Source organism: Macaca nemestrina, chromosome 1, assembly GCF_043159975.1.
Source record: "Macaca nemestrina isolate mMacNem1 chromosome 1, mMacNem.hap1, whole genome shotgun sequence".
NCBI classification, from domain to species: Eukaryota; Metazoa; Chordata; class Mammalia; order Primates; family Cercopithecidae; genus Macaca; species Macaca nemestrina.
In genome coordinates, this window is record NC_092125.1 from 232251806 (window position 1) to 232504606 (window position 252801).

General features: G+C 56.1%; 9 protein-coding genes, 2 long non-coding RNA genes and 2 pseudogenes across 39 annotated transcripts; 8 read left to right on the forward strand and 5 right to left on the reverse strand.

Moving 5' to 3' along the window:
* Positions 1-4252: 4252 nt before the first annotated feature.
* On the forward strand, positions 4253-35911 carry LOC105496720 (NAD kinase). 4 transcript variants are annotated; one of them, XM_011767293.3, is made up of 12 exons: positions 4253-4405; positions 21076-21294; positions 24659-24742; positions 29562-29691; positions 30270-30378; positions 30538-30623; positions 31406-31508; positions 32460-32614; positions 32775-32874; positions 32950-33107; positions 33506-33588; positions 34112-35911. In XM_011767293.3, the coding sequence occupies exons 2-12, from the start codon at positions 21116-21118 to the stop codon at positions 34275-34277; spliced, it is 1353 nt and encodes a 450-aa protein (XP_011765595.1). In that variant the 5' UTR covers positions 4253-4405; positions 21076-21115; the 3' UTR covers positions 34278-35911. The 4 variants fall into 4 exon arrangements, with proteins under 4 accessions (XP_011765595.1, XP_011765597.1, XP_011765596.1 ...); XM_011767295.2 differs by lacking the exon at positions 4253-4405 and adding an exon at positions 5486-5548; XM_011767294.2 differs by lacking the exon at positions 4253-4405 and adding an exon at positions 5833-6015.
* Positions 35912-41968: 6057 nt separating this feature from the next.
* On the forward strand, positions 41969-82799 carry LOC105498337 (solute carrier family 35 member E2B). 2 transcript variants are annotated; one of them, XM_071067911.1, is made up of 9 exons: positions 41969-42254; positions 60989-61457; positions 61723-61858; positions 62325-62452; positions 66268-66388; positions 68066-68119; positions 68483-68555; positions 72689-72834; positions 75951-76682. In XM_071067911.1, the coding sequence occupies exons 2-9, from the start codon at positions 61136-61138 to the stop codon at positions 76168-76170; spliced, it is 1200 nt and encodes a 399-aa protein (XP_070924012.1). In that variant the 5' UTR covers positions 41969-42254; positions 60989-61135; the 3' UTR covers positions 76171-76682. The 2 variants fall into 2 exon arrangements, with proteins under 2 accessions (XP_070924012.1, XP_011768696.1); XM_011770394.3 differs by lacking the exon at positions 75951-76682 and adding an exon at positions 77658-82799 and having other exon boundaries at positions 41975-42254.
* LOC105498336 (uncharacterized) lies at positions 79862-82799 on the forward strand (annotated as a pseudogene).
* A 2258-nt stretch (positions 82800-85057) lies between these two features.
* Positions 85058-110438, forward strand: LOC105498335 (cyclin dependent kinase 11B). 8 transcript variants are annotated; one of them, XM_071067961.1, is made up of 21 exons: positions 85058-85190; positions 85966-86086; positions 86610-86733; positions 89320-89435; positions 90652-90779; positions 92975-93113; positions 99233-99369; positions 103234-103356; positions 103732-103827; positions 103912-104070; positions 104618-104683; positions 105277-105452; positions 107427-107517; positions 108132-108253; positions 108502-108607; positions 108813-108934; positions 109020-109127; positions 109226-109342; positions 109544-109692; positions 109899-110088; positions 110169-110438. In XM_071067961.1, exons 3-21 carry the CDS (start codon positions 86623-86625, stop codon positions 110259-110261), a joined length of 2349 nt encoding a protein of 782 aa, XP_070924062.1. In that variant the 5' UTR covers positions 85058-85190; positions 85966-86086; positions 86610-86622; the 3' UTR covers positions 110262-110438. The 8 variants fall into 8 exon arrangements, with proteins under 8 accessions (XP_070924062.1, XP_070924079.1, XP_070924085.1 ...); XM_071067974.1 differs by having other exon boundaries at positions 85063-85190; positions 85970-86086; XM_071067983.1 differs by lacking the exon at positions 85966-86086 and adding an exon at positions 86806-86852 and having other exon boundaries at positions 85063-85190.
* A 920-nt stretch (positions 110439-111358) lies between these two features.
* On the reverse strand, positions 111359-113973 carry LOC105498334 (matrix metallopeptidase 23B). The gene is made up of 8 exons (XM_011770390.3): positions 113674-113973; positions 113136-113266; positions 112929-113068; positions 112694-112861; positions 112136-112300; positions 111949-112059; positions 111678-111804; positions 111359-111561 (listed from the first exon to the last, which is right to left on the reverse strand). The coding sequence occupies exons 1-8, from the start codon at positions 113827-113829 to the stop codon at positions 111387-111389; spliced, it is 1173 nt and encodes a 390-aa protein (XP_011768692.1). The 5' UTR covers positions 113830-113973; the 3' UTR covers positions 111359-111386.
* A 1449-nt stretch (positions 113974-115422) lies between these two features.
* Positions 115423-130316, reverse strand: LOC105498332 (MIB E3 ubiquitin protein ligase 2). 18 transcript variants are annotated; one of them, XM_071067918.1, is made up of 21 exons: positions 130149-130165; positions 129177-129283; positions 128092-129026; positions 122520-122613; positions 122058-122229; positions 121186-121292; positions 120888-121082; positions 120649-120791; positions 120424-120531; positions 119282-119386; positions 119037-119199; positions 118829-118962; positions 118592-118740; positions 118336-118492; positions 117933-118093; positions 117712-117838; positions 117389-117622; positions 116880-117058; positions 116625-116806; positions 116329-116394; positions 115423-115737 (listed from the first exon to the last, which is right to left on the reverse strand). In XM_071067918.1, exons 3-21 carry the CDS (start codon positions 128260-128262, stop codon positions 115499-115501), a joined length of 2886 nt encoding a protein of 961 aa, XP_070924019.1. In that variant the 5' UTR covers positions 128263-129026; positions 129177-129283; positions 130149-130165; the 3' UTR covers positions 115423-115498. The 18 variants fall into 18 exon arrangements, with proteins under 18 accessions (XP_070924019.1, XP_011768684.1, XP_011768677.1 ...); XM_011770382.3 differs by lacking the exon at positions 130149-130165 and adding an exon at positions 129708-129879 and having other exon boundaries at positions 122303-122571; positions 128092-128226; XM_011770375.3 differs by lacking the exon at positions 128092-129026 and having other exon boundaries at positions 122303-122571; positions 130149-130316.
* Positions 130317-139475: 9159 nt separating this feature from the next.
* On the reverse strand, positions 139476-148976 carry LOC105498331 (uncharacterized). The gene is made up of 2 exons (XR_011606865.1): positions 148548-148976; positions 139476-140997 (listed from the first exon to the last, which is right to left on the reverse strand). It is a non-coding gene; the product is annotated as an uncharacterized lncRNA (long non-coding RNA).
* Positions 148977-149129: 153 nt separating this feature from the next.
* On the forward strand, positions 149130-151283 carry LOC105498329 (fibronectin type III domain containing 10). Its single transcript, XM_011770372.3, has one exon. It carries the CDS (start codon positions 149274-149276, stop codon positions 149952-149954), a length of 681 nt encoding a protein of 226 aa, XP_011768674.2. The 5' UTR covers positions 149130-149273; the 3' UTR covers positions 149955-151283.
* Positions 151284-172819: 21536 nt separating this feature from the next.
* LOC105498328 (SSU72 homolog, RNA polymerase II CTD phosphatase) lies at positions 172820-207513 on the forward strand. Its single transcript, XM_011770371.2, has 5 exons — positions 172820-173198; positions 181928-182071; positions 203895-204034; positions 204897-205015; positions 207025-207513. The coding sequence occupies exons 1-5, from the start codon at positions 173119-173121 to the stop codon at positions 207124-207126; spliced, it is 585 nt and encodes a 194-aa protein (XP_011768673.1). The 5' UTR covers positions 172820-173118; the 3' UTR covers positions 207127-207513.
* Positions 182078-184669, forward strand: LOC139355810 (uncharacterized). The gene is made up of 2 exons (XR_011606899.1): positions 182078-182240; positions 183916-184669. It is a non-coding gene; the product is annotated as an uncharacterized lncRNA (long non-coding RNA).
* A 1041-nt stretch (positions 207514-208554) lies between the features above and the next one.
* On the forward strand, positions 208555-214360 carry LOC105498327 (transmembrane protein 240). Its single transcript, XM_011770370.3, has 4 exons — positions 208555-208886; positions 209353-209459; positions 213333-213541; positions 213623-214360. Exons 1-4 carry the CDS (start codon positions 208830-208832, stop codon positions 213769-213771), a joined length of 522 nt encoding a protein of 173 aa, XP_011768672.1. The 5' UTR covers positions 208555-208829; the 3' UTR covers positions 213772-214360.
* Positions 214361-214452: 92 nt separating this feature from the next.
* On the reverse strand, positions 214453-237160 carry LOC105498324 (ATPase family AAA domain containing 3A). Its single transcript, XM_011770369.2, has 16 exons — positions 236860-237160; positions 233264-233340; positions 231922-232023; positions 231563-231622; positions 230392-230461; positions 228986-229151; positions 228683-228752; positions 226420-226575; positions 225696-225752; positions 225303-225428; positions 224844-224968; positions 223963-224014; positions 222182-222252; positions 220868-221035; positions 219266-219374; positions 214453-215212 (listed from the first exon to the last, which is right to left on the reverse strand). Exons 1-16 carry the CDS (start codon positions 237062-237064, stop codon positions 215066-215068), a joined length of 1761 nt encoding a protein of 586 aa, XP_011768671.1. The 5' UTR covers positions 237065-237160; the 3' UTR covers positions 214453-215065.
* A 4719-nt stretch (positions 237161-241879) lies between these two features.
* LOC105498344 (ATPase family AAA domain-containing protein 3C-like) overlaps positions 241880-252801 on the reverse strand; it is a 14172-nt pseudogene continuing 3250 nt past the window's right edge.

Here is a 252801-nt window from a genome sequence, read left to right on the forward strand (position 1 = left end):
AAAAACTAGCTGGGCGCGGTGGCAGGCGCCTGTAGTCCCAACTGCTCGGGAGGCTGAGGCAGGAGAATGGCGTAAACCCGGGAGGCGGAGCTTGCAGTGAGCTGAGATCCGGCCACTGCACTCCAGCCTGGGCGGTAGAGCGAGACTCCGTCTCAAAAAAAAAAAAAAAGGTAACTTTGGGCCGGGCACGGTGGCTCACGCCTGTAATCCCAGCACTTTGGGAGGCAGAGGCGGCAGGATCATGAGGTCAGGAGATCGAGACCATCCTGGCTAACACGGTGAAACCCCGTCTCTACTAAAAATACAAAAATTTAGCCAAGCGTGGTGGCGGGCACCTGTAGTCCCAGTTACTCCAGAGGCTGAGGCAGGAGAATGGCATGAACCCGGGAAGGCGAAGTTGGCAGTGAGCCGAGATCACGCCATTGCACTCCAGCCTGGGCGGGTAACAGAGCAAGACTCCATCTCAAAAAAAAAAAAAAAAGTAACTTGGTAATTCCCGTGGCTCCAGCAACTGGAACTTTTTTTTTTTTTTTTTTTTGAGGTAGAGTCTCACTGTGTGGTCCAGGCTGGAGTGCAGTGACGCAATCTCAGCTCATTGCAAGCTCCGCCTCCAGGGTTCACGTCATTCTCCTGCCTTAGCCTCCCAAGTAGCTGGGACTACCGGCTGAGCCATCACACCCAGCCGAACTCTTTCCTAGTAAGTGAAGAAGGCTCTCAACGGAAAGTACCTGCAGGCCCCCTCCTCTGCTGGGCACCAGAGAGCCCAGCAGCCCGTCCTCTAGGCTGGCAGTCCCTGGGTGGAGAGGCTCCCAGAGGGCACTTGGGATTCACGGAGCAGGGCCCAGCCGCCTTTGTTGCTCCAGGCAGGGTGCTGATGTTTCTGATGCAACCAAGGGTGCCCATCTGCCACCACTGCAAGTGACAGTATGGCACTGTCTCCCTGGTGGGGTGACCTGGTGCTGTTTTAGGCTGCTGGAGTGGGTGTGATTGGCAGGCTGAACGGGGTGGGGGGGGGTTGCCTGGCTTCATCCTCATCCCCCACTTCTCCCTGAAATACATGAGTTCTTCATAGACATGCAAGTTCTTCACAAGCCCTAAACCTGCCAGCTGTCTTACAGAAGCCCCATTTAAAACGCTAGAGAGTTGAACTTGTCTTGGAGGCGTGAAAAGAAAAAAAGAATTAAAAATTAAATGCCAGAGAGTACCTGAGGCTCTTCCCCAGCGGGCAGTTCCTGGCAGGGAGGGGCTCCAGCAGCTGGGAGGCAGGGCGCCGGCCTGCAGTGGCCTATCTTTGTCCCTGCACAGAATAAATAAAGGCCGAGCATCTCAGCAGGGCTGCCACACCCCCGACTGCACTGCTTCCCTTTGGGAATTCCTGTTGGCTTCTGTGTCCTAGCCTGGCGTCCAGCTGACTGACAGAGCTGGCATGTGGGACCTGGGACCCTCTGGTGCCCCTTCCCCTTGGCTTTGGCCTGGAAGAGCCACAGCTGAGGGGAGACTCCTCCCTGGGGCATCCTGCCTGTCCCTTGGCAGGCATGGAGGCCACTGCCCCACTTTCTTAGCAAAACAGGAAATGAAAACGGGCGCCAACAACGTGCACTTGGACGGTGGCACTGGCTAAGGCACTGTGGAAAGAGGAGGATAATTCCACACTGGCTGAGCGAACTGCATTTTCAAACTTCCCGTGTCCGGGTCACCTGGCTCCGCCCCGCGTGCGCGGGCACACCTGTCGCAGGTGGACACAGGCAGTGGAGTGACTGCAGCTCGCTCTGGTTGTGGACTGTTCCTGCAGGGCCTCGGCCCTCCTTTGACCACACGGCGCGGGACCGCCCCTGTGCTCCATGTCCCAGGGATGGCGGTCCCCCACCTCAATTTTACTCTAGCACGTGGCATGCACCCCACACTTGAGCAGGACAAGGTTTCCGTTCTGTCCCCTGCGTGTCAGGCACCTAGCAGAGGCTGGTCCTCCAGCAGGATGCGGGGGAGGCGTGCTCTGCCCACGCAAAACGGAGACACTAAAGCGTCCTGGCGCGGCGCCCGCCCCCAGCCGGTCCTGGGAGCCTGAGTGACTGGGGCCAATAGAAGGGCGGCCCCGGACCGAGGGCACCCGGGAAAGACCGCCCCTGCCCCTCCCATTACTCTCTGGCCTCGCCCTGTCCCCTCCCCCACCTTTCCTCGCTGGGTGACCTTGAGCAAGTTACTTGGCCTCTCTGTGCCTCTGGCTCCCGCATGAAAAATGTGGACAATAGACGTACCAGGCTGTGGCTGGGTGCGGTGGCTCACGCCTGTAATCCCAGCACTTTGGGAGGCCGAGGTGGGCGGATTACCTGAGATCAGGAGTTCAAGACCAGCCTGGCCAACATGGTGAAACCCTGTCTACTAAAAATACAAAAAATGAGCTGGGTTCAGTGGCGTGCGCCTGTTAACTCCAGCTACTCTGGACCCTGTGGCAGGAGAATCACTGGAACCTGGGAGGCGGAACTTGCAGTGAGCTGAGATCACACCACTGCACTTCAGCCTGAGCTACAGAGTGAGACTTCTCTCAAAAAAAAAAAAAGTACCACGCTGCTTGGTAAGGATCTTGTGAGGTCAGAGTCCTAGTCATGCCAGATGGTTACTGTTGATGATCCCCGCCCACCCTGGGCTCTCACCACCTCAGGGCCCTGGGTCTTGCGGCTGCCTCTGCCTGAGAAACACTTGTCCCTACTGTACCCCAACCCCTGCCTCCCCCCACCAATTCTGCTTCTAGTCCGTCTGCCCCCCTAGAAGGTGAACGAACACCTGATGGACTTCTGTTTCCACTGTTGAGTCCTCAGTGTGCCTGGTGTCCTGGGAGAGAGGTCGCCCCTCGCCCCAAACCAGGTCAAACAGGAGACTATCATGTGAGCAGATCCAGACACTGGCCCCTACAGATGCCCCTATCCTGGCTCTCAGCCTGGGCAGGGTCTGTGCCAGGTGCTGGCTGGAGGCTGGATGAGATGACCAGATAGCCTGCCACACTGATGTCCTTCACTGGGAGCCTCAGTTCCTCTCAGCCACCCTTTCCCCAGGCTCCCAGCCACTTCCCCTTGTGGATTCCGGGCAGACTTCGTTCGCCCGGTTCACTGGAGCCAGGCCACCTGAAGTCAACTTCCCTCCCTCCTCAGCCTCCCCAGGAGTGACCTGTACCCCAGTCCATCCTGCTCCACCCCTCATGGCCTCCATTCCCCCTTCTCCCTCTACCCATTCCATCCCTGCTGGCCCCCACAAGAGGATGGGTCCAGGTTTTGGGGGTTCTGAAGTAAACAACATGGGACCTATCCTTAAAGAATACAAAAAGCAATGCAAAATTATGTGAAGAGTCCACCGCCCCCTTGAGCAATGGCAGCTCTGGGGCTGAGGAAAGTCAGGGCAGGGGATGCCACGCACTGCTGCCCCATCCCCGGGGCCTAGTCAGGCAGGAGGGGGCTTTTCCTGACCCTGAATTGCTTGGAGGCAGACCCTCCTCCTGAGCACCATCTGGTAGGGACCCTCTACTCCTGCCCCAGCCCCCATGACAGCCTTGGACCCTTCGGTTCCTGCTGCTGGGACATCCCTTCCCTTTGATCTCAGCCCAAGCAAAACTGCCTCTAGCACCATTCCGGGTGCCCTAAGCAGCCCTTCCCAGCTTTGGCCTTAGTTATTGCCGGTCAGGCCTGGGGTGAGGTGTGGGTGTGAGGTCTTGGCCCCTGAATCTTCAGGGTCATATCTGGGGCCTGCCCTGAGAAATTGCACAACCTGTCAGCTGAAGGAAACCACAGCCCTGGTTTTGTTTTCTCATCTCTGAAATGGGGAAGCTCTCCTGCAGGCAGTGCCCAGGCCCAGGGTAGACAAAGGGTTTCCATGCCACAGACGGGGCAGCTGCTGGAGCTCCTACACAGTGGGACACGCGAAGGGCGCCTGCTGTGTGACCTGGGGCCCACGACAGTCACTGGATGCCTCTGCAGAAGCGGGTGACTGCCTCTATTCTAGAAGATTCTACCGAGGCCTGGCTCAGTGCCTGGCTTGTGTGTGTGCCATCTAGATCAAGCATTATTATGCTAATGATCATATCCAAAAACTCAGCTCAAGCATTGTTATGTTAATGATCTTATCCACCCCCCTCTTCCCCCTAAAGAAAAAGAACTGGGCAGCTCAAGGCCGCTTCTGTGGGTGTGGCTGGTGGTCACTTCAAAACAGTTGGGTTTGCAAAATAACCCGGGGAGAAGTTACAGAGCTTAAGAAATCCCCCAAGTTCCCATGATCCTTGCTTCCCTTTCCAGTCGCCCTTGGTGCCCTGTACTTCACTGTGGTACTGGACAGAAGAGCTGTGTTTTCCAGGAAGACTCGGCCAGGCCGTGTTTCGGGTCTCTGGATTCAGGTCCCAGGAGTCCTGACCAGAGAGCAGGTATGCGGGTGTGGGGAAGGGCTGCAGGGGACTCAGGTCCACACCGACCCTGGGTCAGGTGATCCACATAGGAATATAAACAGGGACTGAACCTCAGAAAACAATGGCTGGGCCAGGTGCAGTGGCTTACGCCTATAATCCTAGTACTTTGGGAGGCCGAGGCAGGTGAAGTTTGAGACCCAGCCTGGGCAAAATGGCAAAACCTCACATCCACAAAAAAAAAAAATGGCCGAGTGTGGCGGGACCTACCTGTAGTCCCAACTACTAGGGAAGCTGAGGTGGGAGGATCGCTTGCACCTGGGAGGTCAAGGCTGCAGTGAGCCGTGAGTCCCACTGGACTCCGGCCTGGGGGACGGAATGAGACCCTATCTCAGAAAAACAAAAGGGGGGCCGGCAGGTTAGAGCAGCTGGTCGTGTATTGCCAGTTTACTGACAGTGACTCCAGAGCTGAGTGAGAACTGGGCGCACGGCACATTGTTGGGATATCTGAGGCCTGAAGGCGCTGATGCGCAGCCACCAGATCAGCAAGTGCGGGCTGGGTGGGGCCCGCGGTTCCAACAAACACTACGAAGTCCGCTCCTGTGGCTTCGGCCACCTCCCCCAACTCCCGGGGTCCTCCAGCCTGTGGGGTGCGAAAAACACCACTTCCCGGACCCCTCGAGGAACCCCGGGCCACCAGGGCCTCCCTGCACTGCCAACCTTGGGATCCCAGGCGCAGACCCGAGGCCGGTGGTGGGCGTGCAAGGCGCACCCGGCCGCTAGAGGTGGGCGTGAGGCCAAGCGCGATTCCCCCAGGCGCAGGGCCGCCCTCCCCGCCTCGACGGACAGCCCCGAGGGAGCGCAGCGCTGCCGCAGCTGCTCCAAGATTCGGTCCCCAAATCCGGCTCGGTCCCCAAATCCGGCTCGGTCCACACCGTGTCACAGCCCGGTAATTAGGGAATCAGCGGCGGGCGGGGCCGGCTCTCGCGGGGCACCTGCGCTCCCCTGAGCCGGCCCACGTGGTCCGGGAAGTCCTGCCCGCGGTGGCGGTGAGTGGGGGCGGGACGCCGGCCAAGGGCTGGGGTCAGAAGCCTAGGCTGGGGTCGGGGGAGCCTAGGCGTAGACGTGGCGGGCGAACCGGGAGGCGCCCTCCGGACGCGGCAGGTGAGTGGGGACGGGAGCCGCGGGCCGCCCTCCTCGGGGCGCAGACCCCTGCCTGCCCGAGTCGCGGACGCCCGCCTCGGTCCCCGCTGCCCGCCTCCGCTCCCGGGCCACCGCTCTCCACCGCGGTTCGCCCCTCCTCCCCGCCGCCCGCCCCTTCCCCGCCACGTCCGCCGCCTCCCGCCCGCGCGGGGTATCCCGGCGCGAGTGGGACCGGGCGGACCCGCGAGACGACCCACGTGAGCGGCGGCGCGGCAGGGCGCGTGCGTGGAGGGTGCGCCTGCGCACTGGGCGGGCGCGGCCCGCGTTGCTGGTCGGCGGCGCCGGCGCCGGGGTCCGGGCGGCCATGGGGCAACGGGCGGCCGGGGCGCCCGGGGCCAGGTAGCGACGGCAGGCGGCGGCGGGGCGGCGGGGCCTGCGGGTTCGGTCCGGCATGTAGACGCCCCCGCAGGCGCCCGCGGCGGCGAACGGTGAGTGAGCAGCCCCGGCCCGCCGTCCGCCTGGGGTCGCCCGCCGCCTGGGGTCATCGCTGCCCGGGAGCGCGCGGCCGGGCGGGGAGACACCGGGCCGGCCCTGCCCATCTGGCCTGCGGAGGACGCCGTGGAAGCGCTGCCGGGCCGCCGCTCGGTCCTGAACGGGGCGCCAGCACGGCCCAGGGCGAGGCTCGGCCTTGGGGACGGGTCTGAGGGAGGCCGCTGTCCGGCCTGGCTCTCCCGGGCGGAGAAGGTGGGGCCGTCCAGCCCGGACCGCGCTCGTCGGTCGCCGCTGCGTGGGCGGCCAGGCCCTCGGTGTCCGCCTTCCGTGAGTGGTTTCAGCAAGCAGGAGGGGTCTTTGACTCGTGAAAGCTTAGAGGGGCCCACACCTAGTGGGAAAGTAGGAATAAAGGGTTCTATACAGCAGTATTGGCGTGGGATTCTCTAAATAAACACATCTTTGATTTAGTGCCCAGTACTTGCCAGAAAATTCCAGTAGTCTATGGTGATGTTCCTACAGGCGGCTGCCGTCCAGTAGCCCAGATGGCAGCACCGGCCTTGAGCTCTAGGTCATCGTTTTCTTTCTTAATTGTGGGAACAGGGCGTGCCCAGCTCCCAAGGCCTGGTGGAGTTTTCCTTCCCAGGCCAAGGACCACCCCAGCCCTCCCATTCCTCCTCCCGAAGCAATGGAATTCCTTTTGGCTTCAATTCTGAGTAACAAGTTATTTTTCCTTTCTTGTTTGGAACACACTAAGTTTTACATTCAAAAGTTCATTATTCTTGGCTCTTGACGGGAATACATTTCAAAACTCTTCCTGTGTTCCACGTCTCTCTGACCGCCTTAGTTGGCCTGAAACTGGCATGTTTGCCTTAATAAGTTTTATTTTTCCCCTTCTTATGTCATCTGGTCTAAGAAGTAAGTTACTTTAACATCTTGTTAGATAATTCCCTTCAAGTACTGAAATTCCCTTGAACATTGTCCTCCCAAGCCTCTGGAAATTTCTTGCCCGCTTGGAACTTCCGTGTATGGCCTGTTTGTTCTCAGCAATGGCTTCACGGGGACTTTTGCAGCCACTTCATGGCGTTAGCACGCTGGTTCGAAGCTACTTGAAGAATCACAGGTGCCACCGCAGTACCCAACAAAATAGCTTCATCATTTGGAGGTGTCCCCTCGAGGTGTTTCTGTGTGTATATGTGTGTGTGTGTGTTAGAAACAGGGCCTCACTGTGTCCCCCAGGCGTGTTTATAGTGGCATGATTATAGCTCACTGTAACCTCAAATTCCTGGGCTCAATTGATCCTCCCACCTCAGCCTCCTGAGTAGCTGGGATTACAGGCCTGCACCACCACACCTAGCTGATTTATACAATTTTTGTAGAGATAGAGTCTCACTGTGTTGTCCAGGCTGGTCTCAAACTCCTGGCCTCAAGATATCCTTCTGCCTCCACTTCCCAAAGTGCTGATCTTACAGAGGTGAGCCACTTTGACCAGTAGTTTTGTGTTTTGTTTTTTTTTCCAGACGGAGTCTAGCTCTGTCACCCAGGCTGGAGTGCAGTGGCACAATCTCGGCTCACTGCAGCCTCCACCTCCCGGGTTCAAGCGATTCTGCTGCCTCAGCCTCCCAAGTAGCTGGGATTATAGGCGCCCACCACCATGCCCAGCTGATTTTTGTATTTTTAGTAGAGACGGGGTTTCACTGTGTTGGCCAGGCTGGTCTGGAATTCCTGACCTCATGATCCGCCCACCTCGGCCCCCCAAAGTGCCAGGATTACAGGTGTGAGCCACTATGCCCGGCCTCACTTTGACCAGTCTTTTTGTTTGTTTTCTTTGAATTCAGAGATGGGTTTATGTTGCTTGAGTCAGTTGGCAGCCTGCTGCTTGGTTCCAAACCAGCATTTTCTTCCTGAAACAACTGCTGTAAGCAGTTAGATTTCCAGGCGAGCACAAAATCCTGTTTGATTCGTAAATGCTCATAGTGAGGGTGTCCCAGAAAGTTAGCCAAGTCAAGAGCAGTTCTTGTGAAGTGGAGGCGGTGAGCAAATAGAGGGAAAGTGGCGCTTGTGATGAAAACAGAAAACAATAGTTCATTGTATTGAGCTTCCCACTTGAGGAAATGTAGGTCTCACTTGGAGAATTAAGAGGCAGGTGGATGTTTGTGGGAGTTGACGGCCCTGCATCTGGATTACCTCCAGTCTGCAGGTGTGTTAGGATAACAGCAAGAGGGATCGTTGAGCACACAAGCCCAGCACCTGCGGGGAGGCCGTGTCCTGGCAGGAAGGTGCAGGGCCTTCTCCAGCAGCTCCACTTTCTAGTCCATATATACCTGTTGACAGTCACCGCCCGGCTTCAACCGTTCTGGACAAGCGGATGTCAGTAATGCTTTAGCTCGTAACCCCAGGTTTCATTTCTACTCTCTGTGCTGGTGGCTTATCATTTGCAGTCTTTCCTGGCCCACAGTTGGAAAGGTTCAGGCATGGGAATGGGGAAGTGAATAAAATGTGTGTTCTTCAGGCAGATGGTGAAAAGTGTTCAGAGAAAAGGCGAAATAGAGCCAGGTGGGATGTGAGGATGCCACGCAAACGTTGTGCAACTGGAGACGTGGGGTGGTGCCTGGCCTCACCATTCAGAACTGCACAGACCCCTGTTTTCTTTATCTCCTGAGTGGGTGGAGCCACATCTAAAGAAAGCCCCCTTCAGACCTGTAATCTGCTTAGGTTTAATGAGGTCACAGGGTCAAGCCCTGTGGTCACATGGCTGTAGCGCTTTCCAGAAAGTCTTTCTCAATTTATATACTGCCAGTGTGCATGCCAGCACTGGGCATTATTTACTGGGGGGAGATGAGATGGGTAATTTAGTGGGCAGTAAGTTTTTTCCAACTCAGGGTTAACTGAGGTTGAGTGTTTCTGCATTTCTGTTACTAAATAAATTTTCCTTTTTCATTTAGTGTTTCAACAAATATTGATTGAGTTCTTACATGGGAACGAACTCATGCATATTATGTTTGTATTTGTGTGTGTGTGTGTGACTTTTGTTCATGTTCTTTGCACATTTATTTGTTGGCATCTTAATGTTTTCCTTGCCACTTTGTGTAAGTTCGTTATGAATATTTTCTTATTGTGCTCTAGTACTGTTTTCTAATAAAACTTCCTAATACAGAGGTTTTTTGTTTTTTTTTTTTTTTTTTTTTTTCCTGAGGTGGGGTCTCACTCTGTCACCCAGGCTGGAGGGCAGTGGCATGATCTCGGCTCACTGCAACCTCTGCCGCCTGAGTTCAAGCGATTCTCCTGCCTCAGCCTCCTGAGTAGCTGGGATTATAGGTGCCTGCCACCGCGCCCAGCTAATTTTTTTGTATTTTTAGTAGAGACGGGGTTTCACCATCTTGGCCAGGCTGTTATTGAACTCCTGGCCTCATGATCTGCCCTCCTCGGCCTCCCAAAGTGCTGGGATCACAGTCGTGAGCCACCGTGCCCGCCCTACAAAGGTTTTTTAAAATTAGATTCATGCTATGAGGAATTTGAATGCATTTTGGTGCAGCTAGCATCATGTGTCCTTTTAAAACCATTAACATCTCAAACAAACGAATTAAATGTCAGTCCTGATTCGCTGTTGTCAAAAAATACACTGGTGGTTGGGCCCAGTGGCTCACGCCTGTAATCCCAGCACTTTGGGAGGCCAAGGCAGGTGGATCATCTGAGGTCGGGAGTTTGAGACCAGCCTGACCAACATGGAGAAACCCCTCCATGTTGAAGAATTAAGAGGCAGGTCTCCACTAAAAAATACGAAATTAGCTGGGAGTGGTGGCGCGCGCCTGTAGTCCCAGCTACTCGGGAGGCTGAGGCAGGAGAACCTGGGAGGCAGAGTTTGCAGTGAGCGGAGATCACACCGCTGCTCTCCAGCCTGGACAACATCAGTGAAGCTCTATCTCCAAAAAAAAAAAAAAAAACAAAACAAAACTGGTTATGGTATTGGAGATGCCTATTAAATATGTGTGTGTGTGTGTATATATATGTGCGTATATATATACACACACACATACATAAGTGAAGATAATTGTTTAAAGTTGGTTTTAATATTATTTTATAAATTATCTTACTGCTTAGTCATCAAATTGATCTTCGCAAATAAATATGAACAGAGCTTCTCGGCTGGGTGCAGTGGCTTATGCCTGTAATCCCAGTGCTTTGGGAGGTCAATGCAGGAGGATCACCAGAGCCCAGGAGTTCAAGATCAGCCCGTTCGATGTAACAAGACCTTGTCTCTACAAAAATTTTAAAAATTAGCCAGACGTAGTGGCACATGCCTGTAGTCTTAGCTACGTGGGAGGATCCCTTGAGCCTGGGAGATTGAGGCTGCAGTAAGCTGTAATTGCACCACTACACTCCAAGACCCTGCCTCTCAGTCTCAGTCTCTCAGTCTGTCTCTCTCTCTCTCTGTCTCTGTCTCTGTCTCTCTCTCACACACACACACACACATACAAACACACACAAAGTAGAGCTTCTAGGTAATGTAGCAGTAATAAGAATACATTTTTTAACATTTTGTAATTTTGAATGATTTTTTTTATTAATATTTTTGTATATTAAAACATCTTGCTGTGTTGCCCAGGCTGGTCTCCAACTCCTGACTTCAAGTGATACCCCTGCTTCGGCCTCTGAAAGTGCTGGGATTACAGATGTGAGCCACTGTGCCTGACCTTTATTAACTGTTTATTTTGAAATAATCTGCTGGGTGCAGTGGCTCACGCCTGTAATCCCAGCACTTTGGAAGGCCAAGGTGGGCGAATCACCTGAGGTCGGGAGTTCGAGACCAGTCCGGCCAATGTGGTGAAACCCCATCTCTACTTAAAATACCAAAATTAGCCAGGTGTGGTGGCAGGCACCTATAATCCCAGCTACACGGGAGGCTGAGGCAGGAGAAGTGCTTGAACCCTGGAGGCGGAGGTTCCCAGTGAGCTGAGATTGTGCCACTGCACTCCAACCTGGGTGACAAGAGCGAGATTTCGTCTGGGGGAAAAAAAGAAAAAGAAATAATCATAGACTAGTTCACGGGAAGTTGTAAAAATAGGACAGAGAGACACCTGTGCCCTTCACCAGCTCCCTCTCTGTTAACATCTTTTTTTTTTTTTTTTTTTTAAGACGGAGTTTGGCTCTTGTTGCCCAGGCTGGAGTGCAATGGCATGATCTGATCTCGGCTCGCTGCAACCTCCACCTCCCAAGTTCAAGTGATTCTCCTGCCTCAGCCTCCCGAGTAGCTGGGATTACAGGGGCCCGCCACCAAGCCAGGCTAATTTTTTGTATTTTTAGTAGAGATGGGATTTCTGCATGTTGGTCAGGCTGGTCTCAAACTCACAACCTCAGGTGATCATCCTGCGTCAGCCTCCCAAAGTGCTGGGATTACAGGCCTGAGCCACCATGCTGGCCCTTGTGTTAACATCTTACACCTCCATACACCTCCATAGTACAATATTAAAACCAGGGAATTGAAATACTGCTAACTGAACTGTAGACCTTATTCAAGTTTCACCAGTTTTACATGTGTGTATATGTGTGTGGCTCTATGCAGTGTTACCTCATAAATTAATTATATAACCACCACCACTAGCAAGACCCAGAACTGGTCTTGAACTCCAGAACTCAAGCGATCCTCCTGCCTCGGCCTCCCAAAGTGCTGGGATTACAGGCATGAGCCACCACACCCAGCTGTATTTTAATTTTCTGAACAGTGTTTTGGCTAGGCACAGTGGCTCTCGCCTGTAATCCAAGCTCTCGCCTGTAATCCAAGCACTTTAGGATGCTGAGGTGGAGAGATTGCTTGAACCCAGGAGTTCGAGGTCAGCCTGGGCAGCATGGCAAAACTTCATCTCTACAAAAAAATACAAAAATTAGTCAGGCATGGTGGCACATGCTTGTAGTCCCAGGTACTCAGGAGGCTGAGGTGGGGGATTGAGCCCAGTAGGTAGAGGCTCCAGTGAGCCATGATTGCACCCCTGTTCTCCAGCCTGGAGACAGAGTAAGACCCTGCCTAAAACAGAAAAAAAAAGATCAGTGTTCCATTAAGTATAAAAGATTTTAAACACCACTAAGACTTTTTCCAGCTGGGTGCGGTCGCTCACGCCTGTAATCCCAACACTTTGGAAGGCCAAGGTGGGAGGATCACTTGAGCCCAGGAGTTCAAAACCAGCCTGTACAACATAAGGAGACCCCATCTCCACCCCAAAAAAACAAAAAACAAAAAAAATTAGCTAGGTGTGGTGGTGCATGCCTGTAATCCCAGCTACTTGGGAGGCTGAAGTGAGAGGATTGCTTGAGCCTGGGAGGTTGAGGCTGCAGTGAGCTGAGATCACACCACTGTACTCCAGCCTGGGCAACAGTGGGAGATCCTGTCTCACAAAAAAAAAGAAAGAAAAAAGCCAGGCATGGTGGCTCACGCCTATAATCCTAGAACTTTGGAAGGCCGAGGTGGGCAGATCACAGGGTCAGGAGTTAACCCCGTCTCTACTGAAAATTACAAAGCATAAGCCAGGCATGGTGGCGGACGCCTGTAATCCCAGCTGCTCGGGAGGCTGAGGCTGGAGAATCACCTGAACCCAGGAGGCGGAGGTTGCATTGAGCTGAGATTATGCCTTTGCACTCCAGCCCGGGCAATAGTGTGAGACTGTCTCCAAAAAAAAAGAAAAAGAAAAAAAATTCCAATGCTTTCTTCTAAAAAGTTTTGTAGTTTTAGTCCTCACATTTAGGTCTATAATCCATTTTGAGTTAATATTTGTATTTAGTATGAGGAAGTGGTTGGGCTTCATTCTTTTAGACATGGCTGTCCAGTTGCTGAGAACTATTGGGTGAAAAGATTATCCTCCCCCATGTTGAATCACCTCAGCACCTGTCAAAAATCCATTGACTGCATGTGTATGGGGGTCTGTGGCGTCTGCCTCTGGGCTGGCTGTCCTGTTTCCTTGATGTGTATGTCCGTTTTGACACTACCACGCTGTCAGGTTCCCATAGTTTTTCAACAAGTCGTGAACTTAGCCGTCCATGTTTGTTCTTGTTCAGTTTTTTTAGCTGGTCTAGATACTTTACATTTTTATGTGAATTTGATCAGCTTGTCCTTTCCTTTAGAAATCCTGCTTGGATTTTGATGGTTCTGTTTGGATAACATTTGTAGATCAATTTGATGAGATCTAAGATCTTTTTTTTTTTTTTTTTTTTTTTGAGACGGAGTCTCGCTCTGTCGCCCAGGCTGGAGTGCAGTGGCCGGATCTCAGCTCACTGCAAGCTCCGCCTCCCGAGTTCACGCCATTCTCCTTTCTCAGCCTCCCGAGTAGCTGGAACTACAGGCGCCCGCCACCTTGCCCGGCTAGTTTTTTGTATTTTTTATAGAGGCGGGGTTTCACCGTGTTAGCCAGGATGGTCTCGATCTCCTGACCTCGTGATCCGCCCGTCTCAGCCTCCCAAAGTGCTGGGATTACAGGCTTGAGCCACCACGCCCGGCCGAGATCTAAGATCTTAATATTGAGTCCTCCAATCCATGAACATGGTATGTCTCTCCATTTATTTAGATTTCCTTTGATCTCTGTCAGCAGTATATTGTAGTTTTCAGTATGCAGTTCTTACATGTCTTTTGTCAAATATATCCCTACATATTTTATATTTTTAATGATATTATAAATCATTTATTTTTTTAAAGACAAAATTTCACTCTTGTTACCAGGGCTGCAGTGCAATCGCAGCTCACTGCAACCTCCACCTCTCAGGTTCAAGTGATTCTCCTGCCCCAGCCTCCCAGATAGCTGGGATTACAGGTGTGTGCCACCATGCCTACCTAATTTTTTTTTTTTTTTTGAGACGGAGTCTCGCTCTCACCCAGGCTGGAGTGCAGTGGCGCGATCTCAGCTCACTGCAAGCTCTGCCTCCTGGGTTCACACCATTCTCCTGCCTCAACCTTCCGAGTAGCTGGGACCACAGGTACCGCCACCACGCCCGGCTAATTTTTTGTGGTTTTGGTAGAGACAGGGTTTCACCATGTTAGCCAGGATGGTCTCGATCTCCTGACCTCGTGATCCGCCTGCCTCGGCCTCCCAAAGTGCTGGGATTACAGGCGTGAGCCACTGTGCCTGGCCTAATTTTTTTTTTTTTTTTTTTTTTTTTTTGAGACGGAGTCTCGCTCTGTCGCCCAGGCTGGAGTGCAGTGGCTGGATCTCAGCTCACTGCAAGCTCCGCTTCCCGGGTTTACGCCTTTCTCCTGCCTCAGCCTCCCGAGTAGCTGGGACTACAGGCGCCCGCCACCTCGCCCGGCTAGTTTTTTGTATTTTTAGTAGAGACGGGGTTTCACCATGTTAGCCAGGATGGTCTCGATCTCCTGACCTTGTGATCCGCCCATCTCGGCCTCCCAAAGTGCTGGGATTACAGGCTTGAGCCACCGCGCCCGGCCAGGCCTAATTTTTTATATTTAGTAGAGATGAGGTTTCATCATGTTGGTCAGGCTAATCACAAACTCCTGACCTCAGATGATCCACCCACTTCGGCCTCCCAAAGTGTTGGAATTACAGGCGTGAGTCACCACACCCGGCCATAAATTATAGTGTTATTTATTTATTTTTTTTTGAAAGAGAGTCTTGCTCTGTCATCCAGGCTGAGGTGCAGTTGTGGGTTCTCTGCTCACTGCAACCTCCACCTCCCGGGTTCACGCCATTCTCCTGCCTCAGTCTCCCAAGTAACTGGGACTACAGGCACCCGCCACCAAGCCTGGCTAAATTTTTGTATTTTTAGTAGACACAGAGTTTCACCGTGTTAGCCAGGATGGTCTCAATTTCCTGTTGTCTGTTGCTAGTATATAGAAATACAATTGATTTTTGTGTATTGAAATTGCCTCCTGAAACCTTGCTAATAAACTCACTTATTTATGTTTTTCTACATAGAAATGTCATGTCATCTGCAAGTACAACTTCACTTGTTCCTTTTCTTACTTTGTTTAACAGACCTACTTTCTATGCCAAACCTTTTCTGTCACTGTACCTTTTACTTTTTTCTTATGTTATTGCACTGGCTGTGGCCTCTAGTATAGTCCTGAATAGGAGTAATTATACCAGATGTGTTTTTGTAGGTTCTGGTTTTCATTGAATTTGTCATAGTTTTTTTTTTTTTTTTTAATTGAGGCAGAGTCTCACTCTGTCACCCAGGCTGGAGTGAGTGGTGCAATCTCAGCTCACTGCACCCTCTGCCTCGCGGGTTCAAGCAGTTCTCCTGTTCTCTTACCTCAGCCTCCTGCATAGCTGGAATTAAGGTTCCTACCACCACTCTGGGCTAATTTTTTTGTTTCTGTTTTTGTTTTTGTTTTTTTGAGTGCTGGGATTACAGGCAAGAGCCACCGTTCCCGGCCATTTTTTTGTATTTCTGGTCTTAATCTCCTGACCTCAAATGATCCACCCACCTCGGCCTCCCAAAGTGCTGGGATTACAGGTGTGAACCACCATGTCTGGCCGAATTTTTCAAGTATTTGGATGAAACACTGGTATGTCTTTTTTTTTTTTTTTTTAGGCAGAGTCTCGCGCTGTCGCCCAGGCTGGAGTGCAGTGGCACAATCTCAGCTAACTGCAAGCTCCACCTCCTGGGTTCACGCCATTCTCCTGCCTCAGCCTCCCAAGTAGCTGGGACTACAGGCGCCTGCAACCACTCGTGGCTAATTTTTTGTATTTTTAGTAGAGACGGAGTTTCACCGTGTTAGCTAGGATGGTCTCGATCTCCTGACCTCGTGATCCGCCCGCCTTGGCCTCCCAAAGTGCTGGGATTACAGGCGTGAGCCACGGCGTCCGACCTAAACACTGGTATGTCTTTTTTTTTTTTTTCTTTTTCTTTTTTATTTTCCCATTTGAGATGGAGTCTTGCTCTGTCACCCAGGCTAGAGTGCAGTGGCACGATCTCAGCTCACTGCAACCTCCGTCTCCCAACTTCAAGGAATTCTCATGCCTCACCCTCTCCAGCAGCTGGAATTACAGGCACACGCCGCTACACCCGGCTAATTTTTTTTTTTTTTCTTTTTTTGAGACAGAGTCTTGCTCTGTCTCCAGGCTGGTGCAATCATGGCTAACTGCAACTTCTGCCTCCTGGGTTCAAGCAATTCTCCTGCCTTAGCCTCCCGAGTAGCTGGGATTTACAGGCGCCTGCCACTGCGCCCAGCTACCTTTGTATTTTTAGTAGAGACAGGGTTTCGCCTTGTTGGCCAGGCTGATCACAAACACCTGACCTCAGGTGATCCACCCACCTCGGCCTCCCAAAGTGCTGGGATTACCAGCTTGAACCATCGCACCCAGCCTGCATTTTTTTTTTTTTTTTTTGAGATGGAGTTTGCTCTGTCGCCCAGGCTGGAGTGCAGTGGCATGATCTTGGCTCACTGCAAGCTCTGCCTCCCGGATTCATGCCATTCTCCTGCCTCAGCCTCTCGAGTAGCTGGGACTATAGGCGCCCGCCACCTCGCCCAGCAAATTTTTTTTAGTAGAGACGGGGTTTCACCGTGTAGCCAGGATGGTCTTGATCTCCTGACCTCGTGATCTGCCCACCTCGGCCTCCCAAAGTGCTGGGATTACAGGCGTGAGCCATCGTGCCCAGCCCAGCCTGTATTTTTAATAGAGACAGGGTTTTTCATCATGTTGGCCAGGCTGGTCTTGAACTCCTGGCCTGAAGTGATCCGCCCACCTTGGCCTCCCTAAGCGCTGGGATTACAGGCGTGAGCCACCACACCCAGCCTGGTATGTCTTAAGCTGGGAAGATACTGACCCACTGGAGCAGTGCTGTCAATTCTCGCTATACATTGGAATCCTCCAGGGAGCTCTTTAAAGTGCCAGTGCCTGGGCTGTGCCTTGAGGTTCTCATCCTTCAGCCTAGAGGGCACATAGGAATTGGTTTTGTTGGAAACTCTAAGGTGATTGTAAAATGCAGCCAGAGTGCTAACCAGCTTTTTGGGTATTCAGAGAACCCCTTGACTTTGACCTTAGCATAGGGCCCACAGTCTTGTCCGTCTGAACTTTCCTTCTGCCCACCTTGCCATCATCTCACATATTTTAGTTGTTTTATTTAGGCTACTGTAGCAAAGCGCCACAGGCATGGGGCAGGGGGCGCAGAAACAACAGAAACGTTTGTTCTCACAGCTTTGGAGGCCGAGTGTCCAAGGTCGGGGTCCCAGATAATTTGGTTCATCGTGAGAACTCTTCTTTCTCACTGTAATGGCCGTCTTCTCTGGCGTTACTTTTGTGTCCAGTGAGGGTGGGAACAGAGGTGCGGAGAGAACGCTTCCGATGTTTTGTTTTTTTTTTGTTTTGTTTTGTTTTGTATTTGAGACAGGGTCTCTATTGCCTAGGCTGGAGTGCAGCAGCACAATCACAGTTCACTACAACCTCAAACTCCTGGTCTCAAGTGATCCTCTTGCCTTGGCCTCCAGGTACCTGGGACTACAGGCATGCACCACTCTGTCCAACTCTTTTTGTTGTTGTTGTTGTTGGTTTTTTTTTTTTTTTTTTTTTGTAGAAGCAGAATCTTGCTATGTTGCCCAGGCTGTTCCTGAACTCCTGGCCTCAAGTGATCCTCTTACCTCAGCCTCCCAAAGCCCTGGGATTACAGGAGTGAGCCACCATGCCTACCCTGGTGTCTCTTTTTTTTTTTTTTTTTTTTTTTTGAGACGGAGTCTCGCTCTGTCGCCCAGGCTGGAGCGCAGTGGCGCGATCTCGGCTCACTGCAAGCTTCGCCTTCTGGGTTCCCGCCATTCTCCGTCCTCAGTCTCCTGAGTAGCTGGGACTACAGGCGCCCGCCACCTCGCCCAGCTAATTTTTTGTATTTTTAGTAGAGACGGGGTTTCACCGTGTTAGCCAGGATGGTCTCGATCTCCTGACCTCGTGATCCGCCCGCTTCGGCCTCCCAAAGTGCTGGGATTACAGGCGTGAGCCACCGCGCCCGGCCTAGTGTCTCTTCTTACAATGATGCTGATTCTATCTGATCAGACCCCACACTTATGACCTCATTTTTTCTTTTTTTTTTTTTTTTTTGAGATGGAGTTTCGCTCTTGTGGCACAGGTTGGAGTGCAATGGCACAATCTCAGCTCACTGCAAGCTCTGCCTCCTGGGTTCAAGCATTTTTCCTGCCTCAGCCTCCCAAGTAGCTGGGATTACAGCGTCTGCTACCACTCCCAGCTAATTTTTGTATTTTTTAGAGACGGAGTTTCACCATGTTGGTCAGGCTGGTCTCGAACTACTGACCTCATATGATCTGCCCGCCTCAGTCTCCCACGGTGTTAGGATTACAGGTGTGAGCCACCGTGCCCAGCTGACCTCATTTAACTCCTTTCTTAGAGGCCCACCTCCATATTCAGCCACACTGGAAGTTAGGGCTTCAATGTAGGAATTTGGGGGGATTGCTGGGTGCAGTGGTTCACACCTGTAATCCAAGCACTTTGGGAGGCCAAGGCAGGAGGATCACCTGAGCCCAGGAGTTTGAGACCAGTCTAGGCAACACAGAGAGATCCTGTCTCTACAAAATAAAAATAACAAATAAACTAGGGGAGGATACATTCAGTCCATAATGCCACATTTATCCTTTTTAATGCCAGAATCTACCTTGTCCTGAGTTTATTAAGATTTATCTTCTTTAGGCCGGGCGCGGTGGCTCAAGCCTGTAATCCCAGCACTTTGGGAGGCCGAGACGGGCGGATCACAAGGTCAGGAGATCGAGACCATCCTGGCTAACACGGTGAAACCCCGTCTCTACTAAAAATACAAAAAACTAGCCGGGCGAGGTGGCGGGCGCCTGTAGTCCCAGCTACTTGGGAGGCTGAGGCAGGAGAATGGCGTAAACCCGGGAGGCGGAGCTTGCAGTGAGCTGAGATCCGGCCACTGCACTCCAGCCTGGGCGACAGAGCGAGACTCTGTCTCAAAAAAAAAAAAAAAAAAAAAAAAGATTTATCTTCTTTAATGAGAAGGTATATTTGGCTTTATTTTATGTGTTTAGCCTCTATTGAGTGATTTTTTATTGTTTCCATGCATGGCCCCTCTTCTGTTCTTCTGAAGCTTGTTTTATTCTATTTCTAGCTTTATTGAATTGAGTGCTCAGTTCATGACTTCCCAGGGGTTGTGACCTAGCTTTGATGGGATTGAACCGACCCTGGCTGCTGTTTATGTTGCTCTGACCTTCTGGATGTTCCAGGTGTTGGGTCCGATCTTCACTTTGATCCCTGAGTTGCTTAAGAGAAAGTTCAGAAACTTCCAAGTGGTTGAGGGCTTTTTTTTGTTTCTACTTTTATCTCTTCCTGGTTTTATTATATTGTGGTCAGAAGATGAGGTTCCAGGCTAGGCGTGATTGCTTACGCCTGTACGGGAGTCTGAGGCGGACAGAGCATTTGAGGTCGAGAGTTCTAGACCAGCCTGGCCAACATGGCGAAACCCTGTCTCTACTAAAAATAGAAAAAAATTGGCTGGATGTGGTGGCACATGCCTATAGTCCCAGCTGCTAGGGAGGCTGAAATAGGAAAATCACTTGAACCCGGGAAGCAGAGGTTGTAGTGAGCTGCGATCACGCCATTGCACTCCAGCGTGGGTGACAGAGTGAGACTATGTCTCAAAAAAAAAAAAGATGAGGTTCTAGGCCAGGCATGGTGGCTCATGCCTATAATCCTAGCACTGTGTTGGGAGGCTGAGGTGGGAGGATCACTTGAGTCCAGGAGTTGAAGACCAGCCTGGGCAACATTGGCAAGACCCTACCAAAGGAAGAAAAATTAGTGGACGTGGTGCTGTACTCTTGTAGTCTCAGCTACTTGGGAGGCTGAGGTGGGATCCTGTCTCAAAAAAACAAAGAAAGAAAGAAGGAAAAAGATGAGGTTTTCTGTCCTCAGTAGTTTTCTTTGAGGCTTAATATTGGTCAGTTTGGTAAATATTTCATTGGTGCTGAATGTACAATGCAGGGCGTGGAGTTCACAGTATATCTGCTGGTTCCATTTTGTCAGCTTTTCTGGACTAGGGTATTTGAAATTGTACACTTCCTCTCTCTTATTAATGTGCTGTATTGTTTCCAAGAAAGCTTTTTTTTTTTTTTTTTTTTTTTTTGAGGCGGAGTTTCTTTCACTCTTGTTGCCCAGGCTGGAGTGTAATGGCACAATCTCAGCTCACCACAACCTCTACCTCCCGGGTTCAAGCAATTCTCCTGCCTCAACCTCCCAAGTAGCTGGGATTACAGGCATGTGCAACGACGCCCAGCTAATTTTGTAATTTTAGTAGAGACAGAATTTCTCCATGTTGGTCAGGCTGGTCTCGAACTCCCGACCTCAGGTGATCCGCCTGCCTCAGCCTCCCAAAATGCTGAGATTACAGGCGTGAGCCACCGCACCCGGCCAGCATCTTTCTTTTCTAGAGACAGGGTCTCTCTCATGGGTCACCATGCCTGGCTCATGTTTTTTTGGTAGAGAAGAGTTCTGTGTTGCCCAGAGTGGTCTTCAACCCCTGGCCTCAACTGACCCTCTCTCCCCAGCCTCCCAAAGTGCTGGGCTTACAGGCATGAGCCACCACACCTGGCCACACAGTGTGACTTTCTATTTTGTTCTTTTTAAAAACAATTATTTTTGTTAATGTTATTTTACAAAACAATTTTTGAGACGAAGTTTCGCTGTAGTCACCCAGGCTGGATTGATCTCGCCGCCACCTCCCGAGTTCAAGCGATTCTCCTGCCTCAGCCTACCGAGTAGCTAGGACTATAGGCGCTCAGCTAATTTTTGTATTTTTAGTGGAGATGGGTTTTCACTATATTGGTCAGGCTATGCTGGTTTCGAACTCATGGTCTCAAGTGATCTGCCTGCCTCCATCTCCCAAAGTGCTGGGATTACAGGCATGAGCCACGGCGCCCAGCCAAAAACCTGGAGTAGTTCTTAAATATCTTTGGGATAGAAACAGTCTATTTTCAAAGTACTTTGGTAAATTGGACTTCAGCCATTTTTTCCCCTTGATGAAATGGAACATATGTATGTGTAAGTTATTATTGTTTCATACATATTTATTTACTTTATTTACATTATTTATTTTATTAAATTAAGGCATCAGTGTTTTTCTGACCGAAGTTCTCATTTCCTGACGATGGAAATGGAACAAGAAAAAATGACCATGAATAAGGAATTGAGCTCAGACGCGGCTGCGTACTGCTGCTCGGCCTGCCACGGCGACGAGACCTGGAGTTACAACCACCCCATCCGGGGCCGGGCCAAGTCTCGCAGCCTGTCTGCCTCGCCTGCCCTGGGGAGCACCAAGGAGTTCAGGTACAACCAGGAAGGATGGTTCCTGTTTTTTCCTCGTCTGATTTCATAATATTCTTTCTTAAAACGATTACAAAGAATTCTCCTGAGTAGTCTGTGTCGATGGCTCCGGAAGGTGGAGCTGGGTCCTTGCCCAGGTGAAGCTGTGCCCTTGACGGGGGAGCCTGGCCCGTGGACACCTGCCTGGCACACGTTCCCAGATGCCAGCACAGGCACAGGGCACCACCGTGTTTCTTTGTCTGTCTGTATCAGCACAGAACCATCCAACAGGCACCCATGCTGACCCTTGATGTTAGACTGAAGCGAACTTGGAGAGGAAACTTTTCTTTTTGAGATGGAGTCTCGCTCTGTCCCCCAAGCTGCAGTGCAGTGGTGCGATCTTGGCTCACTGCAACCTCCACCTCCCGGGTTCAAGTGATTCTCCTGCCTCATCCTCCTGGGTAGCTGGGATTACAGGTACCTGCCACCACGCCTGGCTAATTTTTGTATTTTTGTAGAGACAGGGTTTCACCATGTTGGCCGGGCTGGTCTTGAACTCCTGACCTCAGGTGATCTGCCCGCCTCAGCCTCCCAAAGTGTTGGGATTACAGATGTGAGCCACTGCGCCTGGCCTGGAAACATTTGCTCCACATAAGTCACTGGGGTGTGAGGGGACATCCCTCTTGGCTTTGCTCGTTTTGAGAGGCGAAGGCTGGGGGACTCTGCCTGGTGACGCAGGGCTGGTGGAGGCAGAGTCGTGAGTGTGGCCTTGGGCGGGCCCAGCCCTCTCACATGTTGGGCAAGTGTCTCCCTCCTGTGCCCAGAGTGCCCACAGTGCTCACCCTTGCATAGTGCTGCTTGAGCAACAGCACCCCGGGCTTCACATGACGGTGGCCGCACAAGTGCAGCTGTGATGGTGCCTGGGGACGTTGTTCTGGGTTCTGGTGACAGTAAATGTGGTGAGTTTTAGGTGGAAGCTTGCCAGAGCCACGCTGCCTAACAGAAGGATCACACCTATCAAATGCGAGGGGGCTTTTTGGTGAAAGAGAGTCTTAGAAAGCACGCTGTCTCACTCGGTGAGATGGGAGAGCCCGCAGCGTCTCTCACTTGGTGGCAGCAACGGGGAAACAGGCTGCTCCCACGTTTTCTGTCTACAGAGTCACTGCCTGAGCCGGGAGGCTGCGAGGGCTGGTGGCTGCCTTCGCCCCACAGGCACTGCGTCACCAGGATACCTCTTGTCAGTGGGTCATTGTCCTGTACCTCCAGGCCACCCAGCGCAGTGACTGCGTGAACAGCATTGCTTTGGTCTTTTTCTTTTTCCCTGTGGGTTCTTTGGCGTAACGCACCATTTCTGTTTCATTCTGAACCTGATGACAGCAGCCCTGGGTCAGAGGTGGCCTCCGTAGTGGGTGACAGGCACCTTTAGGGTGAGGTGGGGGAGGAGATGGCAAATACGCCCAAGCACAGCCTGTCTTTGGGAAGCAAACATTAAATCCCAACACCCACCTCGGGAAACATTGTTTTCCACAATAATCTCTTAATTTCCTAAGTAAGTAAAGTTCTTATTTTGTAATGTACTTTTTTTTTTTTTTTTTTTTTGAGGTGGAGTCTTGCTCTGTCGCCCAGGCTGGAGTGCAGTGGTGTAATCTTGGCTCACTGCAAGCTCCGCCTCTTGGGTTCAAGTGATCCTCCTGCCTCAGCCTCCCAAAGGCTCACTGCAAGCTTCACATCCCGGGTTCACGCCATCCTCCTGCCTCAGCCTCCCAAAGTGCTGGGATTACAGGCATGAACCACCTCGCACGGCTAAGTTTTTGTATTTTTAGTAGAGACGGGGTTTCACCGTGTTAGCCAAGATGGTCTCAATCTCCTGACCTCGTGATCCGCCCACCTCGGCCTCCCAAAGTGCTGGGATTACAGGCGTGAGCCACCACTCCCGGCCTGTACTTTACAATTTTTTTTCTTTTCTTTTTTTTTTTTTTTGAGACGGAGTCTTGCTCATCGTCCAGGCTGGAGTACAGTGGCGCGATCTCGGCTCACTGCAAGCTCTGCCTCCTGGGTTCACGCCATTCTTCTGTCTCAGCCTCCGAAGTAGCTGGGACTACAGGCGCCGCCACCACACCTGGCTAATTTTTTTTTGTATTTTTAGCAGAGACGGGGTTTCACTGTGTTACCCAGGATGGTCTCGATCTCCTGCCCTCGTGATCCGCCCGCCTCAGCCTCCCAAAGTGCCGGGATTACAGGCGTGAGCCACTGCGCCCGGCCTGTACTTTACAATTTTTAAAAGGCCGAGGTAAACAAGTCCGTGACCACTGATGGCCACGCCTGTGTCTGCTGTGGAACAGCCCTCGTGGCACAACGGCTCTTCAGGGGTTGTCTGATCCTGCGAGGCAGCGGAAAGCTGTGCTTCTGCGGTGGGACTTGAGGATTTTGTTGGGCCGTTGCTTGGCCGGCTGTGTGCGAGTTTTCTGGGTGTGTGATGGGACTGGGAGGCTCCTGGGCACCCAGGACAAGGGCAGCCTCAGCACTGGACCCTGATGAGAGCAGGGTCCTGACAGCATTCTCCCCAGGACATACGCAGCTGCCACAGCCTCTGGCTGGGTGATTTGACTGTGACCTGGTCATGTTTAAATCACTAGAAAAGTTGTTGATCCATTCATCCAGGGTCATTCATTCATTTATGTATTTCGACACAGAGTTTCACTCTTTTCACCCAGGCTGGAGTGCAGTAGCTCGATCTTGGCTCTCTGCAACCACCACCTCCTGGGTTCAAGCAGTTCTCCTGCCTCAGCCTCCTGAGTAGCTCGGACTGCAGGCATGCACCACCACGCCCAGCTAATTTTTCTTTTTTTAGTAGGGATGGGGGTTTCACCATGTTGGCCAGTCTGGTCTCAAACTCCTGACCTCACGTGATCCGCCTGCCTTGGTCTCCCAGAGTGCTAAGATTACAGGTGTGAGCCACCGTGCCTGGCTGGCTGTTGACATGAATCCAGAGTGAACATTTTTGCTAGAATTTTAATCTAGACGATTTAGAGATGTTGTCTAAGGTTTTGAGTCCCAAATGCAGATCTAGAGAGGGGTCCTGGGGAGACACTGAGGAATTCTGATCTCAGGCTGGCCCTGGCCCTGGCATTTTCCTTGTTTGGGCTGCAACTCTCCCTGACTTGGGTCGTGATCTGAGGGGTGCGTGGCCATGCGTGCTCCTCACAGGTGCCGCTCCAGTGCAGCCATGGACCTGGGCAGAACCTTCCAAGGGCTGTTGTGTGGCTGCTGGGCAGATGGGGTTGGCATCTTTCAAATTGCATGTGTGCCTTAGCGTGTAACTTCCTCTGTATCTGTGTGTGTCACTGCATGTCTGGTTTCAGGCTCTGACACCGCCCTCTCCCCACAGGAGGACACGCTCTCTCCATGGGCCATGCCCGGTGACCACTTTTGGACCAAAGGCCTGCGTGCTGCAGAACCCCCAGACCATCATGTGAGTGCTGGGGGCCATAGGTCGGGGGGAGTCCTTGGGATGTGTGTGGAGTTGTGGGATCACTGTGTGGAGGAAGATTCTAGCACTTCACCTGAGAAGTACATGTTTTAGTTTAGGTCATTTAAACAAAAAGAAAAAAGCAACATGGGCGTCTTCCCTGAACGCCCTGAGTGCAGGCGTCCGAGCGGGGGTTCCCTAGCCGTGGCTTCTCCAGGGGCTTTGAGAAAGTGGATGGCAGGCAAGCCGGGGTCATGGGCGGCAGACACCAGGCAGCCTGGAGACCGGGTCACAGCCCGTGGGCGCGGCGTCCACATGAGATACTCAGGGCAGCCTGGAGACCGGGTCACAGCCCGTGGGCGCGGCGTCCACATGAGATACTCAGGGCAGCCTGGAGACCGGGTCACAGCCCGTGGGCGCGGCGTCCACATGAGATACTCAGGGCAGCCTGGAGACCGGGTCACAGCCCGTGGGCGCGGCGTCCACATGAGATACTCAGGGCAGCCTGGAGACCGGGTCACAGCCCGTGGGCGCGGCGTCCACATGAGATACTCAGGGCAGCCTGGAGACCGGGTCACAGCCCGTGGGCGCGGTGTCCACATGAGATACTCAGGGCTGCTTTTTTGTTTCTAAGAGAGAGTTCTGGGGTGGGTTGCATTTGCTGTTTGATGGTTCAGTCTGTCAACACATTCTGCCTGGAGGCCCATCATAGTGTCTTATGGGAAAAAGGCAACAGTGATAGATCTGATATCTGGGCTTTATGTGTAAAGAATTATAATCCAGGCTGGGCGCGGTGGCTCACACCTGCAGTCCCAGTACTGTGGGATCCCAAAGCAGGCAGATCTTGGGCCCAGGAGTTTGAGACTAGCCCGGGCAACATGGTGAAAGCCCATCCCTACAAAAAATACAAAAATTGGCCAGGCGCGGTGGCTCACACCTGTAATTCCAGCACTTTGGGAGGCCAAGGTGGGCGGATCACGAGGTCAGGAGTTCAAGACCAGCCTGACCAATATGGTGAAAACCCATCTCTACTAAAAATACAAAAATTAGCCAAGCGTGGTGGCGGGCGCCTGTACTTCCAGCTGCTTGGGAGGCTGAGACAGATAACTGCTTGAACCCGGGAGGCAGAGGTTGCAGTGAGCCGAAGATCGCACCATTGCACTCCAGCCTGGGTGACGGAGCAAGACTCAGACTCAAAAAAAGAAAAATACAAAAAGTAGCAGGCATGGTTGCACACACCTGTAGTCCAGTTGCTGAGGAGGCTGGGGTGGGAGGATCACCTGAGCCTGGGAGGTTGAGGTTACAGGGAGCTGTGATTATGCAAAGTGTGTTCCAGCCTGGGCAACAGAGCAAGACCGTCTCCAAAGAAAACAAGTGAGCACCCAGCCAGCCCTGAGAGCTGTATTCTGCACCTGGTAGATGTCGTCATCGCCTCTTCCCCAGAGAAGCCTGTGCTTCTAGGACTGGTGCCTCAGCTCTCCGGCCTCTGTACCGAACGGGCTCTCTTCAGGGCCTCCTCCTTCGCGGAGTCGTGCACACTTCACTTTCTGCAAGGGAGAACCATGCGGGAGGGCCTAGTGCTCCGGTGCGAGGGCTGCTGGGGGACTGATGACCAGAAAGCGCAACGCGGCCGTGTCATTGCGCTTTCTGGGCTACTGGGGGCGGCCGCTGCATGGCCCTTCGCTGACAGGCACCAGTGCCGTGGAGGCTGGGGGCGTACAGTAGGGACAGAGGCCCCAGCCAGCCCTGGGCCGTCACCGAAGGTCAGGTCCAGGCGAGCCATGGGGGGCCATCCAAGGAGCTGCTCTGCAAACTGGGGGCACCGTGGCAGCACGCGCCCCAGGCAGGATGGGGTCGGCCTTGCCGCCTCCAGACGCCGAGGGCAGCCCCTTAGGATGGAAGTAACTCGCACTCGTGCTTTTGAGGCCCAGCCCTCTCAGTGCCACCGGTTCCTGGAGTGTCTGTGACCTGTCACCGCTGCCAAATGCCTGAGGCGGGGGACCTGACCCCTGTTTGCATTCCCCCATCCAGTCCATCTTCTGATTCTGTCACTTTGACCCCAAAATATACAAACAGCTCCCCTGCACTATTGCCCGGCTGCCCTCCGCTGTGAGGACTCCTGACCGCTTGTCGCGGCCTCACCATCCCTTCCCTGCACAGCAGCCATGTGTGCGATCCAGGGTGCTCCACTGCCCTCCTGGCCCCGCCGTGGCCCCATCCTGCCGTCCTGTGCTTGCTGTCCCTGGCACCCCGCCGGGCCCCCGCCCCTGCTGCCTGGTGCCCTCCCTGCACTTCCTGGTCCTGGGAGAGCCGCTCCTTCATCACTCGCATCGCGGCCACTGCCTTCACCAGCCATCAGTCCCTCGGGCCGGGCCGGGTCACTGGAAGGGTGCCTCAGCCCTCAGACCAGGGTGTACTTGGTGGTCCCCGAGCTGCCCAAGGTCAGACAGCCCAGCAGGAGGGGGAGGCGGTGGGGCTGTGGGGCAGCGTTGAGGGGCACGCAGCTTTCTCGGTCCCCCCATGGGAGCACGCCTCTGTGTCTCCGGGATCCTAATCTCCCGCTTCCCATCCCCGCCGTGGAGGGTGGGGCTTCCCAGGCATCTGACCTCACGTCTTCCCTGATAGCCCAGAGCAAGACCCTGTGGGGGGCTGGCGAGGAGGGCACCCGCTTCCCGTTCTGTTGTCCAGGGAGCTGGTTGGCCTGTGTTGTGGAGGTGCATGAGTGTCCGTGTGTCACAGTGTGTGTGGCCACCCATGTGTGAGACACTCAGTCGGAACTGGCCAGGCTGTGGTGTGCTGGCTTCACGCCACCCCTGCCCTCTCTACAACACCCACAGCCCTGTGTGCCTGCAAGGGCTGGTGTCCTGCTTTGCAGGTGATCCAGGAAGAGGGCGAGGCGCTAGTTTGTGGTCACACAGAGCGGTGGGTGCCTAGGCCCGTGCATGACGCTGCTGCCAGTGGCTCTGACTGGGCTCAGCTGAACCTCAGGGCTGGAATGGGTGTAGGCCGGGCCACTGGGTCAGTGGTGACCATGGGAAGGAGAGCAGGGGAGTCATATGCAGGGCGTGGGCTTTGCTGGCTGACCAGGCCAGAGGACTGTGAGCCACCTGCACGCCCTGGGGCCGGAGCCAAGCAGAGTGACGCAGCGGGCTGGGGGCTGGGAGGGGGCTGGGAGGGAACGCCCTTCCACCTGACTGTGACCTGAGGGCACCTTCCCTGTGGCCCAGCCGGTTCTGCAAGCCTGAGTGGCTGGCGCAGCGCTGGGCAAGGCTGGAGGCTGGGTACTTGGCCAGGTCTGAGGCCGCGGGAACAGAGGGTTGGTCCCGCCCGGCTCGGTTAGGAGCAGGGAGCTGAAGCGTGGCCTCTGCTGCTGAACTGAGGACTTTTTTTCAGTAGGGATTAAGCAGGAAGACCATGTGACCAATGAGGAAACTGGGTTTGGTTTTGTTTGATTTTCATAAGTGTAGGAAGCTCTTGACTTAGGTGCTTTTACAACAACTTTAAAGTCGCATCATAATTGCGTTTTGCTTTGAGTTTTGAGTATGCAGAGCTTAGGCTTCTAGTGTGGGCGCACAGTCAGGACCATGCCGATGGGGCAGCCGTGTGTTCGCCAAGCGTGGCCTGGATGCTGTGGACATGCTGGCTGGCTCCCAGCAGGCAGGGGCCGCCTCGCAAGCCACATGTGTGACCCGGGACAGGTGCTGAGCTCACAGGGGATGGTATGAGTGACCCCACGCCTCCCAGTAATACCTGTGCAGGGTGAGTGCTGATGAGCGATGGGCTGAGGTCCATGGCCCTGTGGCTGCCATTGGCATCTGTGTTGTGGTTCTGGGGGTTGTTAGTGGGACGGTCACACTCCCGGGGAAGTCACTGCTGGGAAGAGGCATGGCAGGCAGCAGCTTTCTCAGTTGGGCAACTTGGAACTAGCTGGCCGGCGCGGTGGTTTAAGAACTCGCCCGTGGGGCTGAGGACAGGTGGTAAGCGCTGACCACGGTGTCCAGCCCCGCTGCGCCCTCCCTTGGCTTCTGGGAACAGGAGCAGGCTCCGTGGCGGGTGTTCTGGTTCTGGGCTGGGATGCTTTCTGTGACTGACGTGGTAATAGGAGTCCCACCGGGGCGGCCCTGCCTGTGGAGAAACACCGGGCGCAGTGGTCAGGGTCGGAGCCAGCAAAGCGCAGGCGGCTGTTTCAGGGCTGCCGTGGACTTTTAAACCTGTGATTTTTACTGTGAGAGTGAGTGAGGTTAAAGTCCGTTCATGCGGGGATGCAGTGAGCTGTGTGCAGGGCAGGAAGTGGGTCCTTGAGGGGTCCTGGGCTCACGTGGGGCCAGAAACCATGTGCAGGGGATCCTAGGGACGGAATCCCCACATCAGCTGGTTTGGGTTTTTGTGGGGGCCTGAGGAGGGCACCAAGGAAAGAGTGGCCCGGCCATGGGCTTCCGTGGTCATTTCTGCCCCGCCAGCGTCACCGAGGAGCCAGGCAGGCAAGTGGCTGGGGGCTCTGAAGGGCAGCGGTGCATGCGCTTGGGTCAGTGCGCTGCCCGGGTGGGGAGTGTGGGCCTGAGCCTGCGTGTGATGGGCCAAGCAGCTGAGTGGTGGTCATTCAGGACCCTACTGACCCCTGACCCTGTCTCTGTGGCCAGGCCCCTGGCACCAGGTGGCTGGGGGTACCGGTGCGACCCTCGGCCCTGCCCGTGGCCACTGAGCACATTTCCCTGGGAGGTGAAAACACCTTTTTAAAGTTGTTTTTTCTTTTCTAAGTCGTACACCTTTTCCACGAGGTGGAGATCACTGCTGGTGTGAACTCTTTTCTGCTCCCCTAAAGGCACATCCAGGACCCTGCAAGCCAGCGGCTGACATGGAACAAGTCTCCGAAGAGCGTCCTTGTCATCAAGAAGATGAGAGACGCCAGCCTACTGCAGCCGTTCAAGGAGCTCTGCACGCACCTCATGGAGGCACGCGGGGCGGAGGGGAACGGGGCCTGGGGTGCACACGGAGTTGTGGGGGGGCCTCCGTCCGTATCGCTGCCCCGTGAGACCACGGGAACCACCTCAAGTGCTGGGAAACGACTACTTGTCTGGAACTGGGGACTGAGCAGGGATCTGCCCACGTGTCTGGGTTTGTGTGTGCTGTCATGACAAGCACCAGACTGGGTGATCAACAATGGGCCGGATGGGCTCATGGCCCTGGAGGCCGGGAAGTCCAAGATCAAGGGGCTGCATCTGGCATGGGCCTTCCTGCCGTGTCCTCCTGCAGAAGCGCAGGCGTGGGGGGCGCGGCACGAAAGAGCTGGGAAACCGAAATAACAGCCTTAGTCAGTTCCTGAGAAGGGAGCCCCTCCGCCCAGTCATCTCTTAAAGGTGCTGCTGCTTAATCCTGGTGCATTGGTGGTGAAGCTTCAGCGTCAGCTTGGGAGGGGCGGGCACGCAGGCCGCGGCGCCAGGTCTCTGAGTCCAACGCCGGGAGTCGGGAACCTCCCTGCAGGAGGGTGGGGTCTGCAGGTGGAATGAGCAGGTTGGCACTTTGCTTCCAGGAGAACAACATGATCGTGTATGTGGAAAAGAAAGTGCTGGAAGACCCTGCCATCGCCAGCGATGAAAGCTTTGGGGCAGTGAAGAAGAAATTCTGTACCTTTCGAGAAGGTGGGCTGTCGGCAGCTCTGTCCTTGGTTTCTCCAGCACAGTTCCCTGCCCCAGTGGAAGCTTCTGGCACTGTTGCCCTCATCATTGGTGTCTGCGCACTGTACCACGGAGGGGCCGCCCTGTGACAGCCTCTTCTTGGTTTTGCTTTGTGTTTCCTAGATTATGATGACATTTCCAATCAGATAGACTTCATCATCTGCCTGGGCGGAGACGGGACGCTGCTGTACGCTTCCTCGCTTTTCCAGGTGAAGCACTGACGTTTCCAGACGCGCACCAGGTTCTAGTCTAGGTGCTGCGTAACGAGGGGCTCGCAACCACGGCTTCCATTACTTTTCACCCCGTAGCTTTATGCAAGGGCAGTCATCTAGAGCGGCCAGCACCGACTCCCATGGTGGCATCCCGGTGGGGCGCAATGGTGGGGCTAGGGGCAGTGTGGACACAGTGCTACAGCTGGGGGTGGCCGGAGCGCCTGGGACAGGAGGGAGTGGTGCAGGGCAGCAGGTCCTGGGAGACGACCTTGCGTACTGGCCCATCCCCTCCAGGCCTCCCTCGAGCTCTTCTTCCTGGTTTCTCGGCAGCACGGCTCTCCCCCTGGGCTGTAGGGCCACACTGTGCGGGGACCCTGGCTCTGCCCTTGGCCCGCTGCGTTGGTGACACCCGGAAATGCCCGCAGCCCACCCCGCTCTCCTCCTCATCTCCCCATTAGCACCTGTGGGGCGCGAGGCTCTGACCCCAAGGCTGCCTCCCACCCGCCCCCGCTGGCTCCCCTGCCCTCCACGTCCAGGGGGCTGCTCAGCTCTGCGACCTTTGTTTCTCACCAGCTCCCCACACCGACCTTGGCCCTGGTGGCCCAGCCCACCCTGGCCTGGGACGTCCCCCTCTGCTCGTCCACATGGCCAGTCCCTCTTGCAGAGGGTCAGAGGTGCTGTCCCCACAGAGCTGGGTCCCTCCTGAGGTGCCGGTGCAAAGTTGGGTGGTGTGGGAGTGCACGGCCTGGGCGCTGAATGACCTCTCCGTCGGCTCACAGGGCAGCGTCCCTCCGGTCATGGCCTTCCACCTGGGCTCCCTGGGCTTCCTGACCCCGTTCAGCTTTGAGAACTTTCAGTCCCAAGTTACTCAGGTGATAGAGGGTGAGTTGGAATGTTCTGGAGCCCACAAGCAGCTCTGATCCTGGGGCTGTCGTCTCGCTTGGTTGTGGAGGGTTTGTTTTATTTATTGATGCATGGAGCAAACATCGAAAGGTTTCTAGATTCAGGGATTTCTAAATCTTGAGTGGTTCAAACCTTTTTTACTAACACTGAGAAGTTTCAGCAGATCACAGGTTGAAGCTGCCCTGCCTGTTGGGCAGAAGTGAGCTGATTCTCACTCAGAAAGCACAGAAGTGTCCGCTGGGCATGGTGGTCACACCTGTAATCCCAGCACTGTGGGTGGCCGAGGCGGGCAGATCACGAGGTCAAGAGATGAGACCATCCTGGCCAACACGGTGAAACCCCGTCTCTACTAAAAATACAAAAATTAGCCGGGCGTGGTGATGCGCGCCTGTAGTTCCAGCTACTTGGGAGGCTGAGGTGGGAGAATCACTTGAACCCAGGAGGCAGAGGTTGCAGTGAGCGGAAATCGCACCACTGCACTCCAGCCTGGGTGATGGAGTGAGACTCCGTCTCAAACAAACAAACAAAAGGCACAGAAGTGTCAACTTGGGAGCAGAAAGGGACCCTGACCCCGCTGGCCTCCCTGGGCTGGGCCCCGACCCTGCCAGCCTTGCTGACGCGCGCCCTCCGATGCCCTGATTCCCGCTGACGCCCTCTGACTCCCTCCAACGCCCTCTGACTCCCTCCAACGCCCTCTGACTCCCGCTGACGCCCTCTGACTCCCTCCAACACCCTCCGACTCCCTCCAACGCCCTCCGACTCCCGCTGACGCCCTCCGACTCCCACTGACGCCCTCCGACTCCCTCCGACATCCTCTGATGCCCTCCGACTCCCACTGACGCCCTCCGACTCCCGCTGACGCCCTCTGACTCCCGCTGACGCCCTCTGACCCGTGCCCTCTGATGCCCTGTGACTCCCACCGGACCTCAGGAAACGCAGCTGTTGTTCTCCGGAGCCGGCTGAAGGTCAGGGTGGTGAAGGAGCTCCGGGGGAAGAAGACAGCGGTGCACAACGGGCTGGGTGAAAATGGCTCACGGGCTGCGGGCCTGGACATGGATGTCGGGAAGCAGGCCATGCAGTACCAGGTGAGTGGAGGTGCCTCAGCCTCGGTGAGGGGCCCGGGGTGGGGGGACTTGGGTCCCAGGGGCGAGGGCCTTCCGCAGAGCCTGGCTAGGTGGGACGGCCGTGTCTGTGAGCTGTGCGGCCCCACCCGCCCTGAGTGTGCAATGCTGTCATCCCCTCCAGGTCCTGAATGAGGTGGTGATTGACAGAGGCCCCTCCTCCTACCTGTCCAACGTGGACGTCTACCTGGACGGACACCTCATCACCACGGTGCAGGGCGACGGTAAGGCCCGCAGCGCTGTCCTGGGGCCCTGAGCGTCCCTCGGGCGGGAGTGACGCCTGCGCCTGTCCCTGTCAGGAGTGATCGTGTCCACCCCGACGGGCAGCACGGCGTATGCGGCCGCGGCCGGGGCCTCCATGATCCACCCCAACGTGCCGGCCATCATGATCACGCCCATCTGCCCCCACTCGCTGTCCTTCCGGCCCATCGTGGTCCCCGCAGGGGTCGAGCTGAAGGTCAGAGCCAACGACGCTCCTTTTCCGGTTTGTGAGTCATTGGACCCCGTGCAGCACAAAGCCCGGACCTAGCGCTCGGCTCTGCCATGCTGGCTCCAGCCTCAGACATGGCCTCACCATCCTCGGGCCGTCCGTGCCCTCAGAGGCAAGCCCTGCCTTGCTGGTGCCCGAGATCTGTCCACCCAGGTGCCCGGGGCCCGGGTCTGAGGGGCTTCCCGCCATTGTTGGTCTCTGGCGGTGCTGAGCTGGGCCAGTGCCTGTAGGATGCGCACTCCACCGTCCACAACGCAGGGTCAGAGCTGCCCAACCTTCGGCCTCTGGCGAGCACTCGGGGGTGGGTGCCTAGAAGTGTCCTCCCCACAGCTGGGGGCCCACCCCTCTCCCTGCTTGACCCTCAGATCATGCTGTCACCTGAAGCGAGGAACACAGCCTGGGTGTCCTTCGATGGACGGAAGAGACAAGAGATCCGCCACGGAGACAGGTGTGGGCTGCAGGCCGGGCTGGGCACTGCCTGCCAACCTCCTCCCTGAGCCAGGCAGCGCCTGCCCTCTTGGGGTTGGCCTGTAGACACAGCTTGTCCCCTAGAGCACCACAGGGCCTGAGTCCCTGGATCTTAGAGTGTCACAGTCAGGGCACCCGTGCCGGCGGCAGCAGGTCACATACGGTGGCACATGCAAGCGTGACCCCAGCAGAGGCCTGAGGGTGTCCCCCCCCCCCCGGCACAGCTGCCCGCCCTTGCATGAGGGCTGCCCTCCCCCACCTCCTGGGACCTCACCTCTGAGGGCCCTGGGGCAGAGTTTGTCCGTTCCCTGCACCGTCCCCTCCAGGACCTGGGGCGGCTCTGTCCCAGCACCCATGGGGCACCCCTCAAGCCTGCCTCAGGGAGGGGCTGCCTGGCCCCTCAGGAAAAGAGTCCCAGCCATTCCCCGGGAGGGAGGGACGGTTCTTGGCTGGGGCGGGCCTTTCTGGAAGCCCTGGCTCAGGCGGCTGCTCTCCCGCCCCAGCATCAGCATCACTACCTCATGCTACCCGCTCCCCTCCATCTGCGTGCGGGACCCCGTGAGCGACTGGTTTGAGAGCCTCGCGCAGTGCCTGCACTGGAACGTCCGGAAGAAGCAAGCCCACTTCGAGGAGGAGGAGGAGGAGGAGGAGGAGGAGGGGGAGGGCTAGGTCGAGCCCTGTCCAGGCCGGAATCCTTCCGCTGTCTTCTTTTCTGCCCTCCAAGCTCCCTCTGGGGACAGACCAATCTGTGTGTGTCTGTGACCACCTCTGTCTCAATGGCGCGGCCACTTCCTTCCTGTAGCTGGGTCAGAGCCTGGGTCTGCCCTTTTGTCCAGATCAGCTGTTTTTTTTAACATTTTAAGTCTGACTTTTTTTGCTTTTCTAAAGAAGCAGTGAGAAATGGGCTGGGAGTGCTCCTGTCCCACTGACCCCGTGGGGGGGTCCCTGGAGCACAGCCTCCAGCCGCCATAATTCCATGCCAGGATGTTTTTCCACAAATCAGTCGATTGAAATTCAGAGGGGTCGGAATGACTCGACCTATCCTTCAATGTTGAAAATAAATGTCTCAGCCAAAAACCTTCCTTGAGCTGCGATGCTTTTCCCCTTGGCCTGCACCTCTTTCCTTAAAACTTCTGCAGGGAAAGCCCTGGCGCAGGCGCTGTTGAAAAGTTTGGCCTTGCCGGTGGTTTTGCTCTGCGCAGTTTCTGGGGAGGGTTGGATGCGTCCCCTGCTGTCCAGCCCTCCCCGCTCGAGGCCCCACGAGTCTGGGACCCTCAGTGGGAAGGGGGCTGGCATCGCTGGCGACCCACACATTCCTCACGTAGCTTCCGCTCCCAGGAAGGGGCTTTAAATCCTGTATATACTTTTTAGAGATTCTTTTAAAGTTTCTGAAATGCTTATGTGCATCTTTTCTTGTACACACTTTTGTGAAGATTTCAGGGGGAGGGAGTCGTCTGCCATTAAATGTTTACATTTGTGTTCTGCAAGACGCTGTCTTCGGGGACCATTCGGGGACCATTCTGTTCAGTGCGATCCTGGTGGTCCGGGAGATGGGGATTTCCGGGGCTAGTGATCGTGATCCCTTTTATCTTGCAACTGTAATGAGAATCTTTGACATGAACACGGCGAGGGACTCAACACGCTGATTCTCCTCCTGCCTCTACCATGAGTCTCCAGCCTGCAAAGCACTGGCAGCTGTGGTGCATGTGGGTGCTGCTACCCCGGCACGCGCCTCTTCCACGGGCACAGGTGTGTGGAGGCCGTGGTCAGAGCCTGGTGTCCTGGTTACTGCTGCCCGGGCGTCTGTATTTTGAGTAACTGCTCTGAGTTTTGCACATGAAGTTGTCCTCATCTGCTGGAGACTGATAAGAAAAAGGCGGCACAAAACATTCGCCGCCTCCGGTGAGCTTCCCGCAGCCATCCGGCTCCACCTGGGCACGTTCTCTGAGGCACGTGTCTCCCCCGCTCACCCTCGTCTGGGCACCGCAGCATCGGCAGACTTAGCGTCCAAAAACCCCGAGTGTGATTCTGGGCAGCGGGCCTGGCTTTAAGTCTGCCGTGACCCTGGGCACAGGGGAGGCCCAGCTGTGGGCTTAGGAGGAGAGAGGGACCAGCACCCAGCGTCAGGGCCGGAAGACAGCAGTGTTCAGAATTCCAGCCACTCATCTGAAGAAAAAAGGTGTGAACTGAGCTCTAAAGCAGCACGAGACGGAAATGATCTAGAAAACTTTGGATTTTTGACGTAAATTTTAATGTTTCATATTAATTTCTTGAAAATTTATTAAATGTCATTGAAAGCCTTATTACGATTTTCAGATCCTTTCAATAAACAAGACTTGTAAAAAAGAAGCTGGGTTAATAACACCTTTCTTCTGACGCCTTGTAACCAACATAGAGGGGTTGGGCAGGGTCACCCCCATTAAGTCCTGGCCCCGAAATGCCCATCCACCGAGTGTGGGGCCGGCAGGCCGTCCTCCCCAAGGGGCTGTGTGGTGCCCCAGGGGCTGGGAGTGCCGCTGGCTCTTCTGGGTAAGGGGGCACTGCCCTGGCAGGGGGAGGGGTAGACAGAGAGACTCAAAATCGTGGGGTGGTGTTGCCTCGGGCAGGCTGTGTTTCTCCTGGAAGAGCCACTGAGACCAGGGGGAGTTGAGTCCCTGCATCCCCGGGGCCAGCAGGGCTGGAAGGGCCCCTCCATCCGGGCTGCCTAACTCAGGGGCAGCCACAAGCCAGGTGAGGACCTGCTGTCCCCTGGGCCCAGCCTGGGCACCGACATCGGCCTCCCTCCCTCCAGTGATGTGGTCCTCCCCGCAACCCCCCAACACCGCAACCCCACACCATCCCTGTTGTCCTAACAAGGCCCAGATGAATGTGGCTCAAGGCTTTGCCCGGAGCCAATCTGTGCTACATGCGTGCAAGGCCAGGAGAGACCAGAATGACCACCCCATGGGCACCTGCACCACCAGCACCCTGCACCGTTTTGGGGATGTGAAAGCCTGGGCTGTGGGCCCCTCCCTACTGACCTGGAGCACCTCTGTCTCCCCGGCCTGGAAGAGGCTGTGGATCAAGCCTTAAGCTTCCCAGCTTTCGGGAGCACAGAGGCCCCAAGACATCCTCGGGGGCTGCCGGGCTCAGGCCTGGGGCTTGGAAACCTTTTCGATCCTGAAGCGGCGGCATCCAGGGTCTCTGCCGGGCCAGCTCCAGCCTGTACCCTGGGCACCTCTGTGCTGGGCCTGGCACCTTCACCCTGCCTCCCACAGCCATGGTGTCTCCTCAGGTCAGGTCAGAAGGGGCTGCAGCCAGGCCCAAAGACCCAGCCCAATTCCTGTGGCCCCTGCGGGGTCTGGTGAGGCCTGTTCTGCTGGGAGCCCAGGAGGCTGCGACCCTGGAGCCGGAAGTCCGGTTGGGGGAGAGCAGGGTGGGGAGGGTATGGCAGAGGAGCTGGCCGGAGGAGCCCAGGGAAGGTTGGCAGTGCTGGGGATGTCGGGGACGGCAGGAGCTGGTACGTCACCGCGTGGTTCAGCCGTTTCCAGCACATCCCGCCCCAGAAGGATCTTGACCAGGGCATAGGCTGCCTTCAGGGTCTGGTAACACCAAGGAGCCAAGGCAGGCAGTAAACTGAGGCCACAACCTCCTTAGGCGCCTCCACCACCAGGACACGCACCGGAAAGAGGAAAGAGGCCCCTGCAGAGAGCAGGGTGGGCAGGAGTGGGTGGCCAGGACAGGCAGTACCCAGTGAGGGGTGGTGAGGACCCAGGAGCCACAGAGGAGCTGGCTCAGCCACCCTGTGCAGGAGGCACTTGGGGCCTGTGCTCCGGCCTCACCAGGGCTGCCCCATGCCCATATCCTGCTGATAAGCCCCAGGACCAGGATCCCCACCCAGCTGCTCTGCAGAGGGGACAGGAGGCCAGACAAAAAGATGGACAAACACACACACAGACACACCACACAGAAAAATAGGCGTGGGCACCACTGAGACACACACACGGGCACCACACTCAGACACAGACACACACAGAAAAAGACACATGGACGCCACTGAGACGCACACACTCAGAGACACGCAGTGCGCTCTGGGAAACAGGACGGTTCCTCCAAACCAGCAAAGGGCCCAGGAAAGCATGGGTGGCCCTGAGTATGGAGGGTCTGAAGGCTGCGGGAACTTGCCCATGAGTGACCTTGGCCTGGAGAACTCCCTGGCCTCTTTCCCCACCTGCTGATGAGGACAAATTGCAGGGGCATGAGCGGCTGCTGCTCCCCCACCGCTGGACAGGTGACCGAGTGGCCTGCAGGCTGGGTCTCCAGGTGGGGACCCTCCCCGCTTCCTCCCCATCCATGGGGCCTTGGCACAGACCCCATTCTCTGGGCCCTCTGTTCACACCCCACACCTCCCTGCTGTCCTCAACGCCCCTTGGGAAACTTCAGCTCCTCTGGGCTGGCAGGTCTCACCCTCCCTGCTGAGTGGGAGCCCAGACCCAGACTGAGGCTGGCTGGGGGACATGGAGGAGCCTGTGGGCTGGGGGGACCCAGAAGGGGGCAGAACAGAGCTAGCCATGACCTCTTTCCTTCCTGCCTTCTAGAAGATCATCCAGGCCCTGAAGGCAGAGGAAAGGAATCCCACAGCCCACGGGCCCCTCAGCCTGGGGAGACCCTGCCCTGAGGTCAGCAGGGAGGCCAGGGAGGACCGTGTGGAGGACTCTACCCAGCCATGTCGCAGGCAGCGCAACCTGGGAGGTCCCGGGAACCAGGGATGCACTTTGGAGGTTTGAATAGCGCCTGGACCCATCAGCCTCCCACACAGCGAGGTTTCCTGACTCCTAACTGACTCCACATCGTGTGGATAGAAATTCACTGAAATACATGACAACGGCATGCAGGCAGGAAAACATGTGCAATAATACAACAGCTCGATGTTCTCAATACAAAGCTCATAGAATTGACACAAAACACTAATAGAAAAATTGTCAAAGGGCAGAAACCGATGACTCAAGAAACAATATAAATAGGTAAGAAGTGCCAGGCACGGTGGCTCATGCCTATAATCCCAGCACTTTGGGAAGCCAAGGTGTGTGGATCACGAGGTCAGGAGATTGAGACCATCCTGGCTAACATGGTGAAACTCCATCTCTACTAAAAATACAAAAAAAAAAAAAAAAAAAAAAAATTAGCTGGGCGAGGTGGCGGCGCCTGTAGTCCCAGCTACTCGGGAGGCTGAGGCAGGAGAATGGTGTGAACCCGGCAGGCGGAGCTTGCAGTGAGCCGTGATCGCGCCACTGCACTCCAGCCTGGGTGACAGAGCGAGACTCTGTCTCAAAAAAAAAAAAAGAAATTTAAAATTAAAATTATTAATACACGCCTCCCAGGCAATATAGCAAAGAGAAGTGGGGCATGGTGGCTCACGCCTGTAATCCCAACACTTTGGGAGGCCAAGGTAGGTGGATCATGAGGTCAGGAGATCGAGACCATCCTGGCTAACAAGGTGAAACTCCATCTCTACTAAAAATACAAAACAATTAGCAGGGCGTGGTGGTGGGCATGTGTAATCCCAGCTACTCAGGAGGCTAAGGCAGAGAATTGCTTGAACTCAGGAGGCGGAGCTTGCGGTGAGCTGAGATCACACCACTGCACTCCAGCCTGGGCGAGAGTGAGATACTGTCTCAAAAAAAAAAAAAAAAGGCCGGGCACGGTGGCTCGGGCCTGTAATCCCAGTACTTTGGGAGGCCAAGGTGGGTGGATCACAAGGTCGGGAGATGGAGAACATCTTGGCCAACAGGGCGAAACCCCGTCTCTACTAAAAATACAAAAATGAGCTGGGCGTGATGGCGCACGTCTGTATTCCCAGCTACTCAGGAGGCTAAGGCAGGAGAATCACTTGAACCTGGGAGGCAGATGTTGCAGCGAGCCAAGATCACGCCACTGCACTCCAGCCCGGGCGATGAGAGCGAAACTCCCTCCCAAAAAAAAAAAAAAGAAAAAAGAGTACTTTTTATAAATCTGCTTTTGAAATCATTTGGATACTACAGCGACCCTGCTGACCACAACAGCCGAGACTAGTGGGCAAATCACCAGACATTTCTGGGTTTCCTGAAAAGTAGGAAAATCTACTTTGTAAACTGCTCTCAAATTTATGAACTCCGTGTGGATCGTGAACTCAGGCACCAGGCAGATTGCACCCCACTGCGTTAATTTCACTTCTGAGTCTTTTATACTTTTCTTTATTCCGTTTTTTTTTTTTTTTTTTTGAGACGGAGTCTCACTCTATGGCCAGGCTGGAGTGCAGTGGCGCCATCTTGGCTCACTGCAACCGCCACCTCCTGAGTTCAAGCGATTTTCCTGCCTCAGCCTCCCAAGTAGCTGGGATCACAGGCAGCCGCCACCATGCCCAGCTTTTTTTTTTTTTTTCGTATTTTTTGTAAAGACGGGGTTTCACCGTGTTAGCCAGGACGGTCCAGATCTTCTGACCTTGTGATCCGCCGGCCTCGGCCTCCTAAAGTGCTGGGATTACAGGTGTGAGACACCGCGCCCGGTCTTTTCTTTTTTTTTTTTTTAAGACAAGGTTCTCACTCTGTCGCCCAGGCTGGAGTGTGATCCTAGCTCACTGCAGCCTCGACCTCCCAGGTTCCAGCCATCCTCCCACCTCAGCCTCCAGAGTAGCTGGGACCACAGGCACCATCACCGCGCCCTGACCGGCTCCCGGGGGCGCTCCGCGCCCCTCCTCCTGCCCCACTCCTCTGGGACATCCCCACCAAAGACCCCGCGGGAGGAAACAGTCCCAGTCTCTGGCCCAACCGTGTTGCGGGCCCCACGGGAAAGCCTGGGGAAGGAGGCTGCCATCAGCGGACGCCCTGGCCAGGATCTGAAGCTTTACGAAGGTTCGTACAACGTAAAGAAGAAGAAGTGAAAGTTTAACGAAACGTAAAAGTAGTCTTTATTTATTTAGGAGACGGAGTCTCGCTCTGTCCCCCAGGCTAGAGTGCAATGGCGCGATCGATCTCGGCTCACTGCAACCTCCGCCTCCGGGTTCAAGCGATTTCCTGCCTCAGCCTCCGGAGTAGCTGGGGCTACAGGCGCGCGCCACGACGCCCGGGTAATTTTTGTCTGTATTTTTAGTACAGATGGGGGCAGTTTTACCATGTTGGCCAGGCTGGTCTCGAACTCCTGACCTCAGGCGATCCGCCTGCCTCAGCCTCTCAAAATGCCGGGATTACCGGCGTGAGCCACCTCCCCCGGCCAAAAGTAAACTTTTCTTTTTTCTTTTGAGAGGGAGTCTCGCTCTGTCGCCCAGGCTGGAGTGCAGGGGCGCGATCTCGGCTCACTGCAGCCTCCACCTCCGGGTTCAGGCGATCCTCCTTCCTCAGCCTCCAGGGCCGGGACTACAGGCGCCCCCACCACGCCCGGCGAATTTTTGTATTTTTAGTAGAGACGAGGTTTCACCTTGTGATGCGCCCGCCTCGGCCTCCCAAAGGGTTGGGATTACAGGCCTGAGCCACCGTGCCCGGCCCAAAAGTAATCTGTAAAGAGCCCTTTAGCTGCAACTTCATTCCCGAACATTATTTGAGAAAGTAACGCTAGGAAATCGCTCCACGAAGTTCAAGAGCCAGAGTCCTCGGGGCCGCGCGCAGGTGTGTCTGCTCCGGACGCCCGCAGCAGCGCGGGCGCCAGCCTGATGCGGAGGCCCCGCCCCCGAGCGCGCCACAAGCCAATCAGCGCCCTGAGGCGAGTCCTCACCCCGCGCGGCGGCCCCGCCCCCCAGCAGCTTTCCGTCAGGCTGGGCGGAGCTCCTTCCGCCAAGAGGCGCTTTTGTGTCTTCTAAGTTAAGCGTATTCAGTGGATTTCTTATTCCTTGAACCCAAACCTGGGGCCTCTGGGGCTTAGAGAGCGGCTTCCACAGACTGGCCGATCCCGCCCTGAAGTGCCGGCGGTGGAACAGCCCGGGCGGAACCAACGGGCTGCCGCGGGGGTGGGGGCCGCTGTTTCCCCCTCCCATGTGCCTGCAGTGGAACAGCCCGGGAGGAACCAACGGGCCGCGGGGGTGTACTGAGCTCACCGTCTTCCTCCTCCCTCTGCCTGCAGTGGAACGGCCCGGGCAGAACCAACCGCGCGGCCGCAGGGAGCACTCAGCGCGCCGTGTGTCTCCCCCCAACCCTCCCCGTGCGCCTACAGTGGAACCAACAGACGGCCGCGGGGAGTAAGCGCACCGTGTCCCCACCGTGTGCCTGCAGTGGAACGGCCCCGGCGGAACCAACGGGCGGCCGCGGAAGGGCACTAAAAACTCCTGTTTCCATCCCCCCATCTGCCTGCAGTGGAACGGCCCGGGCGGAACCAACGGGTAGCGGCGGGGGCGTTGTGGGCCGCGGCGCGGTTCCCCGCTCCCCGGCTCCGGGCACTGAGGGGCGGCGCCCGCGGGGCAGCGAGGAGCCCGATGCCGGGTTCTGCGCGTCATTTTCGGCCCCGCGGGCGCCCCGTGAAGCCCACCGGGGTCCGCCCGCCCTGTGACACTCCCCATAGCCGAGCTCCGAGCCCCCTCCGCGGCCTCGCATCCGGCCCCTCCAGCGCGCGCCTCTCAGGCCCCGCCCGCCGGCGTCCCTTTGTTGTGAAGGCGGCGGGGCCCAGCGCTATGCCTGCGGCGGAGACTGCATCAGGCTGTTGGTGGGTTCTGCGTGCTGGGTGCTGTGCTCGGTGCTCGGTGCTGAGTGCTGGGTGCTGGGTGCTGCGAGGTCGGTGCTGGGTGCTGGGTGACGGGTGCCGGTACTGATGCTGAGTGCGCGGGCGCCCGGGGTTCCCCTGCCCGGATTGGCTCCTGGGGGGTCCTTTCCTACGGCGGGCGCTGTGCGCGGAAAACGCTGGTGGCGTTTTGCGAGCTGGCTTTAAGTGTTTTCACGTTCGGGAGTCCACGGCGACCCCCACGCCCTGAAACCCGGGAACGCGGTGTGCGTGGCCGCAAAAAAAAAAAGCAAAAATCTCCCGACAGCCGAGCTCCCGTTCGGTGGCTTTTTAGTTCTTTGTTTGTTTTTTAATGGAGCGCAACCTACTTTGCTCAGGAAGCCTGCACGTCACATTTTCAGGCCACACGAGCCCATGTTTTAGGAAGGGTCGCTGAGGCAGGAGTAGGAAGGTTTTCCACGCCACTCACGCATTTTCAGTGTAGGCAAATCAGAAAACGGAGGGCAGAACGAAAATGAGCGGATCTGGGAGTCCAGGCTGCGCTTCGTCCACATCTGTAACAGATGTTTCCTGGTGAAGATGTGTAGGGCGCAGTGGGTTACCTGGGCGGGGGGGGGCACAGGGCACCCTCCTCGGGGTGCCTTTGGCGTTGGGCACTTGTGTGGTCTCCAGCTTCCGGGTGTTGGAAGGGAGTGTCCCCCTGCAGCCTGAGCCTCTGCCAGATGGTTTCCTTGGGAGGAACTCCCAGGGGGAGGTCTGAGTTCCGGGGCATGGTTTGAAGCTTTGGGACACGTTTTGCCTGAAATGCCCTTCTGGCTGTTTGAACCCACCTGGACTTCCTGACCAGGGGCACGGATTGTTAACCTCTGGTGCAGGGGCCTGGCTAGGAGAGGTCTGCACAGTTGGACAGGGTGCAAAGTGACGCTTTGTCATAATCCGGCGCTCAGATTCCTGTGGTGGGACGAGCAGCTCCTGTGGCTTTATCCCATTTTAAATCCAGGTTTTCTTTTCCTTCTAGTCCTCGGGCTCCTCCCGGGGACCCTTGTCCAGACAGCGGAAGGGAAGGATGTCACTTCTGAGATGAGGTTCAGAAAGGCCAGGGCTCCTGTCCTGGCTGCTGTCTCCCCCTCCCTGATGAGCTTGCTGGATGAAAGCTCCTGTCAGGCTGTGGGGTGTCCTGTGGAGAAACTGGCAAGAAACTGGTCTGGGGCCTTTCCACCTATAGCCAGCAAGGAACTGAACCCAGCCAGCATCCACGTCATTGAGCTCAGAGGTGGACCCCAGCCCCAGCTGAGCCTTCGGATGAGGCCACAGCCCTGGTCCACGGTGTGATTGCAGTTTCAGGAGGGGCCTTAAGCTAGAGGCGCCTGGCTAAGCTTCCCACAGATTCCTGCACCACAGGAGCCGACATCAAAAGCATTTGTTGTTTTGAGCTGGTAAGCGTGGAGTGACTGTTACAGGGCAGTAGAGAAGGAACATGTACCCTTTGTTCTTTTTATTGGCCTTTTAGAAGTTGTCCTCTGTGAATCGCTTGAACTTGGGAGATGGAGGTTGCAGTGAGCTGAGATGGTGCCACTGCACTCCAGCCTGGGCAACAAGAGCAAAACTCATTCTCCAAAAAGAAATAAATTATCTGTGAAAAATGTTTTTTTTTTTTTTTTTTTTTTTTTTTTTTTTTTTTTTTGAGACGGAGTCTTGCTCTGTTGCCCAGGCTGGAGCAATGGCACAGTCTCAGCTCACTGCAGCCTCCGCCCCCCAGGTTCAAGCGATTCTCCTGCCTCAGCCTCCTGTGTAGCTGGGATTACAGGCGCCCACCACCACACCTGGCGAACTTTTGTATTTTTAGTAGAGACAGGGTTTCATCATGTTGGCCAGGCTGGTCTTGAACTTCTGACCTCAGGTGATCTGCCCGCCTCAGCCTCCCAAAGTGCCAGGATGACAGGCATGAGCCACCATGCCCGGCCGACTTTTTTTTTTTTTTTTTTTTTTTTTGCCTGTTTTTCTAATTGGTTTGTAGGAATTCTTTATACAGTCTGCATATTAATCCTTTGTCATGTTGCAAGTATCTTTTCCCAGGTTGTGGTGGTTCGGTTCACTTTGAGGTATGTATATATATATTTTTTTGTTTTTTTGTTTTGTATTGTTTTGTTTTTTTGAGACAGAGTTTTGCTCTTGTTGCCCAGGCTGGAGTGCAATTGTGCGATCTTGGCTCACCACAACCTCTGCCTCCCCAGTTCAAGTAATTCACCTGCCTCAGCCTCCTGAGCAGCTGGGGTTATAGGCATGCGCCACCACACCTGGCTAATTTTGTATTTTTAGTAGAGACGGGGTTTCACCGTGTTAGCCTTGATCTCCTGACCTCGTGATCCACCCGTCTCGGCCTCCCAAAGTGCTGGGATTACAGGCCTGAGCCACCGCGCCCGGCCATTTTTTTTTTTTTTTTTTGAGACAGGGTCTGTCCGTGTCACCCAGGCTGGAGTGCAGCGGCGCGATCTTGGCTCACTGCAACCTCCGCCTCCTGGGTTCAAGCAATTCTCCTGCTTCAGCCTCCTGAGTAGCTGGGATTACAGGTGCACACCACCACACCTGGTTAATTTTTGTATTTTTGTAGAAACAGGGTTTCACCATGTTGGTCAGGCTGGTCTCGAGCTCCTGACCTCAAGTGATCCACCCACCTTGGCCTCCCAAAGTGCTGGGATTACAGGTGTGAGCCACTGCTCCCGGCCCACTTTGTGGTATACTTTGGTGAAACAGAATTCTTCGTTTAGCCAATTTAGTCCACCTGACCCTTTTTTTAATGGGTCATGCTTTTGGGGTTTGATGAGAGAAATTATTGTCCTACCCCAAAAAGGGTCAGGAGGACATTCCCTTATATTTTCCTGACCATAAAGTTTGGTGTTTTTTTTTTTTTTTTTTTTTTGAGACGGAGTCTTGCTTTGTTGCCCAGGCTGGAGTGCAGTGGCGTAATCTCGGCTCACTGCAAGCTCCGCCTCCCGGGTTCATGCCATTCTCCTGCCTCAGCCTCCTGAGTAGCTGGGACTACAGGCACCCGCCACCACGCCCAGCTAATTTTTTTTATTTTTAGTAGAGATGGGGTTTCACCTTGTTAGCCAGGATAGTCTCAATCTCCTGACCTCATGATCCGCCCGCCTCGGCCTCCCAAAGTGCTGGGATTACAGGTGTGAGCCACCGTGCCCGGCCAGCGTAAAGTTTTACACATTTAAGTTTCTCATAAGAACAGGCCACCTGGGTTCAAATCCTGACGCGGCTACTGTGAAGCCCTGTCTTACCTTTGTGTGTCTCACGTGGTGATAACAGCACCTTCCCCAGAGGGCTATTGTGTGGATTCACCGCTGTGCAGAGGGCCTCGGACCCTCCAGCAGCAGAGTCAGGGCTGCGTCCGTGTTACTCGTTGTCGCCGTGTGTCTACTGATACGGGATCAGAATCCGGTTTTTCTTTTCCCCTGGCGTGGACAGCTGCCTGGTATCATAGACTGAATAAGGCTTGCTGCTTCAACAATTGGTGGTGCCTCCATTCTGCACACGCCAGACCTGTTTGTTTGTTTGTTTGTTTGTTTGTTTGTTTGTTTTTGAGAGAGTTTCACTCTGTCACCCAGACTGGGGTGCAGTGGTGCAATCTCAGCTCACTAAAGCCTCCGTCTCCCAGGTTCAAGCGATCCTTGTGCCTCAGCTCAGCCTCTCGAGTAGCTGGGACTACTGGCACCCGCCACCACGTCCAGCTAATTTTTCTATTTAGCAGGGTTTCGCCATGTTGGCCAGGCTGGTCTCAAACTCCTGACCTCAGGTCATCCGCCTGCCTCTGCCTCCCAAAGTGCTGGGATTACAGGCGTGAGCCACTGCGTCCGGCCAGCATATGCTAGGCCTGTTTCGAGGTCCTTATTCTTTTGCATTTGTTTACTCGCCCAGCCCTGCACCGAGGTCTCAGACTGAACTAGAAGTCCTCCTGTCTTGGGAGGACAGCTGCCGCCCCCTCCCCGCCCTGCCGTCTCCTCGCAGGACGTGTTTGTTCTACCCATCGTGTGTGCATAGTCTCCCTCTGTGATTGACACGTGCCTCATAGGGCTGGATCTATCTTGAGACTACATAGTCTCTTGTTTCTAAGCTTTTTTTTTTGAGACGGAGCCTCGCTCTGTCGCCCAGGCTGGAGTGCAATGGCGTGATCTCCGCTCACTGCAGCCTCCGCCTCCTGGGTTCAAGTGATTCTCCTGGCTCAGCTTCCTGAGTAGCTGGGACTACAGGTGCGCGCCATCACACCTGGCTAATTTTTTTGTAGTAGAGATGGGGTTTCACTGTGTTGGCCAGAATGGTCTCGATGTCCTGACCTTGTGATCCACCACCTCAGCCTCCCAAAGTGCTGGGATTACAGGAGTGAGCCACCGCGCCCGGCCGTTTCTAAGCTTTTACTCAGTAGTTTTAGTGTCTCTTGGTGACACTGTTGTGATTGGGATTATTTTGATGGTTGCCACATGGTGGCTTCTCATTCCCTCACTCTGATGATCATGGATTGACTTTGTGCTGAAAGAAAGACTTCCCCTCCTTTGCCATTCATTCATCAGCATGGCCTTGTGGGCTGTTGTTTTACTGGGGGTTCTGATCCTTTACTGTGTTATTTACTCTGCCTTTCAAGCCCCCTGAGCCCTCCCTCAGCCAGCTCTGAGTTCATTCCTGGAACGCAAACTTTCGGTGCAGCTAACCTGACAGCTCCTCTGGCATCTTCCCCACCACAGCCCAAGAATCAGTCATTTTTCAAAGAAGCCTGGTTGGCTTTAGTGGAGAATGATATAGATTATTTTTGGTTTTGTTCTGTTGTGTTTTTTAGACGGAGTCTTGCTCTTTGCCCAGGCTGGAGTGCGGTGGTGCAGTCTTGGCTCACTGCAACCTCTGCCTCCTGGGTTCAAGCGATTCTCATGCCTCACCCTCCCAAGTGGCTGGGATTACAGTCACCCGCCACGACTAATTTTTTTTTTCTTTTGAGATGGAGTCTCCGTCTGTCACCCAGGCTGGAGTACAGTGGCCCGATCTAGGCTCACTGCAACCTCCGCCTCCCGAGTTCAAGATATTCTCCTGCCTCAGCCTCCCAAGTAGCTGAGACTACAGGCGCCCGCCACCATGCCTGGTTAATTTTTTTTTTGTATTTTTAGTAGAGACTGGGTTTCACTATGTTGGCCAGGCTGGTCTTGAACTCCTGACCTGGTGATCTGCGCGTCTTGGCCTCCCAAAGTGCTGGGATTACAGGAGTGAGCCACCGTGCCTGGCCTAATTTTTTGTATTTTTAGTAGAGACTAATTTTTTGTATTTTAGTAGAGACTAATTTTTTGTAGTTTTAGTAGAGACAGGGTTTCGCCATGTTGCCCAGGCTAGTCTAGCACTCCTGAGCTCAGGTAATCTGCCTGCCTCAGCCTCCCAAAGTGCTAGGATTACAGGCGTGAGCCACCGCGTCCAGCCCCGTTAGTGGAGAATGATATTTAGAAACCAAGGTTAGGGTGCTGGCGGCGCTGTCCATGTGTCGCTGTCTCTGGGCAGATGTGCTGTGTTCAGGTGTGTGCGTGCGTGCATGTCGCCTGTTCACCCATCTGTTACATCCCGTGCACTCTGGCCCAGTAGCACCATCACAGGCAAACACCATAGGGGTCATTCCGTCCATCTTCCTTTCTTCTTTTTCTTTTTATTTATTTTTTTATTTATTTTTATTTTATTTTATTTTATTTTATTTTATTTTATTTTATTTTATTTTATTTTATTTTATTTTTTATTTATTTATTTATTTTTTTGAGACGCAGTCTCGCTCTGTCGCCCAGCCCAGGCTGGAGTGCAGTGGCCGGATCTCGGCTCACTGCAAGCTCCGCCTCCCGGGTTCACGCCATTCTCCTGCCTCAGCCTCCCGAGTAGCTGGGACTACAGGCGCCCACAACCGCACCCGGCTAATTTTTTGTAATTTTTAGTAGAGACGGGGTTTCACCGTGTTAGCCAGGATGGTCTCGATCTTCTGACCTCATGATCCACCCACCTCGGCCTCCCAAAGTGCTGGGATTACAGGCTTGAGCCACCGCGCCCGGCATATTTTATTTTATTTTTGAGACAGCCTGGCTCAGTCTCCCAGGCTGGAGTGCAGTGGCGCGATCTTGGCTCACTGCAAGCTCCGCCTCCCGGGTTCACGCCATTCTCCTGCCTCAGCCTCCTAAGTAGCTGGGACTACAGGCGCCCACGACCACGCCCGGCTGATTTTTTGCATTTTTTGGTAGAGACGGGGTTTCACCATGTTAGCCAGGACGGTCTCGATCTTCTGACCTCATGATCCACCCACCTCGGCCTCCCAAAGTGCTGGGATTACAGGCGTGAGTGCCTGGTCTTTTTATTTTTTTGAGACACAGTCTCTTGTTGCCCAGGCTGGAGTGTGGTGGCATTATCTCGGCTCACTGCAACCTCCATCTCCTGGGTTCAAGTGATTCTTTTGCCTCAGCCTCCCAAGTAGCTGGGATTACAGGTGCATGCCACTGCACCCAGCTAACTTCTATATTTTTAGTAGTGATGAGGTTTTGCCATGAACTCCTGACCTCAGGTGATCCACCTGCCTTGGCCTCCCAAAGTGCTGGGATTACAGGCATGAGTCACTGTGCCCAGCCTCTTCTTTTCATTTTTATTTTAATTTTTTCACTACAAGAAGGACTTCCTTTCCTATTTGCATCTCTCTTCACTTACAGTATGAAGTCTGTCTCCCGTCATCTACAAAATATTTATGTGTTTGCCCAATCCAGAATTCTAACCCATGACTCAGCAAGAAAAAGAAAAGAAAAGGGAGGCTGGGCGCGGTGTCTCACGCCTGTAAATCCCAGCACTTTGGGAGGCTGAGGCGGGCAGATCACGAGGTCAGGAGTTCGAGACCAGCCTGACCAATATGATGAAACCCCCATCTCTACTAAAAATACAAAAATTAGCTGGGCATGGTGGCTCACACCTATAATCCCAGCACTTGGGGAGACCAAGGCGGGCGGATCACCTGAGGTTGGGAGTTTGAGACCAGCCTAGCCAACATTGAGAAAACCTGTCTCTACTAAAAATACAAAATCAGTGGGGCATTCCTGTAATCCCAGCTACCCGGGAGGCTGAGGCAAGAGAATCGCTTGAACCTGGCAGGCGGAGGTTGTGGTGAGCCAAGATCTTGCCATTGCATTCCAGCCTGGGCAACAGGAGTGAAACTCCATCTAAAAGGTAAAATAAGTACAAAAATTAGCTGGGTGTGTTGGTGGGTGCCTGTAATCCCAGCTACTCAGGAGGCTGAGGCAGGAGAATCGCTTGAACCTGGGAGGCGGAGCTTGCAGTGAGCTGAGATGGTGCCACTGCACTCCAGCCTGGGCGACGCAGCAAGACTCCATCTCAGAAAAAAGAAAAGGGAAAATCGTGCTTAAAGCTTAGTATTTGTTTGGAGCTCCTTGTGTGTCTGGATCTCAGTGTGTGTCTGGAGCTCCTTGTGTGTCTGGAGCCCTTGTGTCCGTCACCTGTGCACCCGCATCCAGCGTACGTGCACCCGAGTTCCCGTGGCTTGTTCTGCTTCTCCCCTCGGTGATTGTGTCGTTCATTTGATCTGTGGTGTGGTTCATGCATTTGAGTTCGTATTCCATTTCAGAGACCCTTTTCCCCTACTCTTGTTGATCTAATTATTTTTGCTTTTTTTTTTTTTTTTTTTTTTGAGACGGAGTCTTGCTCTGTGCCCCAGGCTGGAGTGCAGTGGCACGATCTCGGCTCACTGCAAGCTCCGCCCCCCGGGTTCACGCCATTCTCCTGCCTCAGCTTCCCGAGTAGCTGGGACTACAGGCGCCTGCCACCACGCCCGGCTAATTTTTTGTATTTTTTTTAGTAGAGACGGGGTTTCACGGTGTTAGCCAGGATGGTCTCGATCTCCTGACCTCGTGATCCGCCCGCCTCGGCCTCCCAAAGTGCTGGGATTACAGGCTTGAGCCACCGCACCCGGCCTATTTTTGCTTTTTATGCAAGTGACATATTTTCATGGTTCCAGAAGTCAGACCTGGAGCCGCCTGCCTCACTCCATCCACTCCCGCCTGCCTCACTCCACTCCGCTCCCGCCCGCCTCACTCCACTCCGCTCCCGCCTGCCTCACTCCACTCCGCTCCCGCCCGCCTCACTCCACTCCGCTCCCGCCCGCCCCGTCACTGAAGAGTCTCCTTATTCTTGGGTGTATCTTTCCTGTATTTTTTCTTTTTTTTTTTAAGACAGGATCTCACTGTGTTGCCCAAGCTGGAGTGCAGTGGTGAGATCACAGTCACTGCAGGCTCATCCTCCCAGACTCAAGTGGTCCCCCCACCTCAGCTGGGACCACAGGCCTCAGCTGGGACCACAGGTGCATACCACCAGGCCCAGGCCTAATTTTTTTACTTTTTTGGTAGAGATGAGGTTTCATCATATTACCCAGGCTGGTATTGAACTCCTGGGCTCAAGCGATCCTCCTCCCTCAGTCTCCCAAAGTGCTAGGATTACGAGCATGAAACAACACCCCTGGGCAAAAAATGTTCCAACTTGTTTTTTTTTTTTGAGATGGAGTTTTTGTTCTTGTCGCCCAGGCTAGAGTGCAATGGCGTGATCTCGGCTCACTGCAACCTCCACCTCCCAGGTTCAAGCGATTCTCCTGCCTCAGCCTCCCGAATAACTGGGACTACAGGCATGCGCCTCCATGCCTGGCTAATTTTGTATTTTTAGTAGGAGATGGGCTTCACCATGTTGGTCAGGCTGGTCTTGAACTCATGACCTCAGGTGATCTGCCCTCCTCGGCCTCCCAAAGTGCTAGGATTACAGGCGTGAGCCACAGCGCCCGGCCAAAATTTTCCAACTTTTTATTTTGAGAAACTTTTTAGACTTACAGCAGAGCTGCAGAAGTTCACCCATGTGCCCTTCTGTCCGCTTGCCCTGACAGTAAGACCCTCGGGAACCTCAGTTCCACTCGCTGGCGTCACATGGCCCTGGCGACTCATCCGCGGGCTGTGTGTTCAGCTTCACCCATCGCCTCTCTGTGGCATGAGCCGCCCAGGATCCCACGTGGCATCCTGCTCTCCTGGGCCTTGGGCTCCACAAGTCCTTGTCTTTCATGGCCTGCAGATTTTTGGGTTTGCGTGACGTTTCTCACGGTTAGATGTGCGGTTACATATTTGGGGCAAGAAAACCTTGGTGGTGACGGAGCCTTCTCCCGGCGTCAGGTCAGGGAGAGCAGGAAGTTGCTGTGTCTCCTGTCTGGTGACTTGGTGACTCTGGCCCTTGGTGAAGGCAGCGTCCACCAGTTTCTCCAGAGTGAAGTTATGCCTCCTCCTTTGTAATCAGCAGACGTCTTGTGGGGAACTCACTGGAGAGGACACGTGTCCCTCCCTGAGTTTCATGGCAGGTCCTATTTCCTCTTTCGACATCCTTTGGTTTCATCCGTACCCCAGGGCTGATCCTGTTTGGTCTCATCCATGCCTGTGGGGCTCTTTCTGCCCGTTTTGGGACTTGTCTACCTGACGTGTTCCTTCTGTCTGAGAGCCTCTGGCCTGGGGCTGGCGGCCTCCTGGGAGCTTCGAGGCCACTGCGCCTCCGCCACTGCCACCACTCAGCCTGGCAACCTTTGACCTTCGACCTTCATCATTGATCATCTGTAAACATTCTCAGGCCTGACTTGTACAAGTTTTTGTCCAGAGAGGACTTGTTTCTCTGCCCACAGCTGGGTCCCCTACAGGCCCCCAGATCAGCCTGGCCACCCCACGCTCCCCTCTCTTCCTGTTGGGGGGGTGGTCCTGGGAGCTCCCCTCCGTCTCAAGAGCACCAAGACCCCTTTGCAGCCGCTGCCGTCCAGGGTCCAGTTGTTGAGTTGGGGCTTCTGTGGAGCCGCTCGCCTGCCCCCACCGTGAGGCAGGAGGCCCTGGTGAGGTTTTGCTTCCACTGTCCTGTTCTTTTTTTTTTTTTTTTTTGAGGCGGAGTCTTCACTCTGTCGCCCAGGCTGGAGTGCAGTGGCACCATCTCGGCTCACTGCAAGCTCCGCCTCCCGGGTTCGCGCCATTCTCCTGCCTCAGCCTCCGGAGTAGCTGGGACTACAGGCGCCCGCCACCGCGCCCGGCTAATTTTTTGTATTTTAGTAGAGACGGGGTTTCACTGTGTTAGCCAGGATGGTCTCGATCTACTGACCTCGTGATCCGCCCGCCTCAGCCTCCCAAAGTGCAGGGATTACAGGCGTGAGCCACCGCGCCCGGCCTTTTTTTTTTTTTTTTTTGAGATGGAGTTTTGCTCTTGTCACCCAGGCTGGAGTGCAGTGGTGTGATCTCTGTTCACTGCAACCTCCGCCTCCCAGGTTTAAGCAATTCTGCCTCCGTCTCCCGAGTAGCTGGGATTACAGGCTAATTTTGTATTTTTTTAAGAGAAACAGGGTTTCTTCGTGTTGGTCAGGCTGGTCTCGAACTCCCGACCTCAGGTGATCCCCCTGCATTGGGCTCCCAAAGTGCTGGGATTACAGGCGGGAGCCACTACACCCGGCTGGCCATCCTGTTCTTAATTTACAAGGCCCACTTGGGTTGCAGCCAGTCCCCACTTGCCATGGTCTGAGTTGTGATTTTCTGACTTTGTGACTGTGGAAAAGCCAAATGCCTTCAGAAGAAACGCTGCCCTGAGCTCACAACCATCCTGTCTCTCACTTCCGGTGGGGTTGTCTGAATTTCATCAGCTGCTCAGCACACTTGTAGCCAGACTCCGTGTTAGGCGGCTTAGCCCAGGTGTCACTGATGTGGGTGTCAGTACACAGAGGTGGGTAAGACACGTTCAGTGCCAAAGGACGGGCTGGGGCTGTCTGTGGAGACGTTGGTGGCCTTGAAAAGATGGTGCGCCGGGGCTGGTGTGTCACGGCGGCCGAGTGTGTGCCCTGCGGCCCACGCGTCTCCTGGGCTGTGCTCCAGACGTGCGTGGACAGCGAATGATCCTCCCTCCTCAGCCTCCCAGAGTCTGGGGTTCCAGGCGTGGGCCACCGCCCCTGGCCAGATGTGAAGGTTTGACTGAAACAGGCACCTGTACCTGGGGGACTCCGAGACCCGGTTTCCAACCACGATGTTTTGCACTTGTGCTCGGATACGAGATGTGTTTGGTCTTTGTTCCTGGTTCCTGGCACAGAAGCTCCTTGAAGCCTTGGAATTTCCTGAGTGACAGGAGTGTTTCAGATCACACCTGAGCTTATGCTGATGAGGCGGGGGTTGGCCCCGGGAGAACGGGGTTTGGGGGGACTGGTCGCCAGAAGACCAGGTGACCCCAGGATTGGAGGCTGGGAGCTTTCAGCCCCACCTGCCAACCTCAGGGACACAGCGAACGAGGGTGGAGAGCAAACGCTGTAAAAACCCGTGAATGAGAGATGAAAGAGTGGGATGGTATTTGGATTGCAGTATGCGAGGCGGCGCTGGGGGAAGGGGGTGGTGCCCAGAGAGGGCCTGAAACCCAGCGCCTGCCCAGGCCTTGCCTTCGTGTCTCTACATCCAGCTGCTCCTCTGTTTTGTTGGCAGTAACATAAGTGCTTTCTGGAGTTCTGGGCAGTCCTGTCAAACTGATTGATCCCGAGGAGGGTGTCCTGGGAACCCTGATTTATTTATTTATTTATTTATTTATTTATTTTGAGACGGAGTCTCGCTTTGTCGCCCAGGCTGGAGTGCAGTGGCACGATCTCAGCTCACTGCAAGCTCCGCCTCCCGGGTTCACGCCATTCTCCTGCCTCAGCCTCCAAGTAGCTGGGACTACAGGCGCCGCCACCACGCCTGGCTAATTTTTTGTATTTTTAGTAGAGACGGGGTTTCACCGTGTTAGCCAGGATGGTGTCGATCTCCTGCCCTCGTGATCCGCCCGCCTCAGCCTCCCAAAGTGCTGGGATTACAGGCATGAGCCACCGCGCCCGTCCAGGGAACCCTGATTTATAGCCGTGGGTCAGAAGCACGGCCCACAGCCTGACTGGCATCTGAGGAGGGGGCAGTCTTGTGGGATCCCGCCCTTGCCGTGGGGGACCTGGCGCTCCCTCCAGGTGGAGGGCTTTTGAACCAGAGGACACACAGCTGGTGTCTGTGGAGAATTGTTCAATGTGGGAAAAACCCACATCTCCTGTGGGAAGTGTTGTGTGGGAGTGCAGAGAAACCGTGTGCCTCACAGGACTTTGTTTATTTATTTGTTTGTTTTTGGACACAGAGTCTCACTCTATCCCCCAGGCTGGAGTGCAGTGTCTCGATATGTGCTCACTGCAATCTCCGCCTCCCGAGTTCAAGTGATTCTCCTGCCTCAACCTCTGAGTAGCTGGGATTACGGGCGCCCACAAACACACCCGGCTAATTTTTGTATTTTTAGTAGAGACGGGATTTCACCATGTTGGCCAGGCTGGTCTCGAACTCCTGACCTCAAGTGATCACCTGCCTCCAAAGTGCTGGGATGACAGGCGTGAGCCACTGCGGTCGGCCATTCACAGCAGTTTAAACGGAATTATTTTCCTCCGTGTAAATCTTTTTTTTTTTTGAGACAGAGTCTAGCTCTGTCACCCAGGCTGGAGTGCAGTGGCACAATCTCAGCTCACTGCAACCTCCGCCTTCCGGGTTCACACGATTCTCCTGCCTCAGCCTCCCGAGTAACTAAGATTACAGGTGTCCGCCACTACGCCCAGCTAATTGTTATAATTTTAGTAGAGATGGGCTTTCACTGTTGGCCAGACTGGTCTCGAACTCCTGGTGTCATGATCTGCCTGCCTTGGCCTCCCAAAGTGCTGGGATTACAGGTGTGAGCCACCGGCCCGGCCTTCCCCGTTAAACCTTGAACTCTCAGAACTGCTTAGGAAGGACCCTGGGCTGTGAACTCTCACAACTACTTAGGAAGGACCCCGGACCCGCGGCTGCTCAGCTGGGTTCCAGTACCCGAAGATACTGTTGCCTTCCCCTGGGCGCCCTCCCCAAGATGAGAGAACCAAGTGTCTTTCACTCTCAGGCACTTTCGTGTTTTTACTTCGACACGTGGTGCTTCCTGCACAGCCGGCAGCGTGTGGTGGAGCCCAGTTGTGCGTTTCTGTCTGTGATTGTCCCTCAGGCTCCCCCCCTGCTCTAGTGGGTTTGGGTTTGGGGTCCGCCCCTGGGACTGAGCCCCTCATTTCCTTTTTTTTTGTTTTGTTTTGTTTTTTGAGACGGAGTCTCGCTCTGTCGCCCAGGCTGGAGTGCAGTGGTGTAATCTCAGCTCACTGCAGCTTCACCTCCCAGGTTCACGCCATTCTCCTGCCTCAGCCTCCCGAGTAGCTGGGACTACAGGCGCCTGCCACCACGCCCGGCTAATTTTTTTGTATTTTTAGTAGAGACGGGGTTTCACCATGGTCTCGATCTCCTGACCTTGTGATCCGCCCGCCTCAGCCTCCCAAAGTGCTGGGATTACAGGCGTGAGCCACCGCACCCGGCCTTTTTTTTTTTTTTTTTTTTTTTTTTGAGACGGAGTCTCGCTCTATCGCCCAGGCTGGAGTGCAGTGGCCGGATCTCAGTTCACTGTAAGCTCCGCCTCCCGGGTTCCCGCCATTCTCCTGCCTCGGCCTCCCGAATAGCTGGGACTACAGGCGCCCGTCACCACGCCCGGCTAGTTTTTTGTGTTTTTTTAGTAGAGACGGGGTTTCACCACGTTAGCCAGGATGGTCTCAATCTCCTGACCTCGTGATCTGCCCATCTCGGCCTCCCAAAGTGCTGGGATTACAGGCTTGAGCCACCGCGCCCGGCCGAGCCCCTCATTTCCATCGTAGCTTCAGCTCCGTCAATGTGGTGTTTGTTTCCACTGTTGACAGGCACTTAGGTTGGAATTCTTTTGGTGTTTGCTTTGTCTTGTTTTGCTGCTAACAAAAAATGCTGCATTAAACACCCACCTCCAAGACGTCTATAAGAAGGTGTGAAGGGCCCACCATTTTCCCGGGACCACTTGGCCCTCTGTGACCCAAGTCAGCCTCGGTGAAGTGGTTTATTAATTTTCTCGTTTTTCGTTGCTCCCTGTCACCTGCAAGACCTTTGAAAGGTTGCACCCAGCCAGGCATGGTGGCTCATGTCTGTAATCCCAGTTCTATGGGAGGCTGAGGCGGGCGGATCACATGAGGTCAGGAGTTTGAGACCAACCTGGGCAACATGGTGAAACCCTGTCTCTTCTAAAAGTACAACAATTAGCCAGGCTTGGTGGCGCGTGCCTGTAATTCCAGCTGCTCGAGAGGCTGAGGCATGAGAATCCCTTGAATCCAAGAGGTAACTGCAGGGAGCTGAGACTGTGCCACTGCACTCCAGCCTGGGTGACAGAGTAAGACTCTCAAAAAAAAAAAAGAAAAGAAAGAAATGTCTTACTAGACAGTTTCAGGCTGGAATCTGTTTGCATTTGTGCCATCCGGCATTTCCAGCCTGGGAAGAGTCAGTGACAGGAACGAACCGTGGGTGCCTCTGTGGGGGTGGCTCCCAGCGGCTCCCGCCTGGTTGCCCTTGAGTTGGCTGAGGAGCTGAGAACTTGGACTTCAGGATTCTCTGACTTCACTGGTCTGACGTGGAGCTCCCAGTGTTTGAATAAGAAGTGGCTGGGTGTGGTGGCTCACGCCTGTAATCCCAGCACTTTGGGAGGCCGAGGCAGGTGGATCACTTGAGGTCACGAGTTCAAGACCAGCCTGGCAACATGGCGAAACCCCGTGTCTACTAAAAGTACAAAAATTAGCCAGGCGTGGTGGCAGGCGTCTGTAATCCCAGCTACTCGGGAGGCTGAGGCAGGAGAATCGCTTGAACCTGGGAGGTGGAGGTGCAGTGAGCCAAGATTGTGCCACTGCACTCCAGCCTGGGCAACAGATCAAGATTCCATCTCAAAAAACAAAAGAAAAAAATGGCAGCTAGCCTCAGCCGTTTACGCAGGGACAGGTGTTTATGTGGGAGGAAGATTAGATATTAGATCTCGCCTCCTCCTGCGGCCTTGGAGCTATGGGGACAGGGATGCTGGGGGTGAGGACGGTTCACGGTAGTAAAGTCCTACGAGAGTGGGAGGGGAGTGGAGGCCCCAGGACCATGTGGGTGCAACAGCAGGGACGGGACAGTCACCCAGACCGAGCCGGGGCAGGGCTGTGGGAGCACAGGTCAGTGTGACGTTGGCTGGGGCTCAGCATGCGTGACCCAGGGCTGGGCAGTTCCACTCCTGCACGTAGACACAGACGAGGATGCTCCTAGTAGCCCTACCCAAGTGCTTCTTGCCAGAATGGGTCCATTTGTCCAGTGGGCTGCTGTGCAGCGATTGGACGCAGAACGTCGTCCTGGCTGCACGGACAGGCCTTTGTTTGCAGTCGGCTTCTTGGTTAAGCTCTTTTAATTTTTTTAAACTTCTTTTTTAATTAGAGGCAGGGTCTTGCTGTGTTGCCCAGCCTGGAGTTCAGTGGCACAATCACTGCAGCCTTGACCTCTCCTGCTCAAACAGTCCTCCCACCCCAGCCTCCTAAGTAGTTAAGACTGCAAGCACCACCGTGCCCGGCTACATTAAAAAAAATTCTTTTTATTTTTTTGAGATGGAATTTTGCTCTTGTTGCCCAGACTGGAGTGCAATGGCGTGATCTCGGCTCACCGCAAACCTCTGCCTCCCGAGTTCAAGTGATTCTCCTGCCACAGCCTCCCGAGTAGCTGGGATTACAGGCGCCTGCCACCATGCCCGGCTAATTTTGTATTTTTAGTAGAAACGGGGTTTCTCCACGTTGGTCAAGGTGGTCTTGAACTCCTGACCTCGTGATCCACCCGCTGCAGCCTCCCAAAGTGCTGGGATTACACTCGTGAGCCGCTGTACCCAGCATTTTTTTTTTTTTTGGGAGATGGAGTCTCGCTCTTTCACCCAGGCTGGAGTACAATGGTGCAATCTCGGCTCACTGCAAGCTCTGCCTCCCAGGTTCAAGCGATTCTCCTGTCCCACCCTCCCGAGTAGCTGGGATTACAGGTGCCAGCCACCAGGCCCGGCTAATTTTTTTTGTATTTTTAGTAGAGACGGGGTTTTGCTGTGTTGGCCAGGCTGGTCACGAACTCCTGAGCTCAGGCGATCCGCCCGCCTTGGCTGCCCAAAGTGCTGGGATTCCAGGTGTGAGCCACTGCTGCTGGCCCAGAACCTTAAGTTCTTGATGTACAGAGAACAGCAGCATCATTGAAGTGTGATTTCTGTTTTTTTGTCTCCACTAATTGTGAGCAAACATTAGGGTGGGGACTGGGCTGCTTGTGCGGGTCCCACGGGCTTCTTGGGAGCCCAGTGTCAGCAGAGAAGGGGAACGGGGGCCCTCACTGTGGGGAGCAGTTTTGCCTGGAGTGCTGTGAGTTTCTCAGATGGAAACTAAGTGGACAGACTGTTCTGGCAAGAGAGGGATGCGCGGCCGCGTGTGGGCTGGGAAATGCTTGCCTTTGGAATTCCAGGTTTGCCTTGATGTCAGGTGGGCCATGACGGGCATCGTCTGCCCACGCCCGGAGCCCGGCGTCCTGCTCGTTGTTCCTGGGGGTGGGTTCTTGAGTGTTGCCTCCTTGCCGTGTAAATGAATTTGGTTTTAGAAACTCGCTGGTGGTGGCAGAGTCTGCGTAGCAGGTGCTGTGACAGCGTCCCCAGTCGAGGTGGGAGGGAGAGGGCAAGGGCCGTGAGGCCCAGTGAGGTGGGGAGTGAGATCCCGGCCTGCTGTGCGGAGCCCTGTCCCCGTGCTCTGTCCTTTTGTTCTGCCGCACCCTTTGTTCTTGGATTTTCACCTCAGGAAAGCCAGGTAGCTGCTCCACCCCCAGCCCGGGCCCATCAGTCCGGGAAAAGGGCACAAAGTCTCCTAGCTCCCTGGCTCAGGGCCCAGCCAGTCTTAGCTCCAGGGAGGCTGCAGCCCACAGAGATTTAGCTCCCGGCTCATTGTCACCCCAAGCTAAGCCGCGGACCATGCTGCTGAGCAGGAAGAAGGGAATGGTGCCTCCGTGGAGATCCGGCACTGTCAGTGGCCTGAGGAGTGGACACAGTCGCCTTTTGCTATTCTGAGGCTGTGGGAAGTGGTGGAGGGGCTGGCCTCGTCCCCACTGAGGCCTGGGGTGCCCTTGGAGGCAGCTGTCCTGGTGCACCGAGGGGTCAGGGCACACATGGGTGGCCTGGGAGCGTCCGGGTGGCACTGAGCTAGCGGTGTGATGGGCAGATGGGGAGCTCTGGGTGCACAGACACACAGAGCAGGGGTAGGAGAGGAGAGAGGGGACGGCAGCAGAGGCCACAACACACAGAGCAGGGGGAGGGGAGGAGAGAGGGGACGGCGGCAGAGGCCCTGGTGTTGCCCCCACTGGGGAGAGGGCAGGACCACCTGTTCCCGGGTGTGGAGAGGCCGAGTTTCAGGCACCTCTGAGCACTGCTGGGCAGGTGAGCTGGGGGAAAGGCCGGCCTGAGCACCTGCGGGAAGTCTCGGTAGGGGAGGGGGCGGAGTGCGTCCTTCAGTGTGAACATAGAATATATATACAGACAGCACGCACGCAAGTGCATAAGCATAAACCTAGAAGGAGGTCGTGGGTGAGGTGGGAACCCCAGTTTCCCGGGGGAGAAGTGAGAGGAGGAGGGGTCCTGGGTCGGGCAGCGCGGCCGGCACCACACGCTCCCAGAACGCCGCGTTGGTGAGACAGGATGGGTGCCCCTTCAGATGCACAGCCACCCACCGAAGTAGGAAGAGAAACCCAAGTGTGAGAAACAGGAAATCAGGGCTGCCTGAGTGCTGGGGTTGAGACCTGGGGGAGGTGGGGTCTCGGTGCTGCGGAGTCACGGTGGCACCTGCGCAAAGCCCGAGCTGGGGGGATGATTCCCACTGGCCCTTGGAAGGAAACAGGCTGTTCTGACCTTCGCGGAGGTTGTGGGAAGGGAGGGGGTGTCTCGCCTGAAAAGCCACAGTCACCTGAGCGTGAGGCGGGGGTAAGTGTGGCTTTGTACCACGGGGTCTGTCTAGAGAGTAGCATGGAATTAGTCCTGGGGCACAAAGCCCATCAAGAAGGTGCAGCTGCCAGCCAGGGCGTGAAGGACCCACAGCCCCAGGTCTGCCAGGAAGGTCAAGTGTGCCTGGAGACTGTCTCCCAAGAGCAAGGATCTGCCAACACGTGCAGAGAAAAATGGGATTCAATTGCTAAAACTCTCTGGACAGTGAATGATTGCATTTTCTTTTTTTTTTCTTAAGACAGTCTCACCCTGTTGCTGAGGCTGGCGTGCAGTGGCACCGTGTCGACTCACTGCAACCTCTGTCTCCTGGGTTCAAGCAGTTCTCCTGCCTCAGCCTCCCAAGTAGCTGGGACTACAGGCACCTGCCACCATGCCCAGCTAATTTCTTTTTGTATTTTTAGTAGAGACGGGGTTTCACTGTGTTAGCCAGGATGGCTATGATCTCCTGACCTTGTGATCCGCCCGCCTCGGCCTCCCAAAGTGCTGGGATTACAGGGGTGAGCCACCGCACCCGGCCCCGCCTGGCTAGTTTTTATATTTTTAGTAGAGACGGGGTTTCACTGTGTTGGCCAGGCTGGTCTTGAACTCCTGACCTCAGGTGATCCACCTGCCTCGGCCTCCCAAAGTGCTGGGATTACAGGTGTGAGCCACCGTGCCTGGTGCAATTGCATTTTCAGAGTAATTTTAAATTGGTGGTTGAAACCTTTGAGGACATTGAATGTTCAAAACGGGTAATATGTTTCCCTTTCTTACCGTTTTAGCGTCTGCTTCTGCGCTCTGCCTGGGAGAGGCCCTGGTGGCCTCGTTCCTGGCGCCCGGAGTCCCTGCTGCGGCCCCCCCCCCAGGCGGTCCCGGTGACCCATGCTGCCCAGCCTGGAGGTAAAGTCGTTCCTGGCGGTGGCTTCGGCATGTCGTCCTCGGTGAAAACCCCGGTGCTGGAAGAGCTCGCTCCTGGCTCTGAGGAGAAGCCTAAAGGCAAGTCGCCTCTCAGCTGGGGCTCTCTGTTTGGTCACCGAAGCGAGAAGATTGTTTTTGCCAAGAGCGACAGTGGCGTGGATGAGAACGTCCTGACCGTCACCATCACGGAGACCACGGTCATCGAGTCAGACTTGGGTGTGTGGAGCTCACGGGCGCTGCTCTACCTCACGCTGTGGTTCTTCTTCAGTTTCTGCACACTCTTCCTCAACAAGTACATCCTGTCCCTGCTGGGAGGCGAGCCCAGCATGCTAGGTAGGCGGCGGCTTGCGCGGGGTGGAGACCAGCTGCCCGGGAGGGTGTGGGGAGCCCGGGTCAGGATGGGAACCCGGGGTGGAGCCCGCTGCAGGTGCGGGGTCAGGATGGGAACCCGGGTCGGGATGGGAACCCGGGGTGGAGCCCGCTGCAGGTGTGGGGTCAGGATGGGAACCCGGGTCGGGATGGGAACCCGGGGTGGAGCCCGCTGCAGGTGCGGGAGGGGTGATTCTCCCGCTTGGCTTTGGCCCCCTCCCTCCCGCAGGTGCGGTGCAGATGCTGTCCACCACGGTTATCGGGTGTGTGAAAACCCTCGTTCCTTGCTGTTTATATCAGCACAAGGCCCGGCTTTCCTACCCACCCAACTTCCTTATGACGATGCTGTTTGTGGGTCTGATGAGGTAAAGAATCTCACGCTTTGGTTGAGTCTCTTTTTCTTTAAATGTAAAGTCCCTGTCTTGTTACTAGAGCGGGGACTCTGCTGGCTGGTGAGTTTTCAGTGCAGAGTTTATAAAAGCGTCAGGGCCGTCCAGATTTTAGGACACCAGTGAATGTGAATTCGCGGCTCTCACTGCCTCTCGCGCAGTCAGCTTCTTTCCAGGCTGCTCACAGGACAAGGCGCCTCCTTGTCTCTGGGGCATTTTCAAAGGGTGGCGGATGTCACTTCACGTTGGGCGCAGTGCCATTTCCTGGGGGCTCGACCTAAAGCGTCGCAGAAGCAGGTCCAGGCACCACGTTGGTGATGAGGAGGTGGGAAGAGGGGCTGACGTGCCCATTGACCGAGCAGGTCCCTTGGAGAGAGCCTGCCCAGCGGCTGCAGGTAGACAGACTTGTTCTAAGGTAATGGTGCTTTTTGCTAATTTTTAGGTTTGCAACTGTGGTTTTGGGTTTGGTCAGCCTGAAAAATGTGGCGGTTTCGTTTGCTGAGACGGTGAAGAGCTCCGCCCCCATCTTCACAGTGATCATGTCTCGGATGATTCTAGGGGAGTACACAGGTGAGGCCCCTGGGCCCCACCATCCCAGGCCTTCATCCGCGGTGCCTGTCTTTGCCACCTCCCATGGGGCTCTGCCGAGAGGACCACTCAGAGCGGGACCCACACTGGCAGTGCCTTCACTTCTCTCCTGAAACATTTTCCCCACGGTCACATGTGCGGGGGTGTCTTGGAGCCTGGTGTCTGCCAGGTCTTCTCACACTGGCATGCGGAGGTCAGGGCAGGGTTGTACCTCATGGCCCTAACTGGGTGGGGAGACAGTTGGGGACTGGGCAGATTCCTGGCAAGCAAGATTACCGCAGGTGCCAATCACTGACTCGAAGAGGATGGGCGGGGGCCGCCTTCGGCCAGCATCACACAGGTGGCTGTGGCTCCTGGTGTATGGGCCAGCCTGTGCCAGCACCCTACAGCCTCCCCAGCGCCCGCCACCACAGGCCTCTCCTGGGCCCCAGCCCCTGACCTCAGCTGCAACCCAGGCTCTTGCCTCTCCCACCTCTTAATGACTCACAGGCGATTTCCAGCGACATGTAGGCTCCATGTCGCATACCCGGTGTGGCTGCATGAAAACAAGCGAGGGACAGAGGCACCCACAGAGCGTGGCGTCTTGCACGGAGTGGGGGGTGGGGTATGTACACACGTGTTCGCCTGTTTAAGAAACGACAAGATCTTAAGGCCAAGGCAAATGTCTGTCTGCCTTTGGGGACGGGAGGAGGCCGAGGGTCCAAGGCGGGGTTGGGCTTGCCCCACGTGCACGTGAGACCCGCACACACGTTTAGGTGATTATAACAAAATCAAAGCTTAAAAGTCAACTGCTTCTTTGTTTTTGTTTTTTTGTTGTTGTTGTTTTTTTGAGGCAGGGTCTTGCTTTGTCGCCAAGCTGGAGTGCAGTGATGAGATCACGACTCACTGCAACCTCTGCCTCCCGCTTAGGCGATCCTCCCACCTCAGCCTGTTGGGTAGCTAGGACCTCAGACATGTGCCACCATGCCCGGCTAAGTTCTGTATTTTGTGTGTGTGTGTGTTTTAAACTGTGAATGTACGTTAGTCATTTTTCTTACAATTGAAACTTGAAACTCTGGGGATTCAGAATTAACAGCCTTGCCTGTGAGCTTCTTCTCAACACCAGAAAAAGTTCCGACCTTGCGTTTCACATTGTTCTGCTGGGCTTTGTCCGAATGAACCCTTGTGAGCTGCTGCTGTCATTTTCATGAGGATTCTCTTGTCCACAATTTCACCTGGGAAGACCGAGTCCTCAAGGATTGTGACGTACGCGACTATCAGACCGTGGATCCTGGGACACCTTTGCTTATTTTTTGTACACCTTTTTTGAGTTGGTTTAGACAGAATTCTCCTCTAAGCAATAGACAGCATACTTCCCAGTGAACTTTTTCTTCAATTCATGTACTAGCCAGACTTGGATTTTCTGGAATGATTTCAGTGGCAGAACAGGAACAAAAACTATAACTTCCTTTTTTTCTTTTTTTTTTGAGACGGAGTCTCGCTCTGTCGCCCAGGCTGGAGTGTAGTGGCACGATCTCGGCTCACTGCAAGCTCTGCCTCCCAGGTTCTCGCCATTCTCCTGCCTCAGCTTCCTGAGTAGCTGGGACTACAGGTGCCCGCCACCAGGCCTGGCTAATTTTTTGTATTTTTAGTAGAGATGGGGTTTCACTGTGTTAGCCAGGATGGTCTCCATCTCCTGACCTCATGATCCACTCACCTCGGCCTCCCAAAGTGCTGGGATTACAGGTGTTAGCCACTGTGCCCGGCCCTTTTTTTTTTTCTTTTTTTGAGATGGAGGCTTCCTCTGTCGTCCAGGCTGGAGTGCAGTGGCGCGATCTTGGCTCACTGCACCCTCCGCCTCCTGGGTTCAAGCGATTCTCCTGCTTCAGCCTCCCGTGTAGCTGGGATTCAGGAGACTGCCACCACACCCAGCTAATTTTTGCATATTTAATAGAGATGGGGTTTCACCGTGTTGGCCACGCTGGTCTCGAACTCCTGCCCTCGTGATCTGATCTCCCACAGTACTGGGGTTCCAGGCATCAGCCGCTGCGCCTGGCCTGTGATAACTTTCTGACCACCAGCGACCTCCGTTTCCCTCGCTGCCGTAGTGATCAGCTCCCTGAGCTGAGCCCTGACGTCCGAGTTCATTTCCAGCTCCCGAAGAACTGAGAAGCCAAGAACAGCAGGGCCAACCCTCAGCGCATGTCTGAGCACCCCCGGCCTTATATGTGTGTGTTTTATAGAGACGGGGTCTCGCTATGTTGCCCAAGCTGGTCTTGAACTCCTTGCCTCACGTGATCCTCCTGCCTCCGCCTCCTAAAGTGCTGGGATTATAGGCGTCAGCCGCTGCGTCCGACTTTAAAAAGCAATCCTGAAAATCATGAACAAAATGACACAGAGCAACCTTGTTGCCCATCAAACCGTGCAGAAAGGAGCTGTTTATTTCCAGCAAGTTTAAAACGTCGATTTGACCTCCAGCCATGGTAGATGAGATATTAGAAAACCAACTCTCTTGCTGACAACAGTGAGAAAATCTTGATGCCATTTAGCAAAAAGAAGTCTGTAGGGGAGGCGTTGGAGAGTGACAGAGGTGCCAGGGCCTGAGGCACTCAGCTTCCGGAGCCTCGGGCAGCCCAGAGAAGTGACCCTGTCTTAAGGCACCACCCTCCCCAGTGCATTTGCTAATGGTTTCTGAGCAGAGCAGTCTCCTGGGGCTGAAGGGGCACAAGCTGGAACGGGCGCGCCACCTTGGGGACCCCCAGACTCCAGACCTTCAGCTGGGATGGGAATCTGGTGCTGGATAAAGGTGTCTGACGCCCCAGCGGCATGTCACCAGCAGCAGCACGTCCTCCCGGAAGGGTGAAACGGCGTTCAGTCTCCAGTGTTCTCTACACATTTCATAAATGTTGTCTGGGATTCAACCGGTTTCCAGCAGAGGACGAGACCAGGTGATGGCAAATGAGAGGATGCCCCAGTGGCTGGAGCCTGCCAACACGGACTCGGGTCCCTCTGCTACGCCAGGGTCTCGGCCAGGCCGCATCTGCGGGTTTCCCACATTAACTTGACTCAGGTTTCTTTTTCTTCTTTTGAGACAAGGTCTCACTCTGTCGCCCAGGCTGGAGTGCGGTGGCGTGATCACAGCTCACTGCAGCCTCGGCCTCCCCAGCGCAGGTGATCCTCCCACCACAGCCTCCCCAGTAGCTGGGACCACAGGCGTGTGCCACCACACCCAGCTAATTTTTGTATTGTTTGTAGAGGTGGGGTGTCCTTGTTGCTCAGCCCTGGGCTCAAGTGATCCTCCTGCCTCGGCTTCCCAAAGTGCTAGGATTACAGGTGTGAGCCATGTTCTGTGGATTTTTTAAAAATTCCTTCACGTAAAAGTGTTTTGTTATGTTTCAAAAGGAACAGAAAAGCATCAACTCAATGTGGGAGTGCCCCTCCTGGCCCCCAGAGTCTCTTTCTCTGCAGTTCCCGGGGGACCATGTTCACACTCACCGTTTCACATTCACAGAACATTCTGAGCATCCACAGAACTAGGAAGGTTTCTGGGGCTCGCCCGCCCGTGACTGGGGCTCAGCTTCTGGGAGACGCATCTCATGCAGAGTGAAAGGCGCCACCTTTGCCGTGGGGACGGGACTTGTTCGCAGACGTGGACTTTGATTTGCTTTATCTTACAATGTGAAGGAACTGACAAGTATTGTTTTTGAATTGAAGGAAGCGTCCGTTCCTTTTATAAGAGGGAACGGAAACAGCCTGGGCCTCGGGAGGGAGCTTCCACCCGGCGGGTCAGCCACTCACAGGGGCTGTCCTCTTGCCAGGGCTGCTGGTCAACCTCTCCCTCATCCCAGTCATGGGCGGGCTGGCGCTGTGCACGGCCACTGAGATCAGCTTCAACGTCCTGGGGTTCTCGGCCGCGCTGTCCACCAACATCATGGACTGGTGAGTCACAGAGAAGGTGGGTGTGAGGGGGACAAGACCCGGTGCTCCCTTGCCTGCATCTGGGTGTGCGGATTCTCAGATGAGCTGAGAATTCCTCCCGTGAGCCAAAGCAGGTGCGTCCTATGCTGCGCTTTCCTAAAGAGCAAAACAGGCCGGGCGCGGTGGCTCACGCCTGTAATCCCAGCACTTTGGGAGGCTGAGGTGGGCGGATCATGAGGTCAGGAGATCAAGACCATCCTAGCGAACACAGCGAAACCCCGTCTCTACTAAAAAATGCAAAAAATTAGCCGGATGTGGTGGCGGGTGCCTGTAGTCCCAGCTACTCGGGAGGCTGAGGCAGGAGAATGGTGTGAACCCAGGAGGCGGAGCTTGCAGTGAGCCGAGATCGCGCCACCGCACTCCAGCCTGGGCGACAGAGCGAGACTCCGTCTCAAAAAAGGGAAAAAAAAGAGCAAAACAGCAGTTATCCTCGTAAGGTAACTTTCTCAAAAACAAGCCAAAATTTCAGGATGGACAGTCTTGATACTTAAAATACTAACCATGGAGACACGGTTAGTTGATAAATGCTGAAATGCACGGCATACGTTCAGCGGTGCGTCTCGCTCAGGGCGTCTTCACGCGGCTGCCAGAGCAGGGACAGTCCCCCAGCGGCAGGTTCTACCTGTTCGGGAGCTGCGCCACCTCCAGGCCGGGCGGATCCTCTGCTTCCTTGGTGGCCGTCGGTGTCCTGGTGTCACGATGGCAGAAAGGATGAGAGGCCAATTCCCACAGTGAGGACGGCACGTGGCGGGGTCCAAGAGGAAAGGGCCCTGTTATTCATATCTTTGTCACTCAGTAGAGAAGAGCGGTGGACGCTGCACTTTGGGGCCTGTTCAGATTCACCCAGAATTGGGCGTCCACATCCCTGCTGTGCTGTTAATGGCCACACTCCAGCCCTGGCAAAACTTGCCCTTTGAGAATGACTGGCTTCTAGGCTTTTCCTGCTTTTGAGGAAGGAAAGGAAAAGACACCACCACCGGTGTCTAAGAGTTTATCATTATTACTAATAAGCAAAACAGGTTCATGGTGAGATTTTGAATAATACAGAAGTAAAAATAAAAATCTGTTGGGCGCGGTGGCTCACGCCTGTAATCCCAGCAGTTTGGGAGGCTGAGGCGGGCAGATCACAAGGTCAGGAGATCAAGACCACCCTGGCTAACACGGTGAAACCCCGTCTCTACTAAAAATACAAAATATTAGCCGGATGTGGTGGCGGGCGCCTGTAGTCCCAGCTACTCGGGAGGCTGAGGCAGGAGAATGGCGTGAACCTGGGAGGCGGAGCTTGCAGTGAGCTGAGATCTCGCCACCCCACTCCACCCTGGGTAACAGAGCAAGACTCTGTCTCAAAAAACAAACAAAATCTGTTGGGCGTGGTGGCTCACACCTGTAATCCCAGCACTTTGAGAGGCTAGGGTCGGTGGATCACTTGAGGTCCACCAAGCTGGAGTTGGAGACCAGCCTGGCCAACGTACTGAAACCCCATCTCTACTAAAAATACAAAAATTAACCGGGCGTGATGGTGGCACCACTGAGGTCTGGTCATTGTCGCCGTCGCTGCGTGTGAGCGCAGACACCTAGTCCCCTGATGTTCCGTGCTGAGGGCTAGTATTGATGCATCACCTCTTTTCTTTATTCTAGTTTGCAAAATGTTTTTTCGAAAAAGCTTCTCAGCGGGGACAAATACAGGTTCTCGTAAGTATTACTCGTCAGTGAAATCTCCAGGTCATAAGACGAAGAGGACTTCCTGCCCACTTTAGGAGTCAGAGCACCCCACAGACCTGACTCCCTTCCTGTCTGGCTTGGGTGGTCTTTACAAGTACCTTGTCTAAGGTCGGGAGGGACCCACCTGCTTCTCAGCCGCTCCCTTGAGCCCCTCAGCCAGCCTGGCGTGCGTTTGCGTTTTCATTTCTGGGAAGCTGCGGCCGCCCTCGTCCTGCCTAGAGAGAATCAACGTCTCGTGGGCTGGGGTGCCTGGATGTTCTTGCTGTGAGGAGCTGCTTGTGGACCCGGCCTCTCCCGACACGGCGGGGGCCCAGCGTGTTCTGTTGCCCACAGGGCCCCGGAGCTGCAGTTCTACACCAGTGCCGCCGCGGTGGCCATGCTCGTCCCGGCCCGGGTCTTCTTCACGGTGGGTTTCAGACACAGGTGTCCCGTCCTTACTCGCCCGGCTGCCTTATCTGGTGGTTCAGGGGCAGAATGACTTCCCTTTCCAGGCCGTGTGCTGGCTGGTCGTGCCCAGCTCCGCTGCAGCCCTGCTTAGCTGAGGTGCTCTGGGAGCACTTGGGGTTTGCAGCTCCGATTTTTGTGTGAAGACTTTTATTTTGTTTATTGTTTGTTTTGTTTTGATTCTTCATCATTCAACTTGAGGGGGCTTTTAGGCTAGCTTAATTTCTTTTTTTTATCAAAAAAACTTTTTTTTTTTTTTGAGGAGTCTCGCTCTATATCCCAGGCTGGAGTACAATGGCGTGATCTCTGCTCACGCAAAGTCCGCCTCCTGGGTTCACGCCATTCTCCTGCCTCAGCCTCCCAAGTAGCTGGGACTACAGTTGCCCGCTGCCACCACGCCCAGGCAATTGTTTTTTTTTTTTTTTTTTTGAGATGAAGTCTCTCGTTGCCCAGGCTGGAGTGCAGTGGCACAATCTGGGTTCACTGCAACCTCCGCCTCCAGGTTCAAGCGATTCTCCTGCCTCAGCCTCCCGAGTAGCTGGGATTACAGGCGCGCACCACAACGCCTGGCTAATTTTTGTATATTTAGTAAAGAGGGAGTTTCACCATGTTGACCAGGCTGGTCTCCAATACTTGATCTTAAATAATCCACCCGCCTCAGCCTCCCAAAGTGCTGGACAGGCGTGAGCCACTGCATCTGGCCTAAATATCTTTTTTTTTTTTTTTTAGACAGAGTCTGGCTCTGTCGCCCAGGCTGGAGTGCAGTGGCGCCATCTCGGCTCACTGTGAGCTCCGCCTCCCAGGTTCACACCATTCTCCTGCCTCAGCCTCCTGAGTAGCTGGGACTACAGGTGCCTGCCACAACACCCAGCTAATTTTTTTGTATTTTTAGTACAGATGGGGTTTCATGGTGTTAGCCAGGATGGTCTCGATGATCTGACCTCGTGATCCACCCGCCTCAGCCTCCCAAAGTTCTGTGATTACAGGCGTGAGCCACCGTGCCCGTCCCATGTTAACTATTTTTAAGTGTAAAGCTGAGTGGCCATCACCATCACCCATCTCCAGAACTCTCTTCATTTTGCAAAACTGAACCTTTGCCCTCATTCAGTGCTCCCCATTCTCATCCCCCACCCCTGGCACCCCCATTCCACTTTCTGTCTCTGAATTTGGTGACCCTAAAGACCTCATACAAGTGGAATCATATCACATCTGTCCTTCTGTGTCTGGCTTATCTCACGTAGCATGGTGTTTTGGTGTTTTGAGGTTTACATGTGTTGTTGCATGAATCAGTTTCTTCCCTTCGTATTTTTTGAGACTGGGTCTTGCTGTGTCACCCAGGCTGCAAAGCACTGCAGCCTCATAGCTCACTGCAGCCACGGCCTCCCAGGCTCAAGCAATTCTCCTGCCTCAGCCTCCCAAACAGCTGGGATGGCAGGCATGTGCCACACCTGGCTAATTTATTTATTTATTTATTTATTTTTATTTTTTGAAATGGAGTCTTGCCCTGTCACCCAGGCTGGAGTGCAGTGGGGCGATCTTGGCTCACTACAGCCTCCACCTCCCGGATTCAAGTGATTCTCCTGCCTCAGCCTCCCGAGTAGTTGGGATTACAGGTGTGCGCCACCACTCTGGCTAATTTTTGTATTTTTAGTAGAGACGGGGTTTCACCATGTTGCCCATGTTGCAGCGGCACAATCTGTGCTTACTGCAGGCTGGTCTTGAACTCCTGACCTCGAGTTATCTGCCCACCTCGGCCTCACAAAGCGCTGGGATCACAGGTGTGAGTCACCGTGTGCAGCCAGTTTTTTATTTTTTGTATTAACAGGGTCCTACTGTATTGCCCAGGCTGGTCTCAGACTCCTGGGCTCAAACCTCGGCTTCTCAAAGGTGGCTCCCACCTGGGATGACAGGCGTGAGCCACTGCGCTCAGCCTTTTTTCCTTTTTTTTTTTTTTTTTTTTTTTAATGAGACAGTGTCTCGCTGTGTCGCCCCACCCAGGCTGGAGGGCAGTGGCACAATCTTGGCTCACTGCAAGCTCCTCCTCCCGAGTTCACACCATTCTCCTGCCTCAGCCTCCTGAGTAGCTGGGACTACAGGCACCCGCCACCACACCTGGCTAACTTTTTGTGTTTTTAGTAGAGATGAGGTTTCACCGTGTTAGCCAGGATGGTCTCGATCTCCTGACCTTGTGGTCTGCCCACATCGGCCTCTCAAAGAACTGGGATTACAGGCGTGAGCCACCGCGTCCGGCCCCTTTTTTTTTTTTTTAAGGTTGAATAGTACTCCATTGTGTGGGTAAGACCACATTCTGTTTATTCATCCATCCGTTGTGGGTTCTTTCTGCCTTTGGCTGTTAAAAATAATTCTGTAGTGAATGTGGGGATGCAAATATCCCTTAGAGACCCTGCTTTCAATTCTGTGTTTTAGTATCATTTTTAATAATAGGTACCTCTTTATTAACTCATTAAATAACCAGATCTAGCAGTAAGCCTAGTATCTATGGTAGTTTGATGTAGTGATGAGGGTAAACAGTATTTCAGGGTATCAGCAACAACTGCTAACAGGATATGAAAGTATCTGTAGTTTTGTTTTTTGTTTTTGTTTTTTTTTTGAGACAGAGTTTCACTCTTTATTACCCAGGCTGGAGTGCAGTGGTGCAATCTCAGCTCACTGCAAACCTCCGCCTCCCGGGTTCAAGCAATTCTCCTGTCTCAGACTCCTGAGTAGCTGGGATTATAGGCACGCACCACCACACCCGGCTAATTTTTGTATTTTTAGTAGAGATGGTGTTTCACCATGTTGGTCAGGCTGGTCTCAAACTCCTGACCTCAGGTGATTCACCTGACTCGGCCTCCCAAAGTGCTGGCATCACAGGCGTGAGCCACTGCGCCTGGCCTATCTGTAGTATTATAGTTTATTCCCAACATTCATAATTGAATGAAATGCTGAGTTTCAAGTAAAGGTTAGTAAAGATAAAGATGCAGTTTTTTCCCAGTTGAGTTCATGGACCTTCTAAATGCAATTTGTAGACTTCCCTAGAGTGCCCCACACGGAGGGTTCTCTGTGCGAGGTGCAGTTTCAAGTTCTTATCTTATTGTCGTTTTCTGGATTTTAATCCGTTAGCTGTCAAGGCTGGCTGACTTGGCCGTTCTCCCTGCGAGGAAGTTGTGGTTGCCGGCCGGGGCCATCAGTTCTTGTGGGTGTGTTCCCAGCAGTGGAACTGCTGGATTATATAATAATTCTGTGTTTAATTTTTTTTTTTTTTTTTTTTGAGATGGAATCTCACTCTGTTGCCCAGGCTGGGGTGCAGTGGTGCAATCTCATCTCACTGCAGCCTCTGCCTCCCGGGTTTAAGTGATTGTCCTGCCTCCCTCCTGAGTAGCTGGGATTACAGGCGCACACCACCACGCCTGGCTAATCTTTAGATTTTTAGTAGAGACGGGGTTTCACTGTGTTGGCCAGACTGGCCATGCCCGGCCCTTCCTTGGGGTTTCTGTTGCATTTTCCTGCTGATGGTGATGTTCGGCTGCTTTCATGTGCTTGTCCGTTTGCATCTGCATGGTGAAAACTAATTAGTGCAAAAAATAATGGAAAAAAAACCAGAAAATGGATGAGTGCACAGTTCAGCTCTCCGCCCTAGAGGCATTTTCTTTTTTTTTTTTTTTTTTTTTTGAGACAGAGTCTCGCTCTGTCGCCCAGGCTGGAGTGCAATGGCGCAATCTCGGCTCACTGCAAGCTCTGCCTCCCGGGTTTACGCCATTCTCTTGCCTCAGCCTCCCGAGTAGTTGGGACTACAGGCGACTGCCACCTCGCCCGGCTAGTTTTTTTAAATATTTTTTAGTAGAGACAGGGTTTCACCGTGTTAGCCAGGATGGTCTCGATCTCCTGACCTCGTGATCCACCCGTCTCGGCCTCCCAAAGTGCTGGGATTACAGGCTTGAGCCACCGCGCCCGGCCGTGGCATTTTCATAGCTGTCCTCAGTGTCAGCAGCTTTACCCAGTGTCTGGGCAGGAGTGGCGCTGGGCGTTTTTGGTGGATGATTAGTAAATGGAAAATGCAAACCAATAGAATATCGTTTTGTTTTTGCCACATAGGACGTCCCAGTGATCGGGAGGAGCGGGAAGAGCTTCAGCTACAACCAGGACGTGGTGTTGCTGCTTCTGACAGATGGAGTCCTGTTCCACCTTCAGAGCGTCACGGCCTACGCCCTCATGGGGAAGATCTCCCCTGTGACATTCAGGTGAGCAGAGGAACTTCCAGGAGCTGAGGGTGTCCAGGTCGTTTCGAGAGGAGACTAAAAATCTAGGTATTTTTATAAGAGACACATGTGGCCAGGCGTGGTGGCGGGCGTCTGTAGTCCCAGCTACTCAGGAGGCTGAGGCAGGAGAATGGCGTGAACCTGGAAGGTGGAGCACTCCAGGTTCACTCCAACAGAGCGAGACTCCTTCTCAAAAAAAAAAAAAAGAAAGAGACACATGTGATTCTCTTCCACGGGGATGACTGTGGCTGTGCACTGTAATTACTAGGCCATTTTATACCCATGCCATTTGAAATGCAAATGATAGGCCGGGCCCAGTGGCTCACGCCTGTAATCCCAGCACTTGGGAGGACAAGGCAAGTGGATCATTTGAGGTCAGGAGTTCAAGACCAGCCTGGTCAACATGGTGAAACCCTGTCTCTACTAAAAATACAAAAAAATTTGCCAGGTGTGGTGGTGGTGCGCCTGTAATCCCAGCTACTGGGGAGGCTGAGGCAGGAGAATCACTTGAACCTGGGAGCCGGAGGTTACAGTGAGCTAAGATCACGCCACTGCACTCCAGCCTGTGTGATGAGAGCGAGACTCCATCTCAAAAAAAAAAAACAAATGATAAACCGTAAAATAAACTGTAAACTGTGTGAAATAGGTTTTTAGGGAAATCTCCACTAGAAGTCTTTGCATTTGACGGTTTTTGAAATTGAGTGCTTTTCCGTCTAGAATAGCAGGGTGCCTCGACTAGTCTTTTTTTTTTTTTTGAGACGGAGTCTCGCTCTGTCACCCAGGCTGGAGTGCAGTGGCCGGATCTCAGCTCACTGCAAGCTCCGCCTCCCGGGTTCACGCCATTCTCCTGCCTCAGCCTCCCGAGTAGCTGGGACTACAGGCGCCTGCCACCTCGCCCGGTTAAGTTTTTGTATTTTTAGTAGATGGGGTTTCACTGTGTTAGCCAGGATGGTCTCGATCTCCTGACCTCGTGATCCGCCCGTCTCGGCCTCCCAAAGTGCTGGGATTACAGGCTTGAGCCACCGCGCCGGGCCCTCGACTAGTCTTGTCTGCAGGAATGGAATGGTCTCTTCTGGGCTGTCCAGCAAGCTTCTGAGCACTTGAAATGTGGAGAATGTAACAAGGACCAGATTCTGAATTCAAGCTGATTGTCGTCAGTTTGAACTTGAACAGACACCTGTGGTCACTGGTTCCTGTGCCGCGCAGCGCAGCTCTAGAAACGGGGGTGAGGCTCCTTCGGCTTCTTTCCACTTCTGTAACTGAACAGACTGAAGTTGCAATTTATTTATTTATTTATTTTATTTGCCCCAAAACGGAGTCTTGCTCTGTTGCCCAGAGCTTGAGTGCCGTGGTGTGATCTCGGCTCACTGCAACCTCCGCCTCCGGGTTCAAGCGATTCTTCTGCCTCAGCCTCCTGAGTGGCTGGGATTACAGGCCAATGCCACCATGCCCGGCTAGTTTTTGTATTTTTAGTAGAGACAGGGTTTCGCCATGTTGGCCAGGCTGTTCTCAAACTCCTGACCTTAGGCAATCCGCCCGCCTCGGCCTCCCATAGTACTGGGATTATAGGCGCGAGCCACCACGCCCAGCCAAAGGTGCAATTTGAAGACGAAACTAGCCGGGAGGACTGGAGGTCGAGGCGGGCGGATCGCCTGAGCTCAGGAGTTCAAGACCACCCTGGGCAACGTGGTGAAACCCCGTCTTTACTGAGACACAAAAAATTAGCCAGGCCTGGTGAAATGTACCTGTAGTCCCAGCTACTTGGGAGGCTGAGGCATCAGAATCACTTCAGCCCAGGAGGCGGATGTCGGAGTGAACCGAGATCACGCCACTGCACTCCAGCTTGGGCTACAGAGTCAGACTCCGTCTCCGAAAAAAAAAAAAAAGACTGGAGACTTTTTGGTGGCAAATACAAAGGAACGAGGTTATGTCACCAGCAGGGGTAGAAGTCCCGGCGACTGGCAGCAGCAGCCGCCTCACATCCTATTGTGGAAGTCAGCGGCCCTTTTTTCTGAAACTTCTGATCTATCACGAGGCGGCGGAATGGTCCCCAAACATGAAGTGAAAATGAAAAGCAGATGTTGGGACCGGCGGGGGTGGGGGACAGTCAGGTGTAGCTCTCCCTCTTCTCTGCTTTCCGTCTGGTCCAAGTCAGTGCGGTAAATTCTCAAATACCCGTCGGAGCTGGTAGCCGCGCCCCGCGCACGGAGCGTTCCACAGCTGAGAAACTGGAGCTCGCGCCTCCTCTCACCAGCAGGCCCCGCAGGCCCCACACGGAGCCGTCTCATCCATGGCGCTGCCCCGCCCCACGCTTCCTGCATCCTGAGCAGGAGGTGTCTCCGAGACAGGAAAACTGGCTGTGCTTTCTGAGTTTTTCTAAGTTCACAGTGGTCTCCTGGGCTTGGTCACTGTCTCTCCCCAGCATGTTTCTTTCTGGGGCCAGGAATTATTTCCAAATGCTCCTGAAGCCTAGTGTTTTAGTGAACATTAGTGATTGTTAGCAGTGGTTTAAAAAAAATGATAAAACCTTTTTTATTTTTTGAGACAAGAGTCTTGCTCTGTAACCCAGGCCGGAGTGTGGTGGTGCCGTCTCAGCTCAGTACAACCTCCGCCTCCCTGACTCAAGTGATCTTCCCGCCTCAGCCTGCTGAGTAGCTGGGACTGCAGGTGTCCACCACCACGCTGGGCTAATTTGTGGGGGTTTTTTTGTTTTTTTTTTTAACCAGAGTCTCACTCTGTCGCCCAGGCTGGAGTGCAGTGACGCGATCTTGGCTCACTGCAACCCCGCCTCCCAGGTTCAGGAAATTCTCCTGCCTCAGCCTCCCGAGTAGCTGGGATTACAGGCGCCCGCCACCACGCCCAGCTAATTTTTCTATTTTTAGTGGAGACAGGGTTTCATCATCTTGGCCAGGCTGGTCTTGAACTTCTGACCTCAGGTGATCCGCCTGCCTTGGCCTCGCAAAGTGCTGGGATTACAGGCGTGAGCCACCACGTGTTACCCAATTATCTATCCTTCCTTCCTTCCTTCCTTCCTTCCTTCCGTCCGTCCGTCCGTCCTTCCTTCCTTCCTTCCTTCCTTCCTTCCTTCATTTTTTCAGATGGAGTCTCACCCTGTCCCCCAGGCTGGAGTCCTGTGGCGCCATCTTGGTTCACTGCAAGCTCCGCCTCCTAGGTTCAAACAATTCTCCTGCCTCAGCCTCCCGAGTAGCTGGGACCACAGGCGCCCGCCACCACACCTGGCTAATTTTTTGTGTGTTTTTAGTAGAGACGGAGTTTCACCGTGTTAGCCAGAATTATCTTGATCTCCTGACCTCGTGATCCACCTGCCTTGGCCTCCCAAAGTGCTGGGATTACATTCATGAGCCACCGTGCCCAGCCTGCCCAATTATTTTTCAATAGTAATTTTTTGTTTTATTTTCATGTTGTAAGAGCAGTGAATTAAGTACTCATTATGGAAAGTTTGCACAGGGTATTTCCCGTCACCCTTTTTTTGCACAGTCCTAACATTGTGTATTTGGTATCCTTTTTCACCCAACAAATGATCTCAAGGGATTGTTTTCCCTGGGGCTGCAAAGGCACTGCGACTGTGTGGGCGATGTTCTTATTCTTTTTTTTTTTGAGACAGTCTTGCTCTGTTGCCCAGGCTGGAGTGCAGTAGGTGGCGCGATCTCAGCTCACTGCAGCCTCCTCCTCCCGGGTTCAAGCTATTCTCCTGCCTCAGCTTTCCGAGTGGCTGGGATTACAGGCTACTACCCAGCCCGCCACCACACCCAGCTAATTTTTTGTATTTTTAGTAGAGACGGGGTTTCACCGTGTTAGCCAGGATGGTCTCGATCTCCTGACCTTGTGATCCGCCCGCCTCGGCCTCCCAAAGTGCTGGGATTACAGGCGTGAGCCCCCGCGCCTGGCCTGATGTTTTTGTTCTTTAGAGAACAGGCTGAAGTACTCAAGGGGTGAAATGTCACGATACCTGTAATTTTTGTTGTTGTTTTTTTGAGACAGAGTCTCTGTTGCCCAGGCTGGAGTGCAGTGGCGCGATCTCGGCTCACTGCAAGCTCCGCCTCCCGGGTTCACGCCATTCTCCTGCCTCAGCTTCCTGAGTAGCTGGGACTACAGGCGCCCACCACCACGCCCAGCTAATTTCTTGTATTTTTAGTAGAGACGGGGTTTCACCGTGTTAGCCAGGATAGTCTCAATGTCCTGACCTCGTGATCCGCCCACCTCGGCATCCCAAAGTGCTGGGATTACAGGCGTGAGCCACCGCGCCCGGCCTCAATATCTGTAATTTACTTAAAAATATTCCATCCGGGTGTGGTGGCTCACGCCTATGATCCCAGCGGTGTGGGAGGCCCAGGTGGGAAGATCACTTGAGCCCAGGATTTGAAGACCAGCCTGGGCTACACAGTGAGATCCACCTCAATTGGATGAAGCTGATGAGGCGATATCATGAATTCCTGCGTCTAGATCACAGGACGTGGCTGTTCCTTAGGTTTCTCCTCCTCTGCCTTTTTTAATAATGAAAAGCACCCCTTAAAAAAGAAGGGGTGAGGGAGCAGGCAAGCCCCGCTCAAAGCTCCCAAACCCCTGGGCCGAGCTCACCACCACCCAGGTCCCGTCGAGCACCCCCCGCCCCACCCTGGCCTCCAGACCCGGGGTCAGCCGAGCTGCTGGCTGCAGGCTTGATGTCACCGTGACCCTGAGTGCCCCCACCCCAGCCTCCAGACCGAGGCTCAGCCAAGCTGCCGGCCACGGGCCGAGGTGACCATGACCCCGAGCGCCCCTGCTCCCTCCCCTTGTCTCTGCAGCGTCGCCAGCACCGTGAAGCATGCCTTGTCCATCTGGCTCAGCGTCATCGTTTTTGGCAACAAGATCACCAGCTTGTCAGCAGTTGGCACAGCCCTGGTGACAATTGGGGTCCTGCTCTACAACAAGGCCAGGCAGCACCAGCAGGAGGCGCTGCAGAGCCTGGCTGTGGCCACCGGCCGGGCCCCAGAGGACACGGTGGAGCCGCTGCTTCCACAGGACCCCAGGCAGCATCCCTGAGAGCAGGAAGCTGCCAGCTGCTGCTGTGCTCGTGACACTGCATCCCCCGGAAACGGACAGGGACGCCCTCCTCCATGGCCCTGCTGGGGTGCCGGACACAGGGAGCTAAGTCGGCCATTCCCTGAGGTTTTCTTGGTTTGCCAGTGAAGACCAGCAGAAACTCAAACTGGGGATTCCAGGTATCAGCTTCCTGGAGTGGAGACCAGAGCCTCCTGTCAGCTGAGCCCATGCCCGTGTAATGTGAAAACAGCCTCTGCGGCTCCCATGCTGGGGGTGCCCACTTCCTCTCTGGGCAGCACCCCAGGGTCCACCGGGAGCCAGGGCTGGGTCCAGTGCCAACGAGAGCTGCTCCCTGCTACAGCCAAGAGAGCACTCAGCTTCCCACACCAGCCATCGAAGGCCCTGAGCCCTGGACTGGCTGCAGATTGGCCCTGGGCATGAGGTCACAGAGCAGGGCTGACGGGCAGGGACAGAGGGCCCTGGAAGGAGGGGTCTCCTGCTGCCACAGTGGGCAATCAGAACTCCTCACCTGACCCACCAGGGCTGTGGGCATCCTCAGACTATCCCAGAGTCATCACGAGCCTCAAGCTACAGCATTGCATGGAAATCAAGGGCTATGACCACGGAGGCCATTCCGTCGCTTCTGTGAAGAGGAAGGCCCCCGTACCCCTTCCACACCCTGGGCTGCATGAGCCCCCCACTCCAGCGTGCCCTGCCCATCGCCTTCCACATCCTGGGCTGTGTGGGCCCCTGCCCCACTATCCCTTCCCCACCCTGGGCTGCGTGAGTGCCCGCTCTGGGGTGTCCTGCCTGTCACTTCCACACCCTGGGCTGCATGAGCCCCCCCACCCCAGGGCACCCTGCCCTCCTACCTGTGGTGGTTTCTTAGCCCTGAGGTTGAGGACAAACCTCTCATGTTTAATTTGGGAGGAGATGTGTACATTCCTTTTCTTTTTTGGACTCTGAGTATCAGGCAGGCTATTCTGAGGTCCCTGTGGGGTGAGCCTGTCTGTTCTGCCTTGGAGCCCACTGTTCCTAATCTCATCATCCAGTACCTGTCCCGATTCCCCACGTGAGCCTTGGGCAGGACATTGTAGTGTTGATGGCTTGGGTTACGTGGTGTTTACCTGGCGCCGTCCTTGCTGAAAAAGGAAGCACCCACACTGAATGTTCTGGGGCACATGGTGTGTATCAGGCGCCCACCCCATCCCACTCTCCCCGAGGGACAGCAGTAGTGCATGGTGGGGCCAAGGGCCAGCTCAACCCATCCTCAGCATCACGCATCCCCGAGGGTACAGGAGGAAGCCTATTTGTTTATGGGGTGTGCAGACCCATCTAGGCATTTTCAGTGTCTTGCTTTGGGTGGGTTTACTGAGGAGTGGCTGCTGGAGCTGTGTGTTAGGCAGAGGCTTCTGACCATGCCTGAGCCCTTCACCCCCCGTCTCGCAGCCGGCGAATTCCTATGCCTGGTGCAGTCTGTTGCCAGCGAGCCTTTGAGACCCAGAGCTCCAGGGCTTGTCAGAGGCAGCATGGGGCTCCAGTGGTCCCGAGTCTCATTTCTCTGCCTGCTCCATCCTGAGTCTCATTTCCCTGCCTATTCCATGCCAAGTCTCATGTCCCTGCCTGTTCCATCCCGAGTCTCATGTTCCCTGCCTGTTAAGCCCCGAGTCTCATTTCCCTGCTTGCTCCATCCCGAGTCTCATTTTCCCTACATGCTCTTTAGGCCATTGGCGCCTGAGGTCACTTCACTGGTTTTCCATTTGGCTTCTCACCTGGGAAATACAAAAATAGCCCCTCCTGAAGATAAAATGGTTCGGAAACAGCAATAATTATGACTCATTAACTTCTACCTACTCAAAAAAGTCTGCCTTGATGGTAGACTGAAATGAGGCTTTTTAACCCACAAGCAACCTTTTTATTTTTTTGAGACTGTCTTGCTCTTTCACCCAGGCTGGAGTACAGTGGCATGATCTTGACTCACTGCAGCCTCGACTTCCTGGGCTCAAGTGATCCTCCCATCTCAGCCTCCTGTGTCGCTCTAACCACAGGCACGTGCTACCATGCCTGGCTATTTTTTTGTTGAGCTGGGCTCTCACTTTGTTGCCCAGGCTGGTCTTGAACTCCTCAGCTCAAGCAGTCCTTCCCACTCAGCCTCCCGTAGTGTTGGGAATACAGGCGTGCACCACTGCACCTGCTCCAGCCACTTGTATAAAACCACTGACCTGTGTGTGGAGAACAGGCCAGGTGTGTGTTCACTGCACTGCGAAGTTGGGTCATCACGTGACTTTCCCCAGTTTTCCATTTCTCTTTTTCTGCTTTCCTCAAAAACCAGTATAAGACCGGGCACGGTGGCTCACACCCGTAATCCCAGCACTTTGGGACGCTGCAGCTGGCGGATCACAAGGTCAGGAGTTTTGAGACCAGCCTGGCCAACATGATGAAACCTCGTCTCCACTAAAAATACAAAAGTTAGCTGGGTGTGATGGTGGGTGCCTGTAATCCCAGCTACTCAGGAGGCTGAGGCAGGAGAATTGTTTGAACCCTGGAGGTGGAGGTTGCGGTGAGCCGAGATCGTGCCATTGCACTCCAGCCTGGGCAACAGCAAGACTCTGTCTCAAAAACACTTAGAAAATGCCCTGGAGGTGGCAGAGGATTGTAGATATGTGAGGCCAACCCCCAGGGTGGCCCTGTCCGCCTCCCCATTGAGAATGGCTGCCAGGCTTCCCACTAGCCTCTAAAGATGATGGTCTGGTGTAAGGAGAGGTGCAGGTGCCTGGTTCTGAGCACCCTGGAATTTCTGGCCACACATCCTCTGGTGCCCTCCCTTCCACCCTGACAAGGAGCTTCCAGCCTGTTTTGATTTTCTGTTTGTGGACCAGAAACACATTTTTCCAAATGATGAGCAAATAGGGTGATTTCCTTTGTAATGCTGCTCTGGGGCCTCTTCCTCATCCTGGCAGCAGCAGCCTGGATACCATGCGGCAGCCGACACTGTGCCCTTGCTCAGGCATGCTGTCCCCTCCCTCTCCCTCAGTCTCCTCTCCATGCCCAAGTCGGTTTCCAGCTGCTGGTCTTCACGGCATTCCCAGTACAGCCAGGCACCAAGAGGCAATACCCAAGGCCTGGCTTGGCCATGTTAACGATTGTACAGACATATATTTTTAAATAACTTTTATGTAATACTTTTCTAGCATAGTAAGTTCTTGTTAACTGTCACAGATGTCCTAGAAACACCAGGTGTTACTTCCACTGAGTGTGTCCGTGGTCGTGGTCTGTGCCTTTGTAAACAGAACACTTGAACCACCTCCCGAATTGCGTCATCTGCTTCTTGAAATTGACACTTAAGAGATGTGCATCTCTCTTAACTTTCAAGGAAACTTGCCCACTAAATGGCATGAAAAGGTTTAAATAAAATCCGAGAGTCCCAATTCCCTCTATAACAGTGTTAAAATAATCTGTCTACCTGGAAAGATGAAAACACTCTTGCACAACCCAAAATGTGTCTTTAATTTGTGAAAAATTAACATGGTGAGTCAAACAGTCATTTTAAAGAGCTGAGCAAAGAATATCATCAGCCAAATAGAGCTCTGCTTTGTAGGGTGCCTTTAAACTCCTTGCCACAAAACCAGTGAGCTCTGCTTGCTGCTGCCACGCTCCTGGATGATCACTTAGATGGGTCAGTGGGAATAACAGGCGAACAAGACAGTTCTTTACATCTGTCCAAATGATGTCCTTTCTCAGGCCTGGAAGTATTTCATTGCTGGAAGAAGGAAACAAGAATGTCATTGCAGGCCGGGCGCGGTGGCTCAAGCCTGTAATCCCAGCACTTTGGGAGGCCGAGACGGGCGGGTCACGAGGTCAGGAGATTGAGACCATCCTGGCTAACACGGTGAAACCCCGTCTCTACTAAAAAATACAAAAAACTAGCTGGGCAAGGTGGTGGGCGCCTGTAGTCCCAGTTACTCGGGAGGCTGAGGCAGGAGAATGGTGTGAACCTAGGAGAGGGAGCTTGCAGTGAGCTGAGATCCAGCCACTGCACTCCAGCCTGGGCGACAGAGCGAGACCCTATCTCGAAAAAAAAAAAAGAATGTCATTGCGGATAGAAACAGACTGCTCTCGTTTGCCCTTGACCAACATGGTACTGAGGGGTTTATTGTTTCCCAACGCACATGCGTGCCCTACTTGGGGGCCTTACTTTATAGAACGAGAGCGTCCGAGCTCCCCTAATGATTCTGACTAGTTCTCTCCTGGCTGAGGATACAGGAGTGGGACATCCACCCTCAGATCCCTCAGAGCACAGAAACCTTCAGCTTGGCTGTCTCAAGTATTTCTTCCAGTTTCCCTGTGGGCCTCTGATGTTTGAGTTTGATGGCTGCTAGATCCTTAACGAAAACTCAGTTGGAAACTTCCAACTCACAGTCCTAGTTTGTTTGTTGTTTTCCATTTCATTTCACTTACAGCTGAAAGTGGCATTCAGCTGACTTGCTCGTTTAAACTGTTCACAGAGTCTGAACTGCCAACGTGGCGTTGGAGGCTCCATCTTTTAAGAGGGCCACAGACTTTCCCACATGGGAAAACTTGAAAATTACATCAACAATCAACGTCAGAGCCAAATTATATTTGCTTTATACCAAACTATGGAGAACTAAAAGTACATTGTACAAAATGTTTCTAGTGTTTTGTATGTGACCTATTTCAATATTTATATTACCAGATCAGTGCTTTCCAGCAAACGATTCTGTTAAATAATGTAGCCAGTCGCTGTTAATTCTGCAGCAGTGATAAGCTGATACTGTGCAACTAATCCTGTGGAGGCCTCCTGCTTATTTTTGTCTAAACTAAGTTAATCATGGTAGCAGCCTATGATTCTTGCTCAGCAAAGTAAAATAAATGTTAAATATGGACTGCTTTGTTTTCTTCCTTGTGTAGCTCTGGTGTTCATGCTGCTGAAATGATCAAGGTTGGCATCTTAGTGCCTACACCAGTTTCTAGCAATCTAAAATGAGCAAGAGAAACCAATTCTCCAAAACAAGAGGCTGTTTGCAAACAGCCAAGGATTGCAATCCAGGGTCTGTCCACAGGCTCATCTGAGAGGCTGGGGCAAGGGCGAGCTTCTGCAGGTGGAAAGAAGTCCACGTAAGCTGTTCTGACACAAAGGTCAGTGGCTACAGGAGCTTGTTGCGGTGGTGGCCTTTGTTCACCGATGGGGCTGGCTGTTGCTAGCAGAGGGTCTTCACAGAAGTGGCTTAACCCCAAGTTCTAGTTGGGAAAGGCCTTTGTGGCAGCTCCTACTACAAACACAAGTGCGAGGCCGCTTCCTCCTCGTTGCCTCCGGGGTCGATTTTATTAGGGTTTGACTAAGTGGCAGCATTTGGGTACTCACTGATTTCATGAAGGGTAAATGGAGATTTTTGGCCAGGTGTGGTGGCTCATGCCTATGATTCCAGCACTTTGGAAGGCTGGTGGGTAGATCACTTTAGGTCAGGAGTTCAAGACCAGCCTGGCCAACATGGCAAAACCCTGTCACTACTAAAAATACAAAAGTCAGCCAGGTGTGGTGGTGCACACCTGTAATCCCAGCTAGTCGGGAGGCTGAGGCAGGAGAATCACTTGAACCCGGGAGGCAGAGGCTGCAGTTTCCCAAAATTGTGCCACTGCACTCCAGCCTGGGTGACAGAGCAAGACTTCTTCTCACAAAAAAAAAAAAAAAAAAAAAAAAAAAAAAGCCAGGTGCAGTAGCTCACGCCTGTAATCCCAGCATTTTGGGAGGCCAAGGCAGGCGGTTGACGAGGTCACGAGACTGAGACCATCCTGGCTAACACGGTGAAACCCCGTCTCAACTAAAACTACCAAAAATTAGCCGAGCGTGGTGGAAGGCGCCTGAAGTCCCAGCTACTCGGGAGTCTAAGGCGGGAGAATGGCATGAACCCAGGAGGCGGAGCTTGCAGTGAGCCGAGATCGCGCACCGGCTCTCCAGCCTGGGCGACAGAGCGAGACTCCGTCTCAAAAAAAAAAAAAAAAAAAGCTTGGGTACCCAAAGCAAGCAGCATTTCATTCTGGAATGAAAAAAATTCCAATACCCATCGCCCTTTTTGTGCCCTTGTCAATTTCTTGTCACATTTTACAGTTTCCCATTTCAGGCCCAGTAAATGCGGATGTTTACTGTCTCTTTCCTGAGATTCAGATGTCTAAAGCAGTTTTCTGTGACTTTTCAAGTCAAGAGGATAACCTAACATACGGAAAGGGAATTAATTACTCGTTTTATCCTCTTCTGGAATGTTCGGAATCCATGGGTTTGGGGTGGGGCCTTGGGAGTTTGGGAAGCACCATACCCAGTGAGTTTGCACAAGCACTTTGAGGACCCACTGCCAGTGTCAGCTTTAAAATCACACTATAAAAGCCGGGGTGCGGTGGCTCACGCCTGTAATCCCAGCACTTTAGGAGGCCGAGGCAAGCAGATCACTTGAGGTCAGGAGTTCGAGACCAGCTTGGCCAATGTGGCGAAATCCCGACTCTACCAAAAATAGAAAAACCAGCCGGGCGTGGTGGCGGGCGCCTGTGGATCCAGCTACTCGGGAGAATCCCTTGAAGCCGGGAGGAGGCTGCAGTGAGCCGAGTCTACGCCACTGCACCCCAGCCTGCGTGGCACAGCGAGACTTCGACTCACAAGTAAATACATAAATAAATAAAATCACATCGTAAGAGCTCTCCCTGCCCTGTTTTTGGGTAAGGTTCAGAGTTAAACTCCGAGATAGGCCTTTACAAGACGCACAGACCTGAGGCGCCTCAGGAGGTAACTCGCGGGTAAATGGAGCGCGCTCCACCCACCCGCCACTAGGGGTCCCAGCGGTCAAGGGAATGGAATACGGGCGTCCAACGCGAAGGCACTCCGATCGCAAGGCGCGGGCTTCGCTACCGGGAAAGTCCCGGTCGGATTCCGGAAGCCGGCCACGCGTTCCGCGCAGGCGCAAACTGCTCCCAAAGTAGGAGTCGCTCCGCTCGGCGCCCCGATGCTTGCGTCATCAGCCCGCGCCGAAGTCGGAAGTGCAACTCACGGCGCTGTTTCTTCCGGAGTCCTGGATCTGTGCGAGCGCTGTCTTATGCGTCATCATCCCGCGCAGGCACAGGAAGTGCCACACAGAGGGAACCCCTGTCGTTGTCTCGAATTCTGGGCCGGAGGCCGGCTATTGTGTCATGATTACGCGCCAATACAGGAAGTGACGATACTCCTGGCGCGCGCCGGTAGCTGTTTCTTCTCTGGCTCCGGGACCGGCGGCAGCGGCGGCGGCGTAGGGGTGAGTTCCGATTGGGCAGACCAGGTGTGGGAGCGCGGCGAGAACTGCGCACCGAGGTCTTTCTTCCGAGCAGGCCTCGGAGCGGGGCGGACCTGGGCCCGGGTGCGAGCGATACCCTGGCTTCCGCGGACAGTCTCATCCCGCACCGAACTTCGGGTGGTGGAGGCGGCGGGCCCAAACGCTCTCTGGAGCCAACGTCTGCCAGGCTGAACCTCAAGTGTGCGTGACTGCACCCAAGGAGATAGCCCACTGCCCGGGTCAGGTGGCTTTGTTCGCGAGCACATCTCGGAGCGTCTCCCCGGTCTCAAGGTGCAGCTGTCCAGTGTGCTAGTGGCTTCACGTAGTCCATGTGGTCCTTCTAGCAGATTCTGACAGTAAAAGCAGTGTTTGATGAGTGGCAGGTCATGAGTTAAGAGCCTTTAAACGGACGATCTTTAATCCGCGATCGATACTGTCACGTAGGTCGTGTTATTCTGGTTGTACAGAAGACTAAACTGAGGTGAATTACGTTACCTAAGACCATGCAAGAATGACAGAAACGAGATTTGATTTCAAGCGGTCATTTTTCAGAACGCTTTTTTGTCGCCCATGCTACAGTGCAGTGACTGTTCACAAGCGCACTTAAGCCTGGAACTCCTGGGCTCAATCGGTCCTCCTATCTCAAGCTTGCAGAGTACCTAGAACTACAGGCCCTCGGGCGCTTGCCACCTTGCCCCTGGCTTACAACTTATCCTTCTTTTTTCTTCCTTTTTTTTTTTTTTTTTTTTTTTTTTAGATAGGGTCTTGTGCAGTGACGGGGCCTTGGCTCACTGGAACCTCCGCCTTTCGGATTCAAGCGATTCTTCTGCCTCAGCCTCCTGAGTAGCTGGGATTACAGGCACCTGCCACCACGCCCAGCTAAGTTTTGCATTTTTAGTAGAGACAGGGGTTTCACCGTGTTGGCCAGGCTGGTCTTGAACTCCTGACTTTGTGATCCACCTGCCTCAGCCTACAACTTTTTTTTTTTTTTTTTAACCAAGTCTTACTTTGTCATCCAGGCTGGAGTGCAGTGGCGCAGTCTTGGCTCACCGCAGCCTCGACCTCTCTGATTCGAGTGATCCTCCTGCTTCTGCTCCCTAAGTAACAGAATACAGGCACGCGCCACCACACTCGACTAATTTTTGTGTTTTCTGTAGAGACGAGGTTTTGCCATGTTGCGCAGGCTGGTCTTGAACTCCTGAGCTCAAGTGATCCCTCCGCCTTGGCCTCCCAAAGTGCTAGGGTTACTGTCTTGAGCCACTGCGCCAGGCCACAACTTCTTATTCTTAATGAGGATTTATTCTGAATGCCCAAAAGTGACTAGGTTCAAGTGTTCAGAAACAACAGAGCACCATAGCTTGCTGTGTCCTGATGTAGGCTGAATTATTTTTCTTTTTGCAGTGTTTTAACTCAAATGGGTGATGAAAAGGACTCTTGGAAAGTGAAAACTTTAGATGAAATTCTTCAGGAAAAGAAACGAAGGAAGGAACAAGAGGAGAAAGCAGAGATAAAACGCTTAAAAAATGTAAGCCATATTTTTTAAGTAAGTGGTTTTCTTAAAGGAGATTTAATTTCTTTGCCCTCATTTTTCCATTAGAACAACGCTTCTTCGGTGAAGTTCTTTTGTACTTCCAAATGTCACAGGTGAGCCCAAAATCTATTACAAAAATTAACAAAAACATTTAAATATTCAGTTGACATTAAAGGCGGATTTAACACACTAAAGCTGTATCTAGATTGAGCATACATGGAGAATAAAATATTTTGAATGTTAAGTCATTAGCAAAACTGGACTAATTTTTCTCATTTCATCATTAGTACATTCATAATACTATCTCTAAGTATTTTTAATATAGTGGGAACTTGCCTTGAAATTAATATAAATATTTTACATTTTTCTTGGTTTGCATAGTAATGTACTCGGTAAACCTTTTCAGGAATTTGGTAAGAGGCATTGGCAAAGCACCTCTTTTGCTAAGATTTGTAGCATCATTTGAGATGTTTGTGAGTACAGGCATACCTTGTTGTATTAGACTTCACTTTATCGTGCTTCACAGATTTTGTAATTTTTCCAAGTTAAAGGTGTGTAGCAAACTCTGCATTGCGCGTTTTTGCAATAGCATGTGCTCACTATGTTAGAGTTTTTAAATTTTTTTTTTTTTTTTTTTTTTTTTGAGACGGAGTCTTGCTCTGTCGCCCAGGGTGGAGTGCGGTGGCGCAATCTCGGCTCACTGCAAGCTCTGCCTCCCAGGTTCACACCGTTCTCCTGCCTCAGCCTCCAGAGTAGCTGGGACTACAGACACCCGCCAAATTTTTTGTATTTTTAGTAGATACGGGGTTTCTCTGTGGTCTCAATCTCCTGACCTTGTGATCCGCCTGCCTCGGCCTCCCAAAGTGCTGGGATTACAGGCATAAGCCACCATGCCCGGCCGAGTTTTCTTATTTATTTATTTATTTTGAGATGGAGTCTCGCTGTGTTGCCCAGGCTGGAGTGCAGTGGCGCGATCTCGGCTCACTGCAAGCTCCACCTCCCGGGTTCATGCCATTCTCCTGCCTCAGCCTCCTGAGTAGCTGGGACTACAGGTGCCCACCAATATATCCAGCTGATTTTTGTATTTTTTACTAGAGATGGGGTCTCACCGTGTTAGCCAGGATGGTCTCAATCTCCTGACCTTGTGATCCGCCTGCCTCGGCCTCCCAAAGTGCTGGGATTATAGGCATAAGCCATCACACCCAGCGTTTTTTGTTTTTTTTTTTCCTGAGACAAGTCTTGCTCCATTGCCCAGGCTGGAGTGCAGTGGTGTGATCTTGGCTCATTGCCACCTCTGCCTCCTGGGTTCAAACGATTCTCCTGTCTCAGCCTCCCAAGTAGTTGGGACTACAGGTGCCTGCCACCATGCTCGACTAATTTTTGTGTTTTTAGTAGAGTTGGGCTTTCACTTTGTTGATCAGGCTGGTCTCGAACTCCTGACCTCAGGTTATCCACCTGCCTCAGAGTCCCAAAGTGCTGGGATTACAGGCGTGAGCCACCATGCCCGGCCTAAACCAAACTTTTATATGCATTGGGAAACCAAAAATTTGTGTGACTCACTTTATTGTGGTGGTCTGGAGCCAAACCCAGAATATCTCCAAGGTATGCCTCTACTATATGAGGTATCACAAAGTATTTGGTTTGTAGGATACGTCTTAAGACTCATTTTTGGTTCATATAAGCAACTAACATACTTGGCATAGAGTCTAATGTCTCTTGTCATATATGCTATTTTTTAATTTCTCAGGTTTCAGAGTACAGAGAGTTGTAATTTTTTTGTTTGTTTGTTTTGTTTTGTTTTTTGAGACGGAGTCTCGCTCTGTCACCCAGGCTGGAGTGCAGTGGCCGGATCTCTGCTCACTGCAAGCTCCGCCTCCGGGGTTTATGCCATTCTCCTGCCTCAGCCTCCCAAGTAGCTGGGACTACAGACGCCCGCCACCTCGCCCGGCTAGTTTTTTGTATTTTTTAGTAGAGACGGGGTTTCACCGTGTTAGCCAGGATGGTCTCAATCTCCTGACCTCGTGATCCGCCTGCCTCGGCCTCCCAAAGTGCTGGGATTACAGGCGTGAGCCACCGTGCCCGGCCGAGAGTTGTAATTTTAATGTGATGCGATTTGAGTGAAAGTTTTTTTTTTTTTTTTTGTCCCGAGACAGAGTCTAGCTCTGTCGCCCAGGCTGGAGTGCAGTGGTGTGATCTCGGCTCACTGCAATGTTCACTTCCCGGGTTGAAGCCGTTCTCCTGCCTCAGCCTCCGAGTAGCTGGACTTACTGGCACTGCCACCACGCCCAGCTAATTTTTGTATTTTTAGTAGAGACAGGGTTTCACTATGTTGTCCAGGCTGGTCTCGAGCTCCTGACCTCGTGATCAGCCTGCCTCGGCCTCCCAAAGTGCTCGGATTACAAGTGTGAGCCACCGTGCCCGGCCACAAGTTGTTTATATTTTATAACACTGGCTCATTCAGAGTATATATGAAAGTTTGTTTTTGGATGTTGTCCAGGTTTGGTTATTATTAAAAATACTTCTATCTATGAAGGAAAAAAAGGTATAAAGAAAATGATTAGCTTTATCTTTGCTTCTTAGTCTGATGACCGGGATTCCAAGCGGGATTCCCTTGAGGAGGGGGAGCTGAGAGATCACCGCATGGAGATCACAATAAGGAACTCCCCATATAGAAGAGAAGACTCCATGGAAGACAGGTGAGCGGATGCAGAGGTGCAAGAGCAAGCTGCGCACAGCGTGGCCTTGCAGGTCCTTCCTAGGGTTACTGTGACAACTGCCTGCTGTTGTAACTACTGAGGGGGACTCTGGTTTTTTTGAGACAGAGTCTCAGAGTCTCGCTCTGTTGCCCGCCTGGGCTGGAGTGCAGTGGTGCGATCTCCCCTCACTGCAAGCTCCGCCTTCTGGGTTCACACCATTCTCCTGCCTCACCCTTCCGAGTAGCTGGGACCGTCACCTCGCCCGGCTAATTTTCTGTATTTTTAGTAGAAATGGGGTTTCACCATGTCAGGCAGGATGGTCTCAATCTCCTGACCTTGTGATCACCAGACTCAGCCTCCCAAAATGCTGGGATTCCAGGCTTGAGCCACCTTGCCTGGCCGAGGTGTACTCTTTTCTAGAGTTACTGTGACAGGGTGTGCTGTTGTAACTGTTGAGGTTTGCTCTTTCCTAGGGTTACTGTGACACAGCATAACTATTGAGGTTTTTATGTCACAGTTGTGACTGACTCTCATGTGTTGTCTGTGGCCCTCCACACCCTTGCCCCTTCTTCCTGTAAAGAACTTTGCCATGTGTTACAATGATTAATAAAATTTACTATATAGGATTTTGCACAGGCCAGGTGCGGTGGCTCACGCCTGTAATCTGAGCACTTTTGGAGGCCAAGGTGGGCTGATCACCTGAGGTCAGGAGTTGGAGACCAGTCTGACCAACATGGTGAAACCCCGTCTTAAAAGGAAAAAAAGGCCGGACACGGTGGCTCATGCCTATAGTCCCATCACTTTGGGAGGCCGAGGAAGGCAGATCACGAGGTCAGGAGATCGAGACCATCCTGGCTAACACAGTGAAACCCTGTCTTTACTAAAAATAGAAAAAATTAGCCGGGTGTGGTGGCGGCGCCTATAGTCCTGTAGCTACTCGGGAGGCTGAGGCAGGAGAATGGCGTGATCCCAGGAGGCGGAGCTTGCAGTGAGCCGAGATGACGCTACTGCACTCCAGCCTGGGCGACAGAGTGAGACTCCGTCTCAAAAAACAAAGACGCCTAAAGTTGGAGAGTTACTGTAATTTTTTAAATGATGTTTCAGCTTCGTTCCTATCTGAATCCTGCGTTTTTCTGGGTTGAAGAAATCTCATAATAGCCTCATGTTTCTTTGCACTTTCTCAAGCGTGACACAGTGCTGTTGTGTTTTATTTCAGAGGAGAGGAAGATGATTCTTTGGCCATCAAACCACCCCAGCAAATGTCTCGGAAAGAAAAAGCTCATCACAGAAAAGATGAAAAGAGAAAAGAGAAACGTAGGCATCGTAGCCATTCAGCAGAAGGGGGTACAAAAGCATTTACTTTCTTTGACATCATGTTCAAGTGCTGTTTCTTTCCTGTTCTTACTCTTCTGCCTTCCCCAGAGCACCACTGAAAAACTAGAGAGAGCAAACTCTGGCCGACAGCATGAGTGTGTCACAGACCATTCAGGAGGGCTAGTCCTTTTTTCCTCTGGGGTTTTCTCTCCCCCGTTATATTGTTTGGGAGCAGTTTGTTTACATTTAAAATGCCCTTAATTCAACAAGTGTAGGAGGAAAACACCCCCAATGTGGGTATTTGGTCAAGTCCAGAGAATGGGTTTGGCTTGAGCAGTTGTTTGATCTCATACCAACATGAGGAGGTTCTTACAGGTGTTAGGAAAATTGGACCTGGAGCCTGATTTAAATCTCATTATTATAAATACATTTGATGCTGGGCGTGGTGGCTCAAGCCTGTAATCCCAGCACTTTGGGAGGCCGAGACGGGCGGATCACGAGGTCAGGAGATCGAGACCATCCTGGCTAACACGGTGAAACCCCGTCTCTACTAAAAATACAAAAAAACTAGCCGGGCGAGGTGGCGGGCGCCTGTAGTCCCAGCTACTCGGGAGGCTGAGGCAGGAGAATGGCATAAACCTGGGAGACGGAGCTTGCAGTGAGCTGAGATCCGGCCACTGTACTCCAGCCTGGGTGACAGAGCGAGACTCCGTCTCAAAAAAAAAAAAATAAATAAATAAATACATTTGATAAATTAATGTGGCTTCATTGCACGGTGTAGAAGCCTGCTGATAGCAAAGCTTTTTTCTGTAGTCTTTACGAATAGTGATTTTTTTTTATTATAAAACTAATAATCATAGTTTATTCAGCATAGAAAATTTTTAAAAGATGAATAATACGACCATGCATGGTGGCTCATGCCTGTAATCCCAGCACTTTGGAAGGCTGAGGCGGGCAGACCATGAGGTCAGGAGATTGAGACCATCCTGGCTAACACGGTGAAACCTCGTCTCTACTAAAAAATACAAAAAATTAGCCGGGCGTGGTGGCGGCGCTTGTAGTCCCAGCTACTTGGGAGGCTGAGGCAGGAGAATGGCGTGAACCTGGGAGGCGGAGCTTGCAGTGAGCAGATAACGCACCACTGCACTCCAGCCTGGGCGACAGATTGAGACTCCCTCTCAAAAAAAAAAAAAAAAAAGATGAATATTACAATTCTGCTCTTCTGTGATAGCAGAATTGTTTTTCGTTTTTCTTCTTTCTTTGTAATTACATGCTTGTTGCAGACAGTTTTCTATTTTCAAAGTTTTTTATTTAACATAAAATCATGATTATTCGGCTGGGTGCTGTGGCCCAGGCCTGTAATCCCAGCACTTTGGGAGGACAAGGACGGAGGATCGTTTGATCCCAGGAGTTCAAGACCAGCCTGGCCGGGCGCGGTGGCTCACGCCTGTAATCCCAGCACTTTGGGAGGCCGAGGCGGGCGGATCACAAGGTCAGGAGATCGAGACCACGGTGAAACCCCGTCTCTACTAAAAATACAAAAAATTAGCCGGGCGCGGTGGCGGGCACCTGTAGTCCCAGCTACTCAGGAGGCTGAGGCAGGAGAATGGCGTAAACCCAGGAGGCAGAGCTTGCAGTGAGCCGAGATCGTGCCACTGCACTCCAGCCTGGGTGACAGAGCGAGACTCCGTCTCAAAAAACAAAACAAAACAAAACAAAAAAAAAAGACCAGCCTGGCTGATACAGGGAGACCCTGTCTCTTTAAAAAAAAAAAAAAAAAAAAAAAAAGATGATTGTTATTTAACGTTAGCATCATTATTTAAATATTTAATGTTCTTGATTCAATTTCATTTTCGTGTGGGGTTTTTTTTTTTTTTTTTTTTTTTTGAGACGGAGTCTCACTCTTTCATCCAGGCTGGAGCGCAGTGGTGTGATTTTGGCTCGCCGCAACCTCCGCCTCCCAGATTCAAGCGATTCTCCTGCCTCAGCCTCCTTTAGTAGCTGGGATTACAGGCGCCCACCACCATGCCCGGCTAATTTTTGTATTTTTAATACAGACAGGGTTTCACCATGTTGGCCAGGCTGGTCTTGAACTCCTGACCTCAGGTGATCTGCCCGCCCCAGCCTCCCAAAGTGCTGGGATTACACGCATGAGCCACCATGCCTGGCCTCATGTGAAATTTTTGAAGTGAGATTTCTTTGCATGACTCATTATTTCTCATTAGGGAAGCACGCTAGAGTGAAAGAAAAAGAAAGAGAGCACGAACGTCGGAAACGACATCGAGAAGAACAGGATAAAGCTCGCCGGGAATGGGAAAGACAGAAGAGAAGGGAAATGGCAAGGGAGCATTCCAGGAGAGAAAGGTGAGCGGGCTGGGTCGGTTGAGGACTGTAATGAAAGGGTTGTGGTCGTGTGTCCCGTCACAGCAATGAAGAAGAATTTGGCAATAGAAGTCACATTTGGTGCAGAAGTGGTAGATAGAAACAGCACAGTGAACACTGGACGAGGCTGACCAAGAGAACTGTCCTGAGGGAGTGAGTTTTTACTGCATCTGGAAGTCAAGAACGGGGGTAATTTGATTGAGGGAAGACAATGAAGGGATCAGAAATCTGCACGTCCGGCTGGGTGCGGTGGCTCACTTTATCCCAGCACTTTAGGAGGCTGAGGTGGGAGGATCCCTCGAGCCTGGATGGTCAAGGCTGCAGTAAGCCGTGATTGCGCTACTGCACTCCAGCCTGGTTGACAGAGTGAGACTCTGTCTCAAAAAAAAAGAAGAAGGGGGATCCCAAAAACCTTGAAACAGTCTGGAAATCGGGACACTGGACTCCTAGGACTCCTGGGCATTAGTCTGTATGTTCGTTCCCCTTTATAAGCTCAGATTCATAAGAAAGAACATCGGTGTAGCCCCGCATCTGTTTTATGAACCAGGAAAAGGCTACAGGCCAGGTGCAAGCAGGCCCATCTCTGCCTTGAGAGTGAGTCCAGAGAAAGCTTGCAAGCTGCTTCAGGAAGGGTGAGGGCGTGGGTGGCCCTTCCACTTCAGACTGGCTTTCAGCAGCCAGGGCTGGGTGCACAGCATGTAAAGATGATGAAAGGGCACTGGTTCTTGTTGATGCCAAAGAGTGTGGGAGACACTGAGGCCCAGAGGTCAAGGTCCGAGACCACTTGGGGGTGGGCAAGGTTTCAGTTGGCCAAGTTCCTGTTAGTGTATGAAACATTCATGTATGCCAAGCCCTGTGCCAGACACCAAGTGTGCCTTGTCCCACGAGAGTGGAGCTTGGGATAGAAGTGTGGAGGTTGGTAGATGAAATTTGGGCTGTCATTGATTTCCCAGAAGGGATAGACAGGAGAGTGAAGGAGCGAAAAGTGTTGGGGGCAGACTTGTGGGTAGGGCCAGTTGAGATCAGCCAATCCAGAACTGGGTGTGGTAGCATATGCTACTTGGGAGGCCAAGGCCAGAGGACTGCATGAGGCCAGCCTGGGCAACGTAGGGAAACCTTGTCTCTGACAAAAAACAAACTGATAAGGATAATCTGAGAAGCACCGATGCTTGAAGAACTGCTGACTGTGGGTGAAAGTAGTAAGAATCTGACCTTCTGGCCTGAGAGCTGCTCCCTCTACTGCCTCCACTCTGCACTTGGGAAGCACGGAGGTTCCACTGGGACAGGGCAGCCGCAGGACCTGCAGTTTCCTTGCTGCCTTGGAAGGGGTTACTCCATTTAGAGCAGTGGGCAGTGGCCTTGCCCACCAGCATCCTCAGTGGAGGGAAGGAAAAAAGGCCAAGAGGTCGGCTAGAATGAAGCGCAGGTTGGGAGCAGCTGTGATCTAGCCAGAGACATGCAGCAGAGACCGGAGAGCACTCCAGCTGCCGCCCAGTGCTGACCAGCCCAGTGCTGACCAGCCCTGAGGATGCAGCTGTGTGAAATGGCCTTGCAGAAAATAGAAGCCGCCGCAGATGCGAATCAAGCCTGAACTTTCAGTGTGCTCCCTGTCCACACACATCCATGGGCCAAGGAAGCCTTACTGTGGCTTGAGGTATTTCAGCCCAGCCTCTTTCCAGTGCTGGCTAATTGCTAAGCTGTGCAGACACGGTGGTGACTCCTAGGAAGCCAAGGTTGAAAATTAAAATAGGCTTATGGGAAAGAATAGGGGTGGCCATAAGCTGTGAGGGAGATAGATTTCACAGACAACCAGACAGGCCTCGATGGTAACAACTAAAGGGAAAACTTAGAATCCAGAACTGCTACAAATGGATCATCTAAAATACAAAGAAGTATGACAGTGTGACCCGTATTGAAGAAGATCATCAGTAGAAACTGTCTGAGTGTCCAGATGTTGAATTTAGTAAAGGCTTGGAAACAGCCTGTCTATGGAGCAGCAGAAATTATCCATTCTGAAGAACAGAGAGAAAAAACAAGAAAAATGAACAGAGCCTCAGAAACCTGTGGTACAACATCTGCTGTGCCGAAACACGTCCAATGGGGGTTCCAGGAGAGAGGAAATACATTTTTTACAATAATGGTTAAAAACTTCCCAAATTTGAATTTAAAAAAAAATCTGCACATTGAAGAGCGCAGGAAGTTTGAACTAGAATAAATACAAAGTCACATCATAGTCAAACTGGCGAAAGCCAAAGACAAAATGTTGAAAAGCCTCAGAGAAGAATGACCAATCCCATGAAAGTGGAGCTTCAATACCGCCAGCCGCTGACTTCTTAGAAACAATGGAGGCCAGAAGGCAGTGGAGTGGCGCACTCAAACTGCTCAAAGAGAAGAACCGTCAGCCAGGAATCAAAACGGTTCTACCCAAGTGAAAGGGATTGAAAGACAGCATTCCCTGAGAAGCAAAGACTGGTGAAATTCATTGTTGGTGAGACCTGCCTTAAAGGAAATACTAAAGGAAGACCTTCAAGTTGAATGGAAATGACACCAGACGGTAACTTGAATCCTCAGGAAGGAAGGACAGGCGCTGCAGATAGCAAGTGTAGGTTGACATCAATATCCAAAAATATCTCTCCTCATATGTTAGGTTTTACTGGAACTACGGTTGTATAAAATAATTACACGGTGTTGTCATGGCATATAACAAATGAACTGCACAAAGAAGAGAGAATGAAGCTGTATTACAACAGTTTTATATTTTACTGGAATTCAGCTAGTATTGTGAGGCATACTGTGATCTCTAGAGCAGCCACTAAGAAAACAACTTTTTAGAAATTACAAATAACAGATTAAAATGGTATGGTATGCTAAACATATGTAATTTAAAATCAAAAAGGGAAGAATAAAAAAGACACGGAGCAAAGCAAAAACAGTAAATCCAAGCGTGTGTGTAATTAATGACATGTGAAAGGTCTGTGCCCCACACAGACAGGGCCGATTATCAGATAGAAAACCAAGATCTAACTGTATGCTGTCTCCTAGAGAACGGGAAAAGGGGCAGTGTAGAAACATTAGCTCTCATAGGAGAGCTTGAATGGCTGTACTCATACCAGATAAAACATATGTTAAGAAATATTAGAAACCACCCTGGCCAACATGGTGAAACCCCGTCTCTACTAAAAATACAAAAATCAACTGGGTGTGGTGGCGCATGCCTGTAATCCCAGCTCCTCGGGAGGCGCAGTTATGAGAATCACTTGAACTAGTGAGATGGAGCTTGCAGTGAGCTGAGATTGTGCCACTGCACTCCAGTCTGGGCGACAGAGCAAGACCCTGTCTCAAAAAAAAAAAAAAGCTAGAAACAACAAGGAGCAAGGACTTCACAGCCACAAAAAGGCCAATGCAGCAGGAAGAAGCAGCAGTGACACGTGCGAAGGCATCTAACCACAGAGCCCAAAATCCGTGAAGCAAACACTGATCGAATGGAAAGAAATCCATCATTTATTAATTAGAGTTGGAAATGTCAGCCAGGCACAGTGGCTCGTGCCTGCAAACCCAGCACTTTGGGAGGCCAAGGTGGGCAGATCATCTGAGATCAGGAGCTCGAGACCAGCCTGGCCAACATGGTAAAACCCCATCTCTACTAAAAGTGCAAAAATTAGCCAAGGATGCTGCCGGGCACCTGTAACACCAGCTACTCGGGAGGCTGAGGCAGGCGAATTGCTTGAACCTGGGAGGGGGAGGTTGCAGTGAGCCGAGATTGTGCCATTGCACTACAAAAGAATTAAATTAGAAATTAACAACAGAAAGAAACCTGGGGAAATCTTCAAACGTTAGGAAATCTAACAACACGATTCTGAATAACCCATGGCTCATAGAAATAATTATAAGGAAAACAGAAAATATTTTGGAGTAAATAAAATTGAAAACAATGTGGCCAGGCGCAGTGGCTCACGCCTGTAATCCCAACACTTAGGGAGGCCGAGGTAGGCAGATCATGAGGTCAGATCAAGACCATCCTGGCTAGCACAGTGAAACCCTGTCTCTACTAAAAATACAAAAAATTAGCCGGGCGTAGTGGCAGGCAGCTGTAGTCCCAGCCACTCAGGAGGCTGAGGCAGGAGAATGGCGTGAACCCGGGAGGCGGAGCTTGCAGTGAGTAGAGATCAGGCCACTGCACTGCAGCCTGGGTGACAAAGCAAGACTCTGTCAAGAAAAAAAAAGAAAAGAAAGTGTCAAAATTTAGAGATGCAGCTACAGCAATGCTTAGAGAAGGCACTTACATCAAAAAAGGAGGTTATTACATTAACCAAGGCTTTCTTCACCCGAAGAGATGAGAAGGAAGGAAAGCAGCAGACCCTGCCGTGCAGAAGCTGTACAGACGGCGGAACAGTCGCCCGGAGTGCTGGGTCCTGGACTACAGGTGCCCATGAGGAACGGGGTTGGTGATGGAAATGCCGAAAACTGGCTCGTGGTGACTGATGGTTGCAGAACTTCATCAATTTGCTGGAAATCATTGGATTCAGTGGTCGAATTTCATTTGTCAGCTTTTACTTTGAAGTAGTTGAGGATTCACGAGAATTTGAAAGTAGCACCTGGAATCCTGGAAGCCTCCATCCAGCCTCCTCCAGCGGTGACATCCGCTGTAGACCAGCGTTGGCACAGTACTGTGCACTGCTAGACTGGAGGCCTTTTTCCATTGTTCCCATTTCTTAGGCGTGTTCATTTCTCTGTGTGTATAGTGATACTTTTTTCTAAAAGCGTATTTTTCATATTGTATCTGGGCTTAACTCTAGAAGAACACGAAAAATTGATTCTCACGGATCAATGTTAGTTATTTGGCTGCTTTATGATGCAGCCAACTGCAGATACTCGGTCACTCATAGCTCCTACATTCCCAATGACGCCTTTTTAGGGAGCTTCCCCTGCCCCTCCCTTATCACGTTCGTGCCCACATAGGTGGGAAGTGGTCTGGGGTCCATGTGCCCAGACAATCCATTGAGTCACGGTCAGCACCGGGGCCTCGGCCTGAGTCTGTGGCCTCATCCCCACTATTCCTAACAGGCTTTTCTGCCGGGGGTTTTGTTTTGTTTTGTTTTGTTTTTAGCCTGTGCAGATTTATCTCATAGTTAGTTTGGGTTTAAATTTGGTTGTCATACATACTGAAGGAAATGCTCGTGTTTTAGAGCTGCTAAACAGAAATATGCCAGAACCAGTGGGGTGTCTTTTTGTTTTTCGAGACAAGGTCTCACTCCTGGTCAAGCAGTCCTCTCACCTCGGCCTCCTGAGTAGTTGGGATCAGCGGTGCACACCACCGTGCCCAGCTAGTTTTCTGATTTTTGTAGAGACGGGGTTTCGCTACATCTCCCAGACTACTCGTGTGACTCACTGGGGACAGAGCTCTCAGAATGTGTATATTGGCGGGCAAAGTGGCTCATGCCTGTAATCGCAGCACTGTGGGAGGCAGAGGCAGGAGGATCACTTGAGGCCAGGAGTTCAAGACCCTATCTCTACTAAAAATGCAAAAATTAGCCTTGTGTGGTAACACACGCCTGTAATTCCAGCAACTCGGGTGGATGAGACACGAGAATCGCTTGAACCCAGGAGGCGGAGGCTGCAGTGAGCCGAGATCGTGCCACCGCACTCCAGCCTGGGCAACTGAGTAAGACACTGTCTCAAAAAAAAAAAAAGAAAAGAAAAGCGGCCGGGCGCGGTGGCTCACACCTGTAATCCCAGCACTTTGAAAGGCTGAGGCGGGTGGATCATGTGTCAGGAGATCGCGACCATTCTGGTCAACACGGCAAAACCCCGTCTCTACTAAAAATGCGAAAATTAGCTGGGAGTGGTGGGCACCTGTAGTCCCAGCTACTCCGGAGGCTGAGGCAGGAGAATCGCTGGGACCCGGAAGGCGGAGGTTGCCGAGATTGCGCCACCGCACTCCAGCCTGGGGGACAGAGCGAGACTCCGTCCCAAAAAAGAAGGAAAGTAAAAGAAAAACTCTCCGTGTATCGAACTGCACAGAAAGCCAGTTTACAAATTTGGGCAAAAACGCGATAGCAAGCTCTCTGTTTAGAGGGAATGATGGCGCGTGCCTCTTCCAGGGACCGCCTGGAGCAGTTAGAAAGGAAGCGGGAGCGGGAGCGCAAGATGCGGGAGCAGCAGAAGGAGCAGCGGGAGCAGAAGGAGCGCGAGCGGCGGGCGGAGGAGCGGCGCAAGGAGCGGGAGGCCCGCAGGGAAGGTAGGCGGCGCGGCGGCGGCTGCGCTCGGCGGACGCGTGTCTGCTGCCCCCTGGTGTCGGGCACTTGCTCTCACAGGCGGGTGCTTGGTCCCTGTGCTCGGTTTTGCCCCCGCCTTTTTTTGGGAGAGTTTTGCTCTTGTCACCCAAATTGAAGTGCAATGGCGCGATCTCGGCTCCCTGCAACCTCTGCCTCCTGGGTTCACGTGATTCTGCCTCAGCCTCCCGAGTAGCAGGGATGACAGGCACCCGCCACCATGTTCAGCTCATTTTTTGTATTTTTAGTAGAGACAGGGTTTCACCATGTTGACCAGGCTTGTCTCGAACTCTAGACCTCAAGTGATCCACTGCCTCGGCCTCCCAAAGTGTTGGGATCACAGGCCTGCCCCTGCCTTTTTATTTTTTTTTAAGACGGAGTCTCGCTCTGTCACCCAAGCTGGAGCCCCGTGGTACTATCTCGGCTCACTGCAACCTCCACCTCCAGGGTTCAAGCAATCCTCCTGCCTCAGCCTGTGGAGTAGCTGGGTTTACAGGCGCCCGCCAGCACGCCCAGCTAATTTTTTATTTTTCGTGGAGACAGGGTTTCGCCATATTGGCCAGGCTGGTCGCAAACTCCTGACATCAAGTGATCCGCCTGCCTCTACCTCTCCAAGTGCTAGGATTACAGGCATGAGCCACCGCAGCTGGCCACCCCTTCCTTTTTTATTTCCCCAGTTTTTAGAAACTGTGATAAAACATGTATATTGTAAAATGTACCATCTTCACTATTTCAAGTGTAGAATTCAGTGGTATTAATGCATTCACAGTGTTGTGCAACCATCTATCCACAGAACTCTCTTCTTGTAGAATTAACACCATCCCCATCAAACAGCAATTTCCTGTCCCCAGTCCCGGCACCCACCATCCCACTTTCTTTCAGTTTGGCTGCTCGGGATGCCGCTTGTGAATGGAATCGCAGTCATTGTCCTTTTGTGACCGGCTCACTCAGCAAAGTCCTCGGGGCGTCGTGCTGTGGTGGGGGTCGGCGGGCCCTTCCTTCTGCACCCTTGGAGGAGGAGGAGGAGGTGGCGGTGGCAGCCAGCCGCCTCACCGGGCTTTGTTACCTCTTGGCCTTACTGCCTCCCCCTCATTTTCCACATAATTGTCTTGTGTTCAGTTGAGTTTTTGGTAGAGAAATGTTTAAATTCCTCTCTCATTTATGTTTTATATCTCTCGACTTTCTGATTACAGTAACGATTACACTGAACATCCTGCAGTTATAATGCACTAGTTCGAATTGAATGCCAAGTTAACTGCAGTAAAATACAAAAACTTGACTCGGGGAGTGTATATTCAGGGCAACTTAAATCTATGCTCCCAGGCTGCAGCCCTTTGAAATAAAAACACAATGAAGAAAACAAAAAACAAACTGCTTCTTTAGCAGTTCCACTCCCACTTCCTGTCGACATCACTAGATCACATTTATACATTGTCCATAAATGATGACATCTTTATGCATTGTCCACAAACGTAATAATCCCTTTTTAAATGCATTAGCCTGTTAAACTATGTAGAAAACAAAAAGTGGAGTTAAAAATCATTGTCACAACAATGCTTTTTGATTAATAATTGCTGCTTTTTAAATGTGTTAATCTTTTAAGTTATATAGAAGATAAAAAGTAGAGTTCTAAAACACTGTTACAATAACACGAGCTTTTATAGTTACCCACGTCCTCACCTTAATGGAGATCTTTATTTCTTCACCCAGCTTCTGGTTTCTGTCTCGCGTCCTTTCATTACACCCCACACAACTCCCTGGAGCTTATTCTTCAGGGCAGGTCTAGGTCTAGCAGTAATGAACTCCCTCTGCTTTTGTTTATCTGGGAATATCTTCATTTCTGTCTCACCTTCGAAGGAAAGTTGCTGGATACGTGGTTCTTGGTTGATAATTTTTTTGTTGTTTTGAGACAGAGTCTTGTTCGGTTGTCCAGGATGGAGTGCAGTGGAGCAATCATAGCTCACTGCAACCTCGAACTCCTGGGCACAAGTAATCTTCCCACCTCAGCCTCCCACGTGGCTGGGACGACAGGCGTGTGGCACCACACTCGGCTCATTTTTCAGTAGAAACAAGGTCTCCCTGTATTGCCCAGGCTGCTCTTGAATTCCTGGGCTCAAGGAACCCTCATGCCTAGCTGACAGTTTTTCCTTTTCACTTACAATATTTCAGCCCATTGTCTTCTGGCCTCCAAAGTTTCTGGTGAGAAATCTGATGATCTTATTGAGGATCCCTTGGATGCTTTTAAGATTCTCTTTGGCTTTGGCTTTCAACTGTTTAATAATGGGTTTTCGTGTGGGTCTCTTGATTTCATCTACTTGGAGTTCATTGAGCCTCTCTAATGTTTATATTCATGTTTTTCATCAAATGTGGGGGGTTTTAAGTAATTCTTCAGATACCCTCTCTGTTCCTCTCCTGCTTCCTGGACTCCCACGTATCTGTTGGGGTCCCCGAGGCCCCTGAGCACTGCTCACTTTTCTTCAGTCTCTTCTGCTTTTTCCTCAGACAACGTGATTTTGTTGTATCTTCAGGCTCACCAATTATTTCCTCTGCCTGCTCCATCTGCTTGTGAGTTTCTATTGTGAATATTTACTTTTTAGTGTTTATTGTGAATATGTACTTATTAGCTCTGGAATTTCTCTCTGGTTTCTCGTTGAATCTTCTGTCTCTGTTGATATTTCCGGTGTGTTCACGCGTCATTTTCTTGACTTTCTCCACATCTTCCTTTTGTTCTCTGAGGAACTGAAGGTTAAGACAGTTCGTTAAGTCTTCGTCTGGGACATCTACCATCAGGTGATTTTCAGGAATGGTGTCTTGTTGGCTTATTTTTTTTCCCTCTGAATGGGACATACTCTCCTATTTCTTTGTTTCTCTTGTGTTTTTCTTAGTCAAAAAAATGGACATTTGAATCTCATGATGCGATTCTTCCTGGTCACCACTCAAGGCTGTGCACGTGCTGGTTTGGTCGTGCTGGGCTGTGTCTGGGGTCGGCCTGTTGTGGAAACTCGGGCTCTTCAGGGGTCTTTTCCGAGCCTGTGCCTTTCCCTGGTCATGTGCAGACACTCTTTAACGTTCCCGTCAATACAGCTGTTTTTAATGTTCTTGTCCTGAGGTGTCTGCCTCCTAAAGGGGGAAAAGAGAGAAATGAAGGGGGCAAAGGGGGATGTGGCGTTCATGCCCTGGAAGTACCTTCAGCCTGGGGGACAGCCGTGGCTGCTGCCTCTTCATGCCTCTGGGGTGGGACGCACAGTCATCACACCGACCTCGGGTGTGCGTGTCCGTCTGCCCACCTCGATCCGTCTACCCACGTGTGTCCGTCTGCCCTCCTGGGTCTGGCGAGCTGCATGCAGGCTGCTGCCTGCCACGGGGGGAGTGGGGTGGGAGCCACTAAATGTGTGAAGAGGTGACGTTGATTCATGAATCACAATTTACTCGCCAAGATTTCCCCTGAAGTTGCAAACCTTCAATAGACTACAGAGCACTTCGGTAGTTGCACAGGACTGATCCTGTGAAGCAACTGCTATCTAGGTGGGGAGACTGATTCCCAGCGCTTCCTACTCCATCTTTCCAGAATCTTCTCCCGCCCCTTCCTTTTTGACCAGTGAAGATCAGTCTAGAAGGTCCACCTGGGTCCTTGGGCTCACGGCCTCCAGGTTGGAGCTTTTTCTCCCTGGGCTTCTTAGCCTCTGACCCCGATGCCGTCAGCACCGTGTGTGCGCTGTGGGTGTGTCTGCCAGGTGTGGGTGTGGGAGACGAGGCAGCTGTGCCCAGGTGGGGCCTTTTGAGGAAGGCAGTGTTGCTAGTGCCATCTCCCTCTCTGCCCTGCACGCCAGTGTCCGCACATCACCGAACGATGAGAGAGGACTACGGCGACAAAGTGAAAGCCAGCCACTGGAGTCGAAGCCCGCCGCGGCCGCCGCGGGAGCGGTTCGAGTTGGGAGACAGCCGGAAGCCAGGTGAGGCCAGGCCGGCGCCTGCGCAGAAGGCAGCACAGTGTGAGTCTGTTTGGCATAAATTTGTAAGATTCATGGAATGAAAGCCCAGCTAAGTAATGTCTTCAGAAGAAAATGATAGATGTGCTGGCTGAAGTCCTCTCGTGTTGTGAGAGAGACCGTGAGTGTCTGTGTGCGACCAGGACACAGGACGTGTGTGTATCCGCTGGGACCTTTGCCACTGGCCCCATTAGAGAAGTGACTTCCAGCATCTGTGGATAAGCTGGTTTCTTACCAAGCGAAGTTAATCATGCGAAAGGCACTAGTTTTGGGGTGGTGTTACCTTGTTTGTTTAAAAAGCATTTCCCCAAATTCACTTTTAATGGTTTATTTCATAAGTAAAAGAAGAGAAAATGGAAGAAAGAGACCTGCTGTCCGACTTACAGGACATCAGCGACAGCGAGAGGAAGACCAGCTCAGCCGAGTCCTCATCAGGTACCTGGAACCGCCTGGCCAAGGCCTTGACCGCTGCTGCCAGGAAGGCCCAAGTTCACCCTCCGCTCTGCTGTCTTTCTACAGCGGAATCAGGCTCAGGTTCTGAGGAGGAAGAGGAGGAGGAGGAAGAGGAGGAGGAGGAAGGAAGCACCAGTGAAGAATCAGAGGAGGAGGAGGAGGAGGAGGAAGAGGAGGAGGAGGAGACCGGCAGCAACTCTGAGGAGGCGTCAGAGCAGTCTGCCGGTGAGTCACCACGATGACTGTGTGAGGTGTTGTGACTTCACTGTAGTGTTAGAAACTGCAGAGAAATAGCTGGTGGGCGGAGGAGTTGAAACTCCCTTCTATCTAGGACTTTCTCAGGACACCTCCACGTCGATTCTTTTGTTTGTTTTTTGAGACGGAATCTTGCTCTGTTGCCCAGGCTGGAGTGCAATGGCACGATCTCGGCTCACTGCAACCTCAGTCTCTCGGGTTCAAGTGATCCCTCCTGCCTCATCCTCCCAAGTAGCTGGGACTACAGGCGTGGGCCACCATACCCGGCTAATTTTTGTATTTTTAGTCGAGTCAGGGTTTCACCATGTTGGCTAGGCTGGTCTCGAACTCCTGACCTCAGGTGATCCACCCGCCTCGGCCTCCCAAAGTGCTGGGATTACAGGTGTGAGCCACCGCGTCCGGCCTCAGTGTCGATTCTTGGGAACACTTGTTGCTTAGCTGAAGCGGAGCCCGCATCCTGCCTGTGATGGCACTCACCCCAGTGCCGGTCTGAGCAGACGCCTCCTTTCTCTTGCAGAAGAAGTAAGTGAGGAAGAAATGAGTGAAGATGAAGAACGAGAAAATGAAAACCACCTCTTGGTTGGTAAGAGGCCTCCCTGGAGACAGAGCACCCTCCTTGTCTGTCTCCAAGTGCAGCGGCCCTCTCTTAAGACGGCCGGTCCTGCAAGGCATGGGGCACGCCAGGGACCGGGAGGCTGCCTGATTCATTGGCCGCTCCAGTCTGTGCCGGTGGGGCCCGAGTTCCTCAGTGAGGCACAGTGCTAACCAAGGACGTCCTGTGTGCCCAGCAGGGCCGAGGAGCTGGGAAGCCCAGGCCCAGTTCCCCACAGGGAAGGCCAGTCAGATGGTGGCTCGGCCTGTCCCTGCAGAGTGGAGGCCTGCCCTGGCCTCCGGCCGGCAGTGAGGCTGTGTCTTCCGCCTGGGGGACATGGATCCAGTCGTGTCCCCCGCAGGACACCGCGTACCTCCTCCCAGCTCAGCATCTGGGCGCTTTTTCAGTCGAGCCCGCCAGCGCTCCTAGGCCTCAGTGCCCTGGGTCCAGGGGGCGAGAGCCCAGCACCAGCACCTCCCAGCAGGACACAGGGCAGCCCTGCCACATGCTTCATGTCCCCGGGGCAGGAGGAGGTTCGTGATCTTTGCTTGTCTTAGCTTCATAATTAGGTTCACCTTTTCCAGTTCCAGAGTCACGGTTTGACCGAGATTCCGGGGAAAGTGAAGAAGCAGAGGAAGAAGTGGGTGAGGGGACGCCGCAGAGCAGCGCCCTGACAGAGGGCGACTACGTGCCCGACTCCCCGGCCTTGTCACCCATCGAGCTCAAGCAGGAGCTGCCCAAGTACCTGCCGGCCCTGCAGGTCAGGCCCTCCCCTCGCCCCGGGCCGCTCGCTGTCTGCATTGGCAGTTGGAGTTACCGCAGGGGCTGAGCAAAGCCTGGCCCCGTGTTGGCGTCTGTCTCCTCACAGGGCTGCTGGGCCCACCAGGGCAGTGAGGGGCAGGCACAGCCGCTGGCCCCTCGTGCTTCTGGGTCCCGCCTCTTTCTCGTGCTGGACGGAACTGGGTGGACAGGGAGGTGCCCGCAGCTTGGAAGGCAGGCAGCCTGGGCGTGCGGCTGCCCTGCTGTCACTGCCACCTGAGCTGTGTCCTCCTCCGCACTGGAGAACAGTGCCCTCCAGTTGACCCCTGCGTGGGTGGGTTATGTAGGCACCAAGGCCTTGTTACCAGCATCTGTGCAGGGCTTGGATGGTGGCTGCGGGAGTCAGTGCAGATGTGTGTGGCCAGAAGCCTTTTGTTCAGGCAGCTATCACTGAGGCAGGATATTGCTTGGAGCGATTTGGAAGGGACAGGCCTGAGAAGGTGCCAGTGGCCTTGGGGGCCTAGGAGACCGGCAGGGACTCGGCCCCTCCGTGGTGCCTGTGGGTGGAGAGGTTCTCTCTGGCACATGTGGCCTCTGTCGACTGCTCTATGCATTGTGAGCGCCTCTGCCCCTTAGTGTTCCTGAGCATGGGCGTTGGGCCACAGGCCACCCCGAGTATGTGACATCCGGCCTGGGCACCGGCCCCAAGGTACACCCAGGGGGAGGTGCCCTGGCATGGGGCGCCGTGCTGCACCTGGCAGGTAGTGCCCGTCCTCAGTGTCATCCTGGTACAAGCAGGGGACACACCCAGTTTGACAGGGACACTCTCTGGATGGCCTTTTTTTTTGGAGACTGGGTCTGGCTCTGTCACCCAGGCTGGAGTGGAGTGGCTTAATCATAGCTCACTGCAGCCTACACCTCCCAGGCTCAGACAATCCTCCCATCTCAGCCTCCTGAGTAGCTAGAACTACAGGCGCAATCTACCATGTCTGGCTAAGTTTTTAATTTTGTAGAACACAGTTTTGGCCGGGCACAGTGGCTCACGCCCATAATCCCAACACTTTGGGAGGCCGAGGTGGTGGGTGGATCATGAGGTCAGGAGTTTGAGACCAGCCTGACCAACATGGTGAAACCCCATCTCTACTAAAAATACAAAAATTAGGCCGGGCGCGGTGGCTCAAGCCTGTAATCCCAGCACTTTGGGAGGCCGAGACGGGCGGATCACGAGGTCAGGAGATCGAGACCATCCTGGCTAACACAGTGAAACCCCATCTCTACTAAAAATACAAAAAACTAGCTGGGCGAGGTGGTGGGCGCCTGTAGTCCCAGCTACTTGGGAGGCTGAGGCAGGAGAATGGCGTGAACCCGGGAGGCGGAGCTTGCAGTGAGCTAAGATCTGGCCACTGCACTCCAGCCTGGGCGACGGAGCGAGACTCCGTCTCAAAAAGAAAAAAAAATACAAAAATTAGCCAGGCGTGGTGGCGCGTGCCTGTAATCCCAGCTACTCAGGAGGCTGAGGCAGGAGAATCGCTTGAACCCAAGAGGTGGAGGTTGCAGTGAGCCGAGATCTCGCCACTGCACTCCAGCCTGGGTAACAGAGCGAGACTCCGTCTCAAAAAAGAAAAAAGAAAAGAAAACAGAGTCTTGCTGTGTTGGCGAGGCTGGTCTTGAACTCCTAGGCTCAAGCAATCCTCCTGCCTTGCCCTCCCGAAGTGCTGGAGTTACAGGCCTGAGCCCTCACACCCGGCTGGGATGGCCTTTTGTTCACACTGGTTTTGTTTCATAATAAAGTGTCACATGGTCTTGCAAGGAAACAGACTTTGAGAACTGAGCTGCTCCTGGCCCTACCCCCTGCCCAGTCCCACAGCTCTGCCCTGCACCCGCCCTGCGCCAGGTGTGCCGTGCCCGTGGACGCAGCCGCCCTCCTTCCAGCTGGCATGGCCACTGAGACCTCACATAGCCGCTCCCTCCCCAGGGCTGCCGGAGCGTCGAGGAGTTCCAGTGCCTGAACAGGATCGAGGAGGGCACCTATGGAGTGGTCTACAGAGCAAAAGATAAGAAAACAGGTGGGTGGAGTCCCGGCTCACCCCACAAAGACAAGGGGAAGTGGGGCAAGGCCTGGCCGCCCGAGAGGTCCTGCCTCACCTGAGCAGCTACTGGAGGTTGGACCTCTCAGCGTCTCTAGAAGCCAGAGGTCAGCCTGGCCCTGGGGCTTTGCCACTCCCTCGCAGTAGCAGGTGGCCTGCCCCACAGGGCCGAGACCCAGCGCGTGGAGTGGTCTGCGCCAGGGCTGGTCTGCAGGTTTGCATTCCCAGCGTCCCGCCCAGCAGGTGTGTGAGCCGGGGACTCTTGGGGAGTCAGCCACTGGGATCCCAGGTAAGGCCAGCTCTGTTGGGGAAGTTGACATGGAGTCAGTGTGGCCGCTGGGATCCCAGGTGGCTGTAGGTGGCTGTGGGTGTCCGTGGTGCGTTGAGAGTGTGGAAGCCGTTGGTCCGTTGGTGTTGCCATGACTTCGGCTGGGCGTTCTCCTGGTGCCCACGTGCCGCCACCTAGAACAAGACCCCCCTCCGTGAAATGCACTTTGGGCACTGCCTGTGATCCTCACTGAGCAAGTCCACAAAACCACTGTTGGTGCCGTGATTTTGAGAATGCCTCTCAGTGCCGTCTGTTTTCTTCACAGATGAAATTGTGGCTCTGAAGCGGCTGAAGATGGAGAAGGAGAAGGAGGGCTTCCCTATCACGTCGCTGAGGGAGATCAACACCATCCTCAAGGCCCAGCATCCCAACATCGTCACCGTTAGAGTGAGCATGGCCCCACCACGCACAGCCCTGGGTAGAAGGCTTTTCCCACGGCCCCATGTTGTCCTGGTGCTGTCCTGGGGCCAGGTGCTTCCCTGCACTTAGCGGAGCCCTTCACAGACCACACAGAAGCAAGCATTCGCCCCCCGGGTGGCACTGGAGGTCCTACTGTCCCTCAGCATCTGCGCCTGGGTTCAGGTGGTGGCAGGGGTTGGGGGGCCCTGAGGTGCCCACAGAGCCATGCCCTGCAGGAGATCGTGGTGGGCAGCAACATGGACAAGATCTACATCGTGATGAACTACGTGGAGCACGACCTCAAGAGCCTGATGGAGACCATGAAGCAGCCCTTCCTGCCAGGTACAGCGCCCCCAGGCCTCTTGGCACACAAGCGGGAGCAGTGTCCTGGTCACCCCTGCGGTGACACTGCTGCAGGGAGGGCCAGCTGCATCCACAGGGAAAGCCCTGAGAAGCCTCTGTTGCTGCTGAGGCGAGTGGGCCACCCTGAATGCCCTGGGCTGGGGGCGGTCGGGTCCACATGGGAGCCTGTCTCCCTCCCTCCCAGGGGAGGTGAAGACCCTGATGATCCAGCTGCTGCGGGGGGTGAAGCACCTGCACGACAACTGGATCCTGCACCGCGACCTCAAGACGTCCAACTTGCTGCTGAGCCACGCCGGCATCCTCAAGGTGAGCCTCCCCCACCACCCACCGAGCGGCCCATCCCGGGGAGACCTGCCCGGGCCCATCCACAGCCGCCCATCTGTCCTTGCAGGTGGGTGACTTCGGGTTGGCGCGGGAGTACGGATCTCCTCTGAAGGCCTACACCCCGGTCGTGGTGACCCTGTGGTACCGCGCCCCAGAGCTGCTGCTTGGTGCCAAGGTGAGTCCTGGGCATCTGAGAGCCTCCCCTGCCCCCCATGCAGTCTCCCACAGCTCCGCGGGCCCTGGCCCTCCTGAGCGCCTCTCCTGTGCTCGTAGGAATACTCCACGGCCGTCGACATGTGGTCGGTGGGCTGCATCTTCGGGGAGCTGCTGACTCAGAAGCCTCTGTTCCCAGGGAAGTCGGACATCGATCAGATCAACAAAGTGTTCAAGGCGGGTCTGGGCCCCGCTGCAGTTGTGCTGTGGGGTTGTGGAGGAGCCTCAGGAATGGGGCTGGGGGGCACACAGGTGCTGGGTTGAGATGGGGACCGGGGCCACCGAGAGCCCTCCTGGTGGTTTGTCTTCTCTACTGGGACACAGGTGCCAACACCGTGGGCCACGTGGCGTGGCTGTTGAAACGCCTCTGTCTTTCAGGACCTGGGGACCCCCAGTGAAAAAATCTGGCCCGGCTACAACGAGCTCCCCGCAGTGAAGAAGATGACCTTCAGCGAGTACCCCTACAACAACCTCCGCAAGCGCTTTGGGGCCCTGCTCTCAGACCAGGGCTTCGACCTCATGAACAAGTGAGCCCCGTGCAGCCGGGCAGCGGGAGGTCCCGAGCCATAGTGGTGGCTTCCCGGTCCCAGGCCCACCTGCTGGCTCAGCACTTTCCAGAACTGTTCTGGTGCCTGGTGCCCCATGCCCTGAGCCCTGTCCCAACACAGCCCATCTCTGGGGGACCCAGTGGAGCACTCGAGCACCTCCTGGGCCTCTGGTCCTCTCCCCCCAGGTTCCTGACCTACTTTCCCGGGAGAAGGATCAGCGCTGAGGATGGCCTCAAGCACGAGTATTTCCGCGAGACCCCCCTCCCCATCGATCCTTCCATGTTCCCCACGTGGCCCGCCAAGAGTGAGCAGCAGCGTGTGAAGCGGGGCACCAGCCCGAGGCCCCCTGAGGGAGGCCTGGGCTATAGCCAGCTGGTGAGGGGCCTGGCTGGTGGGGCGTGCCCAGAGGTGGGGCTGGCTTGGGCAGGGTCCTCACGGTAGCCGACTCGTCCTAGGGTGACGACGACCTGAAGGAGACGGGCTTCCACCTTACCACCACGAACCAGGGGGCCTCAGCCGCGGGCCCCGGCTTCAGCCTCAAGTTCTGAAGGTCACAGTAGACCCCGTCATGGGGAGAACTCAGCCGGGACCACAGGCGCGGCTACTGCGGCTGGAGCTGCCATGAGACTCAGAACTCCTCATCTTATTTCGTGCTCCACGTTTTGTTTTTGTATTTTGGTTTGTAAATTTGTAGAATTAAATCATTTTCCTTGTTGTGGAGGAAAGAGCTGTGTTTTCAGGTCTCCCTGACTTGCCCAGGGAGGAGAGGGTGGGCATCTGCGGGCACCTACTTGGGGCAGCACAAACCCCCACACGCCCTGTCCCACTCTCGACACACCGGGCTGGCTGGGCCGTGATTTGGAGCAGGTGGGGGTCGGGTCGATTGTTTCATCTTTGGAGCTGGAGACCTGTTTCTGTGTTGGGATGAGTGATGCTTTCCTGCCCCAACTCGCTCGTCCAGACCAGCCCTGTCCACACAGGCCCCCGGCCCCCAACCCCCAGCCCCAGGTATTCTGGCAGCCTCAGCAGGTTTTTATACAAGGTTGTTACGAGTTTTAAAATGTATTAAAATATTCTTGGAGGAAAGCTCCCCGTGTTCTTCTTTCAGTAGCCCGGGACCGTGTGTGGGAGGGCAGTCGCAGACCACCAGGCTCTAGGGGAAGAGGGTGGGGTGGGTGGCTGTGGCCTCTGACCCCACGTGGGCCAGTCTCTTCCCCAGGCAGGAGGGGTGCTCCTATCTCTGGGGGGCCTCCACTCTGGCAAGGTGGTCCCCCACCCTGTGCCAATCCTCCCAGCCCCCACCCACATCCCCTTGCAGAAGATCCTGGAGACCCATCCCAATCCCGAGCTTCCCTTCAGGAAGCTCCCCTTGCCTCCCTCCCCCATCTCTGAGCAAGCCCTAGACAGAACCCAGGCTTCCGGGGCTACCCCACGTGCTGTCCCCGGCACTGGGGCCTCCACTATCCCACTTTTCCAGGGGCCACCTTGGCAAAGCCTGTCCTGTCCTGTGCCGTATCTGTCGTCTGCTGTGCAGGAAAGCAGGGGGTGCCTGGCCCCAAGGACGCCCACCTCTTGGTGGACCAGGGGCTGGGGTGTCCACCTGCCCAGACTGCCCGCTGCCCTCCCAAGAATGAACGAGAGGACATAGAGAGAAAGTGCTTTATCAGCCGGGCTCAGCCCCGCACACGGACTCGCCAGGAGTAGGTGGTCAGCACGCGCTGCTGGCGGCGCACCACGCAGGTGTAGGTGCCCTCATTGACGGCGTTGGCAATGATGCTCAGGTGTGCCTCACCCAGGGCCAGGTAGCCGGGGTAGGAGAACTCCAGGGGCTCCTGGTCCTTGTACCAGCTGCAGGGGGGCGGGGTGTCTCCTGCAGGCACAGCCTCCACCCACTGCCTGCCCTGCACCCCTGCCCCAGGGCCCCAGGCTGCCCACCCTGAGGACCCGCCAGGGCACCCACTTACTACACTTTTCCTTTTTTGTGGAGAATCTTGTGGCCGCACCGGAAGGTCACGTTCCTGCCCTCAGGCACCAGCCTGGTTTTGGTCCTGGGGGGCGGTGGGGTGGTGGCCACCGTCGGGAAGGGGAATTCTGCGCCGGGTAAGGGAAGAGCCCCCTCAGCCCAGACCATAGCCAAGACCCAGCCCCCACGCAGCCCCGGCCCGGCCCGTGGGAGCCCAGACCATAGGCAAGACCCAGCTCCCACGCAGCCCTGTCCCGGCCCCTGGGCATCACCGTAGCAGAAGTCGCAGCTGCTGGGGCAAAGCCTCTTCATGAGGCGCCGGCGAGCGTCGCAGAAGCCCCTCCGTGCCCAGGACGCGCACACGAAAAGCCTGTCCAGGCATCCTGCCGGGAGCGTGGGAAGCACGGCCTGGCTCAGGACCGCCCGATCCCCGCCCTCCCGCCCGACAAGGGGACTCACCGTAGAGCCGGTGCAGCCCCCACAGCTCGTCCTGGGACAACGCCTTCCAGCCGCGCAGCGTGGCGTTCAGGTGCATGAGCGCCCGGCCGTGTTGTGAGTGCATCAGGCCCAGCGCGTGGCCGATCTCGTGGGCCGCCACGTGCACCAGGTCCGTGAGCCACACGCCTGCGGGCCCCGGGGATCAGCGCCTGGGAGCCCCGGGCCCAGCCCCGCCGCCCGTGGGCCAGCTCCCCAAGGCCCGGCACATCTGCTGGAGCGCAGCCGCGGAGCCGCCCTCCGCCGCAGCCACGGAAAGATAAGAATGTTCTGGGCCCAGGCGGTGAGCTCGGCCCCCAGGAATGCAGCTCCTGCTCCCGCTCCAGAGTCGCAGGGGGATGGGAAAGGGAGTTCAGGGCTGCCGGGACTGGGGGCTCCCACGGGCTCCCCTCCTTGCCTGCTCGACTCCAGTAGCAGCCACCACCCCGGAAGGTCCCTCCTGCCGTCTGCCCCAAAGCCCGACCGCGGCAGCCCACTGCGCTGCGGAGGAGAGGCCTCCAGGAGGCCAGCCTGGACGGTCACCTTTCTTCCAGCTGTAGCGCGTGGGGCCCAGCACCCAGTACTCGCTGTCGTCGAAGTGGATGCCGCCGTGCGGGGGGAAGAAGGCATGGGCCAGCTCCCCCGTGGGGCCATCGAAGCAGTGGTGCAGCGCGGAGACCAGGCAGTCCGTGTGGTTGATCGGGTAGAAGCCTGAGGGGAGCACAGGGCTGAGAGGCCAGGCGCGCACGGCCGGGCCGGGGCGGGGTCGGGCGCCCACCTATCCGGAGGTCGCTGGGCTGCTCGGGGGCCACCTCTCGGAAGCTGAAGGGGGACACGTCGCTCCACATGCGGAAGGCGGCAGCCAGGGCCCGCCGCGTCTCCCGCGGGCTCAGCAGGTTCCGAGGGAAGGAGAGGATCCTGCAGGGAGAGCGAGCTCAGCGGGGGCCGGCCGCGCCCCCTTCCCCAGGGCCAAGCCAGGGCGCACCTGTAGGTGAGGTTGAAGTGGTCCCAGCGCAGCCTGGCTGGAGTCAGCGTGTAGCGGCGTCTGCGGGGGGCCAGTGGGCCCGGGACCCGGGTTGGGGGGACCCCCGAGAGGCCCAGCGCAGCGGCGTCTCCCTTCAGGGAAGAAAGCGTGCGTGGGAGGCATCGGTGAAGGTCCCCAGGGCCAAAAACTGCCTCGGAAAATGGACTGGAAGGAAACGGGGGTGGGGGTGCCCAGGGCTGGGAGCGGGCGTGGCGGGTCCTGTCTGCCTGTGGTTTCGGGTCTCCTAACCTGAGCGTCCTGTTGCATGTCCCTGGGAACGCGGCCCAGTGGAGGCGAAGGGGCTGAACAGCAGGGCGCGGCCTCCCACCCCTCCCAACAACTGGACACAGGAGATTCCGACCCTCCGACCTCGGGACGCACATCCGGACCCTCAAACACCCCACACACCCCGCACACGTCCTGCGGGCCCCCAGACAGACCAGACCCACAGACGTGAGAACCCCCACCCCGACACCTGGCTTCCCCGCCCGCCGCTCACCTGCGCTGCGCTCCAGGCCGGCACCGCCGGGGCCCCCAGCCGGGCCAGCAGCACCAGCACGGGGAGGAGGCACAGGGCGACCAGCGCGGCTCCAAGCCAGCGGCGCTCGACGCCAGCCCCCGGGGCCTCCGAGGGGACACGGGCCCCGCGGCCCATGGCGGACTTGCTGTGGGGCTCAGGGCCGCATGGGGCAGCACGGCGCGGGGGCCCGGGCCGCAGAGCCGCCGGGGAGGATCTGGAGGGGAGGCAGTGGCTGGGCGGCTCGGGTTACAGCCCCGTGGGTGGGGGGGGAGACGGGGCGGGAGAGGGGGCAAGGCTGCCCCTGAAGGGAACCAGCTGGCCCGACCGTTGGCCGAGCTGCCTGCTGCCTCCAGCCGGGGGCATGGGGACCCGCGTCCTGTGGGCCAGGGGCAGAGGCCTGGGCATGGCCTGCTGGGCGGGGTCCTCGGAAGGGGGGAGCGAAGAGGGCCCCAGGCAACCCGGGAAGGGCAGCGCCAAGGCTCCCGCTTAGGAAAGGGCAGCCAGTGGGGTCCCCGAGCCGGCCGGGCAGTGAATGACCTGGTGGCTTTTTTCCCAAATGGAATCCCCAACAATCCCCTGAGCCCCACAGGAGCGGAGTCTCCATCCTGGCCCAGGAGGCTGAGCTGGGCCGCAGGGGACGCGCCGCCCGCCTGACAGTGTCCCCGAGAGCTGGGAGGGGACGGCAGGATGGGGACGTGGCAGTGAGTACGGGGCGGCGGAGGGGGAGGCGGGGAGGGGGTGCGTGGGTAGGGAAGGGCCACGGAGGGTGCCAGGTTGCGGGTCGGAGGGAGGGAACTTGTCGGGGTCTCCCAGGGAGCCGGGAAGGGGCGGGCCCTGGCTCGGGGGAACCCCGTGGGCGGCGGCGCGGGAGGTGGAGGGTGTGTGGCTCCTGAATCCCCGGCTAGGCCCCAGTAAAGGGGAGAGGGAAACGGGAGGGGGAACGGGAAGCGGAGCCAGACGCCGGGCATAGAGGTCTGGACCGGTCCTGATTGGGGGTGGGGGCGGGGAGCTCGGAGGCCCAAAGGCTCGACGGGGCGGCCTGTGTCCAGACGCGAGCGGCTCGGGGCTGGGACCGAGACCCGGCACCGGCGTCCCGTGGGGCGGGGGTGGGGGATTGGGCAGAGAAGCAGGAGATTCCGAGCCAGACCGGCCTGTGTCCCGTCCCTCCCCGTTTTCCGCGCCGGCCTCGGGCCCAGGGTGACGGCAGCCCGGCCAACGGGGTCAGCGCCAAGCAGCTGGCGGCGGCCGCGGGCGGTTCTTGGAAAGCGCGAGCCGCTGGACCCGCCCGCGTATTTGCTTCGACACCGCCCCCCACCAGCTTGTCCCCCCCACCTGCGTGCGCCCAGTCCCTTCCCCAGGTCCCAGACCCTGCCTTGGACGCCCCCCAACTGCCTGCTGGGACGGGACCCCACAGCCCTGGGGAGCGTCGGGCCCCTTGGGTCAGAGCACGAGCCCCCACGGCCGCCCCCAGGACGGAGGAGCGAGGGGGGCCCGGGGGCGAACACAGGAGCCCCCGCCCCGTCGGACCCGGGCCCGGGTGGCGGGAGGCGGCCGTGCCCACGCCGGGAGGGTGTCCTGGCCCGGAGGCCGCAGTCTGGACGGGAGTCTAGACGCAAGAGCCTGGGGCGGGCGGGGCGCACCCCAGGGAAGGAGGGGCCCCCAGGCTGGCCCGCGTGTCCCGAGGGGAGGACCCCAGAGGCGCCCGGTCCCCCAGGCAGACAGCGGAGGCAACGTCCGAGAATCTTTTTATAAAACACAGGGCGGGGGCTCGCGAAGGCAGCTCGGGCGTGGCGGGCGGCGCGGCTCACACGAAGATCTGGATGCGGTCGCGGATGGGCTGGCGGCAGATCGGGCAGGCGCTGAGCGCGGAGCCGCAGGGGGCGCATGCGCCGTGGCCGCACTGGAACACGAGGCGGATGTGGCTGTCGATGCAGATGGGGCAGGTGATACGTTCCTCCATCTGCCGGTAGCGGCTCTGCAGCTCCTCCACCAGCTGGCGCGGCGGGCCGGGGGCGGGGGCGGCGCTCGCCACCTCAGAGCCGTCTGCGGGGTGAGGGACGGGTGTGAGCTGCGAGGCCGGTGGGGGAATGGGGGAGCGGGGAGCTGCAGGCGGGCAACGGGGGGCGAGGCTGGGGGCGGGGTGTCACCTGGGACGGGGTGTGACCTGGAAGGAGTTGGTGGAGTGGGTGTGACTTGGAGGCAGAGCTGGGGCCCGGCTGCGGGCAGGATGTGAACCGTGGAGATCAGGCGTAAGGTGGTGTGGGGGCTGGAGTCAGGGCCGCAGGTGGGGTGGGTGTGACCTGGGGCGGGGTGTGATGGGGAGGCGGTGCTCTGGGTGGGCGGTGATCTGGGGTGGGGCTATGGAGAGTGTGACCTGGGAGGGGCCGTGAAATCCAGCGGGGCTAGGGTGTGAGCTGGGGAGGAGGGTGTTACCTTGAGGCGGGGTTATGGGCAGGGTGTGGTCTGCAGCAGGCCGTGACCTCTGGCGGGGCTAGGGCCAGGGTATGAGCCTTGGGAGGGCGGGGCGCGACCTGGGGAAGGGCCATGGGCAGAAGTGTGGGAGGGGTGGCGGACAGGGACCCGGGGACCACCAGCTGAGCAGGAGGCGTGTCGGCGGCGCCGAGTCTCACCCACCTGCGCGTAGCTTCTTGCTGACGGCCACCTGGCACCTGATGCACTTCTTCATCCTGCGCGCGCACTCTGCAGAGAGGAGCGCGGTTGGCTGGGGCTAGACTACCCAGGCGCACCCCCCGGGGCCCCCCACTCACCCTCGCGCACTCTGCGAAGATGAGCGCCCGGTTGGCTGGGGCCGGACTACCCGGGATCCCCTCCCCGGGGCCCCCCCTCACCCTCGCACACTCTGCGGAGAAGAGCGCCCGGTTGGCTGGGGCCGGACTACCCGGGCTCCCCTCCCCGGGGCCCCCCCTCACCCTCGCACACGGTGCGGTGCTGGCATGGCGAGAACAGCACCAGCAGCGCCAGCTCGGAGCACACCAGGCACTCAGCAGCCTCGGGCCCCGGCGCGGCGCCCACGTGCAGGTTCGTCACGGTGTTGGGGGTCCCGAGCGCGTGCCTGGGGCCTGGGGCCGCGCCCCCGCCCGCCTGTCGCTCCCTGCAGGGGGAGGAGGCGGCTTGAGAGGGGCCCGGAGGCCGCAGGACCCCCTCCCCACCGCCCGCGGGCTCACCGGAAGCGCTGGGCGCAGCCTTGAAGGGCCTTGAGCACGCGGCCCTCGGCGGCCAGGTCCAGCGGGCTCCGGCCGCGGTGGTTGGTGTAGCTCACGTCGGCGCCCTCCAGCGCCAGGAAGCAGGCGACCGCCGCGCCCACCGTCAGCTCCGCGCTGCCGGGGAGGCCCGAGGCCTGTAGCTGGGCGGCAGGACAGACGCCGGTGAGGGCGGGCGCCGGGGCAGGCCCGAAGGAGGCATCTCCTGGCACCCGGCAGCCCCAGCAGCCGGCGCCCCAGGTCTAAAATAGAAGGCAGGGGCACCTCTTCCGGACCCCAGGTGGGACAGGCAAGAGGGGCACCCTGCTGGGTGAACTCTGAGACCCTAAGCCCCACCTCTCCCCACCCCATGGGCACCACCCCTCTCCCAGGCTGCCTAGGGGTGCAGGCTGAAGGATCACATAGAACTTGGTTCCGTCTGCTCCACCCCCAGAACGCCTGGCTCCCTGGGCCATCACTGGACACTTCCTCACCCTGGACATCAGCTGCAAGGGCCCTGGGTCCCCCCCGGCCCCATCAGCCACCAGGGGCAGCAGCTGATGACGCTGCAGCGCCACGTGCAGGGCTGTGTCCCCCTCCTCGTCCTCGGCGTTGACACTGCACCCAGCGTCCACCAGCAGTGGCACCAGCCCCACATGGGCCTGCTGCACGGCTAGATGCAGCGGGGACTGCAGCTTCCGGTTGCGCACATTCACGTCACAGCGGCCCTGGGGAGGGGTGGGCACGGGCTCAGACCAGGGACCCCAGTGGGCCTCCCGCTCCCTGGTCCTTGGGCAGGCCTGGGCCGCGCCCTCACCTCCCGGATGAGGATCTGGGCCACCTCACGGTGGTTGTTGAGGGCGGCCAGGTGGAGCGCCGTGAAGCCGTCCTCCTTCTTGGCGTCCACCAGCTGCCGTGCCCGAGCCAGAATCTTTCTCACAGCTCTGTGGGAGTAGGGAGGTTGGTCTGGGACCTGGGACTGTCCCTGGGCAGCACAGCAAGAGGCTGGCCGCAGCTGTGTGCCCACTCCACACTCACAGCGAGTGGCCTTTGAGGGAGGCATGGTGCAGCAAGGTGAAACCCTGGCTGTTGGTGGCGGTGACATCGATGTTTGGCACCTCCGTGAGGACCTCGACGATGCCACTGGCGCCAGTGCCCGCCGAGATGGCGGAGTGCAGGGGCGTGTCCGAGTGGGCATCCTGCTGGGCAGAGTCCGTGGTCACTTGGGGTGACTTCTGCTTGGGTCAAGAGCCAGGGCACCCAGGGAGCAGCGCTCGCGGGCAGGGGGCAGCCGGGGAGCAGCGCTCGTGGGCAGGCGGCACCCGGGGAGCAGCGCTCGCGGGCAGGGGGCACCCGGGGAGCAGCGCTCGCGGGCAGGCGGCATCCGGGGAGCAGCGCTCGTGGGCAGGCGGCACCCAGGCCAGGTGGAAGCAGAACTCACAGGCAGGTTGACGTCACAGCCATGCTCACACAGGGCCCGCACCACCTCCAGGAAACCCCTCTGCACGGCCACGTGCAGCGCTGTGCTCTGGGTGCTGTTGATGGCATCTGCCCGGCACCCAGCATTCAGGAGCACCCTGCCGACCTCAGGCTGGTTCCTGACGGGAGAGGACGTGAGAGGGAGGGCGTCGTGCCCACTGGTTGGACACACAGGCTCAGCCCTGCCAGGCCCCTCCCGGGCCCCTCCCAGACCTCACCCCAGGGCCGCGTAGTGCAGCGCCGTGTTGCCCTCATCGTCCGGCAGGTCCACGCCCGCCCTGGCTTGTAGCAGCAGCCGTACCAAGTCCACCTGACCCAGGTAGGCAGCCACTTGCAGAGCGGTCCTGCCTTGGTTCTTGGTGTCCACCTGCCAGGAGAGCCAGCAGGTGAGTCCCTGGCCTTCTGCCCCTCACCCTCAGACTGGACGGTGTGGGAGGACGGGGGCGGGAGCTCGCCTGCTCTGGACGCCTCCGCAGCAGGTCCAGAGCCCGGGCCATGTTACCCAGCGCCACCTCCACCACCAGCCTTCCCGGGTGCTCCGGGTCACTCTTCTGGGCCCGAAGCTTGTCCAGGGCCACACTCAGTGAGCCTGGGGGGCAGGGCTGAGGTTAGCAGTGGCCAGGGGCAGCCCCACCGCCCACGGCCGCCTGAGCTGTGCCGCACTTTTGTTCTCCCGGGCGCGCTCAGCCACGTCCAGGTTGGCATCCTCCTCGGGCCGGTAGGCCACCAGGCAGGAGGGGCTGAAGGTCCACCGCTGACCAGCGACTGCTACACGCAAGTTCCCGTCTCCAAACACTTTCACCACTTTCCCGACGCGGCCCAGGGCCTGTGGGGAGGGGAGGGGGTCACAGCAGGCTGCAGGTGTGGGGGGCAGCGGCTCTAGCGGCGGGGGCGGCAAGGGGACTCACAGGGGCCATGTCGTCCGTCCACTCGCCATGCCCAGCCTGCAGCCGCTTCACCGTGTCAAGGTCGCCGATGACCCGGACCACGTCGCCCACCCAGAAGGAGTGGTGCTGAGCAACAGAGAGGGGCGTGAGGGGCCCCCCAGCTGTGTGTGGCTGCCCAGGCTCATGGAGCACAGGAGGGCAACCCGCTGAGCTCCACAAGACAGGCAGGCCCGACTCGGCCCCCGCCCCGGTCCCGGCCCCGACCCCGACCCCGACCCCAAGCACTGCCAGAGGCTCTGGCTGGACGAGAGCCCCAGGTGTCCAAGGCAGCCCTGGGTGTTCCCAGCCCCAGAGCCATGGGAGGAGTGTCCAGGCAGATACAAGCCAGCTCTGGGCAGGTGTGAAGCCGAGGTGGCCGGCCGTGGGGAGCTATACGCTGACCAGCAGCAGGCAGCATGGCCAGGGCCCCGTGAGCCAGTGTGGGGGTGGGGCCCCAGGACATTGGGGTGCAGGGCGGGCCCACTCTGCCCCACCTGAGCCCTCATATGCAGGGAACTCACTCTACAAGCCCATCTCATGACTCCCCTTGGCGCTTCCTCAAAGGTGCCTGGTATCCAGGACCCCAGATCCAGATTTGAGCTCTGACGCTTTGTCCTGGGCCTGCCCCTCCCAGGGCCATCCAAGCTGCCACCGCCACCACCTCCAGCCCCTTCCCTGACAAACTGCTTCCCAGGCAGCCCTCACTACCTCCCACACCACTAGGGTGGTGGGGACCGCCACCCTAGGCCAAACGTGCACCTCCCTGTCCTCACCAGCCACCCCCATCGGCCCCCATACAGCACTAACCAGGAGCGTCTCAGCCCAGCTGCCTCCCTCCCGCCCACGAAGCTGTCCTGCCTTCCTGGTGTCCTGGAACCGAGGGAGGCCCTAACCTGCCCATATCAGCCACGCCAGCTCCCAGAGACATACCCTCCTCTGGGTTCCTTCACACCCAACCCCCTCTTCTCCTTGACCTCACCCACCAGTCCCTACCCTTCCTTCAGGGCTGGGGACTCGTGGGTACAGCTGGCACCCTAGTCCTGCCTGACCCCCTGAGGCCGAGTGGATACATGGAAGGGGTTACAGAAGCAAACAGATGGGGTGCAGCCCAGCCCCCCAGGCACCTTGGTGAGCGCCCCGGGGTGGAAGGTCCAGCGCGTCTCGTGGTTGAACTGCACGCGCACGTCCCCGCGGTCCGTGATGCGATGCACGGTGCCCGTCTGTCCGATAAACTGTGGCGGGTCATGGAGCTGTGGCTGGGTCGGGCTGGACGCTTGGGGAGGAAGGGGCTGGGGGTCCGCAGGGCTGGGAGGGCGGGGCACACAGGGCTCCACGGTGGGGCGGCTCACCTCCGCCATCCTGGGGTTCCAGCCGCCGTGGCCTTCCTGCATCTCCCGCAGGACGTCAGTGTCCAGCAGACATTTGACCTTGTCCCCGTGCTGGAAGGGCTGACCGTCAGCACTCACCCTGCGCTGCAGCTCGGCCGGCTTGCCTGGGGGAGGGTGGCAGGCCTCAGGCAGCAGTCCCTCCCCTCTGGGACTTCAGCCAGGGTAGGAGGGCTGATGGGGTCAGTGGGACAGCCTCATACCAAGCCTTGGGAGGTGGTCCTTGTAGTAGAAGCCGCCCGCTGCCTCGCCCACACACTTGAGGTCCACCTTGCCCTTGTGGCCCACACGGTACACGTTCGTGGTACCATCAGCCCACGTCACGCTGGCCACACTCCGGCCTGTCTCCACATCCCAGCCACGGATGTCCACCACACGGCCTGGTTTCCCTTCTCCTCCTGGGGAAAGAGTCCCCGCCAGCAGGCTAAGGCTGTGCCTTGAGACTGAGCCATGAGCCAGCCACAGCCGGGCCCTGCCCTCTGCCCGTCTGCCTCCACTCACCATCCTGTGAGCCCCACTCCCAGTCGGGGCCTCGCACCACCTTCGCGCCCTGGAAGATGCCCCTTAGTGGGATCCTCAGGAGGCCCTGGCGGGGACTCAGCGTGACACTGCAAGAGGGTTCACAAATAAAGCTCTCGGAAGAAAACTGCCGTCTCTTCCCATCCTGAGCCACTCGGGAGAGCCTGGGAATGGCCGGCCCAGCAGGTCAGCATCCTCCACACGCTGCGAGGAAATGCCCCCGGGCTCAGGGGCCTGGAGCGAACCTGCGGACCACGTTCTTCCAGGGACTTCCCTGATGCCAGGCTGGGAAGGCACCCAGGCCCACCCTTGGCAAGACCTCTGGGTGCGGTCGCTTTATGCCTGCTGCCTCCCGGTGAGCTGGGGCACAGCCAGGCCCAGAGGTGGGCTCAGCATGTGGTAAGGGAGGAATGAGGCCAACAGCACTCCCCAGTCGCCCACAGCTCCCCCCACATGCAGGGAGGGCCAGAGACAAGGGTGACATGCAGGAGACGGGGTGGCATCTCTGGCTGCCTTTGCCCCAAGCAGGCTAGATTCTCCCCCAGCTGATGCCCTCGGACCAGAGCGCAGCAGCCCCCAAGGCAGCCCAGGGGCTGGCTCCAGGTGTGGACAGTCCTCGCGGAGGTCTCATGCCTCCCTGGGGGATGCTGGCTGCCTGATGGCCACTGCTGCCTGTAGAGCCACCCAGAGGCCACCCTCTGTGCCCCGCCCATGGCAACACCGCTTAAGGCCATTGCCCTGGAGAGACTTGCTCCATCTCCCTGGGAGTGGTTGGGAGCCTCCCCGAAGGCCGAGGCCCCCATGGCAAGGCCTGGGTATCCGCCGCACAGGAGCTGGTGCGGCCCGGGACTCACGGGCGTGAGTGGGCTGTCTCGTAGCGGTCGAAGGCGTGGGCAAGCTCGTGCTTGTTGTGCATGTAGCACTGCGTGCAGAGGTCGTAGTCCAGGCACACGCGGCACTTCCAGCGCATCCCCCGCAGCCCGTGCTTCTTGCAGCAGTCACAGATGATGTTGGGGTGCCGGACGCCTGGGGGTGGGGTGGGGTCAGAGGGGGCGTTCCCGCCCCCGGGTCCTGCCCGTCCCGCCTGCCCTTGGCGCACCAATCTGGGCGTTGTCGTAGAGCAGCAGGTCGTGCGCGCCCTGGTAGCCGGCGCGGTAGTTGGTGCGTGTGCCCTGGTCCCACTGCACGACCACCGTGCGGTCGGGTGTCGAGGGGCTGCCGTGGCGGCCAAGCTCCACCACCGTGCCCACGCCGCCCTCGCCGCCGTCCTGCTGGCCCCACTTCCAGTCCACGCCGCGCACCACCCGCATGCCCACCTGCACGCCCGCCTGGGGGTCTGGGTCCATGTTGGGCGGGGCTGCTCGGGACCTGTGGGCAGAGGGGTCCATGGTGGGCCGGGCTGCTCGGGACCTGTGGGCAGAGGGTATTCTCAGGCCACCACGGGACACTCCCGGTCAGAGCAGGCTCCACGGGAGAGCAGAGGAGAGGCCCAAAGGGGCAGGTGGGCTGGTTCAAGCCCTAGGGCCCGAGGAGGCAGCAAGGAGGCCCACAGTCTGGCACCAGCGAGGCTGGTGGGGAAGGTGGGTGCCATGCCAACCTGGCGCGGGACCGGCAGGGTGGTCTGGGCCCAGGGGGCTTCGTGAAAGGTTCACAAATAAAGTTCTAGGAAGAAAATTGCCATCTCCTCCCGCAGCCAATTAATGAGCTGGACGCTGGAGTTCACTAAAGAAAGAGCTGCCGTCCCCTAAGACACTCACATGGTTGGACGGGCAGCAGCATGTGAGCAGACACCGTGACATGCGTCCCTCAGAGGACTTGTGTCCACACACACACAGGGTGAGGAACTCCTGCGATCCACATGAAAACGTCAGACAACGCAACAGAAAAATGGCAAACACGACGCAGGCACCATACAAGACCAGCAGGCACTGGCCAGCAAGGACCTGGGGGCGTCTCTGTCCCCAGACACTGCTCCTGGGTGATGCCAGCTTTGGACCCTGCGCGTCAGGGACAGTGCAGCGAGGCCAGACAGCACCCCGGAGCCTTCTCTGGAAAAGTGGCCCCGGCCACGCCACGCACCCACAACAGAGGCCAGACACTTGAGCACAGGCAGGTCCCTGGGTCCTCAGTGGCCACGGGGTCCTGAAGCGGGGTTGAGTCCCAACCAAGCAGGGACCCACTCACCACAAAAAGTACGGGCCAGAGGTCACCAGCAGATGGAGGGAAGTAGCCAAGTGCAAATGCCAGGTGGCTCCATTTACACAGAGGTGCACATTCCAGGCTGCTGGAAGCAGGGATGGAGCCAGCCACAGGGCTCGAGGCCCAGGACTGCTAATCCCGAATCTGGGTGCTGACCCCCGAGAGCTCACTCTGCAGATGTGAGTCACCGTGGGCTGCCCTCTCCACCGTGCTGGGCTTCAGCACAGTCTCGTTAACAAGAAGAATGGATGTGAACGTTAAGAGGGCAAATCAGAAGGTAGAGGCTACAGCTGGCTGTGATCGCATCACTGCACTCCAGCCTGGCGGGCAAAGCAAGACCCTGTCTGGGGGAGGGGAGGGCCCCTACTCACTTCTCATTAAACCACTAGGACCCCATGGCCGGGGAAGGAGGCAGCCCAGGAGCACTGCCTGAAGCAGAGGTGGGGGACACGGCAGTCCCAGGAGGCTGGAGGGACCCCTGAGGCTGGGTGGATGTGGCTGAGGATGGAAGGGGGCCCTGCCAACTCCAGGACACAGGCCAGCCTGGGCCTCACATGTCAGCCTTCCACCTGGGCTGCGCTGCAGCCCAGCACTTTGCATCTCAGGCCAGTTCAGGAGACACCCTGGCCCAGGGGAGGCTGCAGATGGGCAGTGAGGAGGGGCCACAGCAAAGCCCCCGACTCCTGCTCTGGCTCAGGGGCCTGAGTCCCACAGGTTGTCCCCCGAGCAAGGCCCGGTGAGGAGCCCAGCCCCACTCCAGAGACTGAGTCCAGCGCAAGGGCTCGCCTGCAGGGCTGGGCTCCTCACCGTGCCCCAGCTGCATGTGAGCACGGGACTCCCTCTAATTCTCAGGGGCACAAACCTGGCCAGCTTGGCCTCTACAGTTCTCTCTCCTCAACTTGCCCAGAACCGCCAGGGCTTCCACAGGACGGGGGGATGTTTTAAAAGCACAGCTCTCCCTGTCAGTGACGAAGAGGAGCCCCCACCCCGCAGCCAGGCTCTGCTTCTTCAGGGAAACCCCACGTGGCCTCATCTGTCCAGAGGCCTCACCTGTTGGGTGACACTGCCCCCCTCACCTGGGGCGAGATTCTGCCAAGATGTGCACCAAGGCCTGGGCCAGGGCTGCTTTTTCCTGTGGCACCAGTGAGCCCCAGACAAGGAGACGGGTCCCGTGGGCAGCTCCACAGCCATCAGGGAAGGTGGCTGGCTCTGCCCTCCCCACGGCCTTCTGCAGCCTCCTGGCTGGGCCTCTGCATGGTCAGCTTCCACAGGTGGCAGCCAGAGCGGCCCCACCTTGCCCTCAGAGGCCCCGCGGAGCCAGGAGCCCAGCCACCAGCCAGGGTGACCCACAGGCCCTCCCCATGGCCTCTGTGGCACTGTTCCCCTGGGCGGGCCTCTGAGGGCAGCCCCCAGGTGGTGCACTGCCGCGTCCTATGTTTGGCCAGGACCCCACCAGCTGCAGCTTTGACTGAATGGCTGCGTGAGTGAACAAAACGTAAGAACCAGAGAGAATCTGTGCCAGGCTTCTGTGATAGCGGCAGCCCCCGTGTCCCGAGGACCCGCCCAGCAGATGCCACTTCCAGCCATCCCAGCACTGACTACGCCTCACCCAGAGCATGTCCAGGGGGACACAGTTCCACCGGCCAGCCCAGCTCCGCGGCCCCACCCTGGCCATGACCCTTGACTCTCCAGATCCCTGCAGACCCCACGGGGGCTGTCTTGGAGGTCACCCCTCCTGCCCCAGCAGCTCCCCACTGCCTGCTCTGCCACCAGCTGGGGGCAGGCTCTGCAGGGTTCCTGCTCCCAGGATCCACACACTGTCCTCAGCTTTTGCCCATGGAGTGCCCAAGAAGGGTGAGGCGTGGCCTGGGCTGAGCTCCCCCACTCCAGCCTCCTCTACACAGGGACCTTCCCCGCAGAATGGCACAGCCGGGGAGGCCGACGCAGCAGTCAGATGGCGGGGGGACGAGTGACAGGGGTACTGCTCCTTAGGGGTGCGGGCCCCACCCCCTGCCAGGCCATCCACCTCCACCAGATCCACATGCAACCTCCTCCTTGCCAGGATCCCCCCAGAATTGGCCACAGCTGGCGTCACGCTAAGCTGGGGCCTCCTCCCTGCCAGACACCTCCATTGAGCCGGAGCGGGACCCATCACAGGCAGCCGCAGAACCGACACTGAGCCGGAGCGGGACCCATCACAGGCAGCCGCAGAACCGACACTGAGCCGGAGCGGGACCCATCACAGGCAGCCGCAGAACTGACCGGAGGTCTTTGCTAGCAGGGGACACGCATCTGCCGAGCCCTGAGATGGGCCTGGCAACCGAGATGAAAGACTTGGGACCGCGAAAAAGTCAATGCCATGAGCCCACACTGTGATCCTTCTGCAGCATGGGGGGTGCCCTCTGTCTCTGCGCCCAGACTCTCAGCCAGAGCCAGCCTAGCCCACAGTGATCCTTCTGCAGCAGGGACGCCCTGTCTCTGCGCCCAGACTCTCAGCCAGAGCCAGCTTAGCCCAGGCCAGCGGCCACACCTGCCCGACCCGCAGGCATGGACCCCAGCCATATGCCACTGGACCTTTCCAACAAGACAGGGGCAGGGCGCCCCATGCGTGAACCAGAGTGTCCTGTGCCCAGCCTTGCCCTTGGGGGGATGGGCAAAGGGCAGAGGTGTCAGGGAGGTCACCAGCAGGACCTCTGGGAATCAAGACCAAGCCTCAGTGGCCCCCACCTCACAGGCGCAGCGGGGTGGGGTGCCAAGGCCATCAGCCTGAGACAGGGTGGCCCGTGCCCCAGACGGGCACCTGTCTGCAGCATGCCCAGTATTTTTAGCACAGCCAGGCAGCTCTCCAGCTCTGGCCCACAAAGCCCCACCCTCCCAGAGGCTGTCCCTCATGGAAGCCCACCAGAGTTGGGGCACAACTGGGCTGAACACGGGCAGGGCTTCCTCCCCGGCCTCACTTCTCGTGCCTGGAACCAGCCTCCCACTTGCTGAGGGTTGCCCCAACAAGGGAGAGGAGCCCGGACAGGGGAGTTGGGTGTGCCTGCCCACTCCGCGCCTCTCCCCGGGCGCTGGGATGTGAGCATACAGGGGCCTATAGCCCTGGCACCTGCTCATGGCTCCCCTGCAGGGCCCCCACCCCAAGGTTCTGGGGTGTGTCACGCTGCCAAGGCAGCCCCTTCTGTCCAGCGTGGCACTGCCCCGGCGTGGCCGCCTCATCTGAGCGGGGTCTCCGGCCATGCCTGCCTCCCGCCGACCCTTCTGTGGCGCCAGTGTGCAGACACACCCCGTGCAGGCAGCTCCCAGGAGCTCAACATCCGGGACCCTCTGAAGGGGCCAGCAGCTTTTTAGGCTCTGCCGCCTTTCTCCTCAGCTCCTTCCTGCAGCCGCCTGCCTGTCTTCCTCACCACTGCCCAGGGCCAGCAGTCACCCAAGACCACCTGCCACTGGCCTTCCGGCCCCCGGCCCCGGGGCTCAGTACCTGCCTCCGAAGGCCTCTCTAGGGGGTGTTTGTGGTGGGGGCAGGAGGCAAGAGTGAGACCCCCACAGGCAGGGAGGAAGAGCACCCCAGCCAGGACCCGGCACTTGTATCCCTCCATCTGGGAGGTCTCTCCTCAAAGGGGACAGAGTGTACCTGCTTAGGGGCCACCAGCGAGGGGCCTGCCCCATCCCCACTGTTCATGAGAGTTGGGGGCTGTGGGGCCGCACACACAGCCTGGCCACCTCAGAGGGAAGCTTGTGGACAAAAGGGCTCATCCCCTGGGCTTCCCTGACCATCTTGTCCTCCTGAGGCCATGGGAGAGGCTCTGGGCCAGGACTGGGTCAAGCCGACCCCAAGGGCACTAGCTGCAGGCCCCATGCTCTGGGCAGGGGTGGGAGCAGGTGATGTGGGGCCAGCACTTGGCACACCCGCTGCAGACCTCAGGTGAGGACTTCCCGGAGGCGTGCAGGTGGGGAACGCCAGATTAGGGGTAGGAGTGGGGTGGGCGGTCCTGGAGATCAAGCCCTCTAGGACAGATGTTCCCCCAAGGGCCCCTCACTCTGTCTGCCTCCACCCTGGACCTGCCCAGCACCCATCCCTTTCTGGAGATCAGGAGGCCTCTCTTGGGTTGCCCCCTCCTATTTTTCTGTTCTAAACCCACAAGGCCCCAGGTGCAGAGGAGGGGACCAATGAGCCCTGATCACCCTGATCACCTGCCCACAGCGGGTGAGCTCTGGGCCAGAGGCTGCTATGGAAAGTGCAAATGTCCAAGGCTGGCCCTGCCCTCATGCCAACCTGGCCAAGGTTTCCCAGAAAGACAAACCAGAGACAGCCACAGCCACAGCCCAGCACTGGTGGAGGGGCTCCAGGGAGCAGACCAGAGCTGCGGCCATGCAGCCCCTGGCGTACATGGTTGTGGCCGGTCCTGCTCCTTCTCTTGTAAACATACAGCCCAGGCTTCCGCTGTATGTGAGGATGCTGCCTCACAATGAGTGTCTTCACCTCAGTCAGAAATTTACCCAGAGAGTCACCAAATGTTTTTCCTTTGCTAGAAATGCTAGACTTTGCCATCTACCCAGAGTTCACAGGCTGTGCCCCTGGCTGGCATCTGAACCTCGCCGCAGGCAACTGCTCCCGATGTTTAAAATGATGGAGGCAGTCAGGGCGTGAAGACTCGGGCGACAGATGTGCTTTGGCAAATCGGAACTTACCTCAGAGCACACACCAGCCTTGAGGCAGCATCCCAGGTGTTTAATTGCTACTTCCCGGGTCACAGATTTCCTGTTGGAAGCTAAAGCCACTGGAGACACAACACAGCAAACCAGACGGGCAGCCAGCAAGCCAGGCTGGAGAAAACGGTTTATAAAGGCAGTTTCACACATTCAGCATTTGCCATCTTAACCACGCAAGCAGCCACCAGGTCTGTTCTACTGCTTCTTAGTTTCTCTTTTTCACAAGAAACTGCCAGCTCTCAGAGGGCAGGAGGATTTCCGAACCATCAATCAGGAGAGTGTAGGAGGAGAGGCTTCCCTTATTGCAAGTATTTTATTGGATAAGCTTTGAAAGCCATAGAGACCAAATCCTATTTAGCGAGGAAGTTAGCAAATTGCCTTTATTCAGAAGAAGCAAGTTACATAGAACTGGGACTGGACATGAGGCTGCCCTCCTCCTTGCACCTCCAGCTGTGCCTAATGACACTGAAATGCTGCTGTGTGTGGCACGCCACGGGCCATGGAGTAGCTCCAGCTAATGCAGATGGACATCCCGGGTGCCCCAGGGAGATGAGGCCCACTGAGTGGGATGAAGCCCTGAGCCTGGCCAGCACGGAGACACCTGCTAGGGGAAAGCCCACGAGCGCTGTGGCCACCTCCAATCCTGCCCATCTGGGTGGAGACCCACAGGCACCCTGCAGGCTGGGGTGTCAACCCACTCACTGCCCAGGGCTGCCCTCGGCCAGGAGAGAGCCACATTCAGACACTTGTTGCATGTGAAGCAACAGGCCAGGGTGGAACCGGACAGAGGGGGCCTTCCGGGAAAGGCTAGGCTTGCCGGCGCTCCTGCGCTGCGGCCACTCTGCCCCAATCCTGCAGGTGCCTATCAGGGGCCTGTCTGGCACCTCTGCTTATTTCTTCCATGGGTATCGAACCTAGAGGGGAGACGCGGGATTACTCACCACTTCCCTCCACTCACACGCATGTTCAGACACAAACACAGCCCTTCTGACGTGGCTTCCACGGAGCCCCAAGGTGGAAGCGCCAAGTGCAAACTACCAGGCTGCGGACGGTCAAGAGCTCACCTGTCCGGCCGTCCAGTCGCCCGCCCGGCCGCCTTGAGGCTCTTGGGCTGCAGCCCTGATGCCTGGAGACTTTGGGACTGGCCTCTAGCCTCGCTGGGCTTCCAACCCTGTGGCCGAGGGGAGATGCCAAGATGCACAGTTAGCACTTCGGCCTGTGGCTGGGTCGCCTGTCTGCCCCCGGGGCTGCCCGCCGGCTCCAGGTCCACTCGGGCCCACGGCCGCGACACCCAGGGCCGCCGCCTGCCTGGATAGGCTCCCTGGGGTCTGGGGCGCGCAGGAGCCGCCAGCGCCGGGCCCGTAATTGGGTGCGCCCGGGGTCTGGCGGCCGCGGCTCGCAGACGTCAGGAGGCTCCGGGACGCGCACGGGCGCCGGCGCAGAGGAACAGGCGGGCCGGGGGCGGGCACGGCGGGCACCCCACCCGGAGCTCGCCCCGCCCCTGTCATTCGTGCTGAAGGCTCGCAGAGGCCGCCCGGCCCCGTCCGCTGCCAGACCTTGCCAGGGCCGCGCAGTACCCGCCGACCCCAACTTGCCCGGACGTTTCCGTCCCGCCTGCTCTGCTCGGGGGCGCGGGGCTGCCGGCCAGTCCGTCTGTCAGTCTGTCCTGGCGTGCGAGGCCGCCCACCGGCCCCGACTGCTCAGAGGCGGCCAGGCCAGGCCAGAGCGCCCGCCGCGCGCCGCAGCCCACCGGGCCCAGACGATGACCCCAGCGCCGACCCCAGCGCCACGGGCCCCGGGCCGCGCGAGGCCTGCCGGGAGCTGGAGTCCCGCGCGGGCGGCCAGACCACAACTCCCAGAAGGCCCCGCGGCGGCGCTGCGCGCGCAGCCCCAGCCCATCGCGAGCGGACCCTGCCGGCCCGGTGCGGCTGGGCCAGCGGGAGCGGGACCGGGACGGCGCTCGCGTTCTGCCAGAGCGGAGCACGACTCGGGGACGGTGCGGAGGGCCAGGGGAGGAGATCCGCGCCTGCACGCACCATCAGCCGAGAGAACGGCCTGCATCGTGCCAGTGACCCAGGAGCGACTCGGGGACGGCCTCGGGCTCCCAGGCCCTCCCGGGCCACCGGGCACTGAGGAGAGGGGCGGCTAGAAACTGTGGGACCCCGACAGCGGGAGCCCAGGGCCAGCCCCCGCCGGAGCGCCGCGGCCACGGCCACGCCCTCGCCGCAGGGATGGGCGGGGCAGGCGCCGGAAGTGCGTCAGCGCGGGAGGGTCGGCTTCGCCGGCCCTGCGTGGCGCAGCTGGGGGCCGAGCGGCTTAGCCTCTGGGCGCCTGCGCAATGGCGGTCCCGGAGACGCACTCGGTTGCCATAGAGACGGGGGCTCGGGACCGACGTCGCGCTCGCGGGCACTGGCGGGACTTGCCGCGCGGCAGCCACCTCTTTCCGACTCCACCAGAGTGGACCCGGTCCGGGCTTTTGAGTCACGCAGACCTGCACACAGCAAGAAACGGCAGTCCGGGCCCGTCCTCCCGTCCCCGGTTCTGCACCCTAGAGGCGGACGCTTGTTTCTCGCTTTCTCCTCAGAGAAGTCTCCGCCTTTCTAAACAATGCACTGCTACTTTCTCATTTCTTTTTTTTTGAGGCGGAGCCTCTCCCTATCTCCCAGGCTGGAGTGCAATGTCGCGATCTCGGCTCACTGCAACCTCCGCCTCCCGGGTTTAAATGATTCTTCTGTTTCAGCCTCCCGAGCAGCTGGGACTACAGGCTTGCGCCACCACGCACACCTAATTTTTGTATTTTTAGTCGAGACGGGGTTTCACCATGTTGTCCAGGCTGGTCTCGAACTCCTGACCTCGTGATCTGCCCGCCTAGGGCTCCCAACGTGCTGGGATTATAGACATAAGCCACAGCCCCCGGCCTCTCATTTCTTTTTTTTTTTTTTTTTTTTTTGAGATGGAGTCTGGCTCTGTCGCCCGGGCTGGAGTGCAGTGTCCGGATCTCAGCTCACTGCAAGCTCCGCCCCCCGGGTTTACGCCATTCTCCTGTCTCAGCCTCCCGAGTAGCTGGGACTACAGGCGCCCGCCACCTCGCCCGGCTAGTTTTTCGTATTTTTTAGTAGAGACGGGGTTTCACCGTGTTAGCCAGGATGGTCTCGATCTCCTGACCTCGTGATCCGCCCGTCTCGGCCTCCCAAAGTGCTGGGATTACAGGCTTGAGCCACCGCGCCCGGCCCTCTCATTTCTTAATTGTAGACATTGCGTACTTCCGGAGAAGGTCCCTGAGAACCTGGCTGATCTTCCCCGCTGCACCCCTCAGGTGGTCCTGTTAGCTCCCAAACTGTCAACCTGAAAGGAAACCCAGAGGCAGGCTCTCCAGGACAAGTGAGTTAATCTGGGCATCGCAGGGGGTTGCAGCCTAGGGTGTTCGTGCCATGACTGATCATAGGCCTATCCGAGGGGGCCAGGAGAAGGGGAAAATATAGATGAGCTCACAAAAGTCGTTTTGTAACAAAAACCACTGGCCGTGGGCGCTTGCTGCAGGAGTGGGCGTTAGCTCGTTGTTGGAGAGAGAGCCTTACCAGGCCCAAGTCCTCGTGCAAGCTGCTTATCTGGAATACTGCAGTCCTGAGGAATTTCCCTGCAGTAAGTCTGGTTACAGGCAAACGTGCAGGACGTGCGGGAGCGTGTTCTGAGGAGGCCTGCTGCACGTATCCCCGCGTGAGAGCTCCCCCTTCGTGGCCTCTCCACTCCATTTGTTTAGGGATTGGTAGAAGTAGTTCCATTTTGGTACCTGCAACTGTCACAGCTGTGGTAATGAAACCAGGCTTATCTCTTCACGACTGAGTACCTGCTGTTCACTGCTACTGTATAAAACCATGCCACAATTCCTGTACAACCTTTTTTTTCTTTTAATAGTTACCTAATATTTTCACATACCTAGCTTTTTACTAACCCATGGCCAGTTTTTTTTTTTCAAGTGTCCCAACGTTTTTGCCACATGCCTAATAATAACATTTTCCAAAGGCTCAAACACATCCGCTGTGTCTGATCCTCCTGTTCGGACCTAGACCGATCGCCTCCTGACCGTGCTGCACAGTTCTTATCTTGAGCTTTTCTCTGCTCTCATCCTTGAGACTCACTTTGCCTGTCTCCTTTCTTGGATTCCCTATGTAAACGAAAAATAAAATCCTGAGCCCTCTACCAACTGTTTTATGTTTTGTTTTGTATTTGAGACAGGGTCTTGCTCTGTTGCCCAGACTGGAGTGCAGTGGCACTGTCTTGGTTCACTGCAGCCTCTGCTTCCTGGATTCAAGTGATCCTCCCATCTCAGCCTCTTGAGTAGCTAGGACCACAGACACGCACCACCATGCTGGTTATTTTTAAATTTTTAGTAGAGACGGGGTGTTACCATGTTGCCTAGGCTAGTCTCAAACTCCTAGGCGAAGCTATTTGCTCACCTCTGCCTTCTGAAGTGCCGGAATTGGCTGGGCACGGTGGCTCACGCCTGTAATTTCAGCACTTTGGGAGGCCGAGGAGGGCGGATCACTTGGGGTCAAGAGTTCATGACCAGTCTGACCAACATGTTGAAACCCCATCTCTACTAAAAATACAAAAATACAGTGTGTGTGTGTGTGTGTGTGTGTGTGTATATATATGTGTGTGTGTATATATATATATATATATTAGCCAGGCATGGTGGTGCACGCCTGTACTCCCAGCTACTTGGGAGCCTGAGGCAGGAGAATTGCTTGAACCTGGGAGGTGGAGGTTGCAGTGAGCTGAGATCATGACACTGCACTCCAGCCTGGGGAACAGAGCAAGAATTTGCCTCAAAAAAGAAAAAAAAAAAGGAAAAACCGGCTAGGTACAGTGGCCTACACCTGTAATCCCAGCACTTTGTGAGGCCGAGGTGGGAGGATCACCTGAGGCCAGGAGTTGGAGACCAGCCTGGCCAGCATGGCGAAACCCCATCTCTACTAAAAATACAAAAATTAGCCGGGGATGGTGGTACTTGCCTGTAGTCCCAGCTACTCGGGAGGCTGAGGTGGGAGAATCGCTTGAACCCAGGAGGCGAATGCTACAGTGAGCCAAGATCTGGCCACTGCACTCCAGCCTGGGTGACAGAGTGAGACTCCGTCTCAAAAAAAAAAAAAAAAAAAAGAAAAAGAAAAGTGCTGGGATGACAGGTGTGAGCCACTGCTCCCAGCCAGCCTTCCACCAATTGAACAGATTCCCTCTTGGCCAAGGGGACCCCAGAGAAATTTTTAAAACAGTTTCCGGCCGGGTGGATCCACCTATAACCTATAAGCCCCCACTTCAAGATATCCTACCTTTTTAGGCCAAACCTACATATACTTTCCATGTATGTATTTATGTCTTTGCTTGTAACTCCTGCCTTTCTAAAGTGTACAAAACCAAACTGTAAACCAACCACTTCAGAACCACTTACTCAAGGCTTCTCGGATGTGTGTTTTCCTGGGAACCCCAGTCATTCATATCGGCTCAAAGTAAACCTCTTGAAAGTATTTTGTGAAGCTGGGCATGGTGGCTTATGCCTGTAATGCCAGCCCTCTGGGAGGCTGAGGTGATTGGATCACTTGAGCCCAGGACTTAGAGACCATCCTGGGCCACATGTTGAAATCCCATCTCTACAAAATACACAAAAATTAACTGGGTGTGGTGGCACACGCCCGTGGTCCCAGCTACTCTGCGAGGATCGCTTGAGCCTGGGAGGCAGAGGCTGCAGTGAGCTGAGGTCGCACCACTGCACTCTAACCTGAGCAACAGAATGAAGCCCTCTTTAAAAAAAGAAGAGCCCGGGCACAGTGGCTCACGCCTGTAATTCCAGCACTTTGGGAGGCTGAGGCGGGTGGATCACGAGGTCAGGAGTTTCAGACCAGCCTGGACAACATGGTGAAACCCCATCTCTACTAAAACTACAAAAATTAGGCTGGGCGCGGTGGCTCATGCCTGTAATCCCAGCACTTTGGGAGGCCGAGGCAGGCAGATCACGAGGTCAGGGGTTTGAGATCAGCCTGACCAACATGGTGAAGCCATCTCTTACTAAAAACACAAAAATTAGCCGGGCGTGGTGGCACACGCCTATAATCCCAGCTACTCAGGAGGTGAGGCAGGAGAATCACTTGAATCCGGGAGGCGGAGGTTGCCGTGAGCGGAGATCGCGCCGCTGCACTCCAGTCCGGGCAACGAGCAAAACTCTGTCTCAAAAAAAAAAAAAAAGAAGAAGGAGGAAAAAGTGTCTTCTTCAGAGTCTGGCTTTTCTGTTAACAGCTGTTTCCTGGAATCTGCATCCTCCTCCTTCTGGCTTTACTCCCTTACTTTGCTGCAGTAAGACCCCTAGTAACTTCCTGGGAAGGGCCCATGTCTGGCCAGTTTCCTCTTCTACTGGAAGGTTCCCCACAACCCCTGCTTTCTCTCTGTGTCCTGCCTGAGAAGCACAGAGCCTGGGCCACTGCATATTTTCCCTGCAGGCTTGAAGCTCGGCCAGGACCTTGAGTATTCTGTTACTGATGAACTAGGTTGTTGCCTGAGACACTGAAAGATCAAACATGTTGCTAAATATGTGGAAACGAGAGCCACACGAATTAAATCCTCCTGTAAAACTCTCCACTCTAGCCCCTGGGTGCAGGCTTCCTAGGTGGAACCTCTCCATCTCTTGCTGTCGGCCCGAGGATGTGCTTCCTCCCTCTGTACATAAGTTCCCCGAACAAATGCTTTGGGCTTATCACCCTGGCATTTGCTGCTGCTTTTCTTTGGGACCAACCAGCTCCACCTCAGGACGGTTTGGGGCAGTCCCTTGCTGGAACTTGCCTGCTACCACTTTTGGGGTGACTCTAGCCATGGGCTGGAGGGATGAAACAGCAGAGTCAGCAGGATTCCAAAGAAACGGGCTGGGGGAACCAGTAGCAATGGGGAGACCCCCGGACGGCCGCAGGATCCCTGCAGCCTGCTTGCTTCACGCTGTCTCCTTGTACAGCAGCCTGAGGATTAAAACTCTTTCTGCTGCAACCCGTGGTGTCGGTGTAGTGATGTTCCATGCATCAGGAAACGGGCCCGCGATGGCCCCAACAAGAGAGATGCCTCTCCAAAGGGTTTCTCCAGGAATGACGGGGAATTGCAGTTTGGGATATGCATGCTACAGCAGACCACAGGCACATCCAGAGAGGCTGGGACGGGAAGCTTCTAAAACACAGAAAGGAGAAGCCCACCTAAGCTGCTTTGAAACAAAGAGCACAGGTGACACGGCCTTTGTGTTAGTCCATTCTCACGGTGTTACAAAGAACTGCCTGAGACTGGGTAATTTATAGAGGAAAGAGGTTTAACTGACCCACAGTTCCACATGGCTGCAGGAGAGAGATGTGCTGAGCAGAGGAGAAAAGCCCCTTATACAACTACCAGATGTCCGGAGAACTCACTGTCACGAGAACAGCATGGGGGTAACTGCCCCCATGATTCAATTACCTCCCACCGGGTCCCTCCCACAACACGTGGGGATTATGGGAACTACAAGAGGAGATTTGGGTGGGGACACAGCCAAACCGTATCAGGCTTGTTGCAGGAGTTGGCATTCGTTTGGAGGTGAAGACGGCCCTTGTTAGGCAAGCGTCCTTATGCAAGCAGCTTAGCGGCAGTACTGTGGTTTTGAGTTAATTCCTTAGTTTCTTTCCTGGCACACCTGGGAGAGCCCTTCCTTTGTGGCCTCCTGGCTCCATTTTTCAGGGTTTGACATAAGTGACTCCATTTTGGTAGTGGCCACTTTCACACTGGATATCCACAGATAATGTCTTCCAGGCTCAGGTCCATCACCCCCGCATGTGCAAGGCTGAGCTAACTGCCATGTGTGTGGCCTTAGGCCCCTTGGCAGCCAGGACAATATGTTTTTTTCTCTTTTTTTTTTTTTTTTTGAGACAGAGTCTCATTCTGTCGCCCGGGCTGGGGTACTATGGCGCAATCTCAGCTCACTGCAAGCTCCGCCTCCTGGGTTCAAGTGTTTCTCCTGCCTCAGCCTCCTGAGGAGCTGAGATTACAGGCACAGACCACCACGCCCGGCTAATTTTTATATTTTTTTAGTAGAGACAGGTTGGCCAGGCTGGTCTCAAACTCCTGACCTCAGGTGATCCACCCGCCTCGGCCCCCCAAAGTGATGGAATTACAGGCATGAGCCACCATGCCCAGCCTCCTTTCTTTTTTGAGACAGGCTCTCTGTTGCCCAGGCTGGAGTGCGGTACAGTGATCACAGCTCACTGCAGTCGCGACCTCCTGGGCCCAAGCCATCCTCCTACCTCCGCTTCCTGAGTAGCTGGGACTACAGCTGTGTGCCACCACACCCAGTTAATTTTTGTATTTTTTTTTATAGTGATGGGGTTTTGCCCCGTTGCTAAGGCTGGTCTTGAACTCCTGGGCTCAAGTGATCTGCCCGCCTTGGCCTCTCAAAGTGCTGGGATTACAGGCTTGAGGCACTGCACTCGGCTGACAATGGTCTCGCTCTGTCACCCAGGCTGCAGTGCAGTGGAGAGATCTCAGCTCACTGCAATCTGTGCCTCCTGGGTTCAAACAATTCTCCTGCCTTAGCCTTCCTAGTAGCTGGGATTATAGGCATGTGCCACCACACCCAGCTCATTTTCTCTTTTCTTTTCTTTTTGCTTTTGAGACAGAGTTTCCTTCTTGTTGCCCAGGCTGGATTGCAGTAGCACAATCTTGGCTCACTACAACCTCCACCTCCTGGGTTTCAGTGATTCTCCTGCCTCAGCCTCCCAAGTAGCTGGGACTACAGGTGTGTGCCACCACAACCAGCTAATTTTTGAATTTTAGTAGAGATGGGGGTTTCACTATGTTGGTCAGGCTGGTCTTGAACTCCTGACCTCAAGTGATCCACCTGCCTTGGCCTCCCTAAGTGCTGGGATTACAGACGTAAGCCACTATGCCTGGCTGGTACCTACTTTTTTTCTTTTCTTTTTTTCTTTCTTTTTTTTTTTTTTTTTTTTGAGACGGAGTCTTGCTGTGCCCCAGGCTGGAGTGCAGTGGCGCGAGATCTCGGCTCACTGCAAGCTACGCCCCGCCGGTTTCACGCCATTCTCCTGCCTCAGCCTCCCAAGTAGCTGGGACTACAGGCGCCCGCCACCTCACCCGGCTAATTTTCTTGTATTTTTAGTAGAGACGGGGTTTCACCGGGTTAGCCAGGATGGTCTCGATCTCCTGACCTCGTGATCCGCCCATCTCGGCCTCCCAAAGTGCTGGGATTACAGGCTTGAGCCACCGCGCCCGGCCTCTTTTTTTCTTTTTTTTTTTTTGAGACAGAGTCTTACTCTGGAGCAATGGCACAATCTCAGCTCACTGCAACCTCCACCTCCCAGGTTCAAGCAATTCTTCTGCCTCAGCCTCCAGAGTAGCTGGGATTACAGATGTGTGCCAGCACGCCTGGCTAATTTTTTGTATTTTTGTACCAGAGACGGGGTTTCACCATGTTGGCCAGGCTGTTCTTGAACTCCTGACCTCAAGTGATCCACCTGTCTCGGCCTCCCAACGTGCTGGGATTACAGGTGTGAGCCACTGTGCCTGGCCGGTACCTACTTTTTTTTTTTCTTTTTTTTTGAGACAGAGTCTTTTTTTTTTTTTTTTTTTTTGAGACGGAGTCTTGCTCTGTTGCCCAGGCTGGAATGCAGTGGCACGATCTCGGCTCGCTGCAAGTTCCGCCTCCCAGGTTCATGCCATTCTCCTGCCTCAGCCTCCCGAGTAGCTGGGACTACAGCTGCCCACCACCACGCTCAGCTAATTTTTTTTTTTTTTGTATTTTTTTAGAGATGGGGCTTCACCATGTTAGCCAGGCTGGTCTTGATCTCCTGACCTCGTGATCCACCCGCCTCGGCTGCCCAAAGTGCTGGGATTACAGGCGTGAGCCACCGTGCCTGGCCGTAGTTACCTACTTTGGTAATGTATTTGTGGACCAGGTTTGGCCCCTGCATGAAAATCAAATGATTAAGTAAATCAATGACTATTTTCAGCAATACGGTAAATCAGGTCACCTGAAAGATCTTCTCAATGAAACAATAAAAGATCTGTATAATGTATTTTATTGGTATTATTATTATTATTTTTGAGACAGGGTCTCACTCTGTCACCCAGGCGGGAGTGCAGTGGCGCAATCACAGCTCACTGCAACCTTGACCTCCCGGGCTCAAGTGATTCTCCTTCCTCAGCCTCCTGAGTAGCTGGGATTATAGGCTCGTGCCACCACACCCAGCTAATTTGCTTTTTTGGTACATTTTGTAGAGACAGGGGTCTCACTGTGCTGCCCAGACTAGTCTCCAACTCCTGACCTCAAGCGATCTGCCTGTCTCAGCCTCCCAAAGTGCAGGAATTACAGGCATGAGCTGCCGCACCCAGCCTATTTTTTTTTTTTTTTTTTTTTTTTGAGACGGAGTCTCGCTCTGTCACCCAGGCTGGAGTGCAGTGGCGCGATCTCCGCTCACTGCAAGCTCCGCCGCCTCCCAGGTTCACGCCATTCTCCTGCCTCAGCCTCCCTAGAAGCTGGGACTACAGGCGCCCACCACCACGCCTGGCTAATTTTTTTGTATTTTTAGTAGAGACGGGGTTTCACCGTGTTAGCCAGGATGGTCTCGATCTCCTGACCTCGTGATCCGCCTGCCTCGGCCTCCCAAAGTGCTGGGATTACAGGCGTGAGCCACCGCGCCCGGCAACCCGGCCTATTTTTTTTTTTTTTTTTTTTTTTGAGACGGAGTCTCGCTCTGTCGCCCAGGCTGGAGTGCAGTGGCCGGATCTCAGCTCACTGCAAGCTCCGCCTCCCGGGTTCCCGCCATTCTCCTGCCTCAGCCTCCGGAGTAGCCGGGACTACAGGCGCCCGCCACCTCCCCCGGCTAGTTTTTGTATTTTTTAGTAGAGACGGGGTTTCACCGTGTTAGCCAGGATGGTCTCGATCTCCTGACCTCGTGATCCGCCCGTCTCGGCCTCCCAAAGTGCTGGGATTACAGGCTTGAGCCACCGCGCCCGGCCCTATTTTTAAATTATTTTTAAGAGATGGGGGTCTTGCTCTGTTCCCCAGGCTGGAGTGCAGTGGTGTGATCATAGCTAACTGCAGCCTCAAACTCCTAGGCTCAAGGGATCCTCCCGCCTCAGCCTCCCAAGTAGTTGGGACGATGAGTGTGAGCCACTGTGCCTGGCAAACAATCTGTATAAAATATCGAAAGCACAGGAGGCTGAGGCAGGAGAACTGCTTGAACCCAGGAGGCAGAGGCTGCAGTGAGCTGAGATCACACCACTGCACTCCAGCCTGGGTGACAGAGCAAGACTCCATGTCAAACAAACAAACGAACAAACAAGCAAAATATATATATATATGCATCGTTTAAAATCCATGACTGAGCTGACATACAGTAAGGAAGTAAACAGCAGCCTTGAAATAGAAAACCTGGAGCACAGGAGGAGGAGGGGGCCTGAGGGGATTGTACCCCCGGCTTGGACTCATGAAGGGATCCATATTCTCCCCCATCTCTCCACCTGGCAGGGCCTCGACATTTTTGACTAACTGTATGACATGTGAGTGAATTCTGCATATTGATGCATTCAGCATGCATTGTGGCTGTGCAGTGGCTTCCGAGATGCAGCTCTGAAGGCAGCTTTGCAGAGGTGCCGGGGAACAGCAAGACTGCTGCCTGCCACAGGGGGGAGAGATGGGAAGGGATGCCAGCCACAGGTGCTCAGGAAGGCCCAGGCAGCACTGGTGTGGACAGACTCAACTCTGCTTAAAAAGGAAATCAAGGGCCGGGCGCGGTGGCTCAAGCCTGTAATCCCAGCACTTTGGGAGGCCGAGACGGGCGGATCACGAGGTCAGGAGATCGAGACCATCCTGGCTAACACGGTGAAACCCCGTCTCTACTAAAAAATACAAAAACTAGCCGGGCGAGGTGGCGGGCGCCTGTAGTCCCAGCTACTCGGGAGGCTGAGGCAGGAGAATGGCGGGAACCCGGGAGGCGGAGCTTGCAGTGAGCTGAGATCCGGCCACAGCACTCCAGCCTGGGCTACAGAGTGAGACTCCGCCTCAAAAAAAAAAAAAAAAAAAAAAAAGGAAATCAAGGCCGGGCACAGTGGCTCACGCCTGTAATCCCAGCACTTTGGGAGGCTGAGGTGGGCAGATCACCTGAGGTCAGGAATTTAAGACCAGCCTGGTCAACATGGTGAAACCCTGTCTCTACTACAAATACAAAATCAGCCAGCTGTGGTGGCAGGTGCCTGTAATCCCAGCTACTTGGGAGGCTGAAGCAGGAGAATCACTTGAACCCAGGAGGCGGAGGCCGTAGTGAGCCGAGATCGCGCCACTGCACTCCAACCCAGGCAACAGAGTGAGACTCCGTCTCAACAAGAACAAAAAAAAAAAATGGAAATCAACAACATCATGACAGTTAGTGTAACTTTGCACCAAAGGAGAAGGGGAAGTTCCAGAACTTTCTTCCAGCTTCACAGATAAGTCGCACACAGGCCTTTCAGGAGAGAGGTCACATTGGGGATGTTCAGGACAGGACGTTGCCAGTGGCAGAGACTGCTCCGAGTGCTGGCGTTAGCACATGGCAGGTCCCACCTCAGAAGTCCAGCTGTGTAGAAAGCTCCTCTGAGCAACGGGCAGGCCCAAGCATAGTTTAACAACATCAGAAAAGACAGCAAGACGGGCTCCTCCAAATTCTCTGCTCCAGGTGGAGAGGGGGACCCTGTGAGTGTGCTTGGTGACCCCCGTGGAGACGTGGACAGCAGGGGCCACTCACCGTCCTCCAGCAGCCGGTCACTAAGTAGGCTGGAGGCTGGAAGTTCCTGTTAATCTTCTAGAAAGATGGGCCTCCCTGAACTGGCAGGTTCCTGAAAAGAAAATAATGTTTTAAGAAAAAGAAAATAAAAATAGACGGGCCTACAGAGCTCAAGCACACCAAAGATTAGGTAGTAGGTGGAATAGAGCTTTTCCAAAGGAGAACAGGATATGGTACCTGTGGCGGAAAAGAGGACGTAATGACACGTGCAGCGGGAACGGGAACAGGAGCACCACGGATGTTCTGACCCCACGCCTGACCAGCTGACCCTGCGCCGGAGCAGCCCAGCCCACTACACGCCTGACCAGCCCGCCCCACACCTGACCAGCCCACCCCACTCCTGACCAACCCACTCCACACCTGACCAGCCCACCCACACCTGACCAGCCCACCCCCCCCCACCTGACCAGCCCACCCCACACCTGACCAGCCCACCCCCCCCCCACCTGACCAGCCCACCCCACACCTGACCAGCCCACCCCACACCTGACCAACCCACCCCACACCTGACCAACCCACCCCCCCCACCTGACCAGCCCAGCCCCCACCTGACCAGCCCACCCCACACCTGACCAGCCCACCCCCCCCACCTGACCAGCCCAGCCCCCCCCCCACCTGACCAGCCCACCCCACACCTGACCAGCCCACCCCACACCTGACCAACCCACCCCACACCTGACCAACCCACCCCCCCCACCTGACCAGCCCAGCCCCCACCTGACCAGCCCACCCCACACCTGACCAGCCCACCCCCCCCACCTGACCAGCCCAGCCCCCCCCCCACCTGACCAGCCCACCCCACTCCTGACCAGCCCACCCCACACCTGACCAGCCCACCCCACGCCTGACCAGCCCACCCCACACCTGACCAGCCCACCCCACACCTGACCAGCCCACCCCACACCTGACCAGCCCACCCCACACCTGACCAGCCCACCCCACACCTGACCAGCCCACCCCACACCTGACCAGCCCACCCCACGCCTGACCAGCCCACCCCACGCCTGACCAGCCCACCCCACGCCTGACCAGCCCACCCCACACCTGACCAGCCCACCCCACACCTGACCAGCCCACCCCACACCTGACCAGCCCACCCCACTCCTGACCAGCCCACCCCCCCCCACCTGACCAGCCCAGCCCCCACCTGACCAGCCCACCCCACACCTGACCAGCCCACCCCCCCCCACCTGACCAGCCCAGCCCCCCCCCCACCTGACCAGCCCACCCCACACCTGACCAGCCCACCCCACACCTGACCAACCCACCCCACACCTGACCAACCCACCCCCCCCCACCTGACCAGCCCACCCCACACCTGACCAGCCCACCCCACGCCTGACCAGCCCACCCCACACCTGACCAGCCCACCCCACACCTGACCAGCCCACCCCCCCCCACCTGACCAGCCCAGCCCCCACCTGACCAGCCCACCCCACACCTGACCAGCCCACCCCCCCCACCTGACCAGCCCAGCCCCCCCCCCACCTGACCAGCCCACCCCACTCCTGACCAGCCCACCCCCCCCACCTGACCAGCCCAGCCCACACCTGACCAGCCCACCCCACACCTGACCAGCCCACCCCACTCCTGACCAGCCCACCCCACACCTGACCAGCCCACCCCCCCACCTGACCAGCCCACCCCCCCACCTGACCAGCCCAGCCCACACCTGACCAGCCCACCCCCCCCCACCTGACCAGCCCACCCCACTCCTGACCAGCCCACCCCCCCCCACCTGACCAGCCCAGCCCACACCTGACCAGCCCACCCCCCCCCCACCTGACCAGCCCACCCCCCCCCCACCTGACCAGCCCACCCCACACCTGACCAGCCCACCCCACACCTGACCAGCCCACCCCACACCTGACCAGCCCACCCCACTCCTGACCAGCCCACCCCACACCTGACCAGCCCACCCCACACCTGACCAGCCCACCCCCACACCTGACCAGCCCACCCCCCCACCTGACCAGCCCACCCCCCCCCACCTGACCAGCCCACCCCACTCCTGACCAGCCCACACCCCCCCACCTGACCAGCCCACCCCACACCTGACCAGCCCACCCCACACCTGACCAGCCCACCCCACACCTGACCAGCCCACCCCCACACCTGACCAGCCCACCCCCCCACCTGACCAGCCCACCCCCCCCCACCTGACCAGCCCACCCCACTCCTGACCAGCCCACACCCCCCCACCTGACCAGCCCACCCCACACCTGACCAGCCCACCCCCCCCCCCACCTGACCAGCCCACCCCACACCTGACCAACCCACCCCCCCCCCACCTGACCAGCCCACCCCACACCTGACCAGCCCACCCCACACCTGACCAACCCACCCCACACCTGACCAACCCACCCCCCCCCACCTGACCAGCCCACCCCACACCTGACCAGCCCACCCCACACCTGACCAACCCACCCCACACCTGACCAACCCACCCCCCCCCCACCTGACCAGCCCACCCCACACCTGACCAGCCCACCCCACACCTGACCAGCCCACCCCCCCCCACCTGACCAGCCCAGCCCCCACCTGACCAGCCCACCCCACACCTGACCAGCCCACCCCCCCCCCACCTGACCAGCCCAGCCCCCCCCCCACCTGACCAGCCCACCCCACTCCTGACCAGCCCACCCCCCCCCACCTGACCAGCCCAGCCCACACCTGACCAGCCCACCCCCCCACCTGACCAGCCCAGCCCCCACCTGACCAGCCCAGCCCACACCTGACCAGCCCAGCCCACACCTGACCAGCCCACCCCCCCACCTGACCAGCCCAGCCCACACCTGACCAGCCGACCCCCCTACACTGACCAGCTGACCCCACACCTGACCAGCCCACCCCCCCACCTGACCAGCCCACCCCCCCACCTGACCAGCCCAGCCCACACCTGACCAGCCGACCCCCCTACACTGACCAGCTGACCCCACACCTGACCAGCCCACCCTGCGCCTGGCCAGCCCACCCTAGGCCAGCCAGCTGACCCTGTGCTGAGCAGCAGGGCCCAATCCTCACCTGCCTTCCCCATGGCCCTCCTTGTCACTGGCTCCATATGGGGTCTTTATACGAGAGCAGAAACAGACAGAACCTGGGTGAGCTTCACATGTGCCTTCTCGCTGATCCTTGGAAACAAGCAGATTCTACTCTGTTCACCACTCTTTCTGCTCAGTTTGATGCATTTTAGGCAAAAGCTGCCATCTTGCCAAGGCTCAGCCTCCTGGGCATTGGGAGGGCTGGAAGATGGCAAGCCCCTGGGGGGATACGGGGCACGTGCAGGTCCCTCCACTTCCAGGTGCCCTCCACAGGGTCTTGGGGCAGCAGAAGCCCCTCGGTGGGACCTGACTCTACTTCCTGGCCTCATGGGCCCTCTAAGCCTCAGTTTTCCTCTCTGCACCAGAGGACAGCCAGTGGTCAGTGGCCCTTTGGGCTTGGCTGCTGCCCCTCACCTGCTGACTCGCTGCCCGTCTGTACTAGGGGTCAGGTAGTCAAGGGGCAGGTTCCAGGTTAGGCTCACCTTCCTATGTGACCTGGTCACCACAAGGCATAGCTCCTTTCCTAAGAGGAAAGTATCTGAGCACCTGAGGGTCCACCATGAGCCCCAAGGGTCCACCATGAGTGCTGAGGGTCTGCTGTGAGTCCCGAGGGTCCACTGTGCTACAGCCCACTTGGGTCTAACGGAACCATTGGACCTGGAGAAACTGCCCAACCCCCATTGCTCAGAACGGAGTGGGCTGGGCTTCCTCAGGGGGACCCTGGAGCCGGGGCTGCTCCATCCCTGCTCTACCAGGGAGAAAACAGAGGCCTGGGTGGTGGGGCCGTGGCTTCTGGTCTGCTGACCACCTGCCCTAGAGACATGCTTCAAAATGCTGCAGGCCAGGCTCATGCCTGTAATCCCAGCACTTTGGAAGGCCAAGGCAGGAAAATCACTTGAGGCCAGGAGTGTGCAACCAGCCTGGGCAACACAGGAGACTCTGTCTCTACAAAAAAAAAAAAAAAAAAAAAAAGAAAGGCCCAAAGGATGGGGGGTTACTTGGACGAAGGCTCTGGCAAGCACAAGCTCAGCTGTGGGTTACCTGTCAGTCTCACTGTAACAAGCAGCCAGCACTGCAGGAAACGGACAGCTGCTGGGACAGAGTCGTCTCCACCCTCCCTGAAGCCCCTGGAGGATGAGGCTCCTCCCAGCTCTTGCAGCCACCGAGCCCTGGGGTCTGTGGGGTCCCTCAGCTCCACCCCTTCACTGGCAGCGCCGCTGTGGATGCTCTTGGGATAGGACCCAGGAGGCCACCTCCTTCCCCAGCTCCGGCCACAGAGATGCCCGGGTCACGGTGCCATCTGCTTCAGTGGTTGGGCTGAGGCACCTGCAGGGACTGGGCCCGCCATCCTGCGAGAGCCCAGGGAGTCTGAGGACAGCACTTGAGAAAGTCACCCCAGAGAGGGACTTTCAGGTCTGGATCCCACTGAGGTCAGCATTTGGCCCAGGCTCGGAGCCCAGGATCTGGTGAGAATGGGGCATCCACTGAAGGTCACTCCTCCCTGGCAGCAGCAGAGCAGTGTTGGGGGGGGCACCCGCCTCTCCACCAGGGGCTCTGTCCCCTCCCTGGGGGGGCACCCGCCTCTCCACCAGGGGCTCTGTCCCCTCCCTGGAATTTTGGAGGCATGACCAGAGGTGGTGAAGGGCTCACAGGGGCACACGTTTCTGGAAGAGAAAACAGTCACTGCTGCTGGAGAAACAGGAGACCCACAGGGGCAGGGAAGGGTGGCTCCTGGGAGCCCTAAAGGAGAAGTGTGTGCCAGGATGCTGAAACTGGCACTCAGCTCCCAGCGTAAAGGGGCTGAGGGTCATGGGGGCCATGAGAAGCGGTGGCTGCTGCCCTGGAGCTCTCGTTCTCACAGCTCCTAAGCATCGAAGCCATTCCCCAGGTCCCCAGGGACCCACTTGCTCACGTCCCAGCAGGCCCCGTGCCAGCCACAAGGCTCCCTCAAGGCCATGGCCAGGAGGACACCTCGTCCGGAAGCTCCCCTGCCCCCGTGTCTCCACTGTTGCTGGAGACTTCCATTGTTACTGGTCCAGCCTTCCCCTGCCAGGCAAAAGCATGTTCAGCCCATCCTGGGGCTGGGGCAGTTGGAAAGAAGAGGGGTTCCCAGAGGGCGGCCTGCCGAGAGGGCAGCAGCTTCCCTGCTACAGTGAGGACTCAGCCCTGGCTAGGGCTGCCCACGAGCCCCCGTGGCCCAGTCACCTGTGTGGGGAGGAGATCAGGAGTGGCTGGGTGGGACCTCTGAGGGGTCCCCTGGACAGACACCCCTCTGGGGGCAGAAGTAGGGTCTGAGAGAACAGGGGAAGCACTTCCTCAAGCAGGGACCCCCTGGGTGGGGCTCAAGCTGTGGCAGAGGATGGGCCAACCTGGGGAGCAGAGGGACAGCCTTTCAGAGACCGTCTGATGCTTCCACGCACAACAAGAAACCAAGAACGTCTGATAGTTATTTTTCTGACACCTTCTATTTATGGAAGTGATACTTACTATTTGCGATCATGATCTGCTTTTAGAAAGCACTCTAAGTGAAAAAGTGAACTCATTTAAAGAAAACATTTAGTGACTATCAGGATGCTAGCGTGTGTACAAACAGCATTGGAGACGGTGCTGCAGGCGGGGAAGCCTGTGCGTGTGAAAGGCCACCGCTGCCCAAGTGCAGGCGCTAAGCAGAGGTCACTCCCTCCCCCTCCTCCTCGCCCCTCCCTGTCCCCTTCCCTCCTTCCTTCCTTAGGGTTGGCCCCAGCTGTTCTTCGCAATACCCAGATCCCCATAGCTCAGCAGGAGGCCTCGGGAAGCAATGTTTTCCTCTCACAGACTCGGTTTCTGCTGCTCTGCTGGCCGCCCGAGGCTCCACCCTTTTCTCTGCTGGTCCCTCTTCCCTCGCTGCTGGCCTCTCACTAGGAGCTCAGTCCCAGGACTAAGTCTGCAACCACAGTCCCTGGCTAGAGGTCTGATGCAAGGCGGGCAGGACTAGCTTCATAGCAGTCTGCAGGGTCTGCAGCCACGACATCCGGGTACCCTCGGTTGCAATGGTCAGAAACCCTGTTTTGGTGTTGACAATGACTTTGCAGTCCAGGAGGTAGCTGGCTTCAGGTGAGGCTGGATCCAGATGCTGGAAGCAGCTGGGCCAGGCCGGCGTCCTGCCTCTCCCAAGGCTGGCTTCATTCTCCCGTTCTTCCCACCACCCACCTTCAGGGCCACAGCAGCTGGAATCCAACACCTGTCAGGGGCAGTCGCCCCTTTCACAAGAGCTTCAGCAAAGGCCTTGAGACTAAGGGGTCCAGTCTGGCTGGCCGGGCCCAGGTCACCTGCCAACTCCTAGGCAGGGGAGTGTCAGCCCCACCCAAGCTCCCCATGATCTGAGGATGGATAAAGGGGGCTGCCCAGAGGGAAATGGAGGTGCTGCAACACGAAGCTGGAATGGTCACAGCACAGGGTGAAGGCCCCAGCTGTCCTCAGGCCAACATGCCAAGGTAGTGAGGGGCCCCCCACCCCATACACCGTCATCCAGGCTCCTGCCCTGCCCCACTGCCCATACCCTCACAAGGGGCTTCCACTGAAAACTGGTGCAGTAGACCGGCTGAACCCCTGAGGAGTTCTGGGCAAGGACATGGGGGTCCCCTGAGTCACCATCACTCTCTGCTTTGCTGGCGCAGCCCCTGAGTCGCCTCACAACGATGGGGCAAGAGTCAGAGCCCAGGGTCTGCCCTTCCTAAGCAGAGGTGGGAGCTGGGGGCAGGGGGCAAGAAGCGCCTCTCCCAAGGTGTCTGCCCCCAACCTCTCTGTGCCAGGTGCAGAGGCCTCAGCAGATCCTGCCAGGGGCCCAACAGGTTGGAGAAGTGGTGTAGGCGGTCAGGGCCCTCCATGCTGGGGACAGAGGTGCACTGTGACCGCAGTTGGTGGAGGCCTGACCGCTGGGCCTGGGCTCTGGCTGAGCCTCTGAGATCCTGTGGGGGCCTGACCACTACCCTGGGTTTTTCAAGATGACCAGGAGTTCGTGAGGCTGGGTGGGGACTCCGTGGGGGGCGGGGACATGGCCATCCAGAGGTCAGGAACAGAAGAGCCAGTCTCTCCTCGCTCTCCCCCCAGGCAAGAGGAGCACAGAAACGGGTTGCAGGAGCTCAGGGTCCAGTTGCCAGAGACCCCTCCCCACCCCTGCAGACCCAGAGCTGGCTCAGCGGAGGTGCCAGCCCAGCCTTAGGTGCACAGCTTGGCCTCCTTTCCAGTTAGGGCAGGCCGGCCAGACCCAGCCATGTCTGCATACAGTCCCTGGCTATAGCCCTGGCCCTGGAGGGGTGTCCTGGTTGCTGGGTGATCTATGCAGGGATGGGATTAAGGGGCCGGGGTCTTGGGGCGCGTCCCGCCTTCCCCTCCCCATCGGTGCCACCTACCCAGTGCACCAGGTGGGCTTTCTGAATTCCCTTTGTCCAGCCCTGACCTCCCTGCAACCATCAGGAGGGCCCCCCAGAGCGCATCTGGCGGGAGAGGTGGGGCGATGAGGCTGAGAAGGTCGGCGCCCTGCAGCTGCCCCAGCTGCGTGGGGAGCGAAGGGAGTTCTCACCTTGCGAAGTCTCGTCTGTCAGGCTTTCCTCCGGGTGGGCGCTGTCCGTCTCGAAAGGAACAGAAGCCGCGGGGCCAAGGAAAGGCTCCGTGGTGGTCCCCAGCCCATCGGTATGGGCAGGTACCCTGACTGTGCGGGTCCCCGCCGCGGGTCCAGGGCGGCCAGCGCGAGGGTTCGAGGCCCGGGGTCCTGCGTGTGCCAGGCCACTGCGCCCCCATCGTAAAGCACGAAGTCCCCGAATGGTGTGGCCACGGGCGGTCGCGGAACTGCACTACACGAAACGAAGCCGGCCACAGCCCGTGAGCTTCGGCTCGGAAAGGCCGCAGCTGTCCAAGGTGCGCTCACTAGGCGGGAAGCCGGGGGAGAGGCGGCCCTGCCCGCACCCGGCCCCTGCCCGCACCCCGCGCCCCTGCACGCACCCCAGCCCCACCTGCACTTCGGCCGCCTTACTGCGCCCCCCTCCTCCCCCCGCCCGCCCCGGATCCCTTGCACCCGCAGGCCGCGGCCCGGCGAGGGTTAAGAGGGGCGGGGCGAGGGGCGGCCCCGCCTCCGCCGCCGCGCCGGGTCCGAGCGCGCACGGGGCGCGGGGGCGGGTCGGAGCGGGCGGCGGCGGAGGGCGCGGCGCGCCGGGGATCGCGGGGAGCGGGCAGCGGGGACGGCGGCGGCGCGGCCCGCGTGACCCAGCGCCGCGCCCCGTGGCCCCGCCGCGCCCGGCCCAGCCGCAGGATGCGCGCCCCGCCGCTGCTGCTGCTGCTGGCCGCCTGCGCGCCGCCGCCCTGCGCCGCGGCCGCCCCGACGCCGCCGGGCTGGGAGCCGGCCCCCGACGCGCCCTGGTGCCCCTACAAGGTGCTGCCCGAGGGCCCCGAGGCGGGCGGCGGGCGCCTGTGCTTCCGCAGCCCCGCGCGCGGCTTCCGCTGCCAGGCTCCGGCCTGCACGCTGCACGCCCCGGCCGGCCGCTCCCTGCGCGCCAGCGTCCTGCGCAACCGCAGCGTCCTCCTGCAGTGGCGCCTGGCCCCGGCCGCCGCGCGCCGCGTGCGCGCCTTCGCGCTCAACTGCTCATGGCGCGGCGCCTACACGCGCTTCCCGTGCGAGCGCGTGCTCCTCGGGGCCTCCTGCCGCGACTACCTGCTGCCCGACGTGCACGACGGCGTCCTCTACCGCCTGTGCCTGCAGCCGCTGCCGCTGCGCGCTGGGCCCGCCGCCCCCGCGCCAGAGCCCCCCGAGCCCGCCGAGTGCGTAGAGTTCACCGCCGAGCCGGCCGGCATGCAGGACATCGTGGTGGCCATGACGGCGGTGGGCGGCTCCATCTGCGTCATGCTGGTGGTCATCTGCCTGCTGGTGGCCTACATCACCGAGAACCTCATGCGCCCGGCCCTCGCGCGCCCCGGCCTGCGCAGACACCCCTGAAGCGCGAGGCCGCCAGCCCACCTGGGCGCCGCCTGCCCGAGGGCGCCTGAGCTCCCAGGTCCTCCGCCCGCTCTCCTCTCCTCATTCCTGCTGCTTCCTTAAGATCCCCGCGGAGGAGGACCTGCCGGCGACGGCTCCGGCACCTTGGCATCGTCACACGCCCTTCCCAGCCGGGCGTCAGACTCCCAGACTCTGGCTCTGGATTGGCCCCTGAGCCTGCGCTGCTGTGCCGGCCGCATCCAGGGCTCTCCCCGCTCACCACAGGCCTTCATGGAGGCGACCAGGGCATGGAGCCCCTTCCAGCAAGAGCCATGGGCACTCCGGATCACCCCGCACCTCCATCCTGTGCCAAATTGTCCCAGATAGACCGTCGCCCTTGCTAGGTCACTGTGCTTTGCAGGCCTGGGACGCAGCTCTCCAAGCCTGTCCTCCCCCGCCCCACCCCACTGGGCTTAGGTTAGCTTCGTGCCTTAGTATCTCGGGCCCACACTGCAGGAGCCAACACCCCCTGCTGTCCAGGGGGGTCTGTGGCCCTAAGATTGGCCGGCCCCTCCATGCACCTGGCCAGCGTCCCCTTGGAGACACCCCCACCTTCAAGCGCTGCAGAAGCATGAGGTGAGGGCCTGCAACGCTCTGTACCGTTTAGGGTGTTGGACCAGCCGGGAGCCATGACATGGCAGGCCTGGCCCAGCGGCCAGGGTGAGTGTTCTCAGACCCGGGGCGGCTGGTGGTTCTCCAGGGCCGGGTACCCCTTTTGTGTGTGCGGCCTCTGACTAGGACTTCCTGTGGAAATGGGGGCAGATGGTGGCCATCACCACTGGGTCCCAGGGCAGAAGCTTAGATACCAGCCTTGAGCAGTCCGACCTTCCACCGCGGCCTGAATCCCAAGCCTCAGCCAACCCAGGGGACCTCAGCAGCGACAGTGTGACTGACAGCACCACCCCTAGCCTTTGCATGCCCAGGGGTCCAGAGCCAGGATCTGGCCCGGCAATGCCACCCGCCATGGAAGAAAAGCTGACCCTGCCCACCTGCTGCAGACCCGGGCCCCGGGCTAAGGTTGCTTTCTGTGATGGCTGCCTGGTGACATTGGACACCAGGAGGGGTATGGCACTGCCCTCCCCTCCTGGAGCCCCTGGCACTGACCTCCTGGACTTGACCTGACTCCTGGTCACTGGCCAAACACCCACCTTCACCCCAGCCACCCCAGGCCCTGGCTGGTGCCCCATGATACCTGCAGCCCACCTCTGTGTCTTTGCTCCACCCACCCCTGCGTGGCGCTGGTCAGGCGCAAACCTGGCGCCAATGTCTAAATGTCCATCCTCAGATCAACAGTGCTGTCTGTGTGTTATTTGGGAGGTGGGAGGGAAGAAAAAGGTGGATTCCCCTTCTCCCCAGCTGCCCTAGGACCCTTGGGTATTGGCCGGTGGCTGGCCCCGAACCCTCTCCTGGCCCGGGTGGCATTGGCCCCGGGTGGCGTTGGCGCCGGCAGCGTGTGCGGCACACTGCCTTACATTTCCTGCCAGGACAGGCAGGGTGCCCAGTGCTTGTCTCTGCGCCTTCTTGTCGTGGGCCAGCTGTTGGCGGGGGATGGGGGAGGCAGTACCTGCCGCGCTTAGAAATAACCCATTCCCATGGCTACCCACTTGAGCTGTGACGGCCACGATTAGGCTGCTCCAGAGGGGCTCCCCACCCTGTCTGGACCTCCCTGTGCAGAGCTAGAGCTGGGGTGGGAACGGTGGACAGAGGACAGCCTGGGGCTCCTGTGTGTATCCTGTGCTGAATGCCATCCTCCCTCCCCCACAGCCTCTTCCAGGGTGTCCTTGAGGCACCTGCAGCCAGCGGTGACCCTGAGGAAGCAAAAACAGGCGGGGGCGGGGGGAGCCCAGCTCTGAGGAGTGACTCATCCCCAGAGGGGCGTGCAGCGATGTGTCTAGACAGCCTGGCGGGATTAGGGGGCTTCCCGTTCCAGCCACCTTCTGCCCTGGCCACTGGCAAGGGTGTTGCCATGTCTTCTACCAGCAAAGGCAGAGTCCAGGGAGCTGGGGCAGCATGGCTCCTTGGGGATCGATCGGGAAGTTTCAGAGGCTCCCTGGCCTGCGGCAGGATTCTGGCTTGTTTGTGAGCTTAGGCTCACACCGGCTACAGCCACAGGCCTGTCCCGTCAGTTCCGGGAGTTTCTCAGAGGCCTGGAGTCCAGCTGAGGAGTCCAGCTGAGCGTTTGCAGAGGTGGGGCTTCAGCAGCCTGTGGGGCCCAGGGGACAAGCCTTGGCCTGGGAGCAGGCGTTCCTGCTGGGGTGGGGGGGTGTCTGCATCTGAGCTCGTGGTCACTTGCACAGACTGCTCGTTCCCTAGCTGGCCACCTTCCCAGCTGGCCCCATTATCCTCCCAGAGGCATGGGGACCCCCCAACCTCTCCCTCTGACCTGGTGCACCTGAAAGATCGGTGGTGCAGCTTCCAGTCCCACCCAGAAGGTTCTTTCCTTCTGCTCCACCTGGAGGAGCCTCCCCTCCCTCTCTCTGTCTCTCCATTCTTTCTCTCTCTCTCTCTCCCCTTCCTCTCCCTCTATCTCTGTCTTCCCATGTATCTCTGTCTCTGTCACTCTCTGTCTCTGGCTCTCTGTCTCTCTCCATCTCTCTCTGTCCCTATTTCTGTGTCTCTGTCTCCATCTCCCTCCATCTCTCTCTGTCTTTGTCTCTCTCTGCCTCTCGTCTCCATCTCTCTGACTTTCTCTCTGCCTCTCTCTGTGTCTGTCTCTGTCGCTCTCCATCTCTCTCTGTCCCTATCTCTCTGCCTCCATCTCTCTCTCCCTCTCTCTGTCTCTCTCTTTTTGTCTCTGTCTCTCTGCCTCCGTCTCCATCTGTCTCTGTCTCTCTGCCTCTCTCTGTATGTCTCTCTCCATCTCTCTCTGTCCCTCTCTCTTTCTGTCTCTCTGTCTCTGTCTCTCTCTATTCCTCTCTCTGCCTCTCTGTCTCTCTCCACCTCTGCCTCTGTCTCCATCTCTCTCTGTCTCTGTCTCTCTGCCTCTCTCCATCTGTCTCTCTCTGCCTGTCTCTCTCTGTCTCTCTCCATCTCTCTCTGTCCTCTCTCTGTGTCTTTCTGTCTCTCTGTCTCTGTCTCTGTCTCTGTGTCTCTCTGTCCCTCCCCACCCTCTTCTCTCTGGACCATGGCTCTCTGCTCTTCTTCAGACTTGGTGGCCCAGGCTGGGGTGGGGGAAGCTCTCAGTGTAGCAACCGCCATGTGCTGTGGAGCTGGAGGGCAGACGGCTCCACCTGACCTTTCTCACTGGTGCTTGGAGGTATACGCTTTTCCAGTGTGAGCGGAAGGGACCTGCCCTGCCTCGGAAGCTGCCCCGACTTCATCCTGGCTCACCCGTGCCTGCCCTTCAGGAGGCACGAGTCTTTCAGTGCCTCCACTGTGGAATGGAAACAGCCAGGTAGAGATGAGAACTGGAGCCATTGTTACCACAGCTTGAACTGCCCTGGGCCGAGACCCCTGGAGCCTCGTCCCAGCCAACCCTGCCGAGACCAGAGGCCCTTCTTGAAGTTTTCACTTTGATCACTCGGGCCTCTCACCCCTTCTGTGTCCAAAAGAGAACGCTATGCCTCCCTGCTCACCTCCGTAGCCTGGCCCACAGCGATGGCCCCATCTTAGCAAACCGCAGGACCCACAGCCATGCTGAGTACAGGAGCTGGAGGCCCAGCGTGGTCTGGATGCAGGGAGCCAGGCCCTGCTTTCTCCCCAGGTGCCCCAGGAGGGGTGGGTTCCAGGCCTCCTGGGAGGAACAGAGGACTGTGAGGCTGGTGGTTCCCTGTTCGCTTCGGACGGGGGTCTCTACTACTGGACAGGGGGCTCGGGAACGGCCAGGAGCTGCTGGAGACCCTGGCCTGGCAGGTGCAAGATTTGGCCAGTCTAGCAAGTCCTGGGTACCTGGCACCAGGGCCTCCCGCCTTGACTCAAAGAAGGGAGCCCTTAGATGGCGTGAGGGGGCCCCCACCTTCCAATGGGCCGAAAGCCTGAAGGGTGGCAAGCACCTCCACTTTCTTTCCAGACAGGACTGTGGCCCCTCCCAGGACTGTGGTGCCCCTCCCTCAGGCTTTCCTTTTCCTTTGGACTTTATGGATGTTTACTAAGTGTTACCTTTTTTTTCTTTTTTTTTTTCTTTTTTTCTTTCCTTTTTTTTTTTTTTTTAAGAGATGGGAGATATCATTGTGTTGCCCAGGCTGGTCTTGAACTCCTGGACTCAAGTGATCCCCCCACCTCAGCCTCCCAAACTGCTGGGATACAGGCCTTTTTTTTTTTTTTTTTTTTTGTGATGGAGTCTCACTCTGTCGCCCAGGCTGGCGTCAGTGGTGTGATCTTGGCTCACTGCAACCTCCGCCTCCCAGGTTCAAGCAATTCTCCTGCCTCAGCCTCTTGCGTAGCTGGCATTACAGGTGCGTGTCACCATGCCCAGTTAATTTTGTATTTTTAGTAGAGACAGGGTTTCATCATGTTGGTCAGGCTGGTCTCGAACTCCCGACCTCAGGTGATCCACCCACCTTGGCCTCCCAAAGTGCTGGGATTACAAGAGTGAGCCACCACGCCCAGCCGACTTTTCTTTTTTTTTTTTTTTTTTTTTTTTTTTGAGACGGAGTCTCGCTCTGTCGCCCAGGCTGGAGTGCAGTGGCCGGATCTCAGCTCACTGCAAGCTCCGCCTCCCGGGTTTACGCCATTCTCCCGCCTCAGCCTCCCGAGTAGCTGGGACTACAGGCGCCCGCCACCTCGCCCGGCTAGTTTTTTGTACTTCTTTTTAGTAGAGACGGGGTTTCACCGTGTTAGCCAGGATGGTCTCGATCTCCTGACCTCGTGATCCGCCCGTCTCGGCCTCCCAAAGTGCTGGGATTACAGGCGTGAGCCACCGTGCCCGGCCCAGCCGACTTTTCTTTTTCTTTTTTTTCCTTTTTTTTCTTTTTCTTTTTTTTTTTTTTTTTTTTTTTTTTTTTTTTGAGGCGGAGTCTCGCTCTGTCGCCCAGGCTGGAGTGCAGTGGCGCGATCTCGGCTCACTGCAAGCTCCGCCTCCCGGGTTCCCGCCATTCTCCTGCCTCAGCCTCCCTAGTAGCTGGGACTACAGGCGCCGCCACCACGCCCGGCTAATTTTTTTGTATTTTTTAGTGGAGACGGGGTTTCATTGTGTTAGCCAGGATGGTCTCGATCTCCTGACCTCGTGATCCGCCCGTCTCGGCCTCCCAAAGTGCTGGGATTACAGGCTTGAGCCACCGCGCCCGGCCCCTTTTTTTTTCTTTGAGATGAATTTTTGCTCTTTTTGCCCAGGCTGGAGTGCAGTGGAACCATCTCAGCTCACTGCAACCTCTGCCTCCCGGATTCAAGCAATTCTTTTGTCTCAGCCTCCTGAGTAGCTGGGATTACAGGTATGTGCCATCATGCCTGGCTAATTTTTGTATTTTTAGTAGAGTTGGGATTTTACCACGTTGGCCAGGGTGGTCTCGATCTCCTGACTTCAGGTGATCTGCCCGCCTCAGCCTCCCAAAGTGCTGGGATTACAGGTGTGAAACATTGCCACCAGCCTGGATAATTTTTCTACCTCCCTTTAGCTTACTATGAAATATTTGGTTCAATGTTCATCTGTTTTCTGGGCATGCCTTCCTGGTATACCTTCTTTGCAGGAATGTTACAATGTTTATTGTTTTCTTTCCTTTTTTTTTTTTTTCTTTTTTTTTGAGACAGAATCTCGCTCTGTCCCCCAGACTGGAGTTCAGTGGCAGGATCTCGGCTCACTGCAAACTCCACCTCCCGGGTTCATGCCATTCTCCTGCCTCAGCCTCCTGAGTAGCTGGGACTACAGGTGCCCGCCACCATGCCCAGTAATTTATTTATTTATTTATTTTTTTTTTTTGAGACGGAGTCTCGCTCTGTCGCCCAGGCTGGAGTGCAGTGGCCGGATCTCAGCTCACTGCAAGCTCCACCTCCTGGGTTTACGCCATTCTCTTGCCTCAGCCTCCCGAGTAGCTGGGACTACAGGCGCCGCCACCTCGCCCGGCTAGTTTTTGTATTTTTTAGTAGAGACGGGGTTTTACCGTGTTAGCCAGGATGGTCTCGATCTCCTGACCTCGTGATCCGCCCGTCTCGGCCTCCCAAAGTGCTGGGATTACAGGCTTGAGCCACCGTGCCCGGCCAGTAATTCATTTTTTAAATTTTAAAAAATTTTTTTATTTTTGGTAGAGATGGGCTTTCACCGTGTTATCCAGGATGGTCTTGATCTCTTGACCTCGTGATCCGCCCACCTTGTCCTCCCAAAGTGCTGGGATTACAGGCGTGAGCCACCGCGCCCGGCCCCTATTGTTTTCTTTTTCTTACAGAAATGCTCTATGGGATTCGATCACTCTCCCTTTCTGTCAGCCACATTTAACTAAATGGGTGCTCCTGTGCTCCCAGGAGGCGCGTGGGTCCCTGAAGTCCCTCTAGGTGCCCCTGCTGTTGTCCCTGAGCATTAAATATGCGGCCTTGGGCTAGACGGGTCTCTTTCCTTTGGTGTCTTTATTTTGCTTATTTTTGGTTCTTCTCTGGCCCATTCCCTTCCTTCTCATTGGCCACCATCCTTGGCCACATTGGGGGTTTTTGTTTGTTTGTTTCTTTTTTTTTAATTGAGATGGAGTCTGGCTCTGTTGCCAGGCTGGAGTGCAGTGGTGCCATCTTGGCTCACTGCAAGCTCCACCTCTCGGTTTCCAGTGATTCTCCTGCCTCAGCCTCCCGAGTAGCTGGGACTACAGGCCCGCGCCACCACACCCGGCTAAGTTTTTGTATTTTAGTAGAGACAGGGTTTCACCATGTTGGCCAGGCTGGTCTCGATCTCCTGACCTCATGATCCACCTGCCTCGGCCTCCCAAAGTGCTGGGATTACAGGTGTGAGCCACCGCGCCCGGCCAGCTTCTCTTGGTGATCCTTGGGTTGTAGATGCATCAGCCCAGTCTCTGCCTCCGTCCTCACAGGGTGATCTCTCTGCCTGTCTCCACTGTCTCTGTGTCCAGATCTCTCCCTTTCTTTTATAAAGATACCTGTAATATTGGGAAAAACAAAGAGCTACTTTCCTCTTCTCTCACTCAGCAGTCCACACTGCTGTGTCCCAGGAGCGTGGGGTTTCCCACACCAAGGAGTTCTGTTTTTTGTTGAGGCGGAGTCTTGCTCTGTCGCCCAGGCTGGAGTGCAGTGGCACCATCTCAGCTCACTGCAAGCTCCGCCTCCCAGGTTCACGCCATTCTCCTGCCTCAGCCTCCTGAGTAGCTGGGACTACAGGTGCCCGCCACCACCCCCGGCTCATCCAAGCATTTTAGGAGCTGTGTGTCATGAAACAGGGAGGAAGAGCAATGCATGTTTCCCTATAGCACAGCACCATTGATGGCAGGAGGGCCCACACTAATTCAACACGACCTCATTTCATTTGATTACGCCTGCAAAGATCCCTATTTCCACATAAGGTTACATTCATAGTTAATGGGCCAGGACCTCATCATACCCTGTGGAAGGACACAGGAGCTACGAGTCACTGTGTACACCGTGTCTGGGGACGGCTACGAGTCGCTGTGGACACCGTGTCTGGGGGCGGCCACGAGTCGCTGTGGACGGTGTGTCTGGGGACGGCCACGAGTCACTGTGGACGGTGTGTCTTGGGGCGGCCGCGAGTCGCTGTGGACACCGTGTCTCGGGACAGCAACAACTGCTTGGGCCAGCGGCACGGGGTAAAAGAATTTACCATCAACCAGGCGCAGTGGTTCACGCCTGTAATCCCTGCACTTTGGGAGGCCAAGGCACGCAGATCACGAGGTCAGGAGATCAAGACGAGCCTGGCCAACATGGTGAAACCCCGTCTCTACTAAAAATAAACAAATTAGCTGGGTGTGGTGGTGGGCGCCTATAGTCCCAGCTACTCGGGAGGCTGAGGCAGGAGAATCACTTGAACCCGGGAGGTGGAGGTTGCAGTGAGCTGAGATCACACCACCGCACTCCAGCCTGGGTGACCAAGTGACACTCCATCCCCCCGCAAAAAAAAAAGAATTTACCAAGACAGCTGTAGGTAGAGAAAGGCAGTTATGTTAGCGAAAGTAGGAAAATATGTTGCAAGGAGGCAATGGGTGGCCAGCAAGAGAGGCCAACGGCATGGAGACAAAGGCTTGCTGGGCATTTTGTAGGGTGGCTCCTGGGCTGACGGCCAATGCCAAGGCAGAAGGGAGCTTTACCTGCATTCTCCTGTCAGCCAGGGTGTTTGGTAATTTGAGGCTTTTGATGGCGAGCAGGAAGTTTGTGAGTAACATGCATTACTTGTTTAGGAGGGCCATACGGAAAGGCAGACCTACAGCCCATGTCCTTTCTGTCTCTGCTTTCCCCTACTCCCTCCAGCCCGACTCCTTTTCCCTAATTAGGGCCCCCACACGGGACACTTTAAATGCAGCTACTGTGACTGAGGACCTCCGTTCTATATTTTAGTTAAACTTTTTTTTTTTTTTGAGACAGAGTCTCACTCTGTCACCCAGGCTGGAGTGCAGTGGCGCGATCTCAGTTCACTGCAAGCTCCGCCTCCCGGGTTCACGCCATTCTCCTGCCTCAGCCTCCCGAGTAGCTGGGACTACAGGCGCCCGCCACCACGCCCGGCTAATTTTTTGTATTTTTAGTAGAGACGGGGTTTCACCGTGTTAGCCAGGATGGTCTCGATCTCCTGACCTCGTGATCCGCCTGCCTCAGCCTCCCAAAGTGCTGGGATGAGCCACCGCGCCCGGCCGTTAAACTTAAGTTTAAACAAATAACCTCTTATGTTTGGTGCACACTTTGTCAGATGGCACAGTTCTCAAAACTCTTTTTTTGGGGGAGAGGACAGAGTCTTCCCCCTGTCACCCAGGGTGGAGTGCAACGTCATGATCTCCGCTCACTGCAACCTCTGCCTCCTGGGTTCAAGCAATTCTCCTGCCTCAGTCTCCCGAGTAGTTCGGATTACAGGCAGCTGCCACCATGCCTAGCTAATTTTGGTATTTTTAGTAGAGACCAGATTTCACCATGATGGTCAGGCTGGTCTCGAACTCCTGACCTCAGGTGATCCGCCCGCCTCGGCCTCCCACAGTGTTGGGATCACAGGCGTGAGCCACTGTGCCTGGCCTGCTCCGGGGATAATTCTTGCCCTGCACTGGGATCTCCAGCTCGGTGCACAGAGTACTTTTTCACAGCCGCCATCCTTCATGTCTTCATTCTCAGCTCACCTAGTTCTGATTCAGAATCAAAGAGTCACTGTGGTTGAAAAAGAGGGGAAGGGAAGGGAAGAAGAGAAGCAAAGCAAAACAGGAGGCTACCCTGATAAATAGAGCTAAGGAAGGCTATTGAAAGGGGGGGTCTCAGGCCCGCATGCCTGAAAACTGTCACAAAGGATTCCAAAGACCACATACTTGCACAAAGTCCATGGCAACCTTGTACACACAAAACAACACTTCTGTGAAGACATCTGCCCAGGACTGCCTGTCCACCCTCAGGTAGTTGTCATTCTTGTTATTGATCTTTGTGGCCAAGGATAATTATTTCAAAACAAGTAATCCTTCTCATCTTTCCTTTAAAAAACTTTATCTTCTTCTAGGCATGGTGGCTCACGCCTGTAATCCCAGCACTTTGGGAGGCCGAGGCGGACAGATCACAAGGTCAGGAGATTGAGACCATCCTGGCTAACAGTGTGAAACCCTGTCTCTACTAAAAATACAACAGATTAGCCGGGTGTGGTGGTGGGCACCTGTACTCCCAGCTACTCAGGAGGCTGAGGCAGGAGAATCGCTTGAACTCACGAGGCAGAGGTTGCAGTGAGCCAAGATTGCGCCGCTGCACTCCAGCCTGGACCACAGAGTGAGATCCTGTCTCAAAACAAAACAAAACAACCCCGAAATTAACTGGGTCTGTGGCCACCATCTGAAACAGTGGTTCATGTGCTTGACACTTCCTGATAGGATCTATGGAATCTTCTCGCTCTTCAGAAAATAAGAAGACATGAAATGGGATTCCCAAACATTAAATCACAGCAGGTTTTTTGGGTCTCCAGCAGGCTATATTATGGCCCAACTTGGGCAAACTGTCTTTATTTATCTTTCTTTTTAATTTTTCTCAGCTTCTGTTCTGCTCTAACTTGGGCACATTTTAAAACTGATGGGCGGCCAGGCGCGGTGGCTCACGCCTGTAATCCCACCTTGGGAGGCCGAGGTGGGCAGATCACGAGGTCAGCAGTTTGAGACCATGCTGGCCAACATGGTGAAACCCCATCTCTGCTAAAAATACAAAAATTAGCTGGGCGTGGTGGCGGGCACCTGTAATTGCAACTAGTCAGGAGGCTGAGGCAGGAGAATTGCTTGAACCCCTGAGGCAGAGCTTGCAGCAGTGAGCCAAGATCGCACCACTGCACTCCAGCCTGGGCGACAGAGCAAGACTCCGTCTCAAAAAAAAAAAAAATTGGCTGGGCACGGTGGCTCACGCCTGTAATCTCAGCACTTTGGGAGGCCGAGGTGGGCAGATCACAACGTCAGGAGATCGAGACCATCCTGGCTAATCCATGAAACCCCATCTCTACTAAAAATACAAAAAATTAGCCAGGTGTGGTGGCGGCGCCTGTAGTCCCAGCTCCTCAGGAGGCTGAGGCAGGAGAATGGCGTGAATCTGGGAGGCAGAACTTGTGGTGAGCTGAGATCACACCACTGTGCTCTAGCCTGGGCGACAGAGTGAGACTCCATCTCAAAAAAATAAACCAGGCCGGGCGCAGTGGCTCAAGCCTGTAATCCCAGCACTTTGGGAGGCCGAGACGGGTGGATCACGAGGTCAGGAGATCGAGACCATCCTGGCTAACACGGTGAAACCCCGTCTCTACTAAAAATACAAAAAATTAGCTGGGCGTGGTGGTGCACGCCTGTAGTCCCAGCTACTCGGGAGGCTGGGACAGGAGAATGGCATGAACCTGGGAGGCGGAGCTTGCAGTGAGCTGAGATCTGGCCACTGCACTCCAGCCTGGGTGACAGAGCGAGACTCCATCTCTAAATAAATAAATAAATAAATAAATAAATAAAAATAAACCAAAACAAACAAACAAAAAACCCAAAACTGATGGGCATTGCCGGTGCGGTGGCTCACGCCTGTAATCCTAGCACTTTGGGAGGCCAAGGTGGGCAAATCATGTGAGGTCTGGAGATCGAGACCAGCCTGGGCAACATGGTGAAACCCCGTCTCTACTAAAAACACAACAGTTAGCTGGGCGTGGTGGCGCACACCTGTAGTCCCAACTACTGGGGAGGCTGAGGCATGAAAATCACTTGAACCCGGGACATGGAGGCTGCAGTGAACCGAAATCGCACCACTGCACTCCAGCCTGGGCAACGGAGTGAGACTCTGCTCAAAAAACACAACGCAACAAAACAAAACAACTGACAGGCAAATCCCGTGAAGGAGAACTCGGAGCTCATGTGGCATTATTCTCCAAGAAAAGTTGCAGCTCGAGAGTTTGCAGGTAGACTAGGCCGGGTGTGGTGGCTCATGCCTGTAATCCCAGCACTTTGGGAGGCCGAGACGGGCGGATCACAAGGTCAGGAGATCGAGACCATCCTGGCTAACACAGTGAAACCCCGTCTCTACTAAAAATACAAAAACTTAGCCGGGCGAGGTGGCAGGTGCCTGTAGTCCCAGCTACTCGGGAGGCTGAGGTAGGAGAATGGCGTGAACCCGGGAGGCGGAGCTTGCAGTGAGCTGAGATCCGGCCACTGCACTCCAGCCTGGGTGACAGAGCGAGACTCCGTCTCAAAAAAAAAAAAAAAAAAAAGAGAGTTTGCAGGTAGAGCTTTTTCAGTTCTTGCCTGTTTCTTTCTGCCTACCGTGAAATGTACTGACTTTTCTGCTTGTGTTGAGATGAAGCTCACCGCTTCGGTGTTCTAGCCAAGATTAAGGGGGAAGAAAAGATTCAAAGGGCTTTAAAATTACTGGATTTACAAATTACAACAGCTCTGTGGTAACCAAAACTCTAGACGCAGTGAGCCGGAAATGTAACCCTAGGAAATGTAAATTTAAGTTTGACCGGGTATCAATGGCTTATGGTGACAAACAGTTAACTGAAGGATTGAAATACTTGAGGAAAAGGACCTAGAGAAATGTTTATTAAAGTTAGGCTCTGCCGGGGGCAGTGGCTCACGCCTGTAATCACAGCACTTTTGGGAGGCCAAGGCCGGTGGATCACTTGAGGTCAGGAGTTCAAGACCAGCCTGTCCAACATGGTGAAACACCGTCTCTACTAAAAATACAAAAGGTAGCTGGGTGTGGTGGCGGGCACCTGTAATCCCAGCTATTCGGGTGGCTATGGCAGGAGAATTGCTTGAACCCGGCAGGCAGAGGTTGCAGTGAGCCAAGATCACGCCACTGCATTCCAGCCCGGGGAACATAGTGAGACTCTGTCTCAAAATAAATAAAGTTAGGCTCTCAGGCTGGAAGTGGTGGCTCACGCCTATGGTCCCAGTTCCTGAGGAGGCTGATGTGGTAGGGATTGCTTAAACTTGGGAATTTGAGACTGCAGTGAGTCATGATCACAGCACTGCAGTCCTGCCTGGGCAACAAAGCCAGATCCTATCTCAAAAAAAAAAAAAAAAAAAAAAGCTTGGCCAGGTGCACTGGCTCACGCCTGTAATCCCAACACTTTTAGAGGCCAAGGCAGACTGATCCCTCAAGCCTGGGAGTTTGAGACCAGCCTGGGCAACATGGTAAGACTGTCTCTACAAAAAGTACAATAATTGGCCAGGTGTGGCGGCACACGCCTGTAGTTCCAGCTACTCGGGAGGCTGAGCTGGGAGCTGAGGTGGGAGGATGGCTTGAACTCAGGAGGTGGAGGTACAGCGAACTGTGATTGTGTCACTGCACTCCAGTCTGGCTGATAGTGGGGGACCCTGTCTCAGAAAGAAAAAAAAAAAAAAAAAAAAAAAAAAAAAAAGGTAGGCTGTCAGATTAAGCTGGTCAAAATCTTAAACTCAGAGTAGTTTTATGTTAGGTATCTCTAACATAAAAATTTTGTGGCCAGGTACGGTGGTTCACGCCTGTAATCCCAGCACTTTGGGAGGCTGAGGCAGGCGGATCTGAGGTCAGGAGTTCAAGACCAGTCTGACCAACACGGAGAAACCCCATCTCTACTAAAAATACAAAATTAATCGGGCATGGTGGCACATGCCTGTAATCCCAGCTACTGGGGAGACTGAAGCAGGAGAACTGCTTGAACTGGGGAGGCAGAGGTTGCGATGAGCTGAGATTGTACCATTGCACTCCAGCCTGGGCAACAAGAGCAAAACTCCATCTCAAAAATTTTTCTTTTTTTTTTGCTTTGGGGCAGTGGCAGTGGCAACGGGGCTGTGTGCAGGAGCGGCACCGGGTAGGGTGCATGTGGCTGGGGCAGCCCCGGGTCCCAGGCCCTGCAATGGTGAGCGGGGCGGGAGTGTCCACTTGGGCTGCATTACCCAGTGCACAGTGTGCCACTGAGCTGCTCATCTGGCTGCCGCCATCTGTGCCGGGCCGGCCGAGATGCAGAGCCTCGTGGACACAACCTGCGAAGAGCCAGACAGTCTGTCCCATCCATGTCTTCTGGATCAAAGGGGCCCAGGGTGGTGATTACTTCTAATCCTTTGGGGGCTGCTACTGGCAGCACGCAGCATACCAGTAGCTGCAGCAAGGGCCATCCTGGACAAGCTTGTGCAGTCCACCCTCTCGGACCTCAGGGTATACCTGGGGGCATCCACACCAGACTTGTAGGAGCAGTTCCCGTGGCACTGACCAACACTTCTAAGAGCTCAGGAGATACATCTGGCCTCCAGCAGGCTGGGCTGGCAGAAGGGATAGCTGAGGTGCATCCTTTTTTTTTTTTTTTTTTTTTTTTTGAGACGGAGTCTTGCTCTGTTGCCCAGGCTGGAGTGCAGCGGCGCAATCTCCACTCACTGCAAGCTCCGCCCCCCGGGTTCACACCTTTCTCCTGCCTCAGCCTCCTTGGTAGCTGGGACTACAGGCCCACATCACCATGGGCAGCTAATTTTTTTTTGTATTTTTAGTAGAGATGAGGTTTCACTGTGTTTGCCAGGCTGGTCTCGATTTCCTGACCTCGTGATCCACCCACCTTGGCCTCCCAAAGTGCTGGGATTACAGGCATGAGCCACTGCGCCAGCAATTTTTGTATTTTTTTTTTTGAAGAGATGAGGTTTCACCATGTTGGCCAGGCTGGTCTCAATCTCCTGACCTCATGATCCACCCTCCTTGGCCTCCCAAAGTGCTGGGATGACAGGCATGGCCACCGTGCCCAGCCAAGGTGCATTCTTTTTGCACTCGGTGGGGAGGGTCTGATTCTAGGCACTTCCCCAACAGTAGGGAACAGAATTATTGTGGTTGAATAGACCAATTGTGTTCCATCTACTGAGACTGGCACAGTGCCCCTGAAATCAAGTGGGATCTCATTACCAAAGGTGAAATGAGGAACTGTGTATCAGTTAGCCTTTGCTGTGTAACAAACCATCCCAAAATCTGGCCAGGTCATGTATTTGTCCACAATTCTGTGGGTTGGCAATCTGCGCTGGGCTCACCTGGGGACCCTCATGGAGCTGTAGTCGGCTGTCACATCAGCTGCACCTGGGTGGGCTAGGACAGCCTGACTCGCTTGTCTGGCAGGCAACAGGTTGTTGGTCGGGGTGACCTGGTTCTCTTCCATGTGGCCTGTCTAGCAGGCTGCTTCAGCCTTAGGGCTCCAGGAGAGTGAGAGTGGAAGCTGCAAGATTTCTTGGGTTCTGGGCCTGGAACTGGGGCTGGGATGTCGATTCTGCTAAGTTCTTTTGATCAGAACAAATCAGAAGGCTTTGCCCCGATTCAAGGGATGAGAAAGAGACCACATGTCTTGATGAGAGGAACCACAAAGAATGTGTGGCCATTTTTCACCTAATGCAGATAACTTTGGGTGGGGAAATAACAATATTTCTGTCTCTCTTAGGGGACCTCACTCTGCCTAGTCTGAAGGTAAAGACACTGTCCTGGCCCTCGGGGTCTGGGGGAAGAGGTGTTGAGGCCGCGTGAGGCCGCTCCAAGGCTGGATCCACTACAGTAGGGGCACCTTGTTTTCTGCACCGGTGGGATGGGGTTTTACTGGGCGGGACGTTCCAGAGGAGCTTCTGAAAGCCAAGAGTCCTGGGGGAAAGGGAGGGGTGGAGAAACGTTTGAATACATAACCCCAAATCATTTGAAATGGGAAAAATGGTAAAATAAGGTTTTTCAAAATAATAAACCTCCTATAGAAACTGCTATCCCCCAAATTTTGGTCTGTATCCTTCATTAGATCACCTATTTGGGCGAATAAAGTTTAGCCATGTGAATGTGTCCCATTTTGTCAGAAATATAATTGGGATCCAATTATCTGTTTTTTTTGTTGTTGTTGTTGTTGTTTTGAGACAGAGTCTCACTCTGTCACCCAGGCTGGAGTGCACTGGCGCGATCTTGGCTCACTGCAACTTCCGTCTCCCAGGTTCAAGCGATTTTCAGCCTCCTGAGTAGCTGGGATCACAGGCACGTGCCACCACCACACCCGGCTACTTTTTGTATTTTTAGTAGACATAGGGTTTCACTGTGTTAGCCAGGATGGTCTCCTGATCGTGATCCGCCTGCCTCGGCCTCCAGGTGCTGGGATTATAGGCATGAGCCACTGCACTCAGCCCTCAGGCTGTGAGTCTTTAATAAATACGCTGGTTTTAAATTTGCTGTAAAATAAAAATAGAAATGGCATAAAAATTGGCAGCATACATTTTTGCCTGGGTTTACTCATCAGGCAGGATTGTATTTGACTCCATTAGATGTTTTGAGGTCATAAAACTATAAAATCAGCCTAAAATAGGATTTTTTTTTTTTTTTTTTTTTTTTTTTTTTTTTGAGATGGAGTCTCGCACCGTCGCCGGGCTGGAGTGCCATGGCGTGATCTCAGCTCACTGCAACCTCCACCTCCTGGGTTCATGTGATTCTCTTGCCTCAGCCTCCTGAATAGCTAGGATTACACATGCACACCACCACACCAGGCTAATTTTTTTTTTTTTTTTAATTTTTAGTAGAGACAGGGTTCCACCATGTTGGCCAGACTGATCTCGAACTCCTGACCTCATGATTCGCCCACTTCAGCCTCCCAAAGTGCTGGGATTACAGATGTGAGCCACTGTGCCTGGCCTTTTTTTTTTTTTTTTTTTTGAGATGGAGTCTCACTGTCGCCCAGGCTGGAGTGCAGTGGCATGATTTCAGCTCCTCCGTTTCCTGGGTTCAAGTGATTCTCCCACCTCAGCCTCCCAAGTAGCTGGGATTACAGGTGGCTGCCACCACGCCTGGCTAATTTCTGTATTTTTAGTAGAGACAGGGTTTCACTATGTTGGCCAGGCTGGTCTTGAACTCCTGACTTTAGGTGATCTGCCTGCCTCGGCCTCCCAAATTGCTGGGATTATAGGTGTGAGCCACCGCGTGCAGTCTTCGAATGATCTGTTTTTGTATGTAATTATTTGACGAATAAAACTAATTTGATATTGTTGGGTTAATGAAAAAGCTGTATTTTCTGAGTTATTGACAACATATAGATGCATTTAAAATTCTGATTTAGGCTGGGTATGGTGGCTCATACCTGTAATCCCAACACCTTGGGAGGCTGAGGTGGGAGGATCACTTGAGCCCAGGAGTTCAAGATGAGCCCTGGAAACATAGCAAGACCTTGTCTCTAATGAAAATAAAAAATTAGCCAGGCATAATGACTCATGGCTGGATTCCCAGCTACTTGAGAGGCTGAGGTGGGTGGATCACTTGAGCTTGGGAGTTTTGAGGCTGCAGTGAGCCATGATCCCACAACTGTACTCAAGCTTGGGCAACAGAGCAAGATCCTGTCTCAAAAAAAAATTTAATAGGCCGGGTGCAGTGGCTCATACCTGTAATCCCAGCACTTTGGGAGACAGAGGTGGGCAGATCACCTGAGGTCAGGAGTTTGAGACCAGCCTGGCCAAGATGGTGAAACCCTGTCTCTACTAAAAATACAAAAATTAGCCGGGTGTGGTGACAGGCGCCTGTGATCCCAGCTACTCAAGAGGCTGAGGCAGGAGAATTGCTTGAACCTGGGAGGCAAAGGTTGCAGTGAGCGGAGATCATGCCACTGCACTCCAGCCTGGGCGACAGAACAAGACTCCATTTAAAAAAAAAAAAAATTAATATCCTTTTAACAAACTCATGGCTGGGCACGGTGGCTCACGCCTGTAAGGAGGCCAAGGCAGGCAGATCACGAAGTCAAGAGATCCAGCCCATCCTGGCCAACATAGTGAAACCCCGTCTGTACTAAAAATACAAAAGTTAGCCGGGCATGGTGGCAGGCGCCTGTAATCCCAGCCACTCAGGAGGCTGAGGCAGGAGAATCACTTAAACCTGGGAAGTGGAAGTTGCAGTGAGCCGAGATCACACCACTGCACTCCAGCCTGGCGACACAGCAAGATTCCATCTCAAAAAAAAAAAAATCATTTACACACACACACGTGTGTGTATATATTACACATATGTATGTTATATATGTGTGTATATGTGTGTGTGTGTATGTATTTATATAATTTTTTTAAATAGAGAGGGATCTAGCTATATTGACCAGTTTGGTCTCAAATTCCTGGTCTCAAAAGATTCTCTCACATTGGCCTCCCAAAGTGTTGGGATTACAAACATGAGCCACTGTGCCAGGCCAAACTAGATACATCTTAAGGGACAAGTCTCATGCCTGATGCGTGGGTCCCACACAGTGTTCACCAAACTGCCTGATGCCCTAAGCAGAAACACCCAAACTTCAAACCTGGAGAAGCTGACGTTTTCATGCTACAGACAGCTTTTCCCAAGACTTCGGAACAAGACTGCATATTATAATGAGACTCTTTTTTTTTTTTTTTTTTTTTTTTGAGACGGAGTCTCGCTCTGTAGCCCAGGCTGGAGTGCAGTGGCCGGATCTCAGCTCACTGCAAGCTCCGCCTCCCGGGTTCACGCCATTCTCCGGCCTCAGCCTCCCGAGTAGCTGGGACTACAGGCGCTGCCACCTCGCCCGGCTATTTTTTGTATTTCTTAGTAGAGACGGGGTTTCACCGTGTTAGCCAGGATGGTCTCGATCTCCTGACCTCGTGATCCGCCCATCTCGGCCTCCCAAAGTGCTGGGATTACAGGCTTGAGCCACCGCGCCCGGCCTATAATGAGACTCTTACTCCCCTTTGATTCTACCTCTTTCACTGGGCAGGATAATGGCGTCACAGGATCCTTAGGGTGTAACTTTTCCAGCCAGAAACCTCTGGGGCTGGGGCGTCTTTGCCTGAGTTTTGCTTGGGCCCACTGGGCGCAATCCACCCACTCAGCCTGATAGGCTGCACTCAGCTGATGCTACTGGCCCAGATCCCACACCTCCAAGCATGGAGCGGCAGGGGGTGTGTGAGCAAGCACGGGGCTGTTCACTGTGCACAGCCAGGTATGCCAGCTGCAGTGGGGCAGGCAGCTCCAGGCACCACCACAGGTGCCAGCTCTGTGCAAGTCTGCAGCTGGACCAGGCGTACCAGAAGTGGCTTCCATTGAAGGCACTGGGGAACATGGTGGCTCCCAGAATCTTGGAGATGCAAGGAGCTGCAGAGCCCCAAAGAGGGTATCACAGACCTGGCTCAGGGAGCCCCCAAGTCTGGGCTCCCTGAAGGGCAACAGCTCTCTTCTCTCCTCCGCGTTGCCCGCAATGTGGCAAGCAGGGGGTGTGTTTCAGCCCTGTTCGTGTTACAGCTCTTTCAGTCCCACTATTCAGCAGGTCCCATGTTCTCATCCTGTGTCCAGGAAGAATGAGGTACGTGGATAACTGGAGGGTGAGCAAGAAAGAGAGGAGCTTCATTGAGCAACAACAGCTCTCAGGGGACCCAAAGTGAGTAGCTCCTTCCCACAGGAGGATTTGTCATCCCCACAAATCGAGGAGATCCCAAGTGGGTAGATCCTTCCCACAGGTGGTATTCCTGATGTCTGTGAGTATGGCTGAGTCTGGGGTTTTTACGGGCTTCAGAAGGGAGAAAGTGTATGCTGATCGATCCACAGGCAGCCATGGACAGGCCCAGAAAAAGCACCATAAATCTCACTCTGGGCAGCAGACTCCACCCAGAACTGGCAGCCCAGCCCCCACGTCTCAGGCTGTCCCTAGCTTGAAGGTGGGTCTTCACTGGACACCCACCCCTTTCCACCCAGGAGCCTGTGTGCCTCCTGCCGCCATCAATCATGTCGTCCACAGGGCTCAGGCTGTTCAGGTTGAGTGTTGCCTACAGGACTGGGCTGAGCTGCCCTCAGCCCCTCCTTGGCCTTACTCTCATGCTTGTGAGCACTCAAAGTCCAGAGGGGTCTAGGCAGCAAGAGGCTGGCATGCCAGCACTGCCTGGGTGTGTGCACACCTGGCTAGGTTGCAACAGCACCTAGGCTCGGCTTCAGCTTTGTCAGGAGTCAGGAGAGGCCGGGTGGAGGTGCAGGCACTTCTGAGCTTTCGGGGGTAGGCGGGGGTGGCATCTCAGCCCTGGGATGGCAGGGATACCTGGGTCCACAGCTGTGGCTGGGCAGATGCAGCTACTCCCAGAGAGTGGGGCTCCTGTCCTGCCAACTTGGAAGGGGGCAGGGCTCCCACACGCTCAGTGGAGCACACGGTCCCAGCTGAGCCTCCTCTGCTGCAGCCAGCATCTTCCCAGCAGCTACTCAAGAGAGGCTGCCACTGCCATCAATGGTATAATTGACATTTCACAGTCAATAGCTTCTGCTGGTAACATCACAAAAACCTGATCTAAGAGATCTTTAGTACCTATTGGTTACATAAGGTATCAAATAAGTATGTCAATACTATATGCTGTACATGGCGAAATTCCTCTGGGAACACTGAGACCCATCCACACAGAACAAGAAAACAGGCACAGTGCAGCCGGGCATGGTGGCTCACACCTGTAATCCCAGCACTTTGGGAGGCTGGGCGCGGTGGCTCACACCTGTAATCCCAGCACTTTGGGAGGCCGGGGTGGGCGGATCACGAGGTCAGGAGACTGAGACCATCCTGGATAACACGGTGAAACCCCATCTCTACTAAAAATACAACAACAAAAAAAATTAGCTGGGCGTGGTGGCCGGCACCTGTGGCCCCAGCTACTTGGGAGGCTGAAGCAGGAGAATGGCATGAACCCGGGAGGCAGAGTTTGCAGTGAGTGGAGATTTGCGCCACTGCGCTCCAGCCTGGGTGACAGAGCGAGACTCCGTCTCAAAAAAAAAAAAAAAAAAAAAAAGGCACATGGTTACAAGTCTCACCTAATTTCCTATGGTCATTTTATTTATTCAACTGGTTTCCTTTAATTTCTATGTTTCTGGTTTTGTTTTCTTTTTTTTTTTTTTTTTTTTTTGAGACGGAGTCTCGCTCTGCCGCCCAGGCTGGAGTGCAGTGGACGGATCTCAGCTCACTGCAAGCTCCGCCTCCCGGGTTTACGCCATTCTCCGGCCTCAGCCTCCCGAGTAGCTGGGACTACAGGCACCCGCCACCACGCCCGGCTAGTTTTTTTTGTATTTTTAGTAGAGACGGGGTTTCACTGTGTTAGCCAGGATGGTCTCGATCTCCTGACCTCGTGATCCGCCCGTCTCGGCCTCCCAAAGTGCTGGGATTACAGGCTTGAGCCACCGCGCCCGGCCTCTGGTTTTGTTTTCTAATTTTGTTTTTAATTGCTTTCCTTTAAGCCTGGGTTCGTGGGTCAAAACCAATATGCAAACTGGGATAGTAATATTACTATGAATTTTACCTTGTATTTTCCCCTTTTAAACTTATTCATTGCCATATTTTGCAAAAGTACAATTTCTTTTTTTTGAGACAGTCTTGCTCCGTTGCCAGGCTAGAGTGCAGTGGCACGAACTCAGCTCAGTGCAATCTCCACGTCCCGGGTTTAAGCAATTCTCCTTCCTCAGCCTCCTGAGTAGCTGGGACTACATGTGCGTGCCACCACGCCCAGCTAATTTTTGTATTTTTAGTAGAGACAGGGTTTCACCATGTTGGCCAGGATAGTCTTGATCTCTTGACCTCGTGATCCACACGCCTCGGCCTCTCCTGGGATTACAGGTGTAAGCCACCGTGCCTGACCTGAAAGTACAATTTCTAACAGAATAATGCTGACACAGCACTTTGAGAGGATAGAAAAAGACGACAGAAGCAACAAAAATTGAAGTTAATAATGGACTCTAGGTAGACTTAGCCTGAGAGCACACCCTTCAAACCTTTGATGCTCAAATATGGCAAAAAGGGTTTTGACAATAACTCCCAGCAGTCAGTCTCTCCAGTGTGGGAGCAGACCAGCTACCTGGAACAAGTTCATCCCAGCACGGGGACTATCAAAACTTAATTACAGGATGACTCATCAGTGATGCATTTGGAGAAAGATCTCAACCAAAAGGGGGAAAATATCCAAGTTGTCAAATAAAAGTCGCTCACTTATGTTTAAAAAATACCTTGACAAATACAGCTGGGAAAGGCCACGAAGGGCGAGTTCTCATGAATAAGTAATAAGAAAAACCATCACAAGATTCTGCAAAAACCACAACCTTGCACTAAGGCAACCTCACACAAAAAAATACTTCAGCAAGGACAGCTGCCCAGCAACTGCCTGTCCAACCCTGCATTGGGAGTACGCTTGTTACTGTTCTTTGTAGCCAAGGTTAATTATTTCCAAACCATTATCTTCCTCTTCATTTTTTCTTTAAAAACCGTTATTTCCTGAATGCGCAAATCGTTTACTATGGCAGGCATATTCGCCAACGTCCTATTCCCAAATAAATATTTTCAGTTAGAGAATTTTTTTTTTTTTTTTCTTTTTGAGACGGAGTCTCGCTGTGTCTCCCAGGCTGGAGTGCAGTGGCGAGATCTCGGCTCACTGCAACCTCTGACTCCCAAGTTCAAGCGATTCTCCTGCCTCAGCCTCCCGATTACCTGGGATTACTGGCATGCACCACCACGCCCAGCTAATTTTTGTATTTTTAGTAGAGACGGGGTTTCACCATCTTGGCCAGGATGGTCTCGATCTCCTGACCTCGTGATCCACCAGCCCCGGCTTCCCAAAGTGCTGGGATTACAGGCGTGAGCCACCGCGCCCGGCCGAGAGCCTGTTATTAGGTTGATAATCATTATAATTCCCTCTCCCGTCCGTGGCGCTCCCACAGGAAAACATCCACCCACTGCCCACCGTGAGGCCGCATCCAGGCAGACAGGCACCGCTGGGGGACAACACACTCGCGCTGACTGGACATACTGTAACTTGACCCACATCTCAGACCAGCCGGCGGCCTCTCCAAGGAAGCCCGAGGCGAGGAAGACCTTAGTCGACGTGCACTCCCAGCCAGGTCTCCACAGGTCGGCCCTCGCATTTAAACGTTAAATGTTGAAGGGCTTTCATAAAAGAGCGATGTGCTCCTGCTTGTATGAGCCGGGGCCGGAGGACGGTAACAGCGACACGGGACGGGAGCGAGCCTCAGAACTGGGAATGTCTGTGGCTCTTCGGGACAGCGGAGGGAGTAGATCTAGTGAAGCGCGACGACTCTGGGGTGGCAGAAGTGAGAACTATGGGCCCCACGGGGACCGAGGGAAAGCAAAAAATCGTCTCAGGACACAAGACGCCGGGCCGGGGAACGGTCCTCAATGCTCTCCCGGGTAAGCGCGGACCTTCGCATCATTCCCAAAGGCAGCGGCGACACCTTGTGACGTCTTGGCGTTCGGCGCGGCGCGCGTCACACTAGGCGCCGGCGCGGGGTGCTGACGTCAGGACGCCGGCGCTGAGCGCCGTGACGCTCAGCCGGTCCTTGTGGAGTGCGGGTCTCTGCTGCGGACGCCGGGGGCCGGCGCGGCGTTGGCCGCCCCCGGCCTCGCCGAGTGCAGCGCGCCCGAAGGCCAGTGCTTGCGCTCCGTCCGCGGCCCGGCGCCCGAGGTGGGCGGGGAGGCCGCCGCGCAGACGCCGCACGCTGCGCCGCCGCTTTCGCGTCGCCCGCTTCCGGCCGCGGCGGCCGCCATTTTGCTCGCGCGGAAGCGCCGCGGTGGGGTGGGAACCCAAGCGGGAGAGCCGCGGGCTGTGGGGCCGCAGCCATGCCGTCGTCCCCGCTGCGGGTGGCGGTGGTGTGCTCAAGCAACCAGAACCGGAGCATGGAGGCGCACAACATCCTCAGGTAGTTGGGCTCCGCCCTGGCCCCGCGCGCTCCGCTCCGGCGACCGGCCCGCCCTCCTCTCCGGTTCCCCCTGGCCCGCGCCGGGCGCCCTGAGAGGAGGCCGGGCTGCGCTCGAGGGTCTGCTGGTTGGGATGGCAGCTGGACAGCAGCGCGCGGCGCCCACACGCGGGTGGGCATCGCGGGGAATGCGGGTTCCGGGACGAGACGCCCGCTGTCCGGTGGTCCTTCGAGATCCCCGAGGCCGGGGGAGGGGTGCGAGGGTAGCGGCCAAGGTGAGGGGCTGCGTGGCGGCGGCCGATCGTGGTTATTTCGTGTGCGTCGTTGGCTACCTTTGCTGGAAACGCGCACAACATAACCTCGGCAAAGAACGATGTTGTAAATAAGAAAGCGATCTATTTTTTTAATACCATGGATTTGTGTGTTTGCTACTTCTTGTTTTCTTTTGCAAAAGATCCTCTCTTTCTTCCTGGAACGCCTCCAACCGGTAGTTTCTGGAATACAACGAGGATTTGGTTTGGCTCTGCTGGTTCAAATTCGCTGCTAACTGGTCTTCTGTGACTTTTGCGTAGCATCTGTCTAATGAAAGTTTATTTCTGCTTGATACAAGTAGTTTGTTCAGTTACATAGCAAACTGAAACTGACCACTTTACTTACAGTGAAAATTTGGTATAAGTGTCCACTTTGATAGTAAGACACAATTGAAACGGCTTTTCCCCCCCAAAGTTACCTACGTGAAGTTTAAACGAAAACAGTATCTCACTCCTCTTATCGCAGCCCAGCTATAACTTTCCTGAGCAACTTGGGAATCTTAGCAGTCCCTCTTTTTTTTTCTCTTTTTAACAGTGTCACGCGGGCCAGGCACAGTGGCTTACGCGTGTAATCCCAGCGCTTTGGGAGGCCGAGAGTTCGCGACCAACCCCCCCCCAAAAAAAAGTGTCAAGTGTTCGTGATCTGCTGATTCTCTTTCTTTTTTTTTTTTTTTTTCTGAGATAGAGTCTTGCTCTGTCGCCCAAGCTGGAGTGCAGTAGCGCGATCTCGGCTCACTGTAACCTCTGCCTCCCGAGTTCAAGCGATTCTCCCGCCTCAGCCTCCGGAGTGGCTGGGATTACAGGTGCGTGCTACCACGCCCGGCTAATTTTTTTGTTTTTTTTTGTTGTTTGTTTTTTTTTTTTTTTTTTTTTTTTGAGACGGAGTCTCACTCTGTCCCCCTTGCTGGAGTGCAGTGGCGCGATCTCAGCTCACTGCAAGCTCCGCCTCCCGGGTTCAGGCCATTCTCCTGCCTCAGCCTCCCGAGTAGCTGGGACTACAGGCGCCCGCCACCTCGCCCGGCTAGTTTTTTTGTATTTTTTAGTAGAGACGGGGTTTCACTGTGTTAGCCAGGATGGTCTCGATCTCCTGACCTCGTGATCCGCCCATCTCGGCCTCCCAAAGTGCTGGGATTACAGGCTTGAGCCACCGCGCCCGGCCTGTTGTTTTTTTTTTGAGACGGAGTCTCGCCCTGTCGCCTAGGCCGGAGTGCAGTGGCGCCATCTCGCCTCACTGCAAGCTCCGCCTCCCGGGTTCACGCCGTTCTCCTACCTCTGCCTCCCGAGTAGCTGAGACTACAGGCGCCGCCACCATGTCTGGCTAATTTTTTTTTTTTTTTTTTTTAGATGGAGTCTCGCGCAGTGAGGCTGGAGTGCAGTGGCGCGATCTCGGCTCGCTGCAAGCTCCGCCTCTCAGGTTCACGCCATTCTCCTGCCTCATCCTACCAAGTAGCTGGGACTACAGGCGCCCGCCGCCACGCCTGGCTAATTTTTTGCGTTTTTAGTAGAGACGGGGTTTCACCGTGTTAGCCAGGATGGTCTCGATCTCCTGACCTCGTGATCCGCCCGCCTCGTCCTCCCAAAGTACTGGGATTACAGGCGTGAGCCACCGCGCCCGGCCTTTTTTTTTTTGTATTTTTAGTAGAGACGGGGTTTCACCAGGTTAGCCAGGATGGTCTCGATCTCCTGACCTCGTGATCCATCTGCCTCAGCCTCCCAAAGTGCTGGGATTACAGACGTGAGCCACCGCGTCCGGCATTTTCTTTTTCTTTTTGGTAGAAACGGAGTTTCACCATGCTGGCCAGGCTGATCTCTAACTCTAGACCTCAGGTGATCCACCCGTCTCAGCCTCCCAAAGTGCTGGGATTACAGGCGTGAGCCACCACGCCCGGCCTGCTTGTTGCAGAAATTCTTACTGTAGAAAATGAAAGTGGTTCCTCAGAAGTACCATTTTGGTGTCCATCTGTCTCCCATGTGTTCACGCATGCATCAGGGAGATAAGCTCTGATTCTGTTGTCTGCTCCATAGTTAATATTAACATCATTAGTTTCCTTTTTTTGTCACGAGGTGCTTTATTTTCATTATTGATACAAATAATTTTCTATAATACCCCGGTCAAATGGGAGAATTTGGCAGTCCGATTTCGGGGGGGCGTTCCCCACAGAGACCCACAGGCTGGTGGCGTCGGTGCTGAGTGCCCAGGTTCACAGCACAGCTTGTGGCTTGTGTCCATCTTGCAGGTGGCTCTTCCTTGCACATCACGACTGGGGTCTCGAGTAAAGGGGGCAGGAAATCCTCCAGACTCTTAGGAAATTTCACTCCACTTCTCCTGCTCAATGGCCTCTGGTGGCCAGGGTGTGTTGTTCTGTGTCTCCGTTTTCTAGCTTGGCCTTATTGAAGTTGGAATTCATGTCTGTTGTCATTTTCACTTTTTTTTGTTTGTTTTCGAGCCAGGGTAAGGCTGGAGTGCAGTGTTGTGATCATAGGTCACCACTTCAACCTTGAATATCTGGGCTAAAACGATCCTCCTGCCTCAGCCCCCGAAAGTATTTGGATTACAGGTGTGAGGCACCGCACCCAGAGCATTTTTGCTTTTGGAAATTACCTATTTATGTCCTTTGCCTATGCCTGTTCGTTTGGGTTTATTTAGAAGGTTTTAATACTTATTTAGGAAATCTGTGTGATAGTGTTTTTCTGTTACAAGCTAGGAAAGCTTGTGAAAGTCAGATTTAGAGAGTCTTTTAGGTATTAAAAAATGATGTTTGTGAAAAGCTTCGAAAATGCTTATGATAAGTGAAAAAAGCAGGAAAATTGTATATGCGGTTGGGTAGGACTACATAAAACTGCACAGGAAAGCTGAAATAAAATTGTCAAAAGGAATTGTAGTTAACTGAACATGCACAGTAGCTAGTTGATCAGTGAACCTCGCCGCTTTTAAAAATTTTGGGCCTGGCGGCCGGGCACAGTGGCTCAAGCCTGTAATCCCAGCACTTTGGGAGGCCGAGACGGGCGGATCACGAGGTCAGGAGATCGAGACCATCCTGGCTAACACGGTGAAACCCCGTTTCTACTAAAAAAAAATACAAAAAGCTAGCCGGGCGAGGTGGCGGGCGCCTGTAGTCCCAGCTACTTCGGAGGCTGAGGCAGGAGAATGGCGTAAACCCGGGCGCAGAGCTTGCAGTGAGCTGAGATCCGGCCACTGCACTCCAGCCCAGGGGACAGAGCGAGACTCCGTCTCAAAAAAAAAAACAAAAAAAAAATTTTGGGCCTGGCAAGGTGGCTCTTCTGCCTATGGTCCCAGCACTTTGGGAGTCTGAGGGAGGAGGTTTGCTTGAGCCCAGGAGTTTGAGCCCCGGGCAACACCGTGAGACCCCCCATCATTACAAAACATTTAAAAAATTAGCCACATGTGGTTGCACATGCTAATAGTTCTGGCTACTTGGGAGACCAAGATCACTTGAGCCCAAGAGGTTGAGGCTGCAGTGAGCTATGACTGCGCCACTGAACTCCTGCGTGGACGACAGACCAAGTCCCTGTCTCTAAAAACAGAAACAGAAACAATTTCATCCTATTAAAAATCAGCGTGAACTCTATTTTCCTGATAAATCCAAGTGATAAGAAGTGTTGACATCAGTGTTCTCTGGGGTGATCATCTTTGATGTTTGAGACTAAATTGTTTCAAATACGAGTCCTGGGAGTCCTTATGTTTTCAGGCAGTGCAGGAAAACTCTGCCTCACGTTTCCACAGGGCCTCCTGCATTTTGTACTCCAAGGATTAAAGTGTCCCCTTAGAACCAGTTAGTTTTTTTGTTTGTTTATTTTTGTGGTTTTTTTGTTTGTTTGTTTTTTGAGACAGAGTCTCACTCTGTCTCCCAATGCAGTGGCGTGATCTCAGCTCACTAGCCTCTGCCTCCCGAGTTCAAGCAATTCTCCAGCCTCAACCTCCTGCATAGCTGGGACTACAGACATGTGCTACCACACCCAGCTAATTTTTTTGTATTTTTAGTAGAGACGGGGTTTCACCATGTTGGCCAGGCTGGTCTCGACCTCCTGACCTCAGGTGATCTGCCCACCTTGGCTTCCCAAAGTGCTGGGATTACAGGCATGAGCTACCGTGCCTGGTCTTATTTATTTATTTTTACAGACAGGGTCTTACTGTGTTGCCCAGGCTGATATTGAACTCCTGGCCTCCCAAGTAGCAGGGATTACAGGCATGCACCACCACGCCCAGCTAATTTTGTATTTTTAGTAGACAGGGTTTCTCCCTGTTGGTCAGGCTGGTCTCAAACGCCTGACCTCAGGTGATCCGTCCTCCTCCACCTCCCAAAGTGTTGGGATTACAGGCGTGAGCCACGGCGGCCCATCTGACAGCTTCTTTATGATAGTTTTTTGGGGTTTTTTTTGAGACAGAGTCTCACTTTGTCACCCAGGCTGGAGTGCAGTGGAACCATCACGGGGCCCACTGTGACCTCTGCCTCCCAGGTTCAAGCGATTCTCCAGCCTCAGCCTCCGGAGTAACTGGGATTATAGGCGTGCACCACCACGCCGGGCCTTTTTTTTTTTTTTTTTTTTTTTAAGTAGAAACGGGGTTTTGTCATGTTGGCCAGGCTGATCTCAAACTCCTGACCTGAAGTGATCCACCTGCTTGGTCTCAACAAAGTACTGGGATTACAGGCCCTGTGATAGGTTTTTGGTGCTTGTAAAGACAGTTACTTGGCATACCAGATAAATCCTCGTCTGGAAGATTAGTTTACAAAGGCATTGGCCCTTCAGGCGAAGCTTGCTGGTGTCAGGAGTGTTTTCCAAACTGTCCTTGCTTTGATGTAAGAAACACTGTTGAGGCGCAAGCTGGCTGCCCTGCCAGTTGCATTCGTTTAGGAGAACAGTTCTTCTGTTGCTAAATAGCCTTTTTGCCATTTGTGAACATTTTGTTGGGGGAGAAACAAACTGCATTTTGTTTTTGAAATAGGCTTTGCTGAAAGGAACGCCCAGCAGGTGGTGAGCTCCTGTCAGTGTTGTGAGACAGGCTGTCTTCTTTGGCTGCTGTGGTCACGCTCATCATGGGCTTGTTCATGCTTTTTTTTTTTTTTTTTTTTTTTTTTTGAGGCGGAGTCTCGCTCTGTCGCCCAGGCTGGAGTGCAGTGGAACAATCTCAGCTCACCGCAAGCTCCGCCTCCCAGGTTCACGCCATTCTCCTGCCTCAGCCTCCGAGTAGCTGGGATTACAGGAGCCCGCCACCACGCCCGGCTAATTTTTTGTATTTTTTAGTAGAGACGGGGTTTCACCATGTTGGCCAGGCTGGTGTCGAACTCCTGACCTCAAGTGAACCACCACGTCCGGCCCTTGTTTGTGCTTTGACGGAAAGTATTTCATTGTACGTTGTCTGAATTGGTAAGGAAGTCATTTTAGGCTTGTTCCTTCTCACGTGTGCTGCCTGTGGTGTACCCTGTGTCTGGGCCTCCGTCACCCTCTCAGTCACAGCCAACAGTTGACTTTATTGCTTTAGCCTCGCATTTCCATCAGGATCTGTGGTTATGACTGAATGTCGGGAATTTTAATTTTAGCATTTTCACGTTTATTTCACAGTCCGGGTGCCGTGGACACGGGTTTGTAGCCACGGATCGCTGCTGCCATTGTTCCACGTTTCTGGCCGTGTGTGGTAGATGTTTGGGGAGCCGGGTTGTGTAGCTCGGGACATCTAGGGATGTAAGGACTAACGCAACTGTCCTCAGCGTCGGGGGACTCAGGTGTTTCACATACACTAGACAAGCACGGCTTCTCGATGTGTGCGTAGGTGACGTGTGTGGTAGTGCAGCAGGGTGCTCTCGGGCTCTGTCGTTTCCTCTACTCATCCTTGGAGGTGTGTGTGGAGCCACACGGCCTGTCGTACCCCATGGATGGATGTTCAGCTTATCTGTTCGTCTGTGGCTGTGGAAGGCCAGCAGCGGACATCCTGGAGGCAGCCACGTTGCGAGGCACATGTGTGTTCATAGGGTAGGTTTCTAGAGGCCAGTGTCTGAGAAAGGCACAGGTGATTTTCACTTGCTGGGTGTTGCCCCATTATCCACACAGAGGCTGGTGACACTCCAGCAGCCCCTCTGCCTGAGGTTTTCCTCCCTTGTGACACTGTTACTCATTCAACAGTCAGTAAAAATTTTTTTTTTTTTTTTTTTGAGACAGGGTCTCGCTCTTGTTGCCCAGGCTGGAGTACAGTGGCGCGATCTCAGCTCACTGCAACCTCCGTCTCCCGGTTTCAAGCGATTCTCCTCCCTCAGCCTCCCAAGTAGCTGGGACTATACAGGCGCCTGCCACCTCGCCCAATTAATTTTTTGTATTTTTAGTAGAGACAGAGTTTCACCATGTTAGCCAGGATGGTCTTGATCTCCTGACCTCATGATCCCCGCTCCTTGGCCTCCCAAAGTGCTGGGATTATAGGCGTGAGTCACCATGCCCGGCCTTACTTTTCTTTTTTTAAAAATAATGTGGAACTCCTCATGCGTTTGTATGTCATTCTTGCTCAGGAGCGAAACAGCGGCACCTTTCTGAACAAGGATGACAGGCCTGTGAGAGGAGTTTAGTGTTAATGGAAGTGTGTGTGCGCCCTGCGCCAGGCAGATTCCTTCAGATGCAGACCTTTTTTGATTTATAAATAAAGCTAGGATGAGAAGTCTGTATTTTTTAGATAATTATAAGTATCAGTTGTGACTTTAAAAGAACACGTGTTCTGTACCAAACTAACTTTTTTTGTTGTTTTTTTGAGACAGAGTCTTGCTCTCTTGCCCAGGCTGGAGTGCAGTGACATGATCTTCAGTTTCTGCAACCTCTGCCTGCTGGGTTCAAGCGATTCTCCTGCTTCAGTCTTCTGAGTAGCTGGGGTTACAGGCGTGCACCACCACGCCCAGCTAAATTTTTTTTTTTTTTTTTTTTTTAGTAGAAATGGAGTTGGGGTTTTGCCTCTTGGCCAGGCTAGTCTGAAACTCCCGACCTCGGGTGATCCACTTGTCTCAGCCGCCCACAGAGCCTGGATTACAGGTGTGAACCACCGCGCCCGGCGCCAAGCTAACTTTTTTCATGCAACTTGTTGTGACAAACTTAAGTATGGTTGTCAGAGATGACGGAAGAATTTTCTGATCTTACCCGCACTCCATCAGCGTTTGGAGACGATCTTTCTCCTGGTGTGAACTGGAGCTCATTGCTGGCAGTTGACACGTTTCCTGTTCAGCTCTTTTCTCCAGTTGATTAGGAAAAGTATTTGGTCAGTTTCCTCACCTGTGACTAGGAAGCCCGAGGTGCGAGCGCCGTTGGACCCATTGCAGCGTCTCTTCTCTGCCTGCAGCACCCCTGAGCCTGTGTGACTCCTTTGGGTGTTGGGTGTCGGTTCCCATGGTGGCAGCATCGTGGGGGTGTCGGGAAACTGGGAGAGACAGTTTCCTGTGGTGGAGCGGGCAGTTGGACCTTTACAAGTCCCTTAGGAATCCTGTGAACTTGGATCCTCCAAAGCCAGGACGTTGGTCGATGGCCAACATGTTCTGATGAAATCTTCCCCAAGTCCACATCAGTTAGTCCTTTCAGTTTAAAGTAAAGCCTTAAACAAGCTCTGATGTTCAGATGTGGCTTTGTAATGGTCAGTTCTGGTTTGGTTGCTTTTGTGCAACTTGCTACAGAATTTTTATTTACTTATTTGAGACAAAGTCTTGCTCTGTCGTCCAGACTGGAGTGCAGTGACATGATCTCGGCTTACTATAGCCTGCTCGGGCTCAGGCAGTCCTCCCACCTCAGCCTCCTGAGTAGTTGGTACCACAGGCACATGCTACCATGCCTGGGTGATTTTTAAATTATTTGTAAGACAAGGTCTTGCTGTGTTGCCCAGGCTGGTCTCAAACTCCCGGGCTCAAGCGATTGTCCCACCTCGGCCTCCCAAAGTACTAGGATACATGCCTGGCCCAAAATATTTTAAATATTTAATTTGATTCAGTTTTTTGTTTTGTTTCGTTTTGTTTTTTTGAGATGGAGACTTGCTCCGTCACCCAGGCTGGATGCAATGGCGTGATCTCAGCTCACTGCAGCCTCCGCCTCCTGGGTTCAATTGATTTTCCTGCCTCAGCCTCCCAAGTAGCTGAGGTTGTAGGCAGTCACCACCACACCTAGCTGATTTTTATATTTTTAGTAGAGACAGCGTTTCACCGTGTTGGCCCGGCTGGTCTTTATCTCCTGACCTCGTGATCCGCCCGCCTCAGCCTCCTAAAGTGCTGGGATTACAGGCACGAGCCACCACGCCCAGCCTAGATTAAAAATTTTAAGATATGTTCTCTACTATGAGCCAATGAAATTACTTATTTTCTTTCTTTCCCATTTCCTATCCCTTGCTTTTGGAGTTTTGTGTCTTAGTGTGACTGTGACTCTTTCTCTCCTTTTGTCTTTCAGCAAACGGGGATTCAGCGTCCGATCCTTTGGAACAGGGACTCACGTGAAGCTTCCAGGACCAGCTCCCGACAAGCCCAATGTTTATGATTTCAAAACCACATATGACCAGATGTACAATGATCTTCTTAGGAAAGACAAAGAACTGTATCCCAGCGGGTTGCCCTTTAAAAACCCCCTGTGTGGTCCTTCCTGGAAGGTGTTACGTGTGGCTCGGGCACAGGAGGCGTGTCACCCTGTGCAGTGCACACACTGGCTCCTCCTGTCTTTGCGAGAACTTGGTTTCTATTCCTGGTGCACATCGGATCGTCCACGGGTTAGTTCCAGTGCCACCCATGGCGTTAGGCGTGGTGAGGCGCACAGACATGGTGTGGGGTTCACATTGACGTGGTCCAGCAGTGGGTTGTGACATAGCATGAACCAGGGATGCTTAGGTGAGGAGGTGGAACCCACAAAATCCCATTGCTTTTCACACTTCAGGGCTGCCCCGTTATTTCCTTTGCCAGGTAGGTGTGCGTGCATATGTGTGTGTGTGTGCATGCGTGCATGTCTGATACACACCGGGCTGCTTCACACATCTGGTGAGGTCCTTAGAGGGTCAGATAAAGAAGAGGGCCGAGCTTGCTACCCAAGCTGTTAGAAGAAATAATGGGAGAGAACGTTCCTTCATTTCGGGAGGACACAGAGCAGACTGGTCTGCCACTAAGACTCCTGTAGAGAGAAGAATATTCAAATAGATTCTGATGGATGCAACACCAGTTGCATAATGGTTATGACAATCAGTGCCCAGGTTTTTGACCAGGCATTTCATGGTCACCCCCATGCTAATGAAAAGTTTCTGGATCTCCTTTTGTTATAGTGAGTGATTTGTAGTTCTCACAACGGAGGCCATACGTGTTCCAAATGGAAAGAGAATGAGGCGTCAAATGCACAACCTTTTGTCTTCATGTTGGCACTGTTGCCATTCCTGCCCTCGCCCAACATTGTCTTCATATTGGCACTCTTGCCATCCCCACCCGTTCCCAAGAGGGTCTCACTCTCACCCCAGCTGGAGTGCAGTGGCGAGATCTTGGCTCACTGCAGACTCACTGCAGCATTCGCCTCCCAGGTTCCAGCAATTTTCCTGCCTCAGCCTCTCAGGTAGCTGGGATTACAGGTGCGTGCCACCACACCCGGCTAGTTTTTGTATTTTTAGTAGAGACGGGTTTCACCATGTTGGCCAGGCTGGTCTTGAACTCCTGACTTCAGGTGATCCACCCTTCTCAGCCTCCCAAAGTGCTGAGATTATAGGCGGGAGCCACCGCGCTTGGCCGTACTCTTGTTACCTTGTTTTTTTTTCTGTTTTTAAATGGAGTCTTACCCTGTTGCCCAAGCTGAAGTGCAGCGGCTTAATCTCGGCTCACTGCAGCGTCCCCCTCCCAAGTTCAAGCGATTCTCTGCCTCAGCCTCCCGTTGTAGTTGGGATTACAGGCACCCGCTATCATGCCTGGCTAATTTTTGTATTTTTAGTAGAGATAGGGTTTCACCAATTTGATCAGACTGGTCTTGAACTCTTGACCTCGTGATCCACCCGCCTCGGCCTCAAAGTGTTGGAATTACAGGCGTGAGCCACCGGGCCTGGCCTCTTGCAATTTTTAATAAGCTAAAAAAAAATTCTTATACACAGGTAGATTAATTACGTAGCCAGGAAGGGCCCCTGAAGGTCTTTCTAGCAAAACTTAGAACTGGATCCTAGCCGTCACTGCACCTTCTGCCCTCCCTGCTGTCCTCTGTCAGTTACAGTTAAAAGGTGGTGGGTGAGGACGCTGGGCAGAGTCCAGGGCATCTGCTGTCAGCTCCCAAGCCCGGCCTGCCTGCTGAGCCATCTGGGCGTGCCGCAGTGGAGAGTGTGGTGCTGGGAGCCATCCTGGTGGCAGACGTGGGCTCACTGTGAGTCGATGTAAGTCCTGGGGGACCGTCAGCAGCACCTCCTGCTGCCCCTGTCTCTGCAGAAGCCCTGGTGCCCTGCGTGTGGAGAAACCTCCCTGAGGATTTCTGAGGAACTGTCAGTAGGCCGTGTCCTCGTCCACCCCGTGTGGAGCACAGCTCCAATGTGGCTCTGCTCCCGTCGTGGGCTGAGGAGGACGGAGCAGGTCAGGCTGTGCCTCGGAAAGGAGGCTCTCCTGACATGCCCTTTGTGCGAGCTCCCGGTCCATGCTGTCTCCACTCCTGAGCCTTACGGCGATGGGTGACCACAGAGCCCTTTGCAAGAGTCTGGTTTAGGGCTGGGTCTTCCCGTCGCCCTGGCGGAGGCTTTTGTCTCATATCATGATTCACATTAAACTCTGATGTGCCATGAAGCTTACCCTGAGATCCTGTTTTTGAAAATTACTCTTCAGTTAGCACTGTTCATTTTTAAATTCTTGTATTCAGTAAGAGAAAGAAAAGCAGATAGTGATGGGCCGGGCGCGGTGGCTCAAGCCTGTAATCCCAGCAATTTGGGAGGCCGAGACGGGCAGATCACAAGGTCAGGAGATCGAGACCATCCTGGCTAACATGGTGAAACCCCGTCTCTACTAAAAATACAAAAAAACTAGCCGGGCGAGGTGGCGGGCGCCTGTAGTCCCAGCTACTCGGGAGGCTGAGGCAGGAGAATGGTGTAAACCCGGGAGGCGGAGCTTGCAGTGAGCTGAGATCCGGCCACTGCACTCCAGCCTGGGCGACAGAGCGAGACTCCGTCTCAAAAAAAAAAAAAAAAAAAGAAAAGCAAATAGTGATGCACGTCCTCACACTCCCTCGATTGGTGTAAGCTCAGCCCTTCATGTCAGCCCACTGTGACCTCCTGGGTTCTGGACCTGGGAAGTACTTGCCACGTTCTGCAAGGACTGAGTCCAGCTTCAGCAGACTCATCCGGAAGGACTTGCTATAGGGAGAGAATGAGCCTGTCTCTGGTCATTCTAGAAGAAGGAGCTGAGCCCAGTGTCCCAGAATTTGGAAGCTCCTCCTTTACAGAGGGACTGTAGGGGTTGGCGGTCTCCCAGGAAGCATCCGCCCAGAAGAGCCCCGCGTGCGTGCGTGTGCTCTAGGTGTGCAGTGGGGGAGGAGTGGCAGCGGGGGTGCTGTGGCCACGGGGGTGGTGCTGGGACATTGTCAGCCACAGGCTCTGCCTTGGGGACCTCTTGTGGGAAACCGTCGCCTGTGGTGGCCCCTGAGGAGGTGCTGGGAGGAGCGTGCCTTCGTCGCCTTGCTTACTTCGCTCAGGGGGCAAAAGGTGCAGAATGGTGAGCCTGCCACTTAGCTAAAGCTCTTCCACATGCTGCCCTCGGCCTGGAAAGGAGTGAAGTCCCCAGGCTGTTCCCTGTGGACATCAGCACGATGCCGGGTAGGGCCTCAGGGGTATTGAGATACGCAGGTCGGGAGGACCCCGATAGCGTTTCCTGGTTAGTGATGGGGGCAGAGGGCCTGCGGGAAGTAACTGTTGCAAGTGAGAGCCCCAAAGCAAATCTGCCCCCCAGCAGCCAGCGTGTTGGCAGAAGTCATGGCTGTAGACTGCAGTGGAAGCAAGAGGGGGTTTCACACTGCAGTGGAAGCAAGAGGGGGTTTCAAACTGCAGTGGAAGCAGATCTTGAGGTCAGAAGTTTGAGACCAGCCTGGCCAGCATAGTGAAACCCCGTTTCTACTAAAAATACAAAAATTAGCCAGGCATGGTGGCGACGCCTGTAGTCCCAGCTACTCCGGAGACTGAGGCAGAATTGCTTGAACCTGGGAGGCGGAGGTTGCAGTGAGCTGTGATTGCGCCGTTGCGCTCTAGCCTGGGCAACAGAGTGACACTCTGTCTCCAAAAAAAAAAAAAAGGATGATGTGACTTGGGAGGAAAATGCTGCTTGTTCAGAGGCAGGGCCGGGGTCGAAGGGGACCCTACCACCTCTGCCATCTGCCTACTTGCCTCGTGGCCAGGGCCTGGGTTTCTCTATGTGTACCAACCTCACAGAATTTCTGATAATTAAATTAGGAGATGTACACACACAGCCTGAGACAGAGTGTTTTAAAGTCCTCAATAAATTTTGGCCAGTTGTCCTATTAGTATTGTAATACTTAATTTATTTTATTTATTTTTTTAGATACGGGTCTTGCTGTGTTACCCAGGTTTGTCTCGAACTCCTGGCCTCGAGTGATCCTCACACCTTAGCCTTCCAGAGTACTTGGATTATAGGCATGAGCCACTGTTCTCAGCTTTCATTTCTTAATGAAAATCTCCTTGACTTTCTGTGAGGTTACCTGCTGGCCCATGCTAAAGTCAAAAATCCTACAATGAACCGGAGTAAGTTAGAGACTGTCTGTATTTGGCTATAGATAGCTGATTGTTTTTTTCCCCACAAGCCAGAAGTGAGCCTGAGGGGTTGAGGGACTTGCTGCCTCCGAAACCTCCCTTGGGGATTGTCGAGGGCGCGAGTCTAGGTTTGCAGCACCGGAATGCGAACCCTCTGTAAAGTTAAATGAGGCCCTGCGCAGGGGCCACGCCTGCAATCCCAGCCTAGGGAGACCCAGGCAGGAGGCTCACTTGAGCCCAGGAGCCAGAGGCCAGCCTGGGCAACATAGCAAGCCTCCATCTCTACCAAAAACACAGAATTGAAGTGGGTGTGGTGGACACTCCTCTGGTCTCACAGCCTCTCAGAAAGCCGAGGCAGCAGACCACTTGAGCCCAGCAGGCTTCATTGAGCTGTGATTGCGCCGCTGCACTCCATCCAGCCTGAGGAAGAGAATAAGACTGTCTCTTTTTAAAAAGTTTCGTATCGACATTTTCTTTTTTTCTTTTTTTTGAGACAGTCTTGCTCTGTCGGCCAGGCTGGAGTGCAGTGGTGCAATCTCCGCTCACTGCAAGCTCTGCCTCCCGGGTTCACGCCATTCTCCTGCCTCAGCCTCCTGAGTAGCTGGGACTACAGGCGCCGCCACCACGCCCGGCTAGTTTTTTGTATTTTTAGTAGAGACAGGGTTTCACCGTGTTAGCCAGGATGGTGTCAATCTCCTGACCTCGTGATCTGCCCGCCTCGGCCTCCCAAAGTGCTGGGATTACAGGCGTGAGCCACCACACCTGGCCTGTATCGACATTTCCTTTTGAGAATTAATAGTATATATACATGGGACTGGATGCAGTGGCTTACACCTGTAATCCCAATGCTGGGAGACCAAGGCAGGTGGATCACCGGAGTTCAGGAGTTTGAGACTAACCTGGCCAACAGGGTAAACCCTGTCTCTACTAAAAGTACAAAAAGCCAGGTGTGGTGGCTCATGCCTGTAATCCCAGCACTTGGGGAGGCTGAGGCGGGCAGATCACCCAAGGTCGAGAGTTTGAGAGCCGCCTGACAAACACGGAGAAACCCCCCCGTCTCTACTAAAAATAAAAAATTAGCCAGGCATGGTGGTGCATGCCTGTGGTCCTAGCTACTCATGAGGCTGAGGCAGGAGGATTGCTTGACCCGGGGGTGGAGGTTGCGGTGAACTGAAGTTGCGCCATTGCACTCCAGCCTGGGCAACAGGAATGAAACTCTATCTCCAAAAAAAGTACAAAAAGTAGCTGGGTGTGGTGGCATACACTTGTAATCCCAGCTACTCGGGTGGCTGAGGCAGGAGGGTCACTGGAACCCAGGAGGCAGAGGCTGCAGTGAGCTGAGATTGCCCCAGGACTCCAGCCAGGGCGACAGAGTGAGACTCTGTCTCGAGTAGTAATAGTAGTAGTGGTGGTGGTGTCTATACATGGACCGGGGGGTCTGAGCTCCCCTGACCTTCGTAGACAAATGGGAACTCTCCTGTGCAGGTTCTCTTGTTGGACGGACTGACCATTTTATCCAGAATCGTTTTGAGATAAAATGTACAAATCATGCACTACCCCGAGTTGCGTGTCCAGTTCTGTGGGTTTCAGAACATTCATGGAGTTGCAGCCGTCACCACAATTGGTTTTGAGGCAGTTTGGTCTCCCAGGGCCTTCAGCTGCTGCTGCCCATTCCCCACCCAGTGCCTATAGCTGCCTCCTGTGTTACAGATCCGCCCATTCCACACCGTCCGGTTTATGTACAGCCTTTTGTTCTTTCACGGAGTGTGCGTGGAACTTTCTCAGTCCCAGATTTCTTTGCTGTGACTCTTCCTCGCTCGGCCTCAGTGGCACGTGGAGTAGAGCAGCTTCACGCCTGGGGTCCTGAGGGGCCTGAGCTTCGCTCCCAGGGTCACGTGCAGAGTCTTCTCTATTTTTTTTTTTCATTTTACACTGACGCCACTTTCCATAGATGAACTTTCGGGCAGGATTCTTTCATTTTTGATAGAAAGGAGTCTGGTTAAGCCATCCCAAGCTTGCTTGGAGTGCCTTTGGGGGGAAGAGAAGTGACTTCTGTTTCTAAGTTAATGAATGGCCAGTTTGACCTAATGAAGTGTCACTCAGCCCAGTGAGGGGGTCCAGGCAACAGCCGCTGGCCCAGAAGGTAGAGGAGGAGGGAGAGGCTGTTCTGAAAGGAGGGCTGGGGTGGCTGACACCAGCCTGGACACTTCCCTCTCGCTTCAGGGCAGCCCATTCAGCCGCATGAGAAAGTGTGTGGGAGTCTCACAGGATCCTACAGAAAGTTCGTCTTGTGTGTATTTCAGTTAGTGAAGGTTTACTAGCTTTTTGTGTTACGAACTGCAAAACCGCTTGTCTTCAAAAGCAAGTAAATGTGTAGCTCTAAATGTTAACGTGACTTTTCCCGTGAAACGCAAATGCATCGAACAATTTCCTGGGTCTTGTCCGGCTGCGCAGCTAGAGACCAAGCCTGTGTCTGGCATACCGTTCGTCCTTCTCTTGTGGAGTTTTTTCTAATTACGTTTGGGGTTTGGATTGTTGTTGTTATTATTTGGTTTTGAGGCAGGATGTCTTTCTGTCGCCCAGGCTGGAACGCAGTGGTGCTATCGCAGCTCACTACAGCCTGGGCGTCCCAGACTCAGGTGGGTGATCCTCCCACGTCACCGTCCCCAGCAGCTGGGACCACAGGCCCATGCCATGCCCAGCGGCTTTTTTTTTTTTTAATTGAGATGGAGTCTCGCTGTCTTGCCCAGGCTGCAGTGCAGTGGCCTGATCTTGACTCACTGCAAGCTCCGCCCCCTGGGTTCGAGCGATTTTCCTGCCTCAGCCTCCCGAGTAGCTGGGGTTACAGGCATGTGCCACCACGCCTGGCTAATTTTTGTACTTTTAGTAGAGACAGGGTTTCGCCACTTTGGCCAGGCTAGTCCTGACCTCAAGTGATGAGCTCTCCTTGGCCTCCCAAAGCTCTGGGATTATAGGGGTTGCCACTGCACCTGGCCTGTGTTTTAAATTACTCATTTTTTCATGTCCGTCCTCTGAATTCATTGTCTTTTAGGTTAACTTCTGTATCTGCCCACTTCCCTGTGGACATTTCCTTGTCTCAGAGTAAAATTTGGTAGATTTCTTTTTTGAAACAGAGTCTCACTCTGTCGCCGCTGCTGGAGTGCAGTGGCATGATCTCGGCTCACTGCAATCTTTGCCTCCCGGGTTCAAGCGATTCTCCTTCCTCAGCCTCCTGAGTAGCTGGGATTACAGGTGCGGCATACCACCACGCCTGGCTAATTTTGGTATTTTTAGTAGAGATGGGATTTCACCATGTTGGCCAGACTTGTCTCAAAACTCCTGACCTCAGGTGATCCACGTTTTTTGGCCTTCCAAACTTTTGAGATTACAGGTGTGAGCCACTGTGTCCAGCCCCATGTGTATATGCTAATCCAGATAAATAGTATAATTCCCAAAAAGGAAATGCTGATGTGAAGCTTTAGTTATTTATTTACTTACTGTTTTGAGACGGAGTCTCGCTCTGTCGCCCAGGCTGGAGTGCAGTGGTATGATCTCCGCTCACTGCAAGCTCTGCCTCCTGGTTTCACGCCATTCTCCTGCCTCAGCCTCCTGAGCAGCTGGGACTACAGGCGCCCGCCACCACGCCTGGCTGATTTTTTGTATTTTTAGTGGAGATGGGGTTTCACCGTGTTAGCCAGGATGGTCTCGATCTAACCTTGTGATCTGCCTGCCTCGGCCTCCCAAAGTGCTGGGATTACAGGCTTGAGCGACCGTGCCCCGCTGAAACTTTTAAAAAGAGGCAGTCTTACTGTCTTGCCCAGGCTGGAGTGAGGAGTGCAATGGTGTGATCAAGGCTCACTGAAGCCTCTCGGGCTAAAGTCATCCTTCTGCCTCAGTTTCCTGAGTAGCTGAGACTCCTGGCTCTTCTTTGTATTTTTTGTAGAGATGGAGTCTTGCTATGTTGCCTAGACTGGCCTCCAACTCCTGACCTCTTGTGATCTGCCTGTCTCGGCCTCCCAAAGTGCTGGGATTACAGGTGTGAGCTACCATGCCCAGCCCAGAAATGATCTTTTTTTTTTTTTTTTTTTTTTTGTGACAGAGTCTTACTCTGTCACCGAGGCTGGAGTGCAGTGGCACGATCTCGGCTCACTGCAAGCTCCACCTCCCGTATTCATGCCATTCTCCTGCCTCAGCCTCCGAGTAGCTGGAACTACAGGCGCTTGCCAGCATGCCCAGCTAATTTTTTTTGTATTTTTAGATGCAAAAATACACTGCGCCCGGCCTTTATTTTATTGTTTGAGTCTTGCACTGTCCCTCGGGTTGGAGTGCAGTGGCGTGATCTCGGCTCACTGCAACCTTCACCTCCCAGGTTCAAATGATTCTCCTGCCTCAGCCTCCCAAGTAGCTAGGATTATAGGCAGCAGCTGTGTTTTAAAATCATTTTGGGAAGGTATTTGTCAAACAAGTGAATGTGTTCCTAAGCTAGACACCGATTCCCAGAGAAACTCTGATCTTGGGTTTTAAAAAAACATTCATGCCGGCCGGGCGCAGTGGCTCACGCCTGTAATCCCAGTGCTTTGGGAGGCCGAGGCGGGTAAATCACAAGGTCAGGAGATCAAGAGCATCCTGGCTAACATGGTGAAACCCCATCTCTACTAAAGAAAAAAATATAAAAAATTGCTGGGCCTGGTGGCGGGTGCCTGTAGTCCCAGCTACTCGGGAGGCTGAGGCAGGAGAATGGCGTGAACCCAGGAGGCAGAGCTTGCAGTGAGCCGAGATCGCGCCCCTGCACTCCAGCCTGGGCGACAGAGCGAGACTCTGTCTCGAAAAAAAAAGCATTCATGCTAAAATGCAAATTACAGCCTTAAGATATTTCAGGTAAGGCCAGAGATACTGGCCTGCTCTGCTCATCAGAGACGGCAGAGGTAGAACGGAGCTGATTGGCTGAGGTAGTTGCTGGTGGTCACTAGAGGGTCTGGACAGAATAGAGCTGTGCTGTTCCGTCATCTTCAAGAGCTATCCCGGGGTCCGGACCCACAAGCCTGTGAGTTTTCACCTAGTCTGCAGCAGGTGAGATGCTGTTTGCAAAGTGGTTTCGTGGTGGCTGCAGACGCAAGGCCGTGGTGGACCCCCCAGAGCTGGCCTTAGCCTTGCGTGGCTCTGCGTTGAGGCTGTGGTTACAGTTGGGTGCCCAGCAGCTCCGGAGATCCTCGGCCATGAGACCTTTTCCGGGGGCGCCTGAGTTCTGTTTGTGCAGCCTCTGTGGTTTGCCAAAAAGCATTCTCTATCAAAATGAATTTTTTTTTTTTCTTGAGACAGTTTTTGCCCAGGCTAGAGTGCAATGGTGTGGTCTCAGCTCACTGCAAGCTCCGCTTCCCGGGTTTAGGTGATTCTCCTGCCTCAGCCACCCCTGGTAGTTGGGATTACAGGCACCTGCCACCATGTCTGGCTAATTTTTTGTAGTTTTAGTAGACGGGTTTCACCATGTTCAAGTGATTCTCCTGCCTCAACCTCCTGAGTAGCTGGGACTACAGGCACATGCCACCAGGCCTGGCTAATTCTTTGTATTTTTAGTAAAGGCAGAGTTTAGCTGTGTGAGCCAGGATGGTCTCCATCTCCTGACCTTGTGATCTGTCCGCTTTGGCCTCCCAAAGTGCTGAGATTACAGGCGTGAGCCGCCGTGCCCGGCCAAACTTTTTATATTTTTCGTAGAGATGGGGTTTTGATATGTTGGCCAGGCTGGTCTCAAATTCCTGGCCTCAAGTGATCCACCTGCCTTGGTCTCCCATAGTGCTGGGATTACAGGAGTGAGCCACCACGCCTGGCCTCAAGTGAATTTATTTTTTTGAGACAGGGTCTTGCTGTGTCTTTGACGCTGGAGTTCAGTGGCACCATCATGGCTCCCTGTAGCCTCATGTCCCTGGGCTCAAACAGTCCTCCCGCCTCAGCCTCCTGAGTAGCTGGGACTGCAGGCATGAGCCACCGCGCCTGGCCTGATTTTTTTTTTTTTTTTTTTTTGAGATGGAGTCTAGCTCTGTTGCCCAGGCTGGAGTGCAGTGGTGTGATCTCGGCTCACTGCAAGCACCGCCTCCTGGGTTCACGCCATTCTCCTGCCTCAGCCTCCCCAGTAGCTGGGGCTACAGGCGCCCGCCACTGCGCCCGGCTAATTTTTTTTGTATTTTTAGTAGAGACGGGGTTTCACCATGTTAGCCAGGATGGTCTCGATCTCCTGACCTCGTGATCTGCCCGCCTCGGCCTCCCAAAGTGCTGGGATTACAGGCGTGAGCCACCACGTCCGGCCCTGATGTTTTCATTTTTAGTAGACAGGTTTCACCATGTTGCCCAGGCTGGTCTTGGACTCCTGAGCTCAAGCAGTCTGCCTGCCGTGGCCTCCCAGAGTTCTGGGATTACAGGTATGAGCCACTGTGCCCTTTCCAAATATATTTCTTGATACGCTGATGTGGAAGCAGTATCTGGCAAGCTTGTGACGTAGGGTGGTGAGTGGATCCCAGTGCATTCAGGGGTCCCAGAGCATAGCGCTCTGCACAGCCGTGGTCGGTTCACCTGCCGTTCTCACCCCATCCTGCGTTCGGAGCTGCTGTCCACACGTGTGGCCCGCTTGGGTGTTCTTGTCACCCACATGCACGATGCTCCCTCCAGATGGGCATGTCACAGCCGCTGCCTGGCCCTGCAGCACTGGTTCTTCCTTTCTTGGCCGAGGTGCTGCTGCCGAGGCTGTTGGCATCTGGGTCAGCGCCCTGGGCAGTCACTGTGCTGAGCTGCAGCTCTCTCCTCCCTGGAGCGAGGCTCCCAGGAGCTCCACCAGCACCGCCAGGGCTGTCTCATCCCTGCCACGCACCAGGACCGCAGAGACCGGAGCCTCCTGTGGCGGTGCTTTGTGTTTTGCCATGGAAACGGATTGACCCAGCTCTAACCTGACCTTTGATACCTCTGCCCTCCCCTCTGATGTGGGGAGTCTTCTGTGTCTGTGGCAGGGGCACGGCTGTCGGGTTCTGCATGTTCCTGTGTGTCCCATCCCCCCGTGAGTGTGTCTGTCGGGGCAGCAGCACTTGGCGTGCTCTGGGAGGAGTCATACGTGCAGGGAAGATGGTGTGGCCTTGCGGGGAAGGACCAAGGCTTCCACAGAGCAAGGAACACCTTCGGGAGACTTGATGTCAAGGAAGCCTCTGCTACCAGCCACGGTTTGCAAAGGAGAGGCTGAGGGCGGTGGTTGGGGGTGCGTGGGGCTGGCGCCGGCAGCAGCTGACCCAAGATGGTGCTGGGCTAGCCGTGGCTCTTGTTCTGATGGCCCAGTGCCTGTGGCCAGCATGCTGCACCCGACGTGGCTTTTCTTCAGGCCGTGGTGGGACAGTGTGTGGTCCCTGGTGCCAGCCACACCGGCATGGCAGTGCCTGTGGGTACCCTTTCACGTCCCCCATGACTCCGAGGGGGCCTGGGCCTCATAGCAGGGCAGTGTGGCCCCGGCCTCTCTGGGCTCTCCTGTGGGATGGGCAGCTGGGGGCGGCTGCGCTCATTCGAACTCCCCGGGATGCTCTGGTCCCACTAAGGCCCCTAAGGAGTGAAAGGAGAAAATGTTGGTAAAGAAAAGCTGTACCGAGCTGTGTTTGGGGCGTTTCCTGGTATGTCCTGGCACCTCGGGGTCCTGGGTGGTTTATCCCAAGAGCAGCCACGTCATATGGGTGTGGGTGGGCGGCGAGGGCTCGTGGGGACCCCTGAGTGGTCCCGATCTGCCTCGTGCTCAGCTTCGCTTTTTGCTGATGGTGAATCTCAGACCCGCTCCTCTCCCTGGGGCTGCACCTCCTCCTCATTTCTCTTCAGAGCCCCTGGCCGCTGATCCGTGGTCTCCGAGGCCACCTCACGTCCCCCAGACCTGCTGAGTTCTCACCACTGACATAGCCTGGTGGTCCCCAGGAGGATCCCTGCCGGGGACAGTCCATAGTGACCACTGACCTCTGGATGGGGTCTTTACCCTCCCAGCGACAGTCCGTAGTGACCACTGGCCTCTGGATGGGGTCTTTACCCTCCCGGCGACAGTCCGTAGTGACCACTGGCCTCTGGATGGGGTCTTTACCCTCCCGGTGACAGTCCGTAGTGACCACTGGCCTCTGGATGGGGTCTTTACCCTCCCGGCGACAGTCCGTAGTGACCACTGGCCTCTGGATGGGGTCTTTACCCTCCCGGGGACAGTCCGTAGTGACCACTGGTCTCTGGATGGGGTCTTTACCCTCCCGGCGACAGTCCACAGTGACCACTGGTCTCTGGATGGGGTCTTTATCCTCCGTTTTTCAGTAGACAGTTCAGCTGCATTGTTAGGAGAATGTCACGCTGCCGGCGTCCTTCAGACGGGGCCTGCTCCAGTGCATCCGACAGAGACGGAGTCTCGCCGTGTCCCCAGGCTGGAGTGCAGTGGCGTGGTCTCGGCTCACTGCCAGCACCGCCTCCCAGGTTCACGCCATTCTTTCTCATCAGCCTCCTGAGTAGCTGGGACTACAGGCGCCCGCCACCACGCTGGCTAATTATTTATTTATTTATTTTTTTTGTATGTTTAGTAGAGACAGGGTTTCATCATGTTAGCCAGGATGGTCTCAATCTCCTGATCTCACGATCCACTGGCCTCGGCCTCCCAAAGCGCTGGGATTACAGGCATGAGCCAGCGCGCCCGGCCACACCTGGCTAATTTTTTGTATTTTTAGTAGAGACGGGTTTCAACATGTTAGCCAGGATGGTCTTGATCTCCTGACCTCATGAGCCACTGTGTCCGGCCGACAACTTTTTTTTTTTAAAAGGTTGTCTTCCGAAGCTGAATTTCCTGGTAAAACAACCACTGTATTACTATTTTTTAATAATAACTAAATAACTGGAACGTCCTGGGGTAGAGATAAGAAATCCCTTATGTTCTTTCTGCTGAGGGGGCACAGAGAGGCCGAGCCGGAGACCCTTCTCGGCTGACAGCAGTGCTGAGGGTGAGGCTGCAGTTACAGATCCAGGGTTTCTGTCCAGAGTGAAGCTGCAGACCCCATGGGGCCACAGTGCAAAGATCGGCTTTCCTCCAACTAGAGTGTTTCAGGTTTAGTCTGGTTTTGTGTTGGAGAATAATTCACAATTTAAGAACTTTTTCTTGAAAACTTTAAAAAGTAAGTAATTTTTTTTTTTTTTTTTTTTTTGAGATGGAGTCTTGCTCTGTCGCCCAGGCTGGAGTGCAGTGGTGTGATCTCGGCTCACTGCAAACTCTGCCTCCCAGGTTCACGCCATTCTCCTGCCTCGGCCTCCCGAGTAGCTGGGATTACAGGCGCCCACAACCGCGCCCGGCTAATTTTTTGTATTTTTCTTAGTAGAGACGGGGTTTCACCGTGTTAGCCAGGATGGTCTCGATCTCCTGACGAGTTTCGCTCTTGTCACCCAGGCTGGAGTGCAGTGGCGCGATCTTGACTCACTGCAGCCTCCACCTCCTGGGTTCAAACGATTCTCCTGCTTCAGCCTCCCAAGTAGCTGGGATTACAGGCATTAACTACCATTTCTGGCTAAGTTTTGTATTTTTAGTAGAGACGGGGTTTCGCCATATTGACCAGGCTGTTCTCAAACTCCTGACCTCAAGTGATCCACCCGCCTCGGCCTCCCAAAGTGCTGGGATTACAGAAGTGAGCCTCCGCGCCTGACCAGTCCACCATTTTTGTTACCTCTGAGTCTACTAAGCCTCAGTCTGATGAGGCGGTGTGTGGCGATGCCATCTGTGGGGCTTCCTCCTCAGGTTGACAAAGAGTTCAGGCAGGAGACGCTGTCCTGAGGGCCATGGACAGTGGTCACTTGCAGGCAGATGGCCCTGCCCTGGAGCTCGGGCACTGAGCTGGGGGCTCAGGAGGAAGCACCCTCTGGGCGTGGGGCACCAAGACTCTGGTAGAAGGTGCTGTCAGTCACACCAGATCATTTTTCAGGAGGCCCCAAAATCGAAGGGGGTCCCAGACAGGTTCCTGCTCCCTGACGTCTCACCTCAGTGCCAGCACCTCCCGGCCCTGAGGAGGAGGCCGCACAGGGGCCGTCACAAACTGCAGAGCCTCACTTCCGTAAGTGCCAGTTTGTGGGGAGTGGTTTCCTTTGAGAAAATGGGACAGCCTAGTTCTCTGGTTTTCCCAGGGCCTCTTGAAGTGACCTCAGCTCCCCGTGCATGTGCCGTTGAGGGATTAGAGCCATCTGTGGCCCCGCGTCCACACGGCCAGCGTGAGGTGGCCTGCCCTGGCGCAGCCGGCACCCTCCAGAGCATCTGCTGCTGCCCACTCGTGGCAGTGTGCCAGGTTGGAGCGCTGGTCAGCTTCATACTCGGTTTCCAGGGGAGTTGCTGATACATTAGTGGAAGATGTGGGGGTGCCTGCTTGGGGATCCCCTGAGTTGGAAGGTTCCTGATGAGTTTAGGGGCTGACTTTCCTGTGCTGTGTTGCTTTATGGACAGGATCTGAGTCACTGGGGTGGCTCGGAGTGGCCCTACCTGTGTGGGGTGAGCACAGGCCTCGGGCCCTGCCACCCTCCCTCAGGCCCTCAGGGTGATGTGACAATGGGCAAAACGTTCAGGATGTCCCTGGACATGGGTGCTGTGTCTCACGTGGGTTTGGGGCAGAGATAGGTTGGGCCATTGGTGTCCACGAATTGGGACCCTGGTCAAGAAAGGCTGGCGGGCAGGATGGGAGCTCAGGAAGCAGCGCCCAGCTCAGCAGCGGCCAGGCTCCCCTCCCTGACCAGCGGGGATGGGCTCAGCAGCGGCCAGGCTCCCCTCCCTGACCAGCGGGGATGGGCTCAGCAGCGGCCAGGCTCCCCTCCCTGACCAGCGGGGATGGGCTCCGGGAAACCTGAGTGTGCAGGTCGCATTTGGTGCAGCTGGCACACACACGTAGATAGATTTGATTGCAAGTGAGATTGACTTTGTACTTCCCAATTCATTTTTTGCTGGTTTTAGCACAACAAAAGCAGCTTGGGGGCTGTGATTTGGGGAGAAACTGCCCAGCGCATCTGCTCAGGGCCTCACCCTGCTGCTGTTCCCTCTGTGGCCTCTGGGGTCCTCCCTGTGCCTGGCAGGCCACACACTGAGTGTCTCCTGTGGGGCTTGTTTTTCTAGTTTTCGTTCCTACCAGTGGTGCTATTTGTACTTCCTGCAGCCCCTGGGAGGCGTGTGCGGCTTCTCCACGGCAGGGACTGCATGCAGTCTTGTTTCTGCCCGCAGGGAGCACGTGTCCGTCCGGATCCAGTGTGTGCTTCAGGCTTTGCCTGGGGTGTGGACATTTAACCCACGTGGAAGGTCCCCGTGCAGCTGGCCTGGGGAAGCAGCCAGGCCCTCTCTGCCCTGTAGGGGCTGGTGAGGGCCTGGCAACCTGGGGGCGCTGGCAGGACGGGAGCTGTCTTGGTGATGGATGTGTCCACAGCAGAAATGTGGGCCAAACTCAGCCCAGCTTAAGAGGAGTTCCTAGACCATGAGATGCCCCAAGGGTCTGTGCACCCAGCCCAGCAGGGAGGCGAGGGTGTGTGGTGGGTGATGGTTCAGTGGAGGGTTGGTGGGTGCAGCTTCCCGCTGGTGAACCACCAGGCCTTCCGGCCAGCGCCGGTCTGTGGAACCACCAGGTCTTCCAGCCAGCGCCGTCCGTGGTGCGGCGTCCTGCCCTGCCCTCACCATCCCTGGCTCCGGCAGGCTTGTCCTCCCTGGTGTGGTGCTTTGCTAAACCTCCGCCCTCCCTCCATCTTCCACAGCAGAACAGTGCTGAGGCTCTGCTAGGCGAGATCACTGCCTTGTCCCGACTCCCTGGGCCCGGGACCATCCCTGGCAGGCACTTGAGGGGTGCCAGCAGCCCGGGGCCCGGGGCTCAAAGTCCTGTGGGTCTGGGGAGAGGCAAGGGCCCAGGCACTGATTCTCTGAGTGCTGGCAAAGGGCCTGTGGTGTCCACTGGTGTCTGGGAATTGATGGAGGGTCAAAAGCATTAGACTTAACCAAGAAAGTCATGGTTAGGGTTAAACGCATGTCAACTGAAAATTGCCTGAATTAAACCTGAACAAACGTGCCTCAACTCGAAAGAAAAGAGCAGACATTCAGGATAACACACTGCGAAGAAGCCTGAAGAGTGGCCCTTCTGAGGCACCAGCTGCCCCCCGGGCTGGCGTGGAGGATGGTGGGAGTTGTCTGCAGGTTGGGTGCCATGTGGACTTGTCTTGGATGCCATGATTTTTTTAATATATATATATAATTTTTATTTTTATTTTTTGAGACACTCGCTCTCTGAGGCTGGAGTGTAGTGATGTGATCTTGGCTCCTGGCAGTCGCCACCTCCTGGGTTCAAGGTTCAAGTGATTCTCGTGCCTCAGCCTCCGGAGTAGCTGGAATCATAGGTGTCCGCCACCACGCCCGGCTAACTTTTGTATTTTTAGTAGAGAAGACAGGATTTCTCCATCTTTTTTTTTTTTTTTTTTTTTTTGAGACAGAGTCTTGCTCTTGTCACCCAGGCTGTAGTATAATGGTGCAATCTCGACTCACCGAAACCTCCACCTCCCGGGTCCAAGCTGTTCTCCTGCTCAGCCTCCTGAGTAGCTGGGACTGCAGGCGCTGCCACCACACTCGGCTAATTTTTTTGTATTTTTAGTACAGACGGGATTTCACCACGTTAGCCAGGATAGTCTCGATCTCCTGACCTTGTGATCCACCCGCCTCGGCCTCCCAAAGTGCTGGGATTACAGGCGTGAGCCGCCGCACCCGGCCATAATTTTTGTACTTTATTGGTAGAGTCGGGGTTTTGCCATATTGGCCAGGCTGGTCTCGAACTCCTGACCTCAGATAAGCCGTCTGCCTCTGCCTCCCAAATCGCTGGGATTGTGTGAGCCATCATGCCTGGCTGCAGCCTTTTCTTGTTTCTTTTTTTTTTTTTTTCAGATAGGTTCTCTGTTGTTTTTTTTTTACGCTAGAGTGCAGTGGCATAATGTCTGCTCACTGTAGCCTCAACCTCTTAGGCTCAAGTGATCCTCTCACCTCAGCCTCCCTATTAGCTGGCATTACAGGCTTATGGCCCACACTGGCTAAATTTTTATTTTGATTTTTTATTTATTTTTTTTTCTGAGAGTCTTGCTCTGTCACCCAGGCTGGAGCGCAGTGGCACAATCTCTACTCACTGCAACCTCTGCCTCCCCGGTTCAAGTCATTCTCCTGCCTCAGCCTCTCGAATAGCTGGAATTACAGGTGCGCACCATCATGCCCAGCTAATTTTTGTATTTTTAGTAGAAATGGGGTTTCCCCATGGTGGCCAGGCTGGTAATTTTTTATTTTTTGTAGAGGCAGGATTTATTCTGTTGCTCTGTATGGACAGGAAGCTTAGTTTGTTTCTCTGATCGTTAGTCCCCTGCAGAATTTTAACGCAATTCGGTATTGAAGACACTTTCTGTTGCGTGAGACAATTATCCAGATCTCTCTGGGTCCTTCCTGGATTCAAGGGATCCTCCTGCCTTGGCCTCCCGAGTAGCTGGGACCACAGATGTGCGTCACAACCCAAGGTCTCTAGCACAAGCCTTGTTCTCCCATCCCCAGACTCGGGAGACTGTGCAGCCACACACCGGGGGAGGGTTCCAGACATCACGGTGGGGCGGGAGTGACACCACCGGGGCAGGGAGGGCCAGGACGTTGCTCACGCTGGCTGGTGGCCCCTTGGCATTGGCCACACACACTCTACCCACGGAAATCTCACTCAAGGGTCTGATGGGCCAGCTTCTGTCTCCACCACCGTCCAGAGGCCTCCGGGGTGAGTGGGAGGCTGCAGCCCTGGCTGGGTGAGCAGAGCCGCCCCTGTGTGTGGCCGCTTGTCCTTTCTCACCGCGGTCCACGTGGAAGCCAGGGCAGAGGAGGGGCCTGCCCACTGCACCCGCCGCTCCCAGCAATCCCCACCGTGGCTGCCACATCTCGCTTCCGGACAGTTTTCTTGGCCCATCCCTGAGAGTTTCTTTCTTTCTTTTCTTTTTTTTTTTTTTTGAGACGGAGTCTCGCTCTGTTGCCCAGGCTGGAGGGCGGTGGCGCCATCTCGGCTCACTGCAAGCTCCGCCTCCCGGGTTTACGCCATTCTCCTGCCTCAGCCTCCCGAGTAGCTGGGACCACAGGCGCCCACCACCGTGCCCGGCTAGTTTTTTTTTGTATTTTTAGTAGAGACGGGGTTTCACCGTGTTAGAAAGGATGGTCTCGATCTCCTGACCTCGTGATCCGCCTGCCTCAGCCTCCCAAAGTGCTGGGATTATCTTTCTTTCTTTCTTTTTTTTTTTTTTTTTGAGACGGAATCTTGCTGTGTTGCCAAGGCTGGAGTGCAGTGGCCGGATCTCAGCTCACTGCAAGCTCTGCCTCCCGGGTTTGCGCCATTCTCCTGCCTCAGCCTCCCGTGTAGCTGGGACTACAGGTGCCCACCATGTTGCCCGGCTAGTTTTTTGTATTTTTTAGTAGAGACGGGGTTTCACCGGGTTAGCCAGGATGGTCTCGATCTCCTGACCTCGTGATCCGCCCGCCTCGGCCTCCCAAAGTGCTGGGATTACAGGCTTGAGCCACCACGCCCGGCGTCTTTTTTTTTTTGAGTCAGAGTCTTGCTCCTGTCACCCAGGCCGGAGTGCAGGGGTGCGATTCTCCTGCCTCGGCCTCCAGAGTAGCTGGGACTAAGGCGCCTGCCACTACGCCCGGCTAATTTTTTATTTTTGATAGAGATGGGGTTTCACCATATTGGCCAGGCTGGTCTTGAACTCTTGACCTTGTGATCCACCTGCCTCAGCCTCCCAAAGTGCCGTGATTACAGGTGTGAGCCACTGTGCCCAGCTGGGAGTTTATTTCTTAGATGTATGTTAACTTCAGCCGAGGCTCCTGTGTGCCTCTGTTTCATGGCCTTTGAGCGTCGCCCTCCTTTACTGAACGTGGTCCCTGAAGCTGCAGGGACGGTGCAGGGCCAGGTGTTCAGGCCAAGTGTCCAGCGGGGGCGGCTGATTCTAGGCATAGCAGGTCCTCTTCGCCTGCCCTGCCCTGGACCCACTCTTGGCCCACTTTTCTGGGTAAATGTCAGGCCCCCATGGCCAGTTGGGGCCCTAGTGTGGGTCAGGCCCTCAGCCTGGTGCTGCCTTCGGCCCGGGCTGAGTCTTTCGTTTCTTCCTTTGTGGGTTCACTGTTGAACGCTTTGCGTCAGTGGGACTCCTGCTGTGGGGCCTGGGTGGTGCAGGTGTCGTCGGGAAGATGGGACAGGTTTCCGTTCTGATGGCGCCTCTCTCCCCTTCCTCCCGCCCGGCAGTACTTAGGTTCTTCCTTCAGAAAGGATTTCCCATGACTTGAAGAGCAGGCTCTCACACGCAGGCCCGGAACCTGCTCAGCCTCCCCGTGGCCCTGAGCCTGTCTATTGAAGGCCCCGCCTCGCCCGCCAGCGGCTCCTGCCCTCCCGCCTTGCTCTGAGCCTTTGCCTTGTGGGCACTCACTGGCCTCGTGGGCTTGTTGCTGGAGTTCAGGTGGGACCTCGCGTCCCTGTGAGCTCATGGTTCTTGTTCTTGTTGCCGAGGCTGGAGTACAGTGTCATGATCTCAGCTCACTGCAAGTTCTGCCTCCCAGGTTCAAGCTTCTCCTGCCTTAGCCTCCTGAGTAGCTGGGATTACAGGTGCGTGCCACCACGCCCGGCTAATTTTGTACTTTTGGTAGAGACGGGGTTTTACCATATTGGCCAGGCTGGTCTCAACCTCCTGACCTCAGGTGATTCACCCGCCTTGGCTTCCCAAAGTGCTGGGATCACAGGCGAGAGCCACTGCGCCTGGGTTTTGTTGTTGTTGTTGTTGTTTTCCACAGGGAGTCTCACTCGGTCGCCCAGGCTGGAGTGCAGTGGTGTGATCTCGGCTCACTGCAACCTCCGCTGCTCAGGTTCAAGCAATTCTCATGCCTCAGCCTCCCAAGTAGCTGTAGCTGAGATTACAGGTGTGCGCAACCCCACTGGCCTAATTTTTGTATTTTTAGTAAAGATGGGGTTTCACCATATTGGCCAGGCTGGTCTCGAACTCCTGGACCTCAGGTGATCCATCTACCTTGGCCTCTCAATGTGCTGGGATTACAGGCTTGAGCCACCGTGCCCGGCCTCGAGCTCTTCTTTCCGCAGACTTTGATTCTCAGCGGCTAAAGGACTAAGTTCCCCAGAGATGGACCTGGGTGTCGTAACTGCTTCCAGGGGCCTCAGGGACACAGGTGGGACCCCGATGTGCAGGAAGATACGCACATCAGGGCTGGGTGGGTGACTCCCACGCTGTGGGACCCTGATGTGCACGTCGGGGGTGGGTGACTTCCACACTGCTGACAGTGACAGGAACCAAGGATGCAGCTCAGGGTCAGATGCCTTTTCAAGTTAAACCTTAGATCAACCCCTTCAGTGTATCACAGAAACTGTTTTTGCTGCCCAGGAAGGCGAAGGCCGTTGAGTTCACTCGGAATTCCTGAGTCAGCCAGGCTGTTTCTCTGAAAGTGGTTGCTTGTCCCCGACCACCTGGAATGGCGCAGACCATGGAGCTCATCTTTGGGGACCCAGTCTCTCTTTTTGGGGCAGTGAGCCCCTTTCCTTGGGAACCCCTGAGGCCAGGCATGGCCACTGTGAATGGTGGGAGGGTGCTCCACCCTGAGGACCCCAGGGGCTCCTGTGGCCCCTTCCTGGGACTGCTGGGGCCTGTGTGTGTCAGCGTTCGCCCAAGGCCCCCTTTCAGCTGGGCTGGATGCCGAGTGCCTTCAGGCCTCATCCTGCCCTCCACCGTCCTGTAGGCAGTGAGGCTATGGCACCTCCCTCCTCGACTGTCTTGCCCTGTTGGTCTTTGTATCAGTGTTTTCCAGCCCGATTGCTGCTGAAGCTTCCTTTCTTTTTCTTTTTGAGACAGAGTCTTGCTCTGTTACCCAGGCTGGAGTACAGTGTCACAATCTTGGCTCACTGCAACCTCAGCCTCCCGAGTAGCCAGGATTACAGGCATGTGTCACCATGTCTGTCTAATCTTTGTATTTTTAGTAGAGACGGCGTTTCTCCATGTTGGCCAGGCTGGTCTCGAACTCCTCGACCTCAGGTGATCCGCCCACCTCGGCCTCCCAAAGTGCTGAGATCACAAGTGTGAGCCGCCGGCCCGGCCTGAAGCTTCCTTTCTTTGGGTTTCCAGTGTTCCTGACTGTTGTGGCTGAGCTAGACTTGGGACTTGGTTTCTGGGTTTGCTTTGCCTGTGCTGAGGGCGGAGGTTTCAGAGCCAGCATCACTGCTTGGGGAGCAGAGGGCGGAAGGAGGATCTGACTGCGGACACACAGTGACTGAGGCCAAGGGCAGCTCGGGCCACGCCAGCGGCAAGGGAAGAGGTCTGGGTGGACGGCTTCAGATGCTGGGGGGAGGGATGGGGGCGTCCTGCAGGCCTTGGGTCTTTTCGCAGAGTTGGGGCTCAGCGAGGAGCAAGCGCCTGCCGTCGCCCGCTTTGTTTTCTGTGGGACCTGCTAGGACAGTGAGGCCCTGGCTCACCAGGGCATGGCTCACCCCCTACAGCTGTCCAGGCCTGCGTCCCAGCTGCCCCTGCTGTGGGGCAGGGAAGGGGCTGGGTGTCGAGGACACAGGCACTTGTACAGATGCCTTTTCTCTGACATTCCTTAACTCCCATGTGTAGCTATACACAGAATGGGATTTTACATATGCTGGACAGAAATAAGAGAATCAAGCCCCGACCAGAAAGGTTCCAGAACTGCAAAGACCTGTTTGATCTGATCCTCACTTGCGAAGAGAGAGTGTATGACCAGGTGGTGGAAGGTGAGGAGGTGGCTGTGCTGGGCTGGGCCCCAGCAGCTCTCACAGGGTCTGGGGATGCCTGCGGGGCCCCACCCTGACCAGCACAGCCCATCTAGAGCGGCGGGGGCGGGGCCAGACCTGTGTGCAAAACACCCTGGGAGGCAGGCAGGGCCGCTGGTCACTGACCCCCCGTGTGCTGGCTGCGGCCTTTCATGGGCTTGAGGGGCCTGTTTTTTGTTTGGTGTTTTTTTTTTTTTTGAGACAGAGTCTTGCTCTGTCACCCAGGCTGGAGTGCAGTGGCGCGATCTCAGCTCACTGCAAGCTCCGCTTCCCGGGTTCAGGTGATTTTCCTGCCTCAGCCTCCCGAATAGCTGGGACTACAGGTGTGAGCCAACACGCCCAGCTAATGTTTGTATTTTTAGTAGAGACAGGGTTTCACCATGTTGGCCAGGATGGTCTTGAACTCCTGACCTCAAGTGATCCACCCGCCTTGGCCTCCCAAAGTGCTGGGATCACAGGCGAGAGCCACCGTGCGGGGTCCATTTTTCACGCGGGTCGACCCTCGAGCTGGCGTGGAGCAGGGAGGGCTGGTCTTTAATGGCGGGGAAGGGCTGCAATGCCAGCTGTGCTTCACTCCAGGACTGGCTGGTGGGTGGGGAGTCCCAGACCAGCTTTTGCTGAGTCGGAGATTTGCTGAGGTTTCCTCGAACCATCAGCTGCTTTCGGTTTGAGGCTCAGTCTTTGTGCTCCCCAATCTGCAGAGTCCAGAAACCACCGGGGCTGGGCTGGGCCAGGGGCCGGCAGAGCCAGGGACTCAGCCACATTGACTGCCTGTTCCCTGGTTCTGGAGCCTCTGACGTCTGTGTCACCTTGTCCCAATCAGATCTGAATTCCAGAGAACAGGAGACCTGCCAGCCTGTGCACGTGGTCAACGTGGACATCCAGGACAACCACGAGGAGGCCACCCTGGGGGCGTTTCTCATCTGTGAGCTCTGCCAGTGTGTGAGTACCTGGTGGGCGCCCTGTGGAGCCGAGGCCGTGACAGAGGGGCGTGGCCGAGGCCGTGACAGGGACGTGGCTGAGGCCGTGACAGAGGGGCGTGGCTGAGGCCGTGACAGGGACGTGGCTGAGGCCGTGACAGAGGGGCGTGGCCGAGGCCGTGACAGAGGGGCGTGGCCGAGGCCGTGACAGAGGGGCGTGGCCGAGGCCTGAGGCTGGCCCTGCTGCTTGGGGCGGGGTCTCTGCTCAGCTCGCTTGTGTCAGGGGTGCCCGCTGGTAGTTTAGAGAGAGTCACTCTCGGCCGGGCGCGGTGGCTCACGCCTGTAATCCCTGCACTTTGGGAGGCCGAGGCGGGCGGATCACGAGGTCAGGAGATGGAGACCATCCTGGCTAACATGGTGAAACCCCATCTCTACTAAAATACAAAAAATTAGCCAGGCGTGGTGGCGGGCACCTGTAGTCCCAGCTACTCGGGAGGCTGAGGCAGGAGAATGGTGCGAACCCGGGAGGCGGAGCTTGCAGTGAGCCTAGATGGTGCCACCGCACTCCAGCCTGAGCGACAGAGTGAAGACTCTGCCTCAAAAAAAAAAAAAAAAAAAAAAAAGAGAGAGTCACTCCCCAGCCTTGGCACAGGAGCCCCCCCGCCCATGCCCTCTGCTCAGCGGAGACGTGCTGCGCAGTGACCTGCCCAACACGGGCTTAGTCCGCCTCCCAGGACGCAGGCTCCAGGGAACGCCTGGTACTTTGCCTCTTCCCCTGGTGGACACAGCCCTGCTTCAGCGAGCAGAGCACGGAGCTCTCCTGGATGTGGTGTGGTCGGAGACGTGCCCCACGTGAGCCTGGAGGCTGCCAAGGGCGCTGTGTCCGCCGTCCACCCCGGACTTGGCCTTCTGCACACCTGCCTTCCCCCGTGGGCCCTGCGTGTCCCCCTTGCACAGAGGGGCCGGGGCACCCCAAGGCTTCTGTCGCCGCCCTGCTGTGGCATGGAGGGGCTGGGCTGAGATGAAAGGACCTGCCTGAGGAGAGCCCCACGCACCGTCCCGCCTCTGCCTCTGTGATCTGTGATTTGATCAACTGTGAAAAACAGGACAGCTTCACCGAGAGAAAACGGTGTTTGGAAAGCCCAGGAGCCAGGCGGGCCGGCGCTGGGAGAAGCTGCCGTGTGGCTGCAGGCGCCTGCGCTCTGCCCACCCAGCATGGCTTCTGGTCCCCGCATGCCTCCCGGTCCAGCGTGGATGTTGAAGCGCCAGGGATGGTCTTCACGATCGCCTGGCAGGAGAAAAGGCCACGGGGTCTCGTCCCAGAAGTTGTTGTGTGATTTCTGCTTGGGTCACGTTGGCCAGAGCTGAGTCACAGGCCACTCCCTGCTTAGAGGCACTGGGTGCTGTCCCCGGTTGGGGACCAGGGTCAGTGGAGATGGCGAGTAACGAGCTGCCAGTGCCAGGGCAGGTGTGCTCAGGAGCCGGGTCTGCTCACTGCAGGGCAGCAGCCCTCAGCCAGGGGCTCTGGTGGATGGAGGCCAGGATGCTGCCAGGACGCTCCAGTGACCAGGCTGCCCCCACCACAGGGCATGGGTCAGGGTCCTCTCTGGTTCTCTGGGCACCGCACCTTTCCCTGCCCCCGTTTGCTCGTTGGCGGTGCGGGCGCGCTGGTGGTGAGGGCTGGTCGGCCCCGCTGTGCGCGTGTGGGCCCGAGTCCTGGCCTCCAGGTCTCAGTGCTGGGCGCCTCTCAGAATCCAGCTCCACGCTCCTCCCAGCTTCAGGTTCTGTGAGGGTCGGTGGGGAGGTGGGGGCTGCCTCCTGCTCCACACCAGGTGAGGGCCTGGGGCTGCCCAGGCAGCTCCCCTTGCAGCCTCCAGCCATCCTTGGGAGGCAGCAGTGGTGGGGTGAGGGCCTGCCCGCCACCCTGGTTTTTGCTGGCTCAGGCCTGGCGTTTCCCTGGCGATCCAGGTGTTGAGGGGGAGCAGACAGGCGGGAGCGGGCAAGGCCCTCACCACGGTGCTGTCCTTGCAGATCCAGCACACGGAAGACATGGAGAACGAGATTGACGAGCTGCTGCAGGAGTTTGAGGAGAAGAGTGGCCGCACCTTTCTGCACACCGTCTGCTTCTACTGAGCCCAGCGCCCGCCTGGAGCCGCCTCTGGAGCTTCCTGTTCATACTTTTTCCTTCCTGACATTGGTTTTTACTTACAGGTGTTCCGCTGGTGACGGTAGCATTGCCCAAATAAACTGTGCATATGAAATGGGAGAGGAGATGCCAGAAGGCCAGATTAAAGCAATCAAGTTTTTTCTTTCCCACTTTTACTTATGAGCGGGATATTGATTATAAAGGTTTTCTTCTTTAACCAGAAAGGAAAGACGGTTTGTGTGCACTTCCTGACGTACCTGTGTCTCCATGTGCCTGCCTTCCCTCCCTCCTCCCCACCCGGCCGGACTGTACACAGCCCTGCTGCGGCGTGTTGGGAATGACCTGGAATTGTCAATAAACAGATGCTGCTGTCATTGTGCCTGGTCCTGAATTCCTGACCCGACCTCGCGCCTGAGGAGGTGGCAGAGGCCCTGCCGCCTTCAGTGACCTCCGACCACTGCTGGGGGGTGTAGCTCAAACCTGGTGCTGCTGACGGGGCCTGGGCCAACCCCTGCCTGTGCTGCTTGAAGCAGAAGCCGGCCGCTCCTTCCAGCACTGCTGCCTGTGGCAGGGCGGTGTCCCCTCTCCACGTGGAAACCCCCGGGCCGGGATCAGCTGTCCCCCAAGGCCAGCTGAGCCGGGAGGATAGAGGCTGCAGTGAGCCTGGATGGCGCCCAGTCCCAGGCTGGGTCCCAGGCATAGCTTCCCGCTGACTTCCTGCTCGAAGGGAGAGGGTGGCTTCCTGGGTCTGAAACATGGTCTCACTAGTTGTGGATGAGAGTTTGGCCTCAGGACCCTGAGCCAGGAACGGCCAGAGCTGAGTGGTGGCCACTTGGGGCCTCTGAAGGGCAGGTGTCCTGACCCATAGGCCTGGGCTGACCCCTCTTCCCTGCCCTAAGGGAAGCCTGTGTGAGGTATCCCTGCCACAGCTCCTGCGCCGCTTCTCTCCATTGAGGATTGCAGGGGTCATCCCGTCCCTGCCCTGTGACCCCCATCTCTGGCCCCAGGGCGGTGAGGTTGTCACGACCTTGCAGACCCCACCCGGGAGGCATGTGCTTTCCAAGCGGGCTGGTGCAGCCCCGCAGCCGGCGACCTGGGATTCCAGGAGGGAGGGCGGCGCAGTGGGGCGGGGAGGGCCTCGGCGCCCCTCCAGGACCGGATCGTGTTGGGACTGGCGTCCAGGGTCACTGGACAGGCCACCGGGGCTGGGTCTGACCAGACTGGGGCGGGGCACGAAGCCGAGGTTCCCGGAGAGGGGTCCCGGCCGGCGCCCTGGGGGTGGCGGTCCCCTCCCGGCTCCGGTGCTGGCACGGGGCGGCCTGCGGGCTGCGCGGTCCCTCCCGGGAGGCGGAGGAAGGCGGCGAGGAGGGAGGAGGGAGGAGGCGGCAGGGAGGGGGCCGGAGCCGAGCAGAGCCGAGCCGAGCCGAGCCGAGCGGAGCGCGGGGAGGACCCGAGGGCGGAGCGGAGCGCGGCGGGCAGGGCCGAGCGACCCCAGAGAGGCCCCGCGTCCCTCCTCGGTGCCCCCCCCGCGCCTCCTCCTCCTGGCCGGCGCCGGGGTTGCCGCGAGCGGCGGCGGAAGACCCAGGGAAGCGCTGACCTCTGCGGAGGCGGCGGGGGCTCAGCATCGGGCCGGGGCCGGGGGGGCGCCGGGGCCGGGGGGCGGCGCTCCGGCCCGGCCCGGCCCCGCCCGATGTCCATGAGCGCGAACACCATGATCTTCATGATTCTGGGGGCGTCGGTCGTGATGGTGAGCGGAGGGGCTTCCCGCGCGCGCCCCCTGCTCCCCGCCCGCGCGCGCCGCCTGCCCCCACCTCCTGCTCCTTGTTTACCGCCCGTGCGGCCTGCGCTCCCCTCCCCGGCCTGCGCTCCCCCGAACCCGACCTGCGCTCCCCTCCCCAGCCTGCGATCCCCACACCCCCTGCGCTCCCCTCCCCGGCCTACGCTCCCCCCACCCCGGCCTGCGCTCCCCCCACCCCGGCCTGCGCTTCCCCCTTCCCGGCTTGCGCTTCCCCTCCCGGGCCTGCGCTCCCCCCAACCCGGCCTGCGCTCCCCTCCCCAGCCTACGCTCCCCTCACCCCGGCCTGCGCTCTGGCTCCCCGCCTGCGCTGCCCCGACCCTGGCCCGCGCTGCCCCCACCTGCCCTGCGCTCCCCACCCCCAGCCCCCTTTCGTCCCGCCCGCTCCTTGGCGCTGACCGGTCATGGGCTCTTCCAGGCCATCGCGTGCTTGATGGACATGAACGCGCTGCTGGACCGATTCCACAACTACATCCTCCCGCACCTGCGGGGCGAGGACCGCGTCTGCCACTGCAACTGTGGCCGGTGAGTCCGCAACCGGCGCCGGCTCGACACGCGTGAGCGCACATGTGTGGCGGGGCCCACTCGGGGCGCGGGGGAGCCAGCCCCACGCAGGCCGCGATCCGCCTTCCACCCTTGAGGGCTGCCAGGTGCGCAGGGGGAGGAGCTGGCTCAAGGAGGGGGTCTCCTGGGGGCGCATGGCTTGAGGACACCATCCCCTAGAGGCCTCCAGGGTGATGGCGGAATGGGTCACGGGGCCTCCTGGTCCAGCCTGGAGGCCGGGAAGCCGCAGCCCAGTCTGATGTCCACAGTGGAGACCCAAGCCAGCCTCATCAGGGCTGGGGCAGGAAGCGCCTGCTGGCACAGGGCTGGGCCCTGCAGTGAGTCCCAGGGCAAGGGAATGCAGGTCAAGGTGGGAAGGGCCTGCCTTGAGGGATACTGGGCACAACCCCCTGGCTGGAGAGGAGCTGAGGGATGGGCTGGGGGTCAGCGGGGAGGGGAAGCTTCCTCAAGGTCACTCAGATTGAGGGGAGCGCTCAGATCCCCACACCCACTGTGTGATCCCCTCTGTGCACGTGTAGTGATGGAATCTTCTTGGCCATGCATGTTTGTACGTCCATGTACGAAATAAACATCTTCTCATGAGACGCGCATGTGTGTGGCGTCTGTGCATATATACATGTGCGTACACACAGCGCCCGCGCACTCACGCATGCACTCCCATCCCTCAGGACACCCTCACGCAGTGGCCGCTGTTAACCCTGCTGGACAGATGAGGAAGTGGACGGAGGATTTAGAGGACAGGCTTTTCCAAGGTCACACAGCTAGTGAAGGACAAAGGGGCACCAACCCAGAACCCGTGTTCGTCATCTCTGCTGCCTCCTGCTCCGGGGGTCTCTGTGCATACGTGTGGGCGCAGGGCATGTGTGTTCAGGACAGCTGCATGTGTTGCTAAGCGTGTTACATGCCTATGGGTGCAGCAGGTGTGTTGATGAAGAACACGGGTGTTAGAGAAGGCAGAGATCGGGGTGTCTGTGACCCTCACGTGTGCCGGGCACAGGGTGGGGGGTAAGAGCTTGTGGGGTGGCCACGTGCTACCAGGGAGCCCTGTGTCCCTGTCTGGACGGTCCGACTGCTGAGCAAAGGCCTGAGGTTGGTCCATGGCCTCCTGGAGGCTGGGCCCAGACCGGAGCTCCAGGGCATCAGAAAGGGGCGGCCTCCGTGTGCGTGGGCTGGGGCCGTGTGCATCCACCTGTGGCAGCACACTGAGGGATCGGCAGGGCAGGCAGAGGGCGCCTTAGAGCATTTGCACAAGGCGTGTAGGTGCAGCTCATGCAGCTCATGTCGTGTCCAGAGCACGCGTGGACTCAGGTGGAGTGCGTGCTGAAGGCAGCTGGTGTGTGGGAAGCAGAGCCACAGCCTGCTGTAGACGGTACTGCTGTGTGTGTGTCTGTATATCTATGCTCTGTTCACATCTCCACATACAGAATATGTACATTCAGCGTACAAAGTGCCCTTGTATATTGACAACATATATGTGTATGCAAAGTACATGTATGTCACAATATACAGTGCAGTGTGCTCAGGGACATGTCAAAATGTCTCCATGTGGGTGCAGCCAGTGTGTGTGCAGACAACCGTTTTGCACATGGAGTATCTGCGTATACACCATGTCCATGCACTGCCATGAGAGGCTCCCCGTGTGTACACGCTGGTGTGCAGAACGGGTGTGTGTACATGTGTAGGCCTTGTACGTGCCTATACGTAGACGTTGACATGGAGAACGTGTATGGAAATCAATGCTCCAAAGTCTGTTGCCAGGCAGCGTCCAAATGAGACATCCGTCCATGCACGTGACGTGGCGCCCTGTGGAGAGGGCGGCTGCGTTTTGCAAAGCCAAGCGAACATGCACTCGCGTGTGACACACCGTGCACAGGGCGGGGGTGTGGAGCTCCTGGGGTCCATGTCCACAGTATCACGCCATGTCCTGTGCATGTGGCTGGTGTGTATACATGACGTACATTGGGCCTCAGGTGGACACATGCAGCATGTGTGGTGCAGGCAGGACACACGTATGTACATGTCACAGACATACGTGTGCAGATAGCACATCTCTGCCCAGGCCTATCTCCTGCTTTCACTTGGGAGACCTGAGCCCCCCAGGAAGGAGGGCCAGGTGCAGGGGGAGAAACTACAGGTACCCAGGACAGCCATGGCGGGGGACACAGGCTGTGACCTCTGACTCCCAAAGTTACTGAGCCCCTGGGGTGGGTGAGGACTCAATCAGGGGTCAGGAACAGCTTCCTCCCCTGCGGGCCTCTGGCAGCTGCACATTCTAGGCAGTGGTCATCAGCTGCCCATCGAGGATGATGGCTGTGGACAGGCTCGTCACCAGGTGATTGGTGGCCACCAGGGATCAGCCACGGTCATGGTCACTCCTCACCGAGAGCCCTGCCACTGGGAGTGGCCAGTTGTCCGATATGCTGAGGGGACTGACCTCCGGGAAGCCCAGAAGAGCAGGAAGGCTTCAAGGAGAGCCTGGGGCAAGGGCCGCCTCCTCCCTGTGCCTGGGCTCAGGCTCCAGGACCCCCAGATCTCACGGAGGGAAGGCACCTGTGTGGCCCCTGCTGGGCACAGGGATGGCCTGGAGAGGGCTACAAGGCCCTGGGTTGGACGGATAGGCTGGGCTTTCAGTGTGGGAAGTGCTCTGGTTGGGGTGTGGAGTGTGGGGTGGTCTCTGGGTCTCAGCTGAAAACCAGGCCAAGGCACTGGTACCTCACCGAGGGGAAGGTGGGGGAGAAGCAGGTTTGGGGAGAGAGGAGCTATTTTTAGGCACAAGTTTAAGGTGTCTGTGGATCCCACGTGGAGACACAGGCAGCTGGAGCTCAGCGGATATGTGGGAGGCAGCCAGGAGTGTGGACCGCAAGGCGCCTGGGGCCCACGGCCTCCACTCCCAGGCCCTCATGTTGGCCTAGGGATCCCAGAGTCGGCTGTCTGGGATGCCAGTCCGATCAGCAGAGTCAGCCCACCTGGGATCATGGGGCCTGGAGACCTTCTTGGGACAGGGTGAGCTGCTGGAGCGCGCTCCAGCAGCGAGAGGCCAGAAGCTGTTGTGGCCTGAGCTTGGGCAGTCCCCCAAGGGCCCAGGGAGAGGAGGCCAAGGGACACCGAGGTGCCCAGGCATTGAGGACGAAAGGGCCCTGGAGCCTGGACGCCGTCCATCCTGGGAGGAGCAGGGCGAGTCTGTGCCAGGCAAGGGCAAGGGGGTGCTCCCCAGGAAGGGGAGAGGATGGGGTGCTGGGTAGAGCCCCCGTGACCTCTGACAGCACCTCCCAGGGACAGAGGAGCAGAAGAAATACCAGGGGCAGTGGGCCTGGCAGGCGGGCTGGCAGCCGTGGAGGAAAGGGCACGGCAGGCGGGGAAGGGTGCATGGAAGTGGCCGGTCCGGGGCCAGCAGGGCTCCCTGTGTCCGGTTCTGCTCCAAGTGGCCTCCGCGGCCCTGGGGCGGGCAGATGAGCTGTGACCCTGGCCGTGGGGACCACCATCCTGAGGCCCCTCTGGGGGAGCCTCTTCCACCGGCAGCACCTTCCCGTGAGCTCCAGGACTCAGGGAGGAGGTGCTGAGTGAGGGCTCCCACCCTCGCCAGCAGCCGGTCCCGCCGTCCGCCTGGACTTCGCGCTCAGCCTCCACGGCCCATGGCCGCTGACCTCCCGCTCCCTCTGGCCTGTGACCTGGGCCTGGCTGAGTCCGGTGCCCCCTTCCCGACCCGCCCACCCAGGAGGCTGCTTCAGAGAACCCCCAGGGTGGCAGCCACACCCCCACCACGGGCTAGGCCCCCTGGGGGAAGGCCAGGCCAGGGGCGGCGGGAGAGGTGCCAGCCCGCCCTGCCGCCCCCAGGCACCACATCCACTACGTGATCCCGTACGACGGGGACCAGTCGGTGGTGGACGCCTCCGAGAACTACTTTGTGACGGACAATGTGACCAAGCAGGAGATCGACCTCATGCTGGGGCTGCTGCTGGGCTTTTGCATCAGCTGGTTCCTGGTGTGGATGGACGGCGTCCTGCACTGCGCCGTGCGCGCCTGGAGGGCCGGACGGCGCCACGGTGAGTGCCTCGCGCCCGCCGCCCGGGAACGCCACCATCCTGGCCGGCCCCAGCCGCCTGACCGCCCCTGTCCCCCTGCAGATGGCTCGTGGACCTGGCTGCCCAAGCTGTGCAGCCTGCGGGAGCTGGGCCGGCGGCCGCACAGGCCCTTTGAGGAGGCCGCCGGGAACATGGTGCACGTGAAGCAGAAACTCTACCACAACGGCCACCCCAGCCCGCGGCACCTGTGAGCCGCGCAGGGACTTGCCGGGGCCGCCCAGCCGACCGGCTGCTGTACAGCTGTAAAAGGGACCTCGTGGACGCCCGGGCCGGTGGGACTGGACAGCAGCCCTGGGCCCAGGTTGTCTGGGGCTGTGGCCGGCCGGGAGAGTCCAGCGGAAGGTGCTGTCTCCTCTTCTTTTTATAAAGGGGGTTGGGGTGTGGGCTAGGGTGGGGGCTGGGGTGGGAGAGGCCCTGCAGTTAGGGGGCAGGACCCTGGGCTCCTGGCTGGGCAGGACACGAGGGCAGACTCAGCCCCAGCGGTGCTGGGGGGCCCAGAGGGTCCTGGGGGGCAGGTGGGGGCAGGGGTGGCGAGGCACGTGGCCCGGGCCAGCATCTGTTTGAAGCCGCTGTTTCCCATGCGCTGCGTCCACCATCTGTCTGGCCGCCGCCAGCTCGGGCAGAGGGGAGGGAAGCGAGGGGGGCACCCGTCTGTACACAGCCGTAGGGTGGGGCGCAGGCGGCTGGTCCCAGGCAGCATTCAGACCCCGGCCCAGCCATGGCGGGCACCTCATGTGAAGCCCACCCCTCTGTGGTCAGTAAATTCTCCAGAAAGCTCCAGTCTCTGCCTCTTCTGTCACCTTTGACCCCAGGAGAACCCTAGGGGGCCCCGGAAACCCCACCCCGCGTCAGCCAAGAGACAGACACAGCGGTGAGGCACCTGTGGGACTTTATTAGGTAAACAGACCCCAGCTCCAGCCACAGGCTTGGACCGGCCAGCTGAGAGTGGCCTCAGACGCCCGGCCAGGTTCCCTCCTCCCGGCCACAGCCTGGGCTTTCTCGGGGCCCCCAGTGTGCACAGGGCCGGGGTGTGCCGCCTGCAGTGGGAAGCAGGCTTCAGGCCGCCCCACCTCGGTCTGGTCCCGGCAGGCCCCCAACACCCGGCTCTGCTGTGGGAGCCGAGAAGAGACACCACCCGCCCCTCTCCTGCTGCCCTGGGGGCTCAGCCGGCACCCACCCTCCCCGTGGCCTGGGCAGGGGCTGGGGTGCGAGGCCTCCCCTCCCACTCTGAGTCACATGGAAAATGCGTCTCCCAAGTGTCTTAAGGGGCAGGAAGGAGGCCTGCCCCTCCCTAGCCAGTGCCCACAACAGGGGGTGTCCTGGGGGGCAGAACGGCCGACTCCCACCACAAGCTAACCTGGTGCACAGAGGCCCTGGGCACAGCCCTTCCCCATCCAGGAATATTTCCTAAATGTGCAGGGGCCGGAAGTTGGGGGTGGGAGGGGTCCGCTGACGGCTCCGTGAGGTGTGGGTCTCGCTGTGGACTCAGGATGGGGAGGGCTCGTCCCCGCGCCCAGGCCCTTCTGACTTCAGCCAGCACATCTTCTGCTGGTGCTGCTGGACAGCATCTTGCACACAGGCGTCCATCATGGCCTCGGTGAGGACCCCGTCCTCGGAGGCATACGCCGTGGCCTAGTGAGGAGAGAGGGAGCTGAGGGAGGCCGCATGGGAACCCCCCACCCCCAATGCACACCAGGGCCCCGAGGTGGGGAGGGGCCAAACCAGGGGCACCAGGACGGCCTCAGGGTGAAACACAGGCTTCCCGCACCTCAGCAGAGCCCAGCATGCGTGTGGGCACCGGGAGCGACCCCTGCAGTGCCACAGCCCTGCCTGCGTCCTCAGCACTGCTGTTTCTCGATGACTTTCTAATAATAGAAAGCCCAAGGCCAAGCCCCACTGACAGCTGACCGAGGGCAGCTCCCAAGAGGCCAGGGAATTGCAGACCCTCTGTGTGTCTCAGCCGTGGCCAGGCAGCATCCCCGAGTGGCACTGCACTTCAGACCCTCAGACCCTGACCCTCACCGGCCGCCAGGGCAGAGGCAGCCACTGCCCACCTCAGGGCACCAAGGCCAACCCTGCCCCCACCTCTCTGTCCTCCTGGCACAGGGCTTGGCATCCAGCACACAGACGCTGGAGCTGCTGGGACTGGGGCCCTTGGTGTTGCTTCAGGCAGCCTGAGGTCCAGCCCTTCTGCCATGGACAGGTCACTCTGCATCCCAGTGCCAGTGAAAGGCGTGGAGTCCCCAAGGGGAGGCACCTGTGGGTCAGGGTCTGGGCATGGGGACGCCCACTGGGCACCGTGCTTGGGAGTGCACCAGGACAGCTAGAGGAAGCACAGGGCAGGGGACGTTTCCCGGACAGCTGAGTGGGTCCCTAACCCCATCCTGGCTGTGCCTCCCAGAGGCAGGACTCATCTCACAGGGTAAAGGGGCAGCAGCGCACCATCCTCCCACAACATGGCTGCCACAACGGGACCTTCCATGGGGATGACCACATGGTGCCCGTCCCCACTGGCAGCGCCCACCCCTCGCCAAGAGCCACTGTGTGGGGAGACACTGACTGGAGCTGGACCGCCACTGTGCGTCAGGGGCCCAGGACTGCTCAACATTTTTGGTCTTGAGCCCACCCAAGAGAGTTCAAACAGGTGCAGGAACCCTCAGGGTGCACCCGAGTGGCTGCACCTTACCCAGGGCCCAGTGGAGGAAAGGGGATGAGCAGATGCTCACAGGGCCACCCCACCAGGAAGCACGGGGCCTGGCAGAGCCCACCAGAAGTGACAGCTAAATGTCACGTGGCCTCCTGGGTGGGATTCTGGGGCAAGACCCAGTCCCAGGTGGGGCCAACAGTGACACATGATGTTCACCACGTGGCAAGGCCCCGGGCCTGGGAGCTCTCTGTGCTACCCTTGCAACTTTTGTGGGAACCTAAAATCTTCAAACTATAAAAGGTCAAAGACAAGACCTGGACCTGATGTCTTCATGTGTGAATTCACCAAACATGAAGAATCAGCAGCACTCCTCAAACTCTGGGACAAATTGAAGAACATTTCTCACTCATCCTAGGAGGCCAGCATTACCCTGATATCAAACCCAGACAAAGACATCACAAGAAAAATGACAGGCCAATATCCCTGATGAGCATCACTGGCAAAGTCCTCAAGAAAATGCCAGCAAAATGAATTCAGCGGTATAGTTAAAGGACTCTACACCACGAAGAAGCAGGATTTATTCCTGGAATGCAAGGATAGTTCAACATAGGAAAATCAGTCAATGTTCCACATACTAAATGTTTATACAAAAATCAACTGATATTAGCAGAGTGGAGGAAAGAAACCACATGACCATTTCATCTGATCTAGGAAAAGCATTCGACCAAATTCAACACCCTTTTATGAGAAAAACATTCAAGAGGCTGTGTGCGGTGGCTCACACCTGTAATCCCAGCACTTTGAGACGACAAAGGGGGTAGATCACCTGAAGTCAAGGAGATCCACTGCCTTGGCCTCCCAAAGTGCTGTGATTACAGGTGTGAGCCACTGCACCCAACCCAAATTATTATTTTATTTATCTATTTATTTATTTTTGAGACAGAGTCTCGCTCTGTCGCCCATGCTGGAGTGCAGTGGCGCAATATCGGCCCGCTGCAAGCTCTGCCTCCTGGTTCATGCCATTCTCCTGCCTCAGCCTCCCAAGTAGCTGGGACTACAGGCACCCGCCACCAGGCCGGTTAATTTTTTTTTTTTTGTATTTTTTAGCAGAGACAGGGTTTCACTGCGTGAGCCAGGATGGTCTCGATCAACTAACCTCATGATCTGCCTGCCTCGGCCTCCCAAAGTGCTGGGATTACAGGTGTGAGCCACTGCACTGGGCCAGCCCAAATTATTATTAGTTTTAGTTTTAGTTTTAGTTTTTTGAGATGGAGTCTCACTCTGTTGCCAGGCTGGAGTGCAGTGGCGTGATCTCGGCTCACTGCAACCTCTGCCTCCTGGGTTCAAGCAATTCTCCTGCCTCATCCTCCAAAGTAGCTGGGATTACAGGCATGCGCCACAACACCCAGCTAATTTTTATAAAAAGTAGAGATGGGGTTTCACCATTTGCCCAGATGGTCTCCATCTCTTAACCTTGTGATCTGCCCGCCTCGGCCTCCCAAAGTGCTAGGATTACAGCTGTGAGCCACTACACCCGGCTTATTACTATTTTTTTCAGATGGAGTCTCACTCTGTCACTCAGGCTGGAGGACAGTGGCACCATCTCGGCTCACCACATCCTCTGCCTCCTGGATTCAAGATATTCTCCTGGCTCAGCCTCCTAAGTAGCTGGGACTACAGGCATGTGCCACCAACATGCCCGGGTAATTTTTGCATTTCTAGTAGAGGTGAGGTTGGCCATGTTGGCCAGGCTGGTCTTGAACTCCTGGCCTCAGGTGATCCTCTTGCCTCAGCCTCCCAATGTGCTGGGATTACAGGCATGAGCCACTGTGCCCGGCCCAAATTATTCTTATTTTTTAAGACAGGGTCTCGCTCTGTTGCCTAGGCTGGAGTGCAGTGGCACAATCACAGCTCACTGCAGCCTCAACCTCCTGGACTCAAGTGATCCTCCCACCTCAGCCTCCCAAGCAGCTAGCATTACAGGCATGCACTACCAGGTCTGGCTAATTTTTTCATTTTTTGTAAAATTTCCAGGCTGGTCCTGAACTCCTGGCTTCAAATAATCTGGCTGACTTGACCTCCCCAAATGCTGTGAATACAAGCATCAGCCACCACCACGCCCGGCCTCTGCTTTCTTAGTTGTGGAAATAGACCTGGTCTCAAGTGGGGATGGCCTGGAACAGAGACCTCAGCTGACCCACAAGGATGGGGTTTGAGATCTGGGGCTCTTTGTCACAGCGGCATAACCCAGCCTGTACTGACTAATACAGCCCCTATAGACCCTGGCTGCAATGTTTAAATCAAGGTAGTTGGCTACTTCATTAATCTGACACACATTCATTCAAAAGCGCTGCTAGGTTGAGTGACCAGGTTGTCACACAGACTCTGCAGACCCCAGAGGCAGCGATGCCTGTGTGTGGCCACGGCGCGTTCGGCCCCACAGACCTGGTTTTGCTTTTCCAGCAACCTCCAAAGACCAAAGCTTTCCGATGGCCACGCCCACACTGCTCTGAGTCCCGGCTCCCCGTCCCTGCAGCAGCCACGGAGCTGCAGGAGGGGGGCCTCCAAGGAACAACTGGCTGTGGGACAATCAGAGGCCACTCCCACCTGTGTGTCAAGGAGGACCAAGCCCAGGGATTTGGTCCAGAAAACACGACGTCCCTCCATCCCGACCCCCGACTCACACAGGGCCTGTCCTGACCAGCATTTACACCAGGAGGTGCCTGTTGGCCAAGGTGAGAGTCCGAAGCCTCCCGCCCCAGCCGGCAGAGCGCAGGCTACTGCAACGCTGGACGGGCTTCCAAAGAGCCCCGTGTGACCGTCAGCCACCAAAATGGGCCCCCTTTCCTGAGGGCATGAGCAGGTGGGCGCCACCATGTGGAGTGGCCCAACGGGGGTGGGGGCCCCGTGTCATGTCTGTGCACAGAAAACCCCTCAACAGAAGCTCCCGCGTGACACTGGTGCTGGGACAGGCGCAACCGGCCGTCTCCACAGCAGTTGGGCTCCCGTCTGGGTGGGTGAGCCCGAGCCTGACTCACCTGCCAGGACACAGCCAGCTGAGCGATCTCCCGGCCCGACATGCCCTCCGTCAGCCGAGCGATCTCCGAACACTTCCTCCCGTAGTCAAACTGGGCCAGCTTCAGACGCCTGGGGAAGGAGTTCCCAAGTGGGCCGGCCACGGCAGCGGCTCCCACACCATGAGGTGGGGACTGGAAGACACGCGGCCAGGCGGGCACCCACGCCAGATGTCCCCTTGGGAGGGGACCTCTCCCTGTGACAGCCCAGCTCTGCACCATCTGTCTGCTGCAGGCCAGGCCCAGACTGAGCAGGAAGAGAGCGGCTGCAGGGCCTGGAGATGGCCCCAACCACTCCTCACAGCAGCCCTGCCCACAGCTGCTCACACAGCACCCGCAGGACGCATGGCCTTTACGCTGGCAGTGGCGAGCCCTGACTTCTAGAAAAGCATCTGCCTGAAGGCCACAGACGCCAAGTCATGGTGCCAGGGCTACGAGCAGCCATGGGGGCGGGGGGAGCCCAGGGCAGGCGAGGGCATAGGGAAACAGGCCCAGACAGCTGGGCTGGCACGGAGCAGGTGGCAGCGGCAACCAGGCTCTCTTTCGTCGTCACTGGCGACAGCAGGGATTTAGGTCAGGTGCACAGAAGGACTCAGAAACCAGGGCCCTGGGGACGCCAAGAAGTGGAGCGGCCTCTGTTCATCTGGAGTGTTCCTGAGGCAGCCGGCGTGTGGCCCCAGGGCCCCTCATCACCTGGAGGGCTCTGCCCACCGTGCCTGCTGCACCCACCGCCAGCGACAGGGAGCTTGATAGCCTCAAGGCACAAGTGCAGCCGGAGCTGCGCCCCACACCATGAGGCTCCAGGGCCAGCGTGGCAGCTGGAGGAAGGCCAGGCCAGCAGCCAGCAGTGGACCATGAGGAGCCTCTCCCTCCAATCCCGACATGGGGTCTCAGAATAACATTCCACGTCACCTCCCATCGGGGTGGCTGGGCACAGGATTTCCTTACAGCCTTCCGTGGAGTGAAGAGGAATGGAAAAGAGGCCGGGCATGGTAGCTCACATCTGTAATCCCTGCACTTTGGGAGGCTGAGGAGGGTGAATCACTTGAGGTAAGGAGTTCGAGACCAGCCTGGCCAATATCATAAAACCCCGTTTCACGATACTAAAAATAAAAAAAAAATTTAGCCAGGCATGGTGGTGGGTGACTGTAATCTGAGCTACTCAGGAGGCTGAGGCAAAAGGACTGTTTGAACCCGGGAAACAGAGGTTGCAGTGAACTGAGATCATGCCACTGCACTCCAGCCTGGGGGACAAGAACGAGACTCCGTCTCAAAAAAAACAAAAAAAGGAATGTTGAAGGTTTGTAAGTGATGGTGGACTCTGCCCCCAAACCCAAGGAGATGCCACCAGGCTGTTCTCAGGTGGTGATGAAGAAAGGGGGGCGGGACCTCCCTGGATGTGGCCTCTGGGACCCTTGGGGCCCACAGTCTCCTGTGCGAAACTACAGGACAGGGAGGTGGTGCCCACCCCTGTGACGGGGCCTGCTGGGAGCGTCTGGAGAGCAGGGGCGGGGTGGGCCCTGAGCGAGGGTCCCTGGACAGGGGCGGGTGAGGCGGGACACTTACTGCTTTCCTTCTGTGGCCGGCTTAAGAACATACTTGTCAAAATACATTCTCACCAGGCGCTCCCGCTCCTCCAGCCGCGGCAGGTCGAAGTGAACCATCACGTCAATGCGGTCGTTGATGGCCCAGTCGAACTGCTCGGGCTGGTTGCTGGCCAGGACCAGCATGAACCTGCGGGGCGGAGATGAGGATGCTGGGGCCGGTGGCCGAGCTGCGCTGAGGGAATCGGGGCTGCCTCAGCCCCCACAGGAAGCATCTAAAGCAGCAAGAAACATGAGGACACGGGCACAGCCCTGGTCGGCCACCTGCCCCACCGTACCCAGCTGTCCCTCCGCCCGGCTTCCTGGGCCTCTGTTCTTGCCCCATATGGTGCTTCCCTGCTGACCCTCGCCAAGCCTGATAGGCAGCACCGGGACCACCACTCCTCCTGCTGCCTGAGCCCCGCCATGCTGGGAGCAGGGATGCAGGACCCAGAGTCCGTGTCAGGAGTGGCCACATGAGCCAGGAGCAGGACCTCAGGGGCTCGGGTGCAGCGGAGGCTCAGCAGGGCCCCAGCCCTGCCTCTCTGGGAAGGACCTGAGCCAGGGCTCCAGGGAGCGTGTACCGGCAGCAGCTGAGCCAGGGAGCCCAACACGCCTGAGGAGTCGGCCACGGCCAACTGGTAGGACTTGATCCTCCGTGTGACACGTGACTGGGGCTGGAGGGGCCCAAGAGACTAAAAAACTCAAACGTAGGGGATTTGGAAGGAAGTAGGGAGCCTGCCGTGGGGCGATCACCATACTGGGGACCTCAGGGCAGCAGCTCACGGAGGATGCACAATGTGGGGAGGCCCCCAGGCCTGGAGGGTGCACCCCTGTCCAACATCCGGGCGGGGGTCCAAGGCCCCAGGCTCCGCCCAAACACACAGGACCTGCTCGTGCCCAGCTTCCCGTGGGAGCAACCGTGTCTCCATCTCCCACCCCAGGGCACCCACACCCTCCAAGGGAGACCCAGCAGAGCCTCAGACAATCAGACCGCCTCCCTTGCCGGCACAGGACCGCGGAAACCCAGGGGCAGAGGGACCTGCAAGCTGGGGCGGCATCGCACAGGGCCTTGAGGACGGGACTGACCCCGGCTCTGCCCAGGAGGCCCCCGCATGTTCCTGAGTGACGCCCCATGCTGTCCCGAGCTGGGCCGTTCCCAGGGGACATCCGAGGTGGACACGCTGAGGCCACGGGTGCTGCCCAGCACTGTGATCCAGGGCCCCTGAGGTCCCTCGGTGGGAACCAAGGGCGACGGCTGCACAGCCCTACCCGGGGGCCTAGGACGCTCCCTCACTTGTTGCTGTGCTGGCCCGTGCGGTACAGGAAGGCGTTCAGTGTGGCCCGGAGGTCCTCGCTTATCTTCTCCTACAGAGAAGGTTCTAGCTTTAGACACCAGGAGCAAAGCCTTGTAAACAGCCACAGCAGAAGGTCCCACAGGCCTCCCTCCTGCAGGGAGCAGGGACGCGGCGACACTTTCATGGATCTAAACTCAAAAGCCTGACCAGGGCCAGGGGCGGTGGCTCATGCACATAACCTAGCATTTGGGGAGGCTGAGGAGGGCAGATCACCTGAGGTAGGGAGTTTGAGGCCATCCTGGCCAACATGATGAGACCCCGTCTACACTAAAAGTACAAAAATTAGCCAGGGTAGTGGCACACCTGTAGTCCCAGCTACGTGGGAGGCTGAAGCAGGAGAATCACTTCAACCTGGGAGGCAGAGGTTGCAGCGAGCCGGAATCGCACCGCTGCACTCCAGCATGGGCGACAGAGTGAGACTCTGTCTCAAAAACAAAAACAAAAACAAAAAAAACCCTGACTGGGCATGGGGGCTCACGTCTGTAATCCCAGAACCTCAGAAGGTCAAGGCGGGAGCATCTCTTATAGCCCAGCCTGGGTAACGAGGGGAACCTGGGAGGCAGAGGTTGCAGCGAGCTGAAATTGCACCGCTGCACTCCAGCATGGGAGACAGAGTGAGACTCTGGAAAAAAAAAAAAAAGCCTGACTGGGCATGGGGACTCACATATGTAATACCTGCACTTGAGAACGTCAAGGCGGGCAAACCTCTTTAGCTCAGAAGTTCGAGCCCAGTCTGGACAACGTGAGGAAACTCCATCTCTACTAACATTACAAAAAAATTAGCCGGGCATGGCACTGTGCCCCTGCAGTCCTGCCTACGCGGGCAGCTGAGGCAGGAGGACAGCTTGAGCTCGAGAGGTCGAGGCTACAGTGAACTGTGATCACGCCACTGCACTCCAGCCTGGGCGACTGAGACCCTGTCTTAAAATGATAATTAAAAGGCTGGGCGTGGTGGATCACGCATGCAATCCCAGTATTTTGGGAGGCTGAGGCGGGAGGATCATTTGAGATCAGGAGTTTTTGACCAGCCTGACCAACATGGTGAAACCCCATCTCTATTAAAAATACAAAAAAACATAACTGGATATGGTGGCAAAAGCATGTAATCCCAGCAATTTAGGGGGCTGAGGCAGGAGACTAGCTTGAATCCAGGAAGTGGAGGTTGCAGTGAGCCAAGATTGTGCCACTGCAAGCCAGCTTAAGCCATAGAGCGAGACTTCCTCTCAAATAAATAAAAATAAAAAGAGACCAGGGCATCCGGGTGTGGTGGCTCACGCCTGTATCCCAGGACTTTTGGAGGCCAAGGAGGGCGGATCACCTGAGGTCAGGAGTTCGAGACCAGCCTGGCCAACATGATGAAACCCCGTTTCTACTAAAAATAGAAATACTGTCTGGACATGGTGGTGGGCACCTGTAATCCAAGCTACTTGGGAGGCTGAGACAGAAGAATCGCTTGAACCCAGGAGGTGGAGGCTGCAGTGAGCTGACATTATACCCTTGCACTCCAGCCTGGCTACAGAGAGAGATTCCATCTCAAAAACCAAAACAAAAAAAACCTCAAAAGCCATAACGTAACTTCCAGCTGACCTAAAAAATGCTGTTTTTCACACAAAACTTAGAGAGAAAAAGACATTGATAAGAGGGCTGCAGCCTGGCCCAGGGAGACGGCTGTGTCCACTCCACCACCCCCGTGGTCAGACAGAGGCTTAGTGACACTCACGGTGGCTCGCTTCCGAAGGAAGGCGTCTGCTTCATCCACGAAGAGCAGGAGGCTGTGAACGAGAGGGAGGCCAAGCATGGCGAGAGTGACACCTGGAGTGGCCCACAGCAGCGTCCGGCTGTGGCGGGAGCAGGCCGAGCGGGCAGATCCCCAAGGGGTGCAGCCTCTGCCCCATCAGGAGCCCTAAGTCCTGGATCTGACAGAAGCCCATCAGCCTGGCCTCTGGGCAGCTGACCACAGCCCAGTCTCACAAGGCGCCGGGAAGCCAACGGCACACGGGGGCACCAGACTCTGCCCCGCAGGCTTCACCCCCACCCGGCCCAGTGCAGCGCTGGTGGCCGCTCAGAGTCCACACCAGGGGCAGGATCTTCTAAAGTGGGAGGGTGCCAGCCATGAGGAATGTGGTGCCAATGTGGACAGCTGAGGTCCCAAGGGTGCCCAGGCTGTGCCCTGCGCGGGGTCACTGTGGGACCTATCGAAGGGTGTGTGCCATGCTGTCTTCGGCTGACTTCCAAATGGTTCTACCAAAAGGAACTGGTGCCCACGCCCACCTGCACGCGTGTCGGAGGGAGGGCGGCCGTGGAGGAGGCGCCCCTGCAGCTGTGAAGACCCCTCACCCCCTACACCCACCCACCTCCCTTCTGTCCTGAGCCAAGTATCCCACTGGCAGCCTCCAAACACTGGGGGCCTCGTGTCCACCAGGGACCACACTCAGGGGACCTTCCCTCCGAGGGACCCTCCGCCCGGCCTCCTGCGTGACCACAAGGACAGAGCAGCAGAAAGACCACGAGGTCCCGGAAAGCCACCTGGACCCCCTTCCCCGAAGGCAGCCTGCTGGGCCGCAGTGAAGGGCCTGTGTGCATGCTGTGGGGACGTCTCACCCGCGCCGGCTGGTATTGGCCCAGTCAAACAGCTTGTGCATGGCGGTCACGCCTTCCCGCCCCATGGGGGCCACGTCCCCGCCTGTCATGATGGCGTAGTCCATGCCTGAGTGTACGGCGAGTTTCTAGACAGGAAGAGTGAGGGGAGTCAGAACAGATGTTTCCTCTGCCTCGGCAAAGCCTGCACACTCCACCCGGAGTGTGGAGCCCCTGTCGGGCGTCCCTGCCTGGAAGCCACAGCCTGGAAGCCACAGCCTAGAAGCCACAGCCTGCCAAACAGGAGACGTCCCCTGCCTGGAAGATGGGAGGCGCTGTTGCCCACACCAACACCCTGAACCTACATGAGAGCGGACAAAGGCCTAAGGGAAGTCCACTCCCCAGGCGGCCGACCCCCAGACACCTGCAGGCCGGTGAGATCCCAGCGGCCCCTGGCCCACCTGCGCAGCCAGGTGCTCTCACCTTGGCAAATAGCGTCTTCCCGGTGCCTGGCGGCCCGTACATCAGAACGTTCCTGTACAGGCTGCGGTTCTTCTTCGTGTTCCTTGTTGCTATAGCAATGTCGCGCACCCGCGCTTCCAGGCTGGGCTGCCAGGGAAGACGGGGACTTGGGGGCCACACTCAGGGCCCACGGAAGCCTTGGGAGTAGGGGCTGCAGCAATGCCCTGTTGTGGACTCCACTCCTCGGGGTGCCGTCCAGCTGACAGACAGCCTATCCCCGGCACAGTCCAAGCGGTCGCATCTCAGAAGCCGAAAGCTCCTCAGCACCACCACGAGTGCCAGCAAGGGCCACAGCCTGGCGCAGCTCCGGGGTCCCCTCCCTGCACCTCCCCGGTCCCAGGCACACCGACTTACACTCAGCACAACACCCTCCAGTGCATCCTGGGGCCGACTGAGGAGCCGCCGGCTGACCTACCGGAGCGGAAAGGGAAGCGCCATTGGGTCACCTGCCACAGCCACGGCACAGCCACCAACGCACAGACAAACTCAGTAACACACCGAAACGGAGCTGCCCCAAAGCACTGCCAGGACTGGCCAGGACCTGGAACCCCACCGCGCTGGGAGACTGGGTGACTGTTGCTGGGATTGGGGGCATTTTCCAGTTCCTTATTGGCTTTTATTTCATTACCTACCGAGTGATCTGTGGAGACCCCACCACCCCCGTGTGGAGAGCAGGCACCTCGGGGGTGGCCAGTGGCGCGGCTCCCCAGGGAGGCCGCCAGACACCATGGTCTGTGGCAGCTTCCCCGACACACACCAGCACACCCAAGTCCCAGCACTTGCAAGGACCCCGATGTGCTCCCAGGTCCCATCACGAGCCCCGAGCAGGGCAGACCGAAGCAGACGAGGCAAGAGTCTCACTGATGCAGACCCCTAAGCTACAGCGCCGGACAGGAAAACCCGGGCGTGAAGGAGCGTGCGGTTGCCTGTCATCCGGGGAAAGGGGAGGGACAGGAGGGTGTGCGCGGACAGGAGGGTGTGCGCGGACAGGAGGGTGTGCACGGGCGGGCTCTGCTCGTGGGGTAGAGGGGACTCAGCCAGGAACCGCACTCAGGAAGGACCAGGCCCGCGCTGCTACCTGGAAGGGGTGCTGCAGCGCCTCCAGCACCGTGATGCGGGACGTCTCCCTCACCAGGGATGGCTTCCACAGCCGAGCCTCGATGAAGCGGGCCGCCGCGGCTGTCCCATTCTTGGCAGAGTAGACCCCGCCAGCCAGCAGCGTCAGCCCAACCACCTGCAGCGGAGACACCGCACTGGCGTGCCTGCCCCACCCTCCCTCCCTCCTAGAGCGGGAGATGCACGGGGCTGCCCCACCCTCTCTCCGCCCAAGGGAGCAGCACAGGGCTGTGTGCTGGCAGCACAGGAACCCGAATTCCCGGCCCCGAATCCCACAGCCCCGCGGTTACAGGAGGCAGGCGGGGCCGTCACAGAGCCCTCACTCAGGGCCATTTTCTCTGCAACTGGCAGCATAAATCCTGCAAAGTCCCGGTCGCTGAGCAGGGCCCTGGGCAGACTCAGCAGGCTATGTCACAGGGCCACACACTCTGCTACTTCCTTGGCCACTAAAATGGTACTTTATTCCTGGAAAACAAGGCTAACCCGAAATCTCTGACTCGTTTTAAAAATCGATTAGGCTGACTGGGCGCGGTAGCTCAGGCCTGCGATCCCAGCACTTTGGGAGGCTGAGGCAGGTGGATCACCTGAGGTCGGGAGTTCGAGGCCAGCCTAACCAACCTGGAGAAACCCTTTCTCTACTAAAAAACAAAAAATTAGCTGGCCATGGTGGCACATGCCTGTAATCCTGTCTACGTGGGAGGCTGAGGCAGGAGAATCGCTTGAACCCGGGAGGCGGGGGTTGCAGTGAGCTGAAACCGTGCCATTACACTCCAGCCTATGCAACAAAAGCAAAAGTCTGTCTCAAAAACAAACAAAAACGTAGTCAGGCCTGGTGGCTCACCCATGTAATCCCAGCACTTTGGGAGGCCAAGACGGGCTGATCACTTGAGGTCCGAAGTTCGTGACCAGCCTGGCCAACGTGGTGAAACCCCATCTCTACTAAAAATAGAAAAACTGGCCTGGCCTGGTGGCACAGGCCTGTATTAGCTGGGCGTGGCGACGTGAGCCTGTAATCCCAGTCACTCGGGAGGCTGAGGCAGGAGAACTGCTTGAACTGGGGAGGTGCAGCTCGCAGTGAGCCGAGATGGCGCCACTGCACTCCAGTCTGACCACAGAGCAAGACCCTGCCTCTAAACACAAATACACAAAAGTCAATGGTGCATTAAGGAGCTCCCTCATGTTCTCATGTGACGCCGTCTCACCAACACGGGTGGAAACACCACCGGCGACATTCACCGTCACACTGGCGAGGCCACGGACAGGCGCTGCAGTCACAGCACAGGGCACCCGCACCATGGCAGAGCAACTGCCCACTGTGTGCCAGGCACCTACTGTGTGCTGGGCATGGGGGGACGGAGGACGCAGCCGTGTGCGACGTAGTGCGCCACCACAGCAGGCCGGAGCCTGAGCACAGAAGAGTGAGGCTTTAAACAAGAGAAGAATCTGTGAACTTCAAACTCTCAGGGTTTTATAAGGACTAAAGAAGGTTTTTGCAAAATGGAGTCGGGGTCTTTGTTTTTGTTTTGAGAAGGAGCCTCGCTCTGTGGCCCAGGCTGGAGTGCAGTGGCGGGATCTCGGCTCACTGCAACCTCCATCTCCCGGCTCATGTGATTCTCCTCCCACAGCCTTCTGAGTAGCTTGGACTACAGGCGCCCGCCACCATGCATGGCTAATTTTTTTGTATTTTTTTTTCTTTTTTTTAGTAGAGACGGGGTTTCACCGTGTTAGCCAGGATGGTCTCGATCCCCTGACATCGTGATCCGCCCACCTCTGCCTCTGCCTCCCAAAGTGCAGAAATCACAGGTGTGAGCCACCACTCTTGACAATTTTTTTCTTGAGACAAGGATTTGTTCTGTCGCCCAGGATGGAGTGCGGTGGTGCGATCTCAGCTCACTGCAGCTGCAACCTCCCTAGGTTTAAGTGATCCTCCTACCTCAGCCTCTCGAATAGTGGGACCATAGGCGCTGCCACCTCACCCAGTTAATGTTTGATTTTTTTGTAGAGATGGAGTCTCACTGTGTGGCCCAGGCTAGCAACTGTGTTTTCTTCTTCTAGCTTGAGAAGGGAGAAGCAGCCGTGGCCAGCAGGTACAACGTGGGTTTGCTCTGTGCTGGCAGAGCGCCAGGGCCTGTGCAGAGCCAGCAGGGACAGGACCCAGGGCTCCAGGAGGCCCACACAGGCTGCCCCTCAGCCACCTCCCAGCCTTGTTTTATAAGAATGTTTACCGTGGCTGTCACTTTCTTCCGGTCTGTCAAAAAGGCATGGAATCCTTCCCCAAACAAGGTGCCAGCCGTCCTGCGGGGAAAGCAGCGATGTGACCAGGACGGACAAGAAGATCCACGCCACGTAGCAAGAGCAGGTCGAGGCCCTGAGATGGCGGCCCGGCCTTGCCAGGACAGAGGGGCAGTGACCCCACCAAGGAGCCAGCCTACGGCGGCCAGGCCTGGAAGAGCTGGAGAGCCCCAGGAACAGCAACTCACACCTGCGGAGCTCCGTCTGCAGCCAGCATGGGCCTCGGCAGCGCTCACCTGATGGACTCCAAGACGGTCTGACGGTGCTCGGCCGCCTTCAGGTGGATCTGCTCGCGGATGATGTCTGCGTTCTCTCGTTCGGCCTTGGCGCGTGCCCGGGCCTCGGCCTCCACTCGCAGTATCTCGTTCTTCTGCCGCAGCTCCATCTCCCGCTCCACGGTGGCTGCCCCAGAGAAGCAGGGCAGCTCAGTGCCACGCAGTGCAGCACGTCTGCCTCCGTCCACACGGTGGACAGCCCCACGCCACGGACCGGCCCACACCGCTGGCAGGCTAAGGCCACGGACAGGCCCACGCCGCCACCAGGCCCACGCCACAGACAGGCCACCACAGACCAGCCCAGGCCACGGACTGGCCCAGGCCACTGACAGGCCCACACTGCCAATAGGCTAAGACCATGGACTGGCTCACACTGAGGACAAGCCCAGCCCATGGGCAGGCCCACACCACAGCCCGCACCATGCCATGGACAGACACACACAGGCCTTTGTAGGAACGGTGCACATGCCGGCCCTGCCCGTGGATTAGAGCCCCTGAAATCCGACCCAGAGGCCCAGGCACCTTGTCAGGATGTTCGCTTTAAAGCAAAGAACTGGAATGTGGAGTTCCCAGAGAAGCCCCCCTCACACAGAAACACAGCTGTCAGATCTCAGAGGCGCGTGCCGTGCCGTGTCTGGCTATGGAATAGTGAACGTGCACACCTCACCACAAGCCCATCCCCGGCGAAAAGTGGTGACAAACATTCGCCTGGCGCCCTCACCGACAAATGCCACGTGGCACCAAATACTTGTGATCCTCATCGGGGACAGTAAAGACAGTAAACAGGACAGTCCAGACCCATGTTCGAAGCAGAACACAGAGACTCACACCTGTAATCCCAGCTCTGTGGAAGGCCGAGGCAGGTGGAGAACGAGGTCAAGAAGTTCAAGACCAGCCTGCTCGACATAGTGAAACCCTGTCTCTACTGAGGATACAAAAAAATTAGCCGGGTGTGGCGGCGGGCACCTGTGATCCCAGCTACTCGGAAGGCTGAGGCAGAATTGCTTAAACCCAGGAGACGGAGGCTGCAGTGAGCTGAGATTGTGCCACTGCACTCCAGCCTGGGTGACAGAGCGAGACTCCGTCTCAAAAAAAAAAAAAAGACCCACGTTCTTCCCATGAAGTGAAGCAGCTCCCGCCCTCCCCGCACAGGCCCTGGCGTCTGGTCGCAGACCGAGGTGCCTTCCGAGAGGCAGTCCCACCCCAGGAAGCCCCAGCAGCCTTGCCCACTGCATGGGTAGCTATGAGGGGCTCAGGCTCAGTGCACGCCGGGTAAGTGTCTGTCAGGCGCTGAGGTCCACAAGCAGCCCCCGCTCTCCATGCTGCCACCATGGCCTCCGCCCCAGCCAGGAGAGCAGACAGCCTACCTCGCCGCATGGCCTCCTGCTTCTGCACTGACTCTTCCTGCTTCCGTAAATTCTCCTCATTGAGAAGTTGCTGAGAAGAAGCCGTAGAAAAAGAGAAAAGCTTTTAAAACCAGAAAAACACTCAACACCAATCCAGAGGTTGTGTCTGCCCCAGGACCGGGGGCTCCAAGCGTCCCGCGCACCTGGGGCCCTGCAGATGCCACAGCCGGACACAGACACAGGTGACATCGGCCGGGACGGCAGTCGCTGAGGGGCTGCTTTCAGAACCCAAACTCCCCAGCGGCAGAAACAGCCCCCACTGCGGCTTCCCTGAGAAGGGCCACTGCGCGGCCGACCTCCCAACATCACCGCCCTGATTCACGCTGTGCTGAAGGAAGCCTGTCTTCTGCCAAGAAAACGTTGAAGCTACAATGGCCACAACAGGCAACGCGTGAACCCCGCCTGTGAGCTCAGGACTAGGGCGACGGGCCCTAAGGAGAAGGGAGCAGATGTCACCCAAGCTTTTCTGATGGGCCCAGAGACCTGCTCTCTGCCACTGACCAGCCATCACAAGCACAACCCCCCACGCTGCCAGCTGGGCACCCGGGTGGGAGACAAGGAGGCTCCACGAGCCTGGAGAGCCTCTGCTGCGGAGACCATGCAGGGGGTGTGCGGGGGGTGATTCTGCCCGTGTGGGGGTGTATGCGCAGGGCGTGTGTGCCCGTGGTGGGGGGTGTGCCCATGCAGGAGGGGTTATGCATGCCCATGTGGGTGTGGGCCGGGGTGTGTGTGCCCATGTGTGGTGTGTGTGCCCGTGTGCGGTGTGCGGGGATGTGTACGTGCCCGTGTGCGGGGTGTGTGTCCATGTGGGGGGGGTGTGTACCTGTGTGCAGGGTGTGTGTGCCCGTGTGTATGGGGGTGTGTTTGCGGGTGGGCGTGTGTGGGCCTCTGTGGGGCTGTGTGTGTTCCCGTGTGGGGGGGTGCCTGTCTCCCTGTACGTGTGTGCACATGTCTCTGCATGTGTGCCTGTACACGTGTGCCGGTGCGCGTCTGTCCACGAAGTTTCCCCTGCACTAGCACCCACCATCAGCAGCCCCAGCGTTCTGGCCCCACGGCCTCTGACCCACCGACCGGTACGAAGCCGCCTACATTCTCAGGGACGCAGGCGCCTCGCAGGGGAGGCTCAGCTCACCTGCTGCTTCAATTGGTCCTCGTAGCGCTGCCGGGCCAGCTTGTCTTGATACTGGGCCCTCTGGGGGAGAAGAGGGCGGCAAGGACACATCTCAGCCGGGAGCTGCACTCAGGGCCGACCCGGCCGGGCACCGGGACTCCCACGCGCCATCAGCCTCACACAAACATGGGGGGGTGGGGACCTCCCGTCCGGCTCAGCAGTGAGGGACTTTGCAGGTCTTAGGCGTTTGTGCAAGGCTGTTCCAAGGGCAGCTCTAAAGGCTGACTCCAGAGCGCCTGGGACCGTGCCCGGCTCCTAGTCCTGCCCCGAGCCATCCCCTGGAGTCGGGCGGCCTCCCTCACGGCCTCTCGCGCTCTTACGGCCTGGTGCTGCCGCGTCTCCTCGCTCAGGGTCTTCCTCCTTTCCTCGGCCTGCGCCCGGATCTGCTCGCTCCTGAGCTGCTCCACAGCGGCCTCGTACTCCTGCAGAGCACAGCACCCACCACGTGGCACTTCTCAGGGCTGGCGCTGCCTGACAGTCCCTCCTGTGTCTGCACGGGCCCCGGCACGGCAGAGACTCCGTACCCGGACTAGTGTGTGCAGCAGGCTCGGGGCTTCCAGCTGCATCTGCACCCAGGCTCAGGCCCTGGGGGAATCCAGACCCGCAGGCAGAGAAGCACCAGCAGAAGCCTGCGAAGGCCCCCGGGGAAGGAGGGCGAACACCAACCCCACCCAAGGCTGTTTCTGGGCAGCTCCGGTCAGGTGCTCACTTTTGGACCATGATGGGGGCAGAGCTCGTGCCTATTCTAGGAATCCTGCTGGGTGGGCCGGGCGTCATGGCTCCAGCCTATAATCCCAGCGCCTTGTGAGGTCAAAGTGGGTGGATCACCTGAGGTCAGGAATTAGAGACCAACCTGGACAACATGATGAAACCCCATCTCTACTAAAAATATAAAAATCAGCCAGTTGTGGTGGCGGGCTCTTGTAGTCCCAGCTGCTCAGAGGCTGAGAAAGGAGGTTGAACCCAGGAGGTGGAGGTTGCAGTGAGCCGAGATCACGCCACTACACGCCAGCCTGGAAAACAGACTAAGACTCTGTCTTTAAAAAAATAAAAATAATATGAAACAGGGCGGGCACAGTGGCACATGCCTATAATCCCAGCACTTTGGGAGGCCGAGGCAGGTGGATCACTTGAAGTCAGGAGTTCGAGACCAGCCTGGCCAACATGGTGAAACCCTGTCTCTACTAAAAATATAAAAAGTAGCCAGGTGTGGTGGCGGGTGCCTGTAATCCCAGCTATTCAGGAGGCTGAGGGAGGAGAATTGTTTGAACCCAGGAGGCGGAGGTTGCAGTAAGCCCAGAAGGCACCACAGAACTCCAGCCTGGGAAACAGACTCCATTTCAAAATAAATAAATAAATAAAATAAAACAAAAAAATCCTGCTGAGCATAATGAAATGAGGTGAGAACCTCAAGAAGACCCAGGCCCTCCAGACGACAAGACACCCTCACCAACACTGGTCCTCCCTCTCGGGTGGCACTGCAGCAGCGTCTCTCACCTCCCCTTGTTTCCTTCTGTGAGATGAGGCACCCAAGCTTGGCCCTGGGCCCCACTGCTGCCCATGTACACGTCGCTGGCCCTACCCACCGGCAGTAGCCCACCAATCTCCACGCCCAAACCCCACGTGCACCCCGGCCTCCCCACCCACACCGGCCCCACTCACTTTGAGCTTGGACTGTTGCTCCAGCTGCAGCGTCTGCTCCTGCATCTGTGCCAGATTCAGGGCATCCTTGGCATAACCTGTGGATGCAGGGGCACGGAGGGCAGGTGTTAGGATACCCGGATGCCACTGGGCAGGCATGCACATCAGCCAAGGGGCTTTCTGGAATCCACGGCCACGCCTCGACCTCAAAGCCCCCAGCCCTGCCTCACCATCCTCCTTCCCAGTCAGACCTGGCATGACGATGCCCCGTCCCCAGCACATGGGCTGATGCATTTGTGGGGTTTTACCCCCCAGGGACAGTCTTGGAGGGTCACATCGGGAAGGCCGTCCCACATGGACGGGAGGAGGCTATTTCCCAATTCAACAGAAAGTCAGGTGATGGCTAAAGGGTCCTCTATTTTTTCATGTTACAAACGCTTTTCTTAAGCTTCCAATAGCTATTGTCATTGATCTGCCATCAGGCACGTGCAGGCAAGAAAGAGAATGAATAAGAACTGGATACCAGCCAACACGCTCAGGGTGACGAGGGCAAGCGTATGACAACGTCCCCAGTTACACTTTGTTCCTGGTGGGGAACTGACAGGTTGACGTTTGGGTGTTCTGGGACAGAAGTACGTATTCTCCGAGCTGCTGAGGCCTAAGCATCAGGTCTCAAAATTTTCTGGGATGACAGTTTTCCCATCACAAAATTTTACCATAAAAATCTTCTGGTCAAGCACGGTGGCTCACTCCTGTAATCCCAGCACTTTGAGAGGCTGAGGCGGGTGGATCACTTGAGGCCAGGAGTTAGAGACCAACCTGACCAATGTGGTGAAACCCCATTTCTACTAAATATACAAAAATCAGCCGGGTGCAGTGGCGCACACCTGTAATCCCAGCTACTCTGAGGCTGAGGTGGGAGGATGGCTTGAACCCCAGAGGCAGAGGCTGCAGTGAACCCAGATCATGCCACTACACTCCAGCTGGATAGAGAGAGACTTAAAGAAACAAATCTCCAGGCTGGCCAACATGGCGAACCTCGTCTCTACTAAAAAGACAAAAAAAGAGCAGGGCACAATGGTACACGCCTGTGACCTCAGCTACTTGGGATGCCGAGGCTGGAGAATTGCTTGAACCCAGGAGGTGGATGTTGCGATGAACCGAGGTTGCGCCACTGCACTCCAGCCTGGGCGACAGAGCGCATCTCCATCTCAAATAAGTAAATAAATAAATACATCTTCTAACACAGAAAGACACGTCCGTAAAGCCGGCAGGGACCCCTGATGTTCCTGGGCTGGGGCTTTGTCTCTCTGCCTCCTGCAGGCTGTCTCACTTTTTGAAGCCTTCAGAGTCAACTGCAGCAAACACATCACTACCTAGAGCTCGACGTTTGTTCTCAGCTCAGGTGTAATTTTTGGAGGTGACTGACACAGGTGTGAAGCACTGTGGGGAGCACTCATTGCATTTAGACAGAGGCAGCGATGCACTGGCGTGTGGGGTGGCTCTGCTTGGGCCTGTGGTTAGGCACGAACTGGCCTGACGGGCATCAGCGTCAGAGTCCAGGAAAGAGCTTGGAGGCCAACCTCGGGGGCCCCAGTGACCACAGCACAGATGGGACAGGGACCTGCCTCTCAGGGAAGACAGTGCCAGGTCAATGGGTTTGGCTGGTGAGCTCAGGAAGCCAAGGGCTGAAGGGCCCCGGGGCCCTCACCCACTCTCACTCTGACCTGGAGGGGGCCGAGGGTGTGTCAGCCCCCAGGGTCTTGCCACAGAGCAGTGACAGGAACGTGGGCGTCACAGTGAGGCGCTCTGCCTACCTCCTCCCGAGAGGACCTTTGGCTGGATTAAGCTGAGGCCACTCCCTCCCCTGAAAATGGCTCATTGACAGTTCCCACCTCCAGTGACTCTGGGGAGGATGAGAGGGGAAAGAGCAGGTCTGGGGCTCGTGTGGCCTCTCGTTATTAGAATGAGAACAATCATTCACCACCTTGGGGTGACCCTGTGCCAGGACGTGCTCCCAGCGCATGGATTCACACCCACTGGGCACGAGGGTCTCCTCCAGGCACCCCTCTGTGGAGGGCAGGGCGAGCGCTGGTGCTCACACAAACAGTTCTGGGACAATGTGCTGCTCTGGCTTCCAAGGACAGGCCGCAGGAGGGGTCAGGGAAGACCCTGGGAACGAGGCAGCATGGGGCTTTGCCTCCAGGGACAGAGGAGGCAGCCAGGCTGTGAGGAGGAGCCGCCCATTTGCCCGGAGAGCAGCAAGGCCAAAGCAACGGGCTCCAGCCGAATCTCGGCGACCCTGCTGCCAGGAAAGGGGCACACAGGAAGCCAGGAGGGGACGGGCTTGCAGAGGGACTACCAGGCAGATGGGCACGGCAGGGAGCACCCGGGGAAAAAGAGGTCCAGGACGGAAAGGGAGCGGCAAACTTTGGAGAAACCTCTCTCACCAGCCAGCAGTCAGGCCAGGAAGGAGGGAAGGGATAAAAATGAAAGAATGAAAGCGTCCACACCTGGAACAGAATCCACAGGAAACAAAGACTGATGGAGGGCTCCCCACGGTGCACCTGGCAGGCCCCGCTCGACCACAGAGGGCAGGCCAAAGCACTGGCAACCCAGGCAGTGCAGACTGCAGATCAGGGGCTCTGGGGCTGCCAGGACTGGAGCAACTCAGAGGCACAGGTCTGCACCATGGGGAGGAGGCCCTCGGCGGCCCGAGGCTGCTCAATCAGGCCTGTACCACTGATAACTGAGATTCAGCTTCTCGAAGTGGGACAAGTTTCGATCTCTAAGTGAAGTTAGCAGGTGAAAACCCTCAGGAATTCGGACAGAAAGGAACCCTCCAAATGAGCCTGCAGCAAGAAAGTCCGTCACCCAAGTCCGCTGTCCTCCGAGGTGCCCTGAAGTCCAGCCCTTGATTCCCATCCTAACCTGATCATTAAAATTACCCAGCAAGGCCATGAGCAGCGGCTCACGCCTGTAATCCCAGTGCTTTGCGAGGCCGAGGTGGGCGAATCACCTGAGGCCAGAATTCAAGACCAGCCTGGCCAACATGGTGAGTGCTCACACCTGAGGGCACTGGGTCAGGGATTTCCTCAAGTTGGGCAGCACGGCCTGACCTGCGGTTCACAGACCTCGCCGTGCAAACGCTAACGTCTTCCAACAAGAACTGCAAATCTGCTAGACTCTTGTTAGAACCAAATAACTCTCAAATATGCTTCCCTCGTTATGTGGCAATTGCTAGCAACCACCCAACAAACCCATCTACCGACATGGCCACGCCTCGGCCTGCGCCACGTGGAGGCAGCAAGCGCAGAAAGATCCCACGCACTCGGTGGTAACTGAAAGACCAGGGCCAGCCCCAGGCCCTGACCCTGTAACCCGTGAGCGCCACCTCCGCACCTGACCCGCTCTTGACAGCTGCAGAGGTGCAAAAGGGTGAAGGAAAGAATCCGATCCTCCCGGCACGCGAAACGGCTCCGGCCGGGGGTGCTCCGGGGGCGCAGTCTCCCCCGGGAAGTGGCTGCCGACAACGGCGAGGAGCAGCAAGGGCCAGAGCTCCGGGCCCGGCCCGGCCCGGCCCGACCGTCCCACCCGCTCCGCTCCGCCGCACTCACGCGACTGCTCCAGCTCGCGGGCCGCCTTGGCGGCGCGCTCCAGGCCGGTGGGGTCGAAGTTGCTCCATTTGTCCTTGGGCGCCGGCCGGTCTCCCAAGACGCGGTCTCCGCCGCCCTCGGCCCCGGGCTGCGCGGGCGGCAAAGGCAGCGGCGGCCCCGCGCCTTCACCCTTGGGGCCCTTGTTAATGCCGAAAAGCCACGACATGCTCGCGCCGCCGCCGCCAGGACTCCAACCCGAGTCTGACTCGCGTGCGTCTGGGACAAGCCTCCACGAGCCGCGAGCCGGTGGCCAAGACCACTGCGCAGGCGCGACACACCCCCTTCCTCCCGGCAATAGAAGCGCGTAAGGGACACGCGCGCAGCCCTCGGATTGGCCGCCAGGACAGTGACGCCACAGCGACGGCGCCGCCATGGCGGAGCGTGCTCTGGGACCCAGCGGGCGGGAATGGGGGGCGGGAGTAGGGCGGGCGGGGTGAAGCGTCTGGCTACGGGAGCCACGCCGGGACAAAATTCTCGAGGGACGGACGCGAACCCGGGGCAACCTCCGCCCAGCGCCGCGACCGCGTCGTTGCCAGGGGCTCCGCGGAGTTCCGGCCTTGGCGGCAACGGGTGGCAAGTGTCCAGGGAGCGCCCCGCGGTGAGTCCAGGACGCAGAGAAGAGTCTCGCGGGAGCCTCACCCGAGACAGCACCGGCGCCCGGGCGAGCCGAGCCCTTCCGCGGTGAGTCGGCGCCCTGGGGTCGCCGCGCCAGGAGCTCAGGGATGGCCCTAGGGCTCCCCACAGAGGGAGCCGGGGCCTCCCGCCCACGACCGCGGAGCGGCCCCTTCCCGCGTGGCGGGGCCAGCGAGCTCCTCTTGCGGGGCGTGGACGGGGCCGGGGTGCCCGGCATACAAGCTTATGGAGCAGCCCCCTTTGAAGATCTCCAGGTGGACCTCACAGAGATGCCACAGTGTGGCGGTGACAAGTGTTTGCTAGTTCTTGTGTGTACCTGCTCTGGGTGGGTGGAGGCTCATCCAACACGAACTGAGAAAGCTCCTGAAGTAACCCGTGTGCTTCTTCGAGATCTTATTCCTAGATTTGGACTGCGCTTACGGATCGGCTCAGATAACGGGCCGGCGTTTGTGGCTGACTTGGTACAGAAGACAGCAAAGGTATTGGGGATCACATGGAAATTGCATGCCGCCTACCGGCCTCAGAGTTCCGGAAAGGTGGAGCGGATGAATCGGACTATCAAAAATAGTTAGGGAAAGTATATCAGGAAACAGGATTAAAATGAATACAGGCTCTCCATATGGTATTATTTAAAATTAGATGTACCCCTTCTAAAAGAACAGGATATTCCCCTTATGAAATATTGTATCATAGGCCCCCTCACGTATTGCGGGGACTTCCAGGCACTCCCCGAGAGTCAGGTGAAATTGAGTTACAGCGACAGTTACAGGCTTTAGGGAAAATTACACAAACAATCTCAGCCTGGGTAAATGAGAGATGCCCTGTTAGCTTATTCTCCTCAGTTCACCCTTTCTCCCCAGGTGACCCAGTGTGGATCAAGGACTAGAATGTAGCCTCTTTGTGCCCATGGTGGAAAGGACCCCAGACTGTCGTCCTGACCACTCCCACCGCTGTGAAGGTAGAGGGAATCCCAGCCTGGATCCACCACAGCCTTGTAAAACCTGCAGCGCCTGAAACCTGGGAGGCAAGTGTGGGGAAAAGAAAGAGATCAGCCTGTTACTGTGTCTATATAGAAAGAAGTAGACATAAGAGACTCCATTTTGTTCTGTATTTGAAATGCTGTTAATCTGTGACCCTACCCCCAACCTTGTCCTTGCAAGAGACATGTGCTGTGGTAACTCAAGGTTTAATGGATTTTGGGCGTGCAGGGTGTGACTTTGTTCCTAGAAAAGCTAGGTATTGTCCAAGGTTTATCCCCATGTGATAGGATGAAACAACGTTGCTAAAAGGTTTATCTCAAGGCACAGGATTTTCCTTTAAACTTTTCATGTCACAGAGATCCTTGTTCTTATGTCTTACTGCTAATTTCCTCCCTAAAAATGATCCTATTGTCCTGCCACTCCCTTATCTTTAAGATGGTAAAGATAATTATCTATAAATACTAAGGGAACTCAGAGGCCGGTGCCGGCGTGGGTCCTCTGTAAGCTGAGCGCCGGTCCCCTGGGCCCCCGCTTTTCTTTCTCTATACTTTGTCTCTGTGTCTTATTTCTTTTCTCAAGTCTCTCGTTCCACCTAACGAGAAACACCCACAGGTGTGGAGGGGCAGGCCACCCCTTCAGGCAAGACCAAGCCCGGACAACCCTTGCGGAGTGACCCTGAAGAAGACGACAAGCCCTACTCCAGTCACACCCGGAAGCTGACTGGTCCACGCACGGCCGAAGCATGAGGAATCTCATCGTGGGATTCATTTTCTTAAATTTTGGACTTATGCAGTAAGGGCTTCAACTGACCTTACTCAAACCGGTGACTGTTCCCAGTGTATTCATCAGGTCACTGAGGTAGGACAGCAAATTAAAACAATCTTCCTGCCGGGCGCGGTGGCTCAAGCCTGTAATCCCAGCATTTTGGGAGGCCGAGACGGGCGGATCACGAGGTCAGGAGATCGAGACCATCCTGGCTAACCCAGTGAAACCCCGTCTCTGCTAAAAAAATACAAAAAAAAACTAGCCGGGCGAGGTGGCGGGCGCCTGTAGTCCTAGCTACTCGGGAGGCTGAGGCAGGAGAATGGCGTAAACCCAGGAGGCGCAGGTTGCAGTGAGCTGAGATCCGGCCACTGCACTCCAGCCTGGGCGACAGAGCCAGACTCCGTCTCAAAAAAAAAAAAAAAAAAAACTTTCTGTTCTATAGTTATTATGAATGCATGGAAATGTTGAAAGAAACTTGCTTGTATAATGCCACTCAGAACAAGGTATGTAGCCGGGGAAATGACCAACCTGATGTGTGTTATAACCCATCTGAGCCCCCTGCAACCACTGTTTTCAAAATAAGATTAAGAACTGGCCTTTTCCTAGGTGATACAAGTAAAATAATAACTATAACAGAAGGAAAAGGAATCCCCAAACAAGTAGCCTTAAGATTTGATGCTTGTGTGGCCATTAATAGTAACAAGCTAGGAACAGGATGTGGTTCTCTTAACTGGGAAAGGAGCTACAGAGTAGAAAAACATGTTTGTCATGAGTCAGGGGTTTGTGAAAATTGTGCCTATGGCCAAGTGTTATTTGGGATACTTGGAAAAAGAACAAAAAGGACCCGGTTCATCTTCAGAAGGGGAAGCCAACCCCCCCTGTGCTGCCGGTCACTGTAACCCACCGGACCTCATAATCACCCATCCCCTAGACCCCCGCCAACCCTCCTGTGCTGCCGGTCGTTGTAACCCCCCAGACCTCATCATCACCCATCCCCTAGATCCCCGCCACCCCTCCTGTGCTGCCGGTCACTGTAACCCACCGGACCTCATCATCACCCGTCCCCTAGACCCCCGCCAACCCTCCTGTGCTGCCGGTCGTTGTAACCCCCCGGACCTCATCATCACCCATCCCCTAGACCCCCGCCACCCCTCCTGTGCTGCCGGTCACTGTAACCCACTGGAACTAATAATCACCAATCCCCCAGATCCCCGTTGGGAAAAGGGAGAACCCGTAACCCTGGGGATCGATGGGACAGGGTTAAACCCCCATGTTGCCATTTTAGTCCGAGGGGACGTCTACAGGCGCTCTCCTAAACCAGTGTTTCAAACCTTTTATGAGGAGCTGAATCTGTCAGCACCAGAACTTCCGAAAAAGACAAAAAATTTGTTTCTCCAATTAGCAGAAAATGTAGCTCATTCCCTTAATGTTACTTCTTGTTACGTATGCGGGGGAACCACTATCGGAGACTGATGGCCTTGGGAAGCCTGAGAGTTGGTGCCCACTGATCCAGCTCCTGATATAATTCCAGTTCAGAAGGCCCAAGCTAGCAACTTCTGGGTCCTAAAAACCTCAAGTATTGGACACTACCGTACAGCTAGGGAAGGAAAAGACTTTATCATCCCTGTAGGAAAGCTTAATTGTATAGGACGGAAGTTGTACAACAGCACAACAAAAACAATTACTTGGTAGGGCCTAAATCACACTGAAAAGAACCCATTTAGTAAATTTTCTAAATTAAAAACTGCCTGGGCTCATCCAGAATCTTATCAGGACTGGACTGCTCCCGCTGGACTATACTGGGTATGTGGGCACAGAGCCTACATTCGGTGACCTAATAAATGGACAGGTAGTTGTGTTATTGGCACTATTAAACCGTCCTTTTTCTTCTTACCTGTAAAAACGGGTGAGCTCCTAGGTTTCCCCATCTACGCCGCCCGAGAAAAGAGAGGCATAGTTATAGGAAACCGGAAAGATAATGAGTGGCCTCCTGAAAGGATCATACAGTATTATGGGCCTGCCACATGGGCACGAGACGGCTCAGGGGGATACCGAACCCCCATCTACATGCTCAATCGGATCATAGGGTTGCAGGCCGCCTTAGAAATAATTATTAATAAAACTGGCAGAGCTTTGACTGTTTTAGCTTGGCAGGAAACGCAAATGAGAAATGCTATCTATCAGAATAGACTGGCCTTGGACTACTTGCAGCTAAAGGAGGAGTCTGTAGAAAATCTGACTTAACCAATTGCTGCCTACAAATAGATGCTGAAGGACAGGTGGTTGAAAACACAGTCAGGGGCCGGGCGCGGTGGCTCAAGCCTGTAATCCCAGCACTTTGGGAGGCCGAGGCGGGTGGATCACGAGGTCAGGAGATCGAGACCATCCTGGCTAACATGGTGAAACCCCGTCTCTACTAAAAAAATACAAAAAACTAGCCGGGCGTGGTGGCGGGCGCCTGTAGCCCCAGCTACTCGGAGGCTGAGGCGGGAGAATGGTGAACCCGGGAGGTGGAGCTTGCAGTGAGCCGAGATCGGGCCACTGCACTCTAGCCTGGGCCACACAGCGAGACTCCGTCTCAAAAAAAAAAAAAAAAAAAAACACAGTCAGGGACATGGCAAAGTTGGCACATGTGCCTGTACAGGTTTGGCATGAGTTTGATCCTAGGTCTTTATTTGGAAAATGGTTTCCAGCTTTAGGAGGATTTAAAACCCTCATTGTAGGTGTACTGCTAGCAATAGGAACTTGCTTGCTGCTCCCCTGTGTATTACCCTTGCTTTTTCAAATGATAAAAAGTTTTGTTGCTACTTTGGTTCATCAGAAAACTTCAGCACATGTGTATTATATGAATCACTGTTGCTCTATCTCACAGAGAGACTCAGAAAGTAAAGATGAGAGTGAGAACTGCCACTAAAAAGGTGAAAATTCTCAAAGGGGGGAAATATAGAATGAGACCACCACTTCTCCTGTTGTCCTACCCAGGTTTTCCCCATCTCCCCTTTTCCCCAGTTTATAAGACAGGAAAAGGGAGAGAAAGCAAAACGTTGGAAAGAAACAGAAGATAAATAGTTAAGAACTTTCACCTCCCTTGTCCAGGCGCTCGCCATTGCTCCATCTATGAGACGCCCCCTTCTATAGAAGTAAATTGTCTAGCTAAGGAAAACGTATATTTGAGTGCTACTTCTTTGGCGGCACAGAAAATTTACATATAACACAGTGAGCTGCCCAGATCTCGTCACTGCACTCCAGCCTGGGCGACAGAGTGAGACTCCGTCTCAAAAAAATATATAAAAAACAAGCCAGAAAATGCTGGCCAGGCACGGTGGCTCACACCCGTAATCCCAGCACTTTGGGAGGCTGAGGTGGGCAGATCACCTGAAAACAGGAGTTTGAGACCAGCTTGGCCAACAGTGAAACCCCCGTCTCTGCCAAAAATACAAAAATTAACCTGGGCATGGTGGTGTGCGCCTGTAATCCCAGTTACTCCGGAGGGCTTAGGCGGGAAAACTGCTTGAACTCAGGAGGTGGAGGTTGCGGTGAGCTGAGATCAGGCCACTGCACTCCACCCTGAGCAAGACTCTGTCGCCAAAAAAACAAACAGGCCAGCTGCGGTGGCTCACGCCTGTAACCCCACCACTTTGGGAGGCTGAGGCAGGAGGATCGCTTGAGCCCAGAAGTTGGAGACCAGCCTGCGCAACAAAGAGAGACCCCGTCTCTTCCAAGAAATAGAAGAGGAGGAGAAAAACCAAATGAGTTCCCCTGCCATAGCCAGACGCCCCCCAAACCATGGCTATAATGAAGGTTTTGGTTTTATTGATTGAGAGGGTCTCACTCTGTCAACCAGGCTGGAGTGCAGTAGTGCGATCTCTGCTCACTGAAACCTCCGCCTCCCATGCTCAGGCGATCCTTCTACCTCAGCCTCCAGGCTAAGAAGCTGGGACCACCGACATGTGCCACCTGACCTGGCTTTTTTTTTTTTTTTTGAGAGGGCGTTTCACTCTTGTTGTCCATCCTGCAGTGCAATGCAAGGACTTGGCTCAGTGCAACCTCCACTTCCCGGGTTCAAATGATTCTCCTGCCTCAGCCTCCTGAGTACCTGGAATTTCAGGCACCTGCCACCACGCCTGGCTAATTTTTGTATTTTTTTTAAGGAGAGATGGGGTTTTACCATGTTGGCCAGGCTAGTCTGGAACTCCAGACCTCAGGTGATCCACCCGCCTTGGCCTCGCTGAGATTCCAGGCGTGAGCCACCACGCCCAGCCCCATCAAGGTTTTCAGGGCCTAGCTGCAAAGCAGGGGCAGGGGAAGTTACAGGGGCGGTGAAGCACGCGGTACGGGCCAGCATCTGTTTGAAGCCGCTGTGTCTGTTTCCTGTGCGCTTTATGGAGGGAGGCGAAGGAGCACCCGCGTCTGCATGGCTGCAGGATGGGGCACAGGCAGCCGGTCCCAAGCGGCATTCAGGCAGCCGGCCCTGTTGTGGCAGGCACCTCATGTGAAGCCCACCCCTCTGTGATTAGGAAATTCTCCAGAAAGCTCCAGCCTCTGTCTTTTCTGTCACCTTTGACCCCAGGAGGACACTAGGGGACCCAAACCCTGCCCCGCATCAGCCAATAGACACAGCAGTGCGGCACCTGTGGGACTTTTATTAGGGGGAGCATTTCCTAAATGTGCAGGGCCGGAAAGGCAGGGGTGGGAGGGGTCCACGGCCAGGCTCCGTGAATTGTGGTCTCACTGTGGACTCAGGATGAGGGGTGCTCATCCACTGGCCCAGGCCCCTCCCTCTTCAGCCAGCGCATTTGTCTGCTGGTGCTGCTGGACAAAGTCTTCAACATGGGCATCCAACATGGCCTCGGTGAGGACTCCATCCTCGGAGGCATACGCCGTGTCCTAGTGAGGAGAGAGGGAGCTGAGGGAGGCCACCATGGGAGCCCCCCACCTGTAACGCAGGCCAGGGCCCCAAAGTGGGGAGGGTGCAGACCGGGGGCACCAGGACGGCCTCAGGGTGAAACACAGGCTTCCTGCACCTCGGCAGAGCCCAGCATACGTGTGGACACCGGGAGCGGCCCCTGCAGTGCCACAGCCCTGCCTGCGTCCTCAGCACTGCAGTTTCTCAGTGACTTTCTAATAACGGAAAGCCCGAGGCCGAGCCCCACTGACTGCAGACCCAGGGCAGCTCCCAAGAGGCAGGAGGGAATTGCAGACCCTCTGCGTGTCTCAGCCGTGGCCAGGCAGTGCCCCCGGGTCACAGTGCACCGCAGAACCTCAGACGCTCACCTTCATAGGCCTCCAGGGCAGAGGTAGCCACTGCCCAACCTCAGGGCACATAGGTGCTAGCATCAAGGTCACCCGTGCCTCCACAGGACTTGGTATCCAGCACGCGGAGGCTGGAGCTGCTGGGACTGTGGCCCTTGAAGTCACTTCAAGCACCTCAGGTGCAGCCCTTCTGCCATGGACAGGTTGCTCTCCATCCCAGTGCCAGTGAAAGGTGTGGAGTCCCCAAGGGGAGGCACCCATGGGTCAGGGTGAAGGTTTGGGCACCCCCACTGGGCACTGTGCTTGGGAGTGCACCAGGACGCCTGGAGGAAGCACAGGGCAGGGGATGCTTCCCGGACAGCTGAGGGGGTCCCTCACTCAGTCCCGGCTGTGCCTCCCAGAGGCAGGACTCATCTCACAGGGTAAAGGGGCAGCAGCACACCATCCTCCCACAACACGGCTGCCACGACGGGACCTGCCATGGGGATGACCACGTGGTGCTTGTACTCTCTGGCAGCGCCCACCGCTCGCCAAGAGCCACTGTGTGGGGAGACACCGACTGGAGCTGGACCGCCACTGTGGCTCAGGGGCCCAGGTCTGTTCAACATCATTTTTGATCTTGAGCCGACCCAAGAGAGTTGAAACAGGTGTGGGAACCCTCAGGGTGCACCCGAGTGGCTGCACCTCACCCAGGGCCCAGTGGAGGAAAGGGGATGAGCAGATGCTCACGGGGCCACCCCACCAGGAAGCACGGGACCTGGCAGAGCCCACCAGAAGTGACAGCGAAATGTCACGTGGCCTCCTGGGTGGGATTCTCGGCAAGACCCAGTCCCAGGTGGGGCCATGCCCAGCTAATTTTTTATATTTTTAGTAGAAACAGGGTTTCACCATGATAGCCAGGATGGTATCGATCTCCTGACCTCGTGATCCACCCGCCTTGGCCTCCCAAAGTGCTGGGATTACAGGCGTGAGCCACCGTGCCTGGCCACTTTTTTTCTTTTTAATTTTTGAGACAATGTTGCTTTTCTTGCCCAGGCTGGAGTGCAAATGGCACGATCTCGGCTCACTGCAACCTCTGCCTGCCGCATTCACGCGGTTCTCCTGTCTCAGCTTCCCGAGTAGCTGGGATTACGGGCATGCACCACCATGCCCAACTAAGTTTGTATTTGTAGGAGAGATGGGGTTTCTTCACGTTGGTCAGGTTGGCCTCGAACTGCCGACCTCAGGTGATCCACCCGCCTCACACTTTTATGATAAAAACACTCACCAAACCAAGAATTGAAGGATACACCCTAAACACAATGAAAGCCACATATCACAAGCCCATAGGTGACATACTCAGTGGTGGAAACAAAGCTTTTCCTCTGAGGTAAGGAACCAGGCAAGAATGCTTTACCGCTTCTATTCCACACACCACTGGAAGCTCTGGCCAGAGCAATTAGACAAGAAAAAGAAAGGTCATCCAAACTGAAAAGGGACAGGTAAAATCACCTGTTCTCAGATGAAATAATCTTATATGTGGAAAGTCCTAGAATCCATATTGGAAGAAAAAACGCCGTGACATCAGCAAACTTACAGGATACAAAACCAACAGCAAAGAAAGCTGCAGTTCTACATCCCAACAGTGAATAATGTGAACGGGGAATTATGAAACCGTTTCCATTTACAAAAGCAGCGGAAAGAATAAAATACTTGGAAATTCACTTAACCAAGGAGGTGAAAGACTTGTACAATGGAAACTGGCCGGACGCGGTGGCCCATGTCTGAATCCCAGCCCCTTGGGAGGCTGAGGCAGATGGATTACCTCATGTCAGGAGTTCAAGACCAGTCTGGACAACATGGTGAAACATCGTCTCTACTAAAAATACAAACATTAGCCAGGCGTGGTGGCTCAGGCAATCCACTTACCTCGGTCTCTCAAAGTCCTGGGATTACAAGTGTGAGCCAAAGTGCCCAGCACAAAAAACACAACTGTTGAAGGACCAAGTGTGGGGTTGGGCACGGTGGCTCCCCACCACGACTGTGAGCGGCGCGGGATGAGCATCCTTATAAGGGACACCAGAGAGCCGGGTTGCTCTCGCTGCCACATGAGTATCCAGCAAAGAACACTGCACGGGGGGGGACTGAGCAGGCACCCTGACCTTGGGCCTCTGCTTTCAGAGCTGTGGGGACACACGCCCCAGTGGTTAGGGCAGGCTCAGTAGCCAACCACACTCCTGGGTTTTTGTTTTCTGTTTTTTTTTTTTTTTTGAGACGGAGTCTCACTCTGTTGTTCAGGCACAAACTCGGCTCACTGCAACCTCCACCTCCCAGGTTCAAGTGATCCTCCCACCTCAGCCTCCCAAGCAGCTGGCATTACAGGCGTGCACCATTGGGTCCGGCTAATATTTTTATTTTTTGTAGAGATGGGGTCTCCCCTTGCTTTCCAGGCTGGTCCTGAACTCCTGACTTCAAATAATCTGGCTGACTTGACCTCCCCAAATGCCGGGAAAACAAGCATGAGCCACCACCACGCCTGGCCTCTGCTTGCTTAGTTGTGGAAAGAGACCTGGTCCCAAGTGGGGACGGCCTGGAACACAGACCTCAGCTGACCCACAAGGATGGGGTTTGAGATCTGAGGCTCTTTGTCACAGCGGCATAACCCAGCCTGTACTGACTAATACAGCCCCTAGAGACCCCGGCTCCAACGTTCAAATCAAGGTAACTGGCTACTTCATGAACCTGTCACACACCAAAGCGCTGCTAGGTGGAGTGACCAGGTTGTCACACAGACTCTGCAGACCCCAGAGGCAGCGATGCCTGTGCATGGCCTTGGTGCCTTCAGCCCCACAGACCTGGTTTTGCTTTTCCTGCAACCCCCAAAGATCAAAGCTTTCCAGATGGCCACGCCCACACTGCTCTGAGTCCCGGCTCCCCGTCCCTGCAGCAGCCACGGAGCTGCAGGAGGGGTCCTCCAAGGAGCAGCCGGCTGTGGGACAATCAGAGGTCAGGTCACTCCTGCCCATGTGTCTGAGCCCGTCAAGCAGGACCAAGGCAATGGACGTGGTCCAGGAAACACAACATCCCTCCAGCCCCACCACCAAACTCAGGCGGGGCCTGTCCCAATGACCATTCACACCAGGGGGTGCCCGTCTGCCAAGGTGAGCATCGAAAGCCTCCCGGCCCACCTGGCAGAGCCCGGATACTAGGATGCCGGACGGGCTTCCTGACCTGTGACCGTCAGCCACGGACATGCCCCACCCTTCCGAGGGCAGGAGCAGGGGCGCGCCACTGTGTGGAGTGGCCGACTGGGGCGGGTGCCCCGTGTCACGTCTGTGCACTGAAAACCCCTCAACAGGAGCTGCTGTGTGACACTGGTGCTGGGACAGGCACAACCGGCCGTCTCCACAACAGTTGGGCTCCCGTCTGGGTGGGTGCGCCCGAGCCCGACTCACCTGCCAGGACTGAACCAGCTGTGCGATCTCCCGGCCCGACATGTGCTCCGTCAGCTCAGCGATCTCCTCGCACTTCCTCCCATAGTCAAACTGGGCCAGCTTCAGGCGCCTGGAGAAGGAGTTCCCAAGTGGGCCGGCCAAGGCAGCGGCTCCCACACCACGAGGTGGGGGCTGGAAGATAGGCAGCCAGGCGGGCACCCATGCCAGATGTCCCCTTGGGAGGGAGTCTTCCTGTGACAGCCAAACTCCACCCTCTCCATGATGCAAACCAGGTCTGGGCTGAGCAGAGAGGTGGCGACTGCTGTGGGGCCTGGAGATGGCCGCACCCCCTCTTCACACCAGCCCTGCCCTCACCTGCCCATTCAGCACCCACAAGGCGCATGGCCTTTACAGTGGCAGTGGCAGAGCCCTGACTTCCAGCAAAAGCATCTCCCTGGAGGCCACAGAAGCCAAGTCATGGTGCCAGGGCTACGAGCAGCCGTGGGAGTGGGAGAGCCCAGGGCAGGGGAGGGCCAAAGGGAAACTGAGGCCGGGACAGCTGGGCTAGCATGGAGCAGGCATCCACGGAGGGGTTGGCAGGGGGAACCAGGCTCTCTTTGGAACAGAGCAGCTTTTGCTGTCACAGGAGACAGCAGGAATTTAGGTCAGGTGCACAGAAGGACTCAGAAACACGTGACCTGGGGACGCCAAGAGGTGGAGCAGCCTCTGCTCATCTGGAGTGTTCCTGAGGCAGCCGGCGTGCAGCCCCAGGGCCTGTCATCACCTGGAGGCCTCTGCCCGCCGTGCCTGCTGCACCCACCACCAGCGACAGGGAGCCTGAAGGCCTCAGGGTACAAGTGCAGCCGGAGCCGCGCCCCACACCATGAGGCTCCAGGGCCAGGCATGGCAGCTGGAGGAAGGCCAGGCCAGCAGCCAGCAGGGGACCATGAGGATCCTCTCCAGTCCCAATATGGGGCTCTCATGAGGAGCGTCTCCCTTGAATCCCAACATGGGGGTCTCAGAGCAACACTCCACGTCACCTCCCCTCACCTCCAGGGCCTGAGGCTGGCTGGGCACAGTGGCTGGCATCTGTAATCCCTGCACTGTGGGAGGCCAAGGCGGGCAGATCACCTGAGGTCAGGGTTTCGAGACCAGCCTGGCCAACATGGTGAAACTGCATCTCTACAAAAATGCAAAAAGCAGTGGGGCGTGGTGGCAGGCACCTATAATCGCAGCTACTCAGGAGGCTGAGGCAGGCGAATCGCGTGAACCCAGGAGGCGGAGGTTGCAGTCAGCTGAGATCGTGCCACTGCACTCCAGCCTGGGGCACAGAGCGAGACTGTCTCAAAAAAAAAAGTTGAAGGTTTGTAAGTGATGGTGGGCTCTGCCCCCCAAACCCGAGGAGACGCCACCAGGCTGTTCTCAGGTGGGGATGAGGAAAGGGTGGTGGCACCTCCCTGAGTGCGGCCTCTGGGACCCTTGGGGCCCACAGGGCTCCTGCTCAAAACCGCAGGGCAGGGAGGCGGTGCCACCCCGGAGATTGGGCCTGCTGGGATCGTCTGGAGAGCAGGGCCGGGGGTGGGCCCTGAGCGAGGGTCCCTGGACAGGGGTGGGTAAAGCGAGACACTTACTGTTTTCCTTCTGTTGCGGGGATAAGAACATACTTGTCAAGATACATTCTCACCAGGCGCTCCCGCTCCTCCAGCCTGGGCAGGTCGAAGTGAACCATCACATCGATGCGGTCGTGGATGTCCCAGTGTAACTGCTCGGGGTGGCGGCTGGTCAGGACCAGCATGAATCTGCGGAGCAGGGATGGGGAAGGAAATGCTGGGGCTGCCGGCCAAACTGCCCCGAGGGGAACACGGGCTCCTTAGTCCCCCCAGGGGGACTTTCCGGGAGAATCTAAAGCGGCAGCTTGTGAGCACAGGAAACACCGGGAGGACGCGGCACAGCCTTGGTCACCGCCTGCCCCACCACGCCCAGCTGTCCCCCCGCCCGGCTACCGGAGCCTCTGTTCTCACCCCGTGTGGCGCTTCCCTGCTGACACTCGCCCAGCGTGATAGGCAGCGCCAGGACCACCACTCCTCCTGCTGCCTGAGCCCTGCCGTGCTGGGAGCAGGGATGCGGCACCCAGAGTCCATGTCAAGAGTGGCCACGCCAGCCAGGAGCAGGACCTCAGGGGCTCGGGTGCAGCGGAGGCTCAGCAGGGCCTCAGCCCTGCCTCTCTGGGAAGGACCTGAGCCAGGGCTCCAGGGAGCGTCTACGGGCAGCAGCTGAGCCAGGGAGCCCAACACGCCTGAGGAGTCGGCCACGGGCGCCTGGCAGGACTTGATCCTCCGTGTGACATGTGACTGGGGCTGGAGGGGCCCAGGAGACCAAGAGAACTCAAACTTAGGGGATTTGGGAGGGGCTAGGGAGCCTGGCCATGGGGCCATCCACCTACTGGGGACGTCTGGGCAGCAGCTCACGGAGGACGCACAATGTGGGGAGGGCCCCTAACCTGGAGGGTGCACCCCTGTCCAGCATCTGGGTCGGGGGGCCAAGGCCCCAGGCTCCGCCCAAACACACAAGACCTGCTCGTGCCCAGCTTCCCGTGTGAACAAACATGTCTCCATCTCCCACCCCAGGGCACCCACAGCCTCCAATGGAGGCCCCAGCAGAGCCTCAGACCATCAGACCGCCTCCCTTGCCGGCACAGGACCGCGGAAACCCAGGGGCAGAGGGACCTGCAAGCTGGGGCGGCATCGCACAGGGCCGTGAGGACGGGACTGACCCCGGCTCTGCCCAGGAGGCCCCCGCATGTTCCTCAGTGACGCCCCATGCTGTCCTGAGCTGGGACGTTCCTAGGGGACATCCGAGGTGGGCATGTTGAGGCCATGGGTGCTGCCCAGCACTGTGATCCAGGGCCCCTGAGGTCCCTCGGTGGGAACCAAGGGCGATGGCTGCAAAGCCCTACCCAGGGGCCCAGGACCCGAGGGGCCCCCTCACTTGTTGCTGCGCTCCTTCATGTGGTTTAGGAAGGCGTTCTGGGTGGCTTTGAGATCCTCGTTTATCTCCTCCTGCAGAGAGAAGGTTCAAGCCTTAGGCACCAGGAGCAAAGCCTTGTAAACAGCCACAGCAGAAGGTCCCACAGGCCTCCCTCCTGCAGGGAGCAGGGACGCGGCCACACTTTCATGGATCTAAACTCAAAAGCCTGACCAGGGCCAGGGACGGTGGCTCATGCATGTAACGTAGTATTTTGGGAGGCCGAGGTGGGCAGATCACCTGAGGTAGGGAGTTTGAGAACATCCTGGCCAACATGGTGAGACTCCGTCTCTACTAAAAATACAAAAATCAGCCAGGCGCGGTGGCACAACTGTGGTCCCAGCTACGTGGGAGGCTGAAGCAGGAGAATCACTTCAACCTGAGAGGCAGAGGTTGCAGCGAGCCGAAATCGCACCGATGCACTCCAGCATGGGCGACAGAGTGTGACTCTGTATCAAAAACAAAAACAAAAACAAAAAAAACCCTGACTGGGCATGGGGGCTCACGTCTGTAATCCCAGAACTTCACGAGGTCAAGGCGGGAGCATCTCTGATAGCTCAGAAGTTTGAGCCCAGCCTGGGTAACGAGGGAGTAAGTCCATGTCTACTAACATTACAAAAAAACAGCCGGGGACGATGGCTCACGCCTATAATCCCAGCACTTTGGGAGGCCGAGGTGGCCGGATCACAATGTCAGGAGATCGAGGCCATCCTGGCTAACACTATGAAACCCCGTCTCTACTAATAAATACAAAACAAAAATAGCCGAGCGTGGTGGCGGGCGCCTGTAGTCCCAGCTACTTGGAGGCTGAGGCAGGAGAATGCCATGAAACCGGGAGGCGGAGCTTGCAGTGAGCTGAGATTCCGCCGCTGTACTTTAGCCTGGGCGACAGAGCGAGGCTCCGTCTCAAAAAAAAAAAAAATTAGCCGGGACCAGGCACAGTGGCTCACGACTGTAATCCCAGCAGTTTGGGAGGCTGAGGTGGGCGGGTCACCTGAGGTCAGGAGTTTAGGACTAGCCTGACTGACATGGAGAAATCCCTTGTCTACTAAAAAAAAATACAAAATGAGCCGGGCGTGGTGGTACAAGACTGTAATCCCAGCTACTTGGGAGGCTGAGGCAGGAGAATTGCTTGAACCCAGGGGGAGGAGGTTGCAGTGAGCCAAGATTGCGCCACCGCACTCCAGCCTGGGCAACAAGAGCAAAACTCCATCACAAAAAAAAAAAATTAGCCGGGCATGGCACTGTGCCCCTGCAGTCCTGGCTACGCGGGCGGCTGAGGCAGGAGGACGGCTTGAGCTTGAAAGGTCGAGGCAACAGTGAGCTGTGATCGCGCCACTGCACTCCAGCCTGGGCGACAGAGACGCTGCCTTAACATAAGAACTGTATGGCTCTGCGTGGTGGATCACGCATGTAATCCCAGCATTTCGGGAGGCCAGGCGGGTAGGTCATTTGAGGTCAGGAGTCCTCCACCAGCCTGACCAAAATGGTGAAACCCCATCTGTACTAAAAATACAAAAATGCCTATAATCCCAGCTACTCAGAGGGCTGAGGCAGGAGACTAGCTTGAACCCAGGTGGTGGAGGTTGTAGTGAGCCAAGACCGTGCCACTGCAGGCCAGCTAAAGGGATAGAGTGTGACTTTATCTCAAATAAATAAGAATAAAATAGACCGGTGCAGTAATACCAGCACTTTGGGAGGCTGAGGCAGGTGCATCACGAGGTCAAGAGATCTAGACCATCATGGCCAACATAGTGAAACCCCATCTCTAGTAAAAAATACAAAAATTAGCCGGGTATGGTGGCAGGTGCCTATAATCCCAGCTACTTGGGAGA

Coding starts and splice junctions, on each gene's coding strand:
- LOC105498334 (XM_011770390.3), bottom strand. CDS start 113,829: ATGGGCCGCGGGGCCCGTGTCCCCTCGGAGGCCCCGGGGGCTGGCGTC. Junction 112,862..112,928: donor GCCCAGCGACCTCCGGATAG/GTGGGCGCCCGA, acceptor TGCTCCCCTCAG/GCTTCTACCCGATCAACCAC. Junction 111,805..111,948: donor CAGCTGCGACTTCTGCTACG/GTGATGCCCAGG, acceptor TACCCGGCGCAG/AATTCCCCTTCCCGACGGTG.
- LOC105498329 (XM_011770372.3), top strand. CDS start 149,274: ATGCGCGCCCCGCCGCTGCTGCTGCTGCTGGCCGCCTGCGCGCCGCCG.
- LOC105496720 (XM_011767293.3), top strand. CDS start 21,116: ATGGAAATGGAACAAGAAAAAATGACCATGAATAAGGAATTGAGCTCA. Junction 29,692..30,269: donor TCTGCACGCACCTCATGGAG/GCACGCGGGGCG, acceptor CTTTGCTTCCAG/GAGAACAACATGATCGTGTA. Junction 30,624..31,405: donor ACGCTTCCTCGCTTTTCCAG/GTGAAGCACTGA, acceptor GTCGGCTCACAG/GGCAGCGTCCCTCCGGTCAT.
- LOC105498324 (XM_011770369.2), bottom strand. CDS start 237,064: ATGTCGTGGCTTTTCGGCATTAACAAGGGCCCCAAGGGTGAAGGCGCG. Junction 229,152..230,391: donor GCAGGAGGCCATGCGGCGAG/GTAGGCTGTCTG, acceptor TCTCTGGGGCAG/CCACCGTGGAGCGGGAGATG. Junction 221,036..222,181: donor ACGGGCCAGCACAGCAACAA/GTGAGGGAGCGT, acceptor TCCGCCCCGCAG/GTTCATGCTGGTCCTGGCCA.
- LOC105498327 (XM_011770370.3), top strand. CDS start 208,830: ATGTCCATGAGCGCGAACACCATGATCTTCATGATTCTGGGGGCGTCG. Junction 208,887..209,352: donor TGGGGGCGTCGGTCGTGATG/GTGAGCGGAGGG, acceptor GGGCTCTTCCAG/GCCATCGCGTGCTTGATGGA. Junction 213,542..213,622: donor GAGGGCCGGACGGCGCCACG/GTGAGTGCCTCG, acceptor GTCCCCCTGCAG/ATGGCTCGTGGACCTGGCTG.
- LOC105498337 (XM_011770394.3), top strand. CDS start 61,136: ATGTCGTCCTCGGTGAAAACCCCGGTGCTGGAAGAGCTCGCTCCTGGC. Junction 62,453..66,267: donor GATTCTAGGGGAGTACACAG/GTGAGGCCCCTG, acceptor TCCTCTTGCCAG/GGCTGCTGGTCAACCTCTCC. Junction 72,835..77,657: donor ATCTCCCCTGTGACATTCAG/GTGAGCAGAGGA, acceptor TTGTCTCTGCAG/CGTCGCCAGCACCGTGAAGC.
- LOC105498335 (XM_071067961.1), top strand. CDS start 86,623: ATGGGTGATGAAAAGGACTCTTGGAAAGTGAAAACTTTAGATGAAATT. Junction 89,436..90,651: donor GAAGACTCCATGGAAGACAG/GTGAGCGGATGC, acceptor GTTTTATTTCAG/AGGAGAGGAAGATGATTCTT. Junction 110,089..110,168: donor GCCTGGGCTATAGCCAGCTG/GTGAGGGGCCTG, acceptor GACTCGTCCTAG/GGTGACGACGACCTGAAGGA.
- LOC105498328 (XM_011770371.2), top strand. CDS start 173,119: ATGCCGTCGTCCCCGCTGCGGGTGGCGGTGGTGTGCTCAAGCAACCAG. Junction 204,035..204,896: donor GTATGACCAGGTGGTGGAAG/GTGAGGAGGTGG, acceptor TGTCCCAATCAG/ATCTGAATTCCAGAGAACAG. Junction 205,016..207,024: donor TCTGTGAGCTCTGCCAGTGT/GTGAGTACCTGG, acceptor CTGTCCTTGCAG/ATCCAGCACACGGAAGACAT.
- LOC105498332 (XM_011770373.3), bottom strand. Junction 120,792..120,887: donor GGACCACCTCCCAAGGCTTG/GTATGAGGCTGT, acceptor ACCCTCCCCCAG/GCAAGCCGGCCGAGCTGCAG. Junction 118,094..118,335: donor GCTGTGACGTCAACCTGCCT/GTGAGTTCTGCT, acceptor TCTGCCCAGCAG/GATGCCCACTCGGACACGCC.